Source organism: Chionomys nivalis, chromosome 6, assembly GCF_950005125.1.
Source record: "Chionomys nivalis chromosome 6, mChiNiv1.1, whole genome shotgun sequence".
NCBI classification, from domain to species: domain Eukaryota; kingdom Metazoa; phylum Chordata; class Mammalia; order Rodentia; family Cricetidae; genus Chionomys; species Chionomys nivalis.
Window position 1 is genome coordinate 67083245 of NC_080091.1, and position 269626 is coordinate 67352870.

Below are 269626 nucleotides of genomic sequence, written 5' to 3' on the forward strand. Positions count from 1 at the left end.
CTACAATGCACAAAACTCCAAAGGTTAAAATTTGGGGAGTATTTATTTTATGTATATGAGTCCTCTATCAACTTTATGCCAGAAGAGGGCATCAGATCCCACTATAGATGGTTGTGAGCCACCATGTGGTTCCTTGGAATTGAATTTAGGGCCTCTGGAAGAGCAGCTAGTGCTCTTAACCACTGAGTCATCTCTCCAGCCCCCTTGGGGAGTGTTTATATTATTTGTGTTTTAATAAATAAAGCTTGCCTGAAGATCAGAGTGCAAAACAGCCACACTATTCAGCCATACCGACCAGAAAGTAGTGGCACACACTTTTAATCCCAGCAACCACAGTAGCTAGCCATAGAGGCCGGGTGGTGATGATACATGCCTTTAATGCCAGCACTGGAGAGGAATATAAACCAAGAGGAAACAGGTTTCAGGCTTGGTCTCAGTCCGAGGATTCGTGGAGGCAAGATCGCCCATTTTGGTCTGAGGTAGAAGTAAGAGTTAGTGGCTGGCTGCTTTGCTTTTTCATCTTCAGGCAAGCTTTATTAAAACATAAATAATAGACCACTTTATTCATATGAGCTAAAGAACTGCAAGTCTACATTTCAAAACTTGTTTTCCCAGGAGTGGTGAAACACTTATTATCCAAGCACTTGGGGGGGGCGGGGGAGGCAGGGATTTGCTGTGTACAAAGATCAGAAGTTCAAGGTCATCCTTGGCTATATAGTGAGTTTAAGGCAGGCTGGAATACATTATAACCTATCTCAAAAACAAAAGATTACTCTTCAGATTATTTATAGAGGTTTGAAGAGATGACTCAGAAGTTAAGAGCGCTTGCTGCTCTTGCAAGGGACCTGGGTTCAGTTCCCAGCACGTGAATTCCAGCGCACATCTACACTCCAGTTCCAGGAGATCTGCTGCCCTCTTCTGGCCTCCAAGGGAATTACACACATGGTGCACATATATGTAGGCAAACTACTCATGCACATAAAATACAAATAAAAGATTTTCTTTCGAAATTTATTTATAGGATATTCTGATCATTTTTATTTCTTGGTATGATGTCATGATTATCCATCTACCTCAGTAGGCCAAGGATAATCAAATGCCAATTTGTGGGCTTGGAGGTGAAACTTTAAAGGTACTGTATTTCTTAATGTCAGAATGAAGTCATTACAAGTGATTCTGTGTTTATAGTCTACTAAAGAACTCTGTCTTGTTTTGGTTCCCCATAAAACCTACCAGGCTACCAGGGCCCTATGAGGTTAAATGACTGCACGACGTTGTCAAAAAGAGCCAATTACTTCAGTATTTGCCACCAGAGCCCTAAATCTGAAGACAGACCAAAATCAAGCCTCTATTTGTATAACTGCATAAATGTCATCTAAATGTGTCCACCACCATTTGTGCTTTCCCCAAAGCAGCGTGCTATAAATAACCACACTGCATCTGCTCATTGCTATGTGTGCACTGCTGGGGTGTCTTCTTGGGCTTAATTACAGACCACACACAGTAATAGATTTTTAGTGGCAAGTTTAGCGTGTTAGCCATGTCAGCTTCAGTGGGTACGTGCTGTACTTCTGGCTGATGATGGAGAAAATTTTGCAGCCTTAAACTGCCTCCCACACTGTCTCCATCCTCTTTGTCATGAGACCCCATGACTTTAACTCTGATGCACCGGAAGTCTTTAGACACACCACAGCAGAGTTTCCATCATCCCCTGCCAGATTCTTCCTTTCCCCTTCAGCCACGTACAAATGGTTCTACCATGGCATATGCTGCTTTGGCAAGTTCTTTTGAGATCTATCTCTGAGCCACACACATCCTTCAGGATATGTGAGTCTCGGAGCTGAGCCGAGCGTGATGTCTTGCTCCTACATGCTTCAGCCCACGAAGACAACGCCACTGAGGCTTACTGTTTTTATTGTAACGAAAATAAATGGTTGTTGTGTCTGTGTTCTTTACTGTTTTTTTTAATTTAAAAAGTTGTGTCTGTGTGTCTGCCTGCATGCATGCCTGGTGCCAATGGAGGCCAAACAAGGGCATAGGATTCCCCCTGGAAATGGAGTTACAGGCATGAGCTGCTATGTGGGTACTAAAAACCGAACCTGGGTCCCCTGGAAGAGCAGGCAGTGCTGTTAAATGCTGAGTTATCTCTCTGACCTCTTGCCAGTATTTCTTAAATTATTTCCTATCTTCTCATTAGGAAGCACTTCCGTGGGAATCAGACAGCCCATAGTTCTCCCATCCCATCTTGCTGCTGCGCTGTGCCTCAGGTGAGTGGATCAAACAGGAAAATGACTCATTCTCCTGTGGTTCTTTCTAAACCGTCTCTGCCGCCTTTTGCATGGACACCGATTCTACTCATCCTGTGCCTCTGAGCTTGCTCGGTTCTACCTGTGCCCTCAATGCTCTGTTTCTTCCTCTGCAGGAAGAGGAGGCGGAGGGGTCTCACAGGTTACCAGGCCACTTTCCTTTGTCTTTGCCATTTTTTTTTTAACAGAACTCGCCTCAAGTTTATTTGTAAAAACAGCATAAGGTCCTGAACATCTGCAAATACTGTGTAGATATTCACACCAGTCCATCTGTCTTCACATTGGCAGACTGAGACCTTTCTTATGGGGCCTTCACAGGGGCCTGGGCATCTTTGGGAGCCTGAGCTGCAGCTGAGGCCTCTGCCTTGGCTTGAACCTTGGGCTTTGTTTTTTGGAGCCTACGACCCCTGGCCATGTAGCTTCTAATCCGCTTCCCAAGCTTGGGGTGAGCAATTAAAGCCAGACGGATGAGTTTGCGGCTGGGGCCCTTTGGCACCTTGGGCTTCACCACCTGGGGCTTCACCAGGGCCTTGATGGCCTCCGCACGTGCGCTCATGGCCTTTGCATTATTTGCCTGCATCTTCTTCAGGCCTTTCTTGTTGTGCTTCTTGGCAAAGCGCATGTTCCTCAGGAACTTGGGGTCAACCCCCTTGAGAGATTCGTATTTTGTGACCGGGGTTTCTTGATGCCATTTCTGTGCCATTTCCGGGACTGGTTGTGTGTGGTGTGGTTCTTGGACTTGGCCATGGCTGGACGGTAATCTGCGGCTCCCAAAGCACCTGCGACCGGAAGAGAAAAAAGACTTTGCCATTTTTTTCTTTTCCTTCTTTCCTTCTGTTTTTTTTTCTTTTTCTCTTGTCTCTCTTTCCCTTTCTTGTACCAGTACCACTATCATAAGGTTGTTTTCTTGAGAGTGACCATGCAGAGTTTGTGACACATGACAAGTGTGCCTTGACAACTCAGGCTTTACAAGAACTGCCTACCATTTGCTTCTCTGGACTAATACTGATCAGTTTCAGGATTTTCACACTCAAGACAGAACAAGGTGCAATGGCTCCATCTAATGTGCCTTGCTGCTTTTATTGGCCTCATGACATCCATGGACACATCACACTGGATCTGTGTATCCCTAGCTCATGGCTGAATTATTTGGTGGGATACACTGGTAGCTGGTTAAGTGCGCCTTTGCAGCATCAACCATGCTGACTATAACTGTCTCCGTTGCATTTCCTTTGCCTTCAACCCTAATATCGAGTGGGGCATCTGGGGTCACAGAACTGTTCTGACATACTGTGGTTGATGTTGACAGCCATGTTGACTTATTACCAGTGGTGGTTTTATCAGTAAGAAGCAAAGATTGCTCTTTGCAACTTTTAGTACTTCTATATGGACAAGGGATGGCATAAATGACCTGAAAGCATTCATCACTGAGGATATAAGCTCTTGTTACGCTGTGTCCCCCTGCCCCAAACAATGGCTGTGCAGTATCCTAGTTGCTTGCTTGCTTGTTTGTTTGTTTGCTTACGTTCGAGACAGGATTTCCCTGTGTTATCCTGGCTTTCCTGGAACTCACTCTGTAAGCAAGCTGGCCTCAAACTCAGAGATCTGGCTGGGCGATGGTGGTGCACGCCTTTAATCCCAGCACTTGGGAGGCAGAGGCAGGCGGATCTCTGTGAGTTCAAGACCAGCCTGGTCTACAAGAGCTAGTTCCAGGACAGGCTCCAAAACCACAGAGAAACCCTGTCTCGAAAAAACAAACAAACAAAAAAACAAAAAAACTCAGAGATCTGCCTGCTTCTGCCTCCCAAGTGCTGAGATTCAAGGCGTGTGCCACCTCAGCCCAGGCACCTAGTTTTCATCAAATAAAGACATAAACCAACTGGAACTGGTTCAGGACTCAGGGGAAGACTCACTGGAGACTCTGTACAGAGAGGCAGATGGGTGACAAGCAGAGAGTGTTGAGGTAGCCTGGCAGGTGCTACCTCAGAGCAGTGGGCGGAACTATCACACATGTCTGCATCCATGCCTGCCATGCTGGCAACTTCTAGAATGTTCTCACTCTGACTTTCTGGCTTTTCATTAAGGTATATTTCTACTCTGATTCATAAAATTATTCTTTTCTTCCATTTGAGAAACAAATTCAATTCTTTTTGTTTTGTTTTTGGTTTGAGATAGGGTCTCACACAGCCTAAGCTGGGCTCCAAATTGTTAGAGTGGATGCTGCCCTTAAACTCCTGATCCACCCATTCCACCTCCCTCAAGCCTTAGAATTACAGAACTGCATATTCAGAATCCTTGCTGCTTGAAGAAAAAAAAAAAAGATTGGTACTAATCTGGTTAAGATTAGGGCATTGAACCCAGGTCCTCTGGAAGAGCAGTCAGTGTTAACTGCTGAGCCATCTCTCCAGTCTGCCACTGGCATTCTTTATATAACATAAGGTAGAGACGCTAGCACAACATCACAACTGGAGTAGTTATGGCTTGACTGAGCAAGCATTCTACTAATTTGTAACCATTTTATTTTTGCAAATGAAAATTCAAGTTTGCTACTCAGATCTCAGAATACTTTCTCCTTTAGGTTTTATGAAGCTCATCTGCCAGTTGTTTTGGTGGTGATTTTTGGTTGGTTGCCTGGTATTTTTTTGTTTTGGGGGAGTTGTTTTTGTTTTTTGTTTGGTTGGGGTTTTTTGTCGTTGATTTTTGTCGTTGGTTTGAATTTTCAAAACAGAGTTATGGCTGTCCTAGAACTTGCTCTGTAGACCATTTTGGCCTCAAACTCACAAAGATCTGCCTGCCTCTGTCTCCTGAATGCTGGGATTAAAGGTGTGCACCACCATGCCCAGTTCTCCCTGCCGGTTTTTTATAGTTTACTTAAGAGGAAATTTATGCACCACTAAATTCACCATTTTGAAGTGTACAATACACAATATTCACAGAATTGCATAGTCATCACTACCAAGTCATTGCCTACAATTTTCAACACATCTCAGAAACACACACATCATTTTTCTGTATACGGAATTGCTTATCGAGATATAGAATATCCTATGTCTCTTCTTGTGATTAACTTCTTTGTCTTCATATGCTTCAAGGATACTTTCAAGTATATATATATATATATATATATATATATATATATACACACACACACATATATACATATATAAATATAAAAGGATATTTATAGATAATAGGATATATATACATATGTACAATGATATATTGTATACATATATACTGTACACATATCCTTGTACATATGTATATGTATATATATATCCTATTATAGTATGTATTAATCTTCTATACCATGGGTTATTTATCCTTCACCTACTGAAGGACATCTTTGTTTCTTCCAAATTTTAACAATAATGACTAAAGTTTCTATAAACAGCTGTGTCTGTGATTTGTATGGTATGTTTTTATTTTGTTCGGGTAGATACAAAGAATACAAGTGCTGGGTCACGTGGCAAGAACACAATTCGTTAGGAAACTGCCAAACTGTCCTCCAAAGAACCCAGCACTCTTCATCCCTGCCAGCAGCGAATAAGAGGCCCAGATGCTCCACATCCTCTCCAGCATTTGGTGCTGTGGGGAATCTGGGTGTCAGCCATTCTAGTAAGTATATGACCATACTTTCAATCTTCTGATAACACTTGATGCTGAACTTTTGTTCTTTACTTACTGTGGTAGTTTGAATGCAATTGGTCCCCGTAATCCCATAAAGAGTGGCACTATTAGGAGGTATAGCTTTGTTGGAGTGGGTATGGCATTGATAAAGGAAGTGGGCTCAGGCTTTGAGGTTTCCTATGCTCAGAATACTGCCCAGTGTCTCAGCTGACTTCCTGTTGCCTGCAAGATTTATGATTGTCAGCTCCACATCTGCCTGCATGCCTCTATGCTCCCCACTGTGATGATAATGGGTTGAGCCTCTGAAACTGTAAGCCACCACCTCAATTAAATGTTTTCCTTATAAGACCTTGCCATGGTCATGGTGTCTCTTCACAACAACAGAAACCCTAACTAAGACACTTGTCATCTGTGGAGCTGTTCTGGCTAGAAATTTGATCAGACACAATTTTTTCACATTTTAAAATCTAGTCATTTGTTTTCTTGTTTTTAAAGTTCTTTGTTTTTTATATCAGTCTTTTGTTAGGCCTATATTTTGCAGTGTTTCTCCAAGTCTGTGGCTTGTTTTCTCATTCTCTTGATAATGTCACTAGCAGAGTGTTGCTCTTTTTCATTTTTATTACATTTATGCATATGTGCATGTATGTGTGTGCATGCATAGGTGTTCTCCATAACACGCCTTTGTGTGTGTGTTTGACTGTATGCATGCACTTGAGCATTTGGGGTCAAAGGACAACTTGAGGACTCTGTTCTCTCCTTCCACAATGTAGGATGGAAAACTGACCTGAGGATGTCGGTCTTGGCAGCAAGTGCCTGCATTACCTGAGCCATCTCCATACCCTGATTCTAATTATAATGAAGTTCTGTTCATCTATTATTTCTCCTATGGATTGTATCTTTAATGTTGTATCTAAATGGTAATCAAATTTAAGATCACCTAGACTTTCTCCTATATTGTCTTATTTACAATTTAGCTTCTTTCATTTGGTCCGTGGTTGACTTCGAGTAATTTTTGTGAAGGCTTTTGTGTAGCTTTCCTTGCATGTGGAAATACAGCAGCCCCAGCGCCGCGCGTGGGAAAGACAGTACCGCTGCTACACTGTGCTGCTCTTGTTCTTTGTCCATGATCAGTTGACTAAATCCATTTGGATCTCTTCTGGGGTGTGATACTACCCACCAATGTATTTGTACATTCTACCATTCTTGCCACATAGTCTTGAAGATACTTTTTAAAAAATTGATATTTACTTTGTGTACCTGGGGATGGGGCGTGTGTGCCAGGGCTTATGTGTGGAGGTCAGAGGGCAACTTGCAGAAGTCAGCTCTCTCTTTCCACCACAGAATCTGGGAATCAAACTTGGATTTCCCAGCTTGGCAGACGTCCATTTCGTTGGTCCTCTGAAGATACTTGAAAACAGTCATCGTTATTATTAGTGCACGCGTGTTTTTGTGGAGGCGGTTTTCTCTGTCTACTTTAACACAGGCTCTGGGGATGGAAGCCAGGTTGTCAGGCTGGCACAGCGAGAGTTTTGACCTGCTGAGGCGCTCACCAGACCTGCCACATTCTCAACAGTACAGCGTTACAGTAGGGCGTTAAGTCAGGTGGTGTCCGTGCTCCTCCTGTAACAGTGGAGTGGTTGTTCTGCATCCTCTGCTTTACCCCATCAACTTCAGAATCCATTTGACAATGCGCTGATTAGGATCTTTATAAATAGCTTCCATTAGAGCTATAGATTAAACTGGGGGAAACTGGCATCTTACAATTCTGAATCTTACTATTCACAAACGTGGGCTGTCTCTCCTTTTATGTAGTTCTTTAAAACTTTTTTACTACATTTTTTTGTGCACTTGTTGGCCCATCAGTGCCACCGCAGGCATGAAGAGACCAGAAGACAACTTGTGGTAGTGGGTTCTCTCCTTCCATTATGTTGGCATTATGTTGGGTCCTGAGGATTAAGTGGTCAGACTGGGCAGCAAGGTTCTTTCTTATCCACTGAGCCAACTCTAGGCCCGACTGAGTTCTTTACTCTCTCTCTTCAGTTCTGTTCTGTTCTTCACACAGATCTTGAACGTGTTGCTAGACTCGTAGCTGTATTTCACAGAGATTTGTCTGCCTCCAGAGTGCTGGAGTTAAAGGTGTGTATCTCCCCACCCAGCCAGGACTTGGTTTTTGCCTCAAGAACCCTGTGTTCTGAACACTCAGTGCTACGCTTGGGTCCCAGAATGCCTGAGTGTAATCCCAGCTGGCTGGAATAATGGCTTTCAATTGGCTATAAAGTATCTGTGTGGTGGTGGGTTTCCAGTTAACACTATGGAGAAAATCAATTACTTTTAAATGTAGGAATTGCCTACACTGCATGGGATAGGTCTCACTTAGCCTTGGTATACATATATAAAAATAATAATTTTTAGCATTTATCAGATTCTATATGCTAATATTTTACTGAATATTTTGCATTTACGACTGCAAAGAGTATTGATGTGGAAGGTTTTGTTTTGTTTTCTTGTGATGTTTTTGGGGTTGACTCGTTTCTACTTTCTGAAAGAGGCTGTAGAGAATTTGTAAAACTTCCTCCTTGAATGTTTCGGGTAGCACACCAATGAACACCTCTGGACTGGTGCTTTGTCTCTGAAGAATTCACTGTTTATTCAATTTCAGGTTTTCTGTTATTGATTTATAGAAGTCAGGATTTGAATCAGTCTTGGGGAATTCAAGGATGACCCGTGTCGCTGTCTCTCTGTCTGTGTGTCAGTTCGTCTCTGCATCTGTGTATTTTAACCTCCAGCTCCCTTGCCTGAAGCTCACGAACTGGGTAATAGCGCACAGAGAGCAGACATGGGGGCGCGGTGCGCGGTATTTGGAGGTCCCCACCAAGATATCGGGAACTAGGGAACGCTGAGAGGTCGCCCTCAGAAGGTGAGGGTAGATTGGGGTGTGTGTTAATCCTGACGTCCTTCGCTCGGTTTGGCAGCAAGTGGAAGTCAGCCGAGAAAGAGGGATAAACGAACAGGGTCGTCCCCGGCCGGAGGGGACGTAGGTATTGGGAAAAAAGAATGTATATAGCTTAAAAAGATAAATGTGAGCCAGGCGGTGGTGGCGCACGCCTTTAATCCCAGCACTTGGGAGGCAGAGGCAGGCGGATCTCTATGAGTTCGAGGCCAGCCTGGTCTACAAGAGCTAGTTCCAGGACAGGAACCAAAAGCTATGGAGAAACCCTGTCTCGAAAATCCAAAAGAAAAAAGAAAAAGAAAAATGTGTACAGATGTATGATATGTTGATTGTGTTGTCTTTTGTGTTCTGGACTGGAGAAAGACATTTGATTCTAGGAACTGCTAAGAAAGGTATTTTGACTTCAGAATTTGGATCAAAGGATATCATGCTTTGGAAAAGAGTTTCTTTTGTTTTCACAGAGGATGAGACCTGTGGATTGCTTTTAATATGGTATGATAGACCACGCCCTCCTGGTTGCAGCATTGGAGAGTGGCGAGTGCAGGCTGCCCAGTGGCACCAGAAACTGACAGTGCAGCTCGTCCAGCTTCCTGCTGACGATGCAGAATCGTTCGTGACCCTGACACGAACATATTCCCCTCATCTCCGGCCGGAGAGGTGAGGAAAGGAAGCCAGGGCCCTTCAGCAGTTGCAGAGCAGCAAGCCTGATTTCCTGAGTTCTGCTCCACCCTTCAGTGGTTACAGAGCAGCAAGCCTGCTTCCCTGAGTTCCCCTCCACTCCATGCACCAGTTTGGACCCAGAACGAATGCAGCTAGGACTAGAAGGTAGCTGCAGAGCTTTGCTAGGTGACTGTGGTGGAAGGCACATTGCCTCAGCCCAGTCGGTGCCTAGCCTGGCGGATGCCACAGCAGTGCCAGGAGCATCAGCAAATGCAACAACAAGTGCTGGAGCTGAGACAAACTGGACCCCACTGGGCTGCCCAAGAACGCAGCCGCTGGGCAAGGAAAAGGCAGTAGCAGTTCCAGGCTCTGCACACCGAGTCTGCGGCAGAGCGAATTTAAATCAAGAGACAGTCTGCCCTAGTGTAGGAGCAGGTAGACTTATGGCTAGTACAACAAATATCTTGTTCATTATTTCATTTGTATATTGCTAATGCCTCTTATGTGGTGAAACAACTCGATGGTTACTTGAATAACCCTTGAAATGTTACAATTAGCACACCAGATTGTAACTGTTTTAGCCAAAGGGTTCCTTAGCAGAAGCAGGATCAGCTGGGCTGCGAGGGAAGCCAAAGAGGTGCACGAGCAAGCGAGGTGTCTTCCATGCACTCAGCTGACAAGAATGAATGTGCCACGGGGGTATGGCAGCTGGGGTATGTTATTTAGGGGACTGCTGAAGGAGCAGTGGTTTCTGACTGCTCCTGGGGTCATGGCAAAGCCACTCCTAAAAGTCCCGAGTCTGATATGGTCACACACCTCTGTTCACTTGAGGGGAAGAGGGTGTGTGGGAAATAGTATGAGGAACCAACAGTCTCTGGGATACTTGAATCTACCTGTCTTACAGGCTTAAGTTGCTCTCTTGTGTTCCCCAAAAGCCAGTATTCTCCTGAGGAGATGCTGTCACTCTCTCCTGACTACAGGTTCAATCAAAGTGACCAAAAGGCTGTGTGGTCAGGAGGGTCTTATGTTTTATAAAAAAAATAGGGGGAGATGTTGGGAGCAGTGAGACCCCAGATTCTGAATTTCTTGTAATCACCTGATGTGAGTACCTACAGCTGCTCTGAGCACGAGACCTTCAGGAGTTCCTGATGGCAGGAGAGTGGTTTCTGGTGGGTTTGGCTGGGGCGTGGCTATCACTATATAATCTGCCCCTGAACACAATAAAGGGGGCATTCTTGGGGAATTCAAGGATGACCCGTGTCGCTGTCTCTGTGTATTTAAACCTCCAGCTCCCTTGCCCGAAGCTCACGAACTGGGTGCCAGCGCACCGAGCGCAGACACGGGGGGCGCAGTGAGCGGCAAATCAGAAATCTGAAATCAAGAATTAACCCAACTGCAAACCCCAGGTAGTTATCTTATTTAAGTCTTTTTTTCTCTAAATCAGACAGGTGTAGGGAAAAAGGAAACAAAAAAATGGGTTGACTGTCATTTTCAACTAGCAAAAGAGGCAGTTTCGGAAATACTAAAGACGCCCAAATGTCTTCAGGTCTTTTAATCTTTTTAAAAGGCTGCAAAATTCTAGAGCCGAGTTCATTTTATTACCCCTGTTCCTCCCCGACCACGCTAGCTACGTCCTTGAAAGAAAAGACCTGTCACGCCACGTCTCCTCCACGGCACAAAAGGAATAAAAACAGTGAAGGAGGACACTGTAGAATCGCCAAGCCTTCTACGTGCAGCCCTTGTAGAAGCCGTCTGGCCCCTGAGCCGATCCCTGCCTCCTGTTTGCCAACGTTTTACTCCCGCCTTTTTCCTGGGATCACGCCACATCCTCTCCCGCTATCCCCGGCCTCTTCTCGTCAGATTTGCTGAGGACCGTGTCCGTCCACAGAGCCCGCCTCCCGGAGTCGGTTTCACCCAATCAGAGCTCAGGCAGGAAGTTGACCAGCCCTCCTGACCCTCAACTTCCTGGGACTTAGCTCCGCCTCCACACGTGACTCTCTCCCCCCTGCCCATCTCTCTCAAAGGAAGACGCCAGAGAAGCCCCGCCCCACGCTCGCTGATTGGCTGCTATTTGCATGGTCTCCTAGGTGACAGGAACGCGGTAGCCTGGCAGGGGAGTTCTGGTGCGCCTGCGCACTAGCAAGATCGGGGGTGCCACTGGAGCCTGGAAATGAAGGTAAATAACTTACAAAAGCCAGCGGGGTGAGAAGACTCGGCCGCCGCTGGTTTCCTCAGCTCTCGCAGCGCGACTCTGAGTAGTTTGTGTCCCCGTCCCTCCGCGGGAGTGCTGAGGGGTGGAGGAATGCGCCCCGGGAGCGGGAGGGAGGGAGGGGGTTGTAGGGATGAGGGGAAAGGACGTTCTGAAAGCAGGCGGAGACAGAGGCCTGTGCCCTCCGGAACCCACTAGAAGCCTGGAGCTGAGGATGCCCGAACTTCTCAGCGCTGGGGACGGGTCGCCGTGGAGGTGACCCTGTGCCTCAAGCTGCCTCATTTCAGTGGCTCAGCACCGGCAAGCCAAGCCACTGGCCCAGAGCCCTAGAGAGAATGAAAAGTCTCCAAAACTGTAATCAAAAATTGCTTCGCCTGTGACCCATCCAGTGTACAAATTGCTGGTCGCTAACACATGGCGGAGAAATCTAAATCTGTACACTTGTGTGCGTCGTCCTCTGCACGAAGGTTTTCTACGATCGGATTTGTTGCGAATCCCACAGCTGCAGCTTCTTTGCTCCTCTGATTTTCCTCAGAGATACCTACCCTGCCCTGCTCTGGCAAAGAAATGGAAAAGCCGATCTGAAATTGGTTTTCGCTTTCCTAAAGCTTCACGGTGGCTTTTGTGTCAGTTGGATTGGCAGATAATTCTGCATGATTCGCTTCAGATGTGATTCACTTTCCAATATGATGTATCAGATAGGTAGAAATTCTTTATAGCTGAGAATCTTCGCTTGAGAGTTATAGCGAGTTGCTGTAATGCCTATACCCAATACATAAGAAGCAAACCTTTGGGTTTCTGGTTGGAAAGCTGTAATTTTCATTTCTAAGTTGTACTAGAGTGGCTATAGAGCTCTGGAAGAAAACTAACCTGTAAGAACACAGCCCAAGGCAGATCTGCCATGAAGGGAATAAAATAAGGTTTGCTGACAATGTCGTCACACAGTTGCAGGAGTAAGATGTTGTTAAATACGTGTGCGTGTCCATGCTGGACAACCTGTATTTGCTTGGAATCATAGCACATCTCTACTTTTGATAGCCCGGGACACTGGCTTTCAGGAGGTGGATACAGAATGTGTTCAGAAAGCATTGGAGGAGTTGTGTTGCCACTCAGCCCCAAGTCCTCTGCAGTGGTATAGAAACTGCATCTACCTAGATAAGGGTGGCCTTTTAAATCTGATATTTTTCATGTAGAATCATGTTCCCAATTAGTCTAGATTTGAAGTCTGATATAAGAATAATATAAATCAATGAAATTTCAAATTTCTAACTTTTAGCAACTATAAGGTTGTTAAAGAAACAGATAAATTTGTGATAATGTTTTGTTTTGATGAGTATCTCCAAAATTTATTTCAACATGTAATCAGCAAAAACATTATCCATGAAGCCAGCATTGTTGTCCACACCTTGGGGAGGCAGAGGCAGGTTGACTTCTGTGAGCTGTTACACAGAGAAACCCTGTCTCAAAAAGACCAAGAAAAGAAAAAGAAAGGAAGAGATAGGTATAATAGTGGGTAAAAGAAGATAATTTAAAGGGATTGTAAGCATTTTAGATAGGTCTGTTGTAATCATCCAAGACTTATAAATAGTAATTTTGTTAAATTTAATCCCCCAAATATGGGTCACAATTAAGAAACTCATGTTTAAATTCCTTTGGTGTGCATAAAGCACTGTGATGCGTTTTCTTAAAGTTAATGATTGGAAACATTTAAAAATGTTCTCACATGGCACAGAGCTTTAACACCAGCATTTGGGAAGCAGAGAGAGGCAGGTGAGTCTTTGTGAGTGTGAGGGCAGCCTGCAGCAAGAGCTACAGATGAAGACCGTCTCAAAAGAGCTACAGATGAAGACCGTTTGGTTTTGGTTTTTTGAGACAGGGTTTTTCTGTGTAACAGTCTTAACTGTCCTGGAACTAGCTCTTGTAGACCAGACTGGCCTCAAACTCACATAGATCCACCTGCCTCTGCCTCCCTAAGTGCTGTGTTAAAGGCGTGCGCCACCAGCACCCAGCTTCTCTTTTATGTTGAGTCGCATTTCTGTTGCTGTGATAGACTTACCTGAGAGAAAGAATTGAGTGGATCAAGGCTTATTTCATCGTACAGGTCCAGCTTACAGCCCACTAGGCACAGGAGGCACGGTGGCAGGAAATTGAGCAGCCAGGCATATCCATCTTCAGTCAAAAGTAGAGAGCAGTAGATCCAAGCATGCCCACTTGCTTGTTCTCAGTCATTTCTCTTCTACAGTTCAGTCAGGCCAACCCCGTGGAGACAGGCCCTCATTGAGACCCCTTTTCCAGATGACACTAGGTTGTGCCAACAATTAAAGCTATCAAAAAAAACCATTCTGCTGCACAAACTATTTGTGTTTGATTGGTTGATTATGTTTTGCTTATTTTATTGGTTTTTTTTTTTTTTGGTTTGTTTTGAGACAGGGTCTCACACTGTATCCCTGGCTGGCCTGTAAGTCACTTTGTAAACCAGGTTGGCCTCACACTGATAGAGATCTCTCTGTCTGCCAAGTGCTGGGATTAAAGGTGTATGCCACCATACCTGGCTCTCATTGTTATTTTTTTTTTAATAAACACCATCATTCATTCTGTAGCTTACATATCTGCATGATTAAGTTTTGACATATTTTCTGACCAATTCATTCATAATTGTTTTGAAAATGTAAAAATTGTGTTTCTTTTTTAGCGTGTTTTCTCCCTGCTGGAAAAGACATGGCTTGGTGCACCAATACAGTTTGCCTGGCAAAAATCATCTGGAAACTTCCTTGCAGTAACAGGGTAAGAAAAGAGTGAATATTTTAAATAATGGTTGTGTGCACATGTATCCACACCTAACCCGTGCCCGTACTGTCTCTTTAGTGTAAATTCTGGTTGAAATAAATCTTCAGTCCCATTAACATTACAGTTTACAGAATCTCTTCCTTGATCACAACTTTTAAAAGTACAAATTTAAAAACTACCATGAAAGAACATTGAAGTCAACTGATATAGATCCTAATTTTTTAGATAAATAAGAGAAATAATTAAATTTTATATTCTACTTGCTTTCAGAGCTGACTGTATTGTTAAAATCTTTGATCGCCATGGCCAAAAAAGAAGTGAAATTAGCTTACCTGGGTAAGTACAGGGGTGGATCAAAAGCTGTTTGTCGTCTATAAGACAGAAAAAAGAAAAAGACTGCTGTCTTAAAATTAAATCAAATGAGTTGCCCGTCTCCTCTTTTGTTTTCTCTAAACGGGATTTTTCTTTATGCTAAATTAGCAAAGCATGTGTGTGGCACTTGAATTAGAGTTTATATCTATGTTCATAAATATTCACAGGGACGTTTTATGTGAGCAGGATAAGTGAGTCCAAAATAACATTTCTCGGGCTGGGGATGATGGCTTGGTGGCTAAAGCACTTGCCACACAAGCATGGGGACTAGAGTTCAGATCCTGAGAACACATAGAATGCCAGGACAAGGGAAGACTCACCTGTAATGCCAGCCTTGGAAAACGAAGACTGGATTGACCCCTAGTGCAGGCTGGCTGTAGACTAGCCATGTAGGCGAACTCTGGGTTTGACTAAGAGGCCCTGCCTCCATAAATAAGGAAGAAGAGTGATTGAGGATGGTTTCCAGCATGAACCTGAAGCCTCCACACGCACACACACATGTGTTCCCTTACACATGAAAACATGCATATACATACAAACACCATACACATGAAAATTATAAAATAAGGATTTTCCCATTAGGAAGACACAACCTGTATTTCCTTTGGTAATTCCTCTTCAGTAAGTCACTGGAGAACAGTTACTTCGTGCATTCTTAGAGAATGAAGATGCCTTCCCCTTTCAGGATCCCATTCTAAGGCATGGGTAGACCGGGTGCTATGAATGGTGCAGTGTTCTCTACTCTGGCTCCCATTGGAGACGCCCTGGCCTCAGTAGACGCGTGCTGCTGTGCTTTTCCATGCATGACTGCTGTCCAGTTTGTTGATGACTTTTCCAGGCCCCATTGTTTGCGTGTCTTGGCCCGGCCTCTCTCACCTGGTCTGTCCCATGCTTCTGAGGCTAGCGTTTTTTGCCATCTCCCGCACTCTTCGTTGTTGCTTCTGATTGCTGTATTTTAGGGAATGAGATGAAAATAGTCGCCCAGTGATTATGCCTAAAGAAGGCGCTCAGTAGAAAGCTGCTTTGAGTAAATTGTGTGAGTTTAATTGCCCAGTCTCGGTGACACCTGTTTTGGTTGCATAAAGATCTCATCTGAATTCTGCTGCTGGGTTCATAATTAGATTTGACCAAAAAGAATCTCCAGACAAATAAAATGCTGTCTAATTGTCAGTCTTTAATTGGCAAGTGATTTTATCAACAATTTGAAAATTTTCCTCTTCTATGCTCCCAAAGTTTCTGAGACCATTAAAGGATATTAGGGTCCCCAAACACATCTTAACTGTTTGATGAATAAAATAATTGCCAAATAAAGTATGTTTTAGTCACTACCCAGGAGCAAAGAATATCCAAAATGAAAAATAGCATTATATCAATGAAGTCTATTTTTTTATGTTTTTTTAAAGACTTATTTATTATGTATACAGTGGTCTTCCTGCATGTATGCCTTCATGCCAGAAGAGGGCACCAGATCTCATTACTGCTGGTTGTGAGCCACCATGTGGTTGCTGGGAATTGAACTCAGGATCTCTGGAAAAGCAGTCAGTGCTCTTAACCCCTGAGCCATCTATCCAGCCCAAGAAGTCTATTTTTTGAGATTGGAGAAATTATAAAGTTAAAAACATTGTATCTATGCATTATATATTTTACACACATATATGATTTTCTTTTGATTTTGTTTTTGAGATAGGATTCCCTATAGCAAGACTTGGCTTTGAACTCAGTATGTAGCTGAGGATGACCTTGAACTCCTGATCGATTCCCAGCACCCACATGGTGGCTCATGACCATCTACAATGGGATCTGATGCCCTCTTCTGACACTCAGGTGTACATGCGGAGTACTCATACATAAAGTTTAAAAAAATATTTTAAAATAAAAAAGGCTCCCAAAGGAAGTGGCACTATTAAGAGTTGTGGCCTTGTTGGAGGAAATGTGTTAGTGTGGGGGTGGGCTTTGAGTTCTGTGCTCAAGCTACTCCAGTGTCACAGTTCACTACTTATTGTCTTCTGATCAAGATGCAGCCAGCACTGTGTCTGCCTGCATGCCACCATGCTCCCCACCATGATGATAATGGACGGAACCTCTGAACTGTAAGCCACCATCACAATTAAATGACTTTATAAGAGTTACTGTGGTCATAGTGTCTTTTTGCAGCAATAGAAACCCTAACTAAGACAATTGGTGTCTTAGTTAGGGTTACTATTGCACTGATAAAACACCATGACCAAAAGCAGGTTGGGGAGGAAAGGGTATGTTGGGCTTACACTTCTATGTCATTGTTGATTATGAAAGGAAGTCAGGACAGGAACTCAAACAGGGAAGGAACCTGAAGGCAGGATCTGATGCAGAGACCCTAGAGAAGGACTTCTTACTGGCTCGCTCCTTGCTCAGTCTGCTTTCTTATAGAACCCAGGACACCAACCCAGGGACAGCACCGCCCACACAATGGGCTGGGCCTTCCCCATCAATCCTAATTACGGAAATGCTCTATAGGCTGTCCCACAGACAATCTTGCTGCAAATGGGCTGCACTTTCACCAACCACCTCTTACAGCCTCCCTTGATGGTGCCGAGCCTCAACTTCTTTTCACGACTCCTTCAATCCTGGGCCTTCAGTTGCTACAGAAGCTGCAACTTCACCAATGGCCTCTTCTGACCTCTCCCAGTGCCAAACCTCAGCTGCTCTCCATGACCCCTGCATGCACTCAAAACCAGCACCACCTGGGTGACTCTTAAACTACCAAGTTCAGCTGCCAACATGAGGTACAACCTTGGCTGCCTCTGGAACACAGCTTCTGTGTGCCGACTCTCAGGAAACACAGAATATTTCACCTCAGTGATGTCGGTCTCAATCACTGCTAGTTTCTCAGCTCTAGCTAAGCATTGATTATCCCAGAAGAGCAAGGTTTCTCTTTGTGGTTCTGATAGTTGTAAATCATGGCTAATTCAAAATATGCAGTGATCCTGATAGTCTTTGAATGACTCTCAAACTTCCCTCCGAACTTCATAAACTAGGCCTCCACCCTCTGTATTTCTCTTAAAATTGTATTTTCTACACTCTCCCAGAACAGCTCACCAAGCTTTGAAGACTCCATGGGTTTTCTAGCCCAAAGGGCCAAAGTCCTTCCCCAAACAATCTGGTTGGGTCTGTCGCAGCAGTACCTCGCTGTCCTGCTGCCGTCTTCTGTCTTAGTTAGGGTTACTATTCCTGTGATGAAACACCATGACCACAAAGCAGGTTTGGGAGGAAAGGGTTTATTTGGCTGACACTTTCATATCATAGCCCATCCTTGAAGGAAGTCAGGACAGGAACTCAAACAGGGCAGCTTGCTGGCTTTCTCATCCTTTCTTACAGACCCCAGGATCATCAGCCCAGGGGTGGCCTCACCCACAATGGGCTGGGGGCTGGGCCCTCCCACATCAATCACTAATTAAGAAAATGCCCTATAGACTTTTTCTCATGGAGCCATTTTTCTCAACTGAGACTCTCTCCTCTGCTGACTCTAGCTTGTGTCAAGCTGACATAGAACTAGCTAGCACACCAACCTTGATCTTCTTTGTTTTACCTACCTATCTAGTAGAATTGCATTTTTATAGTGCTTTTTTGCTTTAAAAATATGAAACAACCTTTCACTACATAATGAAATGCATTACTTTGTATGTTAACTTTAAAAAACCTAAAAAACTTGTCTTAGAAAATTACCTACTACAGGGCTGAGGATACAGCTTAGTGGTAGAGCATTTGGTTGACATAATGGAGGCCCTAGAATCAAGCCCTAGTAGCACCAATAAATAAATAATAGATATCTATCAAATTGGTACACATCTACAATTTCAGTTCTCAGGAGGCAGAAGCAGGAGGATCACTGCAAGTTTTAGTCCAGGCTGGTCTACATGTGAGTCCAAACTAGACAGAGCTACATAAGAAGACCCTTGTCAAAAAAGAAGGAAAGAAGAAAAGGAAAGAAGGAAGGGGGAAGGAAGGAAAGAAGGAACATATTTTAAAAGCTACCCATTAGTTCTTATTTTTAATTCATTTGTAGAAATGCTTGATGAATTTATATTCCTGGAAGATGATGTTTGTATAGGACTCAGGAAAACCTGATAATTTGTTACATGCAGTTTTCTTTAGCATAGTGCACGGAAGTGGTACTAGAATACAACTTCGACATTTCTCCATCCCAGCCAGGCGGTGGTGGCGCACGCCTTTAATCTCAGCACTGGGGAGGCAGAGCAAAGCTACAGAGAAACCCTGTCTTGAAAAACCAAAAGAAAAAAATTTCCACTTCTTCAACACAAAAACAAAAACAGAAATATTGAGATTAGTCTTGTATTGCTAGTGGATATCAGGTTGAATTTCTCATTTTAGGACGTTCATGTCCTAGTAAAAGTATTGAGTGGTCTTGTTGGAGGCAGAAGTCATTAGATAGGTATTTGTTTCTTCTCTCTGACTTTTGAGAAGTGGGCAGTAATGATTTTCTCTTTTCTAAAAGCAACTGTGTTGCCATGGATTGGGATAAAGATGGGGATATCCTGGCGGCGATTGCTGAGAAGTCTAGTTGCATTTACCTGTGGGATGCCAACACAAACAAGACCAGCCAGCTAGACAATGGCATGAGGTAAGGATAACTCTGTTGTTATTTAAGTGATATATAAAGTACTAAATGACAAAATACTTTTATTATTTGTATCATTTTTATTAATGTCAGTAATTATACTTATTATTGGGATATAATATGACATTTTTAATAGATGCACACAATGTGTATTGGCCATATCAGTGTAATTATCATTTCCTAACTTTGTAGTTATTTTTAAATTTTTCACTGAGTGATGTTGCTGTTGTTGGCTTTTAATTCTTTTTAAAGTTTTCACTGAGAAATATGATCTTTGTTGTCTTGATGCTGATAGTGTTTACTACATTGACTTTGGAGATGCAATGATGGGGGCTTTTTGGTGTTGTGATAGTCACTTTGTTTGGTTGGGTTTTTTTTTTTTTTTTTTTTGATTTTTCGAGACAGGGTTTCTCCGTAGCTTTTTGGTTCCTGTCCTGGAACTAGCTCTTGTAGACCAGGAGGCTGGCCTCAAACTCACAGAGATCCACCTGCCTCTGCCTCCCGAGTGCTGGGATTAAAGGCGTGTGCCACCACCGCCCAGCTTGGTTTGGGTTTTGAAAGATATCATATAGCGCGTGCTGACCTCAAGTTCACTGTGTAGCTAAGGATGACTTTGAACTGCTGATCCTCCTGCCCCTACCTCCTAAATGCTGGGATTAGAAGCCTGTACCACCATGTCTTTCTTGAGTAATTTTCTTAGGAAGGAAAATATCATTCCTTTTATGGCTACTTTATGTAATCCTTCCGTTAATTAGAATAAAGATGTCTATACCAGGTGTGGTGGCACACTCCTTTCATCCTAGCACTCAGAAAGCAGAAGCATGTGAATCTCTGTGAGTTTGAGGCCAGCCTGGTCTACATAGCAAGTTCAGGACAGACAAGACTAGAGAGAGACCCTGTTTTGAAACAAAACCAAAAAAGAATAAAGATGCTATGGTTGTGAAGTAGCTTCTTTTGAAAGTCTTTTGGTAAACATATCAAAATGATGATGAGAAAAAATTGATATGGGAAAATCTGGAGGTGAGATGACTGCAGTGTCGCACAATAAAAGACCATACCTCAAATAAGTGGACAGCAAGGACACCATGGGTGTCCTCTCACCTCCTCGTGTCTCCCGAAAGAAGAATGCAGTCTTTTCAGTTGGCATTCATTTGTTTGTTTTGTGTAGGAGTATGGACGTGTGTATGTGTGCATGACTGTGTGCATGTGTGCATGACTGTGTGCATGACTGTGTGCGTGTGTGCATGACTGTGCATGACTGTGCATGTGTGCATGGCTGTATATATGTGTGCATGACTGTGTGCAAGCATTTGTGTGTGGACCCAGGGATTGAACTTGGGCCATCAGACTTGGTAGCAAGTGTATTCACCAGCTGTGCCATCTAGCCAGCCTCTGATATTAATTCTTAACTAAATTTTACTTTATTATCATATGTATTTATTATAACTATGATATTATTGTTACTGTTAACTTTATTCATCAGTTATTTCAGCTAACTTTTCATATACTTCATTAATATTTCACCTCAAATATTGTATGTCACCTCATCATAATGTATGACCTTTCACAGATTCAACTTCCATCAACTGCACTAAGAATTTGGTGCTCTGATTCCAGGTTTAGCCAGAGAGAGTCTCCTCCAGATTAACCTTTGTCCTTACTCAATGTTCTGAAGACAGAAGCACGCTCTATCTGTGGTGCTCAAGAATCACCTAGGAGAGTCAGTAACATAGATAGCTAGATCCACCCCCTGAGTTTCTACTGTGTAGGTCTGAGATGGGAGCTGGTAAGTGACATTTCCAGTACATCCTTGGGATGCTGCTGCCGCCTCTGAGATAACTTTTGAGAACTGTTATTTTGGACCCACTGTGATTTCTTCCCTCAGTCTCCAAAGAGTTCTCATGCCCTTTTGTAGAGAGTCATAGAATAGGCAGCCCGTGAGTCCTAGAATATATGCAGGAACTGGGAGCTGGCCAGAAGGCCCTGGGGTGATGAGCCGAGTTTGATCCCTGGGACGGCCATGGTGGAAGGAGAGAACCAAGTCCTACAAGCAGTCCTTTAGCTGTGGTGTCGTTCCCACACACGCAAATAAATAAATGTGATTTAGGAAAAAACCTTTAGACAAAAGTGCTTTCTGATTCTGAACAACTTTGTAATAGTGATGGAGCAACAAACAATCCTTTTTCCTTCTCTTTTTTTGCTGTAGCTAGGAATTGACCCAAGGTTTTGTTTCCAGTGCTCTACCACTGAAATATATGCTCAGCCAAGATACATCCTTAAGGTTATGAATTCTCAACACTTCCTCTGCTTTCATTTGTCATGTCAAGGAGAACTCCTTGTCCCCCTCGTGTGTGTGTGCAGTGCCTTTATATGTGTGCCTGTGGAGACCGGGGCTGACATGGGGAGCCTTCCTGGGTCACTCTCCGCCTTATTCACTGAACCCAGACTTTACCAACATGGGTAGTCTAGACAGCTTGCTCCGCAGATCCCCCCTCTGTCTTACAAGCACTAAAACTACAGGCTGGCCCGCCAGGCATTTGCATGGATTCTGGGGATCCAAACTCTGCTTCCTCACACTTGTGCACCAAGCGCTGTATCTACCAAGCCGTCTTCCTAGACCTCAAAAGCTACCTTTTAAAAAGTGCATCTAGCTGTAGAGGCGTTCACAGGAACGGTGAAGACGGTGCCAGTAAATGAGGTAGACTAAAGTTTCATGCAATAGCCAACTTCACTCAGAGCACCAGACAATTTATTCTCTGAGGGTTAAGTAGAGGCACGTGAGTAAAGTGTACAATCACAAGGGCAAGACACACGTGGCCGACAGGCTGAAGATGGAAGACAAATCCCATGTGGTAAAACATGGTTTTCTGTAGAGGCAGATAAACAAATAACAATAGCCAGCTGTAGTGAAGAATCTGAAGTGAACTGTCTCCTTCCGGGTCCACAAAACCAAGAGTCACTCCGTGTTTTGAAGAAACTGAGACCATAAGGCTCTTGTCCTGTTTTCTTGGAGGGTTCTCACAAGCACTCAGAATTCTCCTCACTCAATTCTTGGACCGTGGTCTGGCAATTTGATTGTCCATTAATATTTTTTACCATAGTTATAGTTAAAATCATCATCAGTAACACAAATCAGCCATGAATTTGAGGTTCTATAAGAACTAAATTGGGGTCCATATCCATAATTTATTAGTATTTTGACTCTTAACTGCTGCCAAGATGATTTTGTACTGTCTCCAATTTTTCTTTTAAAATTTTAATTTTATTTTATGTGTATGGGCTTGCCAGCATGCATGTCTGTACTACATGTACTCCGGGTGCCTTCAGAGGCCAGCAAGAGGGTGTTGGATCTCCTGGAACTGATGTTACAGACAGTTGTAAGCTACCATGTGGGTGCTGGGAATTAAACCTGGGTCCAGCCAGTGCTCTTAGTCTCTGAACCATCTCTCTGTTGCCTCCAAATTCTTGTAGCACTTAGTCTTCATCTAAAAACTATAAGCTGTATGGGTTTTTTGATTGTTCGTTTGTTTTCTTGAGACAGTCTTACTATGTAGCTATAGGCAGCCTCGAACTCACAGAGATCTGTCTATCTCTGCCTCCTGAGTGCTGGGATTACAGCTAAAAGCCCATGAGCTATACTGTTGTACTTCAGCTTCTAAGCAGAGGGTAAAGTTATACATGAAGTATGAGAGGATTATGATTGTGAACTGTTCTGTAATATGTGTCTTAATATTACAGGGATCAAATGTCCTTCCTTCTTTGGTCAAAAATTGGAAGTTTCCTGGCGGTTGGGACCATTAAAGGAAATTTGCTCATTTATAATCATCAGACATCTCGAAAGATTCCTGTTCTCGGTAGGTTCTGGCAGAAGCACTCTACGTGTTTGAGACGCTTTCTCTGTAGAGAAAGGCTTCCCTGGTCCATCCTAGACTGCTGACCTTGAAGGCTCCTCCCTGCTTGCTAAGAACTGAAACATTCGGTGATTGCGTATAGGACCCACGCTGCCAATTCTTACCCCACTTTTTTTCCAAACACCAGTTGGTCTATGAGGAGTTTGCCTCAGAATGTATGGCCCATTTGACCTTGCATGAAGTACTCTGTTCGCTTGGCCTCGGCCCCTTGAATACCTTTGAAGGTTACCCTTTCCGCTGTAGCCTCACACTGGTGAGTGGGTGATAGAATGAGCAGGGCTAAGGGCAGGCATGTGGCCAGAGAAAGCATCCCTGCTGCTCTAGGGAGGCGGCGAGCGCTGGAGATAGCGACACCTACAGGACATGTCAGAAAGTATATGTGAGAAAGAGCAGTGAGTCATTTCAAATGATTTTCACAGATATCTCCTCAGTATTGATTTTATTTTTAATAATGAGAGATAAATAGAAGCATCATTAATCTATTTGAAAGACCAAACTAAAATTTCCTCCCAGATACAAAAGTCAACTTTTTCCATATAAATTTATTTGTTTGTTTATTGTTTTTTTTTTTTTCAAGACAGGGTTTCTTTGTGTAGCCCTGGCTGTCCTGGAACTCGCTCTGTAGACCAGGCTGACTTTGAACTCAGATCTGCCTACCTCTGCCTCCCAAGTGCTAAGATTAAGGTGTCCGCCACCACTGCGCAGCGCCATATAAATTCCTGTATGACTCCAGTAGGCATTTTGTTCCCCGCTTTATCTCTGAGCATGTCCTCCAGTACACTTATAAGCCCCAGAGGTTTTGATACTGGATGCACATGGAAATAGTATGTTATAGCATGATCTCTCATATCAGGCTACCGTATGAACATGATGTTGCTGTGATCTTAGTATTTAATATGAATATGATTCTGCCCACATTCTTGCTTAATAACCATATAAAATGTACCTGAAAGATTCTAATTAATTACCCATCTTAGTGCCTTTGGATAAATATACCATTGCTTCTCTCAAACTTGGTTGGGATTGTGGCTCAGCTCTGTTTACTCTTAGCTTTTTTTAGAGATTTATTTTCTATAGGTATTGATTTCTGTGCACATGAATGTAGATGCCTATGGAGTCTAGAAGTATTGGACCCCTGGAGCTGAAGATACAGGTGTTTGTGAGCCACCTGATGTGGGTGCTGGGAATTGAACCTGGGTCCTCTGGAAGAGCGCAAGTGCTCTTAACCACTGGGCCATCTCTCCAGCCATTCTTCTTAACTGTCTTAAAATCAGGTCACCCCGCTCACAGCTGCTTGATCCACCAGCACTGTTAGAAATCAAATCTGCATCTCGTGGTGTACATTTCCTTTGACTCGACTAGATGCTGGCATTTCTTGCTTCACGGGTTTCTGATATACAGAAATGTCATAATGATAGTTTAATAATGCCAGTCTCCCATTTCAGTCACCAGAGTGCTATAAGTAGGTCAGGTAGTTCTATTAGCTGTTCCTACTGATGCCACGCTTAGCCTGGGTTTCGAGCAGTGTGACAGTGTATAAGAAAAAGGAAGGTTTCTTCCCCTCTCCTTGGTAAAGAAAGGAGTTTATGGACAGGTGGCACAGCAGGTAAAGGCACCTGCAGCCAAGCCTAACAACCTGAGTTCAGTTCCTGTAACCCATGCAGTAAGGGAGAGAGTCACCTCCCAAAGATTGTCCTTTGACCTCCATATGTGTGCTGTTGTGGAAAACACATGCACATATGCACACAACAGAAGGATGGATGGGTGGGTGGGTGGGTGGGTGGGTGGGTGGGTGGGTGGGTGGATGGATGGATAGATAGACAGACAGACATATGTGATTTTGAAAGGTTTTTGTCTTTAGCATCTTTCGGCCTCTCTTCATACAACCCTTTCCCACCCTGATATAGCTGAACCACCTGAGTTCTTTAGTCTGTGATCAACGTGATCTCTCCATCTATAGGCAGGCTCTTCTCTAAATGTGCCCTTCGCTTTTGTGCCCTGCCCTCCTGACTCGAAATGCTCTCTGTGACCTGAGAACTCCTGAATCTGTATCTCTTCAACCCATGGGCTAGACTCACACATGAAGTTCTCACTCTGCATCCTCAGTGCGAGACCCATGTGCACTGCAGATCTAACACCCCCCAAGCCCTCTTGATGGACCAGAAAGTGTCTTAGGTATTCCGTCCAGTCATGCCCAGGTTGCAATCCTGGCTACTGTCATGAGACAGCCTCCTGTTTTCTGTCCAATTTCCTGTATTCTCAACATAATTTGTCTCCTTGTGCCCTGCTGTAGTGCACAGGTGCCCTCTGTGTGCTCACGGGCACGCGTCCTTAGGTCCAACCATCCACAGTGGGAAAATATTCAGGAAACTGAGCACACACAGACATCTGTCTCCTACTGTTCTGTAGTGGTGTGATACAGTAGTGAGGGGATCCCCTTCTTAACACAGTCTCACTAGGGAGCACTCACACTTGTACCCCATTGTTAACATAGATTATACTGTAGTTATCATGGTAACCCTAGTGTTACTGTAGATTATACTGTAGTTATCATAGTAACCCTAGTGTTACTGTAAATTATACTGTAGTTTTCATGGTTAACCCCAGTGTTACTGTAGATTATACTGTAGTTATTGTGGTCACCCCAGTGTTACCTTAGGTTATACTGTAGTTATGTGGTCGCCCCAATGTTACCATAAGTTATACTGTAGTTATGTGGTCACCCCAATGTTACCGTAATTATATGTGGTTATTGTGGTCACCCCAGTGTTACCATAGATTATTCTGTAGTTATCATCGTAATCCCAGTGTTACTGTAGATTATACTGTAGTTATCATGGTAACCTCAGTGTTACTGTAGATTATACTGTAGTTATCGTGGTAACCCCAGTATTACTATAGATTTTACTGTAGTTATCGTGGTAACCCCAGTGTTACTGTAGATTTTACTGTAGTTATCGTGGTAACCCCAGTGTTACCATAGATTTTGCTGTAGTTATCATGGTAACCTCAGTATTACTGTAGATTATACTGTAGTTATCATGGTAACCCCAGTGTTACTGTAGATTATACTGTAGTTATGTGGTCACTCCAATGTTACTGTAGATTATATGTGGTTATTGTGGTCACCCCAGTGTTACCATAGATTATTCTGTAGTTATCATCGTAACCCCAGTGTTACTGTAGATTATACTGTAGTTATCATGGTAACCTCAGTGTTACTGTAGATTTTACTGTAGTTATCGTGGTAACCCTAGTGTTACCATAGATTTTGCTGTAGTTATCATGGTAACCTCAGTATTACTGTAGATTATACTGTAGTTATCATGGTAACCCCAGTGTTACCATAGATTATACTGTAGTTATCATAGTAACCCCAGTGTTACTGTAGATTATACTGTAGTTATCATAGTAACCCCAGTGTTACTGTAGATTATACTGTAGTTATCGTGGTATCCCCGGTGTTACCATAGATTTTACTGTAGTTATCATGGTAACCTCAGTGTTACTGTAGATTATACTGTAGTTATCATGAGCAGTTAAAATTGTGAATGATGTTAGCTTATATCAAGGATTTATGAGACCACAGGCTGAATGGTAGCTTTGGGATTAATTTTCTTAAAATATTACCATTGCAAGTTTGGTTCTATGATAAATCAACATAATTTGTAGAGGAAAACATTGTTCTCTGCTGGGGCCTGTGTATATAATCCAGACAAAACGTTATGTGCCATTATCTTAATTTCTAGCTTCGTGATAGAGCATTTGAAATAAGGTTGCCTAGACACCAGGGGCTTGGACGAGAGTAGAATCCCTCGATTGCTCATTCCCATGGCACATAAGATTAGCATCACAAATCTTTTATTCTTTTGAAAAGTCCATGTGTCTGCAAAAATTGTCTCTTTTTCAGGAAAACATACTAAGAAAATCACATGCGGATGTTGGAATACAGAGAATCTTCTTGCTTTGGGTGGTGAGGATAAAATGATTACCGTTAGTAACCAGGAAGGCGACACAATAAGACAGGTAATACATTGTAGTCCCTGCGTGAGAGGTTCATTTTCCCTTGTAATAAACAGCTTCATATCAAGCTAATGTATCAAATTTTAAGTCACACTGGGTGGTGGTGGCTCACGCCTTTAATCCCAGCACTCGGGAAGCAGAAGCAGGTGGATCTCTGCAAGTTTGAGGCCAACCTGGTCTACAGAGCAAGTTCCAGGATAGCCAGAGCTACACAGAGAAACCCTGTCTTGAAAAAAAGCAAAAAAAAAAAAATCACTTTGTGGAATATGCATATAATTTCATATTTTAAAATATATTATTTTATTCTATGTGTATGAGTACCTGCCCACAGTTATGTGTACATACCACATACATGTCTGGTACCCAGAGAAGTCAAAAGAGGGTGTCAAATTTCCTGGATGATGCAAACAACCATATGGTTTGCAACTGAACCTGGGTCCTCTGCAAGAGCAACAAGTGCTCTTAGCTACTGAGCATCTGCCTCTCCACCCGCTCCAGCCCCCAATCTTTCGTTTTAAATGTGAGAAACTTTTGTCTGTTCCCATGCACCCATACACATGCGCAGCACCCAGATACAAACCAACACTCATACTGTCAGACTTGCATGCGCACACCCAAATCCTTTGTTGTGTATTATTAGGAAATTCTTCTTTAAGATGAATATGTTATCTGTTAAAGGAAATATGTTTTCCCCTTTGGTATTAAATGAATTATTAGTTCTGTGGTTTCAGTGAGTATGTTTGTGGTGAAGTTTTATTTTATGCATGTATGCTGATAAATGTTAAGAACCAGAGGATTCTGGACTCAGAATCAAGCTTCTTATTCTATAGCCAATACCTTTTATTGATATGTCAAATCATTTCCAAAGTAATCCTGACAAGATTTCAATTAAGATGGAATTCTACTACTGTTGAAATTTCCCAGGATTGATTTCATCCTCTGAGGATTGTACTAAGGGAACTTGTGTTGCTGGTAGCTACCTAATATCACCAATGGGAACATTATTTTTTGAACTACTGTCTTTACTTTAGTATTGACTGAAACGTTCTTGGAATATCTGCTTAGGCACATGAATAAACCTTGCTTTGTGCCACATCCACACAATTGGGAATGCCGTGTATTCATCAGTTGCTGCTGTATAACAAAACATCTCAAAATGCAGGCGCTTAAAACATCTGTGTTTCGTGGTTATCGACAAGGAATCCAGATGCAGCTGCTTAGGGTGCCTCTGCCTCGGGGCCTCCCACAAGGCTGTTACTAAGTTCACGTGGCCTTTCATGATCAGCTACCAAATCTTGGTACAGCTTGCAAGCTCTATAGCTCTGGGAGATGGTAAAGATAGGTAAAAATTTAGATTATGATCTTTAAACAACAGAAAACAGCCTGAACAAGACAGAGTGCAGACAGAAGTTATAACGCAGGGTAGGAGTGTGGCTCAGAGGTAGAGCACTTACCCAGCATGCGCAAGGCTCTGTGTCAGGCCTGACCAACACCAAATAAGGAAGGAAACCAGTTGTGACTGAATTATAAGTTCCAAAGCAGAAGGACTACAAGAATATGGCAGTCGGAGTATTGTTTTTGCCTCCGGCTTCCTCACGTAACAATAGAGAAGGCGGCTGCTTACATGGCTGCCAGCTCCCTTCCATCTTAGCGCTGCTATTTCCTAGGATGCGTCCCCATCTGCAAGCTGAGAGCTGGTGCCCGGGGTCGTGTCTGCATTCAGCCCCAGGGAAGGACAGAAGAAATTAGTGAAGGAGCTGACCCCAGTGGGCTGTCCTGAGTTAGTCTACCTAGACGACCAGATGCCCCGGGAAAACTTACCTTAGCGGTTAATGCAGTGTCTGTCATTCTGTGCAAGCAAAGCAGCCTGAGCAGAGGTAAGAGGACGGCCTAGTCCAGGCTGCCCAAGCTACTCAAAGTATGCACTGAGATGCAGATTTATAGTGAACAAGGTGGAAGAAGCGAGTTGGTTCTGTGTCTGGGATACTTAGAACAAGTCAAGCAGAAATGCATGCCTCTGCTATGTTGAGGAGAACCATAGCATCACTAGTGTAGATGTTTTTAAAAGAGCTTTTATTCATTATTACCGTGTGCGCATGCGCACACAAGAAAGGCGGTCAGAAGAACTTTGTGGAGTCAGTTCTCCCCTTCCGCCTTTATGTGGGTTCTGGGGATCAGACTCAGGTCATCAGGCGTAGATGCCCAGCACCTTTTATACACTGAGTCATGCCACTGCCTCTAGCTAGTATAGTTTTTAAGATTCTGGCATTCTAAAAGTAGTTTGCTTTGGCATGATTTCTAGAACCCTTCCAATGAGGAGCAGCCTATTCTGGTGCCCCTTAGAAACGGAAAGGTAGGTATACTATATGTGCTTCCATAGGGGACTTCCCAGTCAGGGGTTGTACATATTTGTTCCTTGAATCATGAATGACCTTAGAATACTTTTTCTACAGAGCATCACAAGAGTTCATTACATCTTGCCAGTATTTGCGTACAAGATCATTGTTTCCACTTTCTAACCTTACGAAGTCTCTGTCCAAAGCTAGACATACACTTACGGTGTCACGTGGTAGGCAAAGCACACACTGCAGGTTTCTATCGCTTCATTCGGTGACTCTGTCCTGGTTCAGAGTCACTCCAGTGTCACTCGTGCTTGGCTTGCCCCCGCCCCGTCCTGCTCAGCTTATACATCAGCTGTGGAGTCTCGAGATCGGTTTGGCTGTTTTGTCTTGGTTTTGCAGTTTCAGGGTTTGAACCTAAGGCCCCATGTGTGCGCGGCAAACGCCCTACCACTGAACCATCCCTAGCCTGCTGTTTTTTGCATTTGAGACAGGGCCTCACTCTGTAGCCCAGGCTAGCCTGGGACTCATTATGTAATCCAGGCTTGTTTTAAACACATGACCATACTTCTGCCTCAGCCTCCTGGAAGTTTTAAATTTAATAATTCTACATTTTGTTTTTAGAAAGTACTTGGTAGTTCTTTTAAAATCCTACTTGAAATGTATTCAAAGGTAATGTATACATGGAAAAATAATTCACAGATGATAATGATGAAACTCGTAATTATGGAATGACAAAGCATTGCTGAGACATTGTTGCTCACCTGTCACACTGACAAAATGATATATGTTGTGACCATGTGTTATAAAACTGTTATAAAACTGTAGATAAAAATGATATACCCCTTCGGGGTGGACATTTGAAAAAACTGTCAAAGCTACATAGGCCACAGCAGCCAACCCCTGCCATTGTTAGAGCCTCGCCGGCAAATGCATCTCCTATAGCACAGAAGTATAGTCTGCTGGACTACAGACACTGGCTGAGCAGTGATGAGCACTTGTTCTTCCAGAAGACCCAGGTTCGATTCCAGCACCCATGTGGCAGCTCCCAACCTTTGATAACTCCTGTTTCATCAGCCTCATGTGACCTGTGAGGGCACCAGGTACACATATGGAGCACAGACATACCTGCAAGCCAAAATCATACCCATAAAATATCTAAAATAAAAAGTGCGGTTTACTGAAACATTTAAAAACCTTTATTATTATTTTTTTTAATATTTATTTATTATGTAGACAACATTCTATCTGTGTGTATGCCTGAAGGCCAGAAGAGGGAGCCAGACCTCTTTACAGATGGTTGTGAGCCACCATATGGTTGCTGGGAATTGGAAGAGCAGGCAATGCTCTTAACCACTGAGCCATCTCTCCAGCCCACCTTTATTATTTTTTAGTTTATTTATTTATTTTACATCCCATCCCTTTCTCATTTTTATGAGTAGCCCTGTGTCTCTTTAAAGTGTTTATTATATAATCTGTCTCACTCCCGCTCTCTCGTGATTGTGTTTTAGGGACTTTTGGTGTCTTGTTCCTCAATGAGTACCGTTCTTTTGAACTTTAAGCTCATTTTCTGCAGGGTTTAATCAGACTTGGAGCATTTGGCCCAAGCCTTCAGGGTATGGTAGGCCCGGCTTCTTCCACCTTTCATATAATTTCCCCCCAGAGGAGCTCCCAGACTGCTCGGTGTATATGCCGGAACTGCAGACTCTAGTGAGGATAGGAGAGGAGGGCGTGGGTTACGTTCTTGTGATGAATGTTGGATTTTCTGACCTGGACCACAGCTAAGAAGCAGATCCCCTGCCGCCCTTCTGTCTCCAGCCACACTGGAAGCTGCAGCTTGAGCACACATGCATGCTGCCTTCAGTGTGGTATTTGCTGCTGATCTCTGTAAATCCTCCCTTGAGCTTAACTTTCCATTTAAGAAAAACACACATTCTGTTTCACCCAGAATTTCTAGGTATTTGGCAGTAGAATTTTAAGGTTCATAATCCAAATTTAGTCATAAATAAAAGCAAGCTTTATGGAGCTTTTGTTTGTTAGTTTGGTTGGTTGAGTTTGGTTTTGGGGTGTTTGTTTTTTCAAGACAGGGTTTCTCTGTGTAGCTGTGAAGACTGTTTTGGATCTTGCTCTGTCCAGGCTGGCCTTGAACTCACAGAGATCTGCTTGCCTCTGCCTCCCAAGTGCTATGATTAAATGCTTGCACCACCACCGCCTAGCAAGCTTCATGTTTTATTAATCATCAGAATCACTCTCTAAGGTTTGTTTGAGAGAGGGAAGGTATTCTGAATTGAACCCAGGGCTTCAGTCATGCCATGCTTGGTATGTGTCCTGTCCCCGAGCTCCACCCTGATGAGAGTGACTTGATTGCTGAGTCTGTGCACAGTGATGATGTCTTACCCCCCCCCCTCCAGACACCGGTGAAATCAGAGCCAAGTGACATCAAGTTCTCCACCAGCAAGACCGATGACCGAATTTCTTCTGCTGAGAACACAGTAAGCATTCCAATTCAAGCCCTCACCCAATCATTCTGGGAGTTTTGCCGTGTATCCAGTTCCGTTTTCTTGGCTGGCTCAGACTTTGATAAGTTATGTTTGTTGTTTCTTAACCAAGATAAGCCTCATCTCTCAGACCTCAAAGTTGTGTTTGCCATTGCGAACTTCCTCCATCCCAGCAGATGAGGACGTTTCCTGTTATGGCTACTGTTGCTGTGTCCATTTCTGTGCTAGAGAAAACACAGAGATTCCTTTAAGAATGGAAACAATAAAGCCAGAGGTGATGGCGCATACCTTTAATCCCAGCACTTGGAAGGCAGAGGCAGGGGATCTCGGAGTTTAAAGCCAGCCTGGTCTATAGAGTGAGTTCTAGGACAGCCAGGGCCACACAGAGAAATGGCTGTCTCAAAAACAAAACAAAAAAAATTTAAAAAAAATGGGAAAATGATTTCTATGTGATTTAAGGTTTTTTTCCACATTCCTGATGGTAAACAGATCATAGCTTGTGCTTCTTTAACATGTACAATTTCCTTGCTGTACTATTATATTCTAGAATCCAGATAATTTTCATAATAAACATAAAAATATGTAAGGTAATTTCATCATTTCCTGAAAGGCTATGTTTTGATTTGATGCTGTTGTAGTTAACATTTTGGAATCCAGGAAATATAGCCAAGTATCTTTTTGTTTTGTTTTTGTTTTTTGTTTTTCGAGACAGGGTTTCTCTGTAGCTTTGGAGCCTGTCCTGGAACTAGCTCTTGTAGACCAGGCTGGCCTTGAACTCACAGAGATCCATCTGCCTCTGCCTCCCAAAGTGCTGGGATTAAAGGCATGCGCCACCACCCGTTGCCAACTATCATCTTTAAAATAAGATAAACACTTTTCTCTCCTGGACATAAAGATCACCTCCAGTGAGAATTATAGTTAGTTCTGATTTTGTGTGGGTAACATAGGGATCCTTTTTCAGGCGTACTCACCTGCAGGTGATAGAAAGTAATGGTAGTTAGCTAGCTTACCTGTAGAAGAGCACACCTATAATCCTCCTGGCTGGCTCATGATAAAATAGCCTCTTAGAATGGAAAATTCTGTACTGCAAAAGTGAATTCAGCTGCAGCAGAACTATACCAGGATCACTTTCCTAAAGAGCACAGTAACTGACGAGAGGTGTAGAGAGTTCAAAAGACATCCACAAAGGCATTGTAGTGTAGCTCAGAGGGATACTGAAAATGCATAAAGCCAGAGACCTTGACAGACTCTCCATCATAAATGCTTTTGGCTATTTTTGTTAGATTTTATACTAATGATAGCATTTAGCACATCCAGCTTTGGCTCACTGTGCTCGTATGGGGTTGGCTGTTTGGACTTGCTCGATAGTCTTCTCGTGAAATTCTGAGTAACTCATTCCACGATCTCCTGATCTCTCCTGGCAGATAAGTGCAGTAGTTGGCAAGAAAATGTTGTTTCTTTTTTATCTGAATGAACCAGATAACCCAGTTGATCTGGAGTTTCAACAAGCCTATGGCAACATCGTCTGCTATAGTTGGTATGTACAAAGAACTAATTATAGAAAAAAAAAGCCAGTGTGTTTTCTTACTGATGCTGTTTGCCTGTCTGTAACATTAAATTGTATGTATGGTATTCTCCTCATTGCAACATTGCAGTCTGATTTCACGTGTAACACCACCCAGCATGTTATCTGATACACAGTAGGGCCTCTGAATTATATTCTATCATATTAAGGGTTTTGCCATTTTGCCCTTGATAGTTCATCTCCTTTTTAATCTTGTGATCACTTGGCTGCTGTAGGTATGGTGATGGCTACATCATGATTGGCTTTTCCCGTGGGACATTTCTGGCCATTTCTACTCACTTTCCAGAAGTTGGGCAAGAGATATTTAAGACTCGTGACCATAAGGATAATCTAACCAGCGTGGCCCTGTCCCAGACTCTGAACAAAGCTGCTACATCTGGAGATAACTGGTTAGTTAGAGTCACATATTTCTGGGAATGTAGGGATGTCTTAGGGTTTCTGTTGCTATGAAGAGACATTATGACCATGCCAAGTCTTATAAAGGAAAACACTTAATTGGGGCTGACTTACAGTTTTAGAAGTTTAGCCCATTATCCTCATGGCAGGAAGCATGGCAGCGTGCAGGCAGACGTGGTGCTGGAGAAGGAGCTGAGAGCGCTACATCTTGACCTGCAGGCAGCTGAAGGAGAGTGAGTCCCACACTGAGTGTAGCTTGAGCATCTGAGACTTCAAAGCCAACCCCCAGGGTAACGCACCTCCTCCATCAAGACCACACCTCCTAATAGTTCCAATTTCTCATGGGCCAAGCATTCATACACATGAATCTGTGGGGGCCATTCCTATTCAAACCACCACAGGAGGATACTCAAGAGAATCAACAGAATTTTGTGGTTGGTGTGCATCTGCCATTCACACTTCCTTGGCTTCTTTTTCATGATACAATGAAAAAATTTAAGTCCCCTGTTTCCCTGCTCATATTCAGATGGTCAGCGCTCATAGTCTCTTGATAATGTATAGTGAAATAGAAGACTGTTTAACAAAGAAAACACCTAAAGGTTTCATGCCTCAGAACAGAAGAATAAAATGGAATATGCTAGAAAATCAGTCTAAAACTAAAATGTGAGTTTGGGATTCCATGGACTGAGCATGCTCCATCTGCTGCTCCTGCTGACCCAGCTGTAAACCAGGGCAGGTGTACAGATTGAAGGGCTTTGAAAATTAAGTAATAGCAGGCCAATCACAGGACGAGACCAGAATTCATGTGCCATAGCTCAGCAGGGAGAACCCCATTTGTCTGCCAGTCTTTCCTAGCCAGTGTTGACAGCAGCCTGAAATCTGAAGTGGGCTCCAGGGCACATCGAGGGCCCATGAAGGGGCTATTCACTGCGAACTGAAGCTGTAGAGACGAGAATGCCTAGCCGGATGAGGGAGGGAAGTGGGAGGAGGGAGGGTCCAGCAGCAGGGCTAGGGGTGGGGGAGAGGGAAGGTCCAGCAGCAGGGCCAGGGGTGGGGGAGAGGGAGGGTCCAGGAGCAGGGGCAGGGGCAGGGGTGGGAAGAGGAGAGGAGAGGGTCCAGCAGCAGGGGTAGCGAGGAGGGTTGATTAAAAACAATGTGCAAAAAATGCCAGAATGAAACTAAATAAAAATAGATGCTCCTTTTTCTTTACTTTCAGTGTAAAAATCCACGATTTAACAGAATTAAGAGACATGTATGCTATAATTAATCTGGATGACGAAAATAAAGGTATTGGTCTTGGCAAAGCTAACTTGTATTTTGTCATTGTAGTTATGGAAAATAACGATTGTTGCATTCTTATGGGCAGAATTAACACCTTTCCGCGAAGCTCCCTAAAATAGGCTCTTTACTTTAGGAACTGTGATAAGCTGTACTACTTGACTAAGAGGTTGTGAATATGCCTGGGTACCACCAGAGGCTTATAGCAAACTTTAATCCCAATTGTACAATGGATGTATACTTTTGTTTGAGTCATAGCAAATGACTCAGTGCCCATATTCTCCTATTAATGTGAATATGGGAAGTAAATAGTGAAATAGCAAGATGATTTAGGAAAGAACACATCTAAAGTTTTTATGCCTATTGCATGAAACTATTTATTTGATTGCATGCCACCGTGTATTGCAGATTTGGACAATGGTTTATTTTGTGCATTGTTTCAGGGTTGGGTACCCTATCCTGGACTGATGATGGCCAGCTGCTAGCACTGTCTACCCAAAGAGGCTCACTCCACGTCTTCCTGACCAAGCTGCCCATCCTTGGGGACGCTTGCCACACAAGGATTGCCTACCTCACCTCCCTCCTTGAGGTCACTGTGGCCAACCTCATTGAAGGAGTATGTAAATCCTACTGTCTGTCCTTCGTTTATGAATTGAAACAGTTTTGGCAGTTGGTTCACTACTGCTACAATCCTGTGTTGTAGGAGCCACCAATCACAGTTTCCGTTGATGTGGAGCCCAACTTTGTCGCCGTGGGTCTCTATCATCTGGCTGTGGGCATGAACAATCGAGCTTGGTTCTATGTCCTTGGTGAAAACGGCAAGTCTAAATCCAAGTGTTGTATTCTCGTATACCATTCTACTTCTGTACTATTTAGAAAGCACTAGAAGTGATTTTTGAGACTGAGTCTTCCATTTATTTTCATCCTGACATCTCTTTCTTAACTTAGATGGCTCTGTTTCCACTCTAAATCCTTTGCATAGTGTCTAGACAGATTGCATTCTTTGCTAGACCCTAGGTTGAATGTCCCTTTCTGCTAAAGGATTGTAGCTACCCTGTGAGCTTGACTTAATCTAGAAGATAAAGCTGCTTTAAAGGGATCATGAAGCTGATGAGACAAAATTAAGCATTTGTGATCTCATTCTGCACAATGGCTCTGTTGAAGCACACCTTAGCCTGGAAGATGCTTAACCAGGGATGTCCATTGCTTCCCATTTTGTTCTTTGAATAATGCTATTTCCATATAAAGGGAACTTGATCGTTCATTGTCTCTTCTATCTATTCTTTTCCCCAGTTCAAAGTCAGATAAAAAGCCCTGAGAAGTGACCCATTAAGTAGAAAACTCCATTCTTGTTACTTAAGGCATGGTTTCTTCTGCTCGTGATTTTATCTACTGTTGTTTTGTTTCTTATGGACCACAAGGGACTCCCAGAGGGTAACTTACATGGCAACTAAGAGTTTCTTTAGAGTGGATAAAACAGGTTTTTGTTCAGAAGATCCTTGCCAAAGTATACATTGAACAATCATTTGTGAGTAAATAGATGCAGTACTTTTACCTATAACTTAATGTGTTTAAATGTTTTTTAAATTGATGCAGTTGTAAAAAAGTTAAAAGATGTGGAATATCTGGGAACGGTAGCCAGCATTTGCCTTCATTCTGACTATGCAGCCGCACTCTTTGAAGGAAAAATCCAGTTACATTTGGTAAGTATAATCCTCCTTTCCCGGAAGCCTAAGTTTGATGTCCCATTATCAGACACTGTGGCTGGGAAGCAAGAATGTAGAGACTAACTAGAAAACCCAGCGTGGGTAAAGGATGAACAAAGTCCTTACCTGGCTGTGTGTGATGTTCAGTTGACTTCCTGAGCCCTGGAAGCCTGGTAAGCACCAAGAGTGCTGCTTACAACATTAACTGTTGTGAGATGATCCCGTTGATAATCTGCATCTAGAAGGAGCTATGAGCACCTAAAGAGCATGCGCTCACTTCTGTGCTTGTTGCATGCGGGGGTCCACCTAACTGTGCCTATTGTTGTTCATGCCAGAGAGACTGGCACCTGTGGGGGCAGGAGTCTAGACCAGGGCATAGCACACATCTGTTTCCAGACTCTGTATTCGGGAGCCAATGAAACTAGCTGATGAACCTTTTGCACATAAGCTTCCCACTAAAAAAGGATGCTCGGGCTGCCCTTTGGGCCAGCTGTTATGTTTTGTGCCTGAGCTGGCATATGGTAGTTTGAGCTTCTAATATGTAGTTGAACTTGGGAAAAAGACACTTCTCCCTAGCTATACACCTTATTTACTCAGATAAATCAAGGAACCTTTAGGGGTCACATCAGATATTTACATTACAATCCATAACAGTAGCAAAATTACAGTTATGAAGTAGGAATGAAGCAACTTTATGATTGGGGTCACCACAACAGGAGGAACTGTATTAAAGGGTTGCTGTGTTAGGAACCTTATTTAGGAACTAATCTTCATATTTTAGATAGAAAATGAAATCTTGGATGCTCAAGAAGAACGTGAGACTCGGCTCTTCCCAGCAGTGGATGATAAGTGCCGGATCTTATGCCACGCCCTAACTAGTGATTTCCTCATCTATGGAACAGATGTACGTATGAGCTTCTGGAACACAGATTCAATACAAATAAAGACGTCTGTGATCAGTTACACACTTATGTAGAACCTAGATGGCTTAATTGGCTAGTATCAGTGCTTGGTGATTTTAAGCAGTTTTGATTACTGTACTGGTTAGTTTTGTGTATCAGCTTAACCCAAGCTAGAGTCATCAGAGGGGGAGAAGCCTCAATTGAGGAAATATCTCTTTGAGATCCAGCTGTAAAGTGTTTTCGCAATTAGTGATCAATGGGGCAGGGCCCAGCACTTGTGGTCCTGGGTTCTCTAAGAAGTCAGGCTGAACAAGCCAGGGGAAGCAACTCAGTAAGCATCACCCCTCCATGGCCTCTGCATTAGCTCCTGCCTCCAGATTCCTGCCCTGCTCATGTTCCTGTTCTGACTTCCTCCAATAAAGAAGTATGATCTGGAAGTGTAAGCCAAATAAACCTTTTCCTCCCCAACTTGCTTTTTATTCATGGTGTTTTGTTGCAGCAACAGAAACCCTAACTAAGAGAACTGCATAATGCAGAGGGTAGACTCTGCAGTCTGATATTTGGGGCTCAGATGTCGCTTCTATGACCTGCTAGCTGTGGACAGCTCTTCCGGCCCCACCTCCCCTCATGGGTGCTAATGTAATCTCCTTTTTACATACTGTTACATTCGTTTGCTAAACCTTGGTCTAAATTTGATCTCTTGGGTGTTTGTGTTTTATCTGCATGTTATGTTTGTGTACCACATATGTGCTTGGTGCTCTCTGACGCCAGTAAAGGCTGTCAGATCCCCTGGAGTTTCATGTAGTTGGAAGCCACGGCTGGTTCTGGGAATTTGACTCAGGTCCGCTGAGAGCAGCCAGTGGTTTAACTGCTGACAATCTCTCCAGCTCTGTTGTACTACAGTTTTAGTTTTGGGGGGGTTGGTTTTGTTTTGTGAGGTGGGGTCTCACTGTGTAGCCCTTGCTGGCCTGGAACATTCAAGTAAAGTAAGATGGCCTTGAACCACAGAAATCCACCTGCCTCTGCCCATGCTGGCATCAAAGGCGTGGCCTACTGGTTTCTTGTTTATATGGTGCCTTTACCTAGTCTTGGTATCAGGGCAATACTGACCTCAGAAAACGAGTTAGTCATCTTCAACTTTCTGGAGGCATTTATTAGAATTGAGTAAATACTTTTCCCTTCCATGTTTTGTAGATTTCACCAGGGAAGGCTGGCAGGCTGCTCAGTACGTCCTGGGCAGTTGATTTGGCTTGACTCTACTTTTTCCATAGACGAGTAGGGAGACAGCAAGTGCCAGGGGTGTACACAGCAAAGCCAGATTGGCATGCAGGCCTCTGTAGTCTACAGGGCTGCACTAGACAGAAGGAGCCAGCACCACAGCGAGGCGGTTCAGACTCAGAGCTAAACCCTGAGGAAATTGGATGACTCCATGCATCCCTGGAAGCAGGCAAGGATCTGCTTTCTGGAAGTTTCTCCAAGGTAGTTGTGTGAGGGTGACCTGGACAGCCTTTCACAAGACTGCCAGCCTGCCATGTAGTTTGTGTCTCTGACTGCCCAGCCTGCCTGTAAATTGGCAGTGTTGCCCGGTGCCCAGTCTGCCTGTAGTTGGTGGTATCACTGGAGTTTACTGTTTTGTTTTTGAAAGTTTCTCTAGCAAGTAGGAAATCTCTAAATCGATGTGACCACATATCACTAAACATATTATAGTCACTAGATTATTGAATTACTTCTGAATCCCATTTCATTTCTCCAGAGTCTGTGCTTCCCATATATATTAAGTGCATTATCTCCTTTATCAAAAGTAATGTTTTTCTTTTAAAATTATCTAAATTAAATGTGAAAAGTCAGTATTTCCTTAACCACATCTTAAATTCCCTGACCGAACTTCCTTTTTCTTGCTCTTTTCCAGACTGGCATCATTCAGTATTTCTTCATCGAGGACTGGCAGTTTGTCAATGACTATCGACATCCTGTTGGTGTGAAAAAGCTTTTTCCTGATCCAAATGGAACCAGATTAGTTTTCATTGATGAGAAAAGTGATGGATTTGTTTACTGTCCTGTAAGTCTAGAAAATTTGAAACTGTGAGCTGAGGTTTAACTCAGTGATGGCAAAATGCTTGTCTAGCAAGCTTTCCTATGCTCTGGGCTCAACTGCCAGTGCTGGGGAAACAAGACAAAACTTAAAACGCTCATGTTTTAATGCAATTAAGTAGAAAAGGGTTTTGTTGTTACTGTTTTGTTTGTTTCTGAGACAGGATCTCTCCATTATATAGCTCTGTCTGTCTTGGAACTTGCTATATAGACCACTATGGATTCAAACTTACAGTGATCCACCTGCCTGTCTCAGGGCTGGGATTTAAGGTGTGTGCCACCACACTTGCTAAAAAAGTTTCTTTTAATAAAGTATTCATCAAATAAAGTTTTCCCTTCCACAGAGTCAGGTCTTATAGTCCTTGGATGTCATCTGTGCCATATTGTGTCAGTGAGCAATGTCAGGAAAACTTCCCTGTTATTCTGTAATTTTTATATCAGGCTCACAGAGATTGTCATTGAGACTGGATGTTAGTATACTATGTAGCCCAGGCTAGCCTCAGCCACTCAAGTCTTGACTCACAAACAACACACCAGAAAAGTTGCTCCATACATCTTGAGCAGCATCAACTTTTTAGTAACTTAGAGCCGTTGTGTCTAAACTTGCAGTTTTTTCCATAACCTAGTCCAATTATCAAGCCCTGGATTTTCCCGGGAACTGTTGTTTTGTTTGGTTGGTTGGTTGGGTTTTCAGGGTTTTTTCCAAGCCTGATATAGTATAGGAATCGGAAGAGAAGTTCTCCTACTGTGGAAAGCTGGGGTCAGAGTGGTGTTGGGTTGGAGGTGGGCTGGTAAGCCATGCCTGCTGAGGCTGCAGACAGACTCTTAACAGGGCAGGTTGTAATGACAGACATGTGAGGCAAATTTGTAAATCCTGTCTTGTAGGTTAATGATGCTACCTATGAGATTCCAGACTTCTCACCAACCATTAAAGGTGTTCTTTGGGAAAATTGGCCAATGGATAAAGGTGTATTTATTGCTTATGATGATGATAAGGTGTACACTTACGTGTTTCACAAGGACACCATCCAAGGTACCAAATCATTTATGTACTTTTTTTCTGATAAATGAATTTCCATTGTAGTGAAATTGAAAACTATCTAATATCTGTGCCAGCCATTGGCTTGAGGTATTAAGGGTCTCTTTTCTGATACAGGATCCAAGGTTATTTTGGCTGGTGGCACTAAACTTCCCTTCTCCCACAAACCTTTGCTGTTATACAATGGAGAACTGACCTGCCAGACTCAGAGTGGGAAAATCAACTCCATCTACCTCAGCACCCACAGCTTCCTTGACAACATAAAAGATGCAGAGCCTAGTGACCTGAGGCAGATGCTGATGCAGACCCTGATGCTCAAGCGGTAAGGAGGAGTGAAAATGATTGACAGCGGCTTGTTTGCCTTGGTGTCCTGCTCAAAAGATGGGAATAGTGGTTGTCTCATGGGCTGTGTTGAGGCTTAGATAACGGATAAGAGGGGCTGGAGAGATAGCTTGGTTATTAAAGTGCTTGCCTTGTAAACATGAGGACCGAGTTCAGTCCCTAGAAGCCACACTCTAAAGCAGCTGGGCATCGCAGCATGAGCGCTGCTGAAGTTCTGGGGCTCTCTCCCAGTCAGCCTAGTCTGCTTAGCAAACTTAGAGACCTTGTCTCAAAACAACAACAGCAACAAAAAAAAAGGTGAATGGCATTTGAGGACCAAACCTAAGACTGTCCTCTGGCCTCTACACACTGTGCCATACACATGTGTACACCTGAGGTACACAAACATGCGTACACACACACAAGATGACAGTGCATATGAAAACATAAATTCTAATGGAAGTGCTATTGTCGGGTGTGATTTCTATAAGTGCTTTATTATGAGAGAAGCAGTCAGAGTCACAAATAGTCCCCTTATTGGAATGTAGTAGGAGGCTACTTGTTTGTTCTCAGCCACCCAGACCCGAAATAATCACATAGAAACTATATTAATTAAAACATTGCTTGGCCTATTAGCTTAGGCTTCTTATTAACTAACTCTTACACCTTAAATTAACCCATTTCTATTATTTTATATTTTAACATGAGGCTTGTGTTTTACTGGCAAGGTCCCAGCACGTCTGTCTCATTCGACAGCTATATGGCATTTCCCTGACTCCGCCTTCTTTTCTCCCTGCATTCAGTTCAGTTTTTCCGCCTAGCTCTATTCTGCCCAGGCCAAAGCATCTTCTTTATTAACCAATGATAATAGAACATATTCACAGCATACAGAGGGAAATCCCACATCACTGGAAAGTTCTAATTATTAAACAAATGATGAGGTTTGATTTTTGCCTTGCTTGAGATTTCTTTTTCTTTGTTTTTTCCCTCTTACCTGGGGCCACTGTGAGTTCCTTGGGGCTCCTGAATAAGTTCCACAGGGTTCCATAAACTCTTGGAATCTTCTGTATTTATTCTTCCGGGTTGAATCGCTCACATGAGTTTTACCACCACCCATACTGACTCCAGAAATTGTCTATAGGGTTAGGTCTTTAGCTTGGTGGCAGAGTACTTCCCTATTGTGCCCAGGGCCCTGGGATCCATCCCTGGCGTGGTTCAAAAGAAAACAAATAAACTGTCCTTGGTAGCTGAGTGTAGTAACCTGCTCCTGGAATCCCAACACTTGAGATGATCTCAAGTTTGAAGCCAGCCTAGCCTGTCTCAACCAAACAAAACAAATAAAAATCTGTCTTCGATGTAAACTTGTATTTATAAATTTCCACACGACCTCATCATCTTCTCTTACAGTGGTTCTCAACCTTCCTGATGCTGCCACCTGAAATACAGTTCCTCATCGTGTGGCGACTCCCCCAACCATAAATTGTTTTGTTGCTGCTTCATAACTGTAATTTTGCTACCATTATGAATCATAATATAAATATCTGTGTTTTCCAATGGTTTTGGTGACCCTGTGAAAGGGTCATTGGACACCAAAGTGGTAGAAACCCATAGGTTGAGAACCACTGTTCCATAGACTCATATTTTTCCTCTTTCCCCATCCATCCACTGTGTATTTTCCTAAACACACACACAAAAGAAAAACAACAGGCTGCAGAGAACATCTGTGCTATCCACAGTTTGCTGAACTATAAAATGTATCCATTTGTGACATTGGAATGCTGATGTTTTTGAGGTGAGGTTGGTTGGTTTTTGTTGTTTTTGAGACACGATCTTTCTAGGTAGCCCTAGGTATCCTAGAACTCAGTTTGTAGACCAGGCTAACCATGACCTCACAGAGATCCTCCTGCCTCTGCCTCCCAAGTACTGGGATTAAAGGTGTGCACCACCATGCCCAGCCTAGAGTACTGGTTTTAGTAGACTTAAGTGAGAACAAAAATCATTTTCAACTATATGTAGATGCAATGAATGTTTTTCTGTCTCACTATCCAGCTCCCAAATAGTGAAATGGAGACTTCTTATTAATTATAAAAGTTCAACCTATAACTTAGACTTGTTCCTAACTAGCTCTTATAACTTAAATTAACCCATTTATATTAGGTTACATTCTAACACATGGTTACATTCTACCTCTTTTTCATCTTGCACCTCCTGTTTCCTCTCCCCATCTTCTGTGCGCCTCAATTCCTCCTTTCTTTCTCTCCCCAGAAATCGCACCTACACCCCCTGCCTAGCTTTTGACCACTCAGCTTTTTATTACATCTCAGCAAGGACATCTCCACACAGTCTACAAATACTCCACAACATGTGGAGTTTTAAAACTAGAATTTGTTGTTAATTGGTGGCGGGAAGGGGCTGATAACAGTAAATTCTGACTAGTAGGAGGAGGTATGAGAGGGACTGGGAGGTGCTTAGTGGCTAAGAGCACTTGATGCCCAAGGATCTGGTACCCATGTACAAAGCTGGGAGTATCTGGGCTGCCGACCCAGCCTCACTGCAAAACCATGAAGCCTACATACAGTCAAGGAACTAAGGCAAAAAATGATAGAGCAAGATACTCAGTGTCTTCCTCTGGCCTCAATGGCCGCACGCAACTGGACATACTTATACCCACACACATATGTAAAAAGGTAAGGACAAGTCTATGCAAGTGAAGGAAGAAAGTTTGGTGTGCTATTTTTTTCCCCGTAACTCACAAGTGCTGGTTATAGGTTAAGAAATGTTAGGTTTGTCTAGCATGTCACATTTAGTGATACACAGCCCAAAGACTGCCTCGTAGGTAACAAGCAAAGGCAGAGCCATGGTTCAGTCTGTGTACTCAATCCTAGGTTTTCCGATGCTTGGGAAATATGCAAGATGCTAAATGACCGCTCAGCATGGAATGAGCTGGCCAGAGCCTGTCTGCATCACATGGAGGTGGAGTTTGCTATCCGTGTTTCCCGGACGATAGGGGATGTTGGCACAGTGATGTCCTTGGAACAGATAAAGGTATGCAGTGTCTCGTGAGTCACGGACTAAAGTGTAGATGCTGCTCATCCAACCTTCTACATTTCAGTCAGTCTTTATTGAAACAGCTGAATAGGTGGACTGGTACCACTTCCTACTGAGCAAAGCCTTTTGAAAACTAAAATCCTTGTATTTCTTCTCATTGAAACTTTTATTTGTAGGGAATCGAGGACTACAATCTTCTGGCAGGACATCTCGCCATGTTTACTAATGATTTCAACCTGGCTCAGGACCTGTACCTGGCATCCAACTGCCCTGTGGCTGCCCTGGAGGTATGACAGCAAAGGGAAGCAGGCAGCTGCCCCGCTGTGTAGGCTGACTTCTCAGCACCAGACACCACCTGTCTTCCTCTCCTGAAGTATAGCCGTCCTGCTCCCAGGCCCCTGAGTACTCATTAATGTCAAAACCACTTTCACTCTGCATTCAGTGGAGGGATGAAAAAGATGTGGTATTGTAGCATTGCTAACTAATTCAAAGTCTAAATGTGCCCAAGGAGAGCAGACTATGGAACTTACAGAAACCGTAAAAGAAAAGTAGGTGCTGTTTATTGGTTGCCCGTGTTGCCAGGTGCCATGCTAAGCTCTTAACCTGTATTAGGTCAGTTAACCTCCGCAACGGTCCGTCTTACGGGGTAGCGCTGTGTGAGGTCAGTTAACCTCCACAATGGTCCATCTTATAGGGTAGCGCTGTGTGAGGTCAGTTAACCTCCACAACAGTCCATCTCATGGGTTAGTGCTGTGTTTTCTCTAGTTTCCACATGAGGACACTGAAGCACTTGATCTTCAAGTTGCTGCTTGAAATTCCCCTCTGTGTTAGAGCTGAAGGTTGCAGAAGGACTGAACCAAATGCTGATGTGAGTTCAGAGGCAGAAGGGGACGGAAGCCTGGCGGTACAGGCAGTGAAAGGGTATAGACCAGCCGGCCTGTGGTGCCTCCCTGTAAATCCAGGAACTCAGAGGCAGAGGCAGGAGGACTCCTGTAGTTCAACGTCTGCCTGGTCCAAAGAACAAGTTCTAGGCTAGCCAGGACTACATAGCAAGACTCTGTCTGGGAGGGCAGGGAGACACAGACTTGTGACGTGGACACACCTGGATCTGATTCCAACTGTGCGTGACCTTGGGACTGTCCTTTGACCTCAACCAAGGTCTGGCTTCTTTAAAGTGTGGGTAATGCCTAACCCTCAGGGTAGTTGGTAAGAAAATGGGTTTATAGTACAACTAATTAAAAGTAATTTATATAGCTAGTAGTGGCCAGAAATAAGCAAGAAAACACATCTTTTCTCACAGATATTGAAACTAAACTGTATCCATCTTTTATAATATAGTTACATTATGATATACAATATAAATATAATCTTGTATAATAGCTATACAAGTGCCATTAACTTTGTAAAGGCCCTGAGGTGATGGTTCAGAATAGAGGGTTAATAGCACTCTGCTCTGTAATAGTTCTGTAACAGCTCCTTCAGCCTCACCATGCAGAACAAATAAGGCAGGTGGAGAGCCCTGCATCCCACTGCTCTGTCTCATACTAGCCATGTAGCATTGCGCAAGACCTAGCCTGTCTTTGCTTCAGTTTCCAGGTCTCTGAAATGGGTACAAGAACATTACAAAAGGTAGCTGTGAAAAGTAAAACAAACTGATGTTCTAGACCAGGACCTGGCAAGGGAATAGCACTTGGGAAAGTTGGCTATGGTAAATTCTTTACAGTCTAAATCAGTGAGGAATGAGCTGGACGAACTCTTCAGTGCTTACCTAGTATGTTTAGGATTGAATGCCAAAGATTTTTAAGAGTGAGAATCAGGAAGAAAGATGCTTTATGTGTTGTTTTCTGATGCTATACAGCTTCAGATTAGCTGAGAAACTGTATCAGGGCAGAAGATGACTTGACCTTGATTCCCAGGACCCACCAGATGCAAAGAGAAAACTGACCCTTGAGAGTTGTCCCCTGACTTCCACACGCACTGTGACACCTGTGCACCAGCGAGCACGGACATAAACGAGTGTAACTTGAAGGAGAAAGAAACATGCATCAGTCCCAGGCCAGGGATAGTGGCTCCTGCCTGCAACCCCAGCAGGAAACAGACTGGGAAGGTGGAAGGTTACTGTAAATGCAAGTCCAGCCTGGACTTCATAGGGAGTTCCAGGACAGCCAGGAATATGTAGCTAAATCCCACTTCACCAAGGAAGGAAGGAAAGAAAAAAGGAAGGGAGGGAGGGAGGAAAGAAGAAAGGGAAGGAGGGAGGAAAGGAGAAAGGAAGGAAATCAATTCCTAAAGTATTTCCTAATTTTTTATTGGTGTCCTTCTAAGGTGAAATTTTAAATTAATTGATTACCTTAGCTTTACTGTCTCACTATTGGGAAAACTACTAAAGAATACAATGTTTATTTTTAGATAGACTTGACTTTTGAGAGGAACACAAACTTCCATTAGAACTAAGATATTTGTCCAGTCTAGAAGGTTCTATCACTGCCTTTCAAAATGTATATTATAGCACTATCTTCGTAAATAGAAAGTTTCATGATTTAAACAAAAGAAGAATGTAATCGCTTTTACTGAGCCTGGCTCTATGTAGCAACTTTGCAAAGCACTTTGCCTTCCTGGACCTCAGGACTTTGTCTCCCGGACAGATGAGGCGGGACCTGCAGCACTGGGACAGCGCCCTGCAGCTGGCGAAGCGCCTGGCTCCGGACCAGATCCCCTTCATATCCAAAGAGTACGCCATCCAGCTGGAGTTCACGTAAGCCCTGGCCCACGTCTTCTGATCAGTAACTAACGGCTACATGTCCACAGTTCCAGACGGTCACTGATTAGGCCTTTCTTTTTATGGGGTAGTGGGGAGATCAAGACAGGGTTTGACTAAACTCACTCTGTAGGCCAGGCTGGCCTCGAACTCAGAGATCCACCTGCCTCTGCCTCCCGGATGCTGGGATTAAAGGCATGTGCCACCAGTGCCAGACAAGGCCATTCCTTAATAATGGTGGAGGCAGGATTCCAGAAAATGTTTTATCTGTCCAATGATGTCTCGTTCTTATACTTCTCCACTTTCATTTTCAGCTTTAGAGTCCAAGTTTGTGTCTAAGATTTATTTTCCTCATTTAGAGTCTAAATATTGCGAGTGACGTTTAGCCAGCAACAGTATGCAGAGCACCAAACTCTGAAGTGCGGTCCGCATCTCGGCCTGTTTGCGCTGTTGTCGGAATGTCTGAGACCGGAAGTTCAGGCTGGGGAGACAGACAGCTCAGTGGTTAAGAGCCCTCCTCCAAGGGACCCCAGTTCAGTTCCCAGCATGCATGCTGTTTGCCTCACGACCACCTGTAACTCCAGCTCCCGGGGATCCCTCACCTCTGGACTCTGCCGTTATCCACACACGTGTCCATACTCACACACGTAATTACACATAATTAAAAATAAAGCAAATCAGGTGGGCGGTGGTGGCGCACGCCTTTAATCCCAGCACTCGGGAGGCAGAAGCAGGTGGATCTCTGTGAGTTTGACGCCAGCCTGGTCTACAGAGGGAGTTCCAGGACAGCCAAGGCTGTAACACAGAGAAACCCTGTCTCAAAAAACCAAAACCCAAAAAAAAAAAAAAAAGCAGTTATTTTTTAAAAAAATAAAAATTTCTCACAGCTGTAGAAGCTAGGAAATTCAAGTTGAAGACACCAACATTATTTGGGTTAGGCTTGGCTTTGAATTCTTATGCTATGGAAGGCTAAAGAACAGGAGAGAGTGTGCCCTTCCACCCTGAGCCCTTTTAATCATGGCTCCAATGACTCAGAGTTCCTACCTCCTGGTGCTATCACAGCGGCAGGTAAATTCCAATATATGGAGGGTGGGAGGGTGGGAAGCAGCTTCAACCCATAACTTAAAAGTTGTAGAATTTTTTCTCTTGTGAATTGAACTGCATAGATGTAAACTCAGTAGTGGTGAAAGTCAATGCAGAAGCTTCCCCTCGGACAAAGGGCCAGCGCTTGCGTAATAACCCTGCATGACGCATGATTCTGCTTCACAGACCTTTTCGTATCTTTGGAAATACCACAGTCTATTTTGAATAATTTAGAATGTTCTAGTTTTTCTTTTTTTTTTTTTTGTTTTTCAAGACAGGATTTCTCTGTGTAGCCTTGGCTGTCCTAGAACTCTCTATGTAGAACAGGCTGGCCTCGAACTCAGAGAGACTCACCTGCCTTTGTCTCCTGAGTGCTGGGGTTAAAGGTGTGGGCCAGCATTGCCCAGGTGTTCTAGTATTCTTGATTGTGAAGCCATCTTAGCTACACATTGGCCAGTGTGCTTAATTGACAGACTCTTATTTCAGTGCTGCATAAAGTAATTTCAGAAGTGTTCAGTAGTCAGTTGTTGTAGTCTCTTGTTGGTTTCCCTGGCCACCTGGCAGCTCAGACCCAAAATAATCACACAAAAAACTATATTATTTAAATCACTGCTTGGCCTATTAGCTCTAGCTTCTTATTGGCTCTTACATCTTAATTTAACCCATTTCCATTAATCTGTGTATCGCCACATGGTTGTGGCTTACCGGGTAAGTTCCGGCATCTTGTCTTGGCAGAGGTAGGGGGAGGGGGGGGCGTGCACTACATGGCTTCTCCCTTACTCTGCCTACAGTTTAGTTCCCCCGCCTACCTCTATTCCCTGTGCAGGCCTAAGACAGTTTCTTTATTAACCAGTGGTGTTCACAGCATACAGAGGGGGAACCCACATCAGTCAGTTTTAAATTAATGTCCAGCTGTGGTCACTGCCCCAAAGCACCTAACTATAGCTGAGTCATTTATTTTCAGAACTCACACAGGCACTGGTGGCACCAAAACTGGACAATTTTTCTCAACATTTACTAAGATACATTCTAAATCCAAAAATATTAGAATATTGAAAAATGCTAGTCTGTGGTTATATTTGCTTTTTAAAACCTTTTTATTGATTCTTTGTGGATTTCACACCATATATCCCAATCTCATTCATCTCCCAATCCCTTTATATCCTCCCTCTGCCCTTGCAACCTCCCTCCACAAAAATAAAATAAAAAGTCTTGGTGTGGAAGCTGTAGTGTGGCACAGTGAGTCACATAGTGCACCCTTTAGTCCATTCATCTTTACCTGTAAGTGTTCATTGCCCTGAGTCACTGGTCTGGTTTGAGACCTCTAGCTTCCACTGGGCCCTCACTGGGACTCCTCTTGGATATTCTATTGTTGCCCTGTGTCATGGATCCTGCAGCTTTGGATCTGCAGGTCGGGCCCCTTCCCATGTTCCTGCAGTTTATAAATGAGGTGGATGTTGGAGTGGGCCAACTCATAGTCCCGGTTCTGGGCCTGGGTGGTAGCTGGGTTGGTTGGCCTGCCAGCTCTCCTTCATCCTCACCACCAGGCTAAGTGTCCAGCACTGCCCCAGCTAGCTCACCCACTGCAGCAGGCAGCAAGGCCACACCCACGCCTCTGAAGGTGTAGGCCAGTTCTCCAAGTCTCATGTCCCCAGGTATATTTATTTTTCAAAAAACATTCTTACATAATTCTGCATGATGTTCATACAATTGATTCATTAAGGATATTATCAGACAAATTTTAGTTGTACAAATTATTATACCAGAAAGTACTCTTTCATTTCTAATCAGGATACCTCATTTAAAACTTTTCTGTCTGGGGACTGGAGAGATGCTCAGCGGTTAAGAGCACTTGCTGCTTTTCCAAAGGACCTGGGTTTGGTTCTGAGCACCCAAATCCAATGGCTCTTAACTGGTTCAGGGTTTCAGATGCCCTCTTCCAGCCTCCCCCAAAAAACTCTACACACATGTGTGAGAGAAATAAAATTTTCTATTCCTAGGTAAAAGCTTTTTGGATATATTTCTTCTTGGTCATTTTTAATTTAAGCTTTTGCCACATATTTACCTTTTAAAAGTAAATCTGTGAAGCTGGGGAGATGGCTCAGCAGTTAGAGTGTTTGCTGCTCTTGATGAGACCCCAGGTTCAATTCCCAGCACTCACATCAGGCAGCTCATAATCACCTGTAACTTCAGCTCCAAGGTGATCTGATGTCTCTGGTCCCTGTGGGTACCTATACATACCCATATATAAAAGTTTAAATTGTTTTAAAAATTAAAAATATATATGCAATGAATCCAGGGGGCTAGGGTGTAATTAAGTGGCAATGTTGCTTGTTTAGCTTGTGACTTGAAAACAACAATGTCCACTCATCAAAATGAACATATTGGAAACTTAGTGCATAGTACAAGAGACCAGGCCCCAGTGCCATGACCTTCCATCTCCATCTAAGAGAAAAGAATCACCCAGTGTGTACCTTATCAGCACACGTATCTCCGAGAGCCCTTGGACCATTCAGGAGACTGATTTTTAACTTCTTTCTGTGATGTTTTTGTTGCAAACTCTCCCACTTCACCTGACTGGAGTTAGCTCTGATAGGTCAATGGGAAGCTTTGGTGGTGGCATGTGTCCGTGAAGCTTTCGATGTTATTTGTGCGTGCTCGCACCCCTAACCTAACGTGCCGAGCACCTAACAGTTCAGAATTGTCCCCAGTGATAACCAGGTGTATCTTCTTACCAAGCACCCCAGTACCCTGCACAGCTGATCTCAGCACCCAAGGCTCTTCTGCCTGTGTCAGCCCCATGAGTTTCATTTGGTACCCACAACCCTGACTGTCAAGAAAGGACAGCTCTGTCAAGTCTAGAGAGAGTTAGCTCTCGAGTGGGGGTTATTCCAGTCAGCTCAATTCCTGCGAGAGGTCCAAATGAAATAATAGTAAAGTAGCTGAGCTAAAAATAAACAGAGCTCCAAAACCTTAATGTAGGGTCTCCTAATTGAGCAGGATCCTGAGCAAGGAACTGTAATTCTTCTTGTCAGGAGGTGTCCCCAGGTGGGCTGATGTAATTGGACCCAAATTAGACATTCCTCCTCAGGAAATTGCTGGTTGTGAAGCCCTGGGCTGATGAAAGAGATCTTCAATCAGCAGCACAGCTTCCCTCCCGATCTTTTCATCTGTCAGTCTTTTTATCCAGAGGTAGATTCCGAAACTGAACAAGCCCCGCAGAAGCGGAGTCTTTCTCCTTAGCTGACAAGGGCGCTTGGGTGGATCTCAATGCCATTTCAGAGCTAACTGCCTGCAGTGGAGGGGTGGTTGCTCAGAGGAAGACAGCTCAAATAAAAGGTTTTTGCAAGTCACTGTTCTGGAAAATGCAAGTAATGAAGTCTGTCAGACCAGAGCCTCTCAAACTTTATCCGTTTGCAACCCCTTTGCCTGAGAAATGTTTGTGCAACAGAAACCAAACATCTGCTGTTAATTCATAAGGAAGTTATTTTTATGCATTTGTGGGGACTAGCAATGCGGCTTAGTGGGTAAAGAGCTTGCTGTGCAAACACAGGACCTGAGTTTGCATCCCCAGCACCATGCCAATAAGAAAAGAAAAAGCCAGGCAGGTGTCAGGGTCCAGCCCAGACGTAAACCATTTCTCGTACCAGAGTGGAGGTGTGGGAATAATTGAGGCACAGTTCACAGGGCAATATCAGGAGGGAGTCTCGGGGTCCATTCAAATCCTGACAATCACCTGTGTTTATTATCCAGTTTTATATCAAAAGATAAACTGAGGGGGAAGTTCGTTAGCATTCTGTTCTCTAGGTAGCAGGGAGAATTACTTAGGTCACATCTACAACTATGCCTGCTCTGTCACCTAGACTGAAAAACCACCTCTTCCCCAGGCGACCTCCTAAATTACAATAGAAGGAGCAGAACATTAGCATATCCTGACTACTGGCTTTGGGTGGCGTCAGGTTGTCTCACTATCACTATCAAAGGCTAAGCGACCAGCTTCTGTGTGGAAGGTGCAAATTGTGTCTTGCCAGGTCGCTCAGAATTATGACCACCATACCATTAGGAATATTGGCCTGTATAATCGACCCCTACAGGCAGATGGGAGGTGGGGTATCCCAGCCAGTTGGTGAGCTCCAGGTTCAGTGAAAGATCCTGTTAGAAAAATAAGGAGGAAGGCTAGAGAGATGGCCCTACAGTCCAGAGTACTTGCTGTTCTTGGAGAGGACCTGGGTAAGGTTCTCAACACCCACATGATGGTGTAACTGTAGTTCCGGTGGATACAGTGTCCTCTTCCGGCCTCTGGGTAGCTAGCACACATGCATGTGCATATGAAGGCAAACACCCAGGTGCATAAAATAAATGTTAATATTTTTAAAACATAAGGTGGAATTGGGCAGCACTCAGGAGGCAGAGACAGATCTCTGTGAGTTTGAGGCCAGCCTGGTCTACAAGAGCTAGCTCCAGGACAGCCAGGGCTGTTACACAGGAAAACCCTGTCTCAAAAAACCAGAAAATAGAAAAGAAAGAAAAATAAAAGTTGGAAAGCAATAGAGGCAAATGCCTGACGTCACCCTCTGGCCTCCACATAGATATGCAAGGTCACAAGGTCATACACACATTTATGCTCAGGGCACACAGGCACATGCACACACACAATTCTTTGATATATATATATATATATATAAAACAATTTATTAAAGAAGAAAACAGATTTGAATACTAATAAAATGTATGTGCTTGTTTATTCTTATATAAAAAATTAAATTTGCCTGAACATTCTTTACTGTAAGGCATAGAACATTGTTATTTTTTTCAGAGTTTATTGATATTGTGATCTGTCGATGCTTCACATAAATACATAGTACAAATGCCAAAACTATGTTTAGGGCCATTTCAGAAATTGTTAGAAATTCTGTCCTCATCCCAAGCCAAAATTCAATGAATGATTTTTTTTTTTTTTTTTGGTTTTCTTTTTTTTTGAGACAGGGTTTCTCTGTGGTTTTGGAGCCTGTCCTAGAACTAGCTCTTGTAGACCAGGCTGGTCTCGAACTCACAGAGATCCGCCTGCCTTTGCCTCCCGAGTGCTGGGATTAAAGGCATGCGCCACCACCGCCCGGCTGAATGATTTTTTTTTTAAATGAAACTCAAGTCAACAACTCAGAGAAGAATTTTGAAAATCAAATGTTCTAACACAATACAATGCATGTATTGTATATCCTAATTTGATACTTACATGCTGATGAATGTGGTAGGAGAAATGTTAAATGTTGTTTTGCACAGTTAAGCCCTGATTAAGCTATAGTTAAGCCATCATGGTTCTGTAAGAGCAGAAGACTGTATGTATAGTAAAAACATGGCAGATTATAATGTTCAGTAGCTTTGGATCTGAGCCAGGAAGCTTCCGGCAGTTTCACTGGCACTGTACGGCGTGTAGCGTGCATAGTGCAGTGTATCCAGAGCCAAGACGGCAGCGAAGTCACATGATGTGACACTAATTAGCCCTGCCAGAAACACCTTGGCTCTTTGTGTTTTATTCTGATTGATTTTTTTTTATTATTATTGCTTTTACTGTATCAAATGTTTCTGTGATGCCCACACTCAGCTCTGGGACCATGACCTACAGCTGAAGAGCTGGTTGTAGATTTGCAGGTCTGTGTTTTTGCAGTCAGATACAGGAACTATTATTGCTATTCTGGATCCACAGTGTAGCCAAAGACCATGGGTTGAAGAGGTGATTTCCAGCCTGTGACATAGGAAAGGAGGCTGGGGCTAGTATAAGGAAGTTAAGTCATTGGTGCCCTGAACACCATATTGGGTCTCTGGACCCTCCTCTTCCTCTGCTTCTTGGCCACCATGAAGTAGCCATGTGTCCCTGCCATGGATCGAAACCTCTGAAAACTGATCCAAAACACGTTTATTGTCCTCAGCTCTTCTGTCAGGCAGCTCAGCACTAGCACAATTATAGCGTAGGTGATCCTTTGCACAAGTCATTTACACATGTGTGTGAATATGGGCTATGTACACACTTGGGCATGTACACAAGCGTGTGCACACACACCTAAGTGTGTACATATCCCACAGTGCGCATGTGGAGGTCAGAAAACAGTGTTTGCGGTCAGTTCGCTCCTTCCAGCATGGTTCAGGGGATGGAAGGCAGACCAGCAGGCATCTGTGAAAAGTAGGTTTGCCTGCTAACCATCTTAGCAAGCCCACATGTTGTCCTTTTGACCAGAATAAGGACCGGAGCTGTCCACACTGTAGTGACACGTGTACCCTTCCACACCTATCATTCATAGAAGCAACTCAGACTCTTTTCTTTATGTTTAGTTCATTCCCCTGTCATCGTCATACTCTGCTGATAGAATTTTAAAAAGTAATTTGAAAAAATTTTAGCTTTTTTATTACAATGTGTGTGGGGTGTGTGTGTGCATGCACACATCATGGCACATGTGTGCGGCTCAGAAAACAACTTTCAGGAATCACTTTTGTCCCTTCACCAAGTGGGTCCCAGGAATCAACTGAGGCCAGGCCTGGCAGGTAGTGCCGTAACTGCTGAGCCATTTCACAGGCTGCAACCCAGATTCTTGCCCGGTACATTCTTACAAATATTGGGCACTTGGAAAAATGGGTTTCTATGACTATGTGATTGTCATTTTTTCCCTAAAGGAAATAATTAACTAAAAGTAACCCATAAAATATGCCATGGCCTTCCTGAAAAGCCTAACATAGCACATTGTAGTACCTTATGGCACAACTCGGAATGTTAGAGTACCGAGATAAGAGCATGATGCACTCTGATGGATGCCAGCATCTGTGGTGTGGAGCATCTTTCCTGAGCGTAAGCTACTAGGCGACAAAGAGTCTCTTTAAAGCTCTGTGTATGTAGCTAAAAGTCTTAAATATAAATTAATTCACTGCGATTTTTTTCTTTCAGGGGTGATTATGTAAATGCTTTGGCTCATTACGAAAAAGGGATCACAGGAGAAAATAAGGTAACCTTACAGAAATATAAAGTACGCCGAATTCTCCAGGAGTGTGTTTTCTGTTCATTTTCAAACCCGAGTCTCGCTTGCATTGTCATTTTTCAGTGTCTAGCAGTGATCTAACTGTCCAGCTTACTAACGGCTTTACGAGAAGATGCTTAAGTTACGTTAACCTCACAAAACTAAAGGAGGTGAAAGATTTTTATTTATTGCATCTGTTTGCCATTATATCCTAGATATGAGCTCCTAATGAAGATTGGAAGTAAATTTTTATTTCATCTCATTTATAGGCCAGTGTACTGAGTGAGAAAAATTGGTGAAAAAGCATGGCACATCCAAAGACAGTTCCGTTAGATGCTCTTAGCTTAAAGGGGTGGTGTGCACTGACTCGGAAAGGCTGTGCAAGGCGCCACAGGTTTGCACACAATAGACCCAGGTTGAGCTTTACCTGTTGATTTCTTTTTTTAAGTCCGTATTAAGTACATACGTGTCACGGGCCAACTATGATTCCATAAGACTTTTGCTCTTATGACATTTCTGTAATTGCTGGGCTGGAGAGATGGCTCAGTGGTTAAGGCACTAGCTGCTCTTCCAGAGGACCCAGCATCAAGCCCCAGTACCCACATGGTGGCTCACAATTGTCCTTAACTCTAGGCACATGTGGTCCATAGGCATACATGCTGGCAAAACACCCATACACATAAAATAATAAAATAAATTTGTGATTAGAAATTATATCTACTTACTGATTGTGGGCTGGGAGGAGGGGGCATGCATGTCACACCCTATAGATGGCTGTCAGACGACAACTTATAGATATCTCTACCATAGCAGCTCCAGGGGAATCAAACTCAGGTCCTCAAGTTGGATGGCTACCTTTACCCACCAAGCCATCTCACCAGCCCGCTGTCAACATCTTTGTTTGGTCCCATCTGTTTTGGTTCATTCTTTATACTATCAAATACAGTAGCAAGTAGCTATATGGCAGTTTGGATTGTTAAAAATGAAGTAAAATCCTACTCCTTTTCATGAGCCACATTTCAGACGCTCAGTAGCCCCTGGTAACCATTAGCTTGTGTGCTAATGGGGAAGGAAGAAGACAGTGCTGCCATTACAGCAAGTTCAGTGGACACACTGCTGTGGACAGAACCCAGTCTGACACAGCATTTCTCTAGAAAAGATGAGTTATTCAAAAAGATCTTGCCAGGTATGGTGGCATATGCCTGTAATCCTAGGAGTTGGGAGGCTGAGACAGAAGGATTGCTTTGAGTTTGAGGCCAGCTTGAATTACTTAGCAAGCTGGGTTTTGTTTTGTTTTGTTTTCCTGAGACAGGGTTTCTATGTGTGCTTGGTGCCTGTTCTAGAACTAGCTCTTACAGATCAGGCTGGTCTCAAACTCACAAAGATCTGCCTGCCTCTACCCCCGAGTGCTGGGATTAAAGGCGTGTGTCACCACCGCCTGGCTGACTTAGCGAGTTTTAAGGTTAGCCAGAACACTTAGAGAGACCCTGTTGCAAATATGGCAAGTTTAGTAGTTGTTAATGACTTGAACAGTTGTAGATGAAGTTATGTGTAATCCTACCTAGTACAGAGATCTTCAGTTTGATTAATGATTCCCTCAATTTTATTTATTTGTAGCATTCATACTGTAATAGCCAGTATGTTACTTCTAGATAGGATTTTATACCAAGAGGCATAAAACAAGGCATCCTCACAAGGAATAGCAAAATTTCCTAAGTATAAAAGGTCAAGACCTCTAAGAAGAAAAAGTAACTTTGTATTAATTGATTTTTAAGTGTTAATTTCAAAATTGTGAGTTTCTTAAAATGGCAGATGAAAGTAAATCTGAAAACGACAGAGGGGAGGAGCATGACCTCTGTGCTGGGGTTCACTGTGTTAGAGGCCTTGCCTTGCTGTTGCAGGAACACGACGAAGTGTGCCTGGCCGGAGTGGCTCAGATGTCCATAAGGATGGGAGACATCCGTCGAGGGGTTAACCAAGCCCTCAAACACCCCAGCAGGGTCCTTAAAAGAGACTGCGGAGCCATCCTGGAGAACATGAAGGTACTCCTTTGTCTTTATAAATATTCATGTGACCAGGTTATAGCAGAGTTAGTGTCTTACGTTCCCTTTATTATTGTAGCAATTTTCAGAAGCCGCCCAGCTATATGAAAAAGGCCAGTATTACGACAAAGCCGCCTCTGTCTACATCCGCTGTAAGAACTGGTAAGGGCTGGCCAGTTTGCTTCCAAGTAGCTTTGGAAAGGGGTATGTCTGGGCTCTCCCCACTTGTCTCTGCCGCTCTTCCTACTGTCCAGGCTGTTCTCTCACTTGGCTCTGCCTCTGTCTCTGTTGTTATTACACAGATGAGTTCACATCCATAGCTGCTTCCCAAAGAGCATCCTAAATCAGATAAAGTACTGGGAAAAGAAAATCCTTATTTCCCAAAAGAGTTAAGGCAATGCCTTCATCTTCCTTCTCTGTTTGTGGGGGAGGGGGTATCAGGAGAAAAGGCCATTAAATCTGGTTTGTATCTAGGTGTCAAGATGTTTGTAAGCTCATAGCTGCCCCTGGAAAGGAGAGCGAGTTGTGGGCAGCTAACTCCTCCTGGTCGAGAATGGTGCTGATCTTGTTCTCAACTCTACCTTCCTAGGGCAAAAGTTGGTGAACTCCTGCCTCATATCTCCTCTCCAAAGATCCACCTGCAATATGCCAAAGCCAAAGAGGCGGATGGAAGGTAGGTACAGTTCCCCACGTCTGTAAAAGCCTAAGCGAGCACAGGCTTGATAGGTTAGCCATGTGTGCAGACACATTAACACATTTAACACGGTCCTAGTCGGCTGAAGTACCGGACTGTAAACACCTTCTGCCATGGCAGGCCTGTATGTGTGAGATACAGTCTGCTGTCCCTTCTAACCAAGGCTCGGTACTGAAGTTCTGGCACAATATGGCATGAACGTGGTAAGAAAGATTTCTTCAGGATGCAAGAAGGAGCAAAGAATAGACACGTGGATCCCATACTGTTTAAGCCACAGTGCAATCCTAAATATAGCTATGTACAAAAATGTCTACAATTTAATAGGCACAAGAAACTAAAAACCACTACTAGGAAATGGGGCTAAAGAGAAAAAGGCAGGACTCCAAGGCGGAAATACAAAATGAGCTGCCTTCTGTGCGCACTGCAAGTTCCTCCCCATGGTAGTGCAGGCATGCCACCATATTTGATGCTTATTTTTATTTTGAACTAACAACAAGTATCAAAATGCCCTTGTTAGCCGGGCGGTGGTGGCGCAGGCCTTTAATTCTAGCACTTGGGAGGCAGAGGCAGGCGAATCTCTGTGAGTTCGAGGCCAGCCTGGTCTACAAGAGCTAGTTCCAGGACAGGCTCCAAAACCACAGAGAAACCCTGTCTCGAAAAACCAAAAAAAAAAAAAAAAAAAAAAAAAAATGCCCTTGTGTGTGGCTGATGGAAGTGTAAATTTCTTCAGTCTTTGGAAATTAACGTCAGAAGTATCTGCTAAAAGGCCTTAACAGATAACCTCTGTTAAGGGATTAGTAACACCTTCCACTTTTAGAAAAATAACCTTGGGAAGTAGATACTAACACACACTTAAATGTCGTGCTGAAATTGGAAGAGCAGAGAGTTAGTCTGAACTGAGAAGTCCTGAGTGCCATCTAGAGGTGAACACACAAAGATTTTGTGTCTTGCTGTCAAAGCTTTCTGTCTATCACTGTGAAGCAGTCTGTAATTTCAGTTTTCTCAAAGAATTCCATACTGCTATAATAATCTTCCCATTGAAAATAAAAAACACAATGGAATGTACACAAGTTGCATTCTATTAATTCATAGGAAAAAATAAAATTTATTATTGGTTCCTTACACCATTTATACAACCTCTAAAAAGGTAAAAAGGAATGTGTTTTAGTAGGAGAGTACCAGGTATTTGATTCTGAAGGAGAAAGAAGTTCAAGAGAACAGAGCAACTGCTGTCATCACAACAGGAAATAGAAACCATTTGCTGGCTCCCAGCATTGAGAGCCTGCACCTGACCCGCGTCACACCTCTCCCAGGTACAAAGAAGCCGTGCTGGCTTATGAGAATGCGAAGCAGTGGAACAGCGTCATCCGCATCTACTTGGACCACCTCAACAACCCCGAAAAGGCCGTCAGCATTGTCAGAGAGACCCAGTCTCTGGATGGAGCCAAGATGGTAGCCAGGTGACAGCACACTTGTGTGTTTGGACCGCCAAAAACCCAAGTGTAAAGAAAGACCCCCATCAAGTGTATAGAGTCTTTTTCTGTTCTTATTAGCTCTAGGCACTGCAGTGACCGTTGCAGTCCGCGTGTGTGAATGTGTCGAGTATAGAGTGTGATTCAGAATACAGCTATGGGATGAGTTTTTATTTTTACCTAGTGGAAAAATATTTTGTTTTATAGGTCCTGGTATTTGTTAGTTCTCTCATTGCTGGGATAAACTACCTACAAAAGCAACTGGGGGGTTTTATTTTGGCTTACATTGATGAGAGACCTGTCGGTCACACAGGGAAAGAAGGGTGGGTAGCAGGTCCCAGGAAGCTGGCACCACATCAGGACTAGATGGCATCGGGTCAGGAGCACAGAGAGGTGGATGCTGGGCACAGCTCCCCTTCTCCTTTTACTCAGTCTGGGGTCCTAACCCACGGAATGATGCTGCCCACATTTTTGTGGGTCCTCACACTTCAACCCAGCTTAGAGACTGCCTCAGACATGCCCAAAAATGGCCTCCTGGATGATTCTAGAGCCTGTCGAGTTGATGAATTTGACCATCACAGTCAAACTTGCCACGAGAGGCCAGCTAACTAATGTCCTTTGTCACAGGTTCTTTCTCCAGCTTGGCGACTATGGGTCTGCCATCCAGTTCCTGGTCCTATCCAAATGTAACAATGAGGCCTTCACCCTGGCTCAGCAGCACAACAAAATGGAAATCTATGCAGACATCATTGGTAAACGCCTTTGTTTTCCCTGCATACTTATAAATATTTCGTTATCATAGCAACATTGACTCTTACAATCGAAAGCCTAGATGGGTGTACACACAAGCACTCCTGTAGAGACCTAAACCATGTATGCACGTATGGTACCTGCTGGGTTTCAGGCTCCCTGCAGCCTAAAGGTGAGGTAGAATTATAAGAGCAGCCATCAGAAATGTGGGTCAATTACAAGAGAGGCCACACTTCCCAAACCCTGCTATTTATTTACCAGAAGTGGTGAGCAAGACTTCACCATGAAGGCAATGGGAAACGCAGGATGATCTTAGACAATAAAACCGTTTTCAGGGGCTGGGGAGATGACGGCAATCATCAGGTTTCGCTCAGGTATTTTACTCAGTGACTGTGTCTTCTAGGTTCTGAGGACACAACCAATGAAGACTACCAAAGCATCGCCTTATATTTTGAAGGGGAAAAGAGACACTTTCAGGCTGGAAAATTCTTCTTGCTGTGTGGCCAGTATTCACGGGTTAGTATTTGCCAAGGAGACATCCCCGACACCACAGGAGGATTATGGGTCCACCACCCACCTCCCAAATAACACATGGAGACTCCCAAATAACACATGATTGCCCTGCCTTAGCTTGACTTGTTTCTAGTCAGCTTTTCTTAAATTATCCCATCTACCTTGTGCCTCTGGGCTTTTACCTTTCTCTGTTTCTATGTATCTTTTCTTTCCTTCTTATTCTGTGTCTGGCTGTGTGGCTGACTGGCTGGCCCCTGGCATCCTCCTCTCCTCCTTTTCTCCCTCCCTTTATTTTCTCTCTTTCCTTCTATGTATTCTCTCTGTCTGAGAGCCCTGCGTAGCCCTCTTCTGCCTCGCTATTGGCTGTTCAGCTTTTTATTAGATCAATCAGTGTTTCAGGCAAGAAAAAGAACACGGCTTCATGGAGTTGAACAAATACAACATAAAAGAATACAACACATCTTTGTATCATTAAACAAATATTCCACAGCATAAATGAATGTAAGACATCTTCAACTAATATTCCACAACAAACATGCTAAGCACAAACCTCCCGGTGAGCCCCCACCTCACCCTTCAGAGCCATCTTAGAAATCCCCTCCTCCACACATACATACACAGGCTCCCTAAACCCTCTCCCCGCCCCATTTATTCAAAGTACCATTAACCTAACCTGGAGCCAGGTTTCCCTGCTTCCAGTTACATGGTCCACAGCCTAGTCTGCATAATGAGTTCCAGGCCAGCCAGTGCCACACAGTGAGACACTGTCACTAAAGAATGAAGGCAGAGACGCGGAGCTGTGCAGGCCCCTGGTTGAGATCAAGACACACCTCCATTTAGTCTGTGTTAGAGCTAACTGCCCAGCACACGTGCCTCGTGAATTCTAACTGCTCCCATCTCTCATTTTAGGCACTAAAGCACTTCCTGAAATGCCCAAGCTCAGAAGATAATGTAGCAATAGAAATGGCGATTGAAACTGTAAGTAAACGCTGAACTGAAACTTTGAAGGATGCTAATAGTTTATTTGGTGTTGGTTTTAATTTCTGATGACCTTTCCCGGAGCCAGGAATGTAGCTCCGTTGGTAGAGTGTACTCAGGAAGCCTGGGGTCAATCCCCAGCATCGCTTGGTGGTTCATGCCTATAATCCCAGAAGATGCAGATAGAAGACTCAGGATTATCCTCTGCTACATAGTGAGTTAGAGGCCAGCCTGGGCTACATGAGACCCCTGTTTTAAAGCCAAACAGAACCTGGTAGTGGTAATGCATGCCTTTAATCTCAGCACTTGGGAGGCAGGGGTAGGTGGATCTCTGAGTTTAAGGCTAGCCTGATCTACAAAGTGAATTCCAGAATGGCCAAGTCTACACAGAGAAACCCTGTCTCAAACAGAAACTTCCAAATATATGCAAAACCTCACCAGGCCGTACAGCAAACTCCCGTAGCCATCATCTGACTGGGACAGCTGTCAGCACACGCCTTTATTCACACCCTAACCTCTTTCCTGAGTTATTTTCAAGCAAACAAGATCTCTTCTTCACATTAGAATACACTGTCAGAATTAGCAAAAGAAGATCCTGTGGGTCGCCCTTTGGGTAAAACTTGCCCATCATAGCAAATGTTGCTACAGCGCTCCCTGTCCTGGAGTGTGCACAGGTGGCCTAGGCATCTCCCATAAACCCACGCCTGTGTAGCCCTCACACCGAGTGTTAGAGCTTGCCAGGAAGTTCCCGCATTCTGAAGCCGAAGTGTTCCCAAATTGGAAACTCGCTGGGCATCATGCTGACGCTTGAAAAGTTTCTTTTCTCAAGGTTCAGGGAGGAGGTGGCTCCGTGGGTAAGAGCCCTTGCTGTGAAGGCCAAGGACCCGAGTTCAGATCCTCAGCACCCACATAAATGCCAAGCATAGTCATATGCACCCGTAGTGCCTGCACTGGAGGTGAGGGTAAGACAGGTAGATGCCAGGAGCTTGCCAGGCAGCCAGCCTGGCTGAAACGGCAGCTTTGGGCTCAGTGAGAGCCCCTGTCTCAAAAACATAAGGTGAGACCAATAGAAGAAGAAACCCGACATCTTCCATTGGCCTCTGCCCACAGGATGCACTACACACACACACACACACACACACACACACACCAAAGTTTGAGTTCAGATTCTCAGATTAGGATGCTCAGCCTGCGTAAGACCCAGCACATATGCTCAAAATATAGAGCTGTTTGAAAAGGATAGTAGTCGCCAATCTTAAGAGAGGTTTTGGTGGCAGTATTGGTGATCCTGGGTGGTTTAAGATTTATTTTTTATTTTACGTGTATGCATGTTTTGCCTGCATGTGTGTCTATGTCCCACATCTGTGAAGTGCCTGTAGAGCCAGGAGAGAGCATTTGATCCTCTGAGACTGGAGTTCCAGGTGCCTGTGAGCTGTCACGTGGGTGCTGGGAACAGAACCTGGCAGCCAGTGTTCTTGACCACTGAGCCATCCCTCCAGCCCCTGGGGTGTGTGTGTGTGTGATTTATTTATGTGTATATGGGGGAAGGAACCAATAGTCAGAAAATGTTGGATCCCCTGAAGCTAGAATTATAAGACAGTTATAAGCTATTTGATATGGGTGCTGGGAATTCAACTATGGTCCTCTGGAAGAACAGCAAATGCTCTTAACTGCTGAGCCATCTCTCCAGCCCCTTAATGTTTTTATAAACCTCCAAGAAGTACATTCTCTGTATACAGAAGAAAAGCTCATATTTTGATACAAGCAGCTAAGACAAACTACAGCTTCTAAGGATGAGATTTTACTGCAGAAGACTACAAACCACTGCTAAAGACTCCAGGCTAAATCGTATTTTAGGTCATTTACATGGATGAGCTTAGGTGCCCCTTTCCATTTCCTTAGCAGAAAGTGGTTTCCTTTTCTACCGGCCCTCATATCCTATCCCTGCTAAGTTTAAGATGCAGAATTTATGAGGTTTCTCTCTTGTGAACCAGGTGGGCCAGGCCAAAGACGAACTGCTGACCAATCAACTGATAGACCATCTGATGGGGGAGAGTGACGGCATGCCAAAGGTACAGGAGGCTCTTCACTGCTGGGTGTTCACGCCCCAGCCTGGCCCCGTCTGGTCCTCTTTTTTACCTGTCATGACTTTGCAGACCTGCAGAAGTGTCACCCTGGAAGCAGCCATCCCCACACTCTAGAGGATGCCATGAATGTGCCCTTTAGAACTGACCAGGAACCTGTGCAATAGCCGCACCCCCTGATGTAGCCATCACCCCACCCACAGTTTTTCTAAACCGTCACAGATTCGTTTATTCTAGGCACTGAGAAAGCAATCATTGAAACTGTTGACTTAACAATGGGCCCTAAAAATTGGAGTGTTTTAGTCATATTTTTAATTTTAGAAATAATCTAAACGTAAGTATAAATCATGATAAGGTCAGTGGCTAAGAGCATATGTCAGAATCCATGGCCCCTGCGGGTTACTATAGACATCTGTCTGCGCTGTCCTGGTGAGGACAGATGTGATACCTTAGGAAGTGTCCGGAGCCCTTTGTGCCCCTTTGCCTCCATGTTCAGAGCCATCTGCTATGACAGACTCTGGCCACTAGAGTGGGGAGACATTAGCCCCCTCCCAGTAGGCTATCACCCTTATCATATAGATAAAGCCACTGAGACCCAGAGGGACTCCGGTGACTTGCCAAAAGACACGGTCCCTTGTTTACTGTCTCACATCCCTACCATTATGTCCGCTAATTTTAATAACCTGGAAACCAGCCCCCGTTTGGACTTGGGTGGGAATGACTAAGGGGAATTACAGAGAAGACTTGCATCAGTGTTAAGATGCCCTTCCCACCCAGGAGAGGCTGTGTGGGGCAGGGTAGACTGCATCCGGTGACACTGTCCCAGGCTCACCCTGCCCCTCTCCTTTCACCATACTGTCCACAGCATGAGGACACCGAAGGTTTAGCTGTTTCCTAACCACTTAGTTCAGCACGCTAAGATGAGCAAACTGGCTTTTAAAAACGTCGCTCCTGTTACTGGGAGCCGAGTGTGGACTGAAAGGCACAGTTAAAGTCCTTCTCCCCCAGGGTGTGGACTGAAAGGCACAGTTAAAGTCCTTCTCCCCCAGGACGCCAAGTACCTGTTCCGCTTGTACATGGCGCTGAAGCAATACCGCGAAGCCGCCCGGACCGCCATCATCATCGCCAGAGAAGAGCAGTCTGCAGGTACGTACCTAACACCAACTGGCTTCTGTGGTCCTGGGACCAAGCCAGGGCCCTGCCCATGCAGGGACAGTGCTTTACCGCCAAGCTGCTTCTCCAGCACCAGGTCCCTCATCTTTCCTTTCTACCCAAACAGGTAATGGGATAAAGCCCAGGAAAGAGTAGCTAACTTCTAGCCTAGGCTTGCTCTGACCCCAAAGGATCAGATTTTTTTTTTCTTCTTGGATTCAGAGAAGGAAAAATCATTCCCTGCCTGAAGGGATGTGGGTAGCTATGCTGAGGCCTTCTCTTGCTGGGCAGTTTCTTCTTTTTGTAACCATATCCTGGGAGCTCAGGGGCTACTGAGAACTGGGCCACAGTTCTGCCCTTGGGGATCAGGGATTAGATTAGAAGGAAGAGAAAGAAATTGAATTCAGAGTTGCTATTCAAGATTACAAGTGCTAGACTAGAAAGAAAAATATGATCAGAAAGGACCAGGGTCCCCTAAAGATACAGGAAGGTTCTGCACTGGGGAGATGGAGGGTGGAGATGAGGATGATGGAAGGATCAGGACCCCTAAGGGTACAGGAAGGGTCTGCACTGGGGAGATGGAGGATGGGGTGAGGATGATGGAAGGAGATTGGGGTGAAGGAGAAAGAGACGAGAACAGTGCTCTGGGCAAGACCAAGGGCTGGGAAGGTGACAGGCTAGCTCCAACAGGGCTTTGAGCCTCTGCTAAGGAATTTTCATTTGATCTCACTGCATTTGGGAGGGGTCTTGTTTGGTGGTACTGGGGATAGCACCTCACACATACTAGATATCATGCCAGTGAGCTGTGGGTTTTGCAGCCTCAGGGTGTTGGGCTTGAGGGTGAAACTTGAGGTTTTAGAAACCCTGAAAGGAAGACTGATTGGTTCAGGGCCACAGAATAGTGTGGGGACTCTAACCATGGGCCTGAGGAGGAGGCTGAACTTGAAGGATTTGAACTCGGTGCACTGTGGGGGTGACCTCTAAGGCACCACCGTTTTCCCTAGAATGACTCACTGGCTGTTATTACCATCAACAAAGGCAGAAAAGGCTGTTGCACTGCCATATGGTTGAAGGCGGTTAGTAGCATGACTAACAGCCCGACTTGTGAGGTGAGGGTCTCAGGTCTTCTGTAATAACACCTTCTGCTCCTTTTCCAAGGGAACTACCGGAATGCGCATGATGTTCTCTTCAGTATGTACGCAGAACTGAAGTCACAGAAGATCAAAATCCCCTCTGAGATGGCCACCAACCTCATGATCCTGCACAGTTACATACTCGTGAAGGTGAGGCTGGGCGGAGTGGTGTGGGATCTAAACGGCCAGGAGGCCTGCTCATGCAGTGGGGCTTCCTTCCGGCGCTCCGACTTTAGAACCATTCCCTGCATCTCTATATTCTCAAGTAGCAAAGCCGCACAGGCCAACTCCAGTATGGGGCCATTGTACACCAAAGGGCAAGAAGTAAGCAGGTACAATAGATCATAAAAGGAGCCTGGAGACAGCGGTGGCTTCCTCCTGGGGAATCATGTGAGGCAGGGTTCAGAATACTAAAGCCCATTCAGGGGAGGAAAGAGATGGGTGCAGACTTTGCCGTGTGTGTTTCTCCAGGTTTGGTTTTTGTTTTTAACTCAGGATCTCCCTACATAGGCTGGCCTATTTCTAGTTGTGATGTGAGCCTTTCTGTTTGGTTGCTTTTGTTTTTCTATTTTTTATGTATGTATAGATTGAGATTGAGCCCAGGGCCTTACACATAATAGACAAACACTATACCTCTGAGCTGTATCCCATCCCAGTATACTGGGCTTTGTTTGCTTGTTCTGTTATTGTTTTAAAACAGAGTCATGCTGTTCTTCTTGGCTGGCTGGAACTTACCACGTAAAACAGACTGGTTCTGAATTGTGGCAATCTTCCTGTCTCTGCCTCCTGTTACCAGTGCCAGGATTATAGCATGCACCTCCATGCCTGGCTTCTGTTTTAAGATTTTTATTATTTTTAATGTGTGTGAGTGCACAAGTGTAGTGCCCACAGAAATCACCAGCATCAGATCCCACTGGGGCAGGAGTTATGGTCCACCCCACTGGTACTGGGAACTAAATCAAGTCACTGAGCCCTCTCTCCACCCCTCCATATGTATATTATACACTTAGGTCTTTGTAAAGATGCAAACAGGCTTCAATTAACAAATTTTCCCAAAATGTCAGTGCTATCCGAGTCTCTAAGTTAGTTGTCTGTCCAGTACAGGGAGCTTATTCAACCTTGATGGCCCCTCACAAAGTTAAAAGGATTTGAATCCTAACTATCAGCTCCACAGAACTTTCTAGTGGCGAGACTGTTAGTGTTTGTGCTGACCTATGCTATGGTGGCCTCATGTGGCTGTGGAAGCACTTGGCAGGGAGCAAGCAGGCACAGCAGGCAGAGTGAACTTTTAACTTTATATAGTTTAATTGTTAGACTTGAGTAGCCACGGTAGACTCACAGGCCTGAAACACTTATTATAAAGAGCAGGCATTTAGACCCCCAACATTCAGCCCTGGGAGTGTACTTCCCTTGGGGGACATCCAGGGGACCAAAGGCTGGAGAGGCAGAGGGTTTATCCCCAGCTTCAGACATGAGAGATAAGTTCAGTGGCTCAGGAATAAGTGCATAGCCAGCAAAACGGAGAAAAGTTCAAAAAAGGAGATGGGAAATGGAGCTGAGCAAGCAGAGCTGGCCCCCAGCTCCCCTGGCCACCTCTCCACGCTGAGCCAACCTTGCACCCCCTCCATGGTGGAGCACCCTCGTGTCTTCCCCTTTGTGCCAGTTTCTCACAAAGCAGCAAGCACTTCCTAAAATTTGTGACTGTGGCTATCAAAACTGCTTAACCTTTGAGAGGGCCACAGTGGGTTGCACTTTGAATCATAGCACTTGGGAGGCCCAGGAAGGTGGAACTCTTTGAATCCCAGGACATAGTGAGTTCTAGGACAACCAAAGTTACATAGACACCCTGTCTCAAAACAAAACAGGGTGGGCAGTGGCGGTGCACACCTTTAGTCCCAGCACTCAGGAGGCAAAGGTGAGCAGATCTCTTGAGTTTGAGGCCAGTCTGGTCTACAGAGTCATTTCCAGGACAGTCAGGACTACACAGAGAAACCCTAAGTTGAAAAACAAAACAAAAAAGACCAAAAAACATCGAATTATGTCAAGACTGAAGAAACTGATGCTTAATTTTGTCACAGTATCCTTATGGCTTTGGGGCTGGGCCTCTGCCTACTGCAGCTTCGTCCTGCCTTCAGCCCCCCTTGCTTCCCAGACCCCATCCAGATTTGCCGGACTTCAGTCCCTTCCCACCGCAGGCTGAACTCACTTCGTTCACAGCTCCTCTCTTCCTCCTAGACCTCGGCTCACTTAGTGCTCAGCTTTCACTACAACTTAGACAACTTGTTAGCCCACAGAGACTGGTAAAAGATGGACCAGGGATTTACTTTGGGTCCCAAGGCAGAATACAATACTGAGCATTGCTATGGTGCCAGATGCCAGCTGTTATAGGACATAGCCAGGGTACGGGAACCAGCTGTTGAAGGACATAGCCAGGGTACAGGAACCAGCTGCTGAAGGAGGACATAGCCATGGAGTCTGGTGCCAGCTGTTGAAGAGAAAGTAGAACAGCAAAGTCTGGTGGCAAGGCTTGGGAATCTCAGCTCAATCATGTCTGGGCCACAGGCAATGAATTGTTTGGGGAAAGAAAGCACAGATTGGAGCTAATATAAGGCTGCAAGAATGAACGTCATTTATTTCAGATTCATGTTAAGAGCGGAGATCATATGAAGGGGGCACGCATGCTCATTCGAGTGGCCAACAACATCAGCAAGTTCCCGTCCCGTAAGTCCTGTCCTAAGGGAGCTCTGCGCACACTTGGGGCTCAGCGCTGAGGCGTGCACTCCCCAACCAGGCGTGCTCAGAGCTCCCTGTGTTGTCAGGTCATTTATCTCCACAGCAATCCAGAAAGTGGCAGGCTGGGGTCCCAGAAACCCTGCAAGGCTCAGCCCACAGTAGTGCAGACACTAAGGTCTATTACAACAAAGGGAAAAGGGCGGCGGAGAGCAAGATGACCGGGAAACCAAGTGCGGACACACACTTTTGAGAGTCCCCTCTGCGCATGCACGACACGGAACCCGAGTCATACCATCGCCAGGTCTGCAGCGTGTGTGCCAGGAGCACGTCAGATTCCACCCAGGGTTCTCACTGGCAGTTTGTCACACGGGACCATCCTGCCTGGCAGGTCAAAGGGAAGTGACATGTGCCCAAGATCACATTGTGTAACACTGTCATCTGCTACTTTCAAGCCTGGCTTCCAGGAAAGGTCCTTTTTCTCCCAGACCTGTTTTTAGAACATTCTTAAATGAACTGCCTTCTTCACACAGTGTGACAGGTGTCAGCAAACTTGCTGTAGAGAGCCAGATGTTAGACATCTTAAGCCACTTGGTCTGTCACTTGTCAGTCACCCCGTGGTGTGACTGGGGCTGAGCTCTGATGGGGCTTTAACTTCTGGACACAGAAATCTGAACCTCATATGGCTTTAACACGTCACACAAAATATTACTGTTATTTCTTTCAACCAGTTCCTGGGCCGTACAAAAGTCAGAGGGCCAGACTCACCACCCTGTCCTCTTTGGGTTTGTTTTTGAGATGTGGCTTATGTGGCCCAGACTAACAGTGCACTCAGCTGTCTCCTTTCTGCTCCCTGCGTGTCCTGCAGACATCGTGCCTATCCTGACATCGACTGTGATTGAGTGTCACAGGGCGGGCCTGAAGAACTCTGCTTTTAGCTTTGCGGCTATGCTGATGAGGCCTGAATACCGCAACAAAATTGATGCCAAGTACAAAAAGAAAATTGAAGCGATGGTCAGGTGGGCAGAGCACCCATTTCTACTGTCCAAACACATCTTTGGGGTACTTTTCAGATGGGACTTCTAATATACATAGGCTCCGTAGATAAAGTGGGTAGGGGTAGGGGCAGAGGTCATAGCTGACATTTACTGTCAACCTGAATTTAGCGTCACCTAGGAGACACACCTTTGGGTATGTGTACAGGGTGCATTCCCGCCCTGAATGCAGGCTGGACCCCAAGCCAGATAAAAGGAAGAGTGGGTGTGCTGAGCATCCCTCTCTGCGCTCCAGCCGCCGCCCACTCCTCCATGATAGGCCCTGTGAACTAGGAGCCGAAGTAACTGCTGCCTCCCCTCAGCTGACTCCTGCTAGGCATTTTGTCACTAGAGGGGTAACTAATAATAGGGGATAAAAGCGACAGGAGCCCCACTGATGTCTGAAGTTAGAACTTATGGGAACCATACACAAGGCATCATCAACCAGGGATGGTGCCACTGTGTACTGATGCCATTTTCCCAGGGCCACCCAGAGCATACGGGGCTCCTCTTCCCTCAAGGTTGCGAGACAGCTGCCACATCTACACATTACATCTCCATTCAAGGCAGGAAGAGAGAATTAAGGAGTCCATGGGTCTTTGCCTTTATGTCCAGGGCTACTTCACTCTGATTTCGAACATGGCCACAGAGAGCCGCCCTGTGAAGCATTCTGTCAAGTATGAACAATGCTGTTTTGGCAAGAGGAAAATGGCTTTTACATAGACAGCATTGTCTGCCGTAGAGAGGAACAAAAGCATAGACATTCTCAGCGTGGAAACTCCACATTGGCACAGAGCACTGCCAGCAGAGCCTCCAGATGCAAGCACTGTGATGAAGGCAGGCCTGGCTTCAGAGAGCAGGGGGAGGCTTGCTTTCCTAGAAGACTGCTGTCCCTGTTCCACAGACCCTGCATGGCTGTGGGGAAGTGGGGAACATGTGGCAGAATGTGTCTCCTCGTGGAACACAATCAGTAAGCAGAGAGAGGGACAGACAAGGGGCCAGGGCATGACATTCTTCAAAGATATGCTCCCTGCCCGTGCCCCACAAATTACTTCTTTCCGCAGTTCCAAATCCCCAGTCATTCAGAGCCTACATGATCAACACTTCCCAAAGGGCCTCTCTGAACACTATTGGCAGTGGGGCACACCTTCAGTACACAGCCCATTGTGGGGACACTATCTCCTAGACAGAAGTAGAACACCACTGGGAATCTACAAAAGGAAAAATCAGTTGTATCTCTGTACTACTTAATCAGGGAAGTGACAGTATAATTAGGGGACCCTTGACGCAGCCAGACAAGTAATGGTAATGGCAAGCAGACGAGTGCTGTCCTAGTGAGGGTTACTATTGCTATGATCAAACATCATGACCAAAAAGCAAGGGAGAGAGGGCTTGTTGGGCTTATACTTCCGTAAATGATCAATATAGTCAGGAACTCAAACAGGGCAGGAACCTGGAGGCGGCAGCCAGAGGCCAAGGAGGCACGCTGCTTACTGGCTTGCTCCCTATGGCTTGCTCAGCCTGCTTCCTTACAGGACTCAGGACGCCCAGAGGCGGCCCCACCCATCAGTCACTAATTAAGAAAATACCGTACATGTTTGTCTACAGCCCGATCTTATGAAAGCATTTTCTCAATTGGGGTTCACTCCGCTCCAGTGACTCTAGTTTGTGTCAAGTTGACTGACATAAACCTGCCAGCACAAATGCTAATCCTGACAGGAAATGCCCCATGGCAGAGCTTTGAGGCTGGTCAACCTAAGTGGCTTCAACCAAGTCAGTCTGACCCAGGGAACCTTCCAGTGTATAGGGTAACATGACCGCAAGATGGACGGATGGCCCAGTGCCGACCCTGGAGAGACTTGTTCTCTTCCCCACACAGCAGGAGCGGCCTGTAGCTATGTGCTCCAAAACGGCAGCTGCTAGTCACCAGTGGCTTAACTTTTAAAGCAGAATAAGCTTTAAGACCTAGTCCTTTGAACTACAAAGTTAGGACAGCCCACTGGCCAGGAAATGTCTGTTAAAACAGCTGGGTGGTCTTGAATTACACAGAGGGGAAATCCCACAGTGGCCACTGATGTACCACAATGAGGAGACAGTGCCACCAGTGCGGTGCTCGTGAATGCCAGCTGGACCTGGCCAGGCCAAGTCTGCTCCATCCTCCCAGGAGCTGGGAAGTCTCTGAGCTCGCAAATAAGTTCTTTCCAGATAACGCCTTTCTCTGCTCACCGCGGTGCAGGGAATCAAGTGGTGTTTGTAAATGACACGTGATGCTTTCTCCAGGAGACCAGACACGTCCGAGACAGAAGAGGTCACCACCCCATGTCCGTTCTGTCAGTTTCTTCTCCCAGAATGTGAGCTGCTTTGTCCCGGCTGCAAAAACAACATTCCCTACTGCATTGCAACAGTAAGTGTCTTTGTAATCATAATGTCCCTTTCCAGTTGAATATTTGATACGCCAGTGTTTCTTCACCTTTGACTCATCTTTCAGAAAACGTTTAGCATGAAGTTGCAGGCAGCTGAGGCAGCTGAGGTGAGCGCACAGGAATCCAGGAGTTAGGCAGCAGCTCAGCAGGCTGAGGTGTGCTCTCACATGCTTTTTCTGCCACCTAGTGGCTTCGTGACACAGTGCAGTCTGCTTCTTGTAGGCTTGCCTGTGCTTTGTTTGTCCTCAGGTCAGCTGCACTGGTGAGAGCACCCCCCCCCAAAAAAAGACCTACTTATCAGAAAACTAAAATGTCAAATTTGTTCATCCTATGACTACCATAAGCTATAATTTGAAAGAAGATAAATTCACATACTGGAATAAGAGGCGGTCTAGTTCCTCTGTAAGCACGAGTCTAAGTGGAGCCCAGCTGCAGCCCTTCGGCCGCATCCTTCTAGACAGCTGAAGTAGCAATAGTGTCCTAAGTCAGAGCCGTGTTTCGGAGAGGATGGATCACTCTTAACGTTTCCAGGGCCGGCACATGCTGAAAGACGACTGGACGATGTGCCCACACTGCGGCTTCCCTGCGCTGTACTCTGAATTCAAGATGTAAGTGTGCCCTTTCCCGTCACATAAATGAGTCCAGAAACAGGCCTTTTCTGGATTCTTCCACTCCTTCCCTTTGAGGGCTCCTCTGTGTTCTTGGACGAACCTTGTGACCTCTGAGAGCATTCTCCCCCAAGGGATCTTCCCTGACACAAGTCCTTATCCTGCCTCAGTGGGCGGAGGCATTAAGAGGTGTAGGCAGAAGTGGCTGATTTTTCCATGAGCTTAACCCAAAGATAGACAAATAACTTAACTCTGCATTTATCTCCTCCCAAACAGCTTACTAAACAGTGAAAGCACATGTCCCATGTGTTCAGAAAGATTAAACTCTAGTCAACTGAAAAAGATTTCAGACTGCACGCAGTACCTACGGACAGAGACGGAACAGTGAGCCGCAGGCCCAGGTAAGGCCCTACTGCACACTCTCCTCCTGGGCCGCAAAGCCCAGGGTCCACAGCTTAATCCTTCATGCTGGCAATGGCTCAACTGTCTTAACAGACTTATTTAAATGTTAAAGTGATAGTAATATGGCTTCCCAAGTGGCTAAATAATTTAGCCAAGCATCATGAATTCTAACTAGACTGATTTACCAAACTGAGCTTCTTTTTAATAGCCCCTTAAAGCTAGAGCTTTAAAGCCAGCTTTCTTTAAATGGGAGCTTTTTAGTTGACTATTTGCAGTACAAAGTTTGACTTCCAGAGATGTTGAAATCCCAGGGTTTTTTTTTCCTAAGTCTCGCTTTGGCCACACAAAGTTGCAGGTAGTCCTTCTACCTCATTCTGGTGACAAGGATTTTTGTTCACATGGGATTAAAGGCTTGCAACACCATCCCTCACTTTATTAGGATTTCTTTTAAGAAAGATCTCTAATTAGTTTCTTAGTTTTCTGAATGTTGAATTTTGTCAATGAATCATGTGATGACAAAGGTTTCTCCCTTTATTCCATTTAGTGGGTTATATTGATAAAATAAAATCAACTTTTATTCAGGGGATAAACTCACCTCATCACAACATGGTTTCTAGCCATCCCTTGGCTCAAGGACTTGACCCTCAAGTGCAGATACAGGGCCCTGAATCTAACCCAGCAGATTCTTTGGAAAGATGACATCCTCCAGCTGTGCTGCTGGTTGCTTATACCTTTGAGCAGTTATTACATTTTGTCTCAAATTTACACCTGCATCTGTGTGTCTCTACCACTTCTAAAAGTGGAGCCTTGTTAATAAAGTTCCAGGCTCTCTCCCGATACTGTCTTTGCATCAAGATAGGTGGTAGATTACAGAAGCCTGAACTGTGCTCTCAGAGCTCCTTGAAGCTATGTCTTCAGTGAGTCAGGATGACGCACTGCTGTGGCGTCTCCTCTTACAGTAAGGACTGAAGCTATTGCTCCCCGGCTTCCTTCAGAAAAGGAACCTTTGTCCAATTTCAGAAGAAAACATGTGTTCTACAGCCTGCCATGTTCACATCCCTGGCAGTAAGGAGGCTTTATTACTGCTCCTCCTGCTTGACAGCAGTGTCTCCACAGTGTGCCGTGCAGCTCAATACTGTAGGTCCATAGGACTGGACGTCTGCAGGACTGATGCTCCAGGCTCCAGAAATGAGTAGGAAGTCCAGCTTTCTTATGAGCAGGACAGCATTGAGACCTCCCTAAAGGCATCTATTTGTTCCCTTTCTTAGATAGCTCCTGAGTAGACGGCAGCTCCCTCAGGAGGCAGTGTCTACCCCGGCAGACTTGAAGAGTGGTCCCCCTGGATACAGTGACACGACCTGCTGCTTGCTGAACTCTGTGTGTGTCCTCCTCAAAGTCCCACACGGTGTGTGCTCTGTACCATTAGTAGTATACTGTAAATATCCAGTTTTCTAATGACTTTTTTAAGTATCTTCTTTAAAATTAAACTGTTGACTAGATATTTGTAATATTTTCCTGGATTTGGATATAGAGAAAGTGATGGAGGAGGTGGTTTGGAGCCCTTATAGAGTCTGTCCCTTAAACCAAAACACCAAAGACAATTCATCTGTACAAAATGCATAAAACTAGTGTCTGTCTGTCCATTCCGGTGCACGCTATGGATTCCTACTGCAAAATTAAATCATCTGGTTTCCCCTGGAAACATTATTTGTTATGTTCCCAGAGCACACGGCACTCGTAGGAAGTCTGTGCTTACCCACACCTTCAGCATGACCTGTGCGTAGCCAGTGTCACCAGTCTCAACAGCCAGCAGACATGTGAGTCGCCCGAACCAGGTGATTCACGTACAACAGCCAGCAACTGAGCATCATCAATAGCTTCTCTGGCATCCGAGCATCCCACCTTCACACCTCCGGCTTTATCTGTCTTCTTGGGGCTCATCAGAGGCTGTGACTTCACTAAGCAGCACAACATAATGAGACAGTCACCAGTACCAAGCTTCTTGATACCTCCCCACACCACTGAGGTCACCTGGCATCTGTGTATTCTGGGATTTACAGGCCTCAGCTTTCCCTTGTGAGGACACCCATCCTAAAAATTCAGGGGGATACCCATCCTAGTGTGGACAAGTCATTCTAACTCTAAGAAGTCAACAGATAATGCTATTGCAGTTCTGCCGAAATCTCTCAAAAGGAACTAGAGGGACTTGTCTGAGACACAGCATCAATGGCCATGACTTGGTACTCTACACAGAATGTGCCGAGAACCTGAGCAGCGTGGGGCACCACAGGCCACTTCAGGAGCTACAAGGAGATTCGATCCCATCACAGACATTTAGGTCCACACAAATACCAAGGCATTCACACCTACCTTCTTTAATCTGCACCCTTTACGGCGTGCTTAGGAGGGCTTCAAAGAGGAATCCAATAGACCACCATTGCTATCGTCCTGTATTAAACAACATACAGTCTCTAACTCTAAAAAAAATTATTTTTATAGCTTGTCCACAACATTCATAATTTAAATTATAACTATATTAAATAAGCAAAGACCATTTTTTGTTCTGAAAGCAAGCAGAATGCTGGGCCTTTCCTGGAATGTATATCCAACTGAGAGAGGCATGGTTTGCATGTCCAAAGGAACAGAAATGGAAGAATGCGCACGAGTGCCCCCCTGGGTGAGGAAACTATTGCTGCAGCAGCTAAGTTTCAACAGAGAAGAGAGGGCAGGACGCAGAGGCTCAGGCTTAAATGCAGTGTTTATTTCCATACTGAACCGATCTCCGGGAAACATACCTTTTACCCTGGTTAATATACCTGCAATGTCTCCAGGACTTGTCTCCTCTCCCAACAAGGCCATGAGTCCTCAAAGGCAGAGCATGGTCCTCATATTCTTTCTGGCATAGAGGCAGCATAGACCTCTGAGCACTTAACTGATTTAAAAAGTTAAACACCCAAAGGCCAGGTTACATCCATGGCCCTAGGGTCCTTCAACAAGCACAGTTCTAGATCTAGCCTGAAATTCCAGTAGGGATACGAGCCCTCACAGGACAGCATCTCCCAGTCAGAATGAACCTGTGAAGCTGACCCATCCTCGACTACTGGCCTCACCCTGAAGGCTGACTGCAGGAGGACAGGAATGTGTGGCAGTCCAGTGTCTGCATACCCGAGAGGCCTCTCAGCGACTACCTACAGCAGCAACGTGGTTAGTGCAGAGGGATGCTGTGATTTGATTCACAGGGTTATGCCAAATATTTTAATCTAATCAAATTAATAAGGAAAGTAATATACTAACATAATATTTTTCTGTACAAGATGACAATCTTAAGAATATCCATGCAGTCCATGGACACTTGATTCCTGATGCCTACTTTGCCAGCTTGACAATGAACCAAGAATACTCAGCTCCAGGTGGTGGCTGCTTTGTATTAATTAAGGTTTATTTACAGAATTTCACCATAAAATAAGAACTATCGAGTTTTTAAAGAAATCAGCCCTGGTCCTTTAACAGCCATGAGGACAAACTGTTAGGCTACAAAAGATGCCTCAGTTCCTCTGCGCCCAGACTTAACTAAAATCTGACTCCGAAGCCTGTGTGCTCCTAGTTTTGATTCCACACAGTCACTCTGAATCCCAGCACTCTACTTGGGTTGCCAAGGACGGTGCAGGCTGAAGCGTCCTGTCCCCCTCTATAAGAGGAGCATGAGAGCTGGCTAGCTAGCCCGCCTAGCTGTACCGTCCTCTATGATGGGACCACCAGGCCACCCCACTGTGCTGGACATGGCTACTCTGGTAAAGGGCACGGCTTTCCAGCGGGAGTTGAGCAGGTAAGTGAAACATAGCTATTGGTACTGAACAATGGTTTCATTTCTTCCAACTTCTTCCTTTTCCTCTTTTGGACTCCTTATCTTTGTCTGGTTTTGAAGACTTTGAAGATCCTGTCTTTTTCTGTTGGAGAGACACACAAAACAGTTAATATGTTGATGAGTATATATAAAATGACAGCAAAGTCTTTATCTACAACTTAATTAGAAAAGCAAGGTCACAGATATCTACTGCTGCCCGAGAAGCAACAAGCCAGCTCCTTACAGAGAAAACATCTAGACCTACTCAGATCTAGAACTAAGGTGTGCCCCGTGTAAGGCAGTTTCCTGGATTCAGAACACAGTGTTCATAGGAAAGCCAGAATACTCAAGAGGTGGCTTACAGATATGGCAATGTCTACATGACAAACTTCCCTTTTAATAACACAGAAGATCTAAGCACACTCTAAGCAGGGAGAGAAGAGGGAAACCAATCCAAACAAAGGACTCTATTCCTAGACGTGTGACGCAGGAGAAGAAAGCCGCGCACAGGTGAAAGGAGAGAAGGCTGCAGCCCGGTGGCTTGGCAGCTGCGAACAGTAAGCTGACTCCATGCCACATTCAGGTCTTTACTAGCAAAAGACAAAGTGTCAACTTCTGCTCTGAGAGACTTTACAGGCAATTCAATGGTGTAGGCAACACGAATAACCGAAGTGAACAACAGTTTGTTTAAAACATTTTTCTGTTCGTGCTATAAAAATGCACTGTGGTATGAAAGCGCATACCGGAGAAATACTTGCTGCACAAGCTTGAAGACCTAAGCTCAGATCAACACACACATAAAAGCAAGGTATGGCAGGTAGCACACTTCTCTAAGCTCAGTGCTAGGGAGAGGGGAAACACGCACACGTAGATCCTAGGACTCACTGGCTAGGCACCTAGCCAGAGCAGCAAGCTCCAGGTTCAGTGAAAGACCCTGTCTCAAAAACGAAGGAAGACAGAAACAGAAAAAGACGTTTAGAAAACCATATACATGCATACGTGTGTTCTTTAGTACACATGCATGACCATCAACACATGCATACGTGTGTTCTTTAGTACACATACATGACCATCAACACATGCATACGTGTGTTCTTTAGTACACATACATGACCATCACTATGATTGCCTACTTTCTTGCTATTTGGCTCCTACACTACTATAAGAAGTTCACTTTATAAAAATGAAACTGCCAGGCATGGTAGCACACACACTTGGGGAGCTGTGGGTGGCAGAAGCAAGGCAGGTGGATCTGAATTCAGGGCCAGCCTGGTCTACAAAGCGAGTTCAGGAGAGTCAGGGCTACACAGAGAAACCCTGTCTCGGAAAAAATAGATGATAGACAGATATTTAGAAAATAATGATAAATATGTGTATGTGTGTGTGTGTATAAATGAAACCTATCCCATCATCTTCGGTTACAATGAGCAAGACATACTTGCACTTTCAGCTTACCCTGCTACATGCAGAACCGGCCTTATTATTCCCATATCACACAGGAGCAAAGGTCATCTTTGAGGTGCTCCTGCCATAGCTGAACACACTACCTTGATCATGGCATCAGTCTCTATGGCATCCTGCTCCTTCTCATCAGACTGACTGTCATCTTCCTGTGACTCGTCATGGTACTCAGAATCCAGTGCTGGGCCTGTGCTGAGTCTCGATGTCTTTACTGCCTGAAGCGAATATGGGGTCAGGTGGACCTCCTTATTATAAGCTCTTGTGAAGGCTGCTTTCACCTAAAGAACAGAGGAAAGCGGTTACCCTGAGTGCTGGGCAATGCGTTAACATCAGTTAAGCTGAAGCTTTGAGAAGCCCAGAAAATCCCTTTAAACTATTTGCAAAATAGTTACATACATAATAGAACCGGAAGTGCATTCATTCTCCTCTAGAGCTGTGTGCTACTAGAGATAAAGAGTAAGCCTTGTGCACACTCGGCGACTCCACCATCACTCAGCTATGTCCCCCAGCGCATAGCATTTTTTATATTATTTATCTGAGAATTTTGAACCCACAGCTCAAAAAAAAAAATTAAGTAGTTAAGACGGGTATAGTAGCACACATCTTTAATTCTAGCACTCTGGAGACAGAGGCAGGAAGATCTCTGAGTTTGAGATCAACCTGGTCTTCAGAGCAAGTTCCTAGACAAGGGCTATACAGAGAAACCATGCCTCAAAAAACAAAACAAAAGAAGAATCAGTGGTTAATCTGTGATCAATAAATAAGTCAAAAAGAGCTCACTATAAGATTCAAGTTGGTCTTGACTACAAACCATGGAAACCGGCACACATGGCAGTAGCACATGCTTGTGATCCCAGCAACTTGAGGAGACAAAGGAAAGGGCTGCCTAGACTATATAAAACACAGTGAAGGTCAGTCTGGGCAACTTAATGAGACCACGTCTCAAAAAGTTCAAAAGGAGCTGGAGAGAGACCCCAGCAGTAAGAGTACATGTATGGTACATAGAACGTTCTAGGTTCAATCTCTAGTTCTGGGAAAAGAAAACCAGTCTGGGGAAGGAGAGGAGAAGGGAGCAGGGAGGGGAGGAGGAAAAGGGAGGGAAAAGAAGAAACAAAAGAAAGAGAAGGGAAAAGTTAGAGAAAAACTTGATAAAAATCCTCAGGCTGTAAATATACTCTACATCACCACCTCAAGTTTGCCCCTAAGCTCACCCCCGCCTATCAAGAACATATTGTTTTTGCACTTTACACCTGTTCTCTTATTATTCCCCTTGAGGTCAAGATAAAAACACAAACTGTAGCATCGAATCCTGCAATTCATCAAATCCTCTGACCACTATCCTAAAACACTGTCTCTGGAAAGCACAGGCCAGAAAGGCAGCAAGCGTTCAGGGAGGAACAATTGTCTAAAGCAACTATAATCCCCTTAAGCACTGCTAGGACAGCAAGGTCATTACCAGTAACCATGGACAGTGGGCGGTACATCTTACCTTAGGATCCAGCTTGGAAAAGGGACTGGGCTTGCCACCCCAGCTGCTAACTTCCATGATATTCTCAAAGTCTTCTCTCATTAAATAATATGTGTCCATAAGTGTGACAACATGCTGAACTCCTTCTACCCCTTGTGAGGTCAAGGGTCGCACAAGTGCATCTCTGATGTGGGACAGGTAATCCACGTTCACCGTTCTTTTGCTGGAGTAAGTTCTGAAACACAGGACAGAAGGACACACATCTTTATTTTTTAAATCATGTCAATAGCACCCCATTACCAACCCCCCACATTAGATCATCACTACCAGTCAACCAGAGTAATTATTTTACAGCATGTAAATTATTTCATAGGTCCTTTTAATGAACAGTATTTTGTCCTTAGGAAAACAACTCTTAGGGCGGTCAGATGCCATACAAGCCTGAGTTGGAGCCCAGGACCAACAAGTGGAGAGAGAACCAACTCTATCCTCTGATCGCCACAGGCACTCTCGCATGCAGATGTGCACACATAACCAACCAACCAGTAACCACTCTTTAACCACTACAGAATACTGCGTTCAAAATGAGTCAGTAAAATAAGACATTCATATGAGTCAATGGGCTGAAATACAAAAAGGTTTTAGCCAGATATGGTGTTGCAGACCTTTGATCACAGTGCTCTGGAAGAAGAGGCAGGGAGATCTCTCTGGTAGTTCAGGGCTATGCTGGTCTACATAGAAAGCTCCAGACCAGACAAGGTTACATAGTGAAAATATCCCTCTTTCTGTGTGTGTGTCTCTCTCTACACACACACACACGATTTTTAATTTCAATAAGCACTGTAACTTAACCAATAAACCAGAATTTATAAATTGGTTATGTATTTCTATGTATCCACTCTAAACTGCTGATCCAAGTCTAATAATAATAATGTTCAGCAGAACTCCCGCCGTTTAACAGGGGTGCTGGGACATCTAGCACTCCCCCACTGTGCTCAAAGGCAGTTTTCTCCTTTGCTCTGACTGGAAAGCAAATACGGTTCTACCATATTACTCAACACCCCAACAATTGTGTCTCTGTGCTTAGCCTTACCATAGCCATATCGATGCATCGTTCCCAGCCCCAAAATACCAAAGGCAACAGGAAACAGCAGTGAGAGAGCCTACACTTAGTGCCACTCCTGTAGGAGTGAGGGGACAACACTTTTTGGTCTGACTGTAATAGAGATTGTACATGAAGGCCTCCTTTGCACCTCCTCATGTCTATACTTGGAACTTTCCCATAAGGGCAGGGTTTTGCAGAGACTGCCTGAAAAGCTGGAAAGTGGTCTATGATCCAGGGCAAGCAGGGAAACCGGCTTTGGGCTGCTGAGAACTAGAGTGTTATCAAGAATTAACTTTTCTGGGCTGGTGTGGTGACACGAGTACTCCAGAGGCAGAGGCAGGCGGATCTCTGTGAGTTCAAAGCCAGCCTGGTCTACAGAGTGAGTTCCAACCCAGCCAGGGCTATACAGAGACCTTCTCTCAGAAAAACCAAAAAATAAAAATAAAAAAATAAGAAACTGACTTTTTTCTTTCCGAAATACTGGCATTGCCTTAAAAGTAAAACACTGAGCAAATGCCTCCATTCCACATTTTTACAACTGCGTCCAGCCTGGCAGTACCGTATCCAGGTGGCTTTAAGCTGGGAGACCTCGGCTGGGTGTGGAAGTGACATTGGTGATCCTAGCAAACCCAAAAGAGTCTGGTGGCTCCTCCATGTCCCATGCCACAGAACAGCACTTTCAAATCTCCCTGACTCTGACACAGCAGCCTCCATTTTATAAGGACCTGGAAATGGCACCGTGCCCACCCTGAGAACCCAGTAAGTTAGTGTTGTTTTAGTCACTCTGTGTTAGAGCAGCAAAGGAAACTAAGGGTGGAATAAGAGACTCCTGCCATGAGCTAGGAAGAGAGAACTTAGAACTGGGACATCACAGGACAGGAACTGCCCCAGCTTTCCCAGTGACCAGGGCAGGCCCAGAAATGGAAATAGGACTCTTCAGCAGGCTTCATGGTTATCAGCAGATCCTTCACATGGTAAAAACGCATCAACTGTTACAAACTGTGACAAACTCAAGCACTGTTGAACTTCTTTAAACTTTTCCAAGTATGTTTACTTCCATCACCAGAGTGGCTGCTCCTGTCATGTGCCAGTCTGTGTTCCCTATCCCAGATGACTAGGCCAGCTTTCTAGTAAAACAGGTTAAAACTATCGTTTCTTTATGAGTACTTCTGGTTCCATATTACCTATTCTGAAGAGCAAAGTTATTCCACTAATACAAACACACTTCCAGCACCAACAAACAACAGCAGACTTTTAAAAGATGTACATACTTTAAGAATGTTCTCAAATCATGACACATCTGCCATCTGGCTGTTTTTTTTTTTTTTTTTAACAGCAAAAGAACTCAGGCCAGACGGAAGGAACTTACCCAGATCATTTAGCTGATGAGCAATGAAATCCAGCCACCTTCAAGTGCATACCATCCCTACAGGGTAGCAGAGTGACAGGGATGGCGCTAATCCCGCTTACCTAAGACTCATGTGCAAGGCCAGGTCCTGAACAATCCGGTCATGTTTGCCCGTAGATGAATGCTTCCCCAGCCAGCTTGGGAAGCTGGGAAACTGAGTCATGTAGCCCCTCATCAACTCTCCAGGAAGAACACTGGCATAAATGGCCTGGGGGGGAGGAGATCAAACATACAGTCCAGAATTTAAATTGGTATAAAGTTATTTCTTTAGTGTCAGGGTCCGATGCCCCAACATAAACCATTTTTTCCTCTCTGGACTGGCGTGGAGGCGAGGGAATAATTGAGACAGTTCACAAAGCAATATTGGAAGGGAGTCTTAGGCTTTATTTATTTTTGAAGATCACCCGCATTAATTTTTTAAACATCTTTTATCCCCCAAGGTAAGCTAAGGTGGAAGTTTATTAACATTTTATTTTGGGGGTATTCTTTAGCAGCTCTCATCCTATTGTGAGGTATAAAAAGGGTGGAAAGTTAACCCAAATGCAGCATTTGAAGATAGGGGTCACTGCATAGTGACTTAGAGCAGAGAATCTTTTTTTTTTTTTGGTTTTTTTTCGAGACAGGGTTTCTCTGTAGCTTTGGAGCCTGTCCTGGAACTCCCTTTGTAGACCAGGCTGGCCTCGAACTGAGATCCGCCTGCCTCTGCCTCCCGAGTGCTGGGATTAAGAGCGTGCACCACCACCGCCCAGCTAGAGCAGAGAATCTTAAGTGAATGCTAGACACTCCATAAGAGAAAGAGACCAAGCACACCTAAACATACACATACACACATGCACACGTCCATCTCCTGCCATGTACCACTCAGCACTCTTTAAGCAAGGAGGCCATCACCAGACACAGGCTCCTCATCTCCCCACAACTGTGAGCGCAATAAACTGTTCTTTAAGTCTTACCTAGTTTGTGGGCAGGACATTATAGCAACCAAAACCAGACTAGCAGTCCATGGATGAAGTAATGGCCCGATGCCTAATTACAGCGCCCCTCCCTGTCCTAATTACGATATGGGAAGTTTCTCCCATAGAAAACAGAGTAGAGACTGGGGAAGACAGTTTAGGTAAAGTGCTTGCCACCTGCACAAGAGGACCGGAGTTAGAGCCCCAGCAGTCATGAGAAAATGGTAATCCCAACACTGTAAGAGACAAGAGGATCCTTGGGACTAAATGGCCAGTCACCGTAACCTAATCGAGTTCCAGGCCATCATCTATTATCTTGGAGCCATTAAGAATGTACTGCTCTTCCAGAGGACCCTAGTTTAGGTCTTAGCATCCTCACAGGGCTGTCTCCAATACTAGTTCCAAGAAGATCCAATGCACCTGCCTCCATGGGTACCTACACTAGTGTGCACATTCCTACATACACGCACACTCACACTCGTATACCTTAAATAAATAGGTGAGGGCTGGAAAGATGACTCAACAGTTAAGAGGACATGGTGGTGTACATTTTTAATCCCAGTACTAAGGAGGCAGAAGTAGGTGGATCTCTGCAAGTTCAAGGCCAGCCTGGTCTACAGAGTGAGTTCCAAGACAGCCAGGGCAACACAAAGAAAAAAAAAGTGCTATTTTCTTCCGAAGGACATAAGTTCAGTTCCCAGCACAACTGGTTGGTTGTGTGGCTCATCCAGCTCCAGGGGATTCAGTGCCCTCTTCTGGCTTCCACCTGCACTCACTCACACAAGACATACATTTACACAGACAGACAGCCACATGCATGTACACACATACACAGAAAATTTCAGCACTTAGAAGGCAGAGGCAGATCTCTCTCAGTTCAGGGACAGCCTTATCTATAAAGAGAGGTCCAAGTCAACCAGGGCTACATAGTAAGAACCTGCTCAAAAAACCAAACAAACAAAACAAAAACAAAAAACAAGAAGCAAGGCAGATGGCACCTGATAAATAATCCCCAAGGCTGACTTCTGGTCTCCACATACATGGGAGTGCACACACATACAGCAGTGCAGTGCACAGAGGTGAAGGGGGTGGAGAAGAGGGAGAGAGACCACAAGCAACTCTGGTCTAAAACTGTCTCAGAAGTCATCCTTGCAGCCTTGACCAACCAGCCTCAATATCACAGCCCAGAAGGAATCACACACAGAGGAATGTGGCAGCTGATGGCAGGGAGACCAGGTGAGAGCAGACTGAGCTGCCACCCGAGGGGGATGAAAAGGGGAGTGTGTGACTTCAGACGTCTTCTCTGAGCAGCATTTTCAGTCTGTTGAAGACTTTAATTAAACTTTCCACAAATGCTGTATCCTGCCTTATTCTACCAATGCTTTCTCCCAAGTTCTCATTAGATAATCTCTACAAACTGGTTTAAAGGAAGAAGGGCTTCACCAGGACGACTTATCATAATTCACCATCCTCCTGTAGATGGACAGGGGAGTTTACTGCAGTGTTTCCTATTAAAACTAATGCTTTGGGGAATACTTTTATATAGTGTTTTTCTGTGCTTAAAATTATTTTAAGATAAAATCTCAAATGTACAACTACTAAGGAAAGAAAACATTTTTGTACAAATTTTGTGAAAATAAAAAGATTTTTAAAAAAAAAAGATCTAGTGGGGGAAAAGATGGTTAAGTAGTTGAGAGCACTGACTGCTCTTCCAGAGGTCCTGAGTTCAATTCCCAGCAACTACATGGTGGTTCACAACCATCTGTAATGAGATCTGGTGCCTTCTTCTGGCCTGCAGGTGCACATGCAGACCGAACACTGTATACACGATCTATACTTCAAGAATGAGGCATTGTTTTTTTTCTTTTCAAGCAAATGTATGGGTTGAATTAAAAGAGGGCAGGGAGGGCTGGGTGTGTGGATATGCACCTGGAAGATGCTGACACAGAACTGCCTTAAGTCTGAGACCAACCTGCGTTACAGAATGAGTACCAGACTAACTAGGGCTCCACAACAAGACTCAAACAAAACAAAACAAACAAACAAACAAACAAAAAAAAAAAAAAACAGAAGAGGGCAGGCAGACTTTCTGGAAAGCTTTGTTACTAGGACCAGTAATGAATAGATACAAAATTCAGAGCTACGGGCACAGATCCGCGGTAGAGTGCTATCTTGCATGTACAAGGCTCTGGACCCCATTTCTAGTATGTATTTTCACATGTAAGAATACTTTTAAAGATTAAGTGTATATTAAATCTGTTTTCATAGTACCTAATAAAATGGACTTCTGCAGCAATGAAGAACCTTGCCATTTCTGCCCCGGGTGCACTTTTCTAGCAGGGCTCTGAGCAGTGACCCTCTCAGAGAGCCACAAATGCACAAAGATTCTTAAGGTAAAACAGTAAGTAAGACTTCTGATGCACACCTGTGGCTAGAATTGACACCTAGAACACTTATTCCCATTCTCTGTTTACATGAAAACACTTTTTAGCAAATAAGGACAATAGTGACCAGAGTATTTTCTCTAAACAGACTATAATTTTGCCACAAAAGACTAGAGATAGCTCAACAGTTACAAGCACTTGCTGCTCTTCCAGAGAACCTGGGTTCAGTTCCCACCGCCCACATGGTAGCTCACAAACATCAGTAACTCCATTTCTAGAGTATTTGATGCTCTCTTCTGACCTTCACAGGCACATGCATATACAGGTAGAATACTGATAAACATAAAATTATTTAAAGAAAAAAACTAATGCCGGGCGGTGGTTGCGCACGCCTTTAATCCCAGCACTTGGGAGGCAGAGGCAGGCGGATTTCTGTGAGTTCGAGGCCAGCCTGGTCTACAAGAGCTAGTTCCAGGACAGGCTCCAAAACCACAGAGAAACCCTGTCTCGAAAAACCAAAAAAAAAAAAAAAAAACTAATTACAGGAACCACAAGAATCTTTCTTCAGCTGCAGTAGGCCCCACGCTTACCTGTGTGGGCAGAAGACTCCAGTTCTGCTTACTCCGGATCTGACTGTCCACTAAGTCACCGTCACATATGCTGTCTGCCGCCCGGCTTAAAAGCATCAAGTGCTTTTTCATGTCACCCCTGCAGAGAAGAGCCAGTCTGGGTTACAGCACCATCCACTCCAGCCATTCTACACAAGCACTTGGCCTCTGTAGTGCTGGAAGATCCTGATCCTACCCCAGTGCCCTCAGTGCTTACCCTGCAGCCACAGGCTTTACATGGACATAGTTCTCCTGAACAAAGAGGGGGGCTATGGAATAGTCATGGAAAAAGAGATCCGATTTGTCCATCAGTGACATGTGTGCAGTCTCCTCTCCAGCTGCAAACACCTTCCGGGCAACATCAAATGGGCCCTGCCAAGAAGGGGCACAAAATGAACGAATGACCAAAACCTAATACTGGTAAAGAGACGAGCAACAGGAACCTTCACTGCCTGCTGAGGAGATAGCACAGCACTTTGGGGGTCCCAAATGAACAGCTTAAGGCACCTTGATCAATATCTGGAAGTACTAAGATGTCCTTCAGTAACCAAATGGGTAAATAACTAATACCCGTCTAGGCCTTGGACTATTACTACTCAACAATTTTAATAAAAAAAATACCAGCTAGGAATGTTGGCATCTATCTGTAATCCCAGCACTTGGGAGATGGAGTTCAAGGTCAGCCTCAGCTGCACACTGTCTAGAAGCCAGCCCAACTGAGCACAGGCCACACAATCTCAAAAGACCAAATACACTAAAAGGACAGGAAAAGGAAAGAACAGTTGGTCAGTTCATCAGAAGACAGGACAGAGCCTTAAATGTACACAAATGTACTCTATGTGTGAAAGGAGTCAACCTTCAAAGGCTACATGCTGTATGAGTCTCACTATATAATACTCTGGAAAAGGCAAAACTATGGAGACGGAAGAGACTGGCGGTTATGAGCCAGGCGGTGGTGGTGCACACCTTTAATCCCAGCACTCAAGAGGCAGAGGAAGGCAGATCCCTGTGATTTTGAGGCCAGCCTGGTCTACAAAGTTAAATTCCAGGACAGTCAAGGCTACATAGAGAAAACCTGTGCTGGAAGGGAGGAGGGAAAAAACCTTATGGCTCTAATTATAATTTCTGACTAGAAAAACGGAGCACAGAGGCAACCGAGACCCCTAGCTGTGGAGTTAAACTAAACCGTCTGAAATACACAATTCCCAGCAGTAAAAACCTTGCAGGCCATGAATGCATGCAGAAGGCATGCTGAAAAAGCCACTCCGCAAGATGAAGCATGGGTCTCACTTAAAACATCCCTTTCTCAGAATCTACAACAGACAAGGACTATGCCTGAGGAAAAGCTCACTGTCCCACTGTCTACAGGTCTGACAAGTCCTTGGGCTCCACAGGTCCAACACAGGAGTGCTTTATGTCTACAAAGCTAGTACAAGCAGAACAAGAAACATTTCAACTTCATAACTAAGAAATGGAAACACATTTTACCAGTTTGGTGTCCTTCTTGGCCCTCTGAGAATCAGTCTTGGCTTGGTCATACGTTAGTGCCTTACTTTGTGCACACCACATACTCATATTATGTAAAACCTACAAGAAACATAAATAAGACAATGTCAGAATGAGAAAGGACTACTATTCTCCTACCCTGTACAAGTTTGAAGAATGAGGGGGCAAAGGAATTAACAATTGTCAAGAGCTGGAGAGATAGCTCGGCAGTTAAGAGCACTGACTGCTCTCCCAGTACCCATATGGTAGCTCACAGCCATCTGTAATTCCAGGACCAAGCATTCTAATGCCCGCTTCTGGCCTCTGCCAATACTAGGCACACAAGTAGTGCACACTTACATGCAGACAATACCCACACACACAAAAGAATAAAATTACAAGAGTAACAACTGACACATAATATATATCTAACTCACCTGTCTGACATCTTGATTCGCTCCCAAAATTATTTCATTCATGGCTGGAGGGGGGATCTTCAAACCTTCTTTAAATGCAATAGACAGCATTGCACTCTGAAATTGACAAGGAAGGACATCATCACTGGCCTTTTTAACTCGTAGCATCTAAGATTCTATTAAAATACTTGTGAGATACCTTTGAAAACTGACCCGAGTTTTCATTTAGCAATCATTGCATCTTGGATAAACTTCACTGGCTACAATATTGATGCTGCCTAAAGTTGAAATCAACCTTTATGTAAAGATGATAATGAATCCTACTTCAGGTTCTGGCTTTGTGGGAGCCTAGACAGTTTGGATGTTCACCTTCCTAGATCTGGATGGAGGGGGGAGGACCTTGGACTTTCCACAGGGCAGGGAACTCTGACTGCTCCTGGGACTGGAGAGGGAGGAGAAGAGGAGTGGGGGGAGGGGGAGAGGGGCGGGAGGATGGGGAGGGAAATGGGAGGCGGGGAGGAGGCGGAAAATTTTTTTTTTCCTCAATAAAAAAAAATAAAATTAAATTAAAACAAACAAACAAAAAAAAAGATGATAATGACATTTAAAAAGAAATTCTGAACCAGTGCGCTGGCTAATTTTATGTAAACCCAACATAAGCTATAATCATCTGAGAAGAGCAAAGGGGATTGAGAAAACATCTCCATAAGATCCAGCTGTAAGGCATTTTCTTAATTAGTGATCAATGGGGGAGGGCCCAGTCCACTGTGGGTGGTGCCACCCCGGGGTTATGTAAAAAAGAAGGTTGAGCAAGTCATGAGGAACATCACTCCTCCATGGTCTCTGCATCAGCTCCTGCATCGAGGAAGGTTCCTGCTTTGTGTGAGTTCCTGTCTTGACTTCCTTCTATGGTAAAAATGTAAGAATGTGAAAATGTAAGAAAAAAAAAATCCTTTCCTCCCCAGGTTGTTTTTGGTCACCGTGTTCATCACAGCAATAGGAACCCTAAGGCAGTTAGCAAGATTGCTCAGTGGGTAAAGGCACTTCCCATCACACCTGAAGCCTGAGACTGATCCCTAGACCCTACATGGTACAAGGAGAGAATGGCCACCCAAAGGATACCCTCTGACCTCCATATGTATACCCTATTGTACATGCATGAGCTCACATGTGTGTGCACATGGACACACAGAGACACACACTGAATAAATGTGATTTTTTTCATTTTTTTTTTAAATTACAATCATCATACCTTAATCTGTTCAACCCGAGGTCTTTGGAAACGAAGATCATAACAATAATGAATCAAAGAGCGAATTTTGGGGTGATTTCTATCATTGCACATACAAATGATAGGAATTTTAGTATGCTTTATCAGGCCTATGAGTTCCTAAAAGGCAAATTGGGAACATAAAAATCGTTACTTTAATACTATTTAATATATTTTAGTACTTTTTTAAAAAGCCCTCAAATGCTATAACCCATATTTCTTAATCTAAAAACCAACAGTAAAAAAAGATATAATGCTGTCACCTGAATTCCGCCCCTGTCCTCACTGCCTGCCATGCCATCGACCTCATCCATGATGAGAGCATGCTTCGAGCTTACCGAAGGGGCTGCTCCGCCTGGCCAAGGGTGAGACAGGACAAAACACAGGAACACTGTTCAAACTGATATTCTGCAGAAAGTTCTAAACATATTTTAAGTTTCAAAAGCTGCAAGTGTTAAACCATGAGAAGAAATTCTCCCAACCCTTCTTCCACAGTCCCAGTTTCTCTTCCCAGCAGCTCCCTTACAATGTGTACCTTGTGGTTCTTCACTTAATAATTTGTGGTCATTGATCCATTCCCCCTCCCCTCCCTCCCTCCCATCCATCCATCCATCCATCCATCCATCCATCCATCCATCCATCACACTTCCTTTTTCTTAAGATTTACTTATCTCCAGGCAGTCGTGGCACACACCTTTGATCCCAGCATTTGGGAGGCAGAGGCAGGTGGATCTCTGTGAGTAGGTCAGTCTCATCTACAGACCGAGTTCCAGGACAGCCAAGGCTACACAAAGAAACCCTGTCTCAAAAAACAAAAATCTAATAATAAAAAGATTTATTTATGGGGCTGGAGAGATGGCTCAGCGGTTAAGAGCATTGCCTGCTCTGCCAAAGGTCTTGAGTTCAATTCCCAGCAACCACATGGTGGCTCACAGCCATCTGTAGTGAGGTCTGGTGCCCTCTTCTGGCCTTCAGGCATACACACAGACAGAATATTGTATACATAATAAATAAATAAAATAAAAAAAATAAAAAAAAGATTTATTTATTTTATGTATATGGGTATTCTGTATGCATACATGTCTGCATACCAGAAGAGGGAATGTGTCCTTTTTAATGTAATTTAATATTCTACTTTATAAATGTATAATAATTTAGTTTATTAATGAAATCTAGATACTTCCAAGCTTTTGCTGTGTCATACTTATATTTAAATATCCCCATATGTATGTATGTGTCTATGTGTGTCTGTGTCTATAGTGTGTGTGTTTATACCATTGTGCACATACTAAAATATAACGACAGCTAAATTCCAGAAACTGGAATTCAGAAATTATGTATGATTTAAACTTAAGGAAAATGCCAGATTGCTTAAGAGCTGTATTAATACTTCCACTAGTCATATACAAAAAGTAACATGGAGAGATAGCTGTCAGTACAGAGTTTGCAGTGCAAACACAAGAACCTGAGTTCAAACCCTATAATATACATGAAAACTCTTGGGTGTGGTAATGCACACATCACACACACAAACAGAAAAAGACTGTGAGTGAGAGAAAGGACTTTTTCTGAGCAACTTTCAACAAGTAATTTCCACAGGCATGTGGATCCTTACCAATACATCTTCACTAGTCACAACCTGAATACCAGGGGCCCTTCCACAGACATGATGTCATCTGGCTCAAAATGGCCTCCTTCTGCAAGGCCTTTTGAACAGATACATCCTCTTACTGGTAGATTACAGAGTGCCCATCAACCACAGGCCTTACAAAGGCCTTTTGACCTCATATATCACACTGTATTTTTCATTTATTTTCCATACTCCTTTATGGGATTCACCTGCCAATTGTGTAAAATCACATACAAAATGAAAACTGTGTTACTATGCACACATTTTTCTCACATCTCAGAACCCTCTAAGACTTAAGAGGGTAGTATCCACCGCTCAGGACAGCCCAGGATGCCTACACACAGCAGTCAGTACTCACTACACAACACGAAACACATCTACAGCCGCAGTTCAAAGGACACATACTTGTATAAAAGCCTTTGATGCTGGTGTTGTTCAATGACTCAGCAACAACTGCTTTCAAACTGTTCTTACTCCGAGTATCACTTGCATTTAATTCCACGTAACTGTAGCCCAATTCCTAGTAAAAATATTGGAAATTGTTACTATCACAGTGCAAATGACCCTGGGGGGAGGGTCATAATTAAGGAACACAGAGTTTCTAAATCACATAAAAAACACAAGTAAAATATTAAATATGATACAAATAAACAAATTTAATATTCTCCATAGTTTAGAGATTCTTAAAACACCATACAGACATACAACACACACAGAAGTTTGCTCTTAAAACCACAGCTGGTAAGCTAGGTACAGTGGCTCACACCTGGTTATCAGACCATCTGCCACAGCAGCACAGTGGTCAAATAACCCTTTACTTAATAATGGTCCTAAAGAACAAGAGTAGGAATGCAAGGAAGGCACCAGGGCACAGACACAGAAGGTCAGACTAATGCTAGAAAAGGGGCACAGAGGAAAGCATGGTATACACAGGGCTCTATACTGCCTGCAGCTACGGCATCTACTGGGGGCTTAGGAACACATCCTCCACCTTTAAGGGGAAATAGATGTATAACAATAGCCAGTAGAATAGGTTTGGGGCAGTCGTTAGTTTTCTTTGGTTTTTCTGAAACATTCTATGTGTCCTGGAACTCACTACGTAGACCAGGCTGGCCTTGAATTTAGACTGTCACCTGCCTTCCCAGTGCTGGAATATAGATAGGCACGCACCTCCACGCCCAGCCAGAATTAATAGTGTTTCTTAGAGGATGGAGTGACAAACATCACTAGAGCCAAAGAACTTGCTAGGAAAATATACACACAAGGTTTACACACAGCACACATGCACACAAGAGCTATGTAATCACTGCAAGGTTTTACCTTTCCAGCCACACCCACCTGACACACAAGAGAAGCTGTAGTGGTTTTGCCAACACCCGGAGGGCCAGACAGCAATGCTGCCTTGAAACTGGAACCATCATCTTTGCTGGAAAGTTTGCCAAATTTTGCTGCTAGAGGAAAATAAGTTCCAGAGCATGAACACGCGCCATCTAGCGGACTCTAGGGCACAGGATCATTCATGAACTGCCCAAGAGCATCCCAAAGCACAGAGGGACAGGGCAGACCTCCCCACTACTGAAGCACATCACACACGTAACTGAGCTTTAGGCCGCTGTGCCAATGCGTACCTCAGCTCCATGCCTTTCCCTCATGGGCCCTGAGCACTCTCCACGGTCTCTCACAGGCCTTCAGATCTTGGGACTTCTTTCTGCCCAGTATCACACACCTAGCTATCTACTTGAGCTCATATCCTCTTTCCTGACCACACCAGCATCCCCAGAGTTCCCTGTACTTACCCTACAGTAGTACTTGGCACATGCATTTAATAACTGGCTCTCCGGGAGCTCCACCAGAGCCTAGTACTGCACTTGGGCTCTGAACAGGTTCTCAATAAATATTTGCTGACAGATAAAATGAACCAACCATGAGCCTTTTGCCCATGTGTGCAACTGAACCTTACATGCGACAGACACACATAAAATGACAAGTTGTGAAATCACCGTGTTTCTTCTCTTCGGGAGAACTCTTATGCCAGTTTCTGAGCCAGCGCAGCAGTTTGTGGGCACAGCTCTGGTCACCTTGCTGTCCGATTATGTGCTTGAGCGAGGTGGGCTTGTACTTGTCCACCCACAACAGGCTCTCCACTTTGTCCCCGCCGCTGTCCTCAGCCAGACCCTGAGCCCTGCTGTTGCCAGACGTCTCCTTGACCTCCTGCTCCGTGAAGTCCAGGCCCCTCTGAAACACATCTGCTTCCTTCTTCACCACCTTCGCTGGGCTGCGCTTTTGGGGAGTCAGTTTGCTCTTTTTAGACTCTGACTCCTTCTTGGTTGGACTAATTTTTCTTTTTCCTTGGTCATTTTTTTGGGGTGTTTGCCCCAATTTGGACTTTTCTTTCTTCATCTGAAGAGGGAAGATTAAAAAAAAAATCTGAAATGCAGAAGACTTCTATCCTGCTACACATAGCCCAGAGGCAAGGTGACATAGCCAAGTGAGCTACCCCACCTAGGCTGCTCCTGTCACAATGGACTATGCAGTGTGCGCAGTCACAAACATCACAGCATGTACAGAAAGCCAAGAGTGTAGTGGTCATTTTTAAATGGAAAGATGGGGCCATGGGGTAAGCAACAACTGCTTGTTTTAAAGTTTCTTGACTACATAAAGCTAATATTTCCTCAAAAACTTGTATATACAAAGTCAGAGCGGCACTGTATTGGATGGTACACACACATTACAACCATAAAATGAAAGAACCCAAATATCCACTGCGGAACTTAGCATAAACAAAAAATTACTGCGATCCACACAATGGGACATTATTCAATCATAAAAGGGACTGAATAGCTGGGTGGTGGTGGCGCACGCCTTTAATCCCAGCACTCGGGAGGCAGAGGCAGGAGGATCTCTGTGAGTTCGAGGCCAGCCTGGTCTACAAGAGCTAGTTCCGGGACGGGCACCAAAGCTACAGAGAAACCCTGTCTCGAAAAAATAAAAAAAAAAAAAAAAAAAGGGACTGAATAGTAATACATACTACAACTTGGTATGCTGTGAAGCCATTACAAAAAGTGAAAAGGCTAAAAACAAAAGCCACATATGGTATGATTTTACTTATATTAAATGTCCAAATTAGGGAAATCCATAAAACAAAGAACAGTATAGTGACTGCCAGACAGAGGGTATAACAAGCAACTATGAATAAGTATAGAATTTATTTTTGGAGGCAATGACACAGTGTTTGGAATTAGATGCAGTAACTGAGCTAACAAGATGGCTCAGTGGGTTAAAAGGTGTTTGCCACCAAGCTTAAAGTCCCAAGTTCAATCCTCAGAAGCTACATTGTGAGAGAACCAACTCAAGCAAGTTATCCTCTGACCTCCACATGCATGCCATGTGCCCAAACACATAAAATACATACAATCAAAAATAAATAAATGTATTTTTTAGTTAGATAGTGATGATCACTGCACTGGTATGAATTATGCTTTTAAAAGGTGACTTTTAAGGAACGTAAGTAATATTTTAATTTCTAAAACAGTTAAATGTCTTCCAGTAATGCTACACCTTTTGAATGACCATTTAATGTAGTGACATTTAATTTGTATTTCAATAAATAAAGCTCGCCCGAGGATCAGAAAAGTAAAACAGCCACACTGGCCAGCCTTATAGACCAGGCAGCACTGGCACACACCTCTAATCCCAGTAGCCACATTAGATTGCCAAGGCGGTAGTGGTGCATGGCCTTAATCCCAGAACTAGAGAGGATTATAAAACAGGAGGAGACAGCTCTCAGTCTCAGTCTCATTCTGAGGTTTCCTGGAGGCAGGGTCACCATTTTCGGACTGAAGTTGAGGTAAGAGCCAGTGGCTGGCTGCTTTGCTTTTCTGGTCTTCAGGTTGAACCCCAATATCTGTCTATGAGTTTTTATCAATTTAAGGGAAAACATTTCTGGAGATTCAAGGTAACTGTCCACTTACAGAAAAGAAAGTCATCAGTTACAAAATAGGAAATCATTCCACTCATGGAGAAGACCAGCAGACACTATCTCAACCTAGTAATCAAGACATATCAATATCATGAACATGAGACACACCAAAAAGAACACAGTATCACCCTGCGTTATTCTTGCCAAACTGGGCAGCACAATCTACCCTTGGTTGGAGGAGGCTGAGACAGCACAAGCCAATGGAGTATAGGATCCTAGAGCAGAGAGAGGACAACAGAACAATGTGCAGTTGGCCATGAAACAGCAACATTTACTCCCTACTGGTGGCAATTGGACCATGGTCACAGAATCCACACCATTCCCTGGGACTTTTCTCCTGGAATAAACTGGTCACACTGGTGACGGTCCTAAAGGCACTAGCCTTGCTCCAGGCACTCCTGTGTCCTGCAGTGACTGGCAGGTGGAGAGCAGAACGAGTGTGAGAGCACGAGAAGATGCAAACACACAATGACAGGGCTCAGACGCAGTGGCAGCTTGGTAGACTGCGCCCATCCTGTCCTTGTGTGTCCCCCTCCCCCGCCTACTCTACTGTTGAAAACCAATAGAGACTAGTTTCTGTCATAATGGAAAACTCCTAATAGAACAGAAAACAAAACCTTCGGGCAGTAACATTTATAATAAAGTCAATACAAGAATACAAAATATGGCCAGGCAGTGGTGGCGCACGCCTTTAATCCCAGCACTCAGGAGGCAGAGGCAGGCGGATCTCTGGGAGTTCAAGGTCAGCCTGGTCTACAAGAGCTAGTTTCAGGACAGGCTCCAAAGCTACGGAGAAACCCTGTCTCGAAAAATAAAATTAAAAAAAAAAAAAAAAAGGAAAGAAAAAAAAAATGAACTGAGGACATAGCTCAGCAGTTAAAAGCACTTACTTTTCGTGCAGGACCTGAGTTTAGTTCCTAGAACCCATGTCAGGTAGCTCACAACTGCCCATAACTCTATTTCCAGGGAAAGATGTCCTCTTCTGGCCTCTGTAAGCACTGCATTCATGTGCATGTGTACATGCACAAAAAAAATTTTAACGGTGTGGTCAGGTGTGGTGGAATGTGTCTTTAACCCCAGCATTCCAAAGGCAGAGGCATGTGGATCTCTACATATCTCGCTCCTTACCAACCAAGACTAAGTAAATTGCTTCAATCTTTTAAAAAATATATGGAAAATAAGTATGAGTAGATATGTTACACAGAACACACTGTTTGCTACCTTCCCTCTTTTCCCCTGAGAGACATCCTGAGAGACAATCTTCCAGAGCAAGAGGAAGTAAGGTGAATTCACTTGTGGTACAGGGGCATATGATCTTCTAGCTAACAATACTGTCTATTATGCATCTCCATCAAACAGGAGATTTATATGCGAACCTCATTAAACCAGGTTTGTCTTATACACACCTCAGCTTCAGCAGCTATTTCATATTTGGATTTCTTGCCTGGCATAGTTCGAATCAGATCCAACAGACCATCTTCATCAAGGATTTTTGTTCCCAGAGCTGCTGCCTGTTGATTAAAATACAAGTCATCAGAACTCCATCCAAATCACTTTTCTGTAGAGGAAAAATTATTTTAAGGCCTACCGGTACATGAAGAGCCATATTGCAAATATGAATAACACTAGAATTTAATTACTTTTAAGATTTTATTTTATGTCTATGAGTGTTTTGCTCATATGTGTGTATATATACCATGAATGTGCCTAGTAATCAAGAAGATGTAAAGTTGGCTTCGGATTCCCTGGAACTGGAGATATGGACAGTTTTGAGTGGTCATGTGGGTTCTGAGAATTGAATCCAGGTCCTCTCCAAGAGCAAGTGTTCTTATCTACTGAGCCCTAACACTGGAATTTAAAAAAAAAAAATCACCAGTTACCACTATGGATGAAATCCAGTACTCCAGTATGGATACATGAGTCATGAGAGAGGTTATAAAGCTCTGTTTTTCTAGTTTTAATTCTGTGTGGAGGCCCAAAAATATGAGAGTTTGGAGGTTGCTCACAATGGCTGACCAGTGTTGCTGCACGTCCTGACTCAGGATGTGGCTGCTGGGGTCTTCTGACATGAGAAGGCTCATACAAGTAGATCCACTCCACCCTGACAGATGGCCAGGACATGCAAGAGTACTTCTGCCCCTTCTTTTATAATACGAGGTTACCTGGGGAGTGGCTGCCTTCAGGATGCTTGGTCTAGGGTGGCTTCACTGTCTAAGCAACACAATGCTAATGATTTGATGCCTCAAAGTATTAAATCAATTAACTGTTCGCGTTGTCCTTTGTATCATGTTAAAGAAGTCTTTTGTTGCCGGGCGGTGGTGGCGCACGCCTTTAATCCCAGCACTCGGGAGGCAGAGGCAGGAGGATCTCTGTGAGTTCGAGGCCAGCCTGGTCTACAAGAGCTAGTTCCAGGACAGGCTCCAAAGCTACGAGAAACCCTGTCTCGGAAAAAAAAAAAAAAAAAAAAGTCTTGTTGCTTTCTTCCCCTTTTGTATTGGAGTATAAAAATGTATAGAAAATTAAACATTGATAATCTCAGTATTCACTGGAACGCCCTCCCGGTACTATCCTATGGTTTCTGTTTTACTATTTTTCACACATCTTCACATTCTTATATTTCTAATCCCCACGCCCCTACCCTGGGCAAGAAGTGTTTTTGTCCAGGCTGCCCCAACAATTCTGTTGTTAATTCTTCAATTTTTCTGTTTGTTTTGGGAGTACGTGTGATAAAGAACATTAAAAATATAATTGACAGTGAAAGTACAAAGTCCAATGTGAAGCGCCACAGTTTCAGACTGGTTATTATAACTATATGCAAGTTCCTCTGAGATATACAGATGTATAGTCTTTGAATCTGGCTAATGTTACTACCTAATGTTTATTTGCAAATTCTTTACATACAGTTTTAATTTTTAAAAATTACCATTAAAACTGGGTGATAGTAGTGTACGCCTTTAATCCCCGCACTCAGGAGACAGAGGCAGGTGGAGTTCTGTGAAATCTAGGCCAGCCTGGTCTACAGAACTAGTTCCAGAACAGCTAGGGCTGTTTCACAAAGAAACCCTGTCTCGAAAAAAACAAAACAAAAACAAAAAAGCTACACAGAGAAACCCTGTCCCAGGAAAAAAACAACAAAACAAAACAAACAAAAACCTAACATTAAAAAGGAAAAAATAGAGTGTGGGGTGTAATTCACTAGCTATGTGTGCTAGGTGCACTAGCAAAAGGACCTGAGTTCAAACACCCAGTACCTACATAAAAAGCTGGGTGTGGCTGCATATGTACCTATAACTGTGACTGTGCAAGACAAAGACAAAGGTGGGTTCATGGGCACCAATGTAGCCCCAGGTTCTATAAGACTATCTCAAAAGAATAAGGTGGAGAATAACAAAAAAAATATCTTAACATCTTCTCTGGCCACCACACATGTGCGCACATTCATGGGTGTGTGCTTGTGTGCACATGCACAAACACACACATAATTGAAAGGCAAGAGAATACAGACTTTAAGGCCAGCTTGAACTATGAGGCAAGAACTTGTCAAAAAATATAGACAGGGGGCTGTAGAGATGGCTCAGAGGGTAAGAACACTGGCTGCTCTTCCAGAGGTTCGGAGTTCAATTCCCAGCAACCACATGGTGGCTCACAACCATCTGTAATGAGACCTGGTGCCTTCCTTGCCAGCAGTACATTGTATGCTTAACAAATAAATAAAATCTTTTAAAGAAAAATATATATATAGGGGCTGGGGAGATGGCTCAGTGGCTAAGAGCATTGCCTGCCCTTCCAAAGGTCCTGAGTTCAATTCCCAGCAACCACATGGTGGTTCACAACCATCTGTAATGAGGTCTGGTGCCCTCTTCTGGCTTGCAGACATATACACAGACAGAATATTGTATACATAATAAATAAATATTTTTAAAAAATAGATAGACAGACAGACAGGAAAGGAAGAGGAGAAGGTTTGCCACAGCACCACATTCCTATAATACCAGTACTCAGAGTTCAGAGGCAGGAGGACCAAGAGTTTAAAACCAGCTTCAGCAATACAGCAACATCCTTTTTATTCCAAGAAACCAAGGGGTAGAGTACCTTTCTAGCATGTACAACAGCCTTGGTTCAATGTCTAGTATCATCAAATCAATAAATAAACACATTCCCTAAGCCTGGTCTCTTAGTTACAAGTCCTGTTGTTGTGAGAAAACAACCAAAGCAACTTAGGGAACTCTCTTACAGTTTCACGGCACAGTCACTGAGGAAAGGGGGTCAGGAACTCAAAACAGGGCAGGAACCTCAAGGCAGGAACTGTGGAAAGGACCGTGAAGGTGTGCTACTTACTGGCTTGTCTCTCACAGCTTGCTCAATCTGCTTTCTTATAGCGCCCAAAACCAACAGCCCAGGGGTGACACCATTCCCAGGGAACTAGGCCCTCCCACATCAATCATCGATCAAGAAAATGCACCACGGGCTTGTCCACAGGCATATCTAGAAGGGGCATTTCTCAGCTGAAGTTCCCTCTTCCAAAATTAACTCTGAATGGCATAACTAGGCAGCACAAGTGGTGAGTGTGTAGTAGTTGGGGTGGCATTTCTACTTTGTGTTCTTCTTTACCTTTGCTCCCTAGAAAGGAACAGAGCCAGGAGACTGAAGTCCAGCCTGTTGTAGCAGGCCACTTGTTCGTTTCCTGGCCGCCCAGACTCCCAAAATAATCACACAGAAACCATATTATTTGCAATACTGTTTGGCCAATAGCTTAAGTGTATTTCTGGCTAACTCATATCTTAAATTAACCAATCTCCATTAATCTGAGTATCATCACGAGGCTTAAGTTCCGGTGTCTGTCTCCAGCGGGGCTACATGGCTTCTCTCCGACTCTGCCTCTTTCTCCCAGCATTCAGTTTAGTTTTCCCTGCCTAGCTCTATTCTGCTAAGCCATTGGCCAAAACAGCTTCTTTATGCATTAACCAATAAAAGCAACACATATACAGAAGGACCTCCCCCACCACCAGTCATTCTATCCCCTATGTTTTACTCAGGTGGCAGTCATTTCCCACCTTCCTGCTAAGGACTCTAGTATGTCCTTCTCTGAGGGAGACAGTTACTTGCAGCAGGCCCACCTAATGAGAAGGCCTGTTCTCCTCTACCAATGAGGTGGCATTCTAGAGTGTAGCTGGGACAGCCCTGTTAAGACCAGTCCCAGCTACACAGCTTTTTCCTACCCAGAAGAGTAACTCCCTCTCAAGCACAAGGCAAGATGCTTGATGCCCAGAAGGCGGAGAGAAGGTGGCTGGGACTAAATGGATTAGTTCCTGAACTGCTAAGATGTCCCAGTGACTATAGCCTCAGGAATTCTTTTTATGCAGAGAAAAACACTAGTCAGGTATCCTATTACTTCCTATAGACCTCTGCTTCTCTCACACAGCTTCCAATAATGAAAACTTAAGATAGGACCTATAATGGCATGTATAAGAAAACCTGGAACCAAAAACAAAAAAAAAAAAAGAAACTATATGCTTCTATGTTAAAAAAATATTTTGAAAAGATTTAAACTAGAATACACAAAGAAAGTCAAATAAACAGCAACTATGATTTCAATTAAAAAACCAAAATCACGTCAGGCGGTAATGGGGCACACCTTTAATCCCAGCACTCAGAAGGCAGAGATAGATCTCTATGAGTTCGAGGCCAGTATGGTCTAGAGAGCGAGTTCCAGCACAGCTAGGGCTGTTACACAGAGAAACCCTGTCGTCTAGACAGACAGCATGTATATGGTATGAGGAGAAGACAACACTACAGAGTGAAGCCTTTCTCCTTTTCTTAGGAGTCACAAACAGCCACACTGTCACGCCACAACAAGCAGGCACTACTGTGAAGAAAGCTGGCACGACCCACCTTGTCACTCTTGGACTGTCCGCTGTCCCGGCCCATGATGAGATAGTTGGTTTTCTTGCTCACATTGCCTGTTACTTTCCCCCCATAACGTTCAATTAGAGATTTGGCTTCTTCCCGTTCAATGGACTCCAGCACGCCCGTGATCACAAATGTCAGGCCTTCCAAGCAATTTTCAGCTCCCTACAAAACCAAAATGTTCGAGCAGAGAGGAAATTACATGGTAGCTTTCCAAAGAAGTATCTGGCATCCAAGCTGCAACAAGCTGACTCGTCTCACTCGACATCATAAATAACCCCAGCATGAAACCTGGCTGAGATTACAGCAGAACCTAAGGCAAATCCTGATGGATTCCTGCATAGCTAACATCTAACAGACACCAAATGAACGAGCAAAAACACAGCAAAATTAAAATTACCCGTTCATGCCATTCTCCACTTTTCATATTTAAATCAGTAATAAGTGTTCATAACTTGGTGTAAACATCAAATATAATCTGCCCACTGCCACTCCCACTGTTGTTAAAGGCCAGCTTTGGTTCTGGAAGCTTCTCTCAAGTTGGAGCTCTCACCGTTCTCTCTGCTGATTACTCCTACTGAGAGTAAACCTAAGAAACTGCTTGATACATAAAGGTCAGATCACAACATCCATCCCCACTGGAAAGAGAACTGGTCATCTAAGAGCTGACCAGGCTTCTCCTCACAAATCTTAACTGCAACTCTGTACGGTTAGTTTTTTAACTTTTTATAACAGATTGGCTAAATTATCCAAACACAATGGTCACTGTACATGATGTGCCCTGCTCCATCTTACTCCTTAGATAGAACTGAGATTGGTAAAGACTAACAGAGTCTTGAGAAGAAGCTAAGCAAACCTCAAAGCATGCTCCAGCATAAGCTTGACTGTTCCCCTCCACATAAAGAGCCTTTCTTGGAAGGAGAGAATAGTTATTATTTACTCAGAAAGAATGTGGAAAATGGAGTGAAATGAACAATTAAACCTTCCTGACAGACCTCAAATCATCCTGAGGAACTTCCACATCAAGATGCTCCTCCATTTCAAACCCCAACCTACTGTCCAGAGTGCTCTCCCACTGAAGCACACAATGTAATTTTATTGACCCAACCTAAGTCCCGCCGGCCTCCTTACCAAGTTCGTCCATTAGAGGACTCCTTCCTTTACAGCTCTGACTCCAGGAAACTAGGCACAGCCTTGGCCTCTGCAACTTTCCCTCAGCCTTGCTGTCACAGAAATACAGCAGTCCCCGAGGACACCATTTGGCCAAAGTCCTCAAACAGGCACTTGTTTAGTCTTTCAGTGTTACACTGAGTACAGGAGGCAAGGCTCACCTCTTCTTCCAGCTCCTGTCCCCTCCCTCTGGCTATCTACCCTTTCTTCATTAGGGGGACTACTAATCTCCTATGTAGCCATGGACACCAAGCAAAATGAAAATTAAATTTTTGTGTATACCGAACACATCTCCTCCCTTCTCAGAAGTCTCATGGTACAGCTAATTATTCTTCCCTTTCTGAGAGGGTCTATCTCATCAGCAAGAACACCTTACGTTCCTCCTACCATTTCTACTTCACAAGCAAACGTATGAAAGTGTCTGTCTGCATGTCACCACATGGTCTTCAAGCCACTGCATCAGCTGTCCCCACTGCTCTGCTCAAGCTGTCCTTGCCGAAGTCGCCACTGAGGACCGTTACTCATGCTGCTCGTGCAGCGGACAACTCTAGTCTTCTCTGCTGGGACTTTCACAGCGCGGCAGACCACACCGCTCAGTCACCTTTCTTGCCTGTGCTTCTCTGACTTCCCTCACATCTGTGCCCACTACTCGTCAGCCCCATTGTGGTTTTCACCCTATTTTCATAAAAAGTCTGTGATAAGGCCTTCTTCTCAGTTTGCCAAGGCTTGTCGGATGATAGTGCTCCCTCTCAAACTTAGCTGTACACTAACACTACCTAGGTTCACATGCAGTCATGCTTTTGTCCCGAGCTCCATTCCCACAGTCACTTGTCTACTGAGCTTCTCCACACAGATGCCTCACACACATCTAAACCACAATATGGCCAACAACCACCTCATCATCTTCCCAAAATGGTTCTGCCTCGGTTTACTCAGATGCTTATGCCATTGCCAGATCACTTCTGGTACCCATTCAGCCACACTTCTCACTTTCAAGCATCTGTGACTTCAGTTCCAGGGGAACAGTGCTCCCTTCTGGCTTCTGCAAGTACTACAAACACATGATGCACATACATGTAGGCAAAATTCCCATACACATAAAAGAAAAATACATAAATCTTCACACACACAAAAGAAAATGTCACTCCTTAGCACTCCTCATCATTCCTAAGTGATCACCTGTATCTTTTTCTACTCTAGCCATTATAATCTATTCTCAGCAGCCAAAATGATACTTTAAAAACTCATTCTCTCAGCCGGGCGGTGGTGGCGCACGCCTTTAATCCCAGCACTCGGGAGGCAGAGGCAGGCGGATCTCTGGGAGTTCGAGGCCAGCCTGGTCTACAAGAGTTAGTTCCAGGACAGGCACCAAAGCTACAGAGAAACCCTGTCTATAAAAAAAAAAAAAAAAAACCAAAAAACCTTATTCTCTTTGGGCTTGGAAGATGGCTCAGTGGTTAAGTGCTCTTCCAGTAATTTTTTGGTTGGGGTCACCATATGAGTAACTGTCTTAGGGGGTCGCAGCATTAGGAAGGTTGAGAGCCACTATCTAAGTGATCCACCCAGGATCATCCGTGTTTCTCTACTATATTCTCTAAGAGCACCAAGGACTTTTCTCTCAAGGCACATAACACAATTACTGTCAAATAATAATGTACTTACCAAGCTTTCCCTTGAGCTCTGAGTACCAGGAAGGCAAAAAGACACTGGCGATATCAGCAGGACATGGAAAAGCCCATCCCTTCTCAAGTTACTTATTATTTAATGGAAAATGCCTGTGTCCATCAGTGAGTCAGAATATGAATTCATAGGAGGTAGCTGAGACTTTTCTGTTAATGGCTCACTAACTCTGCTGGAACATGAGGCAGACTCCTGACAGAGCTGCACAATCATCATGACTCTTACCTTGGGTATTTCTTTGGAGCCCAGAGCTTTGGGACCTTCCCGATTTAAGAAGCTTCGATAAGCTTGATAATTAGTGCGCTTCTTTTCAGAATCTTCTGGACTTACAGACTTTGCACAGAGGGAAAGAAAAAAAGAAATCATACAAAATTAAAATGTACCCAAAGAATTATATATAATTCATTTGTGTGTTTGTGTGTGTGTGTGTGTATAAATGCATTTATTTCTGATTCAGAGATACTGGATGTGTCTAGCACATGTATATTGGGGAGGGCTCCCTAGATAACTTTTAGAACCTACTACAACACTGTATATTCCTATTTTATATTGTTTTAATTTAAAAGTAACTTCAAATCTCTTGAAGTAGACAAAAATATTCATTTGTATAAATAAGTGATATGACTAATAAGATAGTTAAGCTGGTTTTGAGTTAAATCAATTACTGCAGCTGATCCTAGAATCAAAGCCTGTTGTTGTTGTTGTTGTTGGAGGAGGAGGAGGAGGAGGAGGAGGAGGAGGAGGAGGAGGAGGAGGAGGAGGAGGAGGAGGAGGAGGAGGAGACAGGAACACACTGTGTAGCCCTGGTTAGCCTGGAACTTACAACGTAAACCAGGCTGACCTTGAACTCAGAGGTATAGCTAAGTCTGCCTCCTAAGTGCTGATATTAGTGGTATATACCATCACATCTGGCCCCAACCCTACTAAACAATGCCTCTCACCCATTAAAAGGTCCTTGTCAAATTATAATAGCCTAGACCATGTGCCTTGGGAAGCCATATCTTTAACAACCTTCAAAAGACAGTCCCGTATACCAATTAAGAACCTATTCATCTGTAACAGTGATTCCACTTTGTGAAAATCTGAAATAACTTTGGACTATCTGCCAGCCTGCCTGCCTGCCTTGTTGCTTGTTCTCTGACTGGGTCTCACTGTGTAGCTGAAGCTGGCTTTAAACTATCAATCTTTCTTCCGCAGCTTCCCAAGTGCTGGGATTACAGGTATGCACCACACAGGGCTATAAAATAACTGAAGCTTTTTCATTTACTAAGTCAGAATTATTTGACCAAGATCAACTGAGTTTACTAAACTCTGATGTTCCTAAGTACAGGTTCTGAGATATTTCAAGTCCAACTTTGGAAAACACCATAACAATAACAGTATCACTTTTTAAACTTTGATTTCCGCCTCCCCCAAAATAGTCAAACTCTGCAAACTTCCCCCACGCATTTAATGTGCCTGAAGAAAAAAGGTCTCCACCAGGTAAGCATTTAGTGAAGAAAAAGCTGAGGGCAAAAAGCTCACTGGTCCTCTAACCATATTCATGACTATTTCCTGCAGACAAAGCATTTTAAAACCATCACCATCCACTGTTCTCCACACACACAATGGTGATGAGCAGTTCAAACAGACACGATTCTGCCTTTGATGCTAAGTGCCTATGCAGCAGGAAAGAATGGTAGTTTCTCTTATAAATCTAAAGTGCTTCCAAAATGGAGGTCCAAAAAGACCCTCTATTTGTGCTTTTGGTTTTCAAGACAGAACCTCTCTGTGTAATGGCCCTGGCTGTCCTGGAACTCACAGAGATCCACCAGCCACTGCCTCCCAAGTGCATGCACCACCACACCCGTCAAAAAAAAAAAAAAAAGTACCTTCTTAAATATATCTGAATCAAATTCTTTTTGTGTCTCTGGGGAACTTACTTTGTGACTCAGGCAGACCTTAACTTTAAGATTCTCCTGACTCAGTCTCTCAAGTAACTGGGACTATAAGGCCTGTACCACTAGTTGGGGGGTGGAGGGAGGCACTTTTGAAAAGCATCATTTTGGCTGGACAGTGGTGGCGCACGCCTTTAATCCCAGCACTCAGGAGGCAATGGCAGGAGGATCTCTGTGAGTTCTCTCCTTCCACCATGTAGGTCTCAAGAACAGAACTCAGGTACAGCAGCACCCTTACCCACTGAGTCATCTCATGATGCCAAATACACAATCTTATCTCTATTCTACATACACATCAAGAAGTAACTGTCACAAGCTGTTGAGTACCGTGAGCCAATTACAGCAGGTGACAGTTGATATTTATAAGGCAAACCCACCAGGTGATCAACTAATTTGATGGAGGAAATTCATAGGCAAGGCTTATGAAAATATTGCCTATAAATACTGACTGTTCCTGTCTGTAAATCCACGATTGCAAAGAAAGCTATGGTATCTCCATAATACTTACTCTGTAATGCGTAATTTCATGTGATATGTATATATAATCTCATGATTACAGCTCTATCTTATGGACACATATATCTGTGGAAGGTGAGGGAGATAACTTCTCATTAACCTGTATAATTTTGATATATAGAAAATATAGGCCGGGCGGTGGTGTCGCACGCCTTTAATCCCAGCACTAGGGAGGCAGAGGCAGGCGGATCTCTGTGAGTTCGAGGCCAGCCTGGTCGACAAGAGCTAGTTCCAGGACAGGAACCAAAAGCTACAGAGAAACCCTGTCTCGAAAATCTAAAAAAAAAGAAAATATACTAGGATATGCTTCTTAACCAGATCTATTTATTCCCTGAGGACTGTAAGATAGTTAGGCCCTGTTTTTTATCACTAGCTCAGACTAGCATAAAGAAAACTATTTCTTCTCAGTTCTAAAACAAGCCGCATACAATTTACTGATTCATAACCTCAAAAGCAAATACATCCTTTTCATAAATTTCCTACCTCTTTTTTAGCTGGGGAACTTTTGGTTTTCTTAGGAGTTTGTTTCTCTCCTTTGAGTTCAATGGCATTTTCTTTTCTTCTTGAGGCCATCGGCTCTGTGTCTTTGTAAGAACTTTCTTCTTTTGCTTTCGTAAGTGCCAGCTTGGAGCTGGCCTTGGGAGAGGAACCGGCTTCCCTCTGATGACCTGATGAGCTGCGGGGCTGCTCAGATCCTTTGGCGCTCCCACCCTTACTGGGCTTAGCAGGACTGCGGGTCTTTCTTTCATTTAAAAAATGCCCTGCTTTTACAAAGAAAAAATTATGATTGTTATTTGGGCAATATGCCCAGCATCAACATTTTTTTAAATATTTATTTATTTATTATGTATACAATATTCTGTCTGTGTATAAGCCTGCTGGCCAGAAGAGAGCACCAGACCCCATTACAGATGGTTATGAGCCACCATGTGGTTGCTGGGAATTGAACTCAGGACCTTTGGAAGAGCAGGCAATGCTCTTAACCTCTGAGCCATCTCTCCAGCCCCCAGCATCAACATTTTTATTCTTCATCTTTGAACAGTATGACTTCAGTAGAACATAGTATCACATGACTTCGAAACATTTACTATAGCTCAAATGGCATTCTTGTTTTTTATACTTAAATATTCACATGATACGTCTTTGCAATAAATTCATATTAAGAGATCTGTCATTTTGCCAGTTAGTGGAGGTGCACACCTTTAATCCCAGCACTTGGGAGGCAGAAGCAAGTAGATCTTTGTGAGTCTGAGGCCAGACTGTTCTACAAAGTGAGCTCCAGGACAGCCAAAGCTACGGAAGAAATCTTGTCTCAAAAAACAAACAAAAAAAGAGACCTGTCATTTTAAATTTAAGCTATCCACGTAATATATTATTGTTAATAACACAGAAAGATATGGGTGTAGCTCAAGAGTGCAGTACTTGTCCACCAACGCACGAAGTCTGAGTTCAATCCCAAACTGTGTGAAAACACAAAGATTTCATTCCACGGATATGCTATAAAATTTACAGAGACACTGCAAAATAGTGGGAAAACCTCAAATCCTGAACTGCCAAGACTAAAATGTACTATATAAGCAGATTTACTTCTATAATTAGATCTTCTATTAGCCCCTCACATCTACAGGTTCCATACTCGTGGAGACAACAAGCTATGAATAGAAAATACTTTGTATAGATACAACCCATGTACACTTTATCCTGATCACTACTCTCTAAACAATACAGCATAGTAACTATTTACATAGCACTACATTGAATCAAAGTATCTAGAGATGGCTTAAAGTATATAGGAAGTCAAGCTGTCTACAAATTATATGCAAATTCCACACCTTTTGCATAAAGAGGTTGAGTCCCCACAAACATGGGTAGCCATAGGGATCAGGACACCAATCCTTCACAGATAATGGGGGAGGAGGGTAACCTGTATCCCAGCTACTTAGAAGGCAGAGACTGAGCTCTAAGGTTGAGGTATAGAATGATTCAAGGCCAGCCTGGTTATATAGTAGGGCCCTATCTCAAAATAGAAAGTAGAAGGCTGAGAATATAACTCAGGAACTTTAGCAGCACGTGCAAGGCCCTAGGTTTAATCCCTGGTATTGCAAAATAAAGGGTAAGGAAAGGTGAGAAATGACAGTATCAGTCGATGGCTCAGTATCAAGACCAGCACAGAACAGGCCACCCAGGACAACCAGAAGAGCTTCAGATGGTCTGAACAATCAGAAACCAATTCCTTGACAGCACCTCTAACACGAAAGCTCAAGGCACTGCTTCTTTGTTGTCACATACCAAACTTAGGAAGCCAAGAGTACCTAATGCACTCTTCATAACCAGCTAGTGTCCAGGTTTCAAAGTGCAGGTGATCTCTGACTTAGGACTGTTCAACTCAAAAGTTTTCAATTTTATAATGGTACAAAAGAAACATGCATTCAGCAAGGAAACATGGCTAACTTTGAGGTTTGATTTTACAGGATTGTGACTGTATATCAGCCCACCATCTCTGTGGGTCCCAAACTCATGAATTCAGTACTCTCTTGAGATACTGGGCATCAGCAGTGAGATTCTCACAATGTGCTATGCTGCTGACACTCAGAAGACTGCATACATACCTGCACTTTTCACTATGACATGTTTCAACTTCTGACCAAGTCTTGAGCATAAGGACATCATGAGAATAGGAGAAGCTTATCTAAATAGAGCATACACTAATGGCTCTCTAAAACACCCACCAAACAATTAGTGAAAAGAATGCTTAAGCAAAGTTACCAAGAATTCTCTTCTATTAAGACAAGTAAGCGTTCTCTTATATTCTTTGCTAGAATTACCTTTATTAGGGCTCTTATGGTTTTCTGCTTTGCTTAGATCAGCTTGGAGAGGTGAAAATGATTCTCCTTCTTCAGGGTCCTTTCGGGCCTAAGCAGTGTAAAAAGTGTCAGAAGTATTAATAGGAAAACTGTTACCACAAAACCTGCTGTTAAAATGGATTAAATTTTTAAGTTTAAGAGTCATCTTTCGGGCTGGAGAGATGGCTCAGTGGTTAAGAGCATTGCCTGCTCTTCCAAAGGTCCTGAGTTCAATTCCCGGCAACCACATGGTGGCTCACAACCATCTGTAATGAGGTCTGGTGCCCTCTTCTGGCCTGCAGACATACACACAGATAGAATATTGTATACATAACAAATAAATAAATATTTAAAAAAAAAAAAAGAGTCATCTTTCAAGCCAAACCAGCAAGATACTATAATAAACTGCCATTCATTTATCCACAAAAAATATCACAGCAAAGGCAGTATTTTATTACTTCATTTACTGATAAGGAATCAGATAAAAGATTACAACAGTATGCCAATAAAACATCTAAATTCCAGTCTCCTAAACCAGAAACAGAGTCTTATTAGTGTTTCGTTTATCTCAGCTTCCAAACTACTAATAGTATTATGCAGCTAAAATAGAAACAAACAAAAAACTGAAAATAAATTAATATCCAGTAGGAAAATAAAAGAGAAGCCAAGAATGGCAGCTGATGCCCTGATCTCAGCACTGGTTGGCAGAGGGTTGAGCCAGGAGAAGTGCCAGTTTAAAGCCATTCTGGGCTACACAGTACCAGGCACCAGAGCTACCTGGCAAAGACTGCCTCAAAAAACAAGGCATAAAAGAACACTCAAGAAGAACAACAACAGTGAGACTCTGCTTTCTGAAGAGTGCTGCAGTTATTAAACCCACATTCTAGAGAACTGAAATATTCTCAAATATACACAAAAAATTTCTTCTGATAAGGAATAAAAACAAAACCTATGGTTTTGTAGGACAAATTCTGATTTGTTTTATTTCTTGCAATCTTTTGAAAAGACTAACTTTGTAAATGAATTTCCATACACACACACAAAAATTACAAACTCAAACAGTTTAGCTAGTCGGATGACTCAATGGATAGTAACCCCACTTATTGTACCTGCATGGTGACTTGAGTTCTGATCCCCAGCACCCATGGGAAAGCAGGCATGGCGGGGCATCCCTGTAACTGCACTGCTCGGGAGGACAGAGACAAAAGGGTCCTGAAGGTTCGCACTCACCGGTCAGCCAACCCAAAAGAAATGCCAATAAGCTCCAAGTTCAACTAAGGTGAACAACAAGACCTGACAATCCACCTCTGATCTAAATGCGCGCGCGTGCACACACACACACACACACTCTGGTCTAAATGCGCGTGCGCACACACATGCACAATAAGCAATCCAACATCATAATATACACACACAGTAAGCCATCCAACATTATAATACCATAATGTTACCATTTTGGTCTTGGGTTCTTCATCCAACATGGCTAATGTTCGAGCAAACTCTTCATCTTCATGCAACTGCCTCTCCAGCTGTAAAATGCACAACACAGTAGGATGCTTTCGTTATTTTTGTATTTAAACACTTTTAAATGTTTATAAAAATATTTCTAAAAATAACAAATGATATCTTCCCACTAAAAATTAACAGTATCACAGGCTTGTTTCAAAAAAATCAAGCTTACAGATTATACACCTCTAGATCTGCAAGCATACTAAAGTTAGTGCTCATTTTAAATGTTCTTTGTTACATTTATTTATTTATTTATTGCATATGTGGGTGTATATGCCATGGCATTCATTAGGAGGTCAGAAGATAACTTGTAAGAATTGTTTCTCTCCTAATCAGGGCCCTCAGACACAGCAGCAGGCACCTTTACCCACTGAGTCATCTTACTGGCCAATGGGGTTGCCACATTCTAAAATGATATTTCTTTATACCATCTGAAGTTACATTTTCTCTTAATGGTCTTAGTATAACTTCTCTTTATTGTATGTCTTGAGGTTTGTTAGTTCTAAGGAAAAGCTCATGTGTATATGTGTATCTATGTGGGTATGTAAACTTGAGTGTTTACAGAAGAGGACATCAGATCCTCTGGAACTGGAATTACAGACGGCTTTAAGCCACCTGACACAGGCACCAGGAACCAAACTATAGTCCTCCACAGAGGCAGTATTAGAGCTTAACACACAGACAGTAACACCCTATTCAAAAGGAGAAAAAAAAAACTACAACATCTTGGTTATTTGTAAATATGCACCAAGTCATCACGTCAAGTTATTAATGCTAACCAAGTGGAACAGCAATACCTCTGCGTCTTCATCGAGCTGCAGCTGCTTGGCAAGGGCCTCATCACTTAATCTGGAGTCATCCGTGTTCTGAGAAGACTGTATTCCAAAGAAAGTCAAGCAAGATAAACATAAAGTAGGCTAAAAGAAAAGTGCCTTTTTGGCAACACCTAATTAAATACATCAGTCAGAGATAGGTCTATCAGTAATAGTCACAATCCACAGCAATGAAGTCAAGATCACAGCTGTTCTGATGACGTCTAGCTTCATAAAGAATAAACATCCTACAGACAGATGGTTCTCACTTTAAGAGAAGTGTGCTGACTTGAGAAGTAGTCTAAAACATCGGTCATCCATGTAAGGATGATGGCTCAGCCCTGTGAAGGTACCAACGAGTCAGCACACGCGACAGCACAGCCTACACTGAGGCACAGTCTTCACCGTGCTTCACCCATGCGTCCATTTCCTCAACAACCAGTCAAACTAGAGAATCAGAATAGCTACACTCTGTTAATACGATGTTTATCTCATTTCAAAATAAAATTGTATACTCTGTTTGCTGAAGTCAACAGTATAAGTTTCCATTTTGAAAATTCCATTTAAATTCTAAGAACTGTGACTTTTTCTTATAGTTTAAATGGTTTCTTATTTTCAAACAAAAAAATACATATCTACATTGTGTGTGTGTGTATGTGTGTGTAAATAAATTCTAATTCCCATAGTTTCCAAATGGGCAGTATTTGTCTATAATCATGGAAAAATTATTTCATTATGATTTAAGCATGCTTACTAATTTATAAGATCCCAAGTTTTCTTTAATAGTATCCATGACTGAGTATCAAGTCCAAACATTCTTTTTCTGTTGTTTCAGAGTGTCCCATTATCTAGCCCAGGCTGACCTCAACTAATGCCCTTCTAGCTTCCCTCCCCCAGGTGCACACCACACGCCCACCAATGCTCACACTCTCGCTTGCATGCAGAATACCCACCTCTTTTCTTTTGCTCGCCACCATCTTCTTACCGGATCTCTGGACACTTTCAGTTCCAAAATAATCGAGCACTGATGTTGGTGTAAGTTTTATTGGTGATAAAGGTTTATTCTTAGTCTTGGTGTTTTCTTCATTCTTTTTCATGTTTGATGTTCCAAGGTAACTGTTTGTAGATACTCCATTCTCTTTTGCTTTGGAGGTTGCCTTTTTACATACAAAGTCATCGTCTTCATCTTAAATGGAAAATATTTTTGATAAAGCATAGGTCTTTATATAAAATAATCGTTTCTAGTAACTTTTTCTAAAAAGCAATACCTTGAGTTGTTTTTTTTCTTCCTACCTCTTGAATGTCAGAGTCACTCTTACATTCACAAGGCCAGGCCTATGATTACACAAATATTTGCAACACACCCATTCTATACCAGGCACTGAGGATACAGAAGAGACTACTTCCGTAGTGAAAAGATACACACCTGACCCCATGGAACCTGTGGTCTACAGGAAGAAACAGACACGCTAACTTTACACACATACACACACGTATACACACATACCTACGTAGAGATACATTTATTTTCGAGCTGCATTAAGAAGCAGTAAAAGAAAGCAGTCTAAGGAGTGATTAAGAATACCAGAAGCAGCCGGTCCAACCCTAGTCATGACTCCCCACACCAAGAAGGGAATGATTATAGAAAGGGGTGTAATTCAGCCACTGCCTAGAACACATATGAGGTTCCAGGTTCACTAACACCACAAAGGGGAAAAAACGTCCAACAAAGTGAGGAATGTTCTTTCTGATAAAGCAGTCATCAAGGAAAGCCTATTCTTGGGAGATCAAACTCAAGGCCTTGTGTATACCAGTCAAGTACTCTTCCCCTTGGCTACAATCCTTTATTTTTTGAGACAGAGTCTATATAGCTCAGGCTATTTTTGACATACTTACATAGCTAGGCCAACCTTCTGCCTCAACAACCCCTACTACTGAGATCGCAATTGACCCGGCACACCTGACTAGGGAAAGTCTCTCTGATGAACAAAATCTGTTTATCAGGTGTTGTTGATCGTCGCCATCAGAGCCCTGAAACGAAGACGGTTCCAGCAAGAACAGTCAGCTAAGGTACACTACAAGCACCAAGCCTTACAGTGAGTGCTACAGGTTGAAGGCAGTGCAGCTACAACAGTTCAGGCAAAGAGGCAGAAGTCAAATCCTATAGGGCTTCCTAGATAATAGAAAGAAACTAGGGTTGTAACATAGATGCCCGAGTAGCGCAAGGTCACACCCAGTTAAATCTTGTCTTCGGAGAAGACACAGTAGAGGGAAAGGCAAAAGTAAGGAGTTCACTCAGGAAGCCATTACAGCTCCAGACAAGGCGCTGACTCGGGTAGCTTCAGAGACTCTGGCTACATGCATACTGAAGGCTGATGTCAACAATTACCTAACCATTCATTTGGAACTTCAAACTGTTTTGTTACATTTTCTATCCTAAAATATGTAGCCTCAGTAGGTACAAGTGCTCAGTTGCTAATCCTGATGACCTGAGTTCTCTCCTTGAGACCCACCTGGTAGGAGAGAACTGACTCCCACACGGGGCCTCCAATCATTCACTGAGGCGCATGCACCCACACATGTGGGATACATTTTGTCTACCCTGGAGAGGACCTTTGTCCTACCACACGCTCTACGCCATGGTGTTCTGCCTCGTCAAACACCTATAGATGGGACCAGAGAGATGGTCAGTGGTTAAGAGCATTTGTTTTCATACCCAGCATCTATCTGGTACCTCATAGCCGGCTGTAACTCCAGCTCCAGGGAATCCTATGCCCTCTTCTGACCTCTACAGGCATTACATAATGTGATACACATAAACAGGCAAACACTCATACACAAAAAATAAACAAGCTTTTTAAGATTTATTTATTGGGGCTGGAGAGATGGCTCAGAGGTTAAGAGAACTGGCTTCACTTCCAAAGGTCCTGAGTTCAATTCCCAGCAACCACATGGTGGCTCACAACCATCTGTAGTGAAATATGCTGCCCTCTTCTGGCCTGCAAGGACATATGCAGGCAGACTACTGCATACTTAATAAATAAATAAATCTTTAAAAAAAAAAAAAGGTTTATTTATTATATATAAAGTGTTCTATCTGCATGTATGCCTGCACACCAGAAGAAGGCGACAGAAAGTATTACAGATGCTTGTGAGCCGCCATGCAGTTGCTGGGAATTAACTCAGGACCTCTGGAAGAACAGTCACTTAATCACTGAGCCATCTCTCCAGCCCCTAAAAAGTTTTTAAAAGAAAAAAATCATAAAGAATTATTCTTTTAAAAAGCCTATAAACAAAGCAGTCACATAACAGAAATTCTGAAATAATGAACCAAGTGCTTTGTCACAGTGGTGGAAATCTACCATAATACTGTCACAGGCACATCTGAAGACACCCTATCATCTTGCCCTTGCCCTGCTAAAACAAAACTCAAGAAAGAACAGCTCTGTCTCTACACCAACTGGCTCCTTTTTTTTGGGTTTTTCGAGACAGGGTTTCTCTGTGGCTTTGGAGCCTGTCCTGGAACTAGCTCTGTAGACCAGGCTGGCCTCGAACTCCCAGAGATCCGCCTGCCTCTGCCTCCCGAGTGCTGGGATTAAAGGCGTGTGCCACCACCGCCCGGCTTGGCTGTCTTTTTTTAAAGCCCCTTTAGGCTTTAGTACCTTAAATGCTACATGGATGTATTATGTAGACAGACGGCAATATGAGCTATGCAGCCAAGTGTGATGGTATAGCCCTGTAACTCCAGCACTTAGGAAACTGAGGCAGACTTAATTCCAGCGAGTTCTAGGCCAGCTTGGCAACACAGTGAGAAAGCATCTCAGAAAAACAACAAAAAGAATACAACAAACTAACTTGCTTCCTACAAAGCCACAGTCATTGAGCAGGTTTTGCTGAGCCATCCTCAGGTAAAAATAACTACTCTGCAAGTCCACACATGTGCAGAGGCAAAGCATCCTCCTGTTTTCTAATGAACCTGATCTGTTTGTCTTTGTCAGAAGCCAAAGGCAAGCTGTTCTCTCCTCCCCAAAATCTGTAATAAAACCCTGATAAACAGATCTAAGTCAGATTTCTGACAACTACTTGAAAATCATAGGAACTAACACTTAAAATTTCCCTCCAGGATATTTGTCTCCTTGTAAAAACACCATTTGTTTTTATTTATAGACAACATAATCTCAAATGTGCTACCAATGACCGAGTAAACTAGCATTTTCCAACACGGAGCAGAGGAATTGCCTAAGAGAGGAGATTGCTCTGCCACTCTGAGTTATCCATGTTCATTTATTTAGAAGGATAACGGGTGAAAGAGAAAGGAATAATGTGAAGGTCTATAATCAAATCTATTTACAAGCCCAGTAGGAAAAGCAAATCTAATTCTGGAGCTCCTGCGCTCAGAGTTTGGCCTCTGCAAATGGATCTGACTGTCCTAATGCTATGAATGTCTTGCCTTTGGTCTGGAACATGCCAAATCCAATTAACAGGTAGATTTCATTACAAAGATTAAAAATAATTGACTTAGCAACAAGTGAAATTCTAAGTAGGGAGCTGGCGCGCAAAGTCTCAGTGCATGTATGGAGAGACTTCAATAATGTTCGCTGCTGTCAGGTTGGAAGGAACGGTGCACTTGTTAGGCCTTCAAAATACTCGTTAATTAAAAGAATGGAAAAGGCAGGCAGCAAACATCTCATCTCCATTCATTCATGTGGTAAATCAGTCTCGCATATAAGCAGAAAAACCAAACTAATCAAGAAGCCAGGAGTCTCATGATTTGTTACCAATAAATCCTTTCAGAATCAAAATGAGTCAGGTAAATAGTTTTTTTTAAATATTTATTTATTATTTATTGCTTATACAATATTCTGTCTGTGTGTATGCCTGAAGGCAGAAGAGGGCGCCAGACCTCTTTACAGATGGCTGTGAGCCACCTTGTGGTTGCTGGGAATTGAACTCAGGACCTTTGGAAGAGTAGGCAATGCTCTTAACCACTGAGCCATCTCTCCAGTCCCCAGGTAAATAGTTTTTTCTTTTGTGTGTGCTAAGAAATCACACCCAAAACCAAGCATCCTACGGGGAGAGGTGGCACAGGCAAGTTAAGACATTAAACAATAGAAAAGTGGGTTGCATAAATTTATACCCAGATAAGTACATGTGTGCTTAAATACACAAGCTTGTTCAATGCAGCTGCATAAGGCAAAGGACCAGATGAGGGATGGGACATGCACTAAGTACTTAACACAATTAATCCAAACACTTCACCCATGCTCAAAATCTCAAACTTGGATTCTTTTATACAAAATCCTAGCATGCTTGCCTCCTAGAAGAGAAACAGACCTGTTTAAATGTTCAGTAGGGACAGTCATTGTGAAACACCATGCTTTATAAACTCAAAACTTCCACACTTTACTCCAAAAAAAAAAAATTCTAACATGTAAATTAATATTGATTCTCACCAAATGCAATCAAATACAACAGACAGTTCTCTCAAGTTGGAGACACAGTATCCTGCAACCATTCTGCACTTCCCTGGCAGAATCTATAAGAAAACTTTCAGACAGAAAAATATACTTGTGGGGCTGGAGTGATGGCTCAGAGGTTAAGAGCACTGGTTGCTCTTCCAGAGGTCCTGAGTTCAATTCCCAGCAACCATATGGTGACTTACAACCATCCATAATGAGATCTGGTGCCCTCTTCTGGCCTGCAGGCAGAATACTGTATACATAATAAATAAATAAATCTTTAAAATCATAAAAAAAAAAAAGAAAACTATACTTATTGCCTCAAACACAAAATAATGTAACTCTAAAATTAAGCTCAGAAGGATATTATACTAACCCCTAATATTTCCTGCTGTTTTCCCAAGATTTGGTCACTGACCTTACACAGCAACCAAAAAGTACACCACCACATTTTTCCCCAATTAATACCTATCAGATAAATATAACTTCCAAAGCACTGCCTCCAGAATCATTCTAAAGTTATCAACAAACAATCCTACAGAAAAGACAAGACAAGGAAAAACCCTAATTTCTTCAATCAAACAACAGTTCCTGGTGAACCTGCATATGAGGTTCCTTTGGCAGTGCTGGGATAAAAGGCTTGTGGCACCATGTCCAGTGTGGCACCATGTCCAGCAGCAGTGGTTTCAACCCCACAGTCAAGAAACAGGGGATGGTGGTGCATACCTGAAATCTCAGTGCTGGCAAGGTAAAAGCAGGGGGATCAAAATCAAGATACAGAAATCCACAGACTGGGCTACAGGACACCCTGTCTTCAAAATAGAATAAAACTAGTTTCTACATTTCTATTCTATAGGGTTGAAGAAATGGCTCAACAGTCAAGAGCACATACTGCTCCCACAGGGAACCCTTTCGGTCCCAGCCTCCACATGGGAGCTCACAAGGGATCTGACAACCTCTTCCAGCCCTCTGCAGGCACCATGCACAAACATAGTGTACAGACATACAAGCATAAAATTACATAAAAAAATAAATGTTTTAAATCATGTGGGAAAGCAGATACTATGTAACACTAAACATCACAGTAGACAGGTGTGATGCTGATCGAAACATCACAGTAGACAGGTGTGATGCTGATCGAAACATCACAGTAGACAGGTGTGATGCTAATCAAAACATCACAGTAGACAGGTGTGATGCTGATCGAAACATCACAGTAGACGGGTGACATAATCTCAACTGTCAACTTGATGAGACCTAGAGTCACCTGGAGTTAGGCCTCTGAGCGTACCAGCGGGAAATGTCTCCTATAGATTAAGTGAGGTGGGAAGACCCCGCCACTGCGAGCAAGACTAATTTGGGGGCAATGACTGGACTAGAAAAGGAGGAGGAAGCAAGCCGAGCCAGCATTCACTCCTGCATCTCATGCGGATGCCATGTGACCAGCGGCCTCAAGTTCCTGTTGCCATGCCATCCTCACTGTGTCACCTCACACTGGAAAAGATAAGCCTTTCTCCCTTAAACTGTCGGAGTATTCTATCACACAACAGAAATATAACTAAGATAATGGGCACACTGTACCCCCAAATTCTTAGCTAAGATAAGGACAGTCCTCATTTCTACATACATATGCCATGGGCTGAATGGAGCAAGCATTGAGTCAGATGTGATAGCTCACACCAGTAATCCCAAACTGAGTTAGGAAAACTGATTGTGAGCCGGGCGGTGGTGGCGCACGTCTTTAATCCCAGCACTCGGGAGGCAGAAGCAGGCAGATCTCTGTGAGTTCGAGACCAGCCTGGTCTACAAGAGCTAGTTCCAGGACAGGCTCCAAAACCACAGAGAAACCCTGTCTCGAAAAACCAAAAAAAAAAAAAAAAAACTGATGTGAATTCAAGGCCAGCCAGGGCTATACAGCAAGACCATGTCTCAAAAAGAAAATAACAAAAGACGGGGAGGGGAAATCAAAATTTTCTAGTGATTGTAAAAATCTCATGTAAGCCGGGCGGTGGCGGCGCACGCCTTTAATCCCAGCACTCGGGAGGCAGAGGCAGGCGGATCTCTGTGAGTTCGAGACCAGCCTGGTCTACAAGAGCTAGTTCCAGGACAGGCTCCAAAGCCACAGAGAAACCCTGTCTCGAAAAACCAAAAAAAAAAAAAAAAATCTCATGTAAGATACTGAACATCTCTTCAGAAGAGATGTAATTAAAAATTATTCTAATAAAAAGAGAATCTGTGATCAGAGCCCTTAGTGTACTTATATTAGAAAATAAGGATAAGCCCTGGACCACAGTTAAAAGTCACAGCTCTGGCACTGACATTTTTACTGGAAAGCTTAACCACACACCTTCACTTACACAACAGACCTACTACCATACTGTTTTAACTCTCCCACACATTTAAAATGCCACAAAGGCAAAAGGGACCTCTTAAATGTTGTACAATATGCCTAAGCAGATATTTAGCAACAAAGTAAAAAGGTTAAAAATGCCACTCTGTCCCTGTTGTAAGAAACACATCAGTCCTGCCCAGCTTGAGACCCATACCATGAGAGGAGCTCACCCCTGAGGGCCAGGACCCAGAGGAGGAAGAGCTCAGAGACCTAAGAGAACCAAACACAACTGGCAAAAAAAAAAAAAAAAAAAAAAGGCAATGAAATGATTCCTACTAACATGCTGCTATATTCATAGTTGCCTAGCCCAACTGTCATCAGAGAGACTTGACCAAACAACTGACGGAGACAGTTGCAGAGACCTGTGCACAGTCAAACATTAGGCAGAGTTCAGGGAATTCTTCGGAAGAGGAGAAGGGAGGAATGTAGGAGTGAGTGGGGTCAAAGACACCACAACAAAGCCCACAGAACTAACTAAGCTGCGCTCATCATGGCTCAGAAACTAAACCAACAACCAGGGAGCCTGCAAGGCACTGACCTAAGGCCCCTGCATATATGTTACAGTTGTGTAACTTGGTCTTCCATGGGACTAACGGTGGGAGCAGGGGTTGTCTCTGACTCTGTTGCCTGCTTTCGGGACCCGTTCCTCCTGCTGAATTGCCTTGTTCAGCCTTAACAGAAGAGGCAGTGCCTAGTGTCACTGTGACTTGATATGCCATGACTGGCTGGTACCCATGGGAAACCTGCCTTTTTCTGAAGAGCAGCAGAGGAGGAAGAGTGGACTGGGGGCAGGGTTGGAGATGGGGGTAAAGGCAGGAGGGATGGGGAGGAAAAGAGGGAAAACTTTGATTGGGATATAAAAACAAAAATAAATAAACAAAAAAGAAACACAACAGTCTATTAAAAATGTTTCAAAAAATAGTTCAGGTGTGGGAGAGATGGCTCAGCAGTTATGAGGACTAGCTACTGCCAGGTGGTGGTGGTGGTACACACCTTTAATCCTAGCACTCAGGAGGCAGAAGTGCAAAGGCTCTAGGTCATGATGCCCTTCCTCTGACAGACCCAAAAAGCCAAAATACATTTGGTACCTTACCTGTCTCAGAAACGTAAGTAACAGGATCCTTCCGAGAAATTTTACCAGATTTAGAAGACAGTGGCAATTTTTCTGATTTCTTTTTAGCATTTTTTACCTGCACTGTCTCCTCTGAGTCTGAATCTACAAGAGAAGCATTAAAACCATGAAAGGAAATACCAGTGTATTTTTAAATGGTCATTATGAACCAATCCCCTGAGAAGCATCTCTTGATGAATTCTTTACATTACTTTTATCAGTAATAAACTCCTGCATTAGATACTATTGCTGTTTTAATGACCGACCCAAACCTTAAAAACTACCCATGTGGGCTGGGAGCATGGTTCAGTGGGTACAGGTGCTTGTTGTCAAGCCTTATGACCTAAGATCAGCCCCCAGTACCTACACAGTAGGAGAAGCCAACTCCTCAAATCACCTGTCCTCCACATGTGGCACCCCCACACACACACACATACAAAAACAAAGCAAAACAAAAACAAACAAAAAAAACCCCACAAATATATTATCTTTAACAATTCGGGAGGCAGAGGCAGGTGGATCTCTGTGAGTTCGAGGCCAGCCTGGTCTAAAAGAGCTAGTTCCAGGACAGGCTCCAAAACCACAGAGAAACCCTGTCTCGAAAAACCAAAACACAAAACAAAAGAGTCAGTTCTCTCCTTCCACCATGTGGGTCCAAGGAACTCATCAGGCTTGACTAAAATAGGCGGGGGGAAAAATACCAGAAAATATAAAAATTAAGTCAGGTGTGATACATATATATGTGTGTGTGTGTATGATGCAGGGGGCTGAACACAGGCCTGCAGTGCTAGCTACTTAGGGGCCTAGGCAATATTACAACACCCTGTTTCAATATATAAACAGGGTTGGGGGCTATGGTTCAGTAATAGAGTGTTTGCCTACCAGGCAGAGGGTCTCAGTTCAATCTCTGGTTTCACAAAATAAATAAATGAATAAATAAGACATATGCACAAAAAGTCCTGTTCCCCATCTCAAAACTATATCCAAAGAAAATCCTTTAAATTCTGTTTATTACTTTTTCAACAGAAATGAAATTACCATATCTTCCTATCACACATAAAAAATAAACTTTGAATATTTACTTTGGGGCAAGCAAAATGGTTCAGCAAATAAAGACACCTACCACCAAGCCTGATTACCTAAATTCAATCCTGAGGACCTACTCAGTGCAAGAGAGCACCGGCTCCTACAAGCTGTCTCTGACCTCCATTCACAGGCCATGGTACACACAACCACATACACACAAATTAATTAAATGTACCCAATATTTGCTTTAACAGCAGCACTGTAAGGTACTTTCTTTTTATTTTTTTAAACAAACAACTTCTAAGAACCTCAGTTTGAAAAAAATTAATGGGAATATTCTTTTTTTTTTTTTGGTTTTTAGAGACAGGGTATCTCTGGAGCTTTGGAGCCTGTCCTGGCATTAGCTCTTATAGACCAGGCTGGCCTCGAACTCACAGAGATCCACCTGCCTCTGCCTCCTGAGGGCTGGGATGAAAGGTGTGCACCACCACCGCCCGGCACACAGCACTTACTAATGTCAGAAACACGTGTGTCTCAGATGTCTGTTTGAAAAACAGTTACATGAGAAATAAAAGACTTTTAAGCCTTTAAAGACCTCAAAAAAAAAAAAAATTACCTGAATCATAGATGATCCTCTTTTTCTTGTTGTTCTGCTTCGGTTTGGAGGCATCCTCTTTACAGGAATTATTAACCTGTAGACAGCAGGGTGTAATTAGAACAAAGGAAGTCTATACAACTTAGCCTGTCATTCTCATTAGACTCAGGCTTAGTGGCTGCCAACAGAAGCAACCCCAAGTACTTAAAAGGTCAAAGTTTTAAAAGGCTAAATTAAAAGAACTAAACCAGCCGGGCGGTGGTGGCGCACACCTTTAATCCCAGCACTCGGGAGGCAGAGGCAGGCGGATCTCTGTGAGTTCGAGACCAGCCTGGTCTACAAGAGATAGTTCCAGGACAGGCTCCAAAACCACAGAGAAACCCTGTCTCGAAAAACCAAATAAATAAATAAAAGAACTAAACCAAGTCAAGCGGTGGTAGCACATGCCTTTAATCCCAGCATTCAGGAGGCAGAGGCAGGGAGGTATGAGTTAGAGGCCAGCCTGGCCTACAGAGTGAATTCCAGGACAGCCAGGACCACACAGAGAAACCCAAGATTTCACCTGCTGTCCCGCAAACAGGAAATCAAGAATTTTGAGCTCGAGTTTGGTCAAGTAAATTACATGGTAAGCCAAAAGAACCAACAATCTTTGGAGGAATATAACTGGATCTAATACAATAAACCCAAAATAAAGAAAAAAATTTCGACCTGTGTGGTTAAGTGCATCAAGACAACGAATCATAAGGATCCAGATATTTGTCAATCATCACTGCAATGTTTGTGTGAGGTGCTTTTGGATAAATTTAATATTTAAATCAATAAAATAAAGATGTCCCTCCTGGAAATAGTTGAGCCTTATCAAATTAGCAGCAGTCCTAAGAAGCTAACCTTCCCTGGAATGAGAAAGAATTCTTCCTGCCTGACTTCGAGCCAGAACGTCAGCTTTTTCCTGCCTTTGGACTGGAATTGGACCACCACTTCTTTGTTTTGTTTTGGCTTTTGTTTTGTTGTTGTTGTTTGGGTAGGATTGTTTTCTTTTTTAAAACAGGGTTTCTTTGTGTAGACTTGGCTGTCCTGGAACTTGTTCTGTAGACCAGGCTGGTCTCAAACTCACAAAGATCCACCTGTCTCTGGCTCCCTAGTGCTGGGATTAAAAGTGTGTGCCCAGCTGGACTCATGTTTTTACTCACAGTTCCTTTATGGCATTCTGGGTTTTTTCTATCATGTATCTCAAAATCCCTCCAGTTATAATTTTTAGAAAAATAACTTGGGGGCTGGAGAGATGGCTCAGAGGTTAAGAGCATTGCCTGCTCTTCCAAAGGTCCTGAGTTCAATTCCCAGCAACCACATGGTGGCTCACAACCATCTGTAATGGGGTCTGGTGCCCTCTTCTGGCCTGCAGGCATACACACAGACAGATTATTGTATACATAATAAATATTTAAAAAAAAAAAGAAAGAAAAATAACTTGGTTATGTTCTAGTGCTCTACGAAAAGTAAGAAATTTAAGTACTGAGCTGAAGAGTCTGAAACAGAATGCTGACTGTACAGGTTAAGCCCGAAAAACTTATGGTAAAGGTGAATTACACAAGAAAACTCACAGAATCACCTGGGCCCTTAGAAGCTCACAGAGACTGAAGCAACAATCAGGGAGCCTGCATGAGTCTGACCTATGCTCTCTGCATACATGTTATGGTTGTGTAACTTGGTCTTCTTGTGGGACTACTAACAGTGGGAGGAAGGGCTGTCTCCGACTCTGCTGCCTACTTTTGGAACCCTTTTCCTCCTACTGGGTTGCCTCATCCAGGCTTAATATGAAGGGATGTGCCTAGTCTTATTACAACACGATATGTTATGTTTGGTTGATATCCCTGGGAGACCTGCCCTTTTCTGAAGGAAAATAGAGAAATGGATCAGGGGGAGAAGGGAGGTGCGGGAGGGACTAGAAGGAGAGAAGGGGGGGAAACTGCGGTCAGGATGTAATTTATGAGAGAAGAATTTAAAAAGAAAATCCATATGCTAGACCTTGGTAAAATAGTTAAGAAAAAAAGAGAGAAAGAGGAGGGAGGGAGGGAGGGAGGGAGGGAGGGAGGGAGGGAGGGAGGGAGGGAGGGAGGGAGGAAGGAAGGAAGGAAGGAAGGAAGGAAGGAAGGAAGGAAGGAAGGAAGGAAACTAAGTACTGCTAACCAAAACTTCATGACTTGGGAAATTATTTTAACTACTCACCCTGCAAAAATGAGACAGAATATTTTGAAAAAAGTACCAAGGGTGTAGTTGAACTATCACTAAAGACGTATTAATACATGCAGAAACACTGCCAATTTCAACTAAAGGAGATTAAAAACAGGACAAAACAAAGAAATACTATCTGACTTCTTATATTCCATAGATGGACCAATAGACTAAGAGATCATCAGGACTGACTTCATTTTCAAAGGGGAAAACATCATCTTATTCAAAAGACCAGTCTTGCCGGGCGGTGGTGGTGCACACCTTTAATCCCAGCACTTGGGAGGCAGAGGCAGGCAGATCTCTGTGAGTTCGAGACCAGCCTGGTCTACAAAGGGAGTTCCAGGACAGGCTCCAATACCACAGAGAAACCCTGTCTCGAAAAACCAAAAAAAAAAAAAAAAAAAAAAAAAAGACCAGTCTTCACCTGAAGCCTCAAAGGTAAGAGAGTCATAAAGAGTCCCAAGGACAAGACTGCTGCCTGGACTTACAGGAATGGAACCCCAGTGGGTCTGCAAAAGAGATTATAAAACCAAAGCTTATCTGCACCTTTGCTGGGTTCTGGACTTGCTTGAGAGCCATTATCCTTCCCTCTTAATACCTTAAGAATGGAAATGTCTGGGGCTGGAGAGATGGCTCAGTGGTTAAGAGCAATGACTGCTCTTCCAGAGGACCCGGGTTCAATTCCCAGCACCCACATGGCAGCTCACAACTGTCTGAAGATCCAGTTGCAGGGGATCTGATACCTTCACACCAATGCACATAAAATAAAAGTTAAATAAACCCTAAAAAGAAGAATGGAAATGTCTACTCTGTATCTCTACCGCTATTATATGCAGGTTTCCAAGGTTCACAACTAGAAAAGAACTTGCCTAAAAATGAATCATACCTTCAAACCTTATTTATATTTTACAAGTCTTTATACTTGATGGTAGAATGGATCAATACTAGGGAGAGGGTGTGACTGAAATAGAATGGATATACTTTTAGTTGGCCGTGGATAAAATGTTATAGACTGGATGTTTACATCCCAACTTCCTGTGCTGGAGCTCTAATTCTTAATCCCGGCACTCAGAAGTCAGAGGAAAGTTGATCTCTGTGAGTTCAAGGCCAGCCTGCTCTCCATAGCCAGTTCCAGACCAGCCAGGGCTTCTTAGTGAGACTTACTCTCAAAGCAAACAAACTTCCAAAGTTAATGATTTAACGAGGTGGTATGGAGGAGGTCCTGATCTCACAAGTTTAGCATCTTTGTAATAGGCATCAGCAGGCTCAATCTCTTCTTCCTGAGCACAGGCACCCAAGAAAAAGCTGTGTGAGAACACAAGGAAGACAGCTGTGAATCAAGAGTCCTCACTAGAAACTACATCAGCCACAGAATCCTCATCGTGGAAAAACAGGCCCCAGAAGTCAAAGTATGGTTGTCCTGTTTAAGCCACTGAGACAATGGTATTATGTTGTTGTGTCCAGAACAAATTAAAATATGACCAGCAGACCCAAGAGTAAAGGCATTTAATAGAGATGATTCTCATATATTCCAGATACTGGAATTAACAGAAAAGCACTTGAAAGCAGAGTCTAACAAAACTGGTTTGTTTGTTCGCTTTATTTGTGGCCCGGACTGACTTCAAACTTCTGCCTTACCCTCTTCATCTTGATTATTTCCAGCATATGCCATGCCACCACAGCTGGCAAATTTTGAACTTAAAATGCAAATGTTTTGCCAGGCACTGCACTGGTGGTGCACACCTTTAATCCCAGCACGGGACACACACACACACAAATAGATCACTGAGTTCAAGGCTATCCTGGTCTACAGAGTGAATTCCATTCCAGGACAGTCAAGGCTACACAGAGAAACCCTGTCATGAAAAAAACAAAACAAACAAACAAAAGCAAAGGTTTTATTGCTACTGTTGTTTTTAATAAGTGTAGGAGCTTTGCCAGCATATTAGTCTGTGTACCCTATCCAGCCCTGGTGCCCACAGAGGCCTGAAGAAGGCTTCAGATCCCCTGTAAGTGGAATTACAAATGGCTGTGAGCCACCATCTGGATGCTAGAAATCGAACCTGGGCCCTCTGGAAGAATAAATAATGCTCTTGACCGCCAAGCCAACTCTCCAGCACAAAATGCAAAGTTTTAACAACTCGAAGGAGAAAGGGGGAGAAGACAACAGGATTGACCGCAGCAAACTAGGTTAGACATATTAGCTTTATTTCTTTCTTCCTCCTCTGTCAAATGCACTGAAATCTCTAATTCTTCAACACTCCCAACAAATCAAGGTTAGGAACTAAGCTTCCGGGAAGCCTCATACAGGACAAACTTGAACGTGGAAACTGACCTTGACTTCCTTTACTCCTTTCTTTCCTTTGACAGTTCCCGCCGAAGGTTTTATTTTCTCATTCTTCTTTACCGTCTCATTTACAGGCTTTTTCCCACTTGATATAACCCCAAAGAATTTCCGAATGTCCTAAAAACAGAAGAGGAGACGTAAATATTACACACATAATATTCTAATTTCTGGTCTAACCCAAGTCATCTCTCCAAATCAAGGCCATCTGTATTCAGCAGCATCCTTTTTATAAATAAAAGCCACCTGATAAAATTACCTGAATTAAAAATAAGTTTCTTGCCTGGTGGTGGTGGTGCATGACTTTAACTCCAGCATTCAGGAGGCTGAGAAAGGAGAATCTCTATGAGTTCGAGGCCAGCCTGGTCTACAGATTGAGTTTCAGGACAGGCTCCAAAGCTACAGAGAAACCCTGTCTCAAAAAACAAACAACAACAAAAAGGTTTTTAATATAAACTAACATTAATCCCAGGCAGTGGTGGCGCACGCCTTTAATCTCAGTGCTCAGGAGGCCAAAGGCGGGCAGATCTCTGAGAGTTCGAGGCCAGTTTGGTTTACAGGCTCCAAGCTACAAAGAAACTGTCTCGAAAAAAAAATATATTAATCCTCAGAATGTAAGCAAAAACAAGTAAAATTTTTGACAGCATTTACTGCTCTTGCAAGGACCTGGGTTCAGTTCCAATCACCCATATTAAGTGGCTCACACTACCTCTAACAACCACCTATTTGGGTTCTCATGCCCTCTGCAGGCACCACATGCATGTGGTGCACTTGACCTCACACAGACACACACACATAAATAAAAATAACAAAGCAGTTTTGTTTGCTTCTGGTTTTGGAGACAGGGTTTCTCTGTGTAACAGCCCTAGCTGTCCTGGAACTAGCTCTGTAGACCAGGCTGGCCTCAAACTCACAAAGATCCGCCTGCCTCTGCCTCCTGAGTGCTGGGATTAAAAGAGTGCTACACCACCATCCGGCAACAAACCAGTTTTAAAGAATTGTTTTTGAGGAGCTGGGCGGTGGTGGCACACGCCTTTAATCCTAGCACTTGAGAAGCAAAGGCAGGTGGATCTCTGTGAGTTTGAGGCCAGCCTGGTCTACAAGTTCCAGTATAGCCAGGGCTGCTGAACAGAGAAACCCTATCTTGGGGAGGGGAGAAACTGTTTTGACAATAGCAGCACAGTTATGAAGAGGCAGGTAGTGACTGAAAATGCATGCACATACAAATCCCAGTCCCAGGTGACTGAGAAGACACAGCTTGACACCACCACCAGCAACAAGACTTACACTTCAGTTTGAGGAAACAACTCTCAACCTGGATTGTTCTTAGAAACTAAGAACGTTGAAAAAATTTTTCTCTATATGATTCTTTTCAAACTCTAAAGAAAGAAAAAAGAAAAACTGGTGCCTACTATAACATACCTTCATTACTTGACCCTGGGCTAAACTACAGCTTTCAAATTAATCATACAAGGACTTTACAATACAATTAAGCATTAAAAGCATTCAGTTTTCTTATTCTTCACATATATATTTTTATTACCTTCCTTTTTTGCTTTATTTTTATTTTGTTTGGAGACAAGGTCTCACAATGTATCCCTGACTGTCCAGAGGCTCACTATGAAGGCTAGGTAGGCTGGCCTCTAACTCCTAAGAGGTCTGCCCGCTTCTGCCCTCACCCCCAGTGCCGGGGTTACAAGAGTACATCACCACACCCAGCTCCCCATAATCCCAGCACTCGGGAGGCAGAGGCAGGCGGATCTCTGTGAGTTCGAGGCCAGCCTGGTCTACAGAGCTAGTTCCAGGACAGGCTCCAAAGCCACAGAGAAACCCTGTCTCAAAAAACTAAAAAAAAATAAATAAAAAATAAAACTACTGTAGAGAGGAAAGTGACAGAACAGACCTTAGAATCAAGAAGCCTTTGTTTAAGCTGGGCGATGGTGGCGCACGCCTTTAATCCCAGCACTCGGGAGGCAGAGGCAGGCGGATCTCTGTGAGTTCGAGACCAGCCTGGTCTACAGAGCTAGTTCCAGGACAGGCTCCAAAGCCACAGAGAAACCCTGTCTCGAAAAACCAAAAAAAAAAAAAAAAAAAAAAAAAAAAGAAGCCTTTGTTTGAGTCTGCGCTCTAGTGCATTCTACTTGTGTGATCCTGGACAGTTCATTGGTATCTCAAGCTATTTTCAGTTAGGTGACATGGACTTCATTACACCTACCCTTTACAAGGCTCCAACATGCATCTGTTATCATTTTAGCTCAGCAAAAAGCTTCTCCTCTATTATTCACTCAAATCCCTGAAACAACGCCTTTTATAAACTATTTAAAGCGAAGAGGTATGATTTCATATCTTCCTTTGCAGATCTCCTGTTATATAAAAAGTTATAACTCATTAATTAAATCTAAGTTTAAAAAATCCTTGGCTCACAACCATCTGTAATGGGGTCTGGTGCCCTCTTCTGGCCTGCAGGCATACACATGGACAGAATATTGTATACATAATAAATAAATAAATATTTTAAAAAATCTTGCTAACATGGTGGCAGCATGTGCCTATGACCAGGTGGTAGAGGCTGGAACATCAGGAGTTCAAGACCAGCCTTGGCTACACAGCAAGTTTCAAACTAGTCTGGGATACAAAAGACTCCCTCTCAAAAATAAACAAACAAAGATATAAACAGTGAGCCAATGTGATGACCCAGAAAGTAAAAATGAGTCTCTAGAACCTATGTGAAGGTGGGAGGGGAGAAATGCCTCCTGAAAGTTGTTCTCTGACCTCCACATGTGTGTGGCATATGTACATCCACACAGATATCACACACATGCACACATACACACAAATACAATAATAATAATATTTAAAAGTAAGTCAATAAAACACAGCCTATTGAATAGATGCATTGGCCATAAACAAGACATTGGTGTCAAGTCGTGAAGAACAGGACAATAAGGAAAGCCACAGTCACATGTATAATTTGCCAAGAACTGAGCTTGAGGCTGACTACTTTATTGCTTCTGGAGGAAATGACAGTTTCTAATCAGTCTCACTTTTTAGGATTATAGAGTGATTCTTCACTCAAACAGTGGGGCTTAAACACATTCAAAGGAAAGAAAAAGAAAAGGACAGAGATAATGCAGGTACTCCACAGAAACAGCAAAATTCTAAATTAAAAATCAGGGAGCAAGCAAGAAGGCTCGTAGGGTAAAAGCACTTGCTGTCAGCCTAGGGACCTGAGTTCGAGCCCTGGAGCCCAGGGTGAAAGAAGAGAACTAACTCCACATTGTCCTCTGACTTCCATACCTAAACCATGGCACACACATGCACATACAGAAAGAAACAAAATGTAAAAAACATGATAATTAAAGTTCTGTTTTATATACCACAGACTAAAAGTAAAATATTCAGCGAATGAAGCAACTGGTAGCACTGAGCACTGACATGTGGGAAAGTCTGCCCTGCCAACTCCTCCTCAATCCCTACTCTGATGGCGGCAATGCATACTACCTTAGCTTACATCTCAGCGTATACTAAATATATACTATATGAGCCCTACCTCAAATAAATCAACTAAAAAATCTGACTATATAAATATGAAAGAAAAGACATCATAAACAAAAATATCTACAATATAAGTACTATATAAATGGACTTCTACAAAAGAACAAAAGACAACCAAATATAAAACTGAATAAAAGTTAATAACAGAAAAATTATAAAAAAGAGAATCAAGTACCAAAAAACTACATATACCTTTTCTTCCAATAATCACATTTCTTATATTTTGAGTTGTGAACCTAGCTTTTAACAGCCGGATCATCTCGGGCCCAATCATCACATTTCTGAAAACAATGACAGGGGATGGAGAAGCACATGATGCTCTTGAAGAAGACCTGAGTTTGGATCCCAGCACCCACATCTCATGGCTCCCAACTGCCTGTAATGCTAGCTCTGGTGGATCCAAAACTCACTTCTGGCCTCCAAGGGCACTTGCACTCACATCCACATACCCACACACAGATGCACACGCACATGCGTATAATTTTTAAAAGAAAGAAATTATAAAGGGGGCTGAAGAGATGGCTCAGAGGCTAAGAGTACTGCTTAACCTCTCCCAGAGGTCCTGATTTTTAACTCCTGACAACCACATGGTAGCTCACAACCATCTATAATGAGATCTGGTGCCCTCTACTGACACGCAGGCACACATGCAGGCAGAACATTGTATACATAATAAATAAATCTCTAAAAAAGAAAGAAATTAGCCAGGCAGTGATGGCTCACACCTTTAATCCCAGCACTTGGGAGGCAGAGGCAGATAGATCTCTGTGAGTTCAAGACCAGCCTGGTCTACAAGAGCTAGTTCCAGAAAAAAGAAAGACAGAAAGAAAGAAAGAAAGAAAGAAAGAAAGAAAGAAAGAAAGAAAGAAAGAAAGAAAGAAAGAAAGAAGGAAGGAAGGAAGGAAGGAAGGAAGGAAGGAAGGAAGGAAGGAAGGAAGGAAGGAAGGAAGGAAGGAAGGAAGGAAGGAAGGAAGGAAGAAAGGTTATAAAGGAGCTGAGCATAGTGGCACATGTCTAATTCTAGCAGTCGGGGGGTAGAGGCAGGCAGATCTCTATGAATTCGAGGCCAGCCTGGTCTACATAGTAAATTCCAGACAGAAAAAGATTGGCGGGGGGAGGGGAGCCAGGCAGCTCTTGGGGAGGCAGAAGCAGGCAGATCTCTGAGTTCAAGACCAATCTGACTTACAGAGCTAGTTCCAGAATGGCCAGGGCTACACAGAGAAACCCTGTCTTATTTTAAAAGCCGAAAACGAAAAGGGGGGAGGGAGATGGGAGTAGGGGAAGAACGAAGGAGCGGGGAGCAGCTAAGTGTAACCCCCCCTTTTCTCTTGGTGATTATTAGTTTAAAGAACAGGGAAATTCAAGCAATACAAACAATTCAGGCAACACTCACACAAAAGTTAAGTTTTAGCAGCAAGGGCTGGAGAGATGGCTCAGTGGTTAAGAGCATTGCCTGCTCTTCCAAAGGTCCTGAGTTCAATTCCCAGCAACCACATGGTGGCTCACAACCATCTGTAAAAGGTCTGGCGCCCTCTTCTGGCCTTCAGGCATACACACAGACAGAATGTTGTATACATAATAAATAAATAAATATTTTTTAAAAAAGTTTTAGCAGCAATAACTGTTCTGCATGGCATCTCAGGAATAATGCCAGCTCAGGAGGAATGCCCAGAGGTTCCTGAAGCTATGCAGGATTCTGAAGTGACTGTGGTCTTTCCGGACATGGCAGAGAAACAGGTAAATATGGCAAGTATCTGAGCAACCCAAAGATTATGAATCTCACCAGTAAATGTTCAGTCAAACTGAGAAGAAAAGCATATGGTCTTTCTGACAACGCTTTTACTAAAAGTAACTACCTAAGGGAAATCCAATTATACAAACCAGTCTTAGCCATACCATCAACAAAACTGTGTCTTAATGCTAATCTCTACCTCTTGGTACCAAATGTAGCTCAAGATTTTTACAATAGTTTTCAAGGAAGGAATTCATTAAAATCATGTTTTTCTAGTAGAAATTATAAGTTTTCAACTTTTTACAGTCCTAGGGCTTGAACCTTGTCCACAGTATACACGTATTTTACCACTAAGCTACACTCCAGCCCATCTCTTAGTCCTTATTGAGACAGGGTTCACTAAGTTGCCCAGGCTGGCCTTGAACTTATTCTGTCGTCTAAGCAGGTCTTAATCCTCCTACCTTAGCCTCCCTGTGGCTACAATTACAGCTCTGGCTGCTCTTCCAGAGGACCTGGGTTCAATCTCAGCAGCCACATGGTGGCTCCAGAGGATCTAACACCCTCTCTTGGCTTCTTATGGGCACTGTATTCACATGGCGCACAGACACACATACTATAGAGATTTGCATTGATATGGATCTTGGCTTATTGATATAAATTTAAGGTCAATTTTGTTTTATATATATATTTCTGCTCTTGATTAAGGTATTGTTTGTACAACTCATTTAAAAATGTAATGTATAATTTTAAAATATAGGTTAATAGCATCTATAATAATCAAGCTTGTAGTCATGTTAGTCAGGTTTTTCAGATATATAGAGATATATTTCAGTTAGGTAGAGATTCTTCATATCTTTCAGAGGTCTTCAGAATATGGCATTTAAAATGTTTTAAGAACTTATGACTTTTCATGACAATGAGACACAACTGCTCCTGGCAGTACCAGTCTACCTCAAGAGAATGATGAGCATCGAAGAGGCTCCTTATGGAGTTTGCTAGTCATTTGCCTGGACTGCTTGATGTTATGCTGTATGAACTGGACAAGCAGGACCCACAGAGAAATGACTGCTGAACTTGCCTAAAGGTGAGACAGTGCTTTATGGCTCCTGTTTCATGTCCTGCATGACATTCTGCAGGACACAGAAGAAAGTGACTGACAAGCTGCCAATATAGGTGGAACTGTCTTTGAAATTTCCTGCTTCATGGAAAAGTCTGCTGGATACTATGGGTCTGTGGGCTAAAGATGGATGCCCCAACGGCACAGAAGAACTTTAGATGATTGTCCAGGCAGCGAGATGTCTCTGTCATTTCTAGAGTTTTGGAAGTTGCTTATAATGCACTTCTTGTTAACTTAGGAAATATTACATCCTTCTAAAGTTTTTGATGGTTTTGAAGAATAGATATAATTATAGTTTTCCTTAGTTATGATAAAAGTTAGATATAAATGTTGTAACTATAATTCTTGCTTGATACCTGTTTTGTTTTATGTAATTTTACTATGTTATTTTGTTTTATGTAATTTTACTATGTTAAAGTTAAAACTTTCCTTTTTATTTAAACAGAAAAGGGAAGGTGATGTGGAATTCCTCTCTGTATGCTGTGATTACCATTGATGAATAAAGGAACTACTCTGGGCCTATAGCAGAGCTATAGGGGGACAGAGCTAGGCGGGGGGGGGGGGGGAACTAAACTGAATGCTGGGAGAAAGAAGGTGGAGTCAAGGAGAAGCCATGTAGCCCCACTGGAGACAGACATGGGAACTTAACCTGGTAAACCACAGCCTCATGGTGATACACAGATTAATGGAGATGGGTTAATTTAAGATGAGTTAGCCAGAAATATGCTTAAACTTTTGGCCAAACAGTATTGCAAATAATATGGTTTCTGTGTGATTATTTCAGGGCTGAGCAGCCAGGAACAAACAAGCGACCTCCTACAATAACACATGCAGGCAAAACATCCATGCACATAAAATAAAAATGTTAAAAAAAAAAAAAAAACTTTTCATTAGTGGTGTACACCCTTAATTCCAGGGAGAGCTCTGTGAGTTCAAGGCCAATCTGGTATATACACTGAGTTCCAGATGAGCCAAGATTACATAGTCTCAAAAATAAATGAATAAATAAACAAACAATGTAAGAGGACATGTTAATTGCAAAACAAAATAAATATGTGTGCTAAAACAATCTTTAGCTGGGTATGGTGCACACAACATGCAATCCCAGCACTGAGGAAGCTAAAGCAAAGGACTACCAAATTCAAAGCCAGCCAGGGCTACATAACAAGTACCAGGCCAGCAATCTAGATAGCAAGGCCCTATTTCAAACCCTCCACCAGGAAATCCTTACCTGGGGTTTTTGCTATGATTTGTTTGAAGAAAATGTAAGAAGAGGCTAGGGAGACAACTCAGCTGTACAAGTGCATGCTATGTTCAAATCCCCTAACCCCAGATAAAAAGTTGGGCATGGCTGCTCATACCTGTAACCCCAACACTGGGATGCCGGCATGGGGTTCAGTGAAAGACCCTATCTCAGAAGAAGAGGATGGAGAGTAACAGAGCAGGATGCCAGTGTTTTCCTGGGGGATCCTCATGAACTGGGCCCACACGACGCACACACACACTCCTTAAGATATTAAATTAGCACTGTGACTAAAATTCACCTCCTATCTTAGGTCTGTATGCCTTACTCCCATGTCATGTCATATTACAATATTGTGGCTATAAAAGGCAAAAACTACTTTCACTTTTAGTAGGCCATTTCCTCTTCCTTCAAAATTGGTTTTTAGCCAAACAAATTACCTTTTTTAGAAATCAAAACCATCACTACACACATGATCAACATTACTGGTGCAGCAAAGTCCAGCACTTGCCTCAAGCACTTCCCTGAGGAAAACACCATGAGCTATATAAGTATGATCTAAAAAATCTTAAATTTTCCAAAACTTCTGGGGGCAGGGAGGGGGGCTATTAACTGTACAAAGAAGAATCTGTAACAAGTTCCAGGGAAGAAAAGTCTAAGGTCCCTCACGGACTCCTTCATTCAACTACGTTAACACTCAGTACTTCTAAAAGCCTTCAACAGACCAGGATCAATGCATAGTGGTCAGAAGAAACAAAACAGGAAGCAGCAGGGCCATGGTGGCACACCCCTATAATCGAAGACTAGGGAGGAAGAGGCAAGTGATCTCTGTGAGTTCAAGGCCAACCTGGTCTACAGAGTTCCGGGAAAGCCAAGCCAAGGCAACAGAGAGAAACCCTGCCCCCCCCCAAAAGAAAGAAAAGAAGGGGAGGGGAGGAGGGAGGGGAGGGGAGGGAGGGGGAGGGGAGGGGGGGAGGGGGAGAGGGAAGGAGGGAGGGGGAGGGAGGGAGGGAGGAGAAAACAGTAAAGAAGGAAAACAACCCAGCCCTCAGCTCTCACAGAGTCTCAATGCTCTTCAGTCTTGAGCAAACAAAAGCTGAGCCTAGAGAATGAGAGCAGTGGGACCTGCCCCTGCGTCTACTGAAGGTCTCCTGAAGTCTCTGCTCACAATGAAAATCCTCATCGTGTCCAGAGGATACAATAGTGTCTCTCAATTAAACATTCATCTTAGAAATTTTTGGGGTTCCTGACCCAAAATTACAAATGGACAAAACTGAGCACAACACAGAAATAATTATCTAATTTAGGTTTAAAATAATTGGTTTCTTTCCACACCTGCTTAACTTGGATAGCTAAAGTGTGAGGCGGATCATGCCTGATGAAGTGGTTTATTCCAGGATTCTGACATTTTCACCACAGCTAACGTACTGAAATTCTCGTCCATACAGAGGTTAATTCACAACTTACTTCTAATCAAAAAAGTCAAATTTCAACTACCTACATGACCACATAACTTAAGTTCAAACTAAAAACAGACCTAAAATATAATACAGGAAAACACCATACTTCTCTAGACTACCTTACTGTCATGAAGAAAGAAAAAAAAACACTAAAGCCAAGGTCTCACCAGGTAGCCCTGACTGGTCTCAGACTCAGGAGCCCCACCTGTCTCTGCCTTCTGAGGACTGACAGTAAAGGTGACTACTGCCAGCCCACTCACTCATGAAATGCTTTAATAACTTAGACACGCCCAGCACTTGAGAGGCAGAGGTAGGCGGATCTCTGTGAGTTCGAGACCAGCCTGGTCTACAAGAGCTAATTCCAGGACAGGCTCCAAAACCAGAGAAACCCTGTCTCGAAAAAGAAAAAAAAAAAAAAAAAAAAAACAAATAACTTAGACATGTCATGAACAAAAGGGTGGAAAAAATTTAATAGATTTATTTGACATGAGTGGTTTGCCTGCCATGTATGTGTGTGTGCCATATAAGTGCCTGGTGCCTATGGAGCTCAGAGAAGCCTAGGGTCTCCTGGAAACAGAGTGATGGATGGTTGTCAGTCACTATGTGGGTGCTGGGAACCGAATTTGTGTCCTCTGCAAGAGCAGCAAGTGCTCTTAACCACTGAACGAGCGCGCTTGTCCCTAGAACAGTGGGTCTCAACCTTCCTAATTCTGTGACCTTTAATACAGTTCCTCATGTTATAGTAACCAACCATAAAATTTTCATTGCTCCTCATAAGTGTAATTCTGCTTCTGTTATGGACTGCAGTGTGAATATCTGTGCTTTCCAATGGTCTTAGATGACCCTGAGAAATCATTCAATACCTCACAGCATATGACCCAATGTCGAGAACCACTGCCCTAGAAAATGCCAGCAACTTTTACCTTCTTGATGGTTTTTACTGGAACTACAAAGTTTATTTACACATCAAATATTTATGGAAAATGTACCATATGCCAACTACTACAAACCAGTTCTCTGTCCCTGTGGCTTCTACCCCTGCAGACCATCAGTAACAAGCAGTGTATTTAGTAAAGTATCTGTATGTGCCAAAGAAACAAAACACGCAGTCTTTGACTTCCACAACAGTAACTTTTAAAAATAATTTATTATTATCATCTATGTGCACTGGTGTTTTGCCTGCAGGTTTATTCATGTGAGGGAGTCAGATACCCTAGAATGGAGTTATAGACAGGTGTGAGCTGCCATATGGGTGCTGGGAATTGAACTCAGGTCCTCTGGAAGAGCAGCCAGTGCTCTTAACCTCTGAGCCATCTCTCCACCCCACAACGGTAATTTTTAATACTGTTTAATACTGTTTAAAAGCTAAGCTTTTATAAACCTCATGAGTTATATTTTCCCCAGAAATATTCAGAAACATACATACATACAAAACTCTGAATACAAGTCTGAGGTATAACTCAGGATAAAGCTCTTCCCTATCAACAGTAAAGAACTGCAGGAAGAGGGGAGGGGCAGGAGGGCCTGGACCAGTGTAATGGCTCAGTGGGTAAGGATAACCAAAGTTCAGTTCCAAAGACCCACACTGCAAGTTGCCTCTGACCTCCACACATGTGCTGTGGCAGGCATGTACATACACACAATAAATTAACTAAACAGATGCGGGTGATTAGATAAGTAAATTGTGGCTGGTAACACTAGTACTTGGAAGATGCAGGCAATAGAAGAAACTGGAATTCAAGGTCATTCTCAGTTCAAGGACATCCTTGAAAATGTGAGATTCTGATTGATAGATAGGCACACACACACACAAATAAATACATACATACAAAAATTAATGTGCTTAATCCACATAACAAGCCTAGAAATTGTTAGCCCCAATTCACGAACTGAGAATGGAACTGAGAATGTCAAGAAGCATTCACTAGCAAAGGTTTTAAAATTGAAAATTGGGCCAGGCCAGGCAGTGGTAGTGCACACCCTTAATTCCGGCCCCCCCTCCCCCAGGCAGAGAAGGGCAAATCTCTGAGTTCAAGGTCAGCATGGTCTACAGAGAGAATTCCAGGACAGCCAGGGCTACATAGAGAAGCCCTGTCCCCCCCAAAAAAACAAAAATAAATTCATAAATTAAATAAAATTGAAGACTGGGGCTGAAGGGATGGCTCACAGTTAAGATCCTTTCTATTCTTCCAAAGGATCCGAGTTAGGTTCCCAGCATCCCTATGAAGAAACTTAAACTCAATCACCTGTTACTCTAGCCTCCAAGGACAACTACACATGGCATTCACCCAGACACATAAATACACATAAATAAAAATAAATATTTTAATTGATCTTAAATAGAAGGTGGGAAATTGCTAATCATTACTACAATCCCAGAACTAAGAAGTCTGAGGCAAGGAGGAACAGGAATTTAAGACCACCCTGGTCTACTTGGTGTAAATGCCTTGGAGAAAAAGACAGGGTTAAACACAAGAGAGAGACAGCTCCCATCACTAAGCTATAATTAACAGTCTACAAGATGATTGATTAGAGAGAAATGTTGCATATCAGGCAACCCAAATCCAATTTTGATAAACACAGACCAAACCGTGTTTTGGTCAGATACTAAAAGGAAGGGGGTACATTTTCTAGGCTTTAATTTGTACCAAGGCATTTTATTTCCAACTTGGTTTCAAAACTATAAGTACAAGTAGAGATAACAAACATAACTTGTTGCTATTTCCCCAACACCAAAGAAACGCAGCACACGGCGCCTTCAGCCCAGAAACCCCAGGTGCAGAGCTGATGCAGTCGCTCTGCACCACTCAGAAGCCCTCGTTACTTTTCCACTTGTCAGCAGCTCAGCCACCAACGAAGCACATGAGAAAGGAGGATGGTGCAAATTATGTCACTATGTTAATTTATCTGTGACAAGCACAGGATTCCATGCAAAGCACAGGCCACAGTGCTCTGCAGAGCAGCTGCCAAAATAATACACATTGGTTTTTACTTCTCTAATTTAAAATTAGCAAACAAATGAAAATATTTAACATTTTAACGGTCCACCAAATTTACAAGAAAATTTATAATCAACATACTTCACAAAATCTACTCAAATTATCTAACAAGCTTTTACTTTATAAAGCACCAAAATGCACTGTCTTGTTTCTCTTGTTTTGGGTTTTCAAGACAGGGTTTCTCTCTGTAGCCCTGGCTGTCCTGTAAAGACCAGGCTAGCCTTGAACTCAGAGATCTACCTGCCTCTGCCTCCCAAATGCTGGGACTAAAGGTGTATGTCACGAAGCTGGGCTTGACGTTTTATTCTCTTGAATTTTGGATGATCTGAAAATGTTAGCTATTAAATAAATAGAAATGCAATATTAAAAAAGTAATAAGGAGGGCTAGAGAGATGGCTCTGCAGTTAAGAACACTGACCGCTCTTCCAGAAGACTCAGGTTCAATTCCCAGCACCCACAGGCAGCTCACACCAGTCTGTAACTCCAGTTCCAGGGTTTCTAACACCCTCATATAAACGTACACCAAGGCAAAACATCAATGAACGTTAAATAAAAATAAATTATTTTTTAAAAATAAGAAGCCATATTTGTACTGCTGTGAGATTTAGCTGTTTAAAATATAAGTGAAACCCTATAGATACTATTTTCTTTTTTAATCAACAAGTTTTCTTTTTTTCATCAATAATTGGTTGGTATAATTATTAAAATTATCGGGCAGTGGTGGCGCATGCTTTTAATCCCAGCACTCGGGAGGCAGAGGCAGGCAGATCTCTGTGAGTTCGAGGCCAGCCTGGTCTACAAGAGCTAGTTCCAGGACAGGCTCCAAAGCTACAGAGAAACCCTGTCTCGAAAAAAACAAAAAAAGAAAAAAAAATTATTAAAATTATGCATATGGTTGAAAAAATACATTATCAGCTCTTTTTTCTTTTTAATGTGCCTAGCTGTTTTGCCTGCATATATGTCTGTGTACCATGTGCATGCAGTCATACCTTTTATTTTTTTAAAAAAACTATGTTTTCTCATTTTATATGCCAAATCCATTTCCCACTCCCTCCCCTCCTCCTGCTCTCTCCACCTCCCAACCTACCCCCTCTACTCCACAGAAAGGGTAAGGCTTCCCATGGGGAATAAACAAAATCCAGCATTGCTTTGAGGCAGGACCAAGGCCTCCCCCAACACACACATCCATAGAGAATGAGTTTCAAAAAGCCAGAACAAGCAGTAGGGATAAATCCTGGTCTCACTGCCAGTGGCCCCACGCTCTGCCCCAGCCATACAACTATCACCCACATTCAGAGGGCCTAGTTTTGTTCTATGCTGGTTCCCTCTGTCAGGCCGGTGTTGGGAGGCTTCCATTGGCTCAGGTAAGCTGTTTCAGTGGGTGTCCCCATCACAGTCTTGACCTCTTTGCTCGTATTCTCGCCCCTTCCTCTCTTCAACTGAACTTTGGGAGCCCAGCCCTACATGTCAATCTTGAAGGAAGTCTTTGGAGGTGGGGTCAGGTGTCTGAACTCTGTAGTCTGATCATCATGTCCCACTCTACAGGCATTTTTTTTAATATTTATTTATTATGTATACAATATTCAGTCTGTGTATGTGCCTGAAGGCCAGACGAGGGCACCAGACCTCATTACAGATGGTTGTGAGCCACCATGCAGTTGCTGGGAATTGAACTCAGGACCTTTGGAAGAGCAGGCAATGCTCTTAAAGCTGAGCCATCTCTCCAGCCCCCTCTACAGGCTTCTTTACATCACTCTACACATGGTAGCTGACTGTGTGAAATGTTCTCCCTGGAGCAAGGCTGCCTGTACTGCAATACAGCCTTTCCCATTTGTATTACAACTTGGCCTGTGAGGCCTCTGCTTACTTTCCTGGCTTATCCGTCTGTTTCCTATCAGGTATGAATATAGAGGTCCAAGTTTATTCTTTATTCTTTGCATGAGGGTATCTGGTCTTGGCACTTTTTTTTTTTTTTTTTTTTTTTTTTTTGGTTTTTTTGGTTTTTCGAGACAGGGTTTCTCTGTGGTTTTGGAGCCTGTCCTGGAACTAGCTCTTGTAGACCAGGCTGGTCTCGAACTCACAGAGATCCGCCTGCCTCTGCCTCCCAAGTGTTGGGATTAAAGGCGTGCGCCACCACCGCCCAGCTGGCACTTTTTTCTTTCTTTTTCTCCTGCCTCTTGAGTGCCAAGATTATGGGTGTGCATGCACCTTTATGCCTGGCCTTGGCATCACTTTTTTAACTGACTACTGAATTATCTCAACACCTTTGTCAAAGGCCAAAAAGCTGGAGACCTCAAGTTCAATGACTCCCAGAGCAAGAGCTAACCTTCTGTCTGTGGATGAGCTTCAGCAAAGGGGAAGGCCCTCAGGCGGTGTGGCATGTGTCTATAGGCATCTCTGCTGGCCAGAATATTTGCATACCTCTCACCACATTTATCAAAGGGAATTGAGTCCCAAACATAACTACTGCTGCACTATACTATAACTTATGTACAGATGCTCAATAAACACTCATTAAATAGAACTTTTTTCTGGAGTTCTGTTAGGCTTCTTTTCATGCTAACTGCCGGAGGGTTAGATTAAATACCAATACATAATTTTTTTATTTACTTTATTTTTTATGTGTATACTGTTTTGCGCATATATATATATATACATATATATATATATGCATGTGTACCACATACCTGTCTGATGACACTGAAGTTCAGAAGAGGGTTCTGAATTGCCATCGAACTGAGTTACAGATGGTTATAAGCGATGTAGATGCTAGGAATCAAACCCAGGTCCTCTACAAGAGCAACAAGTGCTTCTAAGTAGTGAGCCATCTCTCCAGCCCGGTGCTTGTGTACGTTTGTGTGTGTGTGGTATACTTATTTTCCGGGTCTATATGTGGATATGTGTACTTGATTGCAGCGCACAAAGTCCAGGTGCTCTGACTCCCTTGGAGCTGCATTTGCAGTCAAATGTCAGTCACCTGACACGGGTGCTGAGAACAGAACCAGATTCCCTCTGCAGGAACAGCTGGCACTCTTAACCACTAAACCAAACATTTCTCCAGCCCAATACAAAATTCTAATTTACTTACTAGAAATGTTTCCTTTCAGCAAACAGTAAAAACTGATCGACTTAGCCATTTCTTTTCAGCAAGGAGAATTACTTTTAGTACTAGAAAAGTGAAGCAGGAGCTGAGGCAAGGGCTCAGTTGGTAAAATGCTTGCCACCCAAGCATTAGGAGCTGAGTCTGAATCTCTAGCACCCACATACAAAGCTGGGTGTGTGGTGCTGTACCCCTGCAATCCTAGCACTGGTGACGCAGAGACAGACAAGATTCCTGGGGCTTGCTGGCCGGCCAGCCAACTTAGGCACTGGTGAGCTCCAGGTTCTGTTAAACCCTCACAAAAAACAAGGTGAGTCTAGGAGGCTGACTCAGTACAAGCATGAGGGCCTACATGCAAGACCCACAGTGCCCCATAAAACCAGGCAAAGCTACATGTGCCTGTACTCCAGCACTAGGGGAAGCAGAGACATGAGGATCACTGGAGTTTGCTGGCCTATAGTAATAGAACAGCCTGTTCTATATTGTAAGGTCAAGGCCTGACACATGATACCACTACCCAAAATTTTCCTTAAAAACAGTGAACTTAGAGCCAAACATGATGACAGAGTCAGGAGCATCTCTGAGTTTGAGACCAGCCTGGTCTATAATGTAAGTTCTAGGGAAGCCAGGACTATTATAAGGAGACCCTGTCTCAAAAAACAAAAACTTGAGAGGTTTGAGAGCCTTGATTGGGAACACCTGTACTCTTGCAGAGGACCTTATCAGTTTCCACCACACACAAAATGGCTCACGGCTGCCTTCGACACCAGTTCCAAGAGATTCAAAGCCCACTTCTGATCTCCTTGGGGCCAGGGTTGCATATGATGCACATACATGCACATAGGCAAAGCATTCATACACATAAAATAAGAAACTTTCTTTTTAATTTTTAAATGCCTGGAGGGGCGTGACTGGAGAGATGGTTCAGCAGTCAGAGAACTTGCAGCTCTTCTGAACCTGAGTTCAATTCCTAACACCCACAACCATTTTTTGTTGTTGCTTTGTTTTTTGAAAGAGGGTTTCTCAGTGTAGCTTTGGTGCCTGTCCTGGAGTCCTGGAACTAGCTCTTGTAGACCAGGCCGGCTGCGAACTCACAGAGATCCGCCTGCCTCTGCCTCCCAAGAGCTGGGATTTAAAGGGGTGTGCCACCACTGCCTGGCCCACAACCACCTTTAACTCCGGCTCCAGGCATGCATGTTCACAGAAATACATCTAGGCAAAACATACATATTACAAACTAAATAAAAAACTAATGAACATGGAGTTTGGAGAGATGGCTCAGTGGTTAAGAGTGTGTACTGCTTTGTAGAGGGCCTGAGTTCCCACAGCAGGCATCTTCAAACCACCTCGAACTCCAGCTCCAGAGGATGACACCCTCTTCTGGATGCCATGGGCACACGTGTGCATACACAAACACAGATACACATAAACACATAACTAAGCTTTTTTTTTTTTCAAGAAAGCACTTTAAATGAATGTTTAGAAAGTATTTAAAGCCAACAACTCACATATAAACCTGGAAAAAAAAGGCTGACCCTGTGTGGCTACTATTAACTATCTTTTCTCCAAGAATAAAGAGGAGAGCGCTGAAATTTTTCCAATCTGACATAACTTTTCCCCCTTGAATGCTGGCATTCGGAAGAATACTGGATAACAACTAAATGAAGAATAATAGAAAATATACGTACAGATGATTGTTAAATACCCTCTAGATTAACTGGGGATCTTCGGTTGTCCTTTAAATTAAAAATTGCTTCAAATATGCAACTATCTTCTATGCCTGCTGCTATTTCATTTCGGGCTGTTAGTTCATTGTACAGAATTATGAACTGAAATTGCCACTGGTTTTTTTTTTTAACACTTTAACAGGTGACAGCTGTCAAATACATAACATCCCTCTATACTCGCTGTGTTTTTTACTCCTGGTAAATCAGATTATCTGTTCAACTCCCATAAACTACTCAACAAAGTAAAACAACTTCCTTGTGTCATCAGCTCTCAAAACACCTGAGACGCGCTCCAGGAAGAAGCTGATTAAAGCGAAGGCCCGAGCAACTTTTCCCTAAGAAAGCAAAGTATTACATTCTTCCTCACAAAGCTTGAAGTCAAGGTTTTTAGGAAGCATTCCAACTGAGATTTGGGACAGTGCCGTACACGAAATAAACTTTTAACTCCGGTTCCAAATCAACGTTCCTCTTATTCCTCCCTTCCCCCAGGAGTCGAGGGGTGGAGTGTGAAAGTGCCGCGTTGCAGCCACATCCCTGCACGCTGCGTCCGCGGGGCGCCCCGCACCCTAAGCGGGCCCCTCGGAGCACCCTGCGCCGTCCTCCCCAGCCCGCACCGCGGCGGCGCCCCGTCCACACCCGGCCTGCAAAGCCTCTGGAGCTGCACGGCCTCCCGGACGGCTCACCATCGCAGCCCCAAGACCGAAGAGGAACAGGTGGGCAGGCCCGCGGCTGGGGTAATCCGTTATCGGGGCTCGGGATCCATTGGCGCCAACAACTTCTCCCGCGAAGTGGCAAAAGCGCAAGCGGCGGCGCGCGGCGATGACGTCAGGAGGCGCTCGCTCGCCGCGCGGCCCCGCCCCCAAGGCGGGAGTTTCACGCTTGGGCGCGGTACGGCCCTGGCGGCTAGAGGATTGCTGCTGCCTGTGTAGGGTTCCGTGTGCGCGTGCGGTCGCGACCCGGACGCCCAATCCTTGGTCTGCAGCTGTCTTTCTCTGAGGGTTCCCAGGTGCCTTCCTTCCGTGTACACGTGCACAGCAAGGGCAGTGCCCTGCAGCAACTTCCAGAAGGTCTTACTCCCACCCTCAATAAAATGAAATATATTCGATACACACTGCACACATCAACTGTTCCCCTCAAACTTTACTCTGATTTGTTTTGTTTTCTTTTTAATATTTGACCTATCGATTTTGGCTCAAACTAAGAGACCCGTAGTTAGAAAAGTCCCAGGATAAAGGGCAAATATTTATTACTTTTTACACGTTTATTTATTGGTGGTGGAGTTTGCCAGTGACGATCAAAGAAAATCTTATGGGAGCCCTTCCGCCACGTGGGTACATTTTTGTTCTAAAAGGGCTATTTACGTTAAAGGAATATTTACATTTTTTTCTTTTAAATATTTATTTTTATTTCACGTGCATTGGTGTTTTGCCTCCATGTGGGTCATATGAGAGCGTCAGCTCTCCTGGAACTGGAGTTACAGAGGAGTTACAGACATTTGTGAGCTGTCATGTGGGTGCTGGGAATTGAACCTGGGTCCTCTGGAAGAGAAGCCAGTGCTCTTACCTACTGAGCCATCTCCCCAGCCCCTACATTAAGTTTTGTTTTGAGACAGGATCTCATGTGTACCATCCTGGTCTCAAACTCCCTACATAGTTCAAGTCCCTGAGCATGACCTTGAACTAATAATTTTTCTACTGTCTCCTAAGTGCTGAGATTTCATGTATATATACCAACATGCCTGGTTGGTATATATACAAACATGCAGGGTATCAAACTCCGAGCTACTATGAACAAATGCAACCAACTGAGCAACCCCAGCCCCAACAGCTCTTTGTTCTAAAACTATCAAACAAAAACTAGCCCCTTAATTCCTAAAGCTTCAGTAAAACGTTTAAAGAATAGTGAAGTACCCAGGTAGTGATGGCGCACTCCTTTAATTCCAGCACTTGGGAAGCAGAGGCAGGCAGATCTTGGTGAGTTTGAAGCCAGCCTAGTCTACAGTGTGAGCTCTAGGAGAGTCAACAGAACTGTTACACAGAAAAACCCTGTCTCAAAAAAGCCAAAATAATAATAATAATAATAATAATAATAATAATAATAATAATAATAATAAAATAAAAAAAAATAGGGAAGTCGATTTCTGAGTACTGGGAAGGCAGACAGATCTGTGTAAGTTCAAGGTCAGCCTGGTTTACAGAGCAAGTTTCAGGACAGCCAAGGCTTCATAGAGAAAGCCTGTCCAAAATAATAAATGAGAGAGAGAGAGAGAGAGAGAGAGAGAGAGGGAATGATAGCGAAGTCTTTGAAACAATGCATATCAAGATAGACACCCACAGAAAATCTAGAGTCAGGAGAGAGTTAGGATAAGCAAGTCTCAGCAAGGCGCAAGATTGTTTCACTCTGTCAGTTTGGGTAGCTGGCTTTGGTATGTGATTCAGGTGGGCCCGGAACTCATAATAATGCCTCTGCCTCCACCACCCCACTCATTACATTATTAGGTAATCCTGTAATCCGCACCTGGCCAGCAGGTTTCCGATTAATAATTAAACAACTTGGTTGTGGAATAGAATGTAACATTTCCATACAATTTCAAGAGAAAACATGAGATTATCCAAGAATTTAGTGAGGAGAGCAGTATCAAACTTTGGCCTTAGACTTTCAAATCTTTTTCTAACATTTCCGGTTGGGCCTTGTCCCTTTATAACACCATATCTACCAGGAGAGGCTGTAAAGCGTTCAGGAATACAATAGTGTGTATTTACTAGATATCTATTGCGACATGATTTTGGTTTTGTTTTGTTTTTTTGACAGAACTTCTCGATGTAACACTGGCTGGCCTGGAACTCCAGAGGTTCACTTGCCTCTGCTTCTCCGATGCTGGGTTTAGAAGCGAGTACCACAACCTGAATCTATTTTATATGTGCCCCATGTGCAGCTCTGCACTGTTCTAGGTTAAAATTCACCACTAAGAATAAAAATCTTATTAAAGGCGTGGTGGTGCACGCCTTTAATCCCAGCACTTGGGAGGCAGAGGCAGGCGGATCTCTGTGAGTTCGAGGTCAGCCTGGTCTACAAGAGTTAGTTCCAGAACAGGCTCCAAAGCTACAGAAAAACCCTGTCTCAAAAAAAAAAAAAACTCCAATTAGAAACAAGTAAACTGTTTCTATGAGCAAGACTTCACTGCCGGGTGTTAGGAATATTTCCTAAGCAAGCTCTGGCAACGCAGAAATTCCCAATCAAGCCAAATCAAAACAAGCCAAATTAAGAAATATCCAGCTTTAATGGGAGATCTGCGCTCTAGGGTGGCCCCAGGGGGAAACCGGGAAGCCACAGGAACGCAACCCCGCAACCCCGGGAGGAAGAAAGAGAGACCACGTGTTCTTCTTTTTTTTGGGGGGGGGAATCACTAAAGTACTCTGAGGCCTGCTGGGATTTGAAGTCCAGACCAGGCCTGGGGGGCTGGGATAGATGCGAGGGACTGGGGCCTACGCTCCTAACCTAACACCGGGATCCCCTCAAAACCAGTTACTCTGTTCCTGCTCCTCTGTGTGCTCGTTATGTGACCATAGAGAAGTAACTGTGACTCAGTTTCCTCACCTGTTAAAGACACACATCAAATAATGATAGCATTTTGGGGGGTGGTAGTTATTTGCTTTGGCTGGAGTTTAATCCAGACAGTCTCGGTATGTAACCCAGGCTGGCCTCAAACTTGAGCTCTTCCCGCCTCAGACTCCCAAATTCTAGGATTGCAAGCATGCACCACTACGCGTGGATGATAATCGTGTTCTTCCGTCAACACTTATCTTTATTACTCTGGAGTTCGCACATGTGTGGCAGAAATGACCAGGGAGACCCTGCCTCATAAACGAGGTGGAAGGGGCCGGGTGATGTTGGCGCACACCTTTAATCCCAGCACTCGGGAGGCAGAGGCAGGCGGATCTCCGTGAGTTCGAGACCAGCCTGGTCTACAGAGCTAGTTCCAGGACAGGCTCCAAAGCCACAGAGAAACCCTATCTCGAAAAACCAAAAAAAAAAAAATAAAAAATAAAAAATAAAATAAAATAAACAAGGTGGAAGGAAAGAAGCAGCACTAGAAAAGTCCTCTGACCGCCACACACACTGTGGCAGGCGTGTGCTCACACCCAGAGGCACAAAATAAATAAGTAAAAATAAATATAAAATTTGAGAGATCTCATTACGGATGGTTGTGAGCCACCATCTGGTTACTGGGAATTGAACTCAGGACTTCTGGAAGAACAGCCAGTGCTCTTAACTGCTGAGCTGTCTCTCCAGTCCCTACTGTACAGTTTTCTTTAGGGAAATAACTGGTTTTGGAAGACTAGGTCTGTTTGATCCATTGAGAAATCAACAAAATCTGTGAACCAAATCCCTAGAAAGACACAGCAGATATATAGATATAGATAGATATAGATAGATAGATAGATAGATAGATAGATAGATAGATAGATAGAAGATAGATAGATAGATAGATAGATAGATAGATAGATAGATAGATAGATAGATATATTAAAGGCGTGCGCCACCACCGCCCGGCCTCACAGCGGATATATTATACAATTTTGTTCATACAACCTTAGAGGAACTAAACCAATGTACATTATTCATTGTGTTATAATCAATAAATCAATGACTAGGTTGCATAAAACTTTCATATGACAGCGACATAGTGAGGCCCTGTCTCAAATAATAAAAGACAAAACATGAGGGATAATACTCTTACAGAGGACCCAAACTGGGTTCCATCATTCACATGAAATTGAAACTTATGCCCCGGCAATGCTGAAATATGCATGGGCAGCTCATATATGGCAGTTCTGGTGAAGTTGTCTCTGTTGTGTTTCATGGTCTGTTGATGAGGACAGCTAACCAGATCTCTTCCTCAAGAGGGCACCAGATCTCATTACAGATGTAGTTGCTGGGAATTGAACTCAGGACCTTTAAAAGAGCAGGCAGCTGGAGAGATGGCTCAGTGGTTAAGAGCATTTCCTGCTCTTCCAAAGGTCCTGAGTTCAATTCCCGGCAACCAAGGCTTGCCGGGCGGTGGTGGCGCACGCCTTTAATCCCAGCACTCGGGAGGCAGAGGCAGGTGGATCTCTGTGAGTTCGAGAGCAGCCTGGTCTACAAGAGCTAGTTCCAGGACAGGCTTCAAAGCCACAGAGAAACCCTGTCTCAAAAAACAAAAAAAAAAAAAAAAAAACCAAAAAAAAACAAAAAGCACTGTCTGCTCTTTTTTTTTTTTTTTTTTTTTTTTTTTTTTTTTTTTTTGGTTTTTCGAGACAGGGTTTCTCTGTGGCTTTGGAGCCTGTCCTGGAACTAGCTAGCTCTTGTAGACCAGGCTGGCCTCGAACTCACAGAGATCCGCCTGCCTCTGCCTCCAGAGTGCTGGGATTAAAGGCGTGTGCCACCACTGCCCAGCCAGACGGTGCTCTTAACCACTGAGCCATCATGGGAGTTCACAAATTCCTGGAACTCCAGTTCTTTGGGATTTATTGCCCTCTTCCAGCCTTCTCGGGCACTGCACATACATGATGCACATACCTACACACAGATGCATATCTGCACAGAATTTTAAAGTGAATCTTTTTATTTATTTATTTATTTATTTATTTATTTATTTTGGTTTTTTGAGACAGGGTTTCTCTGTGGTTTTGGAGCCTGTCCTGGAACTAGCTCTTGTAGACCAGGCTGGCCTCGAACTCCCAGAGATCCTCCTGCCTCTGCCTCCCGAGTGAAGTGAATCTTTTTAAAATAAATAAAATCCTAACCATCAAGACAGAAAGAAAACTTGCAAAAAGGGTATAGTGGCTCACACTTTTAATCCCAGCGCTTGAGAATCAGAGGCAAGAAGATTTCTGCAAATTTCAGGACAGCTTAGTCTATACAGCAAGTTCCAAGAAAATCCAGGACTGCCTAGAAAGACCTAGTCTCAAAAATGAAAGAAAAAGAAAACTCGTTTACTTTTTGTATTGTATTATTTTTCAGCATTTTTTTTCTTTTCCTTTTTGAGACAGGGTATCACGTATCTTAGGTTGGCCTCAAACTTACAACGTAGCTGAGGCTGATCTTGAACATCTGATCCTCCTGCTTCCACTTCCCAAGTGCCGAGTCAGATGATAGTCCTGCACCACCACACCCACTGTAAGACGTGCGGGAGGTCAGAGCCAGGGCACTTCTGCAAGAGCAGCAGATGCTCGTGACTGCTGAGCCATCGCTCCAACCCGTTTGCTGTTATTTGTTTGTTTGACTGATTGATTTTCTTTTACTGATTCAAGACCCAGGGTAAAAAAGACACATTTGAAGGGATGTATTACATATTAGATCTGATTACATGGTGCTCACGGGCTTTGTCTTAATCCTTAAAAGAAAGGCTGTGGGGGAAAAAATTAACTTTATCAACAAAAACAATTTTGTGAAAGCCAGAGCTATTTTCTTTCCTACTTAGAAACAGAATATTGACATTAGAGTCTTTCTTAGTTGTTTCTCAGCTTGTGAATAGTTCGATTTAATAGTTTCTAATAGGCTTATGTGATCTTCATCCCCTAACACAGAGAGGAAAGGCAGTACTCTGAAATATTTTAAAATGGCGTAGCAGCAGTGTGCCAGGATGCCAACACAAGGCGCAGGAGCTGATTCTTGGCCCTCCTTTGTATTCTAATTGCAGGCATGGATAATTGCAAACCACTCGATTAATTGGCCTCTGTAGCAATGCCTCTGTCTTCTGCTAACTTGTCTAAGCTGTAGGATGCACCCCTGATTCACTTTAAAACCATCTTCAAGAGCCCAGTGGTCACATTGTCTTTCCCTAGACTTTGAAAATTCAAGGGAAATCAATTGCCTTTTCACTGTGCTGCAACAAAATGACCTTCCACCCTCTGGATAAATATTAGCATGCCCTGCTTCGTCAGGGTTTATTGGAACACTTTCCTTAGAGACAACAGTCTGTCAGGCAGCTTCTCTGTGGCAACTGGAGGTCCACACTGGCTGTGTTGACCTTGAAGCCCTTTAGGAACACAAACATCAAAACCTGTCACCATTAAGGTGCAAGTATTCTAATTTAGGGAATCAGGTATGAACTATGCCAATAATCTTTATTCTTTATTTTCTTTCTTCATTCTTAAATGATATCCAGTTATCCTTGGTATGTTAACACTTGAGTGATGTAGGTCTTTAAAAACTTGCCTGTTCTGGAGCTAGCTCTTGTAGACCAGGCTGGCCTCGAACTCACAGAGATCTGCCTGCCTCTGCCTCCAGAGTGCTGGGATTAAAGGCGTGTGCTACCACCGCCCGGCATCTGGTGGTTTTTATATCCTATAAATAATAGGAAATTTCTGCCAAGTCAATCTGCACATTCACTTACTTGAAAAGGGATTTTTCCTTTCAGATAATAAGATAATAAAAAGGATATCATTTCACTGTTAATGTACATAGTTGATTATGTATATAATCCCAAACTATAACTTCCTAAAATATTCATTGGCCATTGTTTTTAATTTAATTTTGTTTCTTTGGTAGTAGGGGTTGAATCCATGAGGCCTCGCCCATGCTATGCATCACTTCATCACTGAACTATAGCTCAACTTTCCTCTTTGATTTTGTGCTAGAAGACCTTGAACTTATTGAAGGCTTGTTTTGGTTTATTGGTTTAAAGGAGGGGTTGTTTATCTTCTGGTGTGGCAAGCATAACCTTGAACTGCTGGCGCTACCTTCCAAGTAACTGGGATTATAGGTCAACACCACCAGGCCCTGCTCTCACTGGCAATTTTTGTTTGGTTGATTGGTTGGAGTTTTTGTTTTGTTTTGTTTTTTTTCAAAACAGGGTTTCTCTGTAGCATTGGAGCCTGTCCTGGAACTCACTCACTCTGTAGACCAGGCTGGCCTCGAACTCTCAGAAATGTGCCTGCCTCTGCCTCCCGTGTGCTGGGATTAAAGGTGTACACCACCACTGCCCGGCTCTCACTGGCAATTTTAGGGCATGTGTAGACAGGGGAATAAATGTTCCAACAGCATTTTGCAGTGATAGTAGGATTTATGGTCAGTGTTATGCTTTTCTCCATGTGTTATAAGGCAATAACAAGATTGCTGTTGATTCATAGAAATAATGTGAGATACAGCCAGTGAAGGAAACTACTGTCCCTTCCTTGCAAACTCCTGCCATGGAAAACCACGCACATGTGGGATACCATAGGCCTCTAGGACCTTCTTGGTTTTAGACCTGTGTTTGTGTGTATAGTATGAATATCCATATAAATGTATATTGGAGTGTGTGGGCGTATGTGTATGTACATAGGTTCACATACACATATGCTCAGGATGTAGAGGTCCGAGACTGATATCAGGAGTCTCCAGGAATTGCTCAGTTGAACCCAGAGCTCAGTGATAGAGCTAGGAGCTAACCTGTTTGCTTCCAGGTTCCTCTGCCTCAGCCTTTGGAGAGCTGAAATTACAGGTGGCCCACCGTTCCCACTGGGCATATACATGGGTTTTGGGTTTCTGAACTCTGAGCCACCTCCAGCCTGCCAAGGTTCTTAGGTATGTTAGGTCCCAGTAACCAAAGGCCGAGATGGGAGGATCCCTTGAGTCCTAGAGTTCAAGGGATCTCTAGCATAGCATAGCATAGCATAGCATAGCATAGCATAGCATAGCATAGCATAGCATAGCATAGCATAGCATAGCAATACTTCATTTCCAAAAGATGCAGAGGAAGGAGGAAGAAAGGGAGGAGAAAGAAGAGTGGGAAGGGAGAGCAGGGGATGGAACAATCAGAAATTCTTTGATAAGGCAAGCCTGGAATCCTCATTCATAGTTCAATGGTTTTCAATAAAAAAATTTTGATTTCATAGACATCTTTCCAATCATCTTTACTGACATGCAGCTGAAATAAAATTGAATATATTACACCTCCGTTTATATAGAGCAGTACTCTGCATACCTTTTTTTTAAAACAAAAAGGTCTTTCGGGGTCTGTAATGATGATATATCATGCATGATGATGTGTGTGTACCAGGCATGATGTGTGTGTATCAGGCATGATGTGTGTGTATCAGGCATGATGATATGTGTGTATCAGGCATGATGTGTATCAGGCATGATGATATGTGTGTATCAGGCATGACGATGTGTGTGTATCAGACACAATGATGTGTGTTTATCAGGCATGATGATATGTATGTATCAGGCATGATGTGTATCAGACACGATGATGTGTGTGTATCAGGCATGATGTGTGTGTATCAGGCATGATGATGTGTGTGGATCAGACACGATGATATGTGTGTATCAGGCGTGATGTGTGTGTATCAGACACAATGATGTGCGTGTATCAGGTATGATGATGTGTGTGTATCAGGCATGATGATGTGTGTGTATCAGACACGATGATGTGTGTGTATCAGGCACGACGATATGTGTGTATTATCTCAGCCCTTGCTAGACTTGAGAGTTTGCAACCATCCTGAGATACTTAGATAGCAAGATCCTGTCGCAAAAAGAAAACTTTACAAAAGAGCATAGGCCGGGCAGTGGTGGCGCACGCCTTTAATCCCAGCACTTGGGAGGCAGAGGCAGGCAGATCTCTGTGAGTTCGAGGCCGACCTGGTCTACAAGAGCTAGTTCTGGAACAGGCACCAAAGCTACAGAGAAACCCTGTCTCGAAAAAAAAAAAAATACAAAAGAGCATAGGTTTAGCCGGGCGATGGTGGCGCACGCCTTTAATCCCAGCACTCGGGAGGCAGAGGCAGGCGGATCTCTGTGAGTTCGAGACCAGCCTGGTGTACAGAGCTAGTTCCAGGACAGGCTCCAAAGCCACAGAGAAACCCTGTCTCGAAAAACCAAAAAAAAAAAAAAAGAGCATAGGTTTGAATTACTTAACTCATGAGTCAACTGGACTGGGTCTCACTATATAGCCCTGGTTGCCTTGAAACTCACAGAGATTGAATTCTTGCCTCAGAAACTACCTCTGTCTCCAGGGTTCTGGGATCAAAGGTGTGTGCCACCATGCCCACCACTACAGGTCTGAATTTCAAAGGCCTAACGAAAGGAAGTCTAACAAGGTCTTACACAAAATACACATGAAAAATCTTGCCAGACATGGAGGCAGAGGCAGGTGTGTCTTTGTCAGCTGGAGGCTAGCCTGATCTTCACAGCAAGACTCCACCTCAAAAAAAAAAAAGTTGCAAATGAACACAAATCAGAACTGAATTAATTAATGTATTTCTTTATATTTAAATATTTATTTATGCTGGGCAATGGTGGCACACACCTTTAATCCCAGCACTTGGGAGGCAGAGGCAGGCGGATCTCTGTGAGTTCGAGGCCAACCTCGTCTACAAGAGCTAGTTCCAGGACAGACTTCAAAGCTGCAAAGAAACCCTGTCTCGAAAAAAAAATTATTTATTCAGCAAGTACCAGGACATCCAAGTTGTCTGACCTCCACATATGTGACATGGTACGTGTATGTGCCTCCACATGTGTACACGGTACATTAAAAAAAAAGGCAGACAACAAATATTGACTACTCACAACAAAAGAAACTTAAGATCAATAAAAATATGAAAAGATGTCCAAACTTTTCACTATAATCAGATAAACGCACAAAAATTCAAGATAGAGACATTACCAAACAAAAAGAAGAAAGGGTAGGGAGAAAGGGAGAACACAGTCCCGTGAGGTGGTACATACCTGTAATCTCAGCACTTGGGAGGACGGAGGAAGGAAGGTCAGGAGTTCAAGGTCATTCTCAGCTATCTAGTATATTCAAAGCCAGCCTGGGCTGTATGGAAACCCTGTCTTCCTTACCACGAAAGAAACATCAAGTGTCTATTTAGATCTGTTAAGTCAGTCTCCAAGGGTAGAGATTAAATATGGTAGAAATTAGATAAAATCAAATAAAAATAATTTTCACAATTAAACTTCCAGGTTAGAGAAAGGTGGCTCAGCAGGTAGAAAGCGTTTGCTGGCAAGCCTGACTGCATAGAGTCAATCTCTAGAGCCTCCATGGTGGAAGGAAAAACCAATTCACACAAGATGTCTTCTGACCTTGTGTGAGCTGTGATACACATGTGTGCCCCCACACAGTAAGTAAGTAAATAAACAAATAAATAAACAAATGTACCTTTTTGAGGGGAGGGGAGTTCATGACAATGTTTCTCTGTGTACAGCCCTGGCAGTCCAGAAACTTGCTTTGTAGACCAGGCTGGCCTCAAATTCACAGAGATCTGACTGCCTCTGCTTCCTGAGTGCTGGGATTAAAGATGTGCACCACCACCACCTGGCATAAATGTAATTTTAAAAAAATTACAGATAGTTGTGAGCCACCATGTGGATGCTGAGAATTGAACTCAGGACCTTTGGAAGAGCAGGTAGTTTTCTTACCCACTTAACCATCTCTCATCTCAAAAACAGACTTAAAAATGAGAGCTAAGCAGTTTCCTGCCTCGACAGTCCCAGCTTCCCTAACGAGGCAGGAGGATTGCCTGAGTCTAGGAGTCTAGGGATTTGTGCTCAGTCTGGGCCTCAAAATAGCAGCAGCAGGAACAACAAGAGCAACCATGCATCAACCCCGGATCATGCTAAATTAGAAAGCTAGATGCAAAGTAGAAGTCCCCGTTATCCTGCCGAGATAAAGTTCATGGCGTGCTCAGATTTACAGACACAGAGTAGAGCGATGGTTGCCAGGGGCTGGAAGGATGCGGGGCAGGGATCACTCACTGGATAAAGAGTGGAGCTGGGGATAAAAAGTTTTGGGGGTAGATGTTGGTGTTTTTCTGGCTAGATCTTTATTGAGATTTTATTGAGACTATAGATCAAAGTCCATAGAAAATTGGCTATTTTGTTTTGCTGGGTTTTTGCTTTTGTTTTTGAGATAGAGTCTCATGTGTCCCAGCCTGGCCTCAAACTCACAACATAACACCATCCTCAGTATGCAGTGTTGGAGATCAAACCCAGGGCCTAGAGAGGCAGCAAACACTCTACCAACAGAGCCACATCTCTAGTCCTGGGACTGCAGAAGAAAATCATAATAATTTTTTTAATCCATGTAACTGGTCTACCGCTCCATTTATATAGATCTTGTTAGTATTGTTTTTGGTCTCAGGCTGACCACGTATCTGAGGATGACCTTGAACTCCTGATTCTCCTGCCTCCACCCACCAAGCTCTGGGATTACAGGAATGTACCACCACATCTAGCTTGTCAATTGAGATAGAGGTTCTTGATCAAACTCCCTCCAATTTCTACCTCTGATGCACTGGAATTTCAGGGGGCGGAGCTGCCGTGCCCACCTGGCATTTGCGTGAGTTCTGGGGATCCAAACTCTAGTCCTCACTCCTGCTGCCTATACAGCAAGCACTTAGCTATTGAGCCACCTCCCCAGATTGATATTTTTAAGATTATTTTATTTTAAGACAGAACATTGTGTAATGAAAGCTGGCTTCAAGCACCCTGATTACAGAGAATGGCCTTGGATTTATTATTATTATTTTAAGATTTTTTAAAGTGTATTTTATGTGTATGAATACTCTACCTGCATATACGCCTACTTGCCAGAAGAGGGCATCCGTCCCATTATGGATAGCCTGTAAGCTACCACGTGGCTGCTGGAAACTGAACTCAGGACCTCTGAAAGAGAGGCCAGAGATCTTAATCGCTGAGCCATCTCTCCAGCCTCAGGCCTTTAACTTCTGATTTTCCTGCTTCCACACCACACGTGCTGATGACAGGCATGCACCACCGTTCAGTTAACACTGTGCTGAGACTCGAACCTAGGGCTTCCAGCATGCTAAGCATGCACTCGGTCAACTGAGCTACACCCCCAGCTCGGCTGCCTTCTTTTTAAAAGACGGTGGCTAGTTAGCTTACTTTGTGTACACAGTATGTCTGTGTCCGTGCACATATATGGGAATGCACACATTCTTGTCTCCTCGTGCGGAGAACACCGGAAGGTGGGTGCCCTGCCTGTCACTCTACCTATTCTCTTGTGACAGGACTCGCTAACCCTGGAGCCATCTGGGCCAGGGAGGCTAGCTGGTCAACAGCTCTGTCCCTGCCCATGAGGACATCTGTGTAGAAGAAGGAACGGTCTTTCCTTTCGACCCCAGACTGTGAGAGTTCCGAGGCCCTAGAGAGCACTAGCTTGCACATCTTCTTGAACGGAGTGTTTCTCCAGATCCTGAAAGATATCAGGGCTCGAGAAGCTGCCACACCGGGAGATGGATGTCCTTGCCACCCCGTGGCAATCCTTCCATAGTTCTCTGCTCCCTGGATATTGAATGCTACCTGTGTGTGTTATACAGATATTTAAATGCATTTCTTTATAGTTTGTTTATATTATATAAGCAAAGGATTTTTGTGTGTGGAGAAGAAAATCTGCCACTCAAAACTGGGGCTTACAAAAACGTAGCCATGACAAATTTGAAAACAATAGTAACAATAAAACCCAGGGTCTCAATGTATGGCACTCACTGGACCAGAACTCAATATATAGACCAGGCTGACATAAATCGCCCAGAGATCTGTCTGCCTCTGCCTCAAGTGCTGGGATTAACCACACCAGGCCCCCTGTTGAACTTTCTCTTTGTATATATACTGGGGATTCAAATTCAGGTCCTCAGGCCTGCACAGGAAGTGCTTGTACCCACTAAATCATGTTCCCAAATCCAATCTAACCTTTTCTTTTTTTCTTTTCTTTTTCTTTTTTTTCTTTTTTTTTTTTTTTTGGATTTTTCGAGACAGGGTTTCTCCGTAGCTTTTGGTTCCTGTCCTGGAACTAGCTCTTGTAGACCAGGCTGGCCTCGAACTCACAGAGATCTGCCTGTCTCTGCCTCCCGAGTGCTGGGATTAAAGGCGTGTGCCACCACTGCCTGGCCAATCTAACCTTTTCAATATCAAGTTTTAAGATTTTATTGATGGAGTACAAAAAAGCAATTTATTGGCTTCTCTCTCTATATATATTTTTTAAGATTTATTTATTACGTATACAATATTCTGTCTGTGTATAAGCCTGCAGGTCAGAAGAGGGCACCAGATGTCATTACAGATGGTTGTGAGCCACCATATGGTTGCTGGGAATTGAACTCAGGACCTCTGGGAGAGCAGCCAGTGCTCTTAACCGCTGAACCACCTCTCCAGCCCTCTATATTAACTTCCATTTTACAACTTTACTATAGCTGTTCATTTGTGCCAGGATTTTCAGCTGATTCTTTGGGATTTTCTGTATAAAACAGTCATGATCACCTATAAATTTATATTTTTTTTGTTGCTTCCCAGTGTGTACATTTTGTGGTTGCATTAGGTAGAGATTCTAGCATGGTGCTGAACTGAGAGAAGAGAGTAGGTGTGCAGGTCAGTGGTAGAGCGAGCATTAGGGAAGTCCCAAGGCCAACCATCAGGACTGCACACACTAACAGTGATGAGAACAGACACCTGCTTCTTCCTGCCTTAGTGGGAAAGCATCTGGTTTCTCATCAAGAAACTTTAACCTCACTAAGTTGCACACATATACATCTTGTTTAACCTTACAGATTTTTTTCAGCTGAGTGTGATGGCGCACACCTTTTTCCCCTGCACTCGGGAGACAGAGGCAGGAAGATCTCTGCGAGTTTGAGGCCAGCCTGGTCTACAGGGAGAGTTCCAGGACAACCAAGGCTACACAGAGAAACCCTGTCTCAAAAAAAAAGTTTAGATTTATTTATCCATATTTTATGTGAGCGCATCTGTTTGTCTGGGTGTGTATACATATGCCACACGGGTGCCTTTGGAGGTCAGAAAAAAACCATCAGTCTCCCTGGAACTAGAATTGCGGATGGTTGTCTGCTGCTTGTGAGTGGCTGGGAGCCAAACTCAAATCCTCTTCAAGGACAATGAGTGCTCTTAACTGCTGACCCTTTTACCAGCCTCAGTCAATATATCTTTAAAATAAATAAATAAAATTAAATATATAAAAGAAGGGATATTAAAAATGAGCGGTGGTGATGCACACTTTTAATCCCAGCACTTGGAAAACAGAGGAAAATGGATCTCTGAGTTCAGGGCCAGCCTGGTCTACAGAGCTGGTTCCGGAAAGCCAGGGCTACACAGAGAAACCCTATCTCGAAAAATCGAAAGAAAAAAAAAAGAAAGAAAGAAAGAAAGAAAGAAAGAAAGAAAGAAAGAAAGAAAGAAGGAGAAGAAAGAAGGAGGAGGAGAAGGAAAATTAAACCAGAACTCACCATCCAACCACAAGTTGGTAGAAATTGTGTTTTCTTATAATTTTGTGTTGGTAATGATCTGATTCATTCATAAGTTACACTGTTTTTAACTCAGCTATACACTTCACCTCCAAGACACAGTCAGCCACCGAGCTGAACCTTTGGTTCCACCTTAAGTATTTAAATGTCTCTGCATGGTCCTCAAAAACATTAATGATCCCTTTGGAACACACTGGTCATAGTGGCACGCAGGCTCCTTGGCAAAATCCTGTCTCAGAAAAAGAGAAAAACTGCTCCACCCATGAACTCACAGCAGCAGTGGCTGCCTACGTAAGACCAGCCCAAGAGCCAGGCCTGGCTGCGCACGCCTTCAGTCCTAGCACTCATGATGTAGGCGTGTCCCTGTGAGTGCCTGGCCAGCTTGGTCTGCGTAGTAAGTTCCAGGACGTCCAGTGTTACATAGTGAAACCCTGTCTCAAAAAACAAGCAAAACCAACCTACACAAGATCAAGTCAGTCGATATTTCAGCAGGACAGGGGAGCTATTGACAGCTGATAACTTCTGGGACTGGGTCAGATTTCTTTAAGGGTGTGGCCCTTCCTAGGTTGACCATACTCCAGTGGATGGCCCAACACCCACGAGTATACAGGCAGTACAAATCTGACTCAGTAGTTATCTGGGAATTCAGAGTCAGCATATTCTATATAGTAAGATCTGGGGCAGCCTCTCTCAAACACAAAAGTTGGGAAGGTGTAGGAAGTGGGGATGGATCCAGAAGGAATTAGAGAAAGGGAGGGATGAGAGTAAATATGCCAAAATGCCTTTTATGCATATATGAAATTCTCAAAAAATAATAAAATATTTTTAAAGGAAAAAAATAATTGAGTCATGATTAACTTCAAGAATTATTGCACTGGGGCTGGACAGATGGCTCAATGGTTAAGAGCACTGCCTGCTCTTCCAAAGGTCCTGAGTTCAATTCCCAGCAACCACATGGTGGCTTACAACCATCTGTAATGGGATCTGGTGCCCTCTTCCGGATTGCGGGCATACATGCAGGCAGAACACTGTATCCATAATAAATAAATAATTTTTTTTTTTTTTGGTTTTTCGAGACAGGGTTTCTCTGTGGTTTTGGAGCCTGTCCTGGAACTAGCTCTTGTAGACCAGGCTGGTTTCGAACTCACAGAGATCCGCCTGCCTCTGCCTCCCAAGTGCTGGGATTAAAGGCGTGAGCCACCACCGCCCGGCTAAATAAAATATTTAAAAAAAAGAATTATTGCACCAAAGGGTGATGGCACACACCTTTAATCCCAGCACTTGAGAGGCAGAGACAGGAGGATCTCTATGAGTTCAAGCCTAGCTTCGTCTACAGAGTGAGTTCCAGAACAGCCAGGGCTCCATGGAGAAACACTGTCTCCAAAAACCAAACCAAGCCGGGCAGTGGTGGTGCACGCCTTTAATCCCAGCACTCGGGAGGCAGAGGCAGGTGGATCTCTGTGAGTTCGAGACCAGCCTGGTCTACAAGAGCTAGTTCCAGGACAGGCTCCAAAACCACAGAGAAACCCTGTCTCGAAAAACCAAAAAAAAAAAAAAAAAAACCAAACCAAAACAAGAAACCCCAGACACGATCTAGATAAAGGGAGAATCATGTAGCCAGTGGTGGGGCACACCTGGGAAAACACTGAGGCTGAACTGGGTGTGGGCAGCTTAGTGTGTGTCGAGCTAGAGGGATGTGTGCACACACGGGCTCAAGTGATGATAAGGGAAGCCTGAACCAGGTCAGAGTCGGGCTTTCAACCCTGCCTCTGACTGCCACTTATTGGACTCTTTTCCTTCCACATAAAAATAATGCTTTTTCTCTGGGGAGGCTGAGGCAGACCACATGGATGACAGGCAGGGTCAACCTTGGAGACACAACAAAACCCTGTATGTAAATCGGCACTCAGAGGCCGAGGCAGGAAGAGCTTCAGACATCCCAAGCCAGCCTGGACTACAGAATGAGGACCTGTCTTGGATAGTTTTTTATTTTATTATTTTTTTATTATTATTTATTTATTTATTTATTTTTGTTTTTCGAGACAGGGTTTCTCTGTGGTTTTGGAGCCTGTCCTGGAACTAGCTCTTGTAGACCAGGCTGGTCTCGAACTCACAGAGATCCGCCTGCCTCTGCCTCCCAAGTGCTGGGATTAAAGGCGTGCGCCACCACCACCCGGCGACTTTCTTGCTTTTGAGACAGGGTCTCACTATGTAGCTCTGGCTAGCCTGGAACTCACTGTGGAGTCTGCCTACCTGTGCCTCTCAAGGGTTGAGAAGTGTACCAGTGCACAATTGAGTTCCAGGACAGCCAGGGCTATGAAGTGAGACCCTCTATAAATAAATAAATAAATAAATAAATAAATAATAAAAAAATAATAAAATTAATTTGGGCCACTTCCTTGACCTGGTGATGTAAGCCTGAGGCAGGGGAATTGCCACAAGTTACAGGTCAGCTTGCACTACATATCAAGTTCATAGGTAACAGAGTGAGCCCCTGCTTTAAAATAAGAGTCAAAAGAGGACTAGAGCCATAGGCCCGTGGTGGGGCATTTACTTAGCATGCACATGTCCTGAGTTCAAGCCCTAGTATTGCAAAAAGAAATTCAATTCATATACTCCAACAAATCCTCAAACTCAAATTATCTCCCACATTCAGTGCCACGTAGCCCCGGTGACCTCAAATTCCTTATGTAGCCAAGAATGACCTAGAACTTCTGGTCCTCTTGCCACTACCTCCTAGGGGCACCGACCCTAAAGCACCTACTTGGCTTGGTTTGTAGTTCTTTGAGATGGAGTCTTGCTTTGTAGCCAAAATGGCTTTGAATTATGCAGCTTAGGCAGGCCTTAATAGACTCACAGCAATCCTCCTGCCCCAGTCTCCCAACTTCCAGAGTTACAGGCGTGAGCCAGTGTGCTCAACTAAGTTGTTTGTTTGTTTGTTTGTTTGTTTGTTTGTTTTTGAGACAGGGTTTCTTTGTGTAGCCCTAGCTGTCCTGGAACTAACTATGTACACAAGTCTGGCCTCAAACTCACAGAGATCTGCCTGCCTCTGCCTCCTGAGTGCTGGGATTAAAGGCGTGTGCCACCACCGCCCGGCCTTCAACTAAGTTTTCTTAAAACAGATGACATTTACTAAGATTATTCTTGGGTGTGTATGTTTTTGGTTGAAGTGTGGTAGCCTGCTTTTAATTATTTATTTCCAGCTATTGACTTGTATGTAAAATTGCTTTTCCTAAAATGTGAGATGATAAAATTACCACTCTAAGACTCTAAGAATAGAAAAGTAGATCCCTTATTCAATAAAGTTCAAAACATTCAGAAACGATCTATGTGAGAGGCTGCACAGACAACGCCACCCTTGGGCATCGTTCCCATGGGTTTACTTACCACACTCAAATTAGCGCCGGAGATGCATTCCCATCCATCTCATTTTGCTCATCCCAAGAAGACGATGCGTGTTGCTGACTGCACTGAGGCCACCTCCCTCAAACTGCGTGGCTCTCATGACCCATCCTAAGTCTCCCGGTCCAGGCTAATCATTGACAGGGCTTTACAATCACAGGCTTTTGCTGGAAAGCTGATAAAGACAGTCCAGCAGTTAGTGGCAAATGAAGGCAGGCTGTGCAGCGGGGTCTCCAGGGAATGAATGGATTTTCTTCAGCTCTGATGAAAGAAACATACGCTCTAGGAAAACAATGTCCAACAGGGCACTGCGAAGATCTGTCGTGCTGTCAGCGTTTGTTCTGCTGCGAGCTGTTACCGGATTCTCTGGAGACGGGAGAGCGCTATGGGATAAAAAGCATTATGTGAGTCCGGTCAATGCAAGTCAGCTGTTTCTCTATGACACTTTCCCTAAAAACTTTTTCTGGGGTGTCGGGACTGGAGCATTTCAAGTGGAAGGGAGTCGGCAGACAGACGGGCGAGGACCCTCGATCTGGGATCGTTTCATCTACACGCACCTGAGAGATGTCAACATCACAGCCAAATCCACCGACAGTTACGTGTTTCTGGAAAAAGACTTGTTGGCTCTGGAATTTTTAGGAGTTTCTTTTTATCAGTTCTCAATCTCCTGGCCACGATTGTTCCCCAATGGAACAGTAGCAGCCGTGAACGCAAAAGGTCTCCAGTATTACAACGCGCTTCTGGACTCGCTGATACTCAGGAATATGGAGCCCATCGTTACCTTATACCATTGGGATTTGCCTTTGACACTACAGGAGGAATATGGGGGCTGGAAAAACGCAACTCTGATAGATCTCTTCAATGATTATGCCACATACTGCTTCCAGACCTTCGGGGACCGTGTCAAATACTGGATTACAATTCACAACCCTTACCTCGTTGCTTGGCATGGGTTTGGCACAGGTATGCACGCGCCAGGAGAGAAGGGAAATTTAACAGCTGTCTACACTGTGGGACACAACCTGATCAAGGTACTGTACGCCCGGCTTCTCACAAGAGCTTCTGAGCACAGGTGTGGGGGTTCAAAGAAACACTCTGTTTAAGGGGTAGTCTAGTAAAAATCGGCACCACTAATTTTATGCTAACTCACAAAGTCTGTTCTTGATTTTTATGTTTAAAGTAAGATATGTTTCATCTTCCAAAGCCGGTATTAATATGTTAGCTTAGTTTCTTTCACAGTTGCAACTGAAGGCCATTTTAAAAAATCTATAGATATGTGCTTAAAGTTATAGTGATGGGAGTCTAGCTTTATTCTGTGGGAAAGCAGCAGCTTATGTTTAGAGGTTGGGCTTCTTTTCCTACAACACATCCCGATTCCAGAATAATATCAATGCACAATCATTCTCAGTACGGATTTGTTGCTCCTGTTCTTAGTGGTACTTAGCTACAGTAAAAAGAGAATCGCCAATAGCTCACCTGTGCATATTAAATATGGAAAGTGAAGTGATTTGCAGCCCATGTTTGGCATTATGTGTGCCACGCAGCAAAACAGGTGGGTGGACATGTGTTGGGAGCTAAATGAAAGCAATAATATAAAAAACTGGGAATATTAGACCCTGCTAAGGTATTTAAAACAATGTGTTTCAGAAGTCAGAATTTATGCTGGAAAATGTTCCATGTATTAAAGCAATCATGAAAGCACAGGAGAAATAATAGCTCCTACTGGGTACCACAGGTTATGGGAAGCCCTTCTTTGTGTACCATGTTTGACCCTCATATCAACCATGAAACAGGTCCTCATTTTCACTGTTCCCATCTTAAGGAGACCTGAAGCTCAATGAGATTAAATATCTTAGCCACGATTCAGAATAAAATTCAGCAGCTATAAACCTGAGCTGTATGACTGGCAACATAATTAAATGCTCTTTAAGTCTTTTTTATTAAAGAGTAACCTAGGGACTTCGGAGAGGCACAGCCTCATGGGAGGCTACCATCTGAAATCAGATATAACCTCTTGGATAAATAGTTCACTTGAGAAAAATAAACTACTCTAAATATTGTTATACTTTAAAATGAAAAAAGTTAGCAATAACATTTTGTAATGTGCTAAGGGAAATCATTTGACTCCTAAGGAATCAACATTTCAAATATGTACAAACAGAAAAAATGTCCAAGCACATAAAACATACCCATTTAACCCTCTTTTCTTTGGATTTTCTGAATTTGCATAAACATATATCTTATATATTTAGTCCGATGGTTTCAGTCACATCTTCCCTTGGCGAGAAACAAATTGCATTATGTTTTCAAGGTCATTGCATCCGATGTAACTTTTAAAAAGCTGTATTTGTGTGGTTTCCCCTTTCCTCATCAGCTAGACTTTTTTTTTAAGTTTCTGTTACATTTGTACATGACTGTGTGAGTGTGTGTGTGCACGCGTGTGGTGTGAGAGTGTGTGCTCACACCAATCCCTGTGCACGTGCCACGGTACACCTTGTGGAGGTCAGAGGACAACTTGCCGGAGTCGGTTCTCTCCTCCCACCACGTGGGTCCTGGGGACAAACTCGGGTTGTCAGGCTTGACTACAAGAGCCTTGACCACTGAGCCATCTCAGAAGGTTCCAATTTTAAGTAATCATGTTGTCCCAAGTCACTTCTCTGATGTGCTTATGCTTTCTAAACCACTGGCCTAAATAAATGATCTAAGGAGTCCCTTGAAATCAGCCAGACAGTGAAATGCGCTGCCTAACCCGGTGACCTATTGCACAGAGAGAAGTCTCGTAAGGCTTTGGTAGCCTGAAGTGAACTCGTTCCCCACATCTCCTCTCAGCCTTTTCTTTAACATAAAAGAGATTATTTTGATATTTTGTGCTGCAAGAGTATTTTCCCTTCCTGCTTCTCCTTGTGGCCCAGGAGAAGCACTCTTGAGAGTTACTTTGTAGTTCAAAGCCATTTACTAAGTTAAAGCTAATTTAAAGCTCAAGTGTTATGTGACCCCAGGATACTTTATTCTCTACTTCTCAGAGGTTTTGAAAAACCATACAATAACCGTTAGAGTCACTTTAGCTCTAGAATAATCTCCAAAAGTTTATCTCAATTTGAAATGTCCTAGTTTAGAGGCAACCTGAACTGTCCAGCTCACTACAGACTAAAGAGGAATTTGGGTTTCTGTTTGCTTGGTTTTTTGTTTTTAAGATGAAGCTTCACACAGCCCAGACTAGCCTTGAATTTGTTATATTTATTTTATAACTGGGGATGACTTTGAAATTCTTACCCTTCTGCCCCAGCTCCCGAGCTGTGAATAGAGGTATGGGCCACCATTCCCGGTTGGTGTAGCTGTGGAGATCAAACCTAGGGCTTCGTGCATGCTAGGCAAGCTCCCAACTGACTTAGACTTTGTGTTATTGAAGCTACTTTATGATTCCTTAACGTAAGTCTATACCCCTGGCGTAAATTTCCCACAATCCCACCTGCCAATGGATGTTCTGTTCTGAATTTTTAATAGTGTTTGGAGCAGAATAAGGGTGAGACTTGTCTTATCTATTTTTAAGCATCTAATTAACTCTTGCATGTAATTTTCACAACAGCCTTACGAGGCAGCTATTATCATGCCCATTTGACAGAATAAGATTGGAAATATGTATCAGGTTGTTTCCCTGCATAAAATCATTCAGTGGCTTCCTCAAGCTTTGAGGCTAGGGTCTTCATTTGTCCTTCAAAACACAACCCCTGCCGTCACGTCAGCTCACATCTGGCCACTCTCTCATTCAGCTGCCATGTCACTCTGGGAGCAGCACGACCCATCCTGATGTGTTGTTGGCAGTGGCCAGGTCTGCACCCAGCCCTCCTAGCATGTTCCAGCCAGACAAAATGCCTTTTAGAGCCCTGTTTTTTTCTGTCTAGTGTTTTGGGGAAATTGTTTTAGACCGTTACCCCCTCAGAGGTAACTGTCTCTTCTGTCCTTCTGTGGGCTCACAGCAGCCATGTCATCTGAACCTTTTTTGTTTGTTTTTGCTTTTTGCAGACCAGGCTGGCCTCGAACTCGCAGAGATCTGCCTGTCCCTGCCTCCCAAGTGCTAGGATGTGCCACCATGCGCATTACATTACATGCACCGTGCATTGGTGTGTCTGTATTACAGAGAGTTGTGAGCCGCCATGTGTGGCAGGGGGTGGGAAGAACTGAACCCGGATCTCTGGAAGAGCAGCCAGTGCTCTTAACCACTGAACCATCTCTCCAGCCCCTGATCCTTTCCTTCCTCTTCATTTAGACAGAGTTCCTACAGAGACTTTCTTTGACACTGCTGCTGGTTTTTTTATTTTGCTTGTTTGTTTGTTTGTTTTTTTGTCCGCTTGCTTCTTTGGTTTTGTGTCCTTAGGCCGTGCTTATTTGGTCTGGGAAGGAGCATGGGCTTGGTCCTTGGGCTTGGTGGGAAGTGCTTTTCCCTGTTGAGCCCTCTCACCTGCTCGACTTGCTCACTCTTGGGTTTTATGTTTCCAACATCTAACGCAGAACAGTTGGCACACGTTAGGGTACGGATGTCCAGTGAGTGAATACTTTGGGGTTCTAACTTAATCTTTGTAATCCAGGAGCCATGTATCAAGGATGTAATCAAGTCCATTCTTCCTGCTCCCTTGTGCTGTCACTTATTCCGGACATATCGCAGATATGAGTCTGGCGGTGTATTAGTCAGGATGTGCGCGCTGTAAGTGACAGACCGAATCCAAGTCGGCATTAAGCAAAAAGGAGCAATTTCCTGGCTGACTAAGCAGGGATAATGGATGCTGCAGCTAGAACACCCTCAGAGGGCCCTTTCCTCCCTCCCTCATGTTCGTTCCTTCTGATGTGTGGATGTTGTTTTCTCCTTCATAGAAGAAAGATTTTAGCTGGGTTTGATAGCATGTGCCTTCAATCCTAACGCTCGGGAAACCCTTCTTTGTGAGTCTGAGGCTACCCTGGTCTATGCAGAGTTCCAGGCCAGGTAGGGCAACAGCAAAAACACTGTCACAAAATTCAATATATTTTAAAAAGAGAAAAGAAGATCTCTTACATTCAGTTTTTTGTTTTGGTTTTTGGTGTAGTTTTTTGGTAGGTTTTTTTTGTTTTGTTTTGGTTTGGTTTGGTTGCTTTTGTTTGTTTTGGTTTTGGTTTTTTGAGACAGGGTTTCTCTGTAGCTTTGAAGCCTGTCCTGGGACTAGCTCTTGTAGACCAGGCTGGCCTCAAACTCACAAAGATCCACCTGCCTCTGCCTCCCAACAGTCAGATGAGTGAGGCAATACATGCCCAATGTACCAATCCAAGTACTCAGGGGGTGGAGGCAGGAAGATTTCAAGTTTCAGGCCAGCCTGGGTTACATAGTAAAAATGTCTCGCTGGGTGTGGTGGCATACGCCTTTAACCCCAGCACTTGGGAGGCAGAGGCTGGTAGATCTCTGTGAGTTCGAGGCCAGCCTGGAGTTCCAGGACAGCCAAAGATACACAAAGAAACCCTGTCTCAAAACAAACAAACAAACAAGAATCTATCTCAAAATAAATAAACAAATAAGTAAGTAACTAAATAAATAGGACTAGCAAGACGGCTCAACTGGCAAAGTCACCTGCTGCCAAGTCTGACGACCTGGTGGGAGGAGAGAAGCTCCCATGAGGTCTATGCCATGCACACCCCCAACAGACACACATATACATACATGCCTACAAAATAAATAAGATATAATTTTCAAAATAAATAAGTAAAGTTTCATAGCTAGTTGACCTTCTCAGGTGGTACCCTTCTTTCTTTGATCATCAAAGCTGAAAGAATTCATATTAGTTAGTCAAGACAATAATGGCGTTCATTTTTCATTCTATTCTTAAATTCATAAATATGAATAATAATCTAAGTTTGTAAATTTGCCCCAGAAAGTGGGGCATCTGAGAGCCCCCGAGTACATAGTCTCAAGGTTGGGGTGTGAGTTTGCCAATGAAGCAGTCAGCCATTCCGTTTATTAGTTCACAAAGCACTGCTGGCGTTCATGTTAGCTGTGATCCTTCTGCGGCTTTGAAATGTTATCTTTCATAGACATATGCTGTTGACATAGTGAGGGTTTCTCGACCCCAGAGCTATTGACATTTGGGGCTTGGCAATTTTCTGTTGCGATGGATTATCCTGCGTATTCTACGATGTTCATCAACAGCCCTGGATCTCCCCACCCCTTCTAATTCCTCAGCCTGAACCAGCCCTGCTTCAGGCTTGTGACAGCCCAAGTGTCCCTAGACCATTGCCAAATGTCCCACAGCAGTCAAGAGTCCTTCCCTTTCCTCCACTTCTCAAAAACCAGTGACTTCTATCTATACTGGACAAGCGTTCAGATGAAACATGGCTCAGTCGAAGGGTGGAAAGACGGCTGTGATCTTACAACACAGCTTCCAGGAGATCTTCTCTGGACCTCTAAAATGCACATCTAACTGCAAAGTTAACTCGTTTGCTAGGAAGACACCATCCTTAAAGAAATGTTTTCAGGAGGGGCTGGACAGATGGCTGACAGCACACATTGCTCTTGCAAAGAAGCTGGGCTCAGCGCCTAGCACCCATGACAAGTGACTCTCAATTGCCTGTAACTCCAGCTCTAGGCGAGCCAATGGCCTCTTCCGAACAGTGAGGGCACCTGTGCTCACATGCACTTGCACAAAGACACACAAATACATAGAATTAAAAAAAATAAATCCTAACTAATGGTTTTAAAAGCTGATATAAACCAGATGATGGTGGCACATGCCTTTTATCCCAACACTTGGGAGGCAGGAGCAGGTGGATCTCTGAGTTTGAGGCCAGCCTGGTATACAGAATGAGTTCCAGGATAGCCAGGCTACACACAGAGAAATCCTGTCTCAAAAAACTAAAAAAATACAAAAAGAAAAGAAAATATCACTGAATATGAATACATAAATTTTTTTTTTTTTTTTTTTTGGTTTTTCGAGACAGGGTTTCTCTGTGGTTTTGGAGTCTGTCCTGGAACTAGCTCTGTAGACCAGGCTGGTCTCGAACTCACAGAGATCCGCCTGCCTCTGCCTCCCGAGTGCTGGGATTAAAGGCGTGTGCCACCATCGCCTGGCTTGAATACATAAATTTTACACAGCATTTTAGCGTGCATTTACTTCTTTAACCAAACATGTTATGCCATTTTATTTTATTTTTTTATTTTTTTTGCTTTTTCGAGACAGGGTTTCTCTGTGGTTTTGGAGCCTGTCCTGGAACTAGCTCTTGTAGACCAGGCTGGTCTCGAACTCCCAGAGATTCGCCTTGTTATGCCATTTTAAAATATGCCACAAAAATGCTTTCTCTTACTCAAGTAAAATAATTTAAATGATGTGTGTTGTTTATTAGTTAGGAAATGCCAGTGTTTGCATTTGCATTATTGACTAAACGCAGGATTTAACGCATAAACTAATGTCTGGTCCTTTCATCCGCATTTAAATTATTGATAATTTAGTCCACTAATATTTTGTTTTTAAATTTACTTTTCTTTCTTTTTGTTTTTTGTTTTGTTTCGCTTTACTTTTTGTTTTTGTTTTGTTTGTTTGTTTTTGTTTTTGAGGCAGCTCTTCTCTGTAGCTTTGGAGTCCATCCTAGAACTCGCTCTGTAGACCAGGCTGGCCTTGAACTCAGAGATCTGCCTGCCTCTGCCTCCTGAATGCTGGCATTACAGGCTTGCGCCACCACTGCCTGGCTTACATTATTTTTAATTTTTAAAATTTATTGTGTATGCTAGACATGGTAGCACACACCCTTAATTTCAGCACTTGAGAGACAAAGTTAGATGGTTCTTTGTGAGTTCAGAACCAGTCACATCTACTTAGTGATACCCAGGACAGCTAGAGCTACGTAGAGAGACCTTGTCTCCAAAAAAAAAAAAAAAGAAGAAGAAGGGCTGGAGAGATGACTCAGTAGTTAAGAGCACTGGTTGTTCTTCCAGGGACCTGAGTTCAATTCCCAGTACCCATGTGGCAGCTCACAACAGTCTTTAATTCCGGAACCTGACACCCATGACAAAATACCAATGTGCATAAAATAAAAATAAATTAGTTTAAAAATATTAAGTGGTCAGTCTGGACTACAAGACACTGACTTGAAAAAAGAAAAAAATTGTACTGTGTGTGTGTGTTGGGGATGGGGCTGCTCACGTGCAGTGACTCAAGTGTAAACGTCAGTGGTCCACTAGGAGAATTAGTTTTCTCCTGCTCTGTGGTTCTCTAGATCCAACTCACACCACGAGCCTTCACAACAAGCCCTTTCCCCCACTGAGTTAGCTCACTGACCCTGAATTTATTGTAAACGAACTTTGTGCTACAGTCTTCAGTAACATGGTTTTCTATCAAACACAACCTATGTCAACACTTTTTTGTATGCCACACAAATGCTGACATGCTTTCTGACATTCCTTAGGGATTTAAGGGATTGCTTCACACTGTGAAAGAGGCGTCAGGGCACGAGATGTTGGGAAACTCCACTCTAGGTCAAGCCCTCACAAGCTTATCCTGAGCTTGGGATAAGTCTATTTTTTCTCCTTGTTTTCCACCTCTTTGAGGACTTTGTCCAACCATTTCTTTGCATCATTAGTTGGAGAAGCTCACATAACGCTGGGCAAATGTTAGGTATATGGCAAAGAAATAAATAGACCTTTTTAAAATCATTTTCTTAGCCGGGCAGTGGTGGCGCACGCCTTTAATCCCAGCACTTGGGAGGCAGAGGCAGGCGGATCTCTGTGAGTTCGAGACCAGCCTGATCTACAAGAGCTAGTTCCAGGACAGGCTCCAAAACCACAGAGAAACCCTGTCTCGAAAAACCAAAAAAAAAAAAAAAAAAAAAAAAAAAAAGTAAAATCATTTTCTTTTTCAAATTTTTAAAATTTTTTTATTTTTATTTTGTTTTAGGGTTGAGACAGGGGGTTCTGTTTGTTTTGTTTTTTGTTTTTTGGTGGGTTTTTTTGTATTTTGTTTTTTGGCTTTTCAAGACAGGATCTAGCTCTTGTAGACCAGGCTGGCCTCGAACTCACAGATATCAACCTGCCTGAGTGCTGGGATTAAAGGCGTGTGCCACCACCGCCCAGCTGAGACAAGTTTTATCATGTGGCCTTGGCTATGAGGAACTCACTTTGTAGAGCAGACCAGCCTTGAAATCACAGAGACCAACTGCCTCTGCCTCCCCAGTGCTTGAGTTAAAGACAAGCACCACCATGCCATAAGCTTTTTATTTGTATGTGTGGTGGGATATGCCTGTAATCTTGGCACTTAGGAACTAGAGGCAGGAGGATCAAGAGTTCAAGATTAATTGCTGCAAAGTTAGCTTGAGCTCCATGAGACCCTGTCTCAAAAAGTCAAATAAATAAAGTTTTTAAAGGCAAACAAATAAACAAAGTAAGGCACAACTCCCGCAGAGGGGCTGGAGAGGTTGCTGTGTGGCTCAGAGCACACACTGCTCTGCAGAGGACTGAGTGCGGAAGCTACAGCTCCCTGTGACTCCAGTTGGACCCCACGCCCTCTTCTGGCCTCCCCACACACATATGACATGCTCACACACAAGCAGACACATACACATAAGTACAAAGAAAATAAACCTTAACATTTTTCAAGTGAAGCCGTGTGGTGGTGGCGCACGCCTTTAATCCCAGCACTCGGGAGGCAGAGGCAGGCGGATCTCTGGGAGTTCGAGGCCAGCCTGGTCTACAAGAGCTAGTTCCGGGACGGGCACCAAAGCTACAGAGAAACCCTGTCTCGAAAAACCAAAAAAAAAAAAAAAAATTTCAAGTGAACAAGGCTCTGTCTGGGTTTGAGTCTCAGCATCCCCCACCCCCCAAAAAAAGCTTTTAAAAATAGCCCGAGTTGTAAAAGCCAAGTGTCAATGAGCGTTCATCATGCTCTCCTATTTCGCTTGTTTTGTTCTTTGTTTCTCACGACAGGGTTTCTCTGTAGCTGTGGAGCCTGTCCTGGAACTAGCTCTTGTAGACCCGGCTGGCCTCGAACTCACAGAGATCCGCCTGCCTCTGCCTCCCGAGTGCTGGGATTAAAGACGTGCACCACCACTGCCCGGCCATGCTCTTCTACTTTTGTGTTCATGATTTTCACAAGCAAAAATAAAAATAAGGGCTGGAGAGATGGCTCAGCGGTTAAGAGCACTGCCTGCTCTTCCAAAGGTTCTGAGTTCAATTCCCAGCAACCACATGGTGGCTCACAACCATCTGTAATGAGGTCTGGTGCCCTCTTCTGGACTTCAGGCAGACACGCAGAAAGAATATTGTATACATAATAAATAAATATTTTAAAAAAATAAAAATAAATAAAAATAAAACAAGACAGCAAATACTTAAAAATCCTAGCGGGTCTCTAACCTTGAAAGCATGAGCTCAGCCCCCTACTTTCCACAGGGTGGAAAGAGAGAGTCAACACCTACAAACTGTCTTCTGCGTGCACTGCGACAAATGGTATCCCCACACACAATAAATCTTAAAGATGTAGTCAAAACTTAAAAAATAAAAGTAAAAAGAATAGAAAATAGCTGGAGTGGTTGTAATCTCAGCACCTGGAAATCTGAGGAGGTTCCAGAGTTGGAGACCAGCAGGATATGTTAAGATCTTGTCTCAAAATGCAAAAGGAAAGGAAACTGTCTTTATAGTGCTTGTTTTTAAGGTGTTGTCGGAATTCTTAAGCAAAAGTTAGTGTTAAAACCACAAAACAATGTTGAGAAATGAATCCCATGGCTTATCCATGTCCCTTGGCCCACATACTGCCCAAGCTTCTGTCTGGAATGTCAGAAGACTGAAGGTTTCTAAGATGCACTAACGTACATTAAAAGTCACCTCTCAGTCTTCCAGCCAATGCCCCGCCAACAGTATCCTGAAAATTACAACTAGTGTCCAAGGGAAGGGCAGGGGAGGCTTTTGGGTGCCCCTTTCTTCACTTTGTGCCTGATTCCTTTGAGGCAGGGGGTCTCACTGAAGCCGCAAGCCCAGCAGTCCTTGTCTCTGCCCCCACAGCACTGTGCTTGTGTGGACCACACCCAGGTTGCCGTCTCCTTCACACTGGGACTAAACTCAGGTCCTCCTGGTTGTGCAGTAAGTGTGTTCTTAACTACTGAGCAGTCTTGGCAACTTCAACGGGAGGCTTTTTGAGGTCTTATACATATCGAGGTAAATCTTCAAAGATTGGAAGAAATAAATTTTTTTTGGAAAAAAAATTTCGAAAGCTCCTTTGGGAAAGTTGTACGATCGATATTGTTAATACAGGCAAAATTAAGATTTGCTGCAATTGGAACTAAAAGACTAATATGTTTTTAGCTACCAGATCCATGAACTAGTTAGCCCATGGCTAACATGTTTTTATTTATTTATATGCTTACAAGCCAGAAGAGGGTGTCAGAATCCCTGGAACTCAAGTCGCAGTTATGAGCCTACATGCAAGCGCTGGAAATCAAGAGCAGACAGTGCTCTTAGCCTCGGAGTCTTCTTCTCTCTGGTCATAACATATTTCATTTTATTTTTGAGACAGGGTCTCTCGCTGTATTCCTTGCTGTCCTAGAAGTCTCTATGTAGATCAGGCTGGCCTCAGATTCACAGATCCTCCTGTCTCTGCCTCCTGAGTGCTAGGGTTAAAGATTAGCCCTGGGACTGGAGAGATGGCTCAGAGAATAAGAGCAGTTAGTGTTCTTCCTAGAGATCCTGAGTTCAATTCCCAGCAATCACATGGCAGTTCACAACCACCTCTAATAAGATCTGTTGCCCTCTTCTGGTGTGCAGGCAAACATGCAGGCAAAATACTGTATACAAAATAATAAACCTTAAAAAAAAAAGATTAGCCCTAACATAATTTTAAAATAGTATTTTTCATTTGTCTTTATAATGTTAATTGTATTTGCTCAAAATTTTAGTGTCCCATTGAGGGGATATTAGACCCCTACCAATATTATTTAGACTTCAAGCAAATTAGTTAATACAGTTATAATTAGTTAATATAATTCATTTAATTATTTAATGCCACAGGTCTTTTTTTTTTAAATATTTATTTATTATGTGTACAATATCCTGTCTGCATGTATGCCTGCAGGCCAGAAGAGGGTACCAGATCTCATTACAGATGGTTGTGAGCCACCATGTGGTTGCTGGGAATTGAACTCAGGACCTTTGGAAGAGCAGGTAATGCTCTTAACCACTGAGCCATCTCTCCAGCCCCACAGGTCTTACATTATAATCACACACACACACACACACACACACACACACACACAATTTTTATCCTTTTGAGACAAATTCTTGGTGTGTAGCTCTGGGAGGCCTGAAACCCATAGAGATCCTTCTGCCTCTGTCTCCAGAGTACTAAGATTAAGGGCGTGCACCACCATCCCCAAATGCACTTGATTTATTTATTTTTTCTCCATGGTATTTATTGAGCTCTACATTTTTTTCGGCTCCCCTCCCTCCCTCTCCCTTTCCCCTTTTAACCCTCCCCCAAGGTCCCCATGCTCCCAATTTACTCAGGAGATCTTGTCCTTTTTTTGTTTTGTTTTGTTTTTCGAGACAGGGTTTCTCTGTGGTTTTGGAGCCTGTCCTGGAACTAGCTCTTGTAGACCAGGCTGGTCTCGAACTCACAGAGATCCGCCTGCCTCTACCTCCCAAGTGCTGGGATTAAAGGCGTGCGCCACCACCGCCCGGCCAGATCTTGTCTTTTTTATACTTTCTACTTTCCATGTAGATTATAGTTATGTAAGTCTCTCTTAGTGTCCGTATTGTTGTCTAAATTCTCTGGGATTGTGGTTTGTAGGCTAAACTTTATTTAATTTTAATAAAATGTAGGAAATGCTAATCTGACACCTTTTTTTGTTGTTGTTCTTGTTTTGAGACAGGGTTTCTCTGTATAACTTTGGAGCCTGTACTGGAACTCTCTTTGTAGAGCATACTGGCCTCAAACTCACGGAGATTCTCCTGTTCCTGAGTGCTGGGATTAAAGGTGTGTGCTACCACCTCCAGCATGACAAACTTAAAATAGTAATCTTGAAGCATGATGGCTTAGTGGCCAAAAAACACTTGCCCTCAAGACTGACAACCTGAGTTCAATCCCCAGATCACAGTGGAAGGAGAGAACAGGAACTGAAGGTTGCCCTCTGACCTCCTGCTCGGGCTGTGACTTGTAGGCTCCCCCACCCTCAAATCAGAAAAGGAAGAGAAGGCCGGGCGGTGGTGGCACACGCCTTTAATCCCGGCACTCGGGAGGCAGAGGCAGGCGGATCTCTGTGATTTGAGGCCAGCCTGGTCTACAAGAGCTAGTTCCAGGACAGGAACCAAAAAGCTACAGAGAGGGGCTGGAGAGATGGCTCAGAGGTTAAGAGCATTGCCTGCTCTTCCAAAGGTCCTGAGTTCAATTCCTGGCAACCACATGGTGGCTCACAACCATCTGTAATGAGGTCTGGTGCCCTCTTCTGGCCTGCAGACATACACACAGATAGAATATTGTATACATAATAAATAAATAAATATTTTAAAAAAAAGGTACGGAGAAACCCTGTCTCAAAAAATAAAAGAAAAAAAAGAAAAGGAAGAGAAGGCGAGGAGGGGAGGGAAGGACGAACAGAGGGACGGAAGGAAAAGGAAGAGAAGAGAAAAAAAGAATGACTGGCATTTTTCCCCTCCACCGTGTGGTTTCCACGGATTGAACTCAGCTAGGCAAACTGGCTACAAGCACCCCATTCCCCAGCCTTTTAAATTTTCTTTTGTCGCATTTATTGTTTGAAACAGGGTTTCTCTATGAAGGTGAGACTGACTTCCAACCCCCAATCCTCCTGCCTCTGCCTCCCGAGTGCTGGAATTTTGGGTTTGTGTTTCCATGCCTGGCTTCATTATTCTTTGAGATACTTCTAATCAAATTTAAATAAGTGATAGAACTGCTTGGGGAAAATTTCCAAAGATGGTTTCTACAACCATAACACCCTGCTATTTCTAAGAGTCACAGACTCAGAGAGTTAAAAATGGCAGTCTGAAACCTTCAAGAGAATAATATTTACTTTTTCTAACTACTGAGTAGAAAAAGTTAAACTTCAGTGAATGATTAACAAGAGTTTCGATAAATGTAATTATAAATGATTATAGAATAACTTTGCAGTCTGGTCTAAACAGCTTTGAACACTCTCATACATGAAGAATACACCAGCCAGAGTAAAAATTACTACAAGTCATAGAAATGGGAACAAATGGTTTGAAAACATGACTTGAGGAGTACCGCTCTATGTACTAGATCATTTACGATGAAATGTTGGAGAAAAAAAAAAACCTTCCACATTAGGGTAAGTGTGGGACACGCTTTGATCCCAGCACTAGGGGGGCAGAGGCAGGAAGATCTCTGTGAGTTAGAGGCCTGCATGGTCCTCAAATCGAGTTCCAGGCCAGCCAAGACTTCAGAGTGATACCCTGTCTCAAAACAAACAAGAACAATTAAAAAAAAAAAAAAGTCCGTAGACACACACGGGCTTTCGGAGAGGTGACTAGGGGGCAAGAACGCTTGCTTTGCAAGCATGAGATTCTGAGCTCGCATTCCAGCGCCAAGTGAAAAGCCAGGCGTGGCTGTGCTGGTGCCTGTAACCTCAGTACTATTGGGGGTGAAGGCTGGAAAATCACTGGGGTTTCCCGGTCACCAGCCTACCTTCCGGTTCAGTGAGATGGAAGTGAGGGTTTCTAGGCAAGGCTTTCACCAACTGCGGGGCATCTACAGCCCTCTGTCTTCTCTGCCACAGTCCTGCGGGGGAAGGGGTAGTTTCAGCTCACTCCAACAAGGGAAGCCACTAAGGACTCGGAGAGGGACATGATTTGGCAAGCTCATAAACCTCAGTAACAGCAGAGCCAGAAGCAGAACCCAGATTTCTTGCGTTCAAAACCAGGGTCATTTCCCCAGTGAGGATGTAAGTGAAGGACATGATCATATCATGCTCAAGGATAATTTCCCTGCAAACAAAGCTGCCCAAGTCTGGTGGCAGATGATCAGAGAACACGCGTACCAGTGGCAAAATCGGGGAAGTGATTTGGAAATATTTGAAGCAGTTCTAAGAATTAGGCTGTCCAGGGCTGGTGAGATGGCTCAGTGAGTAAAGGCATCTGCCGCCAAGCCTGGTGACCTGAGTTCAATCCCCAGGACCCACTTGGTGGAAAGAGAGCATGGGCAGCTGCAAGTTGTCTTCTGACCCATGTGATTGTTCACACACACACTTAGGCACCTGTGCACACACACAACCCACACACAAATAAATAAATAAATGTCACTTGTCTGTCCAGATCCCCTAGAACTGGAGTTATACATGGCTGAGAACCACTACATTGTACCGGCAATTAACCTGAGTCCTTTGGAAAAGCAGCCAGTGCTCATAACGTTTGAGCCATCGCTCTAGTTTCAATAAACATAATTTTTATACTAAAAATGGTCAGCTGGTCATTGGTGGCTCACACCTTTAATCCCAGCACTTGGGAGGCAGAGGCAGGCGGATCTCTGTGAGTCTGGAGCCAGTTTGGTCTACAGAGTGAGTTCCTGGACAGTTCCTGGCTTCACAGAGAAACCCTGTTTCAAAACAAACAAACAAACAAAAAAAGTCAATCTGTTCCTGTCACTGACAGGAAAGAATTTGAATAAATTAAAAACTGCATTCCCAAAGTCAGTTACTTACGACAGGTATAAAAGAAAACCAAGCTGATGTCTATCAAAAGACAGAGCTGACCAAGCAAGTACTATGTCCTCAAATCCGGAACTTTCAAGTGTTGAGATAATTATCGAGACTACAACACAGAAAATGTTTAAACTGAAGTTAGCTGGGAAATACCTTCTAAAAGGTGGCATTAAAATATCTTCTAAGCCGGGCGGTGGTGGCGCACGCCTTTAATCCCAGCACTTGGGAGGCAGAGGCAGGTGGATCTCTGTGAGTTCGAGACCAGCCTGGTCTACAAGAGCTAGTTCCAGGACAGGCTCCAAAACCACAGAGAAACCCTGTCTCGAAAAACCAAAAAAAAAAAAAACCAAAAAAAAAAAAAACTAAAATATCTTCTAAATGTTTTCACAAAAACATGAAAATGTTTTGTTATGTTATGGAGACATTTATTTTTCTGTTTGCTTCTTAATTTCTTGAGCAAGAACCTCTCTACATAGTGAGGCCAGGCCTGAACTCACTATGCAGCCAAAACTGGCCTCAAACTTACATTCATCCTCCTGCCTCAAGCTTCCAGAGTGCTGAGATTATAGGTGTGTGTCCCCACATGTAGTGACTGTGATATTTTAAAGTAAACTTTAAGTTTTAAGTTTGTTCTCTACTCAATAAATAGCTTTCATAATCAATAAAATTACAAACCTCATGAAGGTATTTCAACCAACATGTGACTGAAATCTGAGAGATTTGGAAAATGGACTTTCTATTTTTTCTTTTATTATTATTATTATTATTGAGATAGGGCTTCACTATGTAGGCCTGGCTCACCTGGAACTCTCTACACAGACCAGGCTGGCCTTGAACCCACAAATATCCACCTGTCTCTGCTTCCCAAGATCTGGGATTAAAGGCATGCACAATCTCGTCTGTCCCTGGAAACTTGAATATCTTTTATTTCTTCGGTTTCATGCCTGTAAACAAACTATCCTGATCATACCATCCATTCTCCATCTCCTCCATTCCACTCCCCCCAACAGGTGGAGTAACTTTTCAAAGGACAGGGGTCCCCGAATGCCCTCAAACGATGGCAGGTTCACCATCCTTCCCACCAGTAACCCTCCATGGCATTCTGGCCCTTAACACACCTCTGTTTTATTATCTTATTTCTTTCTATCCGCCCATTGAATTTATCAACCTAGACTTCTGAAGAAATCAAAAAGATCAGCCTGTTGGACGTGGGAGGGACCTGAATATAGATGAGATTTTGGGATTCCTACTGTCTCTCAAGGGTACTGAGTCCCAAGAGCTGGCTTTAACACAAAAGGCAGATAGGTTCCTGTCGAGCTACTGAGTCTAAAGAACAAAGGTTGACACACTCTTCGATCAATCATTCCAAAGGTAGATGGCCTTGGACAAGAATAGAAGGTAACCTTGGAAAACCACAGGAGGTTGTGCAAGGGTCCTGGCTGCAGCCCTTTTGCGTCGTGCAACAGATCCTGCATACCGTCCATCTGAACATCTGCAAGATTCGGGTCAAATTGACCATCTTGGGGCAAAACTTTTCCCTGTTATTTGACAAACAGTCAAGTCATACCATAAGAACTGCTTGGAGAGCCTCCCCCATTTTGTCTAGTGAGACGCGTCTTTGCCAGCAGTCAGAGCAAAGATAATCTGAGATACCTTGATAGCTTATACAAACAGCAGAGAGGGAGTAAGACACTGGGTGAAGCACGAAGGTCACCTTGGGCTATGACAACGTGTGTACCAGAAATCCAGGTTGCAAACACGTGGCAAAAGTGCAAACTATTGCCTTCTAAGCTGCCCTGGTTCCTATTTTAATGCTGATGTAACCGAGATTTTAACACAATTTAAGGCACATTTCCTATAATCACCTAGTTAATAGAGGGTTATTTTTAAAGAGACTCGCTTCCCTGTCCGTCCCTGATAGGCTGGTTAATTTCTGTTAGTTTCTCTTTCACTTTTTTATTTAGTGGGGAGAGGTGTGTGTATGTGAGGGGTGTGAGTGCTACAACGCACATGTAAGATCAGAAAATACCTTTCAAGAGCTGGTTCTCCCCTTCATACGTGTAGCCCAGGTGAACCTTGAACTGCTGATTCTCCTGCCTCTACCTCCCAAGTGCTGGGATTGCAGGTGTGCACCCCCACACTTGACTCTGGCTAATTCCTGTTTGGAGCATGTTCACGCATTCTCCCTGCAGTGCTGGTGGCAATCCTGTGAGTGAGCTGGCTCACCAACGGCCCGGCTCTCACACTTGTGCGGTGTTCTCCTTACTGTCCACATCTGGGGTGCACAATTCTGAAGGGAACTGACAGTTGCTGTGTGTTCTAAGTATGAAAGTACGGAATTGCCGAAATACTAAGTGACCACAATCAGGGTAGGACATCCCCTCTGGAGCCTACCATTCACAGCCATAAAGAAAGCAGTCCTCAGAACTTTCCACAGGAAAAAAAAAAGAAAGAAAGAAAGAAAAAAAAAATCAAGAAAAAAGGCTGGGCGATGGTGGCGCACGCCTTTAATCCCAGCACTTGGGAGGTAGAGGCAGGTGGATCTTTGTGAGTTCAAGACCAGCCTGGTCTACAAGAGCTAGTTCCAGGACAAGCTCCAAAACCACAGAGAAACCCTGTCTTGAAAAAGCAAAAAAAAAAAAAAAAAAAAAAAAAAAAAGAACTTTCCACAGAGATTCAGAGATTCTAGCCTCCGAATCGCTCAGGAAGGTGGGGCTTCAGACCATTCTTTGATTGTTTCACACAATATATTTTAATATTCTTTCCCACCTCCCAACTCCTCCCAGGTCCCTCTCCCACCCAACATCATTTCTGTTCTTTCTCTCTCTTAAAAAACAAAAACTAAAAAGAAATTCACTATAAAAACAAAACAAACCATGGAATTCAAATTGTTTTGGCCAACTTCTGAGCACGGGACTTGCATGAAAGTGAGGTTGGTATACCCACTGTGACTCCACAGAAGAAAACGGCTTTCCTCCTCCCAGCATCTGTTATTTACAAATGGCTGCTTGACTGGAATGGGACTTTGGTCCCCGCTCCTCCTCCATCATGAGACTCTGTTCTGGCTTCATCTTGTGCTGGTCACAGTCTCTGAGTTCGCGGTAACCAGCACAGACCCGCAACTGGATGAGGTAGAAAGTGACAGACTTTGGAGTACTCAGCCCTAAAAGGGATGTCTTTATCACACACACACACACACACACACACACACACACACACACACACACTCAAGGCTCCCGGATCTATGCAGAAGAGGGGCCATGAAAGTTGGAAGAGTCAGAGATGGTAGACAATTGTAAGGACACAGCATTTTCCAGACACAAAAGGCAGATACACATATGAACTTCAGAGACTGCAGTCGAGACCATTTAAAGCAGCCTGCCTTGGTCTTCACTGGCCTAGCAGAAACTATGACCTCAGTCTGCAAGCAAGACAGGAGGTTAGAGTTTAAGACCTTATCTGAGACAAAAACATTCATAAAGATTCTTGTGCTTGGTGGCCCAAGCCACTAATTCCAGGAGCGGCAGAGATAGGCAGATCTCTATGAATTTGAGACCAGCATGGTCTACATAGTGAGTTCTGGGACAGCCAAAGCTACATAGTGAGATTCTGTCTCAAAAATAAATAAATAATAAATAAATAAATAAATAAAAAGTAAACTAAACCCTGGAGTTGCCTATGGCAGTTCACACCTATAAATAACCCCAGTATTTATAGGTTGAAATATGAGAATTGTGGTTTGGAGTCTAGCCTGGGGTCCATTGTGCAACCTAGTCTCAGAAGAAAGGACATCAGGATGAGTTGAACATTTAAGTGCTAAATTATTCCAGGATCTTACAATGAAAATTCAGAGAGAAGAGTGATGGCTTAAAGGTTAAGAGCACGGGCTGCTCTCCCAGAGGTCCTGAGTTCAATTCCCAGCAACCACATAGTGGCTCACAACCATCTGTAACGAGATCTGGGGCCCTCTTCTGGTGTGCAGGCACGAAACTGTATACATAATAAATAAATAACATCTTTTAAAATGGAAAAAAAGAATGAAAGAAAGAAGACACAGAGAGGAAGGGGGCGGGATGGTGAGTAAGGACCCATTGCTGAGGTGATGTCTCAAAATGGCTTCCTCTAGAAAGTTCTCCAGAAAATAGTTTCAATTAGCTTTTTGCTGTTGTTGTTTTGTTTTGTTGTTTTGTTTTTCGAGACAGGGTTTCTCTGTAGCTTTGGAGCCTGTCCTGGAACTAGTTTTTATAGACTAGGCTGGCCTCGAACTCACAGAAATCCACCTGCCTCTCGAGTGCTGGGATTAAAGGCGTGCACCACCACTGTCTGGCGGTTCTAAAGTTATGTACAGTGTTAATTCAACCCTCGCACCATCCCTTCGTGAACTCTATTGTTACTCATTTACAGACTATGCAGCCTGCCCTGTCCTGGACGTCTACGGCAGGACCAAAAGGAGGGCTGAGGGGATATCTCAGTCAGCAAGCTGCCTGCCACACAAGCACGAGTACCTAAATTTAACTTCCAGAGCTCGTGGAAAAGCTGGGTGTTGGGGCCGTCCAAACGGCTCAGCGGGTAAATAAGCTTGCGGCCCAGCCTAATGGCTTGAATTTGTTCTCCAAGACCGGCACCGTGGAAGGAGAAAACCAGCTCCCCAAGGTTGTCCTCTCTGACCAGGGCATGTTTGCCTTGGCGTGTGCACGAAAACACATGCACGCATGTTAATAACTGTTCCGGATTTGCTAACTGTGTCACAGCCCCCGTGAAACCCGATGATGTTTTCTTTCCCACCAGGCTCATGCGAAGGCGTGGCATAGCTACGACGAAAACTTCCGCCCCCATCAGAAGGGCTGGCTGTCCATTACCTTGGGGTCCCACTGGATGGAACCAAACCGAACAGAAAACATGGAGGATGTACTCAACTGCCAGCACTCCATGGCTTCCGTGCTGGGATGGTTCGCCAACCCCATCCACGGGGACGGCGACTACCCTGAGTACATGAGGACGATGGTCGGCATGCCCGTGCTCTCTGAGGCAGAGAAGGAGGAGGTGAGGGGCACGGCTGACTTCTTTGCCTTTTCTTTCGGGCCTAACAATTTCAGGCCCTCGAACATGGTGAACGCAGTGAAAATGGGACAAAACGTGTCGCTCAACTTAAGACAGGTGCTGAACTGGATTAAGCTAGAATATGACAACCCTCGGATCTTGATTTCAGAGAATGGCTGGTTCACAGATAGTTATATAAAGACAGAGGACACCACAGCCATCTACATGATGAAGAATTTCCTCAACCAGGTTCTTCAAGGTTGGTTGCACTTTGGCTCAGTTTGTAATAAGTTTATGTGTATATATGTTTGCTTGTGTGAGTGTGTATACCACGTGTGCACAGGAGCTCCTGGAGGCCAGAGGAGGGAGTCAGACGGCATGGAGCTGCAGTTATAGAACAAGTGCAGGCCCTCAGGAAGGGCTGCAAGCATCTGTAACTGCTGAGCTAGGGGTTTTTGTTTAAGGTTACCACGGATATGTCATTATTAATGTTGGTTTTCTACTGTTCAATACTGACCAAAATTTGTGACAGGGTTTCTCTGTGTAACAGTCCTAGCTGTCTTAGAACGAGCTCTTGTAGACCAGGCTGGCCTCGAACTCCCAGAGATTCACCTGCCTCTGCCTCCCAAGTGCTGGGATTAAAGGTGTACGACATCATCGCGGGTAGTGAAATCAGGTCCTTTTTGTCTTGACCTGATTGAACAATGAAAGTTCTACAAAGCCGAGCCTTCCCTACTCTCTTGGAGATTTCTTCCTACTTAAACGTCACCTAGTTCCCTACTCAGGCAGCGACACCTACAGGCCAAAGGAAAAGATGAGGCCAAAGACTGCTCAGGCTGTGTCCCCATCAGAGCCGGACTCCATTCCACCTGAATATAATTCCTGTGGCTCTTTCTCCAGCTAGACAGTGCTTTTTAGAAGTTATAAGTATTGGAGCAAAGGAATGGGTAAAGTACCTGCTACGCAAGCAAGAGGACCCCTAGCAGCCACGTAGACAGCTGGGTGCAGGATTGGTGAGATGGCTCAGCCAGTAAAGGCAATCGCCTCACCACGTCAGATCCCTGAGTTCAATCCTGGGCTCACCTGCGTTCAACAAGCTGTCTTCACACATGCATGCATCCATCCACACACACGTACTACACACACACACACACACACACACACACACACACATCTTCCACCACAATACATAAAGTATAACTTAAACAAGTACTAAATGCGGAGAGAAATCCCAGCTCCTGCAGGAAAAGAGGCTTCAGGAAGGGTTTTCAGAACGTGCAAGTCCTGGGGCTGGAGAGATGGCTCAGTGGTTAAGAGCACTGACTGCTCTTCCAGAGGTTCAATTCCCAGCAACCACATGATACGGTAGTTTACAACCATATAGTGGGATCTGATGCCCTCTTCTGGCATAAAGGAGTACTTGCAATACAGCACTCATATACATAAAATACATAAATAGATCTTTAAAGAGAGAGATTTTTTTTTTTACAAGAGAGAGTTTTTTTTTTTTTAAGAGAGAGATTTTTAATAGATATTTGAAGAGAGAGAAGGGGGAGTGGCGCATGCCTTTAGTCCCAGCAAAGTGGACCTCTGTGAGTTTGAGGCCAGCCTGGTCTATAGAGTGAGTTCAAGGACAGCCAGGACTGTTACACAGAGAAACCCTGTCCAAAAAATAAAATAAATAAAAAAATCCCTCTCCTGGTTTCACTGCAAAAAGGGACAGCATGAAACACAGCCACACCACCCAGTCCTGAGCCATATAAACATGGTGACCTTCACAGGACACTACCTACAGGTCAAGTGCAAAAAGGTGTCTGTCTATTCCACCCTTCCTCACCACACCACACCACACCACAGTGGGACCAGAGTGCGGCTGTTGAAACACATTTGTCTCTTTGGAATTTTTTGTCATGGTTTTATACTTTTCTTTCAAAAAAGAGTTTTCTACCTTTTAGAAAAGCAATGTTGATGGCAAAGCCCCATGCAGAAATGAGGTATTTCGGTGAGAGAAACAAAAGGGGTTTGTTCTGTTTTGTTTTGTTTTGTTTTTTTAAGTGATTCAGTCAGGGGGTGGTGGTGGCGCATGCCTTTAATCCCAGCATTCTGGAGACAGAGACCGACAGATCTTGTGAGTTCGAGGCCAGCCTGATCTACAGAGCAAGTTCCAGGACAGCCAAGGATACACAGAGAAAGGAAGGAAGGAAGGAAGGAAGGAAGGAAGGAAGGAAGGAAGGAAGGAAGGAAGGAAGGAAGGAAGGAAGGAAGGAAGGAAGGAAGGAAGGAAGGAAGGAAGGAAGGAAAATGAGATGGCTCAGAGGCTGCTCTTACAGAGGACTTGGTTTCCCAGCACCCACGTGGCAGCTCACAACTGTTTCTAACTCCAGTTCCAGAGGGTTTGATGCCCTCTTCTGGCTCCCATGGGTACAGACACATAGGTAGTTCACAGATACACATGCAGGCAAAACACTCCTGAGCATGAAATATAACACAAATAATAAAAACTCTAAAAATGTTTCGGGCAAATTTCAGTTTTTATTTTAGACCAGGCTGACCTTGAACTCACAGAGTGCTGGGATCAAAGGTTCCATAGTTCATTTTTAGCCAACCAGAGTTTTAAAGCTGGAAACGTCCTTAGAGATCATCTTCTCCAGTGATTTCTGTTTACAGATAGGAAACTGCCATTTGAAGCCTTGCCCAATAGCTCCCTGTCAGAGACACAGCAGGACCTGGCCTTGGGCCCACTGCCCTTCAGCCCAGCCACTTCTCACCCCACTTCTCTGCCTTCCATGCCTCCCGCCTGCAGCTGCTTATGTTCATCCTGAGAGCTGGTATTTCAGTCCCTGAAGGACAGTTTCACAGACTGGACAGTGGGGCACAAACAGGAACCCGCCCAAACTCAGAATGAGGAACTCTAAGTCACTAGTAAACATCACATCCCAAAAGGCTATGAAACCTCCATGCCCCGTGCCCCAAGACACATATCTGCACACTAAATATCTCCTATTTCCTCCTCTTTTTTTTTTTTTTTTTTTTTTTTAATTTGAGACAGAGTTTTACTATGTAGCTCTGGCTGACCTGGAATTCAATATGTAGGCCAAGTTAACCTTGAACTCTGAGATTTTGCCCATCTCTGCTTCTTGAGTGTTGAGATTAAAAGATTAAAGGCATGTACCATCATACCCTACTAAACTACATGATTAAATCTTTTTTGTATTTTTTCAAGACAGGATTTTTCTGTAGCTTTGGAGCCTGTCCTGGAACTAGCTCTTGTAGCCGGGGCTGGCCTCAAACTCACAGAGATCCGCCTGCCTCTGCCTCCTGCCGCTCGGTTAAAATTTTTTTAGCTATCAGAAATGTTTTTAATGAGGTCCTTCCACTGTCATTCATCTGTGTAGGGAGGGTACAGTGTTTATTTTGTGTGTGGTGTCCGTGGAGATCAGAGAACAACCTTCAGGACTCAGGTCTCTCCTTCCACCACGCAGCTCTGACTTAAGTTGTCAAGCTTTGTATTAGATCCCTTTACTGACGTAGCCATTTTGCTAGCTCCAAACCAACAATTTTTTTTTGTTTGATTTAAAAGGCCTGCTATTAGGACAAGTGTTGCTTGTGTCATGAACTAAAATGCTTAGCCCTCTGAAGACCCCTGCTCTTCCTTTTCTCCATGCAGCCCTGAAGTTCGATGACATTCAAGTGTTTGGCTACACGGCCTGGTCCCTCCTGGATGGCTTTGAATGGCAGGATGCCTACACTACTCGCCGAGGGCTGTTTTATGTGGACTTTAATAGTGAGCAGAAAGAAAGGAGGCCCAAGTCCTCGGCGCATTACTACAGACAGATCATACGAGACAACGGTTTCCCTTTGAAAGAGTCCGTGCCAGACATGCGGGGGCAGTTTCCCTGTGACTTCTCCTGGGGAGTCACTGAGTCTGTTCTTAAGGTAAATTAACCACACGCTAGGGGAGAGGGTATACAAAATGTTTTTACAAATGTTACGGGTTCAGATGTTTTGCTTGCATATATATCTGTGTGCCTGTGCTCATAGATCCAGAAGAGGGCACTGGATCGTGGACCAGGCTGGCCTTGAACTCAGAGACCCACCTGCCTCTGTCTCCCGGGGGCTGGGATTAAAGGCGTGTGTCTGGAGACACAGATAGTTATGAACACACATTGCAGGTGCTCTGAAACACTGGTCAGTGCTCTCAACTGCTGAGACTCTCCAGCCCTGAGTTGGGATTTAAAACTTGATTACACTGAATTGTAGGTGTCTGTGGTGCAGATCGTGGCACACGTGGAAGTCAGAGGACAAACTGTGGAGTTAGCTCCTGCCCCTCTACCTTTACATGGGTGCGAGGGATTGAGCTCAGGGCACCAGGTTTACTCAATAAGTGCTTTGCCCACTGAGTCATCTCCCCAGCCTGAACCCTCTAGTTTTTACTGGTGTATGCTAATTATACAAACTAGTGTTTCAGCACCCCCGCTTCACACGTATATAAAACACACTCTGGTCATGGTCACCTTCATGTTACATCCTTTACCCTCCTACTGGCCTCTTCCTTTGGGGGTGCCTCACCTTTATGTGGTCTCTGAGCAGATAACCACGTGCACTGTCTACAGCTCGGGCTTTCTGGGGCTCTGTAAAGTGCAGGGCAATTCTTTTGATCTTGCCCTTTTTTTGTGGCAAAATTGCCTTTTATAAACATCTTTTCAATAGCACTGGGATGTTCTGAATTTTTAAAACACGAGCTGGCCTTAGCTGGGAAGACTGCTCAGGTAATTGGTTATACGCAGATTGAACTCCATGCCCACATGATCAATGTTCTCTCAGTTTAATGTTCTAGATAACTGGTTGGCAGATGGTAAGAGGGCAGTGATAGGACTTTGTAATTAGACTATGAAAGATGACACATGAGAAAACAATTAGAAGGAAAATATTTACCAAAGGTTAATTATCGGTTTTCATGGTGCATTTAAATTCAGTCGGGGCGAGGGAGGGGGAGTACTTTAATGAAAGCACAGAATTTTTCCTTGCTCTAATTAATCTTGAATTTGGAAATGTTTTTCTTACATCTTTTGTTTTATTTTATTAGTTTTTTGAGACAGAGTTTCTCTGTGTAGCCCTGGCTGTCCTGGAACTCAATCCAAGTCACCTTACCTTTGGACAATGGTTTTCAGTAGAGACCCCACCTTCCGAGAGCATCATCTGGTTCCCACAGTGCGTCTGGGAAGTGGGTGACACAGGACCATCCCCATATGATTGTGTAGTCCAAGCTCAAAGAGAAAAATTCAAGATTGAGGTTCTAGCTCAGTCAGTACAGTACCTGCCCAGCACACTCAGGGCCCTGAGGTTTTTTTGTTTTACTTTTTTATTGTTTTTTATTGACTCTACACTTTTCTCTGCTCCCCTCCCTGCCTCTCCCTGCCCACCTTCAACCCTCCCCCAAGATCCCCCATGCTCCCAATTTACTCAGGAGATCTTGTCTTTTTCTACTTCGCATGTAGATTAGATCTATGTAAGTCTCTCTTAGTGTCCTCATTGCTGTCTAAATTCTCTGGGATTGTGGTTTGTAGGCTGGCTTTCTTTGCTTTATGTTTAAAAACCACCTATGAGTGAGTACATGTGATAATTGTCTTTCTGTGTCTGGGTTACCTCACTCAAAATAATGTTTTCTAGCTCCATCCATTTTCCTGCAAAATTCAAGCTGTTGTTATTTTTTTCTGCTGTGTAGTACTCTATTGTGTAAATGTACCACATTTTCCTTATCCATTCTTCGGCCGAGGGACATTTAGGTTGTTTCCAGGTTCTGGCTATGACAAACAATGCTGCAATGAACATGGTTGAGCACATGTCCTGAGGCACGATTGAGCATCCTTTGGATATATACCCAAAAGTGGTATTACTGGGTCTTGAGGAAGTTTTATCATGAGCATCACACTAACTAGGTGTACTCCCAGCACTTGGGAATGGAGACAAAAGATGCAGGAGCTCCAGGTCATCCTAGGGTGCTTATTATATTAGGCTTAAGGCTAGCCCTGGGCTGTATGAGCCAACACACACACGGGGGGGGGGGGGCAGGGAGAGGAGAACATCCCACACTCTGCTGCTGAGTAGTGCTATGCTCACAGACACATGGTGGAGGAGATACTGAATAAAAATGGGATATCTTTGAACCTTCCTTCCTTTTTTTTTTTTTTTAAATTTTTGGAAGGTAGAAAGATAAGGCCCTTTCTCCCATATTACCAACAGAGCATCCAGAACTCAGAAACCATTATGAAGTTATGTATTTTATCTTGTAGTCTCTGCTATATAGCCTCGGCTGGCCTCAAACTCATAGTAATCCTCCTGCTTCAGCCTCTTGAGAGCTGAGATTATAGATATGACCACTACTCTAGGTTATCACTTGGTCTTTTCAAACAAGAACTACTGAGAGTTGTAGCCACTACATGCAAGGGGTCACTGCCTGCTGTCACCCTACACACACACACACACGCGCGCGCACCTGGCCTCTTTCAGGGATGCTCTCGCTCACCCGGCCTCCTCTGAATGCAAGTGCTGCTCTCTGACTCTTTATAACCCCATTTTTACCTTTGTCATCAGCTTACAACAGTGCCTTCGACTGAGGGCACCCAGCCAATTTCCTGATTCACTTGCACACCACCACATGAGATGCTATATAACCTGGATTTGTGGGTCAAATGAGCTGGAAAATGGCCCCTTAGGCTTTTCTCAAACAACCGTCCTTCCCCTGCTCTGTGTGGTTCCTGGTCTCCCTGGAGATTTGAAGGACCAGAATCAGGCCCTTTCTCCTTTATTACCAACAGAACAGTCAGAGCACAGAGACAATTATGGACAAAAGTTATTTATTGCATCTTGCCGTGAGAGGCTTTCAAAGACTCAGTTCTCATCTGAGGGGCGGGATATGCTAGGAGCCACACTTGATTTACCTGAATGCATTTGTTGTTTTCCACAGCCAGAGTTTATGGTTTCCTCCCCCCAGTTTACCGACCCTCACCTGTATGTGTGGAATGCCACGGGTAACAGACTGCTACATCGCGTGGAAGGAGTAAGGCTAAAAACAAGACCATCCCAGTGCACAGATTATGTGAGCATCAAAAAGCGAGTGGAGATGTTGGCCAAAATGAAAGTCACCCACTACCAGTTTGCTCTGGACTGGGCCTCTGTCCTTCCCACTGGCAACCTGTCTGAAGTTAATAGACAAGTGCTGAGGTACTATAGGTGTGTGGTGAGCGAAGGACTGAAGCTGGGTGTCTCCCCCATGGTGACGTTGTACCACCCCACCCACTCCCATCTAGGCCTTCCAGAGCCACTCCGGAGCAGTGGGGGTTGGCTAAACACATACACTGCCAAGGCCTTCCAGGACTATGCGGGGCTGTGCTTCCGGGAACTGGGAGACTTGGTGAAGCTCTGGATCACCATCAACGAGCCTAATAGGCTGAGTGACATGTACAACCGCACGAGTAATGACACCTACCGTGCAGCCCACAACCTGATGATCGCCCATGCCCAGGTCTGGCGCCTCTACGACAGGCAGTATAGGCCGGTCCAGCGTGGGGCTGTGTCGCTGTCTCTACATTCTGACTGGGCCGAACCTGCCAACCCCTATGTGGACTCACACTGGAAGGCAGCCGAGCGCTTCCTCCAGTTTGAGATCGCCTGGTTCGCAGATCCGCTCTTCAAGACTGGGGACTACCCATTGGCCATGAAGGAGTACATCGCCTCCAAGAACCAGCGAGGGCTGTCCAGCTCAGTCCTGCCGCGCTTCACCCCGGAGGAGAGCAGACTGGTGAAGGGCACCATTGACTTCTATGCGCTGAACCACTTCACTACTAGGTTCGTGATACATAAGCAGCTGAACAGTAGCCGCTCTGTTGCGGACAGGGACGTCCAGTTCCTGCAGGACATCACCCGCCTCAGCTCGCCCAGTCGCCTGGCTGTAACACCCTGGGGAGCTCGCAAGCTGCTTGGGTGGATCCGGAGGAACTACGGGGACAAGGATATCTACATCACAGCCAATGGCATCGATGACCTGGCTCTGGAGAATGATCGGATCCGAAAGTACTACTTGGAGAAATATGTCCAGGAGGCTCTGAAAGGTGAGGTTTGGGGAGCTCACACACAGAGAGGTGGGAGGGGATAAGGACTGACAGCAGTGAGACGCTGGGAGCCAAGATCACCAGCAACTCAGATTTGTGGTTCCCGACTGACTCCTGTCCATTGGATTTCCCTCTTATAATGGGCCTTTATTATTGAATCTTTATTTATTTTTTCTTTTTTGTGAGACAGTCTCTTTAGTCCTGATCATATATCAGAACCAGCTGTGTAGACTAGGCTGGCCTCAAACTCACAGAGATACACCTGCCTCTGCCTACCGAGTGTTGGAATTAAAGGAGTATGCCACCGTGCCCAGCATAATTTTCAATTTTTTCATTATTAATGTTTCTTAGGGTCTAACTAAGACCCAAGGCCAGGCTGACCCCTATCCTCTTGCCTCAGCCTTCCAAGTGGTGGGATTACAAGACTAACCTACCACATCTACACTTTTATAAAGTGCCATAAACTCATTATGGAAAATTTGGAAAGCATTTATTTTCCCTAAATAACACCTCACTCTCACTTCCCAAGAAAAGTACAGTCAATGTTAGACTATGTCCAGTGAGCTTCCTAGATATTGTTAATACAACTGAACTCAGGCTATCATCCTTGCACATACACCTTGTTCACTTGCTTGGGGAGTTGAACCCAGGTTCCATTTGACTACACTAAAAAGCTACATCCCCATATCCCTAACTTTTCTATTTTCGTGGAGCTGGGAATTTAACCAAGGACCTCATGCATACTCTACCACTGACCTACAACCCCAGCCCCCAACTTTGTGGTGCTGGGGTTCAAATCCAGGACTTTTTTGTTTTTCGAGACAGGGTTTCTCTGTGGCTTTGGAGCCTGTCCTGGAACTAGCTCTGTAGATCAGGCTGGCCTCAGACTCACAGAGATCCGCCTGCCTCTGCCTCTCGAGTGCTGGGATTAAAGGCGTGCGCCACCAAAGCCCAGCCCCAGGGCTTTCTTTATGTGTGCTAAACCACCAATCTACCACGGAAGCACAAAACAGCCGTGTAGTTGTTTTTTCTTTCAAGACAGGCTGGCCATAAAATCCTGCTCTCCAGTGTGTGTTGCCTCCACGAGGCTGCAAGCTAGTGTAACCGCTCCTGCCCCACTTTTTAAAACATTAGATGTGTGTCACATCATTAAAACTCTTACAAATGTTAATGGATGCTTATGTCCATTATTTATGCTTAATTAAAGATATCTTCATATATTCAATGTCGGAGACCAGCTTCGACAAAAATACCACTTACCAGGGTGGGGGCATGGGAATCAGAAAACTAGGAAAGAGGATGAAGACACAAGTGAAAACAGTAAAGCAGAAACATAGGACAGTGCCGGAGGGAGCTCAAATGACTATGAATCCACCGCGTTTAATTATCCCAATACAGCAGGGGGGAAGACAAAAGACCGCTTTAACATGGTACAAAACACAACTACAACAGTTACCTGCTTCAATACTTTGAGACATCAAACAATTAATTCATGAGAAAACATTCTGCTGTTTAGGCAGTGAACCCACCCTAGACTAAGTATCCTGAAGGCAGCCACTCCCAAGGGTAAGCCTCCTATTAGGAGCAGAAGTACGCTTGAATACCCTGACCATTGGTCAGGTGGAGTAGATCTAGCTGTATGGGCCATCTTAATGTCAAAATGACTAAGGAACTACACACTAGGTCAGGATGTTGTTGTCAACAATTCTGAGCAACTTCAAACTCTCTGACCTCCAGACAAGGTGAAATAGGCTTGCATTTTGGGGCCTCCACAATTCAACCATTCTTTAGTTGGGAATATCACCTCACTGAAAAACTTATCTTTGTACAGAAATGTCATTTCTAATTACCTAAGACTGCCAAATATATAAAAATGAGCAGATTAGAATCAATAAACAAGACTGGGGACATAGTTGACAGTGTTTTTTTTCACATACAGAAAGTCCTGGGCTAGATCCCTAACATATATGAGCCAGGCATGGTGGCAAAACCAGGTAACCCCAGTCCTCTGGAAGTGGTGGCAGGAGGGTGAGAAGTTAGTGGTCACCTTCAGTTTACACAGGGACTTAGAGGTCAGTCTGGAATGCATGAGACCCTGCCTCCAAAACAGTATCTTCAATGAAAATCATGACTTCATAGCTTTTTGACCTTCAATGAAAACTAAATTTAAAAGAAAATTAAAAATTGTGTATGAATTTTTTTGCCTTCGTGCGTATCTGTGTCCCTGGTGTCTGTGGAGGTCAGAAGAGGGCATCAGAGTCCCTGGAACTGGAGTTACAGGTGCTTGTGAGCCACCACATGGGTGCTGAGAATTAAACCTTGGCCTCTGCAAGAGCAACCAGTGCTCATAACCATTGAGCCACTGAAATCTAAATTCTTACTCAAAGATACTTTACTGACCGTTTGTGATCAACAATGTTGCTGTTTTTTTCCTAGCCTACCTCATTGACAAGGTCAATATCAAAGGCTATTATGCATTCAAACTGACAGAAGAGAAATCTAAGCCGAGATTTGGATTTTTCACATCTGACTTCAAAGCTAAATCCTCTGTAGAGTTTTACAGCAAGCTGATCAGCAGCAGTGGCTTTCCTTCTGAGATCAGTAGGCCTGCATGTGGTCAGCCAGCAGAAGACACCGAGTGCACCATCTGCTCATTTTTCACTCAGAAGAAACCACTGATCTTCTTTGGTTGTTGCTTCATCGCCACTCTGGCTCTACTATTGTCAATCACCATTTTTCATCATCGAAAGAGAAGAAAATTTCGGAAAGCAAAGAACTTAGAAAATATACCATTGAAGAAAGGCCAGAGTAGAGTTCTTAGCTAAACTATCATTTCTGACATGGTTTAAAGATTCACTCCAGTTCCAAATACTGGTAACTTACAATGTGAGAGACAGCTGTAACCAAGGTGATGACAATCTATGTCTTTGCAGTGTGGTTCAAATCCTTCCCTTCGGTATTGACAATCAATCAGTGAATGGAGTTCTTAGAGCTGAAGGCTTCATCTTGACAGGAATTCTGGGGATGACCATAAACATGGCTAACATGGCTTTAGGAAGTTTGAAGCATGTTTCACATCATTTTTCTCTAGCTCTTTTGTAAATAGCAATCACTGCTCATGGTAAAGAAATTAATTTTAAGCGAAGTTCTGTTGTTTTAGACTTCATAGTTTCAAACCATTTTGCTGTTATTGTTTTTTGAGACAGTGTCTATTATGTAGCTCTGGCTGTTCTGGAATTTACAAAGATCCACCTGCTTTAGCCTTCTGAGTGCTGGGATTAACCACACCCAGCTAAGAGTATTCTTTAAACTGGACAGTTAGTGACAGATGTTGTCACTTCTAACAAGGTGCTCTTGTTTAAATGAGGTAGTCCACAACAGAATTTTATTTTATTTTATTTTTTGGCTTTTCGAGACAGGGTTTCTCTGTGGTTTTGGTTCCTGTCCCAGAACTAGTTCTTGTAGACCAGGCTGGCCTCGAACTCTCAGAGACCCGCCTGCCTCTGCCTCCCAAGTACTGGGATTAAAGGCGTGCGTCACCACCGCCCTGCGTCACAACAGAATTTTACATGATGCTCGTCCATAGGCAGTTAAAGCATATGATTTAAAACATACAAATCTTAGCTTTTCTGTTTCTTTTGTTTATTTGTTTTTAAAGAAAAACCAGGCATTTCTTAAACGTCTGATTTTGTTAGCTCTCTCTTCCTGAACTTCTGTTTTGGTAGGGGGATTTGGGGGAGAAGGTTCAAAACAGGGTATTTTTTTTGTAGCTCTGACTGTCCTGAAACTCGGTCTGTAGACAAGGATGGCCTTGAACTCAGAGATCCATCTGCCTCTGCCTCCAGAGTGCTGGAACTAAAGGCATGCCCACCATATCCAGGTTGGAGTTCTGATTTTAAAAGTAGCTTCCACAACTCATGTCTTGGAAAGATCACAGGATGGACAACTAGACCAAGTGAAGATGACGTTCACTTAGCCTTACAGCACAGCAATTTCCATTTTAAAATAAACTGGCATTACCCCTATTGCCCTGGAGGCAAGACGATCTGGCACACTTAGGAATGTTAAAAGGATGTAGATTTTACTGAGTAAAGGGCAAAGTCCTTACCATTATTCCTAGAGCTTCATAACTTCTCATGCACTTAGGTACAGAACACAACCAGGGTATCTGGACTGACAAATCCAGCATGTCAGTTTGAATAATTCTATTTTACCTTTTAAGGCTAGCACTAAGTATATCTCAATTTGGATATTTTTGTATTTGATCACAAACACTAGGGATAATTTGAATGCGTACCCATTCATACCCACTATTTCAAGTCAATATATAACCATGTTACCTAGTCACTGTTAACTCTCTCCAGGAATTTAGACTTAGGAGTAAATAGAAGTAGCTCTTCCAAAAAGAGACTTAGTAACAAAGCATCCTAAATGGTAAGGTGATTTTAATTGTCTTTCAGATCTACCTATTGTTAGGATGTCAAGACATAATTAGGGCCTTTTCCCCACCCTGTAGACAGGTGTTTCTATCCCTGGCCATCTTAGAACTCTCTCTGTAGACCAGACTGTCTCAAACTCAGATTCATCTGCCTTTGCCTCCTAAATGCTAGGATTAAAGGCATGCGCCACCACCGCCCAGCCACAACTGTAATTCTTATAATCATTTTCGATCGCGTGTGCCAAAGCGATGAGAAATAAAGCTGCTACTGGACTAGCCGAATCTAAGAGCAGATGTCCGCTTTCTCCTTCTGGTTCCCACCCCCACCCCCTGCCAATTTGAGGTTTTTCCTTTTTAATATGTGTACGGGTGTTTTGCCTCATGCATGTGTGCCCCACTTGTATGCCTTTGTCCTTGGAAGCCAGAAGAGGCACCAGATTCCCCGCAACTGGAGTTACAGATGGATGTAAGCCAACACGTTGGGGGCTGGAAGCCAAAACTGGGTCTCACTGCATAGCTCTGGCTGGCCTGGAATTCACTATACAGACCAGGCTAGCCTCGAACTCCCCCTGCCTGCCTCTTTAGTAGTAAAAGAATCTTTACTCTCTTTGAGAACTGTCTAAGGACACCCATTGTAGTTGGCTGAGTGGCAGTCACATAGAAAAGCTATGGATCACTTGGTCTTTAAAAAAACAAAAACTTCTAGAATTGAGTATTTTGCCTGCATGCATGTGCACCTGGTTCCTTTGAAAGGCAGAAGAGTACACAACTTTTCCTGGAACTGGAGTTACAAACGGCCGTGAGCCTCCACATGGGTACTGGAAATAAAACCTGACTCCGCTGCAAGAGCAACAAGTGCTCCTACCCACTGCGGGTCTCTACAGCCCTACTTGGGTTTTTAAGTCATATAAATTCACTCAAGAAAAACTTTTAAAAATCACCTTATTAACTTCTTAGAATTTATAAACTTCTGTATTAGTCTTGGAAAATGCAGCAGGCAATAGGAGTAACAGAGAACTTGGCATCAATCCTTAATTCAAGCACCAAATTTTAAGGTTTTATTGTTTGGGTGTCGTTTTTTTTTCCCCCCGGTTTTTCAAGACAGGGTTTCTCTGTGGTTTTGGAGCCTGTCCTGGAACTAGCTCTTGTAGACCAGGCTGGTCTCGAACTCAGAGATCCACCTGCCTCTGCCTCCCAAGTGCTGGGATTAAAGGCGTGCGCCACCACCGCCCAGCTTGTTTGGGTGTCATTATATAGACTAGGTTGGCTTCACACTGGCAGTGATGCTCCTGCCTCTGCCTCAAGAGTGATGGGATTAAGGTGTGTACTACCATGCTCAGTTCAGTTATGGTTTCTAACTCAATTAACAGCACTGTTTTTGTGTTTTTAAGACAGGTCTCATATGCAGTCCTAGTTGACCTTAAACATCTCTCTCAGGACAACCTCCAAGTCCTGATCCTCCTGTCTCAACTTCAAGGGTTACAGGGATGCACCACCACATACCCAACTAAAACCTTTACTTAATATGGTTCCAGGGCTGGAGAGATGGCTCAGCAGTTAGAGCACTGCCTGCTCTTTTCCAGATATTCTGAGTTCAATTCCCAGCAATCTCATGGTGACTCACAACTATCTATGAGATCTGGTGCCCTCTTCTGGCCTGCAGGCATACATGCGAGAGAACACTATATACATAATAAATTTTTAAAACTGTGTTTCCATTAAGCTAAGAACACGTTCCTCCTTCCTAAAATCGCCTTGCTGAGTTCCCCAAATGTAAAGTTCCTAGCCCAATGCTTCCTACTGCTACACTTGGGGAGCATGTGAAGTTACCCATTTTAATTGATCATATGAAAATCACTAGGTCACTCCAGTGATGAGAGATTCTCCAAGACACAGGTTGGGGATACGGCTCAGTGGAACTCAGTACTTTCCTAGCACACAAGATCCTAGGTTTGACTGCTGATACTGAAGGATGATTTTTTTTTTAAAGATTATAGTGTTCTGCCTGCATGTATGCCTGCACAGAAGAGGGCACCAGATCTCATTACATATGGTTGTAAGCCACCATGTGGTTGCTGGGAGTATAACTCAGGACCTCTGGAAGAGCAGCCAGTGCTCTTAACCTGAGTCATTTCTCCAGCTCCCAAATAATTTCTTTACTTATTATGTAGTGTTCTGTCTGCATATATGCCTGCAGGCCAGAAGAGGGTGTCAGATCTCATTTCAGATGGTTGTGGACCACCGCCACCATGTGGTTCTGGGAACTGACTCAGGACCTCCACCCAGATAGGTCCATATAACTGGCATCAACCAAGTTGTTGGTATAGCACTGAAGGGTAAAACGGGGACTGGAGAGATGGGTCAGCTGTTAAGAGCACTGGCTAGCAACTTTGTTTCCCAAACTGGTCAAGTATGAGCTAAAGCTGGTCTTGAAGACTATATTCCCATCCCTGTAAGGTCAGGATCACTGACAGGCACACACCAGTCACACGAATGTGCACTGCCAAGGCTTTGTTAACACTAGGAAAGCACTCTGCCAACTGAGCCACAACCATCTCACATAGCCTCAAACACTCATCATCTTGCCAGCGATTACGTCTGTACAGTTTGTAGGATTCGGCTAGGTGACAGTTATGTGCAAACCCAGTTCAGACTGAATATAAACTAGCTGGGCATGGTACCACACACCTTTACCCCAGGAGGCAGAAGCAGATGGTCCTGGGCTAAAGAAACCTTATCTCAAAAACCTAGAGTCTACAGGATAGAGTAAAAAAACCTGAATTTGATTCCTAGAACCCAAATAAGCAGACTCCAAGTTGTCCATTGACCTCTATACATACACTATGGCCAGGCCATCTACCCACACAATGATAGGACAAAAAAACAAAAGGTAACTAAAAATTTGGAGTTATCGACTTTCAAATTTCTTGTGTGGCTGTTAATGGCTGAAGTTTTGTTCAGTGTGTCTTCACCAAAGAGCTCATAAAACTCCTCTAACTCTAGCCCCAAGTGATCAACAACACCCTTTCTGACCTCCAGACTTAGGAAATATTTTAAAATTTGATGTGCTGGCGTGTCATGTCTGCCTGTAATTTTCACATGCATGACTGATGCCCTGTTACCAGTAGAATAGCAAGTGCCTGTAACCAGCCCTGTTTTGGCTGTTGGCAGGAAATGAGATGGTGGTAACTCCATGTTTGCTGGGTTCATTCTTCACCACCAGATGGATAGGAAAGTAATTCACACAGAACTTACAAATAAATCACCATGATTTACATTTTTCAGTCCTTATTGAGACATCTGCACATCCAAATAGTCAATATTATGCCTAGGCCAAAGCCAAACACCTCTAGAATCTTCCCAAAGTGCCATGCCCACTGAACATCCATCGTCGTCATCATTACTACACCCGTTTCCCAAATGTCTGGGTTATTCTTTTAAGCCACTTGTTTCCAGAAAGAAAAAGTTACAGTTGACCCATTTGCTAAGTAATCAGAAAGATCAAGGACACCCCAAATCAATACAAGTCTTTTATTGTCCCAAAAGACACCCCAAATCGTAATAAAATTCCGAGCTTGTTTCTGGGACTGGTACCTGTAAAAAGAAACAAAATATACAAATTTTCACAAACATTCCTGCCCAGCAACTTTTCTTAGTTCAACTATATTATAAATTAGAGTAGAACAAATCCACCCGTGATACTTCAGTAATGTTTAGTGTGCTAAGCTCCACCTACCTTATGTCTACTCATCAGCCTGCTGCACTGTTCCCTTTTCAGACACATAGATACCATCCAAAAACTTCCTGATATCCTTGTTCTTAACTGTTGTGGCCTGCTGTATCAGAGCCGCTATAGAGGAAGAAGCAAAGAAAGCCATCATCTCACTAGCCAAATTCATCTACAACCCTAACTACTGGAGCTCAATCCCCGGAATGCGGGTAGCAGCATACAGCCCCCCAATATAGATCTAAAAAGTCAGCCACATGCTACCCATCACTTTGAACTACATACACAACCACCATGTATTCATGATACAAAGTACAACACACAGAACAGATGCTGAATGTCTGACCACTCTGAAGTTTTCAAACAGAAATCAGCTATGCATTCAACCTTTAGGCTTAGATAAAAATTTCCAGATAACAGACATAAGCATACATACCCGAGTTTGAAACAAGTTCAATATCATTTCCTTCAAGGATTAATTCATCCTTCTGGGCTTGAGAGACAGAACAAGCAACGCCTAAAAGAGGTGTGCATTCGATAGCATTAACACAAGGCATGTACAAAATATAATTTCATTTAAAACTCCATGCAAACCATCAACTTTAGGACTGGGCTTTCAGAACATACTGTGATTACAGGAGTGACAGAGTCAATTCCCAGCATCCACAAATAGCTCTCTGTGTGTGTGTGTGTGTGTGTGTGTATCTCCACAAATCTCCATCCTACAAACTTCCCCCACATGGTCTCCGGGAAAAAAATGACATAAACCTCAAGCTAGATCAGGGGGCAGTGCATGCCTTTAATTCCAGCATTTGGGAGGCAGATGGGTTTCTGAGTTCAAGATCAGCCTGGTCTACAAAAAGTTTCAGGACAGCCAGTACTGCTACACAGAGAAGCCATTTCAACCCCCCCCCCCCAAAAAAAACTAACAAAAACACCTCAAACTAGCAGAGTTACCAAAACAGAGTTCTGAAATAACCTTCAGCACTAAGATGAGCACTCCAAGACTCCAAGAAAAAGAAGCATAGCAGCTAATCATTTGTGAAGGGGCACACATACCTGTCCTCATCCGAACCCTGCGGATGTATTTTTCACCCAAGAAATTTCGGATTTCAACCAAAGACCCATTCTCCTGAATAACGACGTTGATGGGGAAGTGAGCATACACAGACCTCATCTTGTAGCGGAAGCCCTGCATTAAATAAATGAACAATCTCAAAACATTTTCATTTCAGGCTGGCCTAGAGTCTGAGATTCCTTCCTTCAGCTGTGTGCCATCAGGGTCAACTCTAAAATTCCATGGTGCTTCTGTTTTAACTTGAAAATTTAACACACCCTACCTGCTGTGGCCTGTAACAGGTCCCACCGTCAACATTTATGTCAAAGGAATTGTCTCGTTAGATAGTAACACTCCTGGAGGAAGCATCTGTTTTACCATTTTATCCTGGCTTGCTTTTTTCAGTGAGAGCCCAGGACCCTCAGCTGTGGTACTAGATTTACTGAGTTAGACACAGCAGACCATAGACTTCACATTTTCAAGCTAAATAAAAGGTCCAGTCCTCCAACAAAACTGTGAGCAACAGGGAAGCATGACCCAAGAGATACAGGTTGTTTTTATGAAACAAACCTCTTCAGCATTAACTTTATCTTTGGAGAAAGGATTCCAAATTAGACACGCACAAGCCAGACCTTCTCTAAGAGGGTGTCACACATACCAAACAATAATCAAATCTACGCTACAGCAGATTATCTAGTAAGAAAATGCTAAGTATGGTTGCCCAGCAATTTCCTAGGTTTGATCCATGGCATGCCCCACAAACAGCAAACAACGAAATCGTCCCCTAACTTATCAGAGTCCAAAGCCCATCCTGGTAATAAACATTTGCACACACAAAATACACCCAAAAAACCTCTCCCAAAGGGTTAAAAGGCAGCCAGGCAGCCTGATGGGGTGGCTTACCAGTGTAACACCCTTGATCATGTTTTGAACGTGGCTGCAGATGGTTCTGACGGTGGCCAGTTCCTTCCTGTTGCCCCACCATTTGTCAACCCGGAGCTACAACAGAACAAGACTTCAAAATTAAAACATCGAGATTTTAGCTGGTGACTACAAGAGCATTCAAAGTCTCCCACAAATGACCAATATACTGTATGTCATAGGCACAGGATTCCAGAGGAATGATACCCCCACCCAAAAAAACTTCGAGAACACAAGGGCCACCCCAGGATTAAGTACGAAAAACTACTCCGAATTGATTTTATAATTTCACCAAAGCAAAATTGCCTATAATTCCAGGTACCCCATCAGTAACATCTTAAAAGTCATCAATTTTTTGTTTGCTTTTTTGAGACGAGGTCTCAGTTACGCAGCCCTGGCTGTCCTGGAACTCACTAGGTAGACCAGTCTGACCTCCACTTGGCTGGGATTCATGGCGTGTACGCCGGGCCCAAGGCACCAAACCTCACGCTAACAGTTAACTACCATGCAAACAAGCAACTTGGCTATCAAAGCAATGAGGTCCTTACCCTCTTCTTCTTCTTCCCAAGAAGGCTCAGCTCTACGTTGATGTGATTGAAGTCCCTCCGGAGGGTTCCTCTGGGGCCCTTCACAATGACTGTGCGCCCCTTCAGAGTGATGTCCACTGGAAGAGAGGGCAGACGAAACCGTGAGACCACAGCCCAAGGCTCAGAGCATGCAAAAAAGCCGTCAAGACAAAACACCAAGTCGCCTACCATTTTCTGGAATGTCGACCGTCTGATTGCTGAGAATGGTCTTCATTCTGAAACACAAACACCCAGGTAAGAAGGCTGGAGCAGGGCACGCTCTACGGCAGATACGGGGCAGAGTTCCGCCTCAACCGGAAATCTCCAGGTAGAAAATCCGGGAGCAAGGTACAAATGGGGGTCCGTGACAAAGGGCGGCCCGAGAGCCGGCGAGCTGGGAAGGTGCGGGCCCCGGAGGGACGGTAGCAAGCCCAGCCCGGGGCGCCATGGCGGTAGGGCTGCGGCCGGGGCAGGCCTGAGAGCCCAGAACGCGGCGTCGAGCCCGCACCCCCATATCCGGGGGACGCTTGTCGTGCTGGGGGACAGTCGGGACAAGGACTCGGGGCACCGGGCCCACGCCGGCGGGCTCCCCGAGAGAGGATGGCTTCAGATTCCCGGGGAAGAGAGCTCGGAAGCTGCTCACCTCGCAGTAGATGGGGCAAAGAGAGAACGTCTTTCGTCATCACGTTCTTGTAATCCGGCAGGGTCCTGACGGGAGACGTCATGAGCGCGCGACGGAATGTAAGGCTGAACTAGTCGCTCGCCATCAGGTCGATCCGTGCAGGGTCGATGAGGACGTGTCATAAGCAAAGCGACGGGTGTTTAGCGGCGTCCTGTTCCGCCAGTGCTGGTCCCTCGAGCTCTTGACCCTCCTAAGACCTGAGAGGGGGATGTCTCTACGCTGCGGGGATGCGGCTCGCAGCCTGGGGTCCTGGGTGAGCGGCAGGAACGCTGTTGCTTAGCCCAAGTCCAAAACTAGGGAAATCTTTCCAGATATCCTTTTCTAAATGCCCTGGCTCGTCAGGAATGAAACTGTCACAACCGTGGCATATCCTGATGATTGCAGTTTAAACTAGTCGACAGCATGCTTTTAGTGCCTGTCTTAAGAATAAAAGACTTGCCGGGTGGTGGTGGCGCACGCCTTTAATCCCAGCACTCGGGAGGCAGTCGCAGGTGGATCTCTGTGAGTTCGAGGCCAGCCTGGTCTACAGAGCGAGTTCTAGCACAGCCTGGAGTATACAAAGAAACCCTGTCTCAAAAAAGACATGAAAATGTGACATGTTAAGTCAGTTCCTAAAGTTTTCTAATCTGCATTTAGTGTTTTAACTCTTAGTCTCATACCCCACCCCTACCCCCTTTCTATCGGGGCAGGGAATGCACAGATCTCTATAGCTGGCCTGAAACTAAATTTGTAGACCAGATAATCCTCCCTTGCCTCCTCTGAGTGATGAATTACAGGTTTGAGCCACCATAGTTAGAGGTTCTTTTGCCTTGAGTCTTTTTAAGACTCTACCCAAACACTAAATAGTTTCAGCTCTTAAACCGTTTTACATAACTTCTGAATCAGTCCTTTGGCTTTGGTATTATAATGGGTTAAAACTAAATTATTCCAGAGTGTGCTGAATGAATGTTATAAGAAACCTGTTCTGTAGGTATTTGGAAGATATTTATACAACCCGACTAGAGCATTAAGTTCTTTGCCCGATAAAAAAAAGGAATTTTTACAAATTGGACCAGATCTTCAAGATTTTGTGTCTGGTGATCTTGCGGACAAGAGCACCTGGGATGAATATAAAGGAAATTTAAAGCGCCAGAAAGGAGAAAGGTAACTGAATATTAGATATTATTTTAGTATCCCACCCTTTGATTTTGTGGAGTGTTTTTAATCAAGCTCTGTCGACTTTAAATTTCAGACATGTTAAATTTACCAAAGTTACTAGAAGTTGTAACAAACCTAAGTAGGAAAGGTGAGCAAAGCTGTTAGCATCGTTTTGGTTTTTCTGTGCCCTCTGGCCATTTTTCTTCATCCTTCTTAAAACAACCTGATCATTTTACAGTGTGATCTCCCATTTTATACCCCAGCATCTAATTGGAAAAGTCTAGACTTTCCTCTAGGTAATTATTGATTTGTTTTATTTGATTTATCAAGACAGGGATCCTCTGTATAGACCTGAATGTTCTGGAACTCTCTCTGTAAACCAGGCTGGCCTTGAACTCACAGAGAACCGCCTGCTTTTACCTCCCAAGTGCTGGGATTAAAGGCCTATGCCATCACTTGTTCTTTTTCTGGCTCTAACTTGTTCTTTTTCTGAGAAAGTTTGCATATAGCCTACAGTTACTTTATCTTCGTTATTTTTTAATGATGAAAGGTTGCCTGGCATGCAGAAGCCTCAATTCCTAGTACCACAATAAACAGAAATCGTAACAGAAGTATGGTGAGGATTGGATCCACAGGGTCATTTTCATAGATACTTCCAGTTTCTAGATCACAAGTGAATAAAGTGAAGGGAAAACAAGGGTATATATAGCCTCCATTCCAAATTCTAGATCTACCTTTTGTTGTTGTTATTGTCAGTTTGTCGTTTTCTGGTTTACTGTGTAGCTAAATTTGACCTTGAACTCCTGGTCCTCCTACCTCAGTGGTTTAAATTCTAGCATCACAGACATGAACCACCACAGCTAACAAGTTGTTTCTCTTTATTAATGACTAGAATCTAGAATGCAGGGTAGATAGTGTGCAGTTGGGCTCTTTCCTTATTTGGAGTTACTGCAGCAGTTTGTACTATGTTGTGGAATATTATTGTAACGAGGTGAAGATGTGTTACGTTTGTTTATGCTGTGGAATATTTCTTGAACTGTGTGAAGCTGTGTTATATTTGTTTCCGCTGCCTTTGTTAACAATGTAAAGATGTGCCGGGCGGTGGTGGCGCACGCCTTTAATCCCAGCACTCTGGAGGCAGAGGCAGGCGGATCTCTGGGAGTTCGAGGCCAGCCTGGTCTACAAGAGCTAGTTCCAGGCCAGTTTCCAAAGCTACAGAGAAACCCTGTCTCGAAAAACCAAAAAAAAAAAAAAAAAAAAAAAAAAAAAAAAACAATGTAAAGATGTGTTGTATTCAGCTTATCTTGCCTGCCTTAGGCACCTGACTGGCCTAATAAAAAGCTGAACAGCCAATAGCTAAGCTGAAGAGTTATAGGCGGGACTGGTGAGCAGAGGGAGTAAGTAGGAGGACTCCAGGCTCAAGAGAGAAGGAGGAGGAAAAAATGAGGAAGAAAGAGAGGGACATGCCCGGGACTAGATGCCAGGCAGCTGCCAGCCAGACGCGTGAAGCAGTGAAGTTAAGATATACAGAGGGAAAAAAAGGTAAAAAGCCCACAGGCAAAACAGATTAAGAGAAACAGATTAAAGTAAGAGCTAAGGCCGGGTATTCATAACTAAGTCTCTACGTCGTGATTTGGGAGCTGGTTGGTGGTCTAGAAGAGAAAGCCTGGTAAGTAGTGTTCACAGGGAAGGACACACTCAAGGACATATCCGTCCTTTAATTAGAATAGTATAGCAATGCACCTTTGCATAAGGTAGCTGTAAGCATAGCACCCCCTAGACTCCATTATCAGTGTTTCCTAAAGCAGCTTGAGCAGACCTGAGATTGAGTCTTTGGTCTTCTTCCTGTGATGGAACTGAGTCCAAGAATATGGAAAAAGCTGCTAGAGGTAAGCTACGTGTCTTCCAGAGGTTGGTAATGGGCAGTTGTTCATTTGGCTTTCCCTAGGTTAAGACTACCTCCGTGGTTAAAGACAGAGATACCCATGGGTAAAAATTACAATAAGCTGAAAACGACGCTGCGGAATTTAAATCTCCACACAGTGAGTAGCCAGTGTGTTTCCTCTCCATTTTACCCCAAGTCTATGCTCTCTCTCCATATTTATAACAAAAAGTTTTTGAGATACAGTCTAACTAATTAGCATAGGCTGGAGCTCCCTGATTGGTCTCAAACTTATGATTCTCCTGCCTTAGCCTCCTAAGTGCTTGGGTTATAAGATGTGTGGTGCCAGACCAGACCAAGAAGAAGTGGTTGATGAGTATGTAACTCTTAGCAGGGAAAGTGAAGTGTGAGCTACAGTAGGTAGTGACGGTGTACATGAAGCCAGGCAATGATGACGCTCACCTTTATCCCAGCACTTGGCAGGCAGAGGCAGATGGATCTCTGTGAGTTTGAGGACAGCCTGGTCTACAGAGTGAGTTCCAGGACAGCCTGGGTTACACAGAGAAACACTGTCTTGAAAAACCAAAGTGAAGCCGGGCGGTGGTGGCACACACCTTTAATCCCAGCACTTGGGAGGCAGAGGCAGGCGGATCTCTGTGAGTTCGAGACCAGCCTGGTCTACAAGAGCTAGTTCCAGGACAGGCTCCAAAACCACAGAGAAACCCTGTCTCGAAAAAACCAAAAAAAAAGAAAAAGAAAAAGAAAGAAAAAACCAAAGTGAAAAACAAAAAACATATATAGACATGTAGGGACTGAGAGTATAACCCAGTGCTTGCTTACTGTGTTTGAAAGCACTTTAGTCCCTAGCTCCCCTTTACATATTCCTACAAAAGAAACAACAGATGATTATATTTCTTCTGAAATACATTGGAAACAATGGGTAGTTTGAAATACATAATACTGGACTGGAGGGATGGCTCGGTGGTTAAGAGCAAGGCTACTCTCTCTTCTAAAGGCCTCAGGTTCAGTTCCTAGCACCCACATGGCCGCTCACAACCATATCTACCTCCAGTTTCAGGGGATCTGACACTCTCTTCTGGATACTGCTTGACACTGGGCATGCATGTGGTACACAGAGATAGATGCAGGCAAAACACCCATACATACAAAATTATAATAAAAATAATCTTAAAACAAAACGAAACAAACCTGGGACCGTCTCATGTTCCATTGTTGGTAGGTAGGTCTCTTCAACCTGCTGCACTGTTTCCCTTTTCACAGGTCTGCGAGGAAGCCCGGTGTCCCAACATTGGAGAGTGTTGGGGAGGTGGAGAATATGCTACAGCCACAGCCACCATCATGGTAATGAGGCCCGCTCAGTCTCTACAGCTTTGGTTCAGGCGTGGGGCAGGGATATTTTATGTCCCTCTCCTAAGGATGTGCACTGTGAACATCCAGTGAAATCTTTATTGCATATGAATTCGTGAAACTTACAAAGAAAAAGAGGTGACAGAATCTTGTCGCCTGTTGTGGTTTGACTCTTCTCTGAATTAGTTTATTACTGGTTCTTCCATGTATCTGGTAGTTAACTGTTTGGTACCTTAGGGGAAGTGTTGGATCAATGTTTGGAGATATTCTTCAAAATTATTTAACTTTTGTGCACTTTTTCCTATCATGTATTTAACAAGAATGAGCTGTATTTCCAGTTCCACTCTCCTCAGATCTGCACAATGTTCCCACTGAGTATATCAGCACCAGGGGCTCAGTGGGCGGAGTCACCTGCTGTCAAGCCTGGTGACCTGAGTTCAGTCCACAGGACTCACACAGTGGATGGAAGACGCCAACTGCTACAGTTGCCCTCTGACGTCCTTGTGTTTCCACACACACAGATGCCCATACACACAAAATGAATTAAAAATGTCATTTAAAAAGAATATACTTTAAAGTCATACTTGTTGATCATTAAGTAGTGAATAGTCTTTATAAACCATGAGTAAGCTGTAAAAAAAAAAACAATACATCAGGTGGTGGCGCACGCCTTTAGTCCCAGCACTCGGGAGGCAGGGGCAGGAGGACCTCTGTGAATTTGAGGCCAGCCTGGTCTAATGAGTGAGTTTCAGGATAGCTAAGGCTACACAGAGAAACCCTGACTCAAAAAAATAAAAAAATAAATAAAAAAAAAAAAGAGAGAGAGAGTCAAAGGACAACTTTGTGCGTCTGTTCTTCCCACTTTTGCATGGGGTCTGGGACTTGAACTCAGGTCACCATGCTGGCTTGACAAGTGAGTCATCCCACTGGCCCTTTAAATTGTAAAATTTAAAATTCATATGCTCCCCCCTGATCCCATAACCCTCCAGTTCCCTTAACACTTACTTGAGGGTATCATTTTCTTTTTCCACATAAATTTGTATTCCTTAACCATATGTTATTTAATTTTGAATATTTAAGATTCCTTATAGACAGAGTTATTTTGTTGATGTTCTTTGCCATGTTTTTGGCTTTGTATTCCTGAGAGTCATCTGATTTAAATTGTAACATCTTTATTCTAGTTGATGGGAGACACATGTACAAGAGGTTGCAGATTTTGTTCTGTTAAGACTGCAAGAAATCCCCCTCCATTGGATGCCAATGAGCCCTACAATACGGCCAAAGCAATTGCAGAGTGGGGTCTGGATTATGTTGTGCTGACATCGGTGGATCGAGATGGTTAGTAGTGTGTCGTGGTGACTCTCGCTGGGTGTGGCATAGCTTGAACAATAACTGCTTTTCTTTCTAGATGTGCCCGATGGGGGAGCTGAGCACATTGCCAAGACTGTGTCATGCCTGAAGGAGAGGTACTTGTTCACGTTCGTTATGTGTTTAAGGACCTTTAGACACACACATTCATTTTGAAGGCTTTGTCTTTCTTTTTCTTTCTTTCTTTTTTTCTGTTTCTTTTTTTTTTTATTTAGTTATTTATTATGTATACAGCATTCCTTCCATGTATGCCTGCAGGCCCGAAGAGGGCACCAGACACCATTACAGATGGTTGTGAGCCACCATATGGTTGCTGGGAGTTGAACTCAGGACCTTTGGAAGAGCAGGCAATGCTCTTAACCTCTGAGCCATCTCTCCAGCCCCCCTTTTTTTCTGTTTCTTTTGAGACAGAGTCTATGTAGCCCTGGCTGCCCTGAAACTCACTAGGTAGACAGAGGTGGCCTTGAACCCACAGAGGACCACCCTCCTCTGCCTCCCAAATGCTGGGATTAGGGGTGTGCACCACAACCAGCCCAGCACTGAGTTTTTTAATATGTTATCATTTGAGGGTGGGTAGTGCTTAAGGATCAGCTTTGTGGTAGAATACCCGCCTAGTGGGCTGGAGAGATGGCTCAGCAGTTAAAAGCACTGGCTACTCTTCCAGAGGACCCGGGTTCAATTCCCAGCACCCAAATGACAGCTCACAACTATCTGTAACTCTGCCTCCAGGGGATCTGACACCTTCATACCAAAGCACATAAAGTTAAATAAATTATAAAAGAAATTAAAAAAAGAATATTTGCCTAGCATGCCTGAGGCCCTAGGCTGATCCTTCCCTTCATACACACATAAAATTGAGCAGTTAATAACATTTATTGCTGGGCGGTGTTGGCGCACGCCTTTAATCCCAACACTCGGGAGGCAGAGGCAGGCGGATCTCTGTGAGTTTGAGACTAGCCAGGTCTACAAGAGCTAGTTCCAGGACAGGCTCCAAAACCTCAGAGAAACCCTGTCTCAAAAAACAAAACAAAACAAAAAAAAACAAACAAAAAAACAAAACAACAACAACAAAAAAACAACATTTATTGCTCTTGCAGAAGACCCAAGTTCAGTGTCCAGCTCAAATGTTGGCTAACAACCATCATGACACCATAGGGGATCCAGCACCCACTTCTGGCCTCTCTGGGCACTGGGCATATACTTAGTGTACATACATACATACAGGCAAAACACACATAAAGTGAAAATAAATAGATCTTTAAAAAAATAAAAAAGCTAAAGTAAGATGAAGTAAACACCAGTCTTGTAAAATACATCTTGACAGAGTTTTCATTCATACCCATCAGTCCTGCTAATTTTACTTGTAATCATGTTTTAAAAAATTTTTTAATCCCATGCATTCCAAAAAGATTAAAAAGGAGCAAAATTCACCAGATTAGCAGCACATACTTTTATTCCCAGTGTTTAAGTGCAGAGACGGGGATCTCTGAATTTGAGGCCAGCCTGGTGTACATAATTGTAAACAGAGACTGCTTGTTTGTTTCCCGGCCGCCCAGACCAGAATAATCACACAGAAACTATATTAATTACAACACTGCTTGGCCAATAGCTTAGGTGTATTCCTACCTAACTCATATATATATATATATATATATATTTTTTTTGTTTGTTTGTTTGTTTTTGTTTTTGTTTTTCGAGACAGGGTTTCTCTGTGGTTTTGGAGCCTGTCCTGGAACTAGCTCTTGTAGACCAGGCTGGTCTCAAACTCACAGAGATCCGCCTGCCTCTGCCTCCCAAGTGCTGGGATTAAAGGCATGCGCCACCACCGCCCGGCTAATAATAAGAATACTTATGCCTTATTTTGGTTCCTTTAAATTATTTTACTTTTTAATCACCTACTCCCATTAGATTTAAGTGGGAGTCTACTGATGGCTGTTGAGGTAGATGTTCTGGTCGTTATGGAATACAGTTTACCTATTCTGAGGGTTTCCTACGGTTGCTCACATAGGACTGTGGTGTGCCCAGGCCCTCCTTAGCAGGGCTCAGGGGCTGCTGCGGTCACCCTGGGCCATTGGGGATAGCTGTATAGGCAGCAGTCCTGTAGGTTCTTTTCTTCCGTTCAGGGCTTATCTTTTTTCCTTCTAGGAATCCAAAAATCCTTGTGGAATGTCTCACCCCTGACTTCCGAGGAGATCTGAGAGCAGTAGAAAAGGTCGCTCTGTCGGGCTTAGATGTGTACGCGCACAATGTAGAAACTGTTCCGGAATTACAGAGGTGACTGCATGTTCATGGGCCACAGCATGCTATGGGTCTCACTTTGCAGGGGGACTTTGCAGTGGACTTATACAGAGGCAGCTCCTTCGTTTCCCTTCCCTCTTTCCTCTCCTTTCTCTCTTGATCTTCATTTTGTCCTTCCTCAATAAGTTAATGAAAAAAAATCAGAAAAGATAACCACCAAAAGTGAGTGACCAAGGTATGCTCTTACAGAGAACTAGAGTTCAGTTCCTGGCACTCACGTGGGTCACCTGTCACTCCAGCCCCATGGTGCTCCCATGCCCTTGGCTCTCCCAACAGCTGCACTCGTGCACACACCCACACACAAGCACACACATGTGCATATAATTAAAAAGAAAAGTCTTTTTAAAAAATGTGCAAACACCACCCATGATGTTTCTAGCCAGTAATGACAGCTACTGTCACTTGCATGTTGTGTTACACCTATAAATATCTATGCAAATGTCTAGGAACTGATGATGTTGTTGACGGTTTTCAGTTTTGTTTGTTGTTGTTTTGAGACAGGGTTTCTCTGTGTAGCCTTGGCTGTTCCGGAACTCACTCTGTAGACCAGGCTGGCCTCAAACTCACAGAGACCCACCTGTCTCTGCCTCCCAAGTGCTAGGATTAAAGGTGTGCACCGCCACCACCCGACCTACGATGTTTTTGTTTTGTTTTGTTTTGTTTTGTTTTTCGAGACAGGGTTTCTCTGTGGCTTTGGAGCCTGTCCTGGAACTAGCTCTGTAGACCAGGCTGGTCTCGAACTCACAGAGATCCGCCTGCCTCTGCCTCCCGAGTGCTGGGATCAAAGGCGTGCGCCACCATCGCCCGGCTGACCTACGATGTTTTAATGACAGGTAATGACAGCTTTACTGTTTTCTAGCGGCATTATCGTTGCAGATGCACTGAATTCTTTTCTTTCCCAGAATACTTCTCAAATGAAAAGTGATGTATCAGAAAAACCACTGTTTTAAACCTCTTAATAAATAGACAGACTCTGAAACAGAAAAAAAAAAAAAGTAGACAGACTCGCTAGGCGGAAGTGGCTCTTTAAAAAAACAAAATGAAACAAACAAACAAACAAAAAAAATCCAAAACCAAGAATAATAGTGCATACTTTTAATCCCAGCACACAGGAGACAGAAGCAGGTGGGTCTCTAAGTTTTAGGCTAGCCTATTCCACATTTCACATTCTAGGCCAGCCAAGGCTACATAGTCAGACCTTGTCTCAAATAGAAACCCAAACAACACCCACACGTACACGCACACACCGGAAAGGAGACACTATGCTTTATTCTCCCTACGAATTGTAGCGGTCAGGAATTATGGAGGACTCTATTCCACATAATGAGCATATTCAGTTTTGAAAAAAAGTTTTTAGCTACAGACAAGATTAATATTTTCATTAGACTTTCTCAAGTATTTGACTGTGATTTTATTAGTCACTCGCCATTATTCTGTGTCACAGACCTACAAGAAGTCGCAGTGAATGGCACCCAGCACATGGCTCCTGGACTGTAGTCATTGCAGGGCCTAGCTTCAATCCAGTGGAGAAATGCTTGCTCTGTAAAACATAACCTGGATGGCTGGAGAGATGGCTCAGAGGTTAAGAGCACTGGCTGCCCTTCCAGAGGTCGTGCATTCAATCCCCAACAACCACATGGTGGCTCACAACCATCTGTAATGAGATCTGGTGCCCTCTTCTGAACATTGTATACATAATAAATACATAAATATTTTAAAAAGTAACTTTGGGCTAGCTAGGTGGCTCAGTGGGCGAAGGTCTTGTTGCTGAGCCTGATGACCTGAGTTCACTCCCTGGCACCCACGTGGTGGAAGGAGAGAGCTAACTCTAGCAAGCTGCTCTCTGACATGTCCCGCCCCCGAGAAAATAAACAATATAGACAAATGTTTGAAGTCCACCTTGCTAAGTGTAGTGGCACACAGCTGTCATCCTAGCCAGCACACAGGCTGAGGCAAAAAGGTTGCAAGTTCAAGACCAACATAGTTAGCGTGACTGCCCCACAGTGTTAGCTTTCTATACTGTCAGTTTTATGGAGGTTTTTTTAATTGCTCTTTTTAAACTTACATTTTTGTGTGTGTGTGTTTGTGTGTGTGTGTGTGTGCAAGTCACAAGATAACGTACTGCTCTTGTTGTTTGTTTGTTTGTTGTTTTCCTTATATATGGGTGCATTGGTGTGCACTGTGTGCATGCAGTGCCCTGGAAGGCCAGAGGCCAGAAGAGGGTGTTTATCCCTTGGAACTAGAGTTACACACTTATTAACGTCCTGTGGGTACTGGCGCTTGAACCTGAATCCTCTGGAATAGCAGTCAGTTCTAACCGCTCAGCCATCTCTTCAACTCCCTGCCTCTTATTTAAATTAAAACAAAACAAAAATACAGAACATAGGCTGCATTAGAAGTCAGCTAAGTGCTGGTCTTTCATTATCCCTTTGCATTCCTTCTCATTTAAGCCACGGTGGTTTGGCCATTGTTGAAGGGTCACCACCCAGTCTGTGGTGATATCGTCAGCAGTGGGTGCCAGTCTCCCTGGTTTCACTTCAGAAACTTACCCTTTCCTGCAAAAATCCCAGAATGCTTTTCCTCCAAGCCTGCAGTGTTACTACATGCCAGCAGAGGGCAGTCCAACCTGCAGGAAAGAAAAGCACATAAAAGTTTCAACCCCAGAAATGTGCGTTCTGGTACATTTTGTGCTAAGAGTGGGGTTTGTCTGTCTTTTGTCCAGTTTCTTTTCTTGCTAAAAGTCATTCTAATTTTGAGCTTCAGGTTCTCAGTTTTCAGTGTATAAACCGAGTAGCTTCCAGTCTGGGCTTCTCTGTCCCAGGCTTGACAGGCCTGAAAAGTTGATATATCTAGGAAGCCAGTGAGGCCTCGTTTTCTTTCCCACGTTAATTACCTCTGTGCACATATGTTCCACTGGTACAGATGCTCACTAACTGTGGGTCACGTGTTCCAGAGCAGTGTTTCTCCTCCTTCCTGATGCTGGGACCCTTTAATATACTTCCTCATGTTGTAGTGACCCCAGCCATAAAATTATTTTCATTGCTACTTCATAACTATAATTCTGCCACTGTTATTAATCATAATGTGAGATCCAGTGGTCTTAGGCTACCCCTGTGAAAGGTTGAGAACACTGTTCTAGAATGTGCTTTCTGGTTGAACTTGCTTTGTCACTCCCCATTTTCCAGGAAAGTTCGTGATCCCCGGGCCAATTTTGACCAGTCTCTTCGTGTATTGAAACACGTTAAGAAAGTTCAGCCTGGTATTGTTTCCAAAACATCAATAATGCTGGGCCTAGGTGAAACGGATGAGCAAGTCCATGCAACGATGAAAGGTAAAGATGTTGAAAACCAGAAACCCTTTCCTTTTACGTCAGTGGTAGCCGGAACTCCATTTAAAGAGCCTGTTAAATGCATGCTTCCTCCATAGTCTTAAGCGCAGGTGACGGTGAAACAGCGTACCTGGCGTGCAGCTGTAGGCCTGTAGGAGCGTTCCGGCCTTCTTTATCATCATGGAACGGTGTGCGTGGTGCTTAACACAGGGATCTTTAGCCCTCCTTGTCTTCGCCTGTTCCAATGAGAACGAGATTGCACTATGTCATTGAGTAGCATTGAAAGCCAGTTAGGCACCAGGCTCTGGTGATGAGATTCTGAAGGCTGGGGCTTTAGCTTAGTAGTAGAGCGCTTGTCTACCAAGTACAACTGAAAAAGAAGGGCTCTGATATGTCACAGGCCAAGTCACACCCGGGAGCACAGCCTGCTCACCAGGGCAAAGCCCAGCAGCACGTTTGATTCTTTTTACCTTAGGATAGTTGTTCCTTCACCTTTTTTTTTTCAAAGGCAGAGTTGGAGTTTATTAAGAAAAGATTTTAGGTGTTAGGGCTGGAACAATGGCTCAGCCATTAAAGGCCAGGCTCACAACCAAATATATAAGAATTCGGTTCCTAGCACCTGTGGCTATCTTTTCAGTCACCAAAAACAGAAAAACAAAGAAAAAAAAGATTTTTTTACATAGATTTAAGCATGGGGATGATTAGAGACACACTCAAGAGAAGGAAAAGTACAGCTATGCATGGGCATGGCTTCCATTTGATAGCATAGCATTAAGTGTCTTTCTTTTTCTTTTCTTTTTTTTTTTTTTTTTTTTTTTTTTTTGGTGTATCTATGTAGCTCCAGCTGTCTTGTAACTTGCTTTGAGACCAGGTTGGCCTCAAACTCAGAGATGCACTTGCCTCTGCCTCCTGAGTGCTGAGACTCAAGGCGTGCTCCAGCACATCCAGCCTTGAGTTTTTCTTTCTGTCTCCCGGTTTCACACTATGGTGGTAACCGTTCCGTGTTTCCGATTCCCACCAGCATCCCTGGCTCATGTATTTCTGAATGATTGGGTTTCCTCCCACCTCGCATTGCCTGTGGTGACAGAGCACACAGGGTGGGAGCTGTCCTCACAGGAACTGTGCTTAGTCTGTAACTGCCTGAAGCAGCTGCTGCTGGAATCCTTGCTGTTCTTCCCTTTCAGCACTCCGCGCCGCCGATGTGGACTGTTTAACTCTAGGACAGTATATGCAGCCAACGAAGCGCCACCTTAAGGTACAAGTGTCTTGAGTTGCCAAATATTTTCTTAGTAATTTGAAGTAAATCTTCACTGTCCACAGGTAAAAATAAGAAGCTATTAGCTTTTTAGTATAATGTTCCATGTGTACGTGCAAGTTTGCATCTTCTTGCCCACATAAAGCAGTAACTTAACTGCTACCCAGGTTCAAGTCAAGTGAACATATAGAGAAAGTTAAAGGTTGGGAGATTTTGCATTTGATGATCCTGCAAAGGAAGGCAGGTTTCTGTTTCTGTAAGAGTGTATATTTACTGGAGAAAATTGTGTTGAGTACTGTCATGTCCTATAGCACGTTCAGGCTGTTGCCTAGTATGTGTGAGGTCCTAGGTCCAACCATTAGGACTGCCAAACAGACAGACAGACAAACCAAAATGAAACATGTGCCATGTACAGTGCTAAACATGAGATACAAGATAAATTAGTCTTGTCCTCAGGCATCTTATAAGGGGACTTAGAGTGACATTAGGGTGCTTGCAGACTGAGTTCAAGTCCCAGAACCCCTAGCCAGACGGTGGTGTGTGCTTATAATCCCTGCACAGGTGAGAGAGACACAGGTAGATTCCTGGGGCTCGATGGCCAGCCAGCCTGACCTACTTAAGAGTTCCAGGCCACTGAGGGTCCTGTAGCAAAAGAAGGTGGAAATGTCTGAGGAATGACTTCCAAAGTTGTTGATGGCCTATACACATGTGCGCAAGCACCCACAAAAATGTGCGTGCACACACACACACACACACACACACACACGGAATCTTATAGGAAGGACCAATTCTTGCTTCTACTATTAATACATGAAAGAAAAACATAAGTAATCTTTGTACTCTCATTTTTCCCCTTTAGAACAGCTAATGTAGTATAAGGTGACATTCTCTCCTCTCTGAGACCTCTGTGGTTATGCTCTGATAGAGGCCAGCAACATGTACATGGGGAAGGGGCTGGATAAATGCCGAGCCCTTCCGAGTACATAGACTTTATATAGATCAGAGTTACTTAGAGCTCTGGAATCTGTTCTGAAGAGATTCTTTACATCAAGGTTGAAGAGTATGTTACTCCTGAGAAGTTCAAGTACTGGGAAAAAGTAGGAAATGAGCTTGGATTTCATTACACTGCAAGTGGCCCTTTGGTGCGCTCCTCATATAAAGCAGGTAAGTGCGCCTCGGGTGCTGCTGCTTTTTAGAATTAATTTCCATTAATTTCCCACAGCTGTGTTCCACCCCAAACCACCAAAGTTCTAAAGCAAATTGCAATAGGTGGTTGTCGGCTGTCAGGGGAATAAAAGGAGATTGTCTTTTCCTGCAGCATCGGTCACAGCAAGAGGGTGCTCTCCGGGCTCACCTGTCTGTGCACTCTGTGGGGTCACAGAAAGAGGGTGCTCTCCGGGCTCACCTGTCTCTGCACTCTGTGGGGTCACAGAGGGTGCTCTCCGGGTTCACCTGTCTCTGCACTCTGTGGGGTCACAGAAAGAGGGTGCTCTCCGGGCTCACCTGTCTCTGCACTCTGTGGGGTCACAGAAAGAGGGTGCTCTCCGGGCTCACCTGTCTGTGCACTCTGTGGGGTCACAGAGGGTGCTCTCCGGGCTCACCTGTCTCTGCACTCTGTGGGGTCACAGAAAGAGGGTGCTCTCCGGGCTCACCTGTCTCTGCACTCTGTGGGGTCACAGAAAGAGGGTGCTCTCCGGGCTCACCTGTCTCTGCACTCTGTGGGGTCACAGAAAGAGGGTGCTCTCCGGGCTCACCTGTCTCTGCACTCTGTGGGGTCACAGAAAGAGGGTGCTCTCCGGGCTCACCTGTCTCTGTGCACCCTGTGGGGTCACAGAAAGAGGGTGCTCTCCGGGCTCACCTGTCTCTGTGCACCCTGTGGGGTCACAGAAAGAGGGTGCTCTCCGGGCTCACCTGTCTCTGTGCACTCTGTGGGGTCACAGAAAGAGGGTGCTCTCCGGGCTCACCTGTCTCTGTGCACTCTGTGGGGTCACAGAAAGAGGGTGCTCTCCGGGCTCACCTGTCTCTGTGCACTCTGTGGGGTCACAGAAAGAGGGTGCTCTCCGGGCTCACCTGTCTCTGTGCACTCTGTGGGGTCACAGAAAGAGGGTGCTCTCCGGGCTCACCTGTCTCTGTGCACTCTGTCTGCTGCTCTTGGTACTGCAGCCATTGACAGAGCCGAGAGTTGTACAGTCAGTTACTGCACGGGTGGCTTCAGTAGCGATCTTCCAGAAACAGCGCATGCAGAGCCTGGGGTACTGTTTTCTGGAAAATGTGTGTTCATTTGACAGTAGTGCCAACTGCATCTCATGCTGCCGATTCCAGCGCAGCGCAAGCATTGAAGACCCTATAGTGCTGCTTCTTGTATAGTTAAAAGAGAAGAAACTGTAAAATCACCTTTCCCCTAAGCAAAGTTTAGTGGTTTTACTAACTTAATGTTTCACTTTTGGTATTTAGCTCTTGCTTTGGTCAGTTGACTGAACTGATTATAAAAATAAAAGTGTTTTCCAAGGAATTAAAAAGTCATTTCGGGCTAGGAATGTAACTCAGTGGTAGAACTCTTGCCCAGTGTGCATGGGGCCCTAGGCTGAGTTCTCAGCAGTGCAGGAAGAAAGGAGGAAAAAGAAGTCATTTGAGCCAGACTTGGCGGTATACACCTGCAGTGCCTGCATTTAGGAGGCTGGTGAAGGAGATGGAGGAGGAAGATGTTGGGACTGGTAAACTAGGTGTTTTGGGATATGTACACAGTGTGTTAATACCATTAGTGGGCATTTAAGTGATGGCTTATATACTGGGGTCTAAATCATAGACATATTTAAGTTAGACAGAGTTCTGTGTAGAAAAATCAACATTTACATATCAGTGATACTCAGTATCTCTATAAAGGAATTTAAGTGAGCTGGGCATGGTGCACACTTGTAATTATAGCACTTGGGCTCCATGAGACTCCTGTTTAAAAAAGCCAAATAGGAAGAAAGAAAAGAAATTTAAGATATTTTTATGAATAGTTTATCCTACTTATAAAGGCCAAGAATTTGAATTCTAGGTTATTTATTTATTTATTTATTTATTTATTTTGGTTTTTTGAGACAGGGTTTCTCTGTGGTTTTGGAGCCTGTCCTGGAACTCCCTTTGTAGCCCAGGCTGGCCTCGAACTCCCAGAGATCCGCCTGCCTCTGCCTCCCGAGTGCTGGGATTAAAGGCGTGCGCCACCACCACCCGGCTCTAGGTTTTTTTTTAAGTAGTAAAAGAAAACATGAAGTTGGGGGTGTGTGGGAGGAGTTGGGGGAAGAGTGGAGAGGACTCAAAATGCATTATATTCATATATGAGATTCTCAAAGAATAATTAAAAAACCTAAGACTTTGGTTCAGCACTGACTGACAGACTGTGAAGGCTTACACACATATATAACTAGACGTGAGGATGAAGCAGGATGATTGACAAGTTGAAATACATACCCAGAAGTCAGTTTCTAGAAGGGGGCACCCTAGAATAACATTTATTTTATTTTTGCCTTTTTTATGTGCATGGCAGGTGGCTTTATTTATTTATTTATTTATTTAGTTTTGTTTTTTTTGAGACAGGGTTTCTCTGTGTAACAGCCCTCGCTGTCCTGGAACTTGCTCTGTAGACCAGGCTGGCCTCCAACTCACAGATCCACCTGCCTCTACCTCCCAAGTGCTGGGATTAAAGGTGTACACCACCACCACCCAGTTTCTTATTTTTATTTACTTTTTAATTTTTTAAAAATATTTTATTTATTTATTATGTATAAAATATTCTGTGTGTTTGCCTGCAGGCCAGAAGAGGGGATCAGATCTCATTTTTAGATGGTTGTGAGCCACCATGTGGTTGCTGGGAATTGAACTCAGGACCTTTGGAAGAGCAGGCAGTGCTCTTAACCACTGAGCCATCTCTCCAGCCCCCTACTTTTTAATTTTTGAGACAGGGTCTCATTATACAGTCCTTGCTGGCTTGGAACTCAGGCCTGCCTGTGCCTCCAAGTGCTGAGATTGAAGGTGTGAACAGCCATGGTCAGCATTAAGTAGTACTTAAAGGGAAATCTAATATTTGTAAGGAAGTGAGTTATGACTCTTTAGTATTTGTAAAGTCACTACTAAAAGATTGAGTTCTAGGGCTGGAGAGATGGCTCAGAGGTTAAGAGCATTGCCTGCTCTTCCAAAGGTCCTGAGTTCAATTCCCAGCAACCACATGGTGGTTCACAACCATCTGTAATGGGGTCTGGTGCCCTCTTCTGACCTGAAGACATAAACACAGACAGAATATTGTATACATAATAAATAAATAAATATTAAAATTAAAAAAAGAGTAGGGGAATGTGTATTTAAAAAAAAAAAAAGATTGAATTCTGGTGTATTGAGCATTGAACGCAGATTTCACGCCAGATTTCAGTCTGGTGATGTTAGTTCTGTGTCTACCAGATATAGGTGAAGGACTGAGCAGTGTAGACAAGAGGCTCAGGATCCTTGGTGATTGGGTTTGGATGTGGTGGTGGTGCTCTAATTGTGCCTGTATGGTAGCAGAAGGGAGCTGATCAACTCCTCATAAAGTCAAGCACCGAGCTCCTCTGACGCATGCTGAACTAAATGGAGCCTCATGGACTGAGAGGGATGTGTAGCTCAGGCTCGGCTCAGATGGGGACAGGCGCCCATTACGTTCAACCAGATCCCACCCGAGTGCTCAGCTGCATGAGGTCGGCTTTTTAAACATCAGGTTCAGGCTAATGATGGACAGGCAGCTCTCTGAAATGCCCTGTGCCAACGGCAGCACTTTGTAGAACAAGGAGTAGTTAGTTAGCACTCACGGCGGGGTGAGCGTACAGAAGCAGACACACAGGCTCAGGGGTCGTCATGCATAACACTTGGGTATTGCAAGGAACAACAGTTGAGAGCAATTCTTTTTGGTCCCTGAGTAGCCCTGTGCTGTTATGGAGAGAGAAAAGGGAAGGGGAGGTGTGGTAAAGTATTATAATCTCAAAAAATATAATAAAAAATCAAATCAAAACAGTAGGGGAAAATTCAAAAGATATGGAGTATTTAGGCGATAAAAATAGTGCCTTTGAGATTTGAGAGGAGGGTACAGCCTGTAGATACAATCCTTTGTATGTGGAGAGGCAGGTGTTTCTGAAGTAGCAGCTTGTTGCTGCTTGCTTCAAGATGACATTAATGTATTCTGTTTTTCCCAAATAGGTGAATTTTTCCTGAAAAATCTAGTGGCTAAAAGAAAAACGAAAGCTTCTAAAGTTTAGCCAAGACCTTCAGAATTACAGGCATTTGAAGATTTTACTTCCAGTTGGTGCCAGCCTTTCAGGATTCCTGTGCATCCAACCAACGCTGTTGTGTCTGCAGTGTCTGGTGTCTGGTCCAGGAACAGTAGCAGATAGCTGTAATTCCTCTCAGGCCATCCCCAGCTACCTGAGTAAGACCCGATCTCAAAATAAAAAAAAAAAAAAGAAGAAGAAAAGAAGAGAAAAGAAAAAAATCTGTAAGCTATACATTTAATGATAATTCATTTAACTTCTTGCCCCTTTCCTTGTCCTTGTCATTGTGATGAATCATAGAACATCTTGAACAGTTTGCTGTTACATTAACAACATTCAGAAGATCTCATAAATCACAGTAATATATCTGTAATTATGACATTTCTGGGTTTCTTTCTTTGTTTTGTTTTTCAAGATAGGGTTTCTCAGTCTCTGTGGAGCCTATCCTGGAACTCGCTCTGTAGACCAGGCTGGCCTCGAACTCATAGAGATCCACCCGCCCCTGCCTCCCAAGTGCTGAGATTGGGATTAAATACATGCGTCACCACTGCCTGGTTCAACATTTCTTTTTTTAAAATGACTTATTTTTACTTATTTGTGTGTGTGTGTGTGTGTGTGTGTGAAGTACACGTCTGTGGAGGGTGTCTTCTGGACTAAGTGTGTGTGTGTGTGTGTGTGTGTGTGTGTGTGTGTGTGTGTAGTAAACATGTCTGTGGAAGTGTCTTCTGGACTGTGTGTGCAGTACACATGTCTGTGGAGGCATCTTCTGGACTGTGTGTGCAGTAAACATGTCTGTGGAAGTGTCTTCTGGACTGTGTGTGTGTGTGTGCAGTACACATGTCTGTGGAGGCGTCTTCTGGACTGTGTGTGCAGTACACATGCCTGTGGAGGCATCTTCTGGACTGTGTGTGCAGTACACATGTCTGTGGAGGCATCTTCTGGACTGTGTGTGCAGTACACATGCCTGTGGAGAGTGTCTTCTGAACTAGAATTAGAGGAACATGTGAACTCAGTGGCACATATAATAACACGTCTCTTTAAAAGACCTGCGTAGGCAGGACCACGTCAGCCAGCATCACAGTGTGGAGCTGGGAATGGCTCACGAGCCCCACTAGTGCCGGCAGCTGAGGAGCTACTGACAGTTGATAGCTGCGGGGAGGGGGTGTCAGTTTTCTTCAGGGGTGTGGTCTCCATAGGTTCACCATTGCTCTAGAACAGTGATTCTCAATCTTCCTAATGATGCAACCCTTTAATACAGTTCCCAACCATAAATTTATTTCATTGTGTCAGGTGGTGCTGGTGCATGCCTTTATTCCCAGCACTCAAGGGGCAGAGGCAGATGGATCCCTGTGAGGCCGGCCTGGTCTACAGAGTGAGTTCCAGGACAGGCTTCAAAGCTATACAGAAACCCTGTTCCCAAAAAACTGGCAAAAAGAAAAAAGAAAAACTAAAACAACTAATTTATTTCATTGCTACTTCATAACTAATTCTGCTACTTTTTTAAATAGATTTATTTATTTATTTTATATATGAATCTCCATTGGCATGCCTGACTTTATGCCAGAAGGGGGCAGCAGATCCCACTACAGATGGTTGTGAGCCACCATGTGGTTGCTGGGAATTGAACTCAGGACCTTTGAAAGAATAAGTAATGCTCTTAACTGATGAGCCATCTCTCCAGCCCCCTAATTCTGCTACTTTTATGAATTATAATGTAAATATCTGATATGCAGGATATCTGATATGTGACTCCCGAGGGGAGCTTGACCCACAGGTTGAGAATCTCTGCTCTAGTGAATGTCTCAACACCTATGAGGATATGGGAAGCCAAATTGGACTCAGTGATTTGTGTGTGTGGTTTTTTGAAACAGGGTTCCTCTGTGTAGCTTTGACTGTCCTGGAACTCACTTTGTAAATCAGGTTACCCTTGAACTCACAGAGAGCCACCTGCTTCTGCCTCCAAGTGCTGAGATTAAAGGTGAGCGCCACCATGCTAGACCTGGACTTGGTGAATATTAAAGAAATACGTATGAGATTGGGAGGGATGGGTCCATCGCTCTACTTGTGTCCATGCCCGTGTCCTCATTTCCTACCCTACCTGTTCTTTGAACCCTTAGACTATGATGGCCTAACTATAAATGCCACGCTGCCTCCCACTCTGTGGAGTCTAGAAATGGAGACAATTGGAACATTGTCTAAGATAGATCTACAGCTGGTCCCACAGTCAGTCAGTTCCCTTCCCACCCTTCCCTTGGGGTAGAGCCTGTGGTCCTAGTGTATAGTAACAAGGCTGCAAGTTTGTTCCCAGCTGCTTAGCCCCAAAATAATCACACAGAAACCTGTATTAATTAAATCACTGCTTGGCCCATTAGCTCTAGCTTCTTATTGGCTAACTCTTACAAATTAACCCATTTCTATTAATCTGTGTATGGCCACGTGGCTATGACTTACTGGGTAAAGTCTGCCTCCAGTGGGGCTACATGGTGTCTCTCTGACTCCACCCTCTTTCTCAGCATTCACTTTAGTTTTCCCTGCCTAGCTCTTTGTGGGCTCTGCACTGCTATGGGCTCAAAATTAACCTATGGTATTCACAGCATACAGAGGGGAGTCCCACATCACCTCCCTTTTTCTGTTTAAATAAAAATGGTTTTAACTTTAACATAGTAAAATTACTTCTAACAAAACAGGTGTCAAGCAATAATTACAGTTACAATATTTATATCTACTTTATCTTTTATCATGACTAAGGAAAACTATAACTATAAATTCTTTAACTCCATCAAAGACTCCAGAAGGATATAATATTACCTAAGTAAACAGGAAGTGCATTGTAAGCAACTTCGAAAACTCTAGAATTGAGAGAGACATCTCGCTGCCTGAACAGTCACCCAAAGTTCTTCTGTATCATTGGGGCATCCATCTTCAGCCCACAAGCCCATAGTATCTGGCAGACTTTTCCATGAAACAGAAATTTCAAAGACAGTTCTGCCTATATTGTCAGTCACTTTTTTCTGTGTCCTGTAGAATGTTTTGCAGACTCTTTCATGAAGCAGGAACCCCCAAGGATCATCTCACCTTTAGGCAAGTTTAGCAGTCATTTCTCTGCAGGTCCTGCATGTCCAGTTCATCAAGCAATCCAGGCAAGAACAGTTTTTTGCCCAAATGGCTAACCAAGTCCATAAGCAGCCTCTTTGATGCCCATTATCCTCTTTTTTTTTTTTTTTTTTTTTTCTTTTTTCAAGACAGAGTTTCTCCGTAGCTTTGAAGCCTGTCCTGGAACTAGCTCTTGTAGACCAGGCTAGCCTTGAACTCACAAAGATTCTCCTGCCTCTGCCTCCCGAGTACTGGGATTAAAGGCGTGTGCCACCACCACCTGGCCCATCTTCTTGAAGTAACTGGTGTTGCCAGGAGCAGATTTTAAATGTCATATTCTATAGTCTTTGAAAGATTTGAAGAATACCTATGTATCTGAAATACATCTCTGTACATCTAAAAAATCTAACTAACATAACTACAAGCTTGACTGTTATAGAAGATTATCTGTTAACCTTTATTAATTATGTTACATTTTTAAAATGAGCTGCACAAACACAATACCTTAATCAAGAGCAGAAATATACATATAACAAAATTGACCTTAAATTTGTATCAATAAACCAAGATCCATATCAATGCAAATCTCTATAGCATATGCCCCTTCAAATGTAAACCAACATTTATAAACAATATTTGAGAATATGGGTGTAGTTTTCTCTAAACTGCTTCCTGCTGTTTATTGGGTGAAGTAATTTTTTTGAGTGGTGTTCAAGGCAACCTTTCAGGGGCTCTTATTCCATCAAACCATATTAGTCTGGAAGCAATCCACAGGTTCTCATCTTTTGTGGAAAAAAAAAAAACAACTTCTTTTCCAAAGCAAAGTATCATTAGACTCAAATTTTGAATTCAAAATACCTTTGAAATATATATGTTGGTTTAGCTCAGCAGCCCATATAATGAGATCTCTTTGTACTTAGCTCCCTCACAGTCAAAAAATTCAAAGAAAATACAATAATATATATAATCCAGATTCTCTGTGAATTTTCCATCTTTATGTGGCTTGTCTTTATTACTTTTTCTTTATCTTTGACTGTCTGTACCCTCTCTCTTTAAAGACTATTTTTTTAAAAAAAAACCATTTACTTCTTTTCTTGAATCTCTGTACTCTTTTCTTCTCTTTCCCAAGCCTATGTACATTTATGCAACACTGTGACCCATTTAGAGGTCTTTTATGTCTGAACCTGTCCCATTGTGTATCTGTAATTCTTTGCTGTCCAGGAGCACTTCTTAAAATCTAAGTCCTTCTTATGAACTTAATCAGCCGCATTGCTAAGGAAAATGCGGCACTGCCTGCTTGCCCCGCTCAGTTCAGCATGGTGGAGCTGTTTGCTGCCTCTGAGAGCCATGCTCATAGCCCCATTTTTAGGCACACAGCCAGTCTATGTTGCCAGTAAGCAAGTTGTAGCAGTCTGCTCACAGATCCCACTCAAATGCTCTTTAGCAGGACTGCCAGAAATAGAGTTCACGCTGGCAGCACGGCCCAGAAAGCCAGCATTTCAAAACCATGGCTTTTTCTGCTACTGGTGAATCAGGAAAACCTCTCTTAAAGGAGACATGCCTCTGCTTGCTTCTAGCGGTGGGGGCACACACCTTTAATCTCAGCACTCGGGAGGCAGAGGCAGGCGGATCTCTTTAAATTCCAGGCCAGCCTGTTCGACAGAGCAAGTTCCAAGACAGGTTCTAATGCTACAGAAAAACCTTGCCTCGAAAAGACAAAAACAAAAAACCACCTTTAAAAAATGTTTTCTTTTGTATTGATCTTTTGGTGTCCAATTTCTTGAGTTCTTTGTATATTTTGGAGATCAGACCTCTGTTTGATATGGGGGTTAGTGAAGATCTTTTCCCATTCTGTAGGCTGTTGTTTCGTCTTTTTGACTGTGTCCTTTGCTTTACAGAAGCCTTTCGGTTTCAGGAGGTCCCATTTATTAATTGTTTCTCTCAGTGTCTGTGCTACTGGGGTTCTATTTAGGAAGTGGTTCCCTGGGCCAATGCGTTCAAGTGTACTTCCCACTTTCTCTTCTATAAGGTTCAGTGTGGCTGGCTTTATGTTGAACATACTTTCTTTTTTAAAAAATGTGTTTTGAGTTCGAGACCAGCCTGGTCTACAAGAGCTAGTTCCAGGACAGGCTCCAAAACCACAGAGAAACCCTGTCTCGAAAAACCAAAAAAAAAAAAAAAAAAAAAAAAAAAAAAAAAAAAATGTGTTTTTTAATTCTACATAGTAGAAGGCCAAAGGGTCTCAAATTGCTGTGCCCACTTATATGCTGAATCACGTATTTCTTCCCGTCACAAACAGAAGACTTCCAAGGCTCCCTGTCTTTGACCCATTTTCTTCCACTTCCAATTTTTCTACCTTTTGAACTATAACTGTATTCCGCAATAATTATTTACTTTTCTACTCTAGGACAGAAGCTTCCTGCAACTAAAAAAGGAGTATGCTTTCTTCTGCTGCTTTTTTTGTTTGTTTGTTTTGAGATAGGGTTTCTTTGTGCAGCCCTGGCTGTTCTATAACTTGCTCTGCAGAACAAGTTGGCCTCCTACTCACAGAGATCCACCTGCCTCTGCCTCCCAAGTGCTGGGATTAAAGGCATGCGCCACCATCACATGGCTCATCTTTGAGTTTATAATCCTATTGACAAGCAGATATGGATTAGAGCAAACTCTAATCCTAAACTCATTCTCAGAAGTCTTATAAATAAGGGTTAGTCCTCAAGCCAACATGAGTCCAGAGGTCTGCAACTTTTCTCAAAGGTCAAATAGCAGACAGTTTTTAGGCTTTGTGGGCCAAGGGGCAAAAATCGAGGCTATTGTACAGGAAATTTTATAAGCATTGCAACTGTACCTTAACAGTAAAGGCTGGAGAGGTGGCCCAGTGGTTACAAATGTGCCTCAGTTCCCAGCACCCACACTATGGCTCACACAACATTCATAACTCCAGTAACAGGGGCTGACATCCTGACATCCTCAAGTTTCTATTTGTACTCAGTTACAGAAGTCCTAAAGAATGGGACATGTATCTGTTTAGCAAAGTTTATACATGGTGCACACGGCATAAAAGGGGAATATGACTTTAGTTCAAGTGAAAACAACCACTACAAATAATTCATCATGAGACAGCAAACACAGGGCTGTAGATGTGTCTCAGCCATTAAAAGCACTTACTGCTCTTGGAGAGGACCTGGGCTCAGTATCCAGCACACACATGATGGCTGACAGCCATCCATAACTCTAGTTCCAAGGGATCTGATGCCTTCTTTTGCCCTCCCTGGGCACCAGGCACACACTTCATATACACACATTCAGGAGAACATACACATAAAAATAAATAAAATGAGCCAGGTGGTAGTGGCGCACACCTTTAATCCCAGCACTCGGGAGGCAGAGGCAGGTGGATCTCTGTGAGTTTGAGGCCAACCTGGTCTACAAGAGCTAGTTCCAGGAAAGGCTCCAGAACTACTGAGAAACCCTGTCTCGAAAAACCAAAAAAAAGTAAACATACATAAATTTAAAATGTAAACGGGAAGGCACACATTTTTTTTTTTTTTTTTTTTTTTTTTTTTTTTAATGCTGAGATGGCTGAGTTCAAAGCCCAGGGCCCACACGGAAGGGGAGAACTGACCACTCTAAGTTGTCCTCTGACCTCTGCACACATGGTTTGGCTGTACATATCCCACCTCCCCTCGAAATAAATACATGTAAAAAGATATATGTAACTTGGAAAATCTTTTAGTTTACACATGAGATTTTATTGGTTTTCTTTGTTAAAGGAAGAACTTAGAATTGTAGTAGAAATAATCAAAAGAAGGATAACAAACTTTGACTCCGGCTGCAAAAGCAACAATCAGTGGAGGAAGCTGAGGGACAACACAGACCACAATACTGATTTTCTCCTCGGGTTAAATGCTTTCAAAAGAAAGTATTATTCATGTTAAACAGGGAAGGGATTGCAGAGTGATCATTTGGGGAAAACAAAAACAATTAAAACCACTAATGACATATCGCATTAAAACAATAAGGACAGAGAACCTCGACCAGCCCATACATGGTAGCACAGTGATTTCATGGCTTTAAAACCCACTGAGTGTAAGCCCAGGAAAATGAGGCCTCCTTTCCCTGGTATTCAAGTCAGTCTGTGGACAGTCTGTGATGCTAGAAAGAGTTCAAAGTTTCTAGTTTACAAAAATTGACCACATTTAAACCAACATGATTATTTTCCATCCATTCAATAACTGAGAGGACAATAATATAAAAATATGTAAAAATTATTCTAGACTCATAATTCCTAGATATGCTAACACCCATATAGCTAGTATAAATTTGATGATTAAAAAAATATTTTTGTTTCCTTAAAAACATGTAGTTCATTTCCCATTTAATATCAGACAGACACCAGCTATCCTGAAGTACCAAAATAATCACAGAAAATGGCAGTATCTAGACTTTGGGTTTCTTGTTAGGTGGATCCTGAAGACTAAACTTGGGAATTTCACCAGGAGTGTATGGGATTCTCTTGGAAGACACCTTTTTGCCAATTGTTTCAATCTGAAGAGGAAAAAAAATAGAGCCATTAATCCTAGTGCACATACATAAGCTCCACAGTGTAGAGAGAGACGGGAGGACGAGGAGAAAAGCTTTTCAAGTTGTCTGAGTGGCTGAAAGATCTTCGGCTCCTTTATTTTTGTGTTTCTAGAATCAAGTGTTGCCCCCCTTTGCTGGCTTGTATTTGTTTGGGTTTTTAGAGACAGGGTCTTGATATGTAACACTGGCCTCTAACTCACAGACTGTCCTGTGTGAGTGCAGGGAACAGCATGCCTGCGGTCAAGTCACAGACATGGCTGCTCCACTTCTTTATGTCTATGAGTCATTCTGTCTGCGTGCACATCTGTGCACCAGAAGGCATCAGTCGTGAACTGCCATTGGGTGCTAGGAACTGAACTCAGGACTTGGAGGATAACAGTGAGTGCTCTTAATCACTGAGCCATCTCCCCAGCCGCATACAACCATCCCCCCCACATACACACACACACACACACACACACACACACACCCGCCTGTTTAGCCCTGACTGTTCTGGAACTCACTCTGTAGGCTGCACTGGCCTTGACCTCAGGGATCTACCTGTCTCTGTCTCCTGAGGGAAACCACAACTGGCTAAAATAATTTTAAGTATGTATCTTGCTACATATGTCTTAGAAACAACATTTTAAAAATAACACTCAGCTATGTAACCTAGCACTTGGGAGGCAGAGGCAGGCAGATCTCTGTGAATTTTAGGCCAGCTTGGTCTATAGAGCTATTCCAGGACAGACAGGGATACACAGGGAAACCCTATCTCAAAAAAGAAAAATAAGGCCGGGCGGTGGTGGTGCACGCCTTTAATCCCAGCACTCAGGAGGCAAAGGCAGGCGGATCTCTGTGAGTTCGAGACCAGCCTGGTCTACAAGAGCTAGTTCCAGGACAGGCTCCAAAGCTATAGAGAAACCCTGTCTCAGAAGAAAACAAACAAAAAAATTTAACACTCCTGACTTTAAATGACAGCTCTGAAGAGCAGGCCTGCTGTCTGCTTGGGAAGGTGGGGTGGAGGAATTCCCAAGGTCGGACAGGAGTCAACAAAGTTGTCACAAATGACAGAGACATGGCCCCTCAGCAAGTGAGCGAGAAGCTAAAGAAACCAGACACAGTTATCCTGGCGCCCGCACAGCACGCCGGTGCTGAGGCACGCACAGGCACTCCGCTCAGCACGTCCGTGTCTCCTGCAGACAGCTCCCCCTCCAGCAACTTCTAAATCCTCCCTAACTGACCCTGCTGGAGCCTCCACTCCAAGCCCACACTGCTGCAGGAGATAGAAAGTAACAACTTGTCAGTACTTTAAAGTAGCCTGAGAACACAGAGGCACCGCTCTGGGCAGCTTCTGTCAGCTTTCCCGAGCTCCACCAAAGATGGCTGCCTCACGAAGCCCGTGCTCTCCCTTAAGATCTCTCACAGCCCAGGAAAGGTACAGGATGAACCAGCTGATGGGCCTGGGTACCGGGTGAGGTGGATGCTGGCTATGCTCACACGAGGAGGACAATGTTGCTGCCACAGTGAAGCATTTTCTCAGGGGCCACCCACCCATCAGCCATGTCTTCCCTGGGGTATGAGGACAATGTAACTAGTGTCTCTTACTTGACATATGGTATGAGGTGAGCTAGGACACATGCTGCTTCTGTATGACAGGCACCTGAGGCCCTCTTAGCTGCTAAGTAAAGGAGCTCAACTTTATGTCAAATACGGAAGGAGTGAATGGTCACCAAAGAAATCAGGACTTCCCAGAGAAGACCTCTTGCCCAGTTATCTTACTGCTAACTTAGACAATATGGCAATTCTATAACCCATACAATGAGTTTATAACAGATCAGGCCATTGAAATGACTCAGAGGGCAAAGGTGCTCACTATCCAAGCCAGAAGCCCGGGGGACAGATATAAAGAAGGGAGGATAGAACCGAATCCATAGGGCTGTCCTCTGAAGACCAGCCCAGAATCCTGATTACCTGGAAGCCAATGGTCTGTAGCTCATTGTGGAGCCCATCCAGGACACGTCGCCCATCAAAGATAAAAGCTGGTTTCAGCATTTTTTTGTGAATCCTTTCATAATCCAGTTCCTGTGAAGACACACCAAATGCAAAACTATAACAACATGTGGACACATATTCAACCAATGCTGTGCCTAGGACTTTTCTTAATGTAATTTCTGAGACTTCACCTTAAACATGTCCCATTCGGTGCAGATAACAAGGGCGTGGGCGCCGTCACACGCTTCATATGGATCCTTGGAAATGGTCACCAGTCTGGACACTAGAAAACAGTGACAATGCCCAAAAGAGAGATGGGAGACAAGGCGTCTGAAGTTACACACATAACACTAGTCCTGCAGAAAGAGTGTCTGACAGAAGTGAATAATGGGGAACCAGGAGCACCCCAAACTTTCTCCAGAAGTATTTCCTGGGACTCTCTGGGCTTTATGAAATACCACTGAGCTATATACATCCCTGACCCCTGCAAAAATTGCTGGATTGAAACACCAGTGGTGACTTCAGATTAAAGATGAGAACATAATACCTGAGTTTAATTTTTGAGAAATGAGGCTGCATACAGAGCCAACCGTGATAGCGACAGAAAATGCAACCACTAAAGGTTCCAAAGGAAAAAGAGTTGTGTGGGTTTATCCTCAAAATGGTTAGGGAACAGAGTCCTACCTTGGTCATCCGCTGACACGCCTGGATGAGACAGATCCACGACGATTTGTTCCCTGGGGACTTTGGGGTCGTATATATGGAGGTGTGCACCTTCGTCCATCAGATACTTGCTAATGTAGATACTGGAGGACTCTCTGCAGGAGAGACCAGTCATTGCTTTAAATGACACAGTCGTTTTGTTTGTTTGACAAATAGTTTCTCTGTGTAGCTGGGGCTGTCCTGGAACTCCCTTTGTAGAGCAGGCTAGCCTCAAATTTAGAGATCTACCTGCCTCTGCGTCCAGAGTGCTGGGATTAAAGGCAGACACCACCACCAGCACCCAGCTAAATGACATTTTAATATCAGGAAATTTAAGATGTGAAGAAGTTCTAGTTAAGCTAAACTGTTGAGGATATAGATTCTTCTTCTTTTTTTTTTTTAATGTTTTTTCGAGACAGGGTTTCTCTGTGTAGCTCCAGGTGTCCTGGAACTCGCTTTATAGATGAGCCTGGCCTTAAACTCACAGAGATCTACCTACCTCTGCCTCCTAAAAGGCTGAGACTAAAGTCATACACCACCATGACAGGCTAACACACACACACAGGAGGAGATACACAGACCTTCTTCCACTTAGTGAGGCACCATGTTAACAGAACTCTTCTGGCATCGTTATATAACAGAGAATAAAATACTATAGAAAACACACATATACACATATGTAGAGTCACATGTTCTTCAATTCTTTTCTATCAATTGGAAGATCAGGATAGGATGAAAGATTCCCATACTCTCTCAAAGGTTTGAAGTGTTATTCTTTGGTTCGTTCTAGTTCTGTCAGGATTAGAAGCAAGTGCCTTTACCCACTTCCAGCCCTGAGATGTTTTAAAGAGGGCTGGTGAAATAAATTAGCAGGTAAAACAGGGGAGACTTGGCTACTCCAAGTTGTCCTCTAACCGCCACATAAATACCATGGCTTGTGCACATGTTCACCACTCGCCATGTAACCCTGGTTGGCCTGGACTTGCTATTATATAGGCCAGGCTGGCCTCCAACTCACAGAGATCTGCCTCTCTCTACTATGCCTCCTGAGATTGATACCCTGAGTCACTAAGCATAGGTAAAATTTAAAAAAATAAAACAAAACAAAACAAAAAACCCAACTCTCCCCCCCACCCCCCCGAGACAGGGTTTCTTTGTAGCTTTGGAGCCTGTCCTGGAACTAGCTCTTCTAGACCAGGCTGGCCTCGAACTCACAGAGATCCACCTGCCTCTGCCTCCCAAGTGCTGGGATTAAAGGCGTGCGCCACCACTGCCTGGCCAAAAATACTTTTAACATTTTAAAGAACTAAAACCTAGGGCTGGAGAGATGGTTCAGCAGTTAAGAGCACTGGCTGCTCTCCCAGAGGACTGGGGTTCAATTCCCAGCACCCACATGGCAGCTCACAACTGCTGGTAACTCCAGCTCCAGAGGATCTGACATCATCACACAGACATATACACATGCAAAACACCAATGCACATAAAATAAGTGAATCTTAGAAACAAACAAACAAAAAAAGAACTGATACCTGGTATCGCCAGTGTCCTTTTTGAATGCAAACCCCAAGATGGCTATCTTCTTATCAGTTACTGTATTAAACAAGCTGTCTATGATCCTCGAGGCAAACCTCCTCCTCTGGTAGTCATTCATGTCTATGACCTGAAATCATATGTAAATATATAATGTTAGCTTACAAAAGTGTCATCTAGGATATGCACATGGTGTTCTAGTAAATGCTGCTGTACAAATATATGGTTCACATATTAATGGCAAAGTTAACTCAACACTGTTATTAAGATTTAAATCTGAAAATTAAAATTCCACCAATTGCCAGATGTGGTGGCACCTGCCTTTAACCCCAGCATTTGGGAGGCAGAGGAAGTCCAGCCTGGTCTACAAAGCAAATTCTAGGATAGTCAGGGCTATACAGAGAAACAAATAATAATAATAACAATAATAATAAATCCACTAATCCCCTTCCTTAGGGCCTTTCTGAAAATGTTCTTTTTCGTTTGGTTTGGCCGGCTGTGAGTGGATGAAAAGACTCCGGGAACACAGCGAGGCTTGAGTTCTGAAGGCATCTGAGATCCCGCCACAAAGCCAGCCAAAATAAGGCACCCTCACCCCGCTTCTTCAAGTCCCCAGAAGGGACAAGGTGGTGAGCAATCAGCTCTCCAAGCACTCCCTCAAATGCTGCATGTTCACCAACTCACCACAGCTCACCAACTCACCACAGCTCACTAATTCGCCAAAGCTCACCAAGTCACCACAGCTCACCAACTCAGTCACTCACCATCCACCAAGGCTCGCCACGAGCAGACAGGAACAGCCCGCACAGAGGGAGAGCTGCTCCTGCACAAACCGTGACAACACAAGCACCGGATAAGCGTTCTAGCCAAATGCCTGCGTCAGAGAGCCTCAGAGCATACAACATCTGCTAGGTTAAGTTGTTGATGAAGTGAGCTGGGGGAGAAGGGGGGCCTTTTCAAAAGTTTTCAGGAACCATCTCAAGTCTTGGCAGCTTGGAAAGGAGCCCAAAGTGTTGGGAAATCAGGGCTTCATCTGCATTGGATGGCAAGATGAAGCCACCTGCTTGGCTGAGTGAAATACACAGAAAATGAGTCTCTCTACAGACTTGCTCCCATAGCAATTGCTGAAATCTGAAGATTATGGATTCAGGAAATCATTGGCAATGGTGCATATCCTGGCTGGCACTTTAGGCAAATTTGTCATTTCTCAAAGTATCTTCTCTCATCTAAAAATGGGGGATAACGTTAATGATGAGGGGTAAACGGTGTTCTGCGTGCAAAGAGTACTCAGATAAGCCAGGAAGGGGTTCCCGTTTTAGCTCTGTGAATTTGAAAGAGGGGAGGAGAGTACCCATAGATGCAAACCACTTAAAATATTACAAAGTGAGTGTATTTCTAAAATGGTGGCAGCGATGGATATGGATACCCCCAGTGGCACCAACAGTGGCACGGGCAAGGAGCGCTTTGAAGTGAGAAAGAGGAACGCAGTAGCCTCTGGGCCCGGGATATTGTGGTTGATACTGTGCCATCCGCAGGAGCCACATCATGGATCTCTGCATTGAACGTTATTTCTGAGGAGTGTGCTGTGGCGTGGGGACTCTGTAGTCATGCTCGCATTCCCACTGCACCTCTCGATGGCCCAGAACGAGGCAGGTGTGTCCACTGGACGACACAGTGGGAATTCCAAAAGTAGGGGCACTGCTTAGAAAAGACTCTCCCCAAAGCTTAGCCTTTTGCTATGCATGCTACTCACTTTTTTTTTTTATTTTTTATTTTTATTTTTATTTTTTGTTTTTGTTTTTGTTTTTGTTTTTCGAGACAGGGTTTCTCTGTGGCTTTGGAGCCTGTCCTGGAACTAGCTCTTGTAGACCAGGTTGGTCTTGAACTCACAGAGATCCGCCTGCCTCTGCCTCCCGAGTGCTGGGATTAAAGGCGTGCGCCACCACCGCCCGGCTTTTTTTAATTTTTTTAAATTTATTATGTATACAATATTCTGTCTGTGTGTATGTCTGCAGGCCAGAAGAGGGCACCAGACCCCATTACAGATGGTTGTAATCCACCATGTGGTTGCCGGGAATTGAACTCAGGACCTTTCTTTGGAAGAGCAGGCAATGCTCTTAACCACTGAGCCATCTCTCCAGCTCCCCGTGCTACTCACTTTCCTGTTAATTATAAATTACATAGAACTGTGGTTTTTATCCTTTGTCTTTGGTGTTTGCTGTTCCCACAGGCATATGGTATTTTGTGTCAAAGTTGTTAAGTTCAAGAGAAAAAAATATTACAACGTGGGTGCGTCACACCAAGTTCCCAGCTAGCCTGGACTACACAATGAGACCCCGTCTCTTATGATGGTACATGCCTGTAATTCTAGTATTCAAGAGGAGGCTGAGGGAGTGGGTGTTCAAGGTCATTCTCAGCTACACAGCAAGTTCAAGATCAGCCTCTTTATCTGAGACAGTCTCAAACACATATCCCCAAATATAAAGGATATTACTTCCTGATTTATTCTGGGAGAAATTTAGTTATAAAATAGGAAATACCAATGTATAAAAAATGCCCATCACAGTTGACTAGGAAAAAAGACTAATTGAAAACAGATACTCCCTGGTCTACAAGAGCTAGTTCCAGGACAGGCTCCAAAACCACAGAGAAACCCTGTCTCGAAAAACCAAAAAAAAAAAAAAAGAAAACAGATACTCATCAAATAAACCTGAAATAAGAAAATTGAGTTCCTGGAACAAGTTCAAATGGTCAAAACCATTTCACCAAGGAGGCCATGTTGAATTAGACTCTAATCGGAAGTCATTGACGACAAAGACAGATACCTGCTGCCAATAGCGGGCTACTTCAGGCAGATTCAGAGCCTCACAGAGATAAACCAAATTCAGAACATCTTTTTGGAAGCAGCTCCCACCAAAACCTGAGGAAAGAAAAAAAAGAACTCACATTTTTTCAGGTAAGATCCAGAAACTAAATCCTGTGGTAAAACCTCTACAATATCAGTGACTCTTTTTTTTTTTTTTTTTTTTTTTTTTTTTGGTTTTTCGAGACAGGGTTTCTCTGTGGCTTTGGAGCCTGTCCTGGAACTAGCTCTTGTAGACCAGGCTGGTCTCGAACTCACAGAGATCCGCCTGCCTCTGCCTCCCAAGTGCTGGGATTAAAGGCGTGCGCCACCACCGCCCGGCTAATATCAGTGACTCTTATTCAGATTTTAAGTAATAAAATTCAGATAGCAGAAAAATTTTGCAGCTACATGGTGAGTTCAAGTCCAGCCTGAGTTACATGAGACCCAGTATCAAGATGAAAAAAATTGGAAAAGCAGATTTATAAATCAAGTGAAATTTATAGTTAATCAGCTCAGCTCTTCAAATATTTACCAAGCAGTACCCCAAAACAAGTTTTATTAAATCTACATTTGATCTTTTTCCTTTTAAAAGAGGATTTTATTTTTTTATGTGGGTGTTTTGCCTGCATGAATGCATGTGCACCATCCTCAGAGGTCGGGAGAGGGATGGATAGTTTAGCTGACCACTGTGTGAGTGCTGGACCCTGAGCATGGGCCATCCACCCACAAGGACAAACGTTCTAACCCTGAGCCGTTTCTCCAGCTCCATTTGACATTTCCTTTGCACTAATCTTCTGTTTCTCCTGTGCTCACCTGGTATGAATGCCTACATCTCCTGCTTTACTGCAGAGCCAGGAAACTTTTAAGGTAAAGGCCAGATGGTTAATATTTCAGTCTTCGTGGGCCATGAAGACTCTGCCTCAACTGTTAACCTCTACCACTGCAGCCACATAGTAGCTAAAGACAAGGGCCAGGCTGTGGGCGTGGTGGGACTGTATTCCCATACCACTCATTTATGACAAGCTGCGGGCTGGGTTTGGGCCAAGGTGTGCTAGCTCGCCCTTGAGCTAGCACAGTTCAGGCTGTGGTAGGGAGGTAAGGACTTGAGTAGCAGAAACATCTGGCCTCGGCACTGCAGGATTCTGAACAAGGTACAAAACTTCCCTTGACTCTGAGTAATCTCTAGAAACAAAATTACATCACCTCCTTAATAGGTCATAAGCAGTAAAAATGCCAAGTATAGTTTCAAACATTTGTGATTCTGGCCCACGAGAGGTATAGGCAGGAGGATTAGGAGTTTGAGGACAACCTTGACTACATAGCAATTTAAAGTCATCTTGGGCTGTGTAAAACTCTGTCTTAAAAAAAAAAATTGAAGGAGATAAAGTACCAATATAGAATATGATACATAATATGCCTTATGTAAATAGTAGCTATTTCTACTATACTGAGAGAAAACATCAAAAAGGGCAGGGAAAACAGTACCAGGAAGTGACGTTTAACCTCAGAAATACTAGGTACACGTGTATGCGTGAGTGGTGGGATTGAACCCCAGGTAGGCCTTGCACACGCTAGGCAAGCACTCTTACCACTGAGTCACGTCCTAACTCCTTTTATGTATTTTTTATTAGGAGACAGGGTTTATTTCACTAAGTTGTGTTCTATGAAGAATTTTTAGCGCTATAACACAGTATAACTACCACAGATAACGAGAACTGACCACAGAGCTGCTGTAAAGTTAGACTCATGGCCTGCCTGGGCTACACAGTTCAAAGGCATCCTGGGCAACTTATGTAACGGAGGCTAGCCTCAAACTCCTGATCCTCCTGCCTCGACTTCCTGAGGGCAAAGATGAGCATGCCCAACTACACTTCATCTTTACAACCTAATGGGAAGTCAGCTCACATTGGAGTCAGATGACAGCTCGGGGGTGGGGTCTATTCTCTCCTTTCAGCATGAGTTCAAACTCAAGTCACCAGGCTTGGGGACAGGTGCCCTCACTCACTGAGCCATCTCAGAGGCCCGAGATGTTTTCTTTGTAGATTTATTTTATGTGTATGAATGTTTTGTCTGCATGTATGCATGTATTCCATGTAGATCATAAGAGAGCTTAGGGTGCAGGAACTCAAGTTACAGACGGGTGTGTGTGCTGGAAATTGAACTCTGGCCCTCTGAAAGAATAGCCATTGCTCTTAACCACGAAGCCATCTCCCTAGTACCTCTAAAATCCTTTCTGTGCTTTGAGACCTGTCCTGGAACGAGCTCTGATAGACCAGGCTGACCTCAAACTCACAGAGATCCACCTGTCTCTGCCTCCCAAGTGCAGGGATTAAAAGCATAAGCCACCAGTGCCTGACTTAAAATCTTTTTTTTCTTTAAAGGATAGTAAATTACAAAGAAAACACAGCTCTTCTATAAAGCTGGAAGCATTAGTAACTTGTGTAATATAGAGAAAACTGTACTTACCGACGCTGGCTTTTAGGAACTTATTTCCAATCCTTTGGTCCATTCCAATAGCTGTGGCCACCTCTTCCACATCAGCCCCCGTCGCTTCACACAGAGCACTGATGGAGTTAATGCTGCTGATCCTCTGTGCAAGGAAAGCATTTGCTGCCTTCAAATATAAGACAAATGAGAGAAGATGGTGAGTGAAAACCTGACTTTGTATGTCAGGAGAGTTCACTGAGCTGACGCAAACTACTAAGCAGGCATAAGATACTAATGGGCTCATTTGGAGGAGACAGTGGAAAACTGATTAGAAAAGACAAATTAAGTTGCAGTGGTAGAGAACAAGTAAGGCATCAGGTTAATCTCCAGCACTGGGGGGAAAAAGCAAAATAAATATTCTGGTGTGTGCATGTGTGTGGCGACTCCCACAGTCAGGAAGCAGAGGCAGGATCTGAGTTTGGCACGAGCCTGAGTAACAGAGTTAACGGAGAGCCGCGAGCTTTGCACTCACCAGTTTGGAAAGCTCTGAAGACCAAGTGTTAGTGGTGAGGATCCTTTCCTTGGGCACCCAGTGCTCATACACGGCACAGAGCGCCTGGACAGCTTTCTGGCCCTCTGGGGTCTCATCCCCTCCAATCAGGACTCTGTCTGGGTTCTTTAGGTCCTTGATGGCTGTCCCCTCTGCCAAGAACTCAGGATTGGACAGCACCTAGAAGAGCAATACACAGGCAAGTTTAGGCTAGAATGAATCGTGGGTAACTTGAAGGCATCAGTCTTGCCCTAAGAAGAATCAGTTGTGGTGTTTCCTTTCTTCATACCTGTAAATTCAAGTTGGGCTTTGTGTTGGCATCAAATATGCGGCGGATGCTTTCCGCTGCCCGCACGGGGACTGTGCTTTTCTCCGTCACGATTTTGTACCCATTTGAGTTCTGCACGATGCGTCGAGCACAAGCTTCGATATACTTCAGATCTGCTGCCCGGCCTTTCCCCATTCCATAGGTTTTGGTTGGTGTGTTCACCTAGCAAAAGCATTTGGGATGAAGCACACGGTGCCTGTGAGCGCTCTCCAGTGCTCTCAAGACAGTGCCCCAACCGTCTGTTAACTAGCAACAGTAGGAAGCTCGTAACTCTCACAGAACAACACAACACACTTTACAAATATAACCACGGAAAGAAACAACTGGAAACATCTGTGGGAGGGTGGCCTTATATATGCTAGACCCGAGGGCAGGCAGGAAGGTTCCAAGCTAAGGCCAGGAGATAAAAATGAATGAATTCAGAGGTCCTTACTCTAAAGGAGTACCGATCTATCACATGCAAAATATTATCATGGTCTTTTAAAAAAAGATATTTTGTTATATGTATATTTTGTTTATGTGTATGTACATGAACTGTGTGCATGCCTGGTGCCCACTGAGGTTAGAAGGTGTTGGATCCTGAAACTGGAGTTACCAACATTTGTAGGCTGCCATGTGGGTGCTAGGAATTGAACTCGGGTCCTTTGGAAGAGCAGCCAGTGCTCTTACCTTCTGAGTCATCTCTCCAGCCCCTATTATTAAGTCTCTAAAGAGAAATTTTAGGGCTGGAAAGATGACTCAGCAGTTAAGAAAACTGGCTTAATGCCAAATAAAACAAAGAAACCTTTACAGGCAGGAATAATAAAATAAATAAATACATAAAATCACATGGAAAAGCAAACTACTTACAGAAATAAATACTAGATCAGCTTCTCTGATGGCATCATCAATATTGGTAGAAAAAAATAGATTTTTCCCTCGACAGGATTCTACTACTTCTTTTAATCCAGGCTAGAGAAGGAAAAAAGAAAAAGGAGTTGAACACAGTATTATCCAATCCTGAGACGAACAGAAAACAGAATCAACTATGTTGTACTGTACTTTCAAGGTGTTTTGTAAGGATAGCTGAGGGTCTCTGGGCGTGGCAGCACACACCACAGTCCGGACACTTGGGAGGCTGAGGCCGGAGAACTGAGTCTGGGGCAAGGCTGAGCTACACAGTGGATTTGAGGTCAGACCAGCTGCCCTGGGAGGTCCTGTGAAAACCGGAAAAAGGAGGGGGCATACACAAGACACAGTAAGTAAGGATGTTATGAAAGAAAGCAAAGCAAAGTTGAACTTGCACAATCAAAGATCAGCAGCTCTAAAATGCCTTCGTTGTTTGCCATGGACCTGGGTGATGCGTTAACCATTAACCCCTCGTATCAACTCAGTTATCACACCCTGCAAGGCTCTGGGATTCCAAGCAAAGTTTTTGCATTGTCATTATGAACGCAGTCATATCCGTGCCATGGCCTCTGCACCTGCCCCATGATTCACACCATAGAGGTGGTTGTAGAAGCCAGTGTTTGCTTTAAACAAAGAGACGATAGTATGTTTTTCCAAGTCCTACTATAAGAAGCACTGAAAATCTTTACTACTTTTTACCATGCAGTTTATCTGGGGCCATATTTATGTCAAAAAAAAATTTTTTTTTTTTTTTGGTTTTTTGAGACAGGGTTTCTCTGTGATTTTGGAGCCTGTCCTGGAACTAGCTCTTGTAGATCAGGCTGGTCTCGAACTCACAGAGATCCACCTGCCTCTGCCTCCCAAGTGCTGGGATTAAAGGCATGTGCCACCACCGCCCGGCTTAACTTTTTTAAAAACTACATTTATTTTGGGTGTGGAAGTGTGCGTGCCGTGGTATGCGTGTGGAGGTCAGAAGAACACCTTTGGGAGTCAGCCCTCTCCTACAGTGTTGGCCCAAAGTCACACTCAGGTCATCAGGTTTGGTGGCATGTACCTTTACCCAGAATCATCCCATCAGTCACAAGTATTCTTGTAGAGAGAAAAAACAGCCCAGATCTGATCAGATCTGTCCTCTAGATCCAACTGCCAATTTACAGGGATGCAGAAAATGTTAGAAATACTCAAGGGAGCTCAGGAGAATCCACTCTGGAAATTTCCACAACAAACCAATTTCTCTAACTAAAAAGCAGGGGAGAAAACAAAACCATTAACAAAGCAAGGGAGGATGAACAAGTGAATAAACAGAAAGTGAAAAGATTGTGGACTTATAAAAGACATGGCTGCCAAACAGTGGAGGCACGTGCCCTTAATCCCTGCACTCAGGAGGGATTAAATCTCTGAGTTCAAGGCTAGCCTGGTCTATAGAGCTAGTTCCAGGACAGGCAGAGGAACACAGAGAAACCTTGTCTCTAAAAAACAAAAAATAAACAAGACACAGCTGAGCACAGTGTGCACACCTGGGCTCCAGCCCTCGGGAGGCGGACAGGAGAACTTGAGTTTGAGACCAACCAGCCTGATTCGTCCAGTGAGATCCTGTCTCAGATGAAAGAAACAAAATACCATTTTACCATTTACCATGATACCATTTTACTGCAAAATGGAAATCTTCCTTGGCCTCTGATTTAAACTAACTGGAGGATGAACATTCATAACCTTTTTCTGTTTGTTTTGGGTTTTGGAGTGGCCTAGATCATGCTGTCTGTTCTCTCATAAGGCTGCACCCCAGTCCCAGGAGCTCTTCACAGTACTTTGCTTTGTTTTGTTTTCCAAGACAAGGGAGATATATATATATATATATATATATATATATATATATATATATATATATATATATATATATATATATATCCCTGGCTGTCCTGAAACTCACTCTACAGACCAGCTGGCCTCGAACTCAGAGATCCTCCTGCCTCTGCCTCCCAAGTGCTGGGATTAAAGGCGTGTGCCATCACTGCTAGGCTTAAAAGTCTTATTCTTTACTAATTTTAACTTATTTTTAACACTCATTCTTGAGTGTGTGTGTGTGTACATGCAAGTGTGTCATAGCTTGCCATGGTGTGCATATGGAGGTCAGAGAACTTTTGGGAATAGTTTTTTTCTTCCACTATGGGGGTCCCAGGACTAAACTCAGGTCAGCAGGTTTGATACCAAATGCCTTTCTGAGCTGAGCCATCATCTCCCAGGCCCTGAGGCCTTCTAACATAAGCTACTAGAGGAGGTCTAACTGTAAACTCATACCCCGTATTAATTAACACATGAACAGGAGCAGCAACACTATAAAACACGTGTGGGGTCACCAACCAGTGCACTAGACTTCTTCGAGTATCCTGACCAGGGGCTAGAATGATAGAAAACGTTACGGAGCTGTGTTTTTGCAAAGAACAAGTTAACCAGTCTTCTGTGAAATGAAGTGAATCTGGCACAGGCAAATACCACATGTCCTTCATGATGTGGAAGCCAGGAGAGCTGATCACACAGAGAATAAAACAGTGATTACCGGAGGCAGGGAGAGTGGTAGCCGGTAATGGGTTCAGAAGTCCAGCTGGACAGGAAGGGTGACTTCTGACACTCTCGAGACAGCAGGGGCGCTGGCCGAGAGATGCCAATTAGATTATCTCAAAACAGTTTGTAGAAAATTCTCTGTTTTCATTTTAACCACTGCCTGGCTCTTTTTTAAAACTTTATATTCATTGGTGTTTTGCCTTCATGCATGTCTGTGTGAGGGTGTCAGAAGCCCTGGAGCTGGAGTTATAGATGGGTGTGAGCTGCCTGTGGGTGCTGGGAATTGAACTTGAGTCTTCTGAAAGAGCAGTCAGTGCTCTCAACAGCTGACCCATTGCTCCAGCCCCAAAAATTCTCTTAATAGAAATAAATGATAAACATTCTGAGGTGAGAGATAGGATTAATTATTCTGATATGATCACTAAGCACTGTACAAGAAATATCACATCCTGTCTCCCAAACACCAGGGAACTACTTATTATTTTTGTGTTTCAGAAGGTTTTTTTTTTTGAGACTGGGTCTCTTTATGTAGCACTGGCTGTCCCGGGACTTGTGTGCAGATCAGGCTGGCCTTAGACTCATAGAGGTCAGCCTGCCTTCGCCTCCTGAGTGTCAGAGTTGAGGGAGTGCTCCATCACACCCAGCAGTCCACAGGGCCTCATGTATCCCAAACTGGCCTCCAACTCTCTCTCGTGGGACTTCTGTCCCTTCTGACTCCAACTCTTGAGTGCGCTGCCATGCCCCTTCTGGGAAAAACTTGAGCAAGCACTCCACCAACTGGGCAATACCCCAGCTCTGGCACACTTCTTTTTTTCTCTCTCTCAGCATTCCTGACATAACAAAACTGTCTTTTTATTGTCCTTAATTTAGTCTTTTTCTCTTCTGCAGTACTGGAGAGGAAATTCAGAGCCTGAGACACGTTAACCATGTGCCATATTCCCTGTTCAATGGTCCAGAACATTTTCTTATCTGGAATTTTTTTTTTTTTTTTGAATTTTCGAGACAGGGTTTCTCCGTAGCTTTTGGTGCCTGTCCTGGAACTAGCTCTTGTAGACCAGGCTGGCCTCGAACTCACAGAGATCCTCCTGCCTCTGCCTCCCGAGTGCTGGGATTAAAGGCGTGCGCCACCACCGCCCGGCCTTATCTGGAATTTTTGTTGTGTACTTTTGGCTTACTATACAGCCCAGGTTGGCCTGGAACTCACTATGTAGTTCAGTAATCCTCCTGCCTCAGCCTCTAAAGTACTAGGATTATAGGCATGCACTACCACACTTAGTCCTTCCTCCTTCCTGAAATAAGTGCTTTATGTCAGTTAGTTAAGCTAGGATGAACTACATTCAAACACTATCCAGAACCTTTGCTTTGTTTAGAAGTAGGGTTTCTCTGTGTTGTCCTGCTTGGCCTTAACCATCTATGTAGAACTGGCAGACCATGAACTAACTTCAGTCCTCCTGAGAGTTGGGATCATGGGTGTTACCAACATGCCCAGCCAGACCTTATTCACTGAAATTGGTTGCATCCATAGATATCACAATAATAGTATATATAAAATAGTTAACCAACACAGTAAGAAAACAATAAGCATAAACACAGAGCTTTAATATATAATTTACCTCATAAATAGGAAGGGTCGGGGAATTCCATGCATTGATTCTCGATTCATTGACGTCGACAACCGTTACCCTGATCTCAGGGCACATATGGGCGATGACACTGCACGTGGGGCCACCGACATAGCCCGCACCGATGCAGCAGATCTTCTTGATTTCCACCATGGCTCAACTAGAAGGAAAACAATCAGGAATGTTCTGTTGTGGTATTAGAAACAGAAAATGTGGACAAATCACTGGCACATCCATCACAAAACAGTCGGGTGTCTGGAGCAAGTTCCTACGTTTGCTCACAGGAATTGCGAAAACTGTAAATGGAAAATAACATTCCAGTTAGATGACTCGGCCACTCCCCCACTGTGCTCGCAGGAAAAAAGGGGAAATCTCTAACAGCTGATGCTAATTCTGCACATACCATAAGATTATAATGACCTGAGAGTTAGAAAGTCAAGAAGCAAAATAAAGCCTATCCTCTAAACCAGGGTTATAGGTGAGCGTACAAAGGTGATGCTTTCCGCAGGTTTAGATAGTCACAGATGGTCAGATTAGTTCCATGACTCAGCTCTGGTCTCGAAGACTATTCGCCTGCTTGGCTTAAACACGTCCCTCTGGAAGTGTGCAGGTAACTTAATTCCCAGTGCAAAAGAGCTGGTAGGTGGGGCATAAGAGAAGCTCTGCTCTCAGTGTGGATTAATCCCTATTATAAAAGGGCTTAGGCCTACAGGTTTGATCTCATATCTTTTATTCTTCCGCCAGGGAATGACACAGCAAAACTGTCAGCCCTCCATCTTGGTTTTGCCAACCTCTAGTACCCTAAGCCGAGAAATTCCTGTTCATTATAGATTATCCATCACAGGTGCTGTTGTAGCTGCAGAAAATAGAACAAAAACATCCCTCAAATGCTTAACTTGGCATCGGGCAGATTATTTTTAAATATTGGACAATAATCTTGAAACTATTTCAACTTTAGTTAGAAACTGTGAAAACACTACAGGAAAGTAATGTGTGTGTGTGTGTGTGTGCTGGTGTGCAACACCTACGTGTGAGCATGTAGAGACCTGAAGCCCACACCATGCTCCTCTATTGCTCTTTACCTGTCCTTCTGAGGCTCTGGTCTTGCTATCATGGAGCACGGCTGACTAGCCAGCAGTCCCCAACCACACCATCTCTTGCTCTCAGTCCTGGGGTGAGAGGTATGTGCCGCCACAATAGCTTTTACTGGGTGCTAGGGACCTGAACTCAGGTCCTCAGGTTTACACAGCAAGCAATCTCCCTAGCCCAGCAAAGTCATTTCTGCAGTTACCAATACTGCTGTACTGATCTTAGTATGTTTTCAATAGTCATCGGGTAAAATGACTGACACTAAAAATTTACAAGGAACTGGCTCATATATATGAATGCCCGGTTATTCACTGTGATTACTGTCAAAATGACCGGTCACTTCAGTTTCTGCCAAGGTCTCAGACATCACATTCAAACCCATTCTTGCAACCCAGAGAGAAGGAAAACAGCAGTCAGAGAGCTTAACAGTTTATTGTGGACTCCTGCATGGATGGGAGAAGGTGCTCTGGGTTAGACCAATCACGTATCTGTGGTTCAGTGGAACACTGTTGGCCCAGCATGCATGAGCTGAGCTAATGAGTTTGAGTCTTACTACTGCCAAAAATAAAGCACACAGTTTTAGTTCCCCAAATAGGCATTCTAACTGCCTCTGCCTCCCGAGTGCAGGGATTAAAGGCGTGTGCCACCAGCGCCCGGCTAAAAAGTATTCTTAATGTTATACGTAAAAGTTTTGGAGTGGGGGGTAGGTCTCTCCTTCCACCAGGTGAATCTCAGGGACTGAACTCGGGTCCTCAGGCTTGTTGGCAAGAGCATTTACCAGCTGAGTCACCCTGTCACTGCCAAAGCCATGGGTTACAAGAAAATCTATCTCATGCCGGGCAGTGGTGGCACACACCTTTCCCAGCACTTGGGAGGTAGAGGCAGGCGGATCTCTGTGAGTTCAAGATCAGCCTGGTCTACAAGAGCTAGTTCCAGGACAGGCTCCAAAACCACAGAGAAACCCTGTCTCGAAAAACCAAAAAAAAAAAAAGAAAATCTATCTCAAGAAACCTCACTTCTACCCGTCCCTACGGACTCTGCTTCTGCAGGCAGCTCCCTTGCTTCTTGTGTCTACTCCCGTGTGTGCACTGTGGTCTTTTTTTTTTTTTTAAATTATTTATTTATTATGTATACAATGTTCTGTCTGTGTGTATGCCTACAGGCCAGAAGAGGGCACCAAACCTCATTACAGATGGTTGTGAGCCACCATGTGGTTGCTGGGAATTGAACTCAGGACCTTTGGAAGAGTAGGCAATGCTCTTAACCACTGAGCCATCTCTCAAGGTTTCTCTATTATGCAGCTCCGGCTGTCCTGGAACACACTATGTAGACCAGGCTGGCCTCGAACTCAGAGAGATCTGCCTCCCAAGTGCTGAGATTAAAGGTGTGCACTATCATGCCTGGCATAATCGTATTTTTGAACTGAAGAAACGCCACATATAGACAGCTTGGCTTCTTTTTAAGTTACTGTATTTTTTTGGTTTTTTTTGTTTTTCGAGACAGGGTTTCTCTGTGGTTTTGGAGCCTGTCCTGGAACTAGCTCTGTAGACCAGGCTGGTCTCGAACTCACAGAGATCCGCCTGCCTTTGCCTCCCGAGTGCTGGGATTAAAGGCGTGCGCCACCATCGCCTGGCTAAGTTACTGTATTTTAAAGTCATATCCATGCTTCCCTACCTTGGCTTTCTCACTATTATGCTGCATCCCTCTACATGGATTCATTTACCAGGAAATATTAAAATTGATTCCTTAAGAGCCTAAGTAAGTGAGTTAAAAGTTCTCTATTTGCATTGTGAAGCTACAAAAATCAAACACTCCTATCAAACTTTTAGGATTGTAAGACTTGCCTTGGGAATAAAAGTACCAAGAGTACCCAAGCTGACTTCTGGCAGGCACCCATCTTTCCTTGCCTCACCCATCTTGCTTCCCCCACCCAACTGGATGGAAAAGATGATGTTGGGGACACTAAGTGATGAAGCTGGGGAACCATCTGAAACTCTCCCATGCTTCCAGTCGTCACCTCAGCTGTCCCACCTCCGCAAACGGAAAACTTCGGCATCTGGTTCCAGAAAATTTATTTCAACTTGTCCCAGGGCCTACTCCTTCCCCATCACACAAAAAAGTAATGTTCCTGACAGTAAGAAATGGGTGAGAGGCACTGGCGAGGTGGCTCAGAGGATAAGAGCACTGGCTGCTCTTCCAGAGGACCTGAGTTCATTTCCCAGCAACCACGTGGTGGCTCATTAACCATCTGTAATGAGATCTGGTGCCCTCTTCTGGCCCACAAGGGTACATGCAGGCAGAATATTGTATATATAATAAATAAATCTAAAAAAGAATGGGTGAGAACTTGACCGTGGATAGAGGACATGATGCTGAAGTATTTAACAACTATCTGGAGACATTTATTACACACCCTCCATGTAACAGCTCCCGTTGTTCAGTGTGCTATGGATACAATAATAAGACAGCTCAGACCCTGCCCTCCCACAGTTACAATCCAGTAAGGAGCAAGAAGAACCACGGCCTTTGTAAGTGCCCTATAGAGAAACACACAGGAACTGTCTGGGGGTAGGGGACAGGGAAGGGATCTCTGAAAAGTGGTAACTTAAAGAGGGAAAAGAATCATACCCCCCAAAAAACAACCACATGAGAAAAAGATAATCAACTAGAAAGCAAAATGACGTCCAAGTCCAAAGAAGAAAGAGGATGAAGAGGGACCCATGAGACGGTTCAGAGAAGAAAGAGGATGAAGAGGGACCCATGAGACCATTCGGAGGGCAAAGTGCTGGCCAAACCAGCCTGATGGCCTGAGTGCAGTCCCTGAAACCCACATAAGGTGAAGGAGAAAACTGGCTCCTGAACATTGCCCTCTGACCCAACACACAATAATAATATGGGGCATTTAAAGAAAAAAAAGGAGAAAGAGGCAGAGAAAGGTCATCTCAATGGAGATGCAGAAGTTAAGCCTGCAGTAAAGAATGGGTAGAATTTGGGGAAGGGGGAGAACAAAATCAGAAAGAACATTCTAGGTAAGAGTAAAAGAATAATCACAGAGAAGTGAGGCTACACGCTCAGTGGGTAAAGCAATGAGAACTAAGGAGTTGTGGGGAGCAGTAACTATCCCTCATAGCTACATACATTGGCCCCTAAATGACTCTCTCAGGACAGCAAGGCAGCAATCGGTAAGCATATCTAGTAACAGCTTACATGGTCGAATGGAACCATCACAGTCAGAGGCACTGCCACAACTAACCCTGTTCTGTGCTAGGAGAGGGGAAGTGTTTCCGAGCAGTTAAAGTCTGGAGACTGAAGGAGTTAGGAACAACACAGCGCAATGCGTGATATCTACTGTCATACAAAAGAACTGGGACGTGGAATCTAGAGATAAGAAATTCTCTGTTCTGATGCTTTATCAATCTGGATTTCCAGAAGCTACAGTAGCAGAAATAGGTGGTCCTAGCCAGGTATTATAATTAAAGGTGGTTCACGCCTTTAACCCCAGCACTCAGAAGGCAGAGACAGGCAGATCTCTATGAGTTCGAGACCAGCATGGTCTACAGAGTGAGTTCCAGGACAGCCAGGACTGTTACACAGAGAAACCCTATCTCAAAAAATAAGTAAAGAAGGAAGGAGATAGAGAAGGAGAGAGAGAAGTAGGGAGAAAGGTAGGGAGAGAGAGAGGTAGGGAGGGAGAGAGGGAAGAAAAGAAGAAAGAAGGAAGAAAGAAAGAAGGGAGGGAGGGAGGGAAAAGATGGTTTCAATTTCAGGTATAAGTACATTCTCTATACCCAGAAGGTCTACACACACAGAATCAACTGTGTGGTGTGTATTTGTGTATGTGTGTAGGTATAATGGCAGACATATTTAATCCTAGCACTAGGGAAGCAAAAGCAAGCTTGAAGCCATCCTGGTCTACATGGCAAGTTCCAGGCCTGCCAGCCACAGTGACATAGTGAGACCTTTCTTCTTAAAAATAAATAAATAAATAAATAAATAAATAAATAAAAGTTGGATTTCTACTGAGAACACATATAGACTTTTTAGGTATTACTTTCATTGTTTGTTTTGAGACAAGGTCTCCCTAGTCAGCCTAGGTTAGCCTGGAACTTGCTATGTAGCCTGGGACAGATAGTCCTATGCTCATGATCCTCCCCTCCACCTCTACTATGTTAGGATGACAGGAATGTGCCATGATGCTCAATTGTAGGTATCATATGTATCTCAGAGAGGATTTAAAGTGTGCAGGAGGACATGCATAGGGTATAGACAGATAAATACTGCACCATCTTACTTAAAAGATTTGAGCATTTCCAGTTGTGGGCATTTGCAGTAGACCTGGAGCCAATCTCCCAGAGATACCAGGCCACTGTCTTCCAGGCCTGCAACAAAATCCTCCAGTGTGATGGCAAAGTTCCACTGTAGTGTATCTATCTGCTCAGTCTCTTTAGAAGCCACACTGTCATAAATCAACATCTGAAGCCTAGTTAACTATGGGCCTATAGGTTTATCTCCAATGTTCACAGGACTGAACCAGAACCACCAAATAAATATAAGATACCTGGTGAGGGCCTGGAGAGATGTTCAGTGGTTATCATCACTCGCTGATCTTCCAAAGGACCTAGGTTTGATCCCTAGCACACATGGGGGTTCGCAACCAACCATAACTCCAGTTTCAGGGGATTTTCTTTTGACCACAGTACCAGGCATGTAGACAGTAAAGGTCAGTGGGTCTCAACCTGTGGGTCGTGACCCCTTTGGCAAACCTATTTCCAAAAATATTTACATTATGAGTCATAACAGTAGCAAAATTGCAGTTATGAAGTAGCAATAGAAACTATTTTAAGATTGGGATCACCACAACATGGAATCTGTATTAAAGGGTCGCAGCATTAGGGAGGTTGAGAACCCTTGGTATAGACATACATGTAGCCAAAACATCCACACACATAAAATAAGAGATATACATAAAAATAAAAGACACCTGCTTTCCTCCCTAATTAAACTAATAAGTAGTATTTTTTGGTTTTTCAAGACAGGATTTCTCTGTGTACCCAAACTAGGCTGGGTTTGAACTCACAGACATCCACCTGCCTCACCTCTCCTCCACCAGTGCTAGAGTTAAAGGGATGTGCCACCACCGCCCGGCGAGAATTTCTAAGTCATGTTGTTCCAGAGAATCTTTCAGAGTTACAACTTAATTCCACAGCCAAGACATTAGAGCTACTATGGCAGACTACACCCTCAAGCTCAAGCAGGTCCTATTTCTGTACCATTTACAGAATAAGCACAGATCCAATGTCTATGGAAGATAAATTCCTGGGCTTTAAGGAGTTCACAGTTTAATAAGGTATCCCGAGGCTAATGAATCTTTAAAAAAATGTTTTTAGATTTATCTATTTAAAGTGTTTTAGGGTAAACCACCTGAGTGCCTGGGAGTTAGATGGCAGTGAGCTACCACTGTGAACAGTTGGGAGCTGAACCAAGAGGAACAAGTGGTCTTTAAATTCTGAGGCCTCTCTCCAGCGCCAAGGCTTGCTGGTCCTTATCAGCTGCCGTTCACTGCTATACCTCCAACACCTTGTATGGCAATCCCTCTGCTCGTACTGAGTTAACTGTCCCCTCGGGACTCTGTATTGCAGACTTCCTATTTCATAGGTTTAGTTAAGATAGTTGATATTTTGCAGTGAACAATCAGACTGCTACCTTCTTTAGCCACCCAAAGAATGTCATCATATTTTCCTGTTACCTCTAATATTACTTGGTTGTTTTTTATCGTGCTGGGGATTAAATCCAGGGTCTCAAGCATCTCAGGTAAACATTCCACCACTGTGTTCCACCCCCTAGTCCTCAAGTTACTTCCTATCTGCCTTTCTTTCTTTCTTTCCTTCTTTCTAAGGAGCAGTTACTGATGACAGCTGCATCTGTACTGGAGAAATTAATAAGCTTTTCTTTCCCCTCTGGTGTTGCGTTCTCTCTCCCTCCTCCTTTTCCTTCTAATCCTCACACACACCCACTTCTCCCTCAATAAGGTTTCCCTCTGCAGCTAGGCTGTCCTGGAACTGGTGGTGATCCTTCTGCCTCAGCCTCCTGGGGACTGTGATTACAGACACGAGCCACGACACTCAGCTACTTGATGAGCTGGTCTTCATCTTGGGTATCCTTGCCTTGCTAGTCTTCAAATGAAGTGCAGCTCGTACATGACAATGGATGGAAATATGGAAAAGATGGATGCATGACCGATGCCAACCAAATAAAGTCACTTGGAAGTTTCAATAAAATCCTCAATAAACTTTTTTTTATTTCCTTATTATGTATACAGTGTTCTGACTGAATGTATCCTTGCAGGCCAGAAAAGGGCACCAGATCTTGTTATAGAGGGTTGTGAGCCACCATGTAGTTGCTGGGAATTGAACTCAGGATGTCTGAAATAGCAGCCAGTGCTCTTAACTGCTGAGCCATCTTTCCAGCCTCCTCAATAAACTTCAATATGGAGTGTGATACAAAGTTACCAATAGCTTTATGACACAGATGTTTTCTGATTGTATTTTCATTTTTTATAATCTTAGAGTTTTATTGTTTTTCTTTCTCTGTATATTGTATGCAGGCCATGGCACATGTGTGAGGTCAGAGGACCACTTTGGGGGGTCTAGGTTTTCCTTTCTCTGTGGGTTCTGGGGATCCAACTCAAAGTTGACAGGTAAGTGTGTTGGAGGCAGCTGCATGTTTGTCCAGGCCACCCAGAACTGAAATAATCACACAGAAACCATATTAATTAAAATACTGCTTGGTCTATTAGTTCTAACTTCTTATTGGTTGACTCTTACACATTAATTTAACCCATTTCTATTAATCTGTGTATCGTCACGTGGCTGTGGCTTACCTGTTAAAGTTCCATCTGGCTCTGGCTTCTCCCTGATTCTGCCTTCCTTCTATCTCCCAGCATTCAGTTTAGTCTTCCCCACCTACCTAAGTTCTGCCCCATAACAGGTCTAAAGCAGCTTCTTTATTAACTAATAATATTCACAGCATACAGAGGGGAATCCCACATCATAAGTGTTCTCCCTGCAGGCTCATCTCACCATTTTCTAATTCTACTTGTTTTGTGGTACTGAGAGAAAAGTGGGCCTATCCGCTTAGTGAATGGGTCATTCTGAACTGAGTTCCCACCTCTGTGTTTTGGGAATCACAATATAACACACCGACCTGAAACTACTGTTCAGATAAAATCATCTTAAATTCAGATAAATATTTCAACCTACAAGATGGCACTAACAGCCAGCAAATGTCCTATGCTGCAATCTGAACAGAATATAATCCATCTGCCACCTCTCTTCATAGCTACTGATTAGCTAAACAGTAGGCATGACAGACAGCTGGGTACACCAACCTCGCTCATCTCGGTAGGTCATTTCCTGGACACATACTTAAAAAATTCCCGACCTGGGGCTGGAGAGATGGCTCAGTGGTTAAGAGCATTGCCTGCTCTTCCAAAGGTCCTGAGTTCAATTCCCGGCAACCACATGGTGGCTCACAACCATCTGTAATGAGGTCTGGTGCCCTCTTCTGGCCTGCAGGCATACATACAGACAGAATATTGCATGCATAATAAATAAATATTAAAAAAAAAAAATTCCCGACCTAAGGGGGTTAAAAACTATTGTGAAAGACTTAATTCTATGTCTAACGGGCAAGAGCAAAGCTGTGGAAATACAGGGAAAGATGGAGTATGCCTAGTGGTTAGAGTACAGAGATGAAGGCGAGGGGAGGGGAGGGGTGGGGGTGGGATATATTATGAGTTCTTTTCCAAACCAAGGTTGTGAAGCATTTAGCTAAGACTAGAAGCTGAGTACACATAAACCCGCCTCAGAGCAGAAACACTCAGCTCTTTCAAGTCCAGACCCCTCAGAAGAAACAGACCAGACTACTGTTCTCTATTTCTTAGGGGAGTTGAAAAAAACCCAAAGACTGGCCTTTGAGGTGAGCGGATGAACAGTAAGTCCTCTGTGTATCCCACGTATGAGCTCTCTCATCCAGCGAGTACCTCCTTTCTCCATAGCAGATTTCCCAGCCCTGCTCAATTATCTTACACGTAGGGCATGAAGATGTTCAAGATCTCCCGAAAAACATGGTCTCTGAAGCCCCCAAGAAAGGCCTTCCCTGACATCAAGCAGAACGTCCAAGCATTTGCCTCGGTCAACAATAGGCTGCAGAAGCCCCCTAAGATATTAGGATAAATGCCTTAGGGCTTCGTTTTCAGGGGGCGTTGCTTTCTTCTTTTAGGGGCTACCAGAGGAGGGCAGCGGACCCCCAGGTGAGCAGACTCTAATTCTCAACAAAGCACAGACAGGACTTTAAGCCTCCTATTAGGCCCCACGGAGTGGACCCCTTCCTTGGGTCGGGGGTGGGGACGTTTGGCTTTCCGAAGCGGCGGGAAAACCTAGTTCGTTTCAAGTCGTAAAGTGGGAAGATGAGAACGGGCCTGAAGACGCACAAGTTGCAAATCAAAAGTCCTCCTCGCCCGACCTCCTGCAGGCGCCGGACGCGATTCCGCCGGGCCCGAAAGGGGGACCAGGATGATGCGATGGGCAGCCCCGCCGCGAGCCCGGGGCCGCGTGCACACCCCGGGCCGCGAGAAGGGGGCATCCCGCGGGGAACCGCGCTTACCCACTTCCAAGGCCGGAGCACGGCGGCCACTCGGATCCCGTTCGCTCGGACAGAGCCTTACTTCCAAGCCGTAGCCTCCACTCTCTCCGCCCGCCGCTGCCCGAATCCAGGGCCCGCGGCCGTATTTAAATGCTTCTGCCGGGGAAGGCGGAGGCTTCATTCCCCCGCAGCCAGGCCGCCCGGGACTCTGAACCCAGCCACCGCCCCGCACTGCCCCGCCTCCCTCCGCGCCAGGCCCGGGACAGGCCTCTATTTCCTTCTGGACTCAGGGCGGCAGGAGGGGCGGGCCCGAAATGGGTCGCCACGCCCCTGCCGAGACGGGCGAATCGGCTCGAGCCAAGTCACCGCCCCGCCCCCGCCCCGCCGAGCGGCGCTGGGCGTGGCTGCGTGCGCCCTGGATCCCTAGGTTGGACGGCTGTCGGCCAGGGCATCGTGACCCCTGGACTTTCTCTGTTCCTTGGTCCTTGGACTTTGGGATGAGGAAGGTTCGCGTGTGCCAAATGAGCCACCCGTAGACTGGAGCGCAAGGCGCGTTGCGGGCCGAACCCACCGGAAGATCCTCTGGTTTTCCGGCCTTCCCCTCATCCTGGAGCCTGAGCCTGGGTTCTCATCGCCCTGGTCTCTGCGGGCCAGCCTCCGCTACCCTCCCACCATTCTTCAGGTCCCCTGGGTCCGCCCCGCCCTCCGGACTGCTGCCCAGAGTTTAGTCACGTCCCACCCCGGTGGCGCGGGGTCTGGGAAGAAAACGCCTCAGATCGGAAGGATGCTGAGTTCCATCATGACTGGACCAGTGTCTCTTGGTCCCTGGCCGAAGAACCCGGGCGCCCACGCCTAAGGGCGTATTTTCCAGGAAAACTTTGCAACCAAATTCTCCAAGGGAGAGTGTTTGCATGATACATAGGAAGGCGTACGCAAAGTAGAAATGTGTAGGTGTGCATTGACGCATGTGTATGTGGTACTAGAAATTGAACTCAGCCTTGTGACTGGCGGATAAGCAACCTACTACTGAATTATGTCCCCAATCCTTACAAATGCATAAAAAGTAAAATTGCCAGCTGGGCGGTGGTGGCGCACGCCTTTAATTCCAGCACTCAGGAGGCAGGCGGATCTCTGTGAGTTGGAGGCCAGCCTGGTCTACAAGAGCTAGTTCTAGGACAGGCTCCAAAGCTACAGAGAAACCCTGTCTCGAAAAACCAAACTACATACATACGTACGTACATACATACATACATACATACATACATACATACATAAAAGTAAAATCGCCACTTGGAGAGAGGGCTCAGGGGTTCACTCCCAAGGGCCCACATCAGGTGACCCAAAGCTGCCTAGAACTCCAGCACCAGGAGACCACGCTCTGGCCTCCACAAACCCCAGCACACATGTGGCACACACAGAGACACCCGTACACATAAATTAAAAAAAAAAAAAAAAAGTAAAATTATCTAGCCTGCACATGCAAGACTTTTGAGACAAAGTCTGGCTGTGTAGAGGTGGCTGATCTGGAACTCCCTGAAGAGGTCATATTGGCCTTGAATTTGCAGTGATCCTCTTGCTTGGCCTCCCAGGATTCACGATTATTGGCAATTCGACTTTTAATATGAAAGGTTGTTTTACTTCTTTTGCTATTTCAAGATCATCTTAAGCCTGAAATCAAAAAAGGGAAAAAACAGGCACAGTTACTGTCTCTCACTGGTGGTGACATGTTCTGAGAAATGTGTTAGGTAGATTTGTTCCACCACGTCATTGTGTACTTAGACGACACACGCTCGCAAAGACATCAGTACCCAATAGAATATGTGACCACCCATATGAAGTCAGTCGTTGGCCAAATGACGTTATGTAGTGCTTGACTGTACCTCATGGGACAAGTAATTAGAAAAATTTGAAAGCACATTAAAATGCCATAGGTCTGAGGAGATGGCTCAGTGGGCACACTGCTTTCCATGTGCACATGAGGACCTAAGTTCAGATCCCTAGAGCCCAAGTAAGCCAGGAGCTGGGACTAGAAAGATATCTCAGTAGTTAAGAGGGGTACTGCTTTTGCAGGGGACCCTAATTCAGGTCCCAGTACCAGCCTCAGGGGCACTCACAACCACCTGTAGAGCCAGCCCCAGATACAGGTGCAAGCACCCACAGACAGAGACACAGATACACAGGTATAATTAAAAAACAAAGCGGGAGCCGGGTGTTGGTGGCGCACGCCCTTAATCCCAGCACTCGGGAGGCAGAGGCAGGCGAATCTCTGTGAGTTCAAGTCCAGCCTGGTCTACAAGAGTTAGTTCCAGGACAGGCTCCAAAACCACAGAGAAACCCTGTCTCGAAAAACCAAAAAAAAAAAAAAAAAAAAAAAAAAAAAAAAACCAAAGCGGGAACCAAGCAGTGGTGGCGTACGCCTTTAATCCCAGTACTCGAGAGGCAGAAGCAGGCGGATCTCTGTGAGTTCGAGGCCAGCCTGGTCTACAGTAAGTTCCAGGACCGACTCCAAGAGAAACCCTTTCTTGAAAAAACAGCAAATAAATAAATTCTTTAAAAAAAAAACAACAAAGTCAGCTGCTGTTAGACTTAAGAGGCAGAGAGATAGTAGGAACCTTGGGGTTTGCTGACCAGAAAGTCTTGCCAAATTGGTAAGCTTCATGTTCCATGATACACTCTGTCTCAAAAAAGAAAGTGCGAGTTCCCATTCCTGAAGGAGCTGGAGGGAATAACGGAAATGAGAGGCAAATATGATCAAAATACGTTACATGCAAGTATGAAACTGTCTAAAAATTGCTTTTAAAAATAAAGTGAGAGCAAGAGGAAGGCACCAATTGTTGACCTTTAGCCTCTGGGTGCTAAAAAATTTTTTTTCAAGACAAGGTTTCTCTGTGTAGCTTTGGAACCTGTCCTGACACTTTCCTGTAGACCAGGCTGGCCTCCAACTCACAGAGATCCACCTGCCACTGTCTCCCAAGTGCTGGGATTAAAGGCGTGCGCCACCAACGCCCGGCAAAAAAAAAAAAAAAAAAAAAAAAAAAAACACAATTTATTTAACTTTATTTTATGTGCATTTGGTATGAAGGTATCAGTTCCCTGGAACTGGAGTTATAGACAGTTGTGATCTGCCACGTGGGTTCTGGGAATTGAACCCGGGTCCTCTGGAGGAGGAGCTAATGCTCTTAATCATTGAGCCATCTCTCCAGCCCCTTGTCTTAGTCAATCTTTTACAGGAGTTTCATAATAAAAATATTTGTTTTTCTGACTGTGTCACTGAGAACATCACACAAAGCCACAATCAAATATTATCAATCAATGCCCACATGTTGTTTTCAACATGTTTTGTGGGTGAACATTGCTTTCAATGCCCGGAGGATAGCAGTTACCATATCTCATGCACACATACATTATTCTGAGTTATGGGCATGTGAAAGTCACAGAGGAGACATGGGATAAGGAGTCCAAAGCATAGTAAGATTGATTACAGTTGTGTTGTTTGGTTTTGCAGACAGGGTTTCTCTGTGTAGTTCTGGCTGTTCTAGAACTCATGCTATAGACAAGACTGGCCTCAAACTCAGAAATTCACCTGCCTCTACCTCCCAAGTGCTGATATTAAAAAGATTTGCAGTACCATGCCTGGCTTTATTACAGTTTTTCCTAAAGGGTGATTAATTTCTAACAGTATGGAAGCAGGATGAGTTCACATCATGTGACCTGAAAGCACATTACTTACTAACTTGGTTACAGGTTAAGAGAAAGTTTGATTTGGAAAGGTAAGTTATAAACAAGCACTGTTTTCTCCCCCCCCCCTTTTTTTTTTTAGAAAAATCATTTCTGCCAGGTGATGGTGGTGCATACCTTTAATGCCAGCACTTGGGAAGCAGAAGCAGGTGAATCTCTGTGAGTTCAAGGACAGCCTGGTCTATAAGAGCTAATTCCAGGATAGTCAGGGCTATACAGGGAAACCTGTCGTGAAAAAGACAAACAAACATGGGCTGGACAGATGGCTCAGAGGTTAAGAGTACTGACTATTCTTCCAGAGTTCCTGAGTTCAATTCCCAGCAACCACATGGTGGCTCACAGCCATCTATAATGAGATCTGGTGCCCTCTTCTGGCATGCAAGTATACATGGAAGAAATGTTGTATACATAATAAATAATTAATTAAAAAATTCTTTAAAAAAGACAAACAGACCAAAAACAAAGAAAGAAGAAAAATCATTTCTATAAATACTTCCTTTTCCAAGAGAATCTCAAACAAGAGTTAAGAACAGGTACCCGTGCTTGTAGATGCTTGTTCTTTGCATCTCAGCTGGCCAACCAAGAGCATCTTCCCATAACTATGCCTGAACAGAAAACCATCTTAGAATTCCATTTACAAAGAAGAAATTCTTTAGGAGGGCTGTGTAAACAAGCTCCCCTTTTAAATTCAAATTTTAAACTTTGCTTAATCTTTAGATCTGGTTGTGAATTCTATCTTTTGAGCAATATACCTTTAAAAATCATAAAGTCACATATAGAAGGACTGTTAAGGTATTTAAAGGTTACTCTTTTGAGAAGCTCATTATGGTGTTTCTCTGAAGTTCCATGTTTAAATCTAAAACTCTCTCTGTCTCTGGGGTAACAGTGCAACAGTGTAACTTAGTCCCCCAGACCTTAGCACAACTGACTCTGTGATGGAAGGATATGGTGATCATTCAGGCTGTAAAACTTAGTACGCAGGCTGGGCGGTGGTGGCGCACTCCTTTAATCCCAGCACTCGGGAGGCAGAGGCAGGTGGATCTCTGTGAGTTCTAGGCCAGCCTGGTCTACAAGAGCTAGTTCCAGGACAGGAACCAAAAAGCTACGGAGAAACCCTGTCTCGAAAATCAAAAAAAAAAAAACTTAGTACGCAGCTAGGACCACCAGTCAAAACTAAAACAAAGGCCTAATCCATCAAAGTCCATAGAGTTCTGGGAAAGCCTCGAAATGTGCTCACCTTGCTTTTCTGCTTCTGTAGTCCTGCTTCTGGCTGACTGTTCTTGTTAATTGATGCGTGTCAACCCAGAACAAGGCTTTCATGCTTAAAAGCTCACCCTGAGAAGGCTGGGAGTTACACAGTGTAACTTTACCCTGTTACACCGGGAAAGGCGATTACAGAAAAGACTGGTAAGTTCAGCTTGATCCCTAAAGCCCCACATTGTGGAGAGAACTGACTCCCACAAGTTAGGATATCTGAGCAACATAAATGCATGCATACTCTGCATGTGCATGTATACACACACATTTCTCTAATTCCTTTCTCTAAATTATTATTATTATTATTTTTGGTTTTTCAAGACAGGGTTTCTCTGTAGCTTTGGAGCCTGTCCTGGAACAGAGATCCACCTGTGTCTGCCTCCCGAGTGCTAGGATTAAAGGTGTGCGCCACCACCTCCCAGCTTCCTTTCTCTAAATTATACCCAGTGTAATCACCAGTTGGCCAATAAAGACGTTCTATTGGCTTAAGCCCATGTCTGAGCAGTCTCTCTGGTGAACACCCCACAACAACTAGGGAGCCATCTCGAGAGCCCAAGGACCTTTTAGAAGATCCATGAATTGGGCTGGATAGTGGTGGCAGATGTCTTTAATAGTAGCAGGCAGAAGCAGGCAGATCTCTGTGAGTTCAAGACCAACCTGGTCTATAGCATGGGTTCCACATCAACCAGTGCAATATGATAAGACCTTAATCTCAAAGAGGTGGAGCTGCTGAAGAGTAAAGGGCATTTACTGCTCTTGCAGAGGACCCAGTATAAATCAAGATACTTTTCAAAATACGCTGAAACATCAGATGGCTGAAGGTCGAGTGGAGAGATCTTGCCTAAGTCCTCAGGAACTACCTAATAGTATTTCTAGCTTCCGGGATGGAAGCTAGCGGCCAGCTAAGTTAATACATTCCAAACATTTTTGCCTGTCACAGAACGTTAGGTCCAACACAGAGCTGGGAAGGGAACAGCTAAGTAGGAGGCTAAAGATAGCCCAAGATAAACCGTAATTCAGCTCTTGACCTGTCACATTCCAGCCTCCCCGTGCTGCTGAAGTTCTAATCAATCACAAACAGCGATGCTCCTCTCCAGGAAGTCTCCTTCGCGCTGCCTCCATCTGCGTTGTATGCTGATCTTCCGCCCGCGATTTCTGTTTGAAGCAGAAGCTTCTTGTAGAGAGTTTAAAACAACGGCTTTGTGTTGTGTTTTGTTTTTCAAGACAGGGTTTCTCTGTGTCGCCCTGGCTGTCCTCGAACTGCTCTGTAGACCAGAGTGGCCTCGAATTCAGAGATCCACCTGCTTCTACCTTCTGAGTACTGAAATTAAAGGTGCATGCCATCATTGAAATTAAAGGTGCATGCCATCATTGCCCAGCAAAAAAAAAAAAAAAAATTTGATTTATATATATCCAATGAAAAATTTTCACCAGGTGTGCACCTGATGTGACAGGACTATCTGTCACTGTGAGTAAAAAATGATACATTCCTTACACTTATAAATATTAATTTTGTTTTATGTGGAAATATCAAATAATCACACAAATAAATGCAAAATTACTACGTTTTTAGGGGGGGCAGCATTGAGACATGGTCTTTCTATGTAAACCAGGCTGACCTTAAACTCAAGAAATCTGCCTTCCTCTGCTTCCCGAGTGCCAGGATTACAGGTGTGTGCCACCAGGCACAGTTAAAGACACAGTTTTATAAAGAAAGATAATAGGTCTCTTAGCACTCAAGACCTGGAGGCAAGAAGATCGGGAGTTCAGGGCCAACCTCAGCGACATAGCTAGCCTGAATGACAAAATACCCTGACTTGAAAAATAGAGAGTAAACTCAAAAAATAGGCTCAGGGAGAATAAGTTAGCACCCCAGTCATGGATACCTCTTCAGGTTGATAGCTGAGCTCCTAACGAAAGTAGGTGTTAACTTAGAGCAGGGCTGGGTGGTGGTGGCGCATGCCTTCAATCCCAGCACTCGGGAGGCAGAGATAGGCAGAGGCAGGCAGATCTCTGTGAATTCGAGGTCAACCTGGTCCACAAGCGCTAGTTCCAGGACAGCCAGGGCTGTTACACAGAGATACCCTGTCTCGAAAAACAAAACAACAAACGACAAGAAGACATAGAACAGTTACAGAGGGATGAAGAATGGACTCAGGAAGGTCAGTTCAGTCATGTAGAGCTGAAGGTAGGATGACTAAGACAGTAGCATGGAGATTCAGGGAAACCAGGATCTCTAGAGATGTTTGAAAGTAAAAGTTAATACAGACCTTGGTAATGTCTCCCCCCGACTTTCACTTGTGTGTGTGTGTCACATTCGTGTCTCTGTTCAAGGTCAGAGGACATCTAGCTTTCTGCTCTATTACGCTTCACTTTATTCCTTACTGAAGCTGAGTGATGAAGTATTCAAAGAAGGAGTCGACGATACAGGGCTCTTGCTGCTGCCGTCCTTTGAGTTTGGTTTGGGACACAAGGGATTTCAGATGCACCAGCTTAGGAGATACACAGGACTTTGCAGAGAGGCAGGGTGAACGCTTGGGATAGTGACAAACAGGACAGGGTCAATCCCTGATAGTTTCTAACATCAGTTATCATGATGCGTTATCATCAATGTGGAAAGAGGGTGGGGAAGACATTGGTGAGGGAGATCTGAGAAAAAATCAGGTATGATGGTGCCTGCCTGTACGCCCAGTACCGGAAAGGGAGTTTAAGTCCAGCCTGGGCTATGTGAGACTGTGTCTCCAAACAAACAAAACCAGCAGCAATGCAAAGGTTTTCCTTCTATCTTCCATGCATACCCTGAATTCTCTGCTCCCCTCGGGAGAACTCCAAAAAGTTTCTCATATTCCCTCCTCCTCCCTCACACTAACTGCTCAGCTCCCATCATGCCACCGGCAATTTTTATTAAGTTCATCAATAAATCTGTTTAATCAAAATATTCAAATTCTTTAAACATATTTGCGTGTGAATGGGCATAGGTATGCCAGTGTGCTCAGGTAGAGGTCAGGGAATTTGAGGGAGTTGGTTATTTACTTTAACCACATTGAGTCCCAAATGCCATCAGGCCTGGCAGCAAAGCAACTTTACTCACCAAACCAACTTCACTAGTCCAAATGTGTGATTCTTTGCCCCGTGACTGAATGACTCTGCACAATTTGACATAGTTGATCCTGCCTCTTAGAGGTTTGATTTATGCTGAGGTTCTGAGATGCTGCATGCCCGTGACTGTCTTTGTTTTCCATTTGTTTCCTCTCTTCTACTTTGCTGTTCTTTTTTCTTTTTCTTTTTTTTTTTTTTTTTTTTTTTTTTTGGTTTTTTTTTTTTTTTGGTTTTTCGAGACAGGGTTTCTCTGTGGCTTTGGAGCCCGTCCTGGAACTAGCTCTTGTAGACCAGGCTGGCCTCGAACTCCCAGAGATCCGCCTGCCTCTGCCTCCCGAGTGCTGGGATTAAAGGCGTGCGCCACCACCACCCGGCTCTTTTTTCTTTTCTTGAGACAGGATTTCTCTGTGTAGCTGTCTGTCCTGGAACTTTCTCTGTAGATCAGGCTGGCCTCGAACTCACAGAGTTCCACCTGCTTCTGCCTCCTGAGTACTGGAATTAAAGGTGTGTACCGTTACTGCCCAGCTCCATTCTTTTCTTTAAGTGACACAAAAGTCCGATATCTCCATGCTTCTACCTGCTACTGCTGGGATTAAAGGCTTGAGCCGGCGTGCCTTCCATCAACAACTCTTTGTTTGGTTTGAGACACTTTCTCTGTGGAACAGCCTTGGCTGTCCTAGAACTCATTTCCTTTTTTTTTTTTTTTTAAACTGGTTTTTATTGAGCTCTACATTTTTCTCTGCTCCCCTCCCTGCCTCTCCTCTTCCCTCCCCCAAGGTCCCCATGCTCCCAACTTACTCAGAAGATCTTGTCTTTTTCTACTTTCTACTTCCCATGTAGATTAGATCTAGAACTCATTTTCTAGACCAGGCTGGCCTCAAACTCATAGAGATCCTTCTGTCTCTGCCTCTGAGTCTCTGAATGCCGGGGTAAAGGCGTGCGCCACCACCACCTGGTCCACCAACACTTTTTAACATAACTTTTAAAAAGTGGTGTTTTCCCTGTATGCATGTTTGTGCATCACATGAATGTTTAACATTTTATTCTTTGAGAATTTCATACAGGTATACAATGTATTTTGAGTATATCTACCCCTTCACTCCAACTCTCTGAAACACCCCCAAAAGGTCCCCTTTATGTCTTCTTCTTTTTTTTTTATTTTTTTTTTATTTTTTGGTTTTTCGAGACAGGGTTTCTCTATGGTTTTGGAGCCTGTTCTGGAACTAGCTCTTGTAGACCAGTCTCGAACTCACAGAGATCCGCCTGCCTCTGCCTCCCAAGTGCTGGGATTAACAGTGTGCGCCACCACCGCCCGGCTCCTGTCTTCTTTTTAAAGTATGATTTCCATTTTATTTCCCCTGGAATGATGGGGGAAGCTTTGTTAATCAATCACCTCTAAGAAATGGAACCTAATTAAGGCATGGCTGCCTCGAGACCAGGGAAGAAAAACTGGGATGGACCAGGTGCTCGCGCTCTCTCTCTAGGTGATTCCCATGGGACACAGGGGAGCTTAGCCTTCCCATTCTCGTGGCTTGAGTTTCCCCTATAATAAGTAAAAATATAATTGTTTATCTTTAAGCTGGCCTGGTTATTTCACAAATCAAGTTCACATTTACAGTTGGTGCCCGGCTCGTGGGGCCACTTGAGTCTCTGGCAGCTCTGGCCAGCGGTGGCTAGGGGCATAGAATTCCCGCACATTGGCCCTGTTTGGCCGCTACTGGAGGCCGAGGCGGAAAAAGCTGAGGAGCTCGCCAGCCTCTGCCGGTGGAGGCTGAGGAGCTTGCACCCAGCCCAGCTCCACCACTGCCACTACAGACAATGCACCCTCTGTCCGGAACAGGAGGCGCCTTCTCCGTCCGACTGTCTCGTGGGGCTAGAACAGCCAAGGACCTTCACGGAGCACACAGTCTGTGATTTATACTAAACAACTTCTTGATTTAAGCATATCTTTCAGCATTTAACCTAAAACCAGATTTAAACCAAGCACACGGCTCCAAGTGCACCGTGACACCTACTGGCAGATAAGGGTTATTGCACCTACTCCAGCTAATTAAATCACAGGTGAGATTTATTATTCTAAATATAATCCATGTTACTGATTTAAAAGGGCAATATGTCAGACAATCTAACCGTCAAAGGTTTCAATAGCTTCTTCACTTACATCATGTGTGAGGTTTTACAAGATGCTGTGATGCCTCTTCCACATCACTATTTTTATTCCTAGGGTTTAGTCTTTTCCTTTTTTCTTAAAATATGGTTTGACAATAGGGAAATGGTGCAGTCTTTACAGACTGAATCCAGAATTCTTAGGGAAGAAGTTGGGAATCTGAAGAAGGACACGGCCACCTTAACTAACAATTTTCAGTCAGCTGAGGTACTTTTAACCATGGTACAGGCTGGTACAGAACTTCTTGAAAAGGAGGTCATACATCTAAAGGAGAACGCAAACACTTTGAATAACAAAACTCAGTCGAATGAGGTGCTTTTAGAAGTGGTACAGACTGATAACAAACTTTTCAAAAAAGAGATTGTACATCGGAAGGAGGATACTAAGACTTTACTTAATATGGCTAGGTCAACTGAGATTTTTTGGAAAAGGTACAGACTGATAGTAATTTATTTAAAGAGAGAATCAGCACTCTGGAGAAGAAAACAGCTGATTTGGCACATAAAACCCAGTCCATGACAGTGGGTGCTGAAACATTATTTGGGAGAATTCGCACTGTTGAATGTATTAATTGGACTCTGTCAAAGGGGTATGACAGATTGACTGATAGAATGTCTCTCGAAGATATGCATGCCGTGAAGATATGCCCCCTCTGAAAGCTTTTGTAATTACTCAGTCTAAATAGTGCAGTTTATGTGCACTTGCGTATGGGAGCCTTCACTGGAGCATGGGTAACCTACCAATGGCCACACCCCAAAGAAAAGTAACTCTACCCTAACAGCCATCAATTGTCAATGGCATCTCAGCTAGGTGTGGGGACTTGTAAGCCCCTTCTTCATGCAAGCTGGATTCTCAAACAAGCATTTTAACAGTCTATTTTCATGAATGTATAGGGACACAGGTGACACCCCGCACATGGGTGTGGAGGTGAGAGGACAGCTTATGAGGGTCAGCTCTCTCCTCCCACCACGTGGGTCCCAGGGATCCAACTAAGGTCATCAGGCTCGGGGGCAAGTACCTAGAACTCACTCTGTAGACCAGGCTGGCCTCAAACTCAGAGATCTGCCTGCCCCTGCCTCCTGGGTGCTGGGATTAAAAGCACGTGCCGCCACCACCTGGCAAGTTTGTCTTTCTGAAAAAAAGAAAATGCTTTGGCTCCCAGGAGCTCATTCGTGAGCTCCGAGGCAGCTGGTTTTCTTTTGAGCAACCCCATCTTCCTTCTGGGCAAGGAACATTTGGGGATAGTTCCACCTCTTCTTCCTCTTCTCCCCTGACTTCTTCTCATAGACTGGATTCTCTCAGGGAGCAGCATGAGCTTTCTTATGCATCTCCTTCATATCTGGAGTTACATTGTCCTTTATGTACTGAGAGAACTGTTTCTTTTCTATTTTTCTTTTCTGAGACAGCTTCTCTAGTAGCTCTTGGCTGTCTTGAACTCACTCTGTAGACCAGGCTAGCCTCGAACTCAGAGATCCACCTGCCTCTGGAGTGCTGGACACAAAGGTGTGCGCCAGCACCACCTGGAGCAATTCACATTTGACAAATGCTATCATGCTATGTTTGGGTGTGTCACACTTATTTTTGTCCTGGATCACAAATGGTTTCCAAGAATAGGAGTTAGTTTTACTCTCTTGCTGTCTTCTAAATCTTAACTTGGTATCTCTTAAAGTAGGCCTTATTCCGTTGGGTGGTGGGGCTCGTGCCTTTAATATTAGCAAAGACAGCAAATCTGTGAGTTTGAGGCCAGCCTGGGCTATAGAGCAAGTTCCAGGACAGGCTCCAAACCTACCCAGAGGAACCATTTCAAAAAAACAAAAACCAACCAAACAAAAAGACCTTATTCTTCAAAAATGCTCATAAACCGCATTCCACAGACTAGAAACCAAAGTCACGCCTCCATACAGACCTGCAGGTCTGGTGGTGCTAAGTAAGGTGGGAAAGCAGTAACAATTTTCAAAACCAAACATTCTAGCACAATACAATCAAAGATGTACAAATTTGAGACTTAAATAAACAGGGAATTATAGTAGGAAAATATTTAAAATCTTTGCTTTTTCATAAACTGTTACATCTGAGCCGGGCATCACTTACATTGCTGGAGTGCTGCATGCATTCAAGCCTGTTTGAAATTACCAGGATGAGTCTTGTGTCTCCCCCACCCCTGACTGGCCTCTAGCTCTCGATCCTCCTGCCTCCGAGTGCTGGGATTACAGGCACCATCACCCAGCCAACCACGTGGTCTTTATTCCAGAGAGTCAAGATGACTCCTAAGGAAAATTTCTTGGCAGCTTGCTTCCTTTCACCATTCATTTCCTGTCCACAAACCTTTCCCATCTCTTTCCATCATCTGCCACTCAGCTGCTCAGGCTCCAAGATGACAGGCCACTCTCATTTTCTCTCTTTCCCTTCACCCATCACCTGGTCACCGCTGATCCAAAGTACTCCAAAATGCCCAAGTCTGCAAAAGCCACTACCACCTTTTATCCTAACCCCAAGGTTTGCGGGTTGGTTCATTCGTGTTAGCTGCTTCCTTTTCTCCCTTCCTGTGTGGAGTTGGGCAGGAATTGGAGCTAAGGTTCAAACATGCTCTACTGCGGAGCAATACCCCAATCTGTGCCCCCTTCCTGAGTCACACGATGCACCTACACAGCAGCTAGAATGGGATTATAAACAATTCCCTTGTCTCCACTGCCAATCACTTTCCTTTATGGTCACAGTGACTCCGAAGTTTGTATCTGGCTTTTTGAAGATCTAAGATAGACTTTTTTTCTGAGCTCCTTTGCCGGGTCCTTTGATCTTTTCTCACCTCCTGAGAACGGCAATTCTATTTCAATTGCACGGCCTTTGCACTTGCTGTTACCATTCTTTCCCAGACCATGGCATAGGTCAGGTCTCAGCTCAGACACCAGCTTGGAAAATTCTTAAGTGAACTGGTTCCTGAAGCTATCTCACCTTCTTGGTTAACTTTTGTATTGTCAGTACCGTGTAATCACAAGTATTCGTGTGCATGCATTGCTGAGAACTGGACTCAGGGCCTCAAATGATAATTTTTCTTGACCACCACAAAGTTTAGTTATATGAAGAATGAAAATTCACACTATGAATATTTTATACCTACTCTTTGCAAAATGTCATCCTTATTAGTTACTAAAATAGATTTTTATCTCTTTAGAGACAGTGTCTTGCTTTGTGGTACGAGCTAGCTTTAAACATGGTCTTTCTGTCTCAGCTTCCTGAGTATTGGGGCTCACATAAGCACAACCATGACTAAGTGTTTCTTACTTCCTGGCCTTTCATACTAATGGGACAGACTCCAGCCGGGAGTCTTTCATGAAGTCACCTGTCTTCAGCACTGTAACAACGGCAATTTCACAATATAAGATGGATTACTCCTAGATAGCAGGAAAAATTCACCAACTGCTGTGTTAAAAGTAAAGTGCTGTGTTAAAAATAAATCTACGCTGGGCAGTGGACACACACCTTTAATCCCAGCACTGGGAGGCAGAGGCAGGAGGATCTCTGTGAGTTCAAGGATAGCCTGGTCTGCAGAACTAGCTCCAGAACAGCTAGGGCTGTTGCACAGAGAAACCCTGTCTCAAAAAACCAAAAAAAGTAATTCTACTGCAATGGGATTAGGTATCAGCTGATTCCCAGCCCAGGAACACAAACGCGAATGAGCAAAAAGGAATGATTTTAGCTGTGGTTTCTCAGTTCTAGAACAAAATATTTTCAGCACTTTACTCTCTTTTATTCAATGACTTAATTCTAGCAGTAGGGCTCATGGACATTTTACACTTTGGATTGTATTACCATGTACTACTTGGGTGTGCTTAAACATACCTGCAATTCCGGCACTTAGAAAGAACACGGAGGCAGGAGGATCAAGTGTTTCAAGTTAGCTGAAAGATGATAAACTCTATTTTAAAATTCTTCCCTTCTGGTCAGTCAGAACCACGTGGACCTACAAACATGGGCACATTTAATTCTGCACAAGATGGACCCAGGTGCAACCCAGGAAGTATTTGTGACACTACACACTATGTACAACCACACAAGTCTCAGTGTGTCTGGAGCTTTTCAAAGTGATCTTATAGAGTTTCATCGCTGGGCCTGCCCTTCTGCAGCTTTCCTGCGTCCCCTGAGCCACTGGATCACCAGGAACCATAGCCCAGAGGGGACGCACTGGGATACTTTGATGGACAAGGCCTGCAGGATACCGGTAACTCTAGCTGAGTGTGACCTTGAACGTCTGGGTTTTCTGTCTTCATCTGTGAATGCTGGGGTTAAAGGCATGGGCCACCATGTCTAGTTTTATGCACTGCTGGAGCTGAAACCCAGGGCTTTGTGTAAACCAAGCAAGCACTCTACTGACTGCTACGCTCCCGGCCCACACGTGAGAAACTTCAGATTGAACTATTGTCTCCAAGAAGTCATATACTTCACAAAATTGGCTTTTGATGTGTGTGAACATGTGTGTGCATATACAGGTACACATGCAAGTTGCACGTGTATGCACGTGGAGGCCATTTTAATTTTTGAGTTTCTCTCACTGGTTCTGTTAGCTCACTGATCCAGCCAGTGCTCCTAGCCAGCAAGTCCCAGGGACCTTCCTATCTCCCTGGCAACGGGATTGCAGGCATTTACCACCACGCCCAGTTTTTAACTGAGTGTTGATCCAAACTCAGGTTCTCAGGTTTACAAGGAAAACGTTTTAGTGACTGAGTCATCTCCTCAGCCGCACAAAGCATTGTAACTTTTTGTGGTACCAGGTGACCTTCTGCTGCTAACTAGACACTTTACCGCTGAGCTCCATCATCAGCCTAGTGTTCCCTTCTTCGAACAGAGCTCTTGCTCAAGCACACTTCCTGTTCAGCATTCCCAGCCACTAGGTCTTTTAGTGTATGTTATCACGTTTAGACATTTTTGGTAACATTTAAGATAGTTATCTGGGTGTAGCACTTATTTATAACTCCAGCACTAGAGAGGCTGATGTAGGATGGAGGGTCTGAGGCCAGCCCAGGCTACGGAGATTGTCTGAAAAACAGACAATGCACCAAAACTGCCACCAGGATCGTAGAGCAATTTGGGCATTGGTTAGGTGCTCTTTAAAGGACTAAATACAGGTACTAATGGCAGCGGACTGATCAAGACAAGACCCTTTGCATAAATTGAAAGTTACCATCACCTTCTCTGATGATGAGACGCAGTTCAGACTTACAGATACCCAGCAAAATCTTGGTGTCTTACCCTCTGCCAGAAGAAACCAACCCCCCAGGAACCAGTTCAGCTCCCTCTGTCCAGATTAAACAGTACCCAATGACCCTGCAAGCAAAGGCTTTTCCCCGTGCCGTATGCTATTATGATCTTCTGTGTCTGGACACCTTGTAGGTCAGAGCAAAAGCACTATTTTTACTTCTGTGTAAGTTCAATGCAGTTACAGGTCTAGCTTTGTAAATACTGTCTGCTCAGATAAATACTACTGCATATTACGCCCTCAAAGAAAATGTCTGTTTGACCTCATATTCTAGGAAGAAAACAATAACCAAAGAAATGGAATATAACTTCCTAGAGGTTCTTAGAATCTTTTCTTCTGAACCCATAATTTTTGGGTTGTTTTTGTTTTACATTTTTGACAAGGTCTCCCGCATCCAAGGCTGGCTTCAAACTTGCTATGGCACAGAGTGACCATGGATTCCCCTGCTTCTACCTCCCAAGAGCTGGGATTATAGATGTGTGCCACCATGCCTGGTTTCTGAAG

At 43.8% G+C, this 269626-nt stretch overlaps 6 protein-coding genes and 1 pseudogene across 13 annotated transcripts; 4 read left to right on the forward strand and 3 right to left on the reverse strand.

The window, feature by feature from the left end:
• Positions 1–11675: 11675 nt before the first annotated feature.
• On the forward strand, positions 11676–75988 carry Wdr19 (WD repeat domain 19). 3 transcript variants are annotated; one of them, XM_057771019.1, is made up of 37 exons: positions 11676–11722; positions 14448–14539; positions 14813–14878; positions 19407–19532; positions 23268–23383; positions 27351–27466; positions 32214–32294; positions 33725–33837; positions 34101–34274; positions 35498–35568; positions 36003–36175; positions 36263–36377; positions 37156–37262; positions 38047–38169; positions 40077–40226; positions 41144–41291; positions 41415–41619; positions 44504–44663; positions 44843–44953; positions 47312–47421; positions 55442–55499; positions 57413–57553; positions 57633–57715; positions 58143–58226; positions 59561–59707; positions 60347–60471; positions 60873–60985; positions 61892–61960; positions 63955–64032; positions 65094–65190; positions 66355–66479; positions 68969–69050; positions 69928–70078; positions 72374–72497; positions 73048–73124; positions 73401–73525; positions 74799–75988. In XM_057771019.1, exons 1-36 carry the CDS (start codon positions 11717–11719, stop codon positions 73510–73512), a joined length of 4029 nt encoding a protein of 1342 aa, XP_057627002.1. In that variant the 5' UTR covers positions 11676–11716; the 3' UTR covers positions 73513–73525; positions 74799–75988. The 3 variants fall into 3 exon arrangements, with proteins under 3 accessions (XP_057627002.1, XP_057627001.1, XP_057627003.1); XM_057771018.1 differs by having other exon boundaries at positions 74795–75987; XM_057771020.1 differs by lacking the exons at positions 66355–66479; positions 68969–69050; positions 69928–70078; ... (2 more) ...; positions 73401–73525; positions 74799–75988 and having other exon boundaries at positions 65053–65169.
• A 943-nt stretch (positions 75989–76931) lies between these two features.
• Rfc1 (replication factor C subunit 1) lies at positions 76932–144819 on the reverse strand. 3 transcript variants are annotated; one of them, XM_057771022.1, is made up of 25 exons: positions 144687–144819; positions 127062–127190; positions 122516–122591; positions 120856–120978; positions 112865–113097; positions 111897–111974; positions 111042–111119; positions 109573–109660; positions 107231–107508; positions 104520–104627; positions 101430–101609; positions 96944–97048; positions 93559–93958; positions 92897–93009; positions 91964–92078; positions 90192–90283; positions 89911–90048; positions 88680–88775; positions 88246–88344; positions 86975–87129; positions 86740–86857; positions 82875–83020; positions 80321–80534; positions 78918–79109; positions 76932–77473 (listed from the first exon to the last, which is right to left on the reverse strand). In XM_057771022.1, exons 1-25 carry the CDS (start codon positions 144687–144689, stop codon positions 77390–77392), a joined length of 3441 nt encoding a protein of 1146 aa, XP_057627005.1. In that variant the 5' UTR covers positions 144690–144819; the 3' UTR covers positions 76932–77389. The 3 variants fall into 3 exon arrangements, with proteins under 3 accessions (XP_057627005.1, XP_057627006.1, XP_057627004.1); XM_057771023.1 differs by having other exon boundaries at positions 92897–93006; positions 107231–107511; XM_057771021.1 differs by having other exon boundaries at positions 107231–107511.
• An 18013-nt stretch (positions 144820–162832) lies between these two features.
• Klb (klotho beta) lies at positions 162833–198545 on the forward strand. The gene is made up of 5 exons (XM_057773145.1): positions 162833–163678; positions 183105–183615; positions 187024–187292; positions 190324–191467; positions 193904–198545. The coding sequence occupies exons 1-5, from the start codon at positions 162854–162856 to the stop codon at positions 194290–194292; spliced, it is 3138 nt and encodes a 1045-aa protein (XP_057629128.1). The 5' UTR covers positions 162833–162853; the 3' UTR covers positions 194293–198545.
• A 652-nt stretch (positions 198546–199197) lies between these two features.
• Positions 199198–202838, reverse strand: Rpl9 (ribosomal protein L9). Its single transcript, XM_057771887.1, has 8 exons — positions 202820–202838; positions 202366–202412; positions 202159–202274; positions 201593–201688; positions 200692–200824; positions 200069–200149; positions 199642–199755; positions 199198–199499 (listed from the first exon to the last, which is right to left on the reverse strand). Exons 2-7 carry the CDS (start codon positions 202409–202411, stop codon positions 199649–199651), a joined length of 579 nt encoding a protein of 192 aa, XP_057627870.1. The 5' UTR covers position 202412; positions 202820–202838; the 3' UTR covers positions 199198–199499; positions 199642–199648.
• Positions 202839–202977: 139 nt separating this feature from the next.
• On the forward strand, positions 202978–221146 carry Lias (lipoic acid synthetase). Of its 4 annotated transcripts, XM_057771810.1 has the most exons (11): positions 202978–203111; positions 203829–204001; positions 205944–206037; positions 207159–207239; positions 208427–208583; positions 208654–208711; positions 210759–210887; positions 214097–214242; positions 215424–215494; positions 216547–216658; positions 220703–221146. In XM_057771810.1, the coding sequence occupies exons 1-11, from the start codon at positions 203067–203069 to the stop codon at positions 220759–220761; spliced, it is 1125 nt and encodes a 374-aa protein (XP_057627793.1). In that variant the 5' UTR covers positions 202978–203066; the 3' UTR covers positions 220762–221146. The 4 variants fall into 4 exon arrangements, with proteins under 4 accessions (XP_057627793.1, XP_057627794.1, XP_057627795.1 ...); XM_057771811.1 differs by lacking the exon at positions 216547–216658; XM_057771812.1 differs by lacking the exon at positions 203829–204001.
• A 6369-nt stretch (positions 221147–227515) lies between these two features.
• Positions 227516–253881, reverse strand: Ugdh (UDP-glucose 6-dehydrogenase). Its single transcript, XM_057772947.1, has 12 exons — positions 253629–253881; positions 243867–244035; positions 239653–239754; positions 238765–238965; positions 238458–238655; positions 237965–238112; positions 235479–235573; positions 232653–232783; positions 231106–231239; positions 230613–230704; positions 230401–230511; positions 227516–228411 (listed from the first exon to the last, which is right to left on the reverse strand). The coding sequence occupies exons 2-12, from the start codon at positions 244026–244028 to the stop codon at positions 228304–228306; spliced, it is 1482 nt and encodes a 493-aa protein (XP_057628930.1). The 5' UTR covers positions 244029–244035; positions 253629–253881; the 3' UTR covers positions 227516–228303.
• On the forward strand, positions 234048–234382 carry LOC130875590 (E3 ubiquitin-protein ligase RBX1-like; annotated as a pseudogene).
• Positions 253882–269626: the final 15745 nt, after the last annotated feature.

What these genes read in the sequence shown, in the direction of transcription:
- Wdr19 (XM_057771019.1), top strand. An exon ending in GCTACATCTGGAGATAACTG is followed by an intron (nt 34,275 to 35,497) that starts GTTAGTTAGAGT and finishes CTTTACTTTCAG; the next exon opens with TGTAAAAATCCACGATTTAA. An exon ending in AAAATTGAAGCGATGGTCAG is followed by an intron (nt 70,079 to 72,373) that starts GTGGGCAGAGCA and finishes TGCTTTCTCCAG; the next exon opens with GAGACCAGACACGTCCGAGA.
- Lias (XM_057771810.1), top strand. Translation starts at nt 203,067, where the DNA reads ATGTCTCTACGCTGCGGGGATGCGGCTCGCAGCCTGGGGTCCTGG. An exon ending in CTCGCAGCCTGGGGTCCTGG is followed by an intron (nt 203,112 to 203,828) that starts GTGAGCGGCAGG and finishes CCTGTTCTGTAG; the next exon opens with GTATTTGGAAGATATTTATA. An exon ending in CAGCCACAGCCACCATCATG is followed by an intron (nt 207,240 to 208,426) that starts GTAATGAGGCCC and finishes TCTTTATTCTAG; the next exon opens with TTGATGGGAGACACATGTAC.
- Klb (XM_057773145.1), top strand. Translation starts at nt 162,854, where the DNA reads ATGAAGGCAGGCTGTGCAGCGGGGTCTCCAGGGAATGAATGGATTTTC. An exon ending in TGGGACACAACCTGATCAAG is followed by an intron (nt 163,679 to 183,104) that starts GTACTGTACGCC and finishes CTTTCCCACCAG; the next exon opens with GCTCATGCGAAGGCGTGGCA. An exon ending in TCACTGAGTCTGTTCTTAAG is followed by an intron (nt 187,293 to 190,323) that starts GTAAATTAACCA and finishes TGTTTTCCACAG; the next exon opens with CCAGAGTTTATGGTTTCCTC.
- Ugdh (XM_057772947.1), bottom strand. Translation starts at nt 244,028, where the DNA reads ATGGTGGAAATCAAGAAGATCTGCTGCATCGGTGCGGGCTATGTCGGT. An exon ending in AGCCCAACTTGAATTTACAG is followed by an intron (nt 238,656 to 238,764) that starts GTATGAAGAAAG and finishes TTGCTCTTCTAG; the next exon opens with GTGCTGTCCAATCCTGAGTT. An exon ending in CCGAATGGGACATGTTTAAG is followed by an intron (nt 230,512 to 230,612) that starts GTGAAGTCTCAG and finishes GTGTCTTCACAG; the next exon opens with GAACTGGATTATGAAAGGAT.
- Rfc1 (XM_057771021.1), bottom strand. An exon ending in CATCAAAGGCTTTTATACAA is followed by an intron (nt 90,284 to 91,963) that starts GTATGTGTCCTT and finishes ACCCTTGGCCAG; the next exon opens with GCGGAGCAGCCCCTTCGGTA. An exon ending in TTTCCAAGCTGGATCCTAAG is followed by an intron (nt 79,110 to 80,320) that starts GTAAGATGTACC and finishes TCTGTTCTTTAG; the next exon opens with GTGAAAGCAGCCTTCACAAG.
- Rpl9 (XM_057771887.1), bottom strand. Translation starts at nt 202,411, where the DNA reads ATGAAGACCATTCTCAGCAATCAGACGGTCGACATTCCAGAAAATG. An exon ending in GGTCGACATTCCAGAAAATG is followed by an intron (nt 202,275 to 202,365) that starts GTAGGCGACTTG and finishes CCTCTCTTCCAG; the next exon opens with TGGACATCACTCTGAAGGGG. An exon ending in CAGGGTTCGGATGAGGACAG is followed by an intron (nt 200,150 to 200,691) that starts GTATGTGTGCCC and finishes CACCTCTTTTAG; the next exon opens with GCGTTGCTTGTTCTGTCTCT.